The following is a 288,358-nucleotide window of genomic DNA, read 5'->3' on the forward strand; positions in this document are numbered from 1 at the left end:
GCAAACGTATAAAGGTTGCATTATTTCATGCATCAATTGTAAATAAAAATACCAGGTCAGCGACACAGTCTCCTTGGAGCCTCTAGTTTATTCACTGTTTAAATTAATAAATTAGTTACATTTTGTGTTAGAACTTATTTTATTTTTTAGCCAATATTGTGTTCCGACTTTTGAAATCAAGTACTATTTAAATTTATCAGGGAAATGTTCAAACAAAATACCTTTCAAAGTTTGAAGTATATTTAAGCATTAAGTAAAATTCCTGTTTTTTTTTCAATTGATCGGAACATAGGGAATAACTATTTTCCCAAACCGCTGGTCCAGTAACCATAGTTTAAGAAAGCTAAATATTTTTTTCTATTTTTTGTTAACTGCAAGGTGCTTTTTTTTTTGTCTCTTAGGAGATTCTGAAGGAATTCTGCTTCATACGAGTACAAAAACAAGTCGGTCACAATAAGTACCCATTGGAGTACCGACTGTCTGTTGAAATATCAATCCTCCAAACTCAACAAATATATTGTCAATTAAGAATTCCAGCATTTTGATAATATCATCTTTACTGTATTTTCCGAAAGAACCAGTGTAGTTCGTCACAAAATAAGAATTACATGTATTATAACCCAAAACAAGCAATTTATATCTATGATTCTCATTTTTATCAAATGCGCTCTGTTAAATGAGATAGTGAAGTCGATCTTTCGATTGAGCATGGGAAATAGTAGTGTAAAGCGTAGAAAAATCAGAGGTTTTAATGTTGCTGCGAAATTGCAGAGATTCTGATCTGAGATTCAGCAGTAGTTCTTTAGAATTTTTGAGAATCCACATCTGATTGACACCAATGGTTGAATATATCCCATCACAATATTTTTGAAATATTTTGAAATAGTGTTTTGCAATCCAACAAACTTAGTCCAAATTCTGATAGTCAAAATTCTGATGACAAAGGTTCCATATACATAGAAGTTGTTGTAAATCAATACAAAAGACTGAATACATGAACGTTCATATACTTTATTTTTCCATCAAACATATATACAGTCAGTTCATAAAACATAATTGCAAAACAGTAATCATCGCAGATCGAGAGCGGGGCGAACCGGCGCGTCACATAGCTCTTTCTCTACTCCCCCTCTTTTCACAATTAACCTTTGTTAAAAATGAACATGAAGCTCACAATAGCCTAAATCGCTCACCTGTAATTTTGGCTTGATTCTTTCATCAATGATTATTTTGCTTTTCAATACATATATAAATGAGTGGCTTAAAATGCCATTTAATTGTTCTTTGTATCTGACATATTTTCTTCAAGAGCCCCCCCCCTTCCTAAAAATAAAAAAAAAATAAAAAAATAATGTATTTTACTCCTATGTTTAATTTTAGCTATAGTGGCTATTCTTCTTGACGTACAAGGTAATAACATACAGAATTTATACTAGATACTCTAAAACGCATTCAGCCAAAGTTTGGCTGAAATTGATTCAGCAGTTTCAAAGATGAAGATTTTTTAAAAGTTAGCAAGATAGATAAACAAATTGTGAAAAATTGTCTTTAAAGGACAATAACTCTTTAGGTGTCAATAGGCAATTTTGGTCATAGAAAATTATGTTTAGATCTTACATTGCTGTTTACAGTTTAACTTTAGCTATAATAATATTCAAGATAATAACTGAAAACTGCAAAATTTCCTTAAAATCATCAACTCAGGGGCCATAACCTAAATCAGATACCCGATATAACTGATAACTTCAGGGCAGGTATACCTTGACCTAATGAATATCTAACTTCATGTGATTTACTTTAAATGCATTTTACCCTTTATTTTATATTTAGCTATGGCGGCCATGTTTTCTAAAGAAACAGAAAATATGTGAAATACAAATTTCATTCCAGATACCCTACAGATCATTCAGCTTTAGTTTGATTGAAATTGGTTCAGCAGTTTCAGAGGAGAAGATGTTTGAAATACTAAGTAGTTAATACCGGACGAACGACGACGACGGACGCCAAGTAATTGCAAAAGCTCACATTTTGTTTCGGAAAAGTGAGCTAAAAAGGTACTTATAAACAAATAGTTTCCAAACGATAAAATATACCAAAAATTACATCCAAGCTCCTATGTTCTAACAGGGGTGATCTGAGCCGGATCACCCCAACCAGATCACCCCAGTTTAAGTTTCTTTGTTATGCATGCTTTCCTTTGTTCTGTAACATTTTGGCAGGAATGTCAAATCCAGTATCAAAATTCACGTAGAAAAAATCCAGTGTATATGCTGGGATTCGAACTCAAGACCTTTAGCATATCAAGCCACGACACATACCACTAAACCAGGACGACTGGATACGAACTATCAGAAATTTAACATACTTAAAGGAAGCAAGATATTTTTATAACTGGGACGAGTTGGCAGACCTTTACTCAGGGGGTTTAAACCCTTTTCGTTAAATAAATGAGTTGTCAGACTGATTGTTTAATTTGATTTTACACTTTTTTAAAGTTGGGCGAGTCGGTTACAAGAGTGGGGCGATTTTTTCATAAAGTGGCGATATAGTGTGGGCCGATTGGCCAGTGGGGCGAGTTGACATTGTTTGATATCAACTCATCGTGTTAGGGGGTCATCAAGGGTATACATCATATAGTAATATATAAAGTATATTTTAATGGTGGTGTGTCGTTCTAAACTAGATTTTATGAATTGTAAATGGTTTTTCGTCTAATCTAAAACAGCTGGGATGTAAAATAGTTATCCCATTCGGACTTGGTGTGTCAGTGTAAGATCACCCTCTGGCCTCCGGCCATCGGGATTATCTTACACTGACACACCACGTCCTTATGGGATAACTATTAAAGATTAAATCAAATATATGTAAGAGAATGATAATCCGTTTCTTCATGATTAAGTACGAGTGTTAGGCAGTACTTATCATCAAGTGAAGGATTATCATTATCTTACAACTTAGAATATTGTAAAGTACTCAAGGCTTAAATGATCTCTTGATAAATTGTATAACAGAATTAGTTTTATTGATATTGTAATGTTTATATTCGATGCTTTTATTTTCGCCATTTCATTCCTTTATTAGTTTTTTCGAAGTAAGGACTTTCTTATAATCTGGGAAATATAAAAAAAAAAGCATTATGGACATTATGTAACACAACAGTACAAAGAAAAGATAGAAATTGTATACCTATTACTTCTCATTGTGAGTATGAATGAAAATCATGCAATATTTGAGTGAGAAGTAACCCTTTTTTTGTTTACAGTTTAAGTTAATAAATTACAACTAATTGTATTTCAGAGCCAATATCGTGTTCCGACTTTTTAAATCAAATACTATTAACTTTGTCAGGGAAATGTTCAAACAAAATACCATTAAAAATTTTAAATATATTTAAGCATTAAATAAAATTCCTGTTTTTTTCAGTATATTGGAACATTGGAAACAACTATATTTCCCAACCGCTAGTTCAGTAACCAGAGTTTTGAAAAGCTAAATATTTAGATTATTTTTTATATTAAAACTTTTCTATTTTTTTTTTGCATTGCTTTGATATTGGTCAATTTGTAGTAATTTGAAGTTATTAATATTTTTATAATAACATATTGTTTTTGTCTGTTTCACAATAAAACATTTACATATTTGTTTTTCGTTCATTTTTTTACATAAATAAGGCCGTTAGTTTTCTCGTTTGAATGGTTTTACATTGTCTTATCGGGGCCTATTATAGCTGACTATGCGGTATGGGCTTTGCTCATTATTGAAGGCCGTACGGTCACCTATAGTTGTTAATGTCTGTGTCATTTTGGTCTTTTGTGGATAGTTGTCTCATTGGCAATCATACCACATCTTCTTTTTTATATTTAGTGAGTTTCAATCATTGTAATACATCCTTTCAGACTGTTTTATAAATGTGCTTCGGTGCAGTTGTAACTCAGTTATAGAAACTCTTAGCTTTGATCTGTTAGTAGATCCAAATAAAACGATAATCCTTTACTAACTTACAAATGTATAAAGTATGATGTACATTCATTCTTCACAAGTAAGATACATCAAATCCTACAATTTCATTAGTCGAGAGCACTTTGTTATATTCTAAGTGTTAATTGACAGTAGCTACACTATATATATTTTGTATATTGACGATTTACGATTTATTAGAAAATACTCAGACACATATAAACGTGTAACATGAGGTCAAATATATAATACAATATATGTTATTAACATGACAGAAGAACGATTAAACATATTTAAATCAATACATACAGCTCATTATAAACATTAAGTGTGAATGATTATAAAAAAGGTATACATGGGTCGATATGACATAAATCAAAGAAATACGTTAACTTTTCTAATGAACAAGGATAGCTTTTGTATAGTTCAGTATTACAATAAGACAATAAACCTTCAAACTTGATAATGCTCGGGTGAGCTATGTAGTACATAGGTATGTATTTGTTTCTTAATAACACAATATTTTCATTTTTACATATAAACAAAATATCATCTCAAATACCATTTGTACATAAGTTACATGTTCTTTCCTCCCTTGGAATTTTGAACCAACGACCAGTTTCTATAGGTAAATGTAAATTAGATGTAAGCAGTTTGGTTAACCAAGTTCGATTAAACTCACTAAGTCTCAATAAGTGATTTTCCAAACAAGCCTGTTTTTTGAATATCGAATAAAAAAGGCCACGAGAGGAGTTTTGTATATCACTATACCACTTTTGTATAAACTGGTCACATAAAATTTGCTTCACAATCACAATATGCATACTGGTTTTTTAAAATGCAACTCATTTCAACTTCATCAAAAATAGTTTCTACATATTTAAACCATTTGAAGATATATTTTGTTTTACTTTGTAAGGATAACATCAGTTGATTTAAAATACTACTTAGTTTGGACTCATTGTGTACAAGTCTTGTCCAGAATGATACCATTCAAAGTTTAACTTTAATTTTGAGTGGAAATCTCACAAGCTTACCTAAATCATAAAATTTTGCGTAGTGTTCCTTACTTTGAGTACTCTTTTACATAACTTCAAATGGATTTGCTCAATAGTTTTTAGGTTTTCATATCCCCAGATTTCGGAACCATACAATAAAATTGGTTCTATCATCGAGTCAAATAGCTTTAATTGGATATCAACAGTTATAGACTCATTTCTGATAAGTTCATAAACACAAAACATTGCCTTTTCTGCTTGTTCTACAAGTTTTTTTTAGTCTCAATAAATGTACCATTATATTTAAAAAAAAAAAAACTTCTAGGGAAGGATATGTATCTACAATATCAAGAATTTGACCTTGTAATGTAAAACTGAAATTGTGGTTTACTTTTCTTTAAGAAAAGTTGACAACCTTGGTTTTATTTACATTTTCTTGTAGTTTCCACAATGAACAATAAGACTGAAATATATCAAGACCTTTTTGTAAACTATCTTTACTCTCTGCTAAGATGACTGTGTCATCCACATATTATACAGTAAAACTTTTATAAAAAAAATATGTAATTCACTTTCAAGTTTCTCTTTAATCCTTTCTAAGGGCTGTCCATCTAGCTGACAAAAAAGGTCTTCAAGATCATGTAAAAAGATCGAGAAGAGAAATGGCGATAAATTCTCCCCATGCCTAACACCTGTTAGACATGGAAAGAATTCTGACTGAGAGTCATTAAATTGAACACAAGACTTAATTCCACTGTACATATTATACACAACTTTAAAAAAACATCCTTTAATTTCACTTTTTTGTAACTTTTTCCACAGCCCTGTACGCAAACAGTATCGATTGCCTTTCTAAAATATTGACGATTTACGATTTATTAGAAAATACTCAGACACATATAAACGTGTAACATGAGGTCAAATATATAATACAATATATGTTATTAACATGACAGAAGAACGATTAAACATATTTAAATCAATACATACAGCTCATTATAAACATTAAGTGTGAATGATTATAAAAAAGGTATACATGGGTCGATATGACATAAATCAAAGAAATACGTTAACTTTTCTAATGAACAAGGATAGCTTTTGTATAGTTCAGTATTACAATAAGACAATAAACCTTCAAACTTGATAATGCTCGGGTGAGCTATGTAGTACATAGGTATGTATTTGTTTCTTAATAACACAATATTTTCATTTTTACATATAAACAAAATATCATCTCAAATTGCATTTGTACATAAGTTACATGTTCTTTCCTCCCTTGGAATTTTGAACCAACGACCAGTTTCTATAGGTAAATGTAAATTAGATGTAAGCAGTTTGGTTAACCAAGTGCGATTAAACTCACTAAGTCTCAATAAGTGATTTTCCAAACAAGCCTGTTTTTTGAATATCGAATAAAAAAGGCCACGAGAGGAGTTTTGTATATCACTATACCACTTTTGTATAAACTGGTCACATAAAATTTGCTTCACAATAATTTTATCACAATATGCATACTGGTTTTTTAAAATGCAACTCATTTCAACTTCATCAAAAATAGTTTCTACATATTTAAACCATTTGAAGATATATTTTGTTTTACTTTGTAAGGATAACATCAGTTGATTTAAAATACTACTTAGTTTGGACTCATTGTGTTCAAGTCTTGTCCAGAATGATACCATTCAAAGTTTAACTTTAATTTTGAGTGGAAATCTCACAAGCTTACCTAAATCATAAAATTTTGCGTAGTGTTCCTTACTTTGAGTACTCTTTTACATAACTTCAAATGGATTTGCTCAATAGTTTTTAGGTTTTCATATCCCCAGATTTCGGAACCATACAATAAAATTGGTTCTATCATCGAGTCAAATAGCTTTAATTGGATATCAACAGTTATAGACTCATTTCTGATAAGTTCATAAACACAAAACATTGCCTTTTCTGCTTGTTTTACAAGTTTTTTTTAGTCTCAATAAATGTACCATTATATTTAAAAAAAAAAAAACTTCTAGGGAAGGATATGTATCTACAATATCAAGAATTTGACCTTGTAATGTAAAACTGAAATTGTGGTTTACTTTCCTTTAAGAAAAGTTGACAACCTTGGTTTTATTTACATTTTCTTGTAGTTTCCACAATGAACAATAAGACTGAAATATATCAAGACCTTTTTGTAAACTATCTTTACTCTCTGCTAAGATGACTGTGTCATCCACATATTATACAGTAAAACTTTTATAAAAAAAATATGTAATTCACTTTCAAGTTTCTCTTTAATCCTTTCTAAGGGCTGTCCATCTAGCTGACAAAAATGGTCTTCAAGATCATGTAAAAAGATCGAGAAGAGAAATGGCGATAAATTCTCCCCATGCCTAACACCTGTTAGACATGGAAAGAATTCTGACTGAGAGTCATTAAATTGAACACAAGACTTAATTCCACTGTACATATATATTATACACAACTTTAAAAAAACATCCTTTAATTTCACTTTTTTGTAACTTTTTCCACAGCCCTGTACGCAAACAGTATCGATTGCCTTTCTAAAATCCACAAATGTACAAAAGAGTTTCTTCCAAAAATAAAAATACAGTTCAATAAGTGCATTTAATACAAACATATTATCTTGTGTAGAATATCCCTTACGGAATCCAGTCTGATTCTTAGATATATTATTCAGTTCATTTGCAAAAATAACAAGTGACAAGTAAATCAAATTGATGAACATTGTTGACAAAAAGTATTCTCACGACATAATCTTAATCCATAGATGTTTCAAAGTAAATATAACACGACTAATAAATACCTCTTATAAAATTGTTTGAAAATAGTTTAAAATCTTGTTTTCCGAACAAAATGCCCTCCTTGAGTAATAAAAATATAGAAATTTGATTACTCTGGTGAAACAATGATTTTTGATACCAAACATGACATTAAAAGATGAAAATGACAAAATTCACAATATCACGCATTTTTAAAACACGACAGATGAATAAAATCTCCTTATACATCTTAATTATAGATTCTCTCAGAAACATTCAGGAAAACTTTCGTAATATTTTGCATCGCATTTTAAGAGGAGTTTGATTTAAAGGTTAACGACGTTAAATGGGTAGAATGACCAACGAACGGACGGACGACATATAACATAATGACATAGGCTCACTTGGCTTTTAAGACTAGGTGCACATTCATTTAAGGAATGACTGTAATATTTTTTCTGTCTATGAAGAAATAACATAAAAAATGTGGTGCACACTGAACAACTCGCGTAGCGGGTTATTTTAAAATGTGCACCACATTTTTGATGTTATTTCGAAAAGACAGAAAACATATGATTTATTAATGTGGAACCTACTTTTGTTAAACCATGTTAACTGTGATTTTTTTGCGAATGTAAGCAAATAACACGAAAAAATACATGTTATATTGTTTTACTACCTATAAATAAGCAACCAAATGTAATAATTCAAAATGTTTCTACAAGGTATAAAATAGACAACAAATTGCTCAACAAATATGTCTTTGTTCAGAGGTATAAAGGGATTATGGAAGTTTAAAACTGCCCTTTTTTACTGCCGAAAATCCACTAACAGAGATAGCTGTGACAGTTATGTGAACTGGTAACCCGGTGGTAACTGAAACTGATGATGGAATACCAAATGTAATACTGGTTTGTCTGGTTTCCTGCCATTGCATTATATTAACTCCTCCTTGTGTAGATCCAGATGACACTTCATAGAATAGATCATTGTCTGATGTGAAAATATTTTCCCATGAAACAACTACTTTTTTATTTATCCAGTTAATGGACAGGGTCTCTGTTGCTGTAAAAATGGTTTAAATGAGAAAACTTAAAATTGCAATTAATTTTCACTTACAGTATTCTATTATAAAAACAAGACCGAAGAAGTATAGTACAATGAATACTTTACCAAAAACAGTTTATATTATTTTGGTAATGCAGCAAAAATATTGAACACTAGACAGATAACTATTACCTTTTTATCACATTTTTTCATTTTTCTGTTTTGAGATGTGTTTTTCTAATTAAAAATATTAAGTCATTCATAAAATATATTTGTTTTGAACTGTAAGATTAAACTTATCTTGTTAAAAATTCATTGAAATCCTAAGCAAAAAAAATATGATATAAAAGAAGACCACTAGGATGAAGAAATTTGAATGACAGTATTATTGCTACGGAAATAAAACCTTTCCAAAGAATCAGTTGAAGTTTATCTGGCTATTTATATTTTTGCAAAGTGTACTGTCCCAATATCTATATATTTCTCTGTGGAGTTCATGCAATGGCACCTTTGAATTTCTCCTTGAAATACCAATCATTTATTGATTAATTTAGCTATACAAAATATAAAGTTCTATTGATTAAAATACCAATATCGCAAAATGTCTCATACTGTTATAGCAGAGATAACAATTACGAAACTATGAAAATATAGACTATTGACGAACAATTTTTAATTTCACTTGGACAATACAGAAAAACAAAACGGAGTAGAAGCTGGAATTAATTGTGTTATACTATTTTAAGTGTTGCTCCACGCCTATGGCAGTTCTTTCAAATTTGTTAATAGCTGTTAAATTATTACTACCAATCACCTTACAATAACCATATGTATAGAAATTTTATGCATCACTGTCATAATAACCTTAGTGGAATTCAAATTTTGAGGGATTGTAAGTATGCTCTATTTTACCTTCTTGCATTTTATTGACTTGAATGTGTTTTATTTTCAGCAGTTTGTTAAACTTTAACAAGTTGAACAGTTTGATTTGATAAAGTTTCAATTGGGTGGAATTTCGAAGATACTGCAATTGATTAAAAGCAACATTTAAAGTCAAGTCACAGTAAATAAACTCCTATTGATGAAAATACATGTTCAGTACGAAATATTGACAAATGATGTTATGTTGTATTTATTCAATATCAACTTATACATTTCATCTTGAAGTATAGTCTCTTTTAAGTATTTTAGAAGATAATTAAATTGTATGAGGGAAATATTGACTGTATTACTTTACTAGCTTTCCTCAACTTTTATAACAATAAAACCAAAATAATCTAATATTGTTTATTCGTCTATTGCAGTAAATGTCTTTCGCTGTTCTCATTTTTTTTGCAAGCTTTAATTTTCGGTACTGACCAGTTAGCATTAAGATTTGCACTTTAGTAGTCTATTATCGACAAAAGTTTGTTTTCATTATCTCTTGCCCTGACAATATATGTCATTAACAAGTATTGGTACATGTATTTTTGTAACTAGTTTATATTTTTGTATAGTTAAATTAATCAATGATAGATTTTTTGAAAGAGAAATTTAAAGTTCCCATTGAATGAACTCCACATAGAATGAAAGCTATAGTTTTAATCAATAATTCAGCACACTTTAATTGGACGAAATCAAATGGCTAGTAAAACACCAACTGATTCCAAGGAAAGGTTTTAATTCCTCAGCAATAAAACGAACCAGTAAATAAATTGACTCAGTTATAAAAGATAACATACTTTCTACTTTTGGCGAAGATATATCGATAGTTGAATAAGATGTCACTTTACTGCTTGGTTTAAATAATTTGTTAATAGCTTGAACAGATATATTGTTTGATCCCTCTTTGATAGACATCTTTGTAAAATGGGCATAAAGTACATCTTGTACATCTGCAAAGAACATCAACTCTGATGTGCCACCATTGTTATAAATGACCTGAAAATATGTTTTATACAAAATTACTTCAGCAGCATGAGTATGAACATAATTGCATTCTAAATAGATTTGCAGTAGAGGCAACAATTTTTTTCTGTATTTAAACACCACAAATATAATGTAAATAGCATGTTTAAACTCGTCACATTTTGAATATGCCTGTCCCAAGTTAGGAGCCTGCAATTTAATTGTTGTCGTTTGTTGCTATATATCATATTTGTTTTTTCCGTTTGTTGTTTTATACATCATTCAGGCTTTTACTTTTCTCATTGGAACTGTTAAGCAGTTGTCATTCGGGTTTTTTATAGCCTATTTTGTGGTAGGGGATTTGCTCATTGTTGAAAGCCGTTTGGTCTCTAGTGGATAATTGTTTCATTGGCAATCATACAACATCTTCTTATTTTTATATGACAGCAATGGAGGGTATAATTCTAAGATCAGGAGGCTCACGTATCGTATGTATTTACACATCAAACTTTGGTCATTCCTGATGAATAAAATGCAGAAAAACATTTGCCAAGGCTAGAAGTAGAAGTATAATTTTTACAAGACAAAGCCAAGAGTTGTCGCTCTGTATATCAAATACGCAATATATCAAAATGTCTTGAATCAGTGTTAACACCATCGACCCCCAAAAATTCTCGTTGGTACCCTGTATTTCTCGCAACAACAACAAGAGTGGTTTTCACCTGAAAAAAACCCCGAGTGTACCTGTTCTATAATTGGGTTTCACCGCTGAGATAAAAATACAAATAAATTTTATTAAACAATTTACCTCGTATCGTTCTACTCCTATATTGTCATCAAATCCTGTCCACTTCAGTCTGAAATTATCTATAACCCCTTGATATGAGTCTCTTGGGTTGTACTCTGTCATAGACAAAGGCAAATTCTCAACAACTGCTGCTGCCACTGATGGAGGCTGGTCTGAAATCTTCACTCCATCAGATGACATGACAGAGGACAATCCTGCATGGTTCTCACATGTCAGTGTTGTATAAATGGTATGACCAGTTAATAAACTGTAAGGAAACTCTTTGTAAGCTGTTGTAGTCGTCACTACTGTATATGGTAAAAGATCATTCCCTCCAGGCTGGTAGCCTAAAAAAACCATTTATTTCTGCCAATAACTAATATATTTTGGATACAAATATTTTTTAAATATAATGCAAGGTATGTGTTTGATGTACTAAAATAAGTTACAATCCTCCAATATCCCATTACACAAATAACATATTAAGTAAACTCGACATATATTTAGCAAATTAAAAAAAAAATCATCTTCATTTTCTTGATTTAGCCAACCTCTAACTCATAAATAACTTTGAAACCAAAATTTTATATTTAGTAATACTAAATATTTTGGTTAAAAGATCAGAAATCTAAATATATTAAGGACCATTCATTTCATTTCCAGCTTTATTTGCTTCAATTGTTTCAGTAATGAAGGATGTAAATAACAGATGACTTTGTCATTTAAAGGCAATGACTGTCAATGAAAATATTGTATAGGTGATCAATTTTGCTGTATACAATAACAGTATATCTAGTCCAGTCAATCTAGCATAAATTTGACCCCAACCAGAAAGTAATTGCAACAGAAGATTTTTAAGTTTTAAACTTTAGCATTATACCCCAAGTATACACAGAAAAAAAGTCCCATACAATCTTACTTGGGGAAGACTAAAAAAATCGTGATTTAAAATTCCTATGGAGATTTGCACTGAAAAGGGAGATAACTCTTGCAAAAAAGGCAGAAATATCAATACAAATGGATACAAAATTATAACTTTTCATCAGAATGTATTGATTCTTGATTTGTTTAGTGGTCTTTAGGGTATAACAAACAACTCTAAAGGTGTTTTCATATCTTTTATCAAGCTGAAATCTAGATTTCGTAATTCATTAGTTGACCATTTATTGATTTTTTCAACATGTCAAGGTAAAGAAGGCTCAAATTTAATAAAAATAATTAAGCATGTATTCTTCTTTTTGTGGTTTAAAGTTTCTCTAGACAAGTAAGATGCTGAAAAAATATACTATACAGATACAAACAATACCAAATTTTCACATTATTTTTTGAAAATAGTCACCAAGCTTCAATTTTGCAATTTCTTTAATGAAAAATGCACAAAAAAATAAAACTAACAATAACACTTCGGTGTTGTACATTTCACAAGCAGAAGATTATATAATTTATTCAAATATTAACTTTTAACCCCATCAAAGTATCATACTTTACAAAAGTTTCAAGAAAACAACCAAAAACTAACCCAAAAAAGACTCATTTTTGCGGAGTAATCTCCCCTTCCAATGTTAATTTCCATAGGAAATTAAAAATGCTGATTTTGAGTTTTCCTCAAGTTAGATTTTATGGGACTTTTTTCTGTGTATAATAAGGGCATAATGCTATAGATAAGAACTAAAAAAATTTCTGTTGCAATTAGTTTGACTGGACTAGTCTTCAAAACTTTCAGAAGTGTTCATCCCAAAACGTGTCTATATCGACCAAATGTGTCCTTAAAATCACACATGCCCAACTTAACTTCCCTCAAATGATTTGTTATTTTCTTCGCTCAAACGTGTCCGATTTATACCTTGACCTAATGTTTGTGACTATTTCTATTTGCCAAAACTTGTTCCCTTTAAGACACGAAAAGGTCACAACACTTATAGCGCTGACATGCCTTTTGTTACGTAAGTACTGTCTACACAGCTACTTTAGTACACGTAATCTGGATGTACATTTCTAAAGATGCATATCAAATGTACATCTGTAAAGCTGTTTATAAACTGTACAGCTTTAAAGCTGTATATAAACTGTACATCTGTAAAACTTGTAAAAAAACTGTACATTTTTAAAGCTGTATATAAACTGCTCCTCTGTTAAAATGTACACTAACTGACCTTAAAATCTGTGAATAAGCTAAAAATATAGAAGAGGAACGAAAGATACCAGAGGGACAGTCAAACTCATAGATTGAAAATAAACTGACAACGCCATGCTAAAAAAAAAAGACAAACAGACAAATAATAGTACAGAAGACACAACACAGAAAACTAAAGACTAAGCAACACGAACCCCACCAAAAACTGGGATGATCTCAGGTGCTCCGGAAATGTAAGCAGATCCTGCTCCACAGGTGGCACCCGTCGTGTTGCTTATATTATTATAAATCCAGTAAATAGTCTAATTCTCGCTACATTGAAAACCTGTTGGTGACCTTATGTTGTTGTTTTTTCTATGGTCGGGTTGTTGTCTCTTTGACACATTCCCCATTTCCATTCTCAATTTTAATTCGGCAGGTCACATTCGTGAAAAGGGAAGGGTATTTTAGTTACGACATAAAGAACATATCCGATATCATCAGTGAAACGGTTATTCAATAACGGTCAACTAACTCGTGATGGCGTCCGTAAAATTTACGTAGGGATGATTTCAACTTCACCATTTGGAACTCTTGGTTTAATAGCTTCCTTGTGAGCAGCAATCCTCAATCAATTTAGGAAATCATGATAGGAAATACAAACGCTACGAAAGTACACCAATGTTTTTAGATCTTTAGATAAGGTCATTGTTACAGCTCTGACATATGTGATTACGAAATTGTTTTATGAAGGTGGACACGTATGGGCGTTCTTTAAATATGAAAATCACCAACAGCGTCATATACTAAATATACATGTTTGGGCATATAGTGCAAACATATGGACATGTTTTGGGGATTGGACACGTTTAAAGACAATGAATAGTTTAGCCCGAGGGCATCATTAACTTGGTAGCTTTATGCATGATGAATACAAAAAATACGAAAAACAAACCGGCTGGGATGTCGCCCGGGTTACTAAGGTCTTCTTTTGTTGCACGGAACACTGTAGCATTTGATTTGTGTGTTCCACGGAATATCCTCCGGGATACCCCTGATTTCAGGTATGAATGGGTACAGATAATTGTAGAACTTGGCATGCCCAAAAAGACAAATATCAGACTAATCGGGCAAGCACAAGTCATCAAGTTTTATAAGTTCTGAGCACTATTAGCAAAATGCTGCATACATCGTATTACATGATTAAATTTAGTAAAATCATTGATATTCAATTGCATAATTTTACAACTTCTTGCATGATTATGCATGGCTTTGATTCAAGCGTACCGTTTTACAACTTCTTGCATGATTATGCATGGCTTTAGTTCATGTGCACAATTTTACAACTTCTTGCATGATAATGAAGGGCTTTAATGCAAGTGCACAGTTCAACAAACTTTTGTCAAACTGCGCATTTCATATTTATATAACGAATGCACAGTTTTACAATCTAGGCTTCCTTGTTTTACATGCATATATACATGTACATATGAACTGCACATTTGTACAATTTCATGGGGAATTGTGCATGATAAATAGATCGTATGAAAATTGTAAAACAATGCACGCCCAGTTCAACAAACTTTGGTGTAGCTGCGCATTCCATATATATAAACGAATGCACAGTTTTACAACTGTTTGATGATTTAGGCTTCATTGTTGTATGAACTGCTCATTTGTACAATATCATGGGAAATTGTGCATGATGTACAGATCGTATGAAAATTGTAAAACAATGCACACCCAGTTCAACAAACTTTGGTAAAACTGTGCATTCCATAATTATAAACGAAGGCACAGTTTAACAATTGTATGATGAACCTGGTTGTATTCCTTTACGTGCATCAGCATGCACAGTTTTACAATTGTTTGATGATCTAGGCTTCATTGTTTTACATGCATATATTAATTGCTCGTTTGTACAATTTCCTGGGGAATTGTGCATAATGTACAAATAGTAAAACAATGCACGCCCAGTTCAACAGAAAATTGTACAACTGGGCATGCTCAGTTCTACAAAATCATGCGACAAAACATACCTCCTGATTTGACTTATGTTCAGCCAGAAGGTAATTATTATTTCAACATTCAGATACCTTTCATAAATTAAAGCCTTGTTGCGTTAATATTTTCGACTGTTTAAAGACACCTGCTACAAGTGAATAAAAACCTATCATTTCTTCTTGTAAACATAAAAAAGGAAAAAGGAGCACGTGTAAGATATGTGATATTTTAATCACGACTCCTAATTTTACTAGTAATTTAACATCTAAATCATATTATTCTAAATCTTTCGAGCCTCTGAACTGTTCCACGGACAATGTCGTGTACGGAATCGAATGTACTTTGTGTGGACTACTGTATGTTGGTGAAACTCGTCAAACTTTGCGTAAAAGAATGAATCAACACCGGTCTGATAATAAAGATCCTCAATTTAGGGTTCTTTAAAACCATTTTAATCAACCGGACCATGATCCTTCTTTATCTATGAAAGTACGCATCATTGAGAAAATTTATCACCACACAAATAGCCCTGTACTAAGTACTCCTTTCCGCAAAGATAGAGAAAATTTCTGGACAAGGGAGTTAGGGACTGCAATGCCATATGGTTGCAATGATAATATTAAAGGAGTAGGAAATTTGTCAAGTCCTGCCTGCAGTGATGTTAATGTAATGAGTTTATTTAATACCACCTTACGACAACAACGTAGTCATGGGCAAAAACATTACCATCGGCCTAATGTAAAAAAAGTCTTCCAAATCTAGATCACCCTCTGGGAGCTTTGATGACCTTCTTTCACATCTTCATCATTCACTAGCTATATATAGGGTTACATTACATAAGAACTATTCTCTTTTCACTGCCAGTTAATTTTCTTAAGTTAAACGTTTGAGAGACTATGCACTTGACAAAGGAGGCACCAATACATTTTCTGCAATATACAGACTAGTCAGTATTATTTGTGATGTAGCTCTTTTCCGTCTTTTCAAACCAGTAAGATCGGAACCTTTACATGAGGAAAAGAGGAAATTTCTTCCTGTTGATTTTGCCAATAGAGGAATTATGCAATCAATATCTGCAACGTTCTACATCACAAGGAGGTAACATCTAACATTCGTATTTATTTTCAAAATCAGTCTGTTCCTATTGTATCCTACAGTTACGCCATAAACATTGCACCTAAAATATTTAACTTTAAACAAGCATTGCAGGACCTTGACTTAGAACAATACATAAAAAACCCTACGACATGTGACTGTTCCCACTCGCCTTATAATTACAGCCCCTCTGGTCATGTTATAACTTGGGATATAAACATAATTCAACATGAAAATCTCCGAAAGGTGATTTCTCATGGTCCTAAGTTTAGAGAACCCCAACACATCAATTGGAACCATAACTTCAAAATAATTATGGATTCCATTGAGGACTACGCCAGAGCATGGGCTAAGCGAGAAGAAGTTGAACTGGACACTTTGTCAGAATGGGTTAAAACTATCAGGTCTCTAATAAAACGTCGCATTCACAAGTTGAAAAACTGTGTGAACGATCGACCAAAGTCTGTTTTCAGAGGCAAAGAGGCCATGAAATGTCAATCATCTCTTCATGAAAAGTATGTTGTTGTTCCTGCGGACAAAGCTTCAAATAATATTGTCTTTGTATGTAAATCGTATTACTACGAATGTATTGTGAAAGAATTGGGTATAAAGGAGCAATCAGGTAATCCCACATACAAAGACATATCATTTGACAAGGATGATATTTTAGCAAATCATAAGTCCTTCATGGCTTCAATAAACATTACATTGAACACCAAATCGGAGGACTTACCTTGTTTTTATTGGATACCAAAGCTTCATAAAATTCCGTACAAACAACGGTATATAACTGGCTCATCTTCATTCACTAAAGAATTGTCCATTAGATTGACAAATTCTGTCCGCAGTTAAAGAGGGTCTTCAGAAATACTGTGAAACTGTTTACTCGGGTAGTGGTATTAACCATCTGTGGATTCTTAAAAATTCTAAAGAACTAAGGCATATTTCGTTGATAGTGACAAACAAAAAGGTAAAACATGCTACACAGAAGAACAAGTGGTCAGTATGCTGGAGTTTCTTATCGACAACATATTTGTTGAGTTTGGAGGTAGACTTTTCCAACAAATTGTCGGCATTCCTATGGGAACAAACTGTGCGCCTCTTCTTGCCGACCTCTTCTTATTTTCTTATGAATCGGAGTTCCTCCAGACACTTGTCAAAAACAAAGAGGATCAAAGAAGCCAGATTATTTAATTTCACTTTCAGATATATTGATGATGTTCTTTCCATAAACAATCCGAACTTTTCTGATTGGGTTTCATTAATATATCCCCCAGAACTAGAGATTAAAGAAACAACAGACACGGCCTCCTCCGCCTTATTTTTAGACTTATATCTCGAATTTGACATACACAGTCATCTCAGTACCAGAATCTATGACAAACGAGACGATTTTAATTTTGAAATTATAAATTTCCCTCAACTTAGTAGCAATATACCAACTTCACCTGCATATGGGATATATAAGTTTCCCAACTTATTCGATATTCAAGAGCTTGCAGCTCCTACTCAGACTTTGTAAAACGTCATCAGTGACTGAGTAGAAAGTTAATACTCAATTTACCAGGGGTATGTCAAAGAACGTCTCGTCCTTTTTCTAAAAAAGTTCATCGGAAGGTACCAAGACCTTGATAATTATATTCCGTATCAACTTCACAAATAATACACGATAGTCTTGATGTATAGATTCTGCGTACTGATGTTGTTTATCATCTCAACAACGTGTTTTATAGTTCTTTCATTTGTCTTTGTTCTATTATTAATATTACTTTTACTGTTGAATGGTTTTATGTGATATCCGTTTGACGTGGCTCGGTACCTGTACATCTCGTCAATGTGTTTGTATTGTCTTTCAATTTTTGGTATCGTACTTTGTATATGCGACTTTTTGTATTTCTTTGGTTCTTATAACGTGACTCTGTACTTTAAAAGATCCCGTCAGTATGATATTGTTCTAGTTTATGTCATTATGATATATTTCTATATATTTTTTAACCCTATATGCTAACATTGCCTATGTAAATTTTAAAATTGATTGTATGCACATTGAACGACGAATTTATGTGACGTATACAATTTTCTGACGTCTGACACTCAATTCAGTGAATGTGTTTGTAGATAGATGTTTTTGTTTTCTGTTAAATTGTTCCTTTTAAAATTGTTATACGATGATGACTGATAGTGGAATTAACTATTTGTGGAATCTTATAAATTCTATATACAATTTTTGGACTACTTTCAATCTCGGTCTATTTCTGATATTCATTCTTACATATTTTTGATTTTTTAACCCTATATGCTAACATTGCCTATGTAAATTTTAAAATTGATTGTATGCACATTGAACGACGAATTTATGTGACGTATACAATTTTCTTCTGACGTCTGACACTCAATTCAATGAATGTGTTTGTAGATAGATGTTTTTGTTTTCTGTTAAATTGTTCCTTTTAAAATTGTTCTACGATGATGACTGATAGTGGAATTAACTATTTGTGGAATCTTATAAATTCTATATACAATTTTTGGACTACTTTCAATCTCGGTCTATTTCTGATATTCATTCTTACATACTTTTGATTTATTAACCCTACATGCTAACATTGCCTATGTAAATTTTAAAATTGTTTGCATGCACATTGAACGACACTCTTACGTGACGTATAAAAAAAAATTCTGACGTCATACACACAAATCAATGAAAGTGTTTGTAGATAGATGTTTTTGTGTTCTGTTAAATTGTCCCTTTTAAAATTGTTATACGATGATGATAAATGTACCCATATTTTGACTATTTTATTTATTGTGTCTATTTAGTTTACGCATCAATGTAAATACAGCGGAATTTGACGAGACTGTCATCAAAGTGAGAGGGTTAGCGTTATAAAACCAGGTTTAATCCACCATTTTCTACATTTGAAAATGCCTGTACCAAGTCATGAATATGACTGTTCTTGTCCATTCGTTTTTGATGCGTTTTGTTATTTGATTTGCCATGTGATTATGGACTTTCCGAATTGGTTTTCCTCTAAGTTCAGTATTTTTGTGATCTTTTTTTTTTACTTTTACATGTTTATATCTATAATTATACTTTTCATACTCTTTTACCTCTAAAAAAAAAAGAAAATGACCGGAATTTATCATAAATAGTCATTACAGGTCATAACTCCAACAAAAAGCAAGTTTGGTCATTATCCCTAATGTGCCTCAAATGGAGGTGCTCAATTGGTACCAATCTTGTATTACAACTCCAGTTTCCGGTGCATGTCAAAACATGGAGGGAAATAAAAAAGTTCATTTTTTTCTGAATTTTTTCTGAAATTATTTTTTTCTATTTGATTGAAAGTTTATGCTGAATTGAAACATATATATATATATATATATATATATATATATATATATAGATAATTTAGCTGATTTGTAACAATAACATCTTCATGCCTTATATATCATGTACTGTAGTACGCCGCTAGATTAAAACTGACGAGGAAAGGTAACACACGGCCAGCGAAAGCTCTTTTTTTGAGAGCCCAGGTGGTCGTGTGGTCTAGCGGGACGGCTGCAGTGCAGGCGATTTGGTGTCACGATATCACAGTAGCATGGGTTCGAATCCCGGCGTGGGAAGAACCAAAAATTTGCGAAAGCAAATTTACGGATCTAACATTGTTGGGTTGATGTTTAGACGAGTTGTATATATATATATATATATATAATATATATATCTAAAAAAGATCTCTCATCTTTTTTGGGATATCAATTCAGGAAAGTAGAAGGATATTATGTTTACTGGAAGTGGTGCGGCAAAGTAAAAACAGCAAACAGAAAGTAGGAAAACAAATATATTTGACTTCAGGGTTACATCACTTTTTATTCTTCGTGGCATGACCCGCTTTTTTATCGGTTAAATCACAATTTCACATTAGTACATATATGATATGAACATGATCTTTTTTTCTTTGTAGCTTCTTTATTTTTTTATTTTTTTTTTCAAAGATCAGCTGTTTTGCATGTAAGCCTTTGGAGCAGTCAATTACAAGACTGCAACTTTATATCTATACTTAGTTAACACTAAATATCTGTGATAGTAGACTTGTGACTAGGCCTAATCAAGTGTTCTTAGTTTAAGAGCAGAGGACCATAGAAAACTCTAGAATAATCAAAAGTTTTCGAAGGACAAAATTAACAAAAAGATGTTTAATGTACAAATAGGATTTTTTTTAAGTTAAGAATCCGAAACATAAGTTGTAATTTTGATTGGGGGGAGGGGTTATGGAAGTCATTTAAGGTTATTAAATCTTAACTTGTGTAAGATGACTGTTTTAATTATATAAACATTTTTGTAAGTCTTGCTGATAAATTTTGCTGTTTACAGTTTACATGTATGTCCATCTAATTTATCTTTCAAGATAATAAGGTAAATTCTATAATTTGTTAGAAAAAAATATTATTTACTCCTATTTTTAGCTATCTAATCATTTTGGTAACCATGGAAAGTGTGTATTTGTCACAGCAGTCTTTCATGTAATGTATTCTTCAAGATATCAGACAATATCATGTATTTTCCCGTTATGTTCTTTTTTAGCCACGGTGGCCATGCTGATTTGTTTGAAGCAATACAAATTACTACTTTGTATTACAGACACCCTTAGAATGATTTTGACCGACTTTGTTATAAATCGGCATGGTTGTTTCAGAGGAAATGTTGTTTTTTTAATTATTAAGCTTATTACGACACATACATGATATAACTCATATTAACATACAACAAAGGGGATATAAATATATGAGAATTTCGTAGTCGTGTTAGTAGTTGTTAAAAGACAAAACATTTGTTTATCTAATGTTTCTTCTTTGAGAAAATAACTGAATGATTTCCATGAGACATTGGAATACAGAAGCTTAAAATTAAAGAAAATATATGAATAGTTTTGCATATTAAACAATCTTCAGGGTATATATTACCTATAGCCCATTTACATAACAGAATGCCAGATTCAGGATCTGCAACAGCCCAGTTAGCACGCACTTCATTTAACTCCCAGGCATCTTCATCTGTACCTTGAAATATGAAAGTACATGTGTTACCATACCAAGAAAATCAAATTGGAAAGATAGGTAATCCGTAAGTGTAGGACAGAATATTAAAGGACCAAGTTGGCCAGTGAACCAATGCATTATATTGTTTCTTTGTTTGCCTTTAACTTATGCTTTTTGTCTGCATCCTACGTATTTTCATCTTCATTTTGCTTAAGAGAGGTCTAAGCACCTGACAGATCTTTATAATTTATCTTAAGTGATCACTAGCTTGTTAACAATGAGGCTGTAAGTTCGAACGCCACTTCGGGAAGTTGCAATAGACTCTGATCATAATTGATAAGTAATATTGAGGGCATGTAGTAGTTTTCTGCGGTTGACCCGGCTTCTTCCACATGTTCCACCAAAATATAAAAGCACTGTAAGTGATGTGGGACAGTTTAATGAAAATAGAAAGAATTTAATTATGAATGGCAATTGACCTATCCATGGTATCATTAAAATTAATCATACATGTATGAATATAAAAATAAAAAGATGTGGTATGATTGCAAATGAGACAAAAAAGAGATAGAAGTTATCAGCTATAGGTCATCGTACTGTCTTCAATCTGTAGCAAAACACTCACTGCATAGTATGGCTGGATTGTAATATTTGTGAATTTTACTGGAAAATAACTTAGTTCTGAAAAATAAGAAAATTTCTTCGTACAATTCGGTATTAGCAGGTACACAAATTTAACATGTGTACAATCTTAAAGGTTGAATTTTAGGGGTCGTGGTTGGAAACTGTAAGTCATCAAACAATTCCATAATAAAAGGTGAAGGAATTCAAAATTGAACTAGCTTCCAGTAAATATTCCGGGATCTAGGTTTACGACTGTTGGAGGAGCACTTTACTCATCCATTTCATCCTTCACCCAACACCATCAAACTATAGCTGACCACCAATAGTCCAACACGGGACTTGAAATAATTGTTACTAACTAAAATATTGCATCTTATTAATAGTTTACCTGCTCCGTCATTTACAAATTCAAACTCAGGAGGTGTCAGGTCAACCAAAATGGGATCAGAAAATGACACGCCCCTCAATCCTGCAGCATTTGTGGCTATAGTTGTCACATAAATATAGGTGTTATGGACCAGTGTTACATTATTGTTAACTGCAAAATTCATAAGTCCCACACTTCTGAATGGTTGGATCTGTGTCCCTCCCTCCGAATAACCTACAATGTAAATATAGTTTATTAATCCAACACTATTGAATTGTAACTTAAATGTTACTCTATCAGGATTACAAAAGGTCATTTGAATCAAACTGTAGGAGACTGAAGTTCAGGCGAGCGATTATAATTTTTGTTTGTAAACATAAAATAGTAGGTTTTGACAATATTAAAACTTGATTTATCACTTGTACTTTGACACTTCTTTAATTTCTGAAGTATTTTTTCCCTGTTCACCAAGAAATATTTAAATCTGGTCTATGTATGTGTGACTGACAATGAGATAATTCTCCATCCAAGTCATAATCAGTTTGGGGGCAACCCTTAATGTTATAAATTAGACAATATACGTATAGTGTCTTGAAATATGAAATTTATTTGTATGAGGCTTAGAAACGGGAAAATGCGAGGTTCTACCGAGCATTTTCCCGTTTCGTGCCGAATACAAATAAATTTCATATTTCAAGACACTATACGTATATTGTTTTTATACTGAAATAGATAAAAAAAAAATTAAAAAATAATAAAAATAAGAAACAAATATTATTAAAAAAAAGTGTTTGGAATTCCCCCCTTGGGGTACCATTTTAGGTATTTCCCTATGAGCGTAGTCTAGGCGGTAAGCATTGACAATTTAAGGAATTAGAAAGGGAAAATGAATTTAATTAATAACATTTGATAAACATGGTATATAAATTACCAATTTGAAGACATAGCAGGTTAAAATTCATAAAAGTTTGACCATTGTTACTACACGTTGTCATGGTTGTGACGTGACGTTGTAAGTAGGCGGGGCTTATAGGTGAGTTGAGGTCATTGACGTATAAGCTAACGTTTATACGTATAGCTTTATCTGTATAGTAAAATAGCTGATTGCAGTATAATATCCCTTTTACATGTTTTATGAGGGATCAATAAAAGTTATAATATATTTGTTTGTACAAAAGGGCTCATATTTTCTCAAAGAACTATATATCTATCTGGTATTAAATGGTCAAAACATGTCCAAGAATTTTGTAATATTTCTGGACTTTAACCATGTTAAATTAACACATTTACTTTAACAGTTTAATATCATTCGAAATAAGTGGACCCCTCTTTTAGAAAAAAGTTGTTTAAAATATGATGCAACTCTCCTGTTTTTGAGTACAAACTACTAAGGTTTGGTATAGAAGAACTATACAAATCCTTGGTATTTCTATTTTCTTTTCTACATAAGTAAAATGACCCCTTGTCTGAGGGAGGGTTGTTCTCAACCTGATAATAACAAACACAGGTCAAAGTACGGCCTTTAACACAGAGCTTTGATACAGACCAAACAGCAAGCTATAAAGGACCCCAAAATTATAAGTGTACACAATTCGAGCAGGAAAACCAACGATCTAATTTATATATCCAAACGGGAAAATACCAATGAACAACATCAACAAAAGATAACTGCTGAACGGCAGACCCCTGAATCAATCAGGATAGGTGCATAAACATGGATAGTTTTGTTTCGCCAGCATACAATATAATTGCAGTTGAAGGCAAATCCTTCAGAAGTACTTTGTACTTTATTCTAACAACGAACATTTCAGTTGATAGGGAATATAAGTAAGGGGGAAAGAAACCCATTTTTTTTCTTTACATGTATTTCCGCTGTTATAAATTTATTTCGGAGCACTCCCACTTTGGATAAATAGGTTTCATGCTGAAACAAATATTCTCACAGATATTTACACAGTGTGGTGTGGTGCTTTTATGTTTAAAATCGATATACAGGTTAGACTGTGATTTTAAAAACAAATGTTGATATCTTTTTATAATATTTACCAAAAAAAAAACGGTGCGGAAAATGGACATGATTACATTTCCGGATGCGGGAAGCGGGAATAAAAAAAAAATAAAAAAATTCTGTTTTGAAAATATTAGTTGCGGGCGGGTCCGTCGAACAAGGAATCAAATTGGTGTGGTCTAATATTCCTAACAACAAACTATTGTTTTTGATTTTTAAATAATTTATTTTAATAGTAATGCTTTTGTTGAGAGATGAGCTGTTACCACTAATAAATGACTGTTTACTTTTAAACATTTAAATACAAATCAGAATATATATTTTAAAAAGGAGGTTTAGCTATAGAAGGCTTTAAAACCAGGTTTAAGCCACCTTTTTGTACGTAAGCAAATGCCTTTACCAAGTCAGGAATATGACAGTTGTGTTCCATTCGTTTGATGTGTTAGAGATTTTGATTTTGCCATTTGATTAGGGACTTTCCGTTTTTACCTTTCCTCAAGGGTTCAGTATTTTTGTGATTTTACTTTTTAACATAAAAGAATTACCTATAGCCCATGTGTAGTCTATAATTGGCGATTCTGGATCTGCGAAACTCCATGTACCATGAATAGAACTCCACGCATGTAAATAAATAACATGTCCAAGCACATTACCACTTGTGGCACTAGTTGTTAAATTAACTTCCTGTACAGAAATATTATCTAAAAATATTCCTGTAGTCTTGTCTGTACTCCCTATTGTGATATTAGCATGAGTATTGGTGGCTTTAAAAAAGAATGTGTGAGCATGCCATGAAATGTTCTGTCGACTGTCTCCTAGTCCATGTCCATCATGACGATATGGCTTTGTGTAAATCAAAAAGATGTGTTTTACACGATCAAGTTGTATAAATCCTTCTTTGTTTGCTCCAACAGAATCTGTTATTGGCAAATGGCTGGAGAAAAATGAGATTTTATATAAATATCCTGCCCTGAACGTTTCAATACACTGGTTAGCACTTCCTCTTATAAACAAAAACGATCGCCCATCTTTTGCTAAATTAAATTCAGATGACACAACTGCCATGCAAGTTAATGGTGAAGGTGTCCATGACGATGGATGAAAATTCTTGGAAATCATACAAATATCTGTAGAACTGACATTTTCAAATTTAACCTCTTCTCCACCTGTGTTTTCAAATGATGTGTTATTTCCGAACAATTCTGTAGCAATTATGAATTTTTCTGGTATTGGAGGAGTAATGTCAATTATGACTCCATCAGAGACAACAATAGATGATCTTCTACCAACACCATCAATAGCATACACTTTATTGTATATTGTTTTCCCTGAAAAGATTAAATTTAAGAACAAAATCAGTCGCTTCATGAGAAACTATGTGTGGTAAATATTTTATATATCTTATTTTTTAATTTTATGTAACTTTTTAAAACGTTTTGATGTTTAGACCAGATGCTCCGCAGGGCGCAGCTTTATACCACCGCAGAGGTTGAACCCTGAACGGTTGGGGCAAGTATGGACACAACTTTCAAGCTGGATTCAGCTCTACATTTTGACTGTGATTAAATAATTGAAACAGCATAGGTTTCCGACACAGAATGAATGTGGTCTAAAGAACTTCAAATTTGTTTTGCCTTTGAGCAATTCACTATGCTGTTGAATATTAATCCTCTCAAAAAAATGTTTGAAGAAATTTTCTTTTTATTTATGAAATCTGAAATGAGAAAAATTGAACCCCCCCCAATTTTTTTTTCACATCCCCCTTTCCCTTATTCCAAAGCTGATCTCAATTCAAATTTCTAATGGAGTTTGCAACAATAACTACTCATTTAAATACATCATAAAATATTAAAATGTAAAAAAAGTGCTTGTTATCACTGAATGGTAAAGATTGTTTTAATTTATCAGTTGGTAGTAAAAGTGAATATACATTGTATATTGTGTAAAACAATGATTTAAGTTGAATCAACTACTATTCTGGAGAAAGAAAGATAACTCTTGCTATTGCACAATATTGTGCAATTAGATATTTCTTGCTATTGCGCAATACTGTGCAATTGAAAATACTTGCTATTGCACAATACTGTGCAGTTGAAGATTTCTTGCTATTGCGCAATACTGTGCAATTGAAAATTTCTTACTATTGCACAATACTGTGCAATTGAAGATTTCTTGCTATTGCTGAATACTGTGCAATTGAAAATTCTTGATATTGCACAATACTTAATATGATAATTTTGGATCCTGATTTGGACCAACTTGAAAACTGGGCCAATAAACAAAAATCTAAGTACATTTATAGATTCAGCATATCAAAGAACCCCAAGGATTCATTTTTTGTTAAAATCAAACTAAGTTTAATTTTGGACCCTTTGGACCTTAATGTAGACCAATTTGAACACCGGACCAAAAATTAAGAATCTACATACCCAGTTAGATTCGGCATATCAAAGAACCCCAATTATTCAATTTTTGATGAAACCCTTATTCCTAAACTGTTGTGACCAAAACTCCCAAAATCAATCCCAACCTTCCTTTTATGGTCATAAACCTTGTGTTTGAATTTCATAAATTTCTATTTACTTATACTAAAGTTACGGTGCGAAAAACAAGAAAAAATGCTTATTTGGGCCCCTTTTTGGCCCCTAATTCCTAAACTGTTGGGATCTCAACTACCAAAATCAATCCCAACCTTTCTTTTGTGGTCAGAAACCTTGTGTTCAAATTTCAATGATTTCTATTTACTTTTACTATAGTTATTGTGCAAAAACCAAGAATAATGCTTATTTGGGCCCTTTTTTGGCCCCTAATTCCTAAACAGATAGAACCAAGACACCCAAAATCAATCCCAACCTTCCTTGTGTGGTCATACACTTTTTGTCAAAATATCATTGATTTCTATTTACTTAAACTAAAGTTATAGTGCAAAAACCAAGAAAATGCTTATTTGGGCCCTTTTTGGCCCCTAATTCCTAAACTGTTGGGACCAAAACTTCCAAAATCAATCTCAACCTCCTTTTTATGGTCATAAACCTTGTGTTTAAATTTCATACATTTCTATTCACTTAAACTAAAGTTATAGTGCGAAAACCAAAAGTTGTCGGACGACGACGACGACGACGCTGACGCCAACGTGATACCAATATACGACCAAAAAAATTTCAATTTTTGCGGTCGTATAAAAATGAAAAACAATATTTCTAGATGTCTTGAATCAGCATTAACAATGGACCGTGTATTACATTGTAGCCTACCCTGTAATATCTCTGTAGATAGATTCTTTGATGCAGAAACTCGAAGTCCAACGTTGGTCCACGGATGAACACTACATTCTGAATTTGAGTAAATTCTGTGTACATGAGTTGTATTACCTACACACCAGAAGTATGACTGAATACCAGACTCTGTATCAATAAATCCATGCCAGTGAGCTGCCACATTGTCTGTTGAGTTTTGGTACTCTTTGTCCAATATTCCTGTTTTCATATACAATATTAGTTTTAGAAGAATATCACACTGATATCTTCTCAATATGTTACATTAGAGGATCATTGTATATAAATCTTCTTAGGATTTTTACTTACAAAAAATGTTTTCTTTTCAAATTTATTCAACATATATATGTCTTTTCTAGTACCATTTTAAACAAAACGCTCCACAGAGCCTGAATCAATAAATATGTAGAAATCTGCACTTTTGATATCTATGTACTTTCATTAAGTGTTTTCTTATAGGTCTTGTATTGATGATTAATTATTACTTTTTTACTGTTTTATTCCCCGTATATTGTTTTGGATTTGTGAGTTTGACTGTCCCTTTGGTATCTTTCGTCCCTCTTTTACACTATGTGCAAAATTGCAATGACGGAGTAAAAAAAAACTACATTGACGATTTGTTAAATAACTTTGCTGAATATGTTTTCTATATATTAAAGCTTTCTTTCTTCCTTTGTTTCAGGTCAAATAATCTTAAAATGTGTAATAATAGTCATTCAAGTCTTAAAAAGTGTCCTTTGATAATTTCAGTCATGTTTGACTTATTTGTAGATCGTACAATGGATGATGTCTATAATGGTTTCTTCAAAACATATTTTTTCTTACAAAACAATCTATTATAGATTTTTCACAAAATTAAAAAAAAAGGGTAAAAACGATCATTTAAAAGGCAATTACTGATATAAGGGATCATTTTAGGTTTAGCTAGTTTTAAAACCAGGATTAATTCACTATTTTCTACAAAAGGAAATGCCTGTACCAAGTTAGGAATACGCCAGTTGTTTTCCATTCGTTTGATGTGTTTGTGCTTTGTATTTTGTCATTTGTTAAGATACTTTCCTTCGAGTCAGATTGTTTGGTATTTTACTTTTACTGAATTAGGTCGTCCGATTTTTCTGAAATTTCCACCGGAAATAAACCCTGATTTACTTTGATCATTTTAACCCATATAATATATGCTTTTTAACTGCTTCATTTCACTTAAAATCTTTGTTCTGCTTTGAGCAACTGTGGTCACGTTTGTAGATGGATCAAATTTGCAGATACAATTTTTAAACAAGAAAATATAAGATTGGTTGATACATGTCTTTGTTATGTGCTATAATTTTAGAAATACTACTAAGAAAAAAAAGTTATTTAAGGTATTTCCATTGAAGATTCATAATTTGTTATAGATCAACATTCTGATAACACCACATATATTTAGATGGTTAACCCGAATTATTAGATGCATATCTTAGTGTTTAAGAATTATATTCTGAATGGTCTGGTTTTAAGATGAATGTAAAACAAGCATTCTGTCAGTATTGCATGGCGACACATAGTCCCCTGCCGGTTAAAAATTTATTGTATTGGAACTTGATCTACATGTATAACTTGTCATGGTGTAAAATATATAATAAATATCAAGTCAATATCTGCCAGCATGACGGAAAAAAGTGTTGAAAACTGATTATTTAAGTGAATTTTCTAAGTCCAAGGAACATAACTCTGCACAAAATCATCAGACTTGAACAAAGTTCAAACTTAATTTGTAACTTGGCATGATAAAACAATACACCAAAAATCAAATCAATATCTTCAAGCATGAAGAAAAAAGTATGGTAAACTGAATTGCCGGACTGACGAATGGACAGATAGACGGACGGAGTGAAAACCTAAAATCCCCTTCAGCTTCGTCTGTAGGGGACTAATAAACAACGGTAGTATAGACTGAGAAAAAGAAATATATCCAAAATGGGTAAAGTTGGGAATGGAGGTTGGTTCCAGCAGATTGGGTATCAAATGTTTTGCTGATTTACAAAATATGGAAACAACTTAATTATCAAACCAAACTTCAAGAGATTGAAAGAACGATAAAGAGTTGCATGGTCAAACGAACAAAACATATCTCTACTAATTCTTATGATATCAAAGCTTAATCATGTATTTTTAACATTATCAAATCCATACAATGGGTTACTTTACCAATTTGTAATTTTGTTTTTGTTTAAGGTAGTTCAGGGGTAAAGAAAAAAAAATTACAGAATTTTCTTAAACTTTGCCAAAATGAAGATTTTACTATGCTTTAAAAAAAAATGATTAAAAGTATGGGTCACCGTGCTATTTTTCAAGGTACGAGTCGTTCAAAATTGCCAAAATTTGCTTAGATTGTTCATGAAAAAACACATTTTTGTGCATACAAAGAAATCTATGAGACAGAATTTTGAAATAAAATAATATTTTTTAAGAAAATAAAAAAAATAAAAATGGTGTCACCGAACTTGTTTTCTTGCTACAAGTAAAAAATGAAAATTTCCCTATGTCCAGTATAAATTTTTACTCAAAGAGTTATCTCCCCTTAAATGGCTTATTTTAAAAATTTATTCTATAAGCACAAATATGTGGTATGTGTTAAAACATTTTCGATAATGCAATGAATAACTAAGTTTTCTTTATATAAATAAACAGTGTAACCAATAAATTTCAAATCTTTCTCCAAATTTGTAGATTAGGGCAAAGAACTAGACCGATTATTTACTGTGATTGTACAATTCAAGATGGCGGTATACCCCTGAACTACCTGAACATGGTAAACATGGCAAAATAAAAAGAGAAACAATTTCTAAAATATATGAATTAGTTGGAATTAGATGATTAAATGTAAAATGATTTATTAAAGGATTGAAATCAATTTGAATTAGAAAAATAGAATACAATTTTACATAATTAAAAATTAAAAAATACGGGAGCTCAATCACAAGATCACTCACAAAATTAGGGGCAAATAAGGTTCTCTACAATTTGTTTGTATGGACTAAGAAGAAACGAAAAAGAACACATATTTTGGAATATCAGACAAAAACAGCATCAAAAGTCTTAATACCGTTAACTATATATTATATATACAGAACATACATTCAAAGCGGACAAGTAAATATTGTAGCGTAGAGAAATAAAGCATTGCAAAGAGCGTATTCCAGTTGAACCCTTGACTCCAACTAATAGAATAATCACACAAGTACAATGTAAAGTAATAGAAATATCCTCCCAATCCAGGCAGGCTTATTTTTCGAATGATATTCACTAGTTTGTCATATCATTCAAAGAACCAACTATATCAAAGAGGAGGTTTAAATCAAGGAGGTATTGGATAGACGTTGTGTTATTAACTTCTTTATAAACTTAACATGATTAACTTTGTCATTTCTTGGTCGTTTTTCATCGTAATTATACTTTCGAATTTACAGTCAATATAAATGCACAGTAAAACTCCTACGAACGGAATTGATACCATTTAGATAAATACACCTATACTACAATCATGTCATATTAGCGATTCTCCTAATTACCCGAACGCTTTGCCTAAAGGGTGGGTTTTAATCATGTTATTTTTTTTATATATATATATATATAGATAACCTTAGCCGTATTTTGTACCACTTTTTGGAATTTTGGATCCTCAATGCTCTTCAACTTTGTACTTGTTTGGCTTTATAAATATTTTGATATGAGCGTCACTGATGAGTCTTATGTAGACGAAACGCGCGTCTGGCGTACTAAATTATAATCCTGGCACCTTTGATAACTAATTATTACTTTCTTCTGATCGAGGTGCTATCAAAAAGATGCAAAGATCTTAAGAAGTACAGTTGCTTATCTTCTTATGGTGTTTATATATCTCAACTTGCACGATTCGCTCGTGTATGTAACAACGTATTAGATTTTAGCGATAGAAATTTATGTATTACTGAATAATTATTACAACAGGGTTTTTGATATCACAAACTAGACAAAACATTCACAAAATTTTATCATCGGTACAAGGACATCATTTGTAAATATAACTCAACATGCAAACATCTTATACGCTCAGGTATTTCACATCCAATCTTTTATGGTAATATTCTTTACAAAGCACAAAAATGTCAGTATACACCTCAAATGCTAACAAAACCTTTAAACAGACTTCTTAAGAAGGGATATAGGTACGATACTGTTGTCAGGTCATTAACCAGTTGTTGGCATGACACAGGTTATGTTCGTCTCATATATTTTATGATGGTGTAATATTAAACCTCTAACGGGAGGGGTTGTGCTTGGTATTCATATGATGAAGACATAATCTTTCAATCAGTTTAATTGAGGTCCGGAGCTGGCATGTCATTAACTGCTAGTAGTCTGTTGTTATTTATGTGTTATTGCCATTTTGTTTATTTTCTTTTGCTACCTATTCTGACATCGGACTCGGACTTCTCTTAAACTGAGTTTAAGGGGTTGTGCTTGATATTCATATGATGAAGACATAATCTTTCAATCAGTTTAATTGAGGTCTGGAGCTGGCATGTCATTAACTGCTAGTAGTCTGTTGTTATTTATGTGTTATTGCCATTTTGTTTATTTTCTTTTGCTACCTATTCTGACATCGGACTCGGACTTCTCTTAAACTGAGTTTTACTGTGCGTATTGTTGTCCGTTTGTTTTTTTACATTGGCTAGAGGTATAGGGGGAGGGTTGAGATCTTAAAAAACATGTTTAACCCCGCCACATTTTTGCGCCTGTCCAAGTCAGGAGTCTTTGGCCTTTGTTAGTCTTGTATGATTTTTAAATTTAGTTTCTTGTGTATAATTCGGAATTTAGTATGACGTCAATTATCACTGAACTAGTATACATATTTGTTTACGGGCCAGCTGAAAGACGCCTGCAGGTGCGGGAGATTCTCGCTGCATTGAAGACACATTGGTGGACGTCGGCTGTTGTCTGCTCTATGGTCGGGTTGTTGTCTCTTTGACACATTCCCCATTTCCATTTTTCAATTTTATTGCTTAAACAGAACAATCTAGGATGTACCACCATAATATAGCCTGTTTATTGATACACATGATCCACTATGTACATGTTTTATCATATGTTAATAAAGTTTAACCTTACCTAATCCATCATAAACGATACCTGCTGAAGGAATCACATGATCTACAATGAATCCATCAGATGTCGATGTAGTGTGGGCTCCAGCATAGTTATAAGCTATGACATTAGAGTAATATTTAATACCAGGTACAAGGGTAATTCTGGACATGTTGTATCCTGTTGCCGTCCCTGGTAGATTTTTGTGTATCGTCCGGATGTCATAACCTAAAAATAATCATCAAATAGTCATAAAAGAGTCTTTTTTAGTTACATTTTGTTTTTAAATATTACAGAAATGTTTTAAAGTGGTATGTTTTGGCAGAGATTATATTTAACAGTTTCAATGATCAAAACCGTTTATCCTCTTCACAATTCACCTTTCTTAAGGATCAAATAGACGCAAGGGAATATATTCACTACATTTTTTGTATTTCATTTCAATTATGATATAAGGGAAAATAAATCCACCAACTTTCAACTTAACAATAATGTGTTGTGATATACATGTGTGTGTCTTTTAAAATATAAACATTGAACGAACGAATTGGATTTCAAACAGTTACTTAATTCAACCCCTAGTATACAAGTTGCTTGCTTGACAAAGGCCAGATTGAACTTAAACATGATATAGTGTGTAATTATACAACATTACTCAGTTGAAAAAAAGCGTTACTGATCAGAGGCAAGCTGATTAACCATACACTGACCTCCTGGAAATGAACTTAGATATAGTCTATAATTTTCTATCGTAGCCTCAGCATTCATGAATTTTTCTTTCCATGAGAAGGTTATAGGTCGTCCAATCCTTATATAATCGTCATCCTTAACTTTTGTACCTTGTACTTTTTCTGTTACCTATATGCAAATAATAAAACAAAAATATACCAATAAAAAGGTCATCTGTTCATCACTGAAAATATAGTCTTTTAGCTGCACTGCAGAAGGGATGACTATTCAATTGTGGTTGGAAATTTGATATTTTTTATGTAGCTGTCCTTGACATTTTAATGACTATTGAAGAGGGGCGAAAGATACCAGAGGGACATTCAAAATCATAGAACTCATTGAAATTACGCACAAAAATACCTGAATACCTAAATACCTGAAGTACCAAAAATACCTGATACTAACTTAACAATATACATAGGAAATAATTTTATAATTTATAAATTTATTCATTTCATAGTTCATTGATGAGATTTCAGTATATTTTTTTTCACAAACTGGCCAATCAAGAATACACTTTGCCATGAAGAATTTGATTGCTTGAGTAGTAAAATAATGTTTGATATATATGAAGAACGATTTTGGAATAGTTTCCTTCATTATTAACTTTCCTTCTTACCATAGTGCCTCTAACTGTTGCTAACACAGGTGCTTTTGTCATCACATATATACCATTTGTCTTAAACACAGCATAAACATTAGTGGAATACCAAACTTTAACAAATACAGAATATAGCATTGCGTTCTCTAGTACGTCTTTACCTGTGTGAGAGAAGCAAGGTTTTATACTGTAAACATATCAACTCGGATAAGTCGTGCTATTTTGTAAGTTCCGGTAATTTCAAAGCATCTGTATCGCTGATGTGTCGAAATCGAGGTTATCTCGTGTATACTGCAATGTCCCTTCGTAGACAACTGAATAAAACCATTTGCTTTGATGTATCGAGGTTCAAAGAAAAAGATGGAACAAGTTCGAAATATTTAATCCAATATTTAAATCGAATGTAAGATTGCTATTTTATACACTTACTGTTCGTTGCCAACTTTCATTTTTGACTATGCAGAACATCATGTTTGAGAACCCATTTTACCTGAGATATTTACGTATACAGAACTTAGGAGATAACTGTATTGTATTTTAAGCTCGGACGGCATCAACTGGGAATTTGATGGTCGCAAATTAAGTTTACTGGCGACGCGTTAGCGGAGACCATTCGATGCCGTCCGAGCTTAAAATACAATATTGTTATCTCCATTCTAATGAAACAGACAGAAAACAACGTTAAAGATGTAATTAAAATCTGCAATTAACGCGTACGTCCCATAGCAATTGTCAATTGATGCCATGTAAAAAAGTGACGTTATCCAATCAAAATGAACGTTACAAACGTTGTTCTATTAGAATTGTTAATTGACACACCGGATAATTCTTGAAAAAAACTCACAAGGAAGATACGTGAGCAAGAGTGTCAAGAGATATAGTTGAAATCATCCCTTCGTAAATTTTACAAACGCCATCAAGAGTTGGTTGGCCGTTATGGAATATTTGTTTCACAAATGACGACGGACGTAATAAAATTCCCATCCCTGACAACGGATATGTTTCAATTGTCGTAACTTTAATCCCTTCCCTTTTCCCCAAATATGACCTATCTAGGTATACCTACCACTTGGTTTGTGCTTACAAGAGCAACACATTCGGAGCAGAATCTGTTTACCCTTCCGGAGCACCTGAGATCACACCATTATTTAGGTTGGGTTCGCGTGGCTCAGTCTTTAGTTGTCTGTACTGTTGTTTGTGTGTTTGAAAATTGTAGATCATGCTTAACTCGTAACACAGATGACTCGAACCCGACACGAGGCGATTAGGTATACCTTTAAGTTCGACCTATCGAGGTTCGACTGTATCAACGTATTGATAAGAGTTGTTAATCAATATATAATTACAGGGGTATGTTAGTCACAACATTTTACAAGGCACTGTTAGTCAACATTATAACTAGAGTTGTTTATCAAAACACATCTACAAAATGTTGTGGTGTAATACCACCAAATCATAGTAGGTCACATCCGATTGCATACGAAACAGGTTTGAAAAAAATATACCCTTGAATTTGACAGTTGTAGGTAAATAATCCTTCGTTTTATTGCAGTAACAAAACTTGCTTGGTCATAAACATTTATCTTGGGAGTTCAAAGCACCATCATTTTTTTATTTGGTGGTTCTATAGAATATTTTGGAAATTCGATGTTTCATGTTTATCAAAGTTTGTTCACAGGTGAAAAAGAGTTGAAAATTTGATTGGTTAACTTTCAGTGATGGTTATTTTCTTATATGCTATGAAATTTTATGTGAAATTTTGCCTAAAGTTCTGGACGGGATACAACTTTACTCATGCCAAGTATTTCTTTATTTGAAACAAAGATAAATTCTGCACAATTTAACAAATTTAACAAAGACTAAAAGGGGAAGTCAATGGTGGTATTACACCTGTAAGTCACATCATTTGCAAGGGGATTCTTAGTCAAGATATTCGTAAACGTTGTTATTCAAAACTTCACTATTGAGTTGCCAGTGGCGTAGCTAGATCATTTTTACGTGTACGCCCGAACCTCAGTGAAAGGCCTGAAGCGGGTCAAAGCGGGTCCAGACCAAAGAACCTGCTGCATGGTAGTGGATTAACGGGGTGAAACCACAGGAAGTTTAAAGAGTTATCGAGAATGACATACCATTACTGTCATTGAAAACTCATCAATAACAATATTCTTTACATTCAAAATGGTTTATTTTTTATGTTTAATCTTTTCATTGTGTTTATTTTGAATCTAATGACGGTCGTTGGATTTGGAGTAAACGTCCAAACTAGTTACTTTAAAATATGATTAAAGGGAACCACGGTAAAGCACTCAATATACAAAAACACATTTGAATGTGCAAGTTTCGTAGATGAACATAACAAAGAACACGGATGCCCCACTCGCACTATCCTTTCCCATGTTCCATGGACCGTGAAATTGGGGTCAAAAGTCTAATTTGGCTTTCAAATTAAAACGATCATATCATAAGCAACAAATTTACTAAGATTCAAGTTGATTGGACTTCAGCTTCATCAAAAACTACCTTGACCAAAAACTTTAACCTGAAACTCCCACTTTCATTTTCTATGTTCAGTGGACCGTGAAATTGGGGTCAAAAGTCTAATTTGGCTGTAAAATTAGAAAGATCATATCATAAGCAACAAGTGTACTAAGTTTCAAGTTGATTGGACTTCAGCTTCATCAAAAACTACCTTGACCAAAAACTTTAACCTGAAACTCCCACTTTCATTTTCTATGTTCAGTGGACCGTGAAATTGGGGTCAAAAGTCTAATTTGGCTTTAAAATTAAAAAGATCACATCATAAGCAACAAGGGTACTAAGTTTCAAGTTGATTGTACTTCAGCTTCATCGAAAACTACCTTGACCAAAAACTTTAACCTGAACGGACGCACAGACGGACGGACGGACGGACGAATAGAGCCACAGACCAGAAAACATAATGCCCCTCTACTTTCGTGTTGGGGCATAAAAATCAAATTTTTTCTTTAGATATTTTTTCTTGGTCTGGAATATTAATTTTTTAAAAGTTTCATAACAAAATATTGAGGTTATAAATTTATCAATGTAAATTAACTCATCATAGATACCAGGATTGAAATTTTGTACTTGCGCCAGACGCGAGTTTTGTCTACAAAAGACACATCAATGTCGCTCGAAACAAACGTTACTAACATTTCAGATCGTCGGACTTAAATTGCAGTATCTCAATATAAAGCTGAAAAATGAACGAAAAAAAATTTGCTTCAGAATTTAACCATGCAAATAAAAACTCCAAGAAAGTTTAATTAAATTCGACGAAGGTTTAACAAAGTAAATGATATGTAACAAATTTTAACCTCAGACTGTAAATGCAAAAAGAAATTCCTTTTATCCATAAAATACGGGAAAACTCATCATATATAATTTCGTCATTATGCTCTGGATTCACTTTTGACCATAAACACAGTTTTTGTCCAGCTACCGTAGAATTTTTCGAAGTTTTGACAAAGTTAATGATATCTTAAAACGTTATCCACATACTGAACCTACATGTACATAGTTATAATATTGGCACCGCCGCCGAAATTAAGAATCGAAATGTCTCGTTTCCCGACATAAATGTCAATGGCGCGACAAAAAATGCAAACAACATATCAAAACTTAGTACTTTATTGATTGCTTTAAAAATAAAAAGGAGAGTGAGTCTAGAATTCACGGTAGATTTAGACTTTGACAGAAAATGAATAAATTTAAAATATGATACTAATTTTCGCCAGTTTCATTCGAAATTACATGCCATTAAAGAAAGACTAAGAAGCCGGTTAATTTACTGGTAACCAATTCTTTAAATTTTATTTAAATGATTTTTTTCCCAAATTCAAGTGTACGCCCAGGCGTTTTGACGTAAACGTAGCTACGCGCATGGTTGCAGTGGTTGTTATTGATAACCTATTCACAACAACGGTTAAAGACAATTTATCAACATTGTTGTGATTCACAATATATTCATAGCTGCTGCCTGTCACATGGTAACCAAAGACGATTACTAGCTATGTCATATTAATAGATGTTGATAATCACAACATAATCCCAGCGATTGATGGATGCAAAATATTCACACAGGTTGATATAAGAGATGCGTAAAATACGCAAAGTGACATACAAACTAATAAGTATCAAATAATCTGACGTCATAGCAAAATAAAGAAAAAAGACAAAAACCAGTGTACATAAAACACAACACAGTCAGAAAAATAAATTAGCACTTTATGACTTTGATGCGTCGAACGCGTGTCATAAAAGGTTTGTTCCAAACGCTTATAGTGATTGGAAATTTTAACGATTTATCAATAAGAAGTAGACCGATACTAGAGGGAGTAAAATACTTCTATTCATTACCATTTGGATGAAAATATTGCTAGTAATAATTCTTTAAATGAACTCTCAACTTACTCGAATAAGTTCACCTAATCCTAACCAATAAATATTGTATAACTTTGGTATCATTAGGTAGCCCTAAAATAGAGACAGGTCATAACTATAATATACACCGTTTTTACCTTGCCCAATAGTAAACACAGCATCCATCAACTGACCAGCATCCTGCCACACTGTATCATGTCCTGTGTCAAAGATACCTAAAGGTGTTGACTCGTCTGCATATCCAACACTCCATTCATACCTTTAATATCAATGATGTAAATCTTAAGGTGTTCTTGATATGCAATAGAACCTTATAGTTGAAGAAGGTACATTAGTTACCTAATCATAAAGAATACACCATGTTACAACTTTGGTATTATAGTTTAACTTTACTTGGATATTTAATTACTATGGTTCGATATCCAAATCTAAAAAGTGAAGGACAAAAAAAAAAAAAAAAATACTTACCTCCAATGAAAATTAAAATCTGAAAGTCGCTTAAAAAATATCAAATGACAAAATTAAAAAGCTCAAACCCATCAAACGAATGGAAAACAACTGTCAAAATTTCTAACTTGGTACATGCATTCTCTAGAAAAAAGACATGGTTATAAATAATTTTTTGAAGAAATCAAATATAATTTAATTTCGGACCCCGATTGCGAGCAACTTGAAAACTGAGACCAAAAATCAAAAATATAAATACATGTTTAGATATAGCATAAATGTATGAAAGAACCCTCATTGAATTCCTTTTTTGTTAAAATCAAACTGATTTTTTTTACCCTTTGGACTTTAATGTCGACGAATTAGAATACGGTCCTAAAATCTAAAATATGCAGAGTCAGTTTCAGCATTTCAAAGAACACCACGAATTCATTTTTTTCAGAAATAAAAAAAATGTTATATTTTGAACCATTTGGACATTAATTGGACCAATAAGAGAAAAAAGGAACACACAATTCGAAATTTGAATACATGGTTAGATTCAGCATGTCAAATTGTACGACTCTGACAACGTCATAACATTATACGAACACACACATTTTGCGGTCGTTCAAAGAAGTGGATTAAAATAACGAAATCTGACAAATTCAATAGGACGGGTATGCTTTTCCAACTTGTAGTATTTAAGCATTTAATGCCTGAAATTTCTGAGTCACCTGGGAGATCAATAGAACTTTTAACAGCTTTGTGCTATTCAATAAAAGTGAGCATTCAGGCATCTTACTGTAGTAAATTTACAATGAAACAGTTTACAGATCTGCAAATTAATTATAAACTGGAGGCTTTCAAGAACATTAATCGCTCACTTGTAAAAATAAGCAACGTTAAAATCATTTCTAACATAAAAGGCCAATTTTAGAACACTAAGTGAGATTGTGACAAGGTTTGATCCAGACACAATGGGATTATATTTTCTATAATCAAAGCACTGTGGGCCCTGTTTGCAGTTAAAAAAAGTAATGGTGGAAATTGTGTAAGAGTTAGTTTAATAATGTTTCAGCTGGTTATTTATCAAATATCAACATTTTATGACAGTACTGTTTACCATAGTCCATTACCAAATTATATATTACGTTAAAATATGTATCCATTTTTAAAGACTCAAAAAATCAATAATTGAGAAAATATATGCATGGCTTCATTGAATTAATTGAAATGACAAATGCATGTCATGAGAATATATGAAAAGGTGATTTAGTGATTTTTTTGGAAGCTTCAATCTAACATTCTTTTAAAACAAATCTTACTTATAATGCTTATATGGAAACGTACTGTTTTATGTTTCTTATTATATACTGAGCCAAAAAAGTTTAGCAACACTTAAAAAAAACCAAACTTTTTTTAGTTGTTTCTGGAAAAAAATTAATTAAATCATTGATATAATCCTTAGTTTTACCTGTAATTTCAAACTGTAGTACTTTTTTTCCTGGTGATTGATTTTGAGACATTTTAGCCTTGCACGTGTAATTGATGTTTTACCTTCTGAACCTGTACTTTTAAAACGACATTAAAATTTCTTTTTCACTAACGTTCAGAAACACACCATTGGTAAGAAAAACACATACACATTTGAAAAAAATGCATGGGCGTCAACCAGGCCTCCCCGAAAATGACCGTCAGAAAGCTCTTGGAATGGTTGATGCCGGAATGAGTGTTGCAGACATCGTGGCTCGATTTAATGTGCATAAGGCAACAGTTTAGAGACTAACAAACAGATATCGACAAATTGCAACTGCAAAGGATAGGTCGATATCTCTTTGACCAACAAAAAAAAAAAAACTATCGTCAAAGGAGGATCGCTATTTCGCTTTTTTCAACACGTGACCAATTTTTTCAGGACACAAGAGTAGTGCAATGACTAAGGGCAGCTTATGGTGTGCCTGCCAATTCGTCATTGGTGCACTAAGGGCATGGCTGAGAAATTGATTTTGAATAACACTGTACTCATTTCCGCATTTTGACCCTCCCGCGCTCCATACAAAGAAATTCCAAAAGAATGTGAGTGATAAACATTCATGTTAATTCTGACATGTCATAATTACATTTTGTTATTATCAAAATTACATGTTGTTATGATTTTGTAATAGAATGAAATTTCACATTTTTGTTGCTAAACTTTTTTGGCTCAGTATATATGAACCTTGCTTTATTCGTAACTATCACATTACATATTTTTTAATGTCCTATGAAATTCGGCCTTCCAATATTTTGTGTATTGAATTGCCAAAAAAACAGAGGATCCCGAAAGTAGAATAGAATATTTTCTGATCTTTGTTAGCAAAACTCAGACACACAGGATCTGCGTTTTGATCACATAATGTTTTAAGGGTGTTTGATATACTGGCATGACTAAGCATGCTTAAATAGCATTGCACGCCAGGATAAAACACTGTCATCTGGTTATCAGTGACGATCTTTTAGGTTAGTTTTTGTTTTCTCTTATGTACTGTTTTATGTTGTTACAATTAATCTATGCTTTCACATATAATAATGATGACACCCGTGATATCAACACCTAATAAAAGACATTTATGCTAGATTCGGTAAAACATGTTAACAGGGTTTTTTGTTGTATTAGTATGTGTCCCTCTGCACACAAGCTGATTTTATCATTTTTGAATCAATGACATTGGATATTTTTATTGTTATTACCAAAACTGATGTTGTTGGCTTAGAAATGATGCAGTCATATCTTTTCACTATTCTTAGACTTCAAACTGTACATCTTTGAAATTTACAACAAATATTAATAAATATTCTTGTCTGACGTTTTTAATATTTTAACATTCTTCATTTCTTAGATAACCTAACAAGTGACAAACAAAAACAATGACTTTAGTAAATAAAAATATCAAGATCCATAATCAAAGGATTTTTGCTTAGAAATTCTTCTAGTATATGTCAAAATTCCAAAATGTCTATATTGAATCGATGTGTTTGTTGTCCCCCTTGGATAGGTGCATACTTTTTTTCTTTATGTATAGTTATTTGATATCAATTTAAATCATTACAATAAAGGCAATAGTAGTATACCGCTGTTCAAAACTCATAAATCCATGGACAAAAAACAAAATCGGGATAACAAACTAAAACCGAGGGAAACGCATTAAATATAAGAGGAGAACAACGACATAACACTAAAATGTAACACATATAGACAAAATCCCACGAGAAAAACAAATATAACATATATATATAACATATTATATATACAAAACTTATATTATTCGATGTGTTTAATTAAAGACATTTATGTATATTTATAATTATGTTTATTTGTTTTGAAACGATTAAAGTATTATATCCTGATATAAAAAACAACTTTCATAAATTTATTAAAACTATTTGGTTACAACTTATGTTGTTAATTTCACTGACTGTGGTCACCCGAGTAGGCGGGTAGGTCATTTTACTGAGAGAATGCAGATAGTGCAATCGCCTCTACCTTTTAAAGCTGCATTATGGTAATAGTATATTTAAATAGTTTCCTGTTTATGTTTAATTTGAGGTAAAATATTCAAGTGAATGATACACGTTTCATTTGACACCTTTAGCATGTTTAGTTCTTCTGCTGTCAAGAATACAGTTTCAGTTTTTGTCAGCATAATCAAACCTACAACAACACTGATCATAATACCTGAAAATTCTTTTATTGTTTCAATATGTATATAATTATATCGGAATTCCAATGAAGTAAACAACTTGTTAAAATAGCTGCATTACTTGATTTCCTATAGATATGTTGTGACACCCCTAACACAAACACACACACGGTAGACATACACACAAACACAAAAACAGAACACTACAACCACTTTATATTAGAAACTTCAAACAATCAATGTGCTGATTAAATTTTACGTGCAATTGTATATGACACAATGAGAAAAAAAAAACAAGTCATTTCAAATTTTATCATTATACGATATTTTGACCGAAAATTATAGCACCACAGACCAGAACTTTAGGACTGAAAAAAGACTGAAAGGACCGTAAGTGCTTTTATGACATTGAGAGAACAATAAGTTTGCTAAACGTATCTACGGTAAAAAAAAAACTTATGCGCAATACACAAACCAGAAAAGGGTTTATTATCACACGGGTTAATGCCAAGGTCAGATTGACCTGCCTTTGGTAAGTATATATGACACACCAACGCCAATGATGCAAATAACATAACAAATACAAAACGAACAAACCACTCGTGCTACATGTGCATAATTACAAACTCTTACATTTTCTATTGGTGCAAAACATCTCCGAAAATATGCAAACGTTGAAAATAAAAATTATATCAGGATGCTGTTATGAAATCTCCTAAACAAAATTCCTACATGTTTAAACCAAAAAAAAACTTTCCCTATTGTTCGTTCAATTCATCTTGCAACAATTATATGGTTTGAAAAGGGGATAATATCTTTATCTTTTAAAAGATATTAAAACTTTCTTTTTTGAATGGTGGAGGGGATGAAAACGAAGACTACTGTTATATATCTATCTTTATCTTTTCATGTCAAACCATAAAATATATAGTCAAGGGGTGGGGTGTCGAACATTAATAAGACGATTGAACATATCCAAATGAAAGGGATGGAGATGACCCCGAACCCTGCATATCATTTAAATAATTTTGGCATGACATAAGATTCTTCAATTGTTTTTAAATTTGTGTGCAGATTGAAAAATAGTTTTCAAGGGCAAAGGTGAAGGTTTAAAGTGAACATTGACCTTATAACTATGCATTATGTCATACGTTCCCATGCTCATTACTGAGGACTCCATGTGTATATCACTAACTGTTCTCCGATTATAATCAATTGAAAATAAAATTAAAAAAAGCCGTATGGTTCTATACTTAACCTTTTTTGGAGGTGTGGTACAATAAACTGTAATAAAATACATTTTTTGCATAAAAGTTGTTGAATGGGTACTGATTGATATTTTAGTCTAAGATACATGATTTGTTTTATTAGTATATATTGGGTTTGAACTAGCTGTCAGTAACTGCTGGTATTCTCAGATCTGTTTTTCTTTTTCTTGTAACTTGTTTTTGTATTAATGTGATCAGTGAAGCCCTTTCAACTGATTCGTATAGTTTATTCATATGTTACGTTGTTAGACCACTGTCTTAGATTAGGGGACGGTTGGGCATAATGGGAGCCTGCCACATTTTGTATGTTCATGTCCAAAGTCAGGATGAATTAAATATCTAACAAAAACAAATGAGATGAAGCTAATGATTAACAAGAATGTGTCCATAGTACACGTATGCCCCATCCGCACTATCATTTTCTATGTTCAGTGGACCATGAAATTGAGGTAAAAAGTCTAATTTGGCATTAAAATTAGAAAGATCATATCATAAGGAACATGTGTACTACAAATGTAAGTGGACTTCAACGTCATCAAAAACTACCTCGACCAAAAACTTTAACGTAAAACTTTAACCTGAAGCGGGACAGACGGTCGAAAAAACGAACGAACGAACGAACTGACGGACGAACAGACCAGAAAACATAATGTCCATAAAAGGGGCATACAAATATTTACTTTTATATTATTAAAATCCTCCAAATGATCGCGAATTATAAATCCTTGAAATTAAATTTTGTCTTCTAGATATATATATAGGCTCTAATGACCACCGATTTATCGGCATTTTGCAAATTGGATAATGTGAACGAATTGAATAAAGAACATTTGGCGATGAAATATTTCATACATTTGCTGTTTTACATCTTTTTCAAAAACACAGAAAATAACAAAACAATGCCAGACCTTCCACTGAGCACTATTGCACATCGTTTAAGGTTATTCTATACACATTTTGTTTCTTCTCCAGAATTAAAAGAATGGAAAAAATGTCTAATGAGTTATAAATATCCTACAAATCTGCTATACTAGATAAGGACAATGACACATATTTTATTATTCCCGAAACAAAAAGTAATTCCGCTGTGCTTACATACGGCAGCTTACTGCCAACAAATTCTAAAATCAATTGAAGACAATAACCCCAAAGATGATTATATCCAATAGAAAGTGACTGTTTTACGAATTTCAATCTTTTTTTTTAAATAAAATTAAAGAAAAAAATCATTCAGGAAAATTAAGAATCTGTAAGTTGTACTTCTAAGCCCCTCCCACCGATCAGATTTGCCACTTTTAATTTTTTCTGCTTATCTAATACGTGTTTTGAGATACAAGACAAAAACATAAAGATAAGCCAAACATCGCCATTCACGGGCAATAACTAACTTCTTGAGTCATGTGATAATTTGGATGAAAATAGGAAGAAGATAGATGCTGACGTTTTACATGTAAGCATTTTTGAATCGTCAGGTTTTCTCTGTCTTTTAAGATCGTCAAGACATAAGACCATTCATGCATTTTATCTGTATGATCTATTATTTCTATGTGTTTTTATTGCCGCTTGACTTTTTGGCTATGGTGTTGTCTGTCTTATTTAAAATTATGACTGTCAAAGAGATTTAATGGTAAGTCGTACCAGTTAGGTTTAGATGGATATTGCTGCGATATCTGCCATGCAGCTCTAAGTACAGTGTTAGATGCTGTCACCCGCTGGTCATCAGTTGAGTAGCCATTTGTATCTTCCACAAGCAATAATGAATACTGGGTACCAGTAAATACACCTTCAAAATTAAATATTTACTTGTTACAAAAAAATACACCGTCAAAGTATGTTATCTACTTTGTACCATTGAAAACACCTAGTATACATGCGTTGGAAATGTTTTGATACAAAAATATGTAAAAGGTTCCGATGAAACTTGTTTTTGCCTACTTTTGCTGCTGTCAGAGTAACGTGGGATGTTAATTGCTAAAAATCTAAAAACTAAAACCATTTATTAGTAAAATACGTGTAAAAGAAAAGAAGGGTTTTCTTCAGACGCTTTTTCTTAACCTTCAATTAGCTTCTGTCCCCGTTTCATACCAATCCATGAATATTGACGAAGTTATTTATGTCTATCAATACAGTATGTAAATTGTAACTGCGAAAAATGATATACTGAAAATTGAAAACAAGTTTTTTTTCAAATTTTGCTTCAACCATTACCAAAGTTTCATAAAAATCCAAGAATGGTTGACAAAATATTTGATGTTTAAAAACTTCAAACCGAAACTGTATTGCCATGTCAACATAAAAAACTGTAGTCTATTCATCTGTAAAATATGATGAAATGGAGAAGCAATGTTTAAAAATATTTTGCATCACATACTGGCTTTTCATCATAAAAAGACTGGTGTCCAAGTTGTGTAAAACTCAAATAACGTTTGACAAATATGTTCATGTTTAAAAACCAACAACCCCATATTGTATTTTCATGTTACCTACAAGCAGCCTAGTCCATTTATCAACAAACATAGGGTAAATATTTTTAAACGTTTGCTCTGAGTACTATTTCTTGATAATAAAAAAGGGTCCATACAGATATTGTAAAATCAAACGAAGGTTTGACAAAGGTTTTATGTATTAAAAACACTTCAACCACATATTGAAACTAGATGTCGAGGCTGCAGGCATTGACGTTGGTTTGTATGATCGCTATCACTACAAAAGTCAAAAAGTCTGAAAAGACCAGTTTTTGTCTGAATTAGCATGAATTTTTACTCGACATTCTTAATTTGCCAGAATAATTTAAAAAATTTCTTGACATAGTATGATTTTGTCTAATAAGTTTCTTAATTTTTCTTGAAAAGTGTCTTGACAGTATGAACATTGTCTTAAAATTTCTCGACACTTCCTGGATCATCTGATAAGAGTCTGGATTAGTCTCGAACAATTCTTGACTGTCTTAAATTTGTCTCGATATGTCTTGACATATTCTTGACATTCTAAATAATGTCTGAATATGTCTCGACACATTCTTGACAGTCTTAAATATGTCTTGACACTATCTCAACAGTATAAATTTCGCCTGAAATGTGAACAGACTTATTATTCCTGGAGTAGATAATAATTTATTTTTAATCTTTGGGAATTAGTCAATTTGTTTTTATGTTAAAATAATTAACTTCATAATTTTGATGAAGAAAATTCATTTTAATTCAATTTTTCATCATCAAAATGATGATTTTCATTTTCATCTATCAACAAACGTTTTAAAATGTACTGGCATGGTCAAATCAGTAATTTCTATTTGGCAGTTGCGTGTACTCTGGGTGTGTGGAATTACGAATACCTTAATTTTATGGGGAACATCCTGTCCATGTGTGTTCCAACAGGTGACATTACACAAATTGTTCTTTTATTAAATGAATGATTTGTATATCATCATGATTTGCTATTTATATAAACCACATTTTAGTACAATAATTATTCATCATATAAACATTGAGTATTATGAATGTTTAATGAAATATGTCTACAGTATGATTGGTTTAATCATTTAATTTATAAGATTTAGGAATCAAAATTTGTAATTATAACCCACATTTAAATTATTTCATACTTTAGATTTCATAGCCATATTTGCATTTGTAAAAATATTTATATATCCAAATTTTCAATTATTTTACATGCCCAACTTTTATTTTTGTTGTAAGAAGTGTAACTTGAAACAACAGTATATCATATAAAGAGAAATAAAGATAAAGTTATGTCATGTATATTGGTCATGATTTGTAGAGCTCAGAACTGTCAAGTAAATTTTAAACACAATTCAAAATGTTCAGAATATGTCAAGCCATACTGATAAAAAATAAAAATGTCAAGAATATGTCGAGAAATTTCAAGACAGTATTCAAATGTCAATAATTTGTCAAGAAATTTCAAGACAATATTCAGAATGTCGAGAATATGTCAAGTAAAGTTAATACAAATTTAATATAAATGAGAATTAGTCAAGAAAAATTAAGACATGAGTCATACTTTTGGAGAATGTCGAGTAAAAGTTCATGCAAATTAAGACAAAAATTGGTCTTTTCAGACTTTTAGACTTTTCTAGTGTATGTTCTCACAATGCGTCACTACAAGGATGAAGTTTCTTATTGTTTCTAATTTGGAAATTGTCTTTTTCAACACATTGTCGGCATTTTTATGGGAACGATCTGTGCTCCTCTCCCTTCCGACATCTTGTTTTCAAACGAGTGGGAGTTCCTTCAGATAAGAACAAGAAGATCAAAGGAGCATGATAATTTTATTTCACATTCAGATATATTGATGCTGTACTTTCCATTAAGAATCCAAACCTTTCTGATCGGGTTCCATTTATATATATAAAACTAGAAATAAAGAAACATTGAACACAGCTCCCCCTGCCTCATTTATATCTTATAACTCGAATTTGAGATAACCGGTCACCTCAGTAGAAGAATCTATGACAAACGAGAATTTTGTTTTCAAAATAATAAATGTCCCCCACATTAGCATCACTGTATACTTCACCTGTATATGGGAAATACATTTCCCAATTTATTCGGTATTCAAGAGATTGTAGCTGCTACTAATATTTTATAAAACGTCACCAGTGTGTGAGCAATAAGTTGATGAAAGATTTGCCCTTTTTTCTTCTTCTAAAAACCGAGACCATAATGATAAATATTCCGTATTAACTTCAAAAATTGTATCTGATGGTTTTGAAGTATACATTATCGGTACTGACGTTGTTTTTCATCTTAATAACGTGTTATGTTGGTTTTTTCCACTTGTCTTTCTATATTTTTTTTCTTTTCTGGTTATAGATATAGGATGATGTGGTATGAGTGTCAATGAGACAACTCTCCATCCAAGTAACAATTTATAAAAGTAGTCAACTTTTGGAATATCCTTTAACGTAGCTCGTTATTTATACATTCCTCCATTGTTTTATTGTGCGATCGTCATTGTTTTTCCTTTTTATTCTTTCTCTATGAGGTCTCTATATAACTTTTTTTCTTTGATAACGAAGTTGTTCGTTTTATAGTCATTAGAATGATAACATAATGTTGACTGCCAAGTTCGAAATTTTTACCTATTATATCTGTTTGTTTTCCATACACATTGTTGTCAATATGATGGAATTTGATGCGAATTTCATACAAAACTATGTTTTATCCACCATTTTCGACATAGATGGGGAGAAGATGTACCAAGACAGTTTTTGTTTAATATGTTTAAGCTTTTGATTTTGATTTTTTTCGTTTTGAATTTTTCTTGAATTTATTTGTGTTATTCTAATTTTTACAATAACAAAAAATAAACCTATTAAATTTTTAGCCGTTATAAAGTACTTACGATTTAGAAAAAAAACCCTGTTATTTCTATAACTATATATCAGTCTTTTAAAAGCGGTATTCCATATTTAACTGAACAATACGTTTTCAAGAAAGAGATTTTTAAATGTATTTTAAAATAGCTACGAAGAAATTTCACTGAGACAGATATCTTTTGGACGAAGCACGAAGAAGGGAGACTATTACAGACTTGCCATTCCATTATATTTTAATGGATGTAACCAATACATAAAATTCCCAGACAAAATGATAAAAGATTGTGTTTATGTTATAAATGTAATTTAAAACTCAAATATAACCATCGTTCTCAGGGTAAGCATCTGCAATATAATGTCCCCTACCAGCTGTAATGTTTAAATTGGACACGATTTACTTGTATGTGACAAAACATGATGTTGTTACCAATGTACCAGTAGTTGAAAGTTTCAATCTTATTAATAATTGAGCCAGAAACGTTATTGATCTAATAAGATGTGTCTTTAACTGCAAGCCTAGTCTATCCCTCAAAGCATTAAAGTTTTTGTTTTTGAAAAAAGCTTATATTTTGAACCATGGTACACGACTATTGTAACAGTCAGGTAACAACCACAAACTTAAAACCAATCAGTAACCTCCTTATGATTTAATCTCATACCCCTAATCTAATCCAAGCATTACAGAAAAAAAATTAGGATACAATTTAACTGAAAAACATTTTCTATGACCCAAGTCCACAACATTTACAAAAATGGTTTAAGGAGAATGAAACACTAATTGAATCTGCAATTTTTTATGATACGACTATACAAAAAAAATAGAATTTGATTCGGGCATTTCAGAAAAAGGACAGCAAGAAATCGTATGGGCATAATGACGGGCTAAATGACAGAGTTTAATCATGTGCAGAGTGCTTTGCTGGTAGGGGACAAAGAACCATCTTTAAAACATGCATTCTTAAAACTCTGTCTCTTGATCATCTTTAACTGCATATTTGCATACTTACTGTCCGACACATCATTACAAACACCAATTGTTAGAGAATCTGGACACCTCTGGTCCTGCGGAGCACATATACAATGACCTTCACAGGATAAAGCATCGCATCTTCTGATTAAATCCAAAGACTTTGGTGGAGTTTTTTTGAAGGCTGAATGGACCAGATGACTTCGCAAACCAACCTTAAGTAAAATCATGCAATAAATTTAGCAACTAATTTTAGTAGTCTAGATAAATTTTATCTTTTGATGCTACTCATACTTCTTAAAGATGCAATTTTCATAAGGTTGAAAGGTTATTTTACATTCAAAAAACCTATATTGATTATTCGAATAAACACCTTCCCGCTTATTTGTCTAAAAATAAGTATATGATCCGAATGAACGTACAGAAACATAATAGTATAATTAAAAACTTAAAAAGAACCAGCTACAATTTGTGCTCACTTGATGTGGAATTCATTTTAAAAAAGTCGTTTGTAACAAAAATACAAAAGAAAATGCGGAGCACGACTTAAGACACTTAACATAAACAGCTAAAGCACGCCTCCGGGTGCGGGATTTTTAGGCTGTGTTGAAGACCCATTGGTGTCTTTCGGCTGTTTTCTACTCTTTGATCGGGTTGTTGTCGCTTTGACACATTCTCCATTTCCAATTTTAATTTTATTTTATAAGAATTTACAAAGATAAGATAAAATATGAAAAAGCCTAGATGAATCCACAAGAAATTATTTAAAGTCTTTTTTTGTAATCTCTGCTATTTTGCTTTCTTTAGGAAGTATTCCTTGTTGTGTCTTAATTGCATAATTACATTGAATGCATTTTTACAAACCTTATTTACTGCCCATACAGTAATAAAGAGTTCATCATAATCGGTTAGTTTTTCTGTCTCTACTTTGTACAGTTGAACTTTACCCTCATCACCATGATCTCTATTTCCATCTGTATGGATGTACTTTGCTTTGTGATTCTAATTAAAAACAATTAATATCAATAATGATGTCTTGATTATATTGCTGATTAAAATTTGCCATATCATTTATTGACTTGTTTTAATTTTGAAATTTTAAGGAATAATGTTACAATAACCTTAGAGTGCGGGTCGGTTTGTTTATCGTCAGATAAAACTGATACTTTATATACATAATAATATTATAAATCTGTTCTTTCGATACTAATAATTTACTAAAAAGTAACAATCCACTGTTAACTGTCTGTTGCTTAATCCATAGACATGTATGATATCTCTTTGGTGACTACAAGTATTTATTTACAATGCATCTACCTGTAAAAGGAAGTTAAGTTGTTGAATCCAATCCATGCTAGATATCTCCTCCTATCGTTTCCTTCCTCTTACCTTAGTTAAATCTTTAGCCATGTATGATGATCCTACAGTGACCATATAATGATCTATCTGTGAATGGATATCACTAAATCCTAACCATGCCAGATACACAGCATAAGTCTCCCACGCCATCCACCCATCTTCTTTTCTGGCAAGGTCATGGTTGACTGCGTGATCAGTGGCCACTGCAAAAGTTCCTGGAAAAAAGGTTATATTTGCTACTGTTTATAGATATTTTTGATTTCAAACAAATTTGACAATTAGATCTTAAATAACTGTGAAAAATCAGTGTTGTGCCTGTGTTCCCATTGTTTGGGTTATTTAAGGTTGGGTTTACTGGATCCTCAAATATTTACAGGTATTTACAGATAAATTGAGTATTTGTTTAAGAACATTATTTTTATATAGGGTAGCTGTTAAGTTTGTATTGTTATAAGTTGCCTATGCTTTTTATGGAAATAAAAAGGGTGAATCTTCTTAACAAACAAACATTTGCAAAGGGAAGTAATTCTTATTGCTCTAAATTGGCTATCAAGCATTTTTTATCGTTTTGAAAAAAAACTCATATTTGAGTTGCAAACTATATTGTATGATAAATTATATTTTACTTGCCCTTCAATATTGTAAACTATTAAAATTAGTTATTGCATTTTTCTAGTTTTGGTGACACTTATCAAATACAAAATGTGTACAGCACAAACTATAACCCTATATGAAAGAATTTCCGTTTTCAAAAAGAATACTCAGTGCAGTCGGTCCAGGCTTTTTTATGCGAACAAAAATTATATGATTTGATTAAATACAAAAACTTTGATAATGAGTTGAATGGTTCACAAAGATTCAGTCTGTGTTAATTAATATTTGCAAAATACCGTGTTCTTACTTCATTTTCTTATCAATGTAAACTAATGACACACTACGACCATGATTGTCTGCAACATTTTGAATAAAAAATATCCATATTATATGCATCTTCTTAACCTTGAATTGTTCTCTACACTTTTTGTTTTTTAAAAATACACTTCTTCATCGTCATGTTTAATGACCTAATGCAAAATAATTTAGGTCAGGAATTTGTGCAGGTTAATTAACTCCCTTTATTTTCCCCTAGTGGAAGTTGAAATCTCTATGTATATGTTATGTCAACAGGTATGGTCGACTTTTTCATTGACTTCAAATTAATGAAATAAGAGCAGAGCAAGACAATTGAAGTCAAAATTTAATTTTGACCGACGAAGAGTGAAAGTTTCGATCGGCTTATATTGTATATTTCCACTTATGTTCAGTACATACTTATAATTAGGCAGTGTACATACCTTTGCATTGTTACACTGTATCTTTAAAAATGTCTAGATACAAACTCGTTTTTTTTTAAAGTTAGTATTAACAAAAACAAATCAAGGTGATTTCAATAGGATCGTCACGAAAGTCCCTTTGCTGAACATATACCAAATTCAAAAGGAGATATGATGTCTACAAACATTTCCAAAAGACATCATAAATATGTAAGAAATGTTACAACTGACATATGTCTATGTATACAAATACCCAAATGGTTGTGTACATAAATTCCTTGTGTTGTAGATATTCTATATATATATGGACGGCTACCGTGTATCCACCCCTATGTCTAATGATACAAACCTCTAGATGGTGGTGTACTGTCTACATACATTCCTTGTGATGTAGACATTATGCATATCTCAGCACTGTTACATGATATCAAATTAACATAATAGGTCACCCCATCGTGTAAATCTAAACCAGTAAATACATAGGACCTAGCTATACCATTCACCTAGAAATTATATAGCAAAGTAGTGTTACTAACCAAACCCACCAACCATAAAATTCTTCAAACAATTTACAAAAGAAAAAGAAGAAAAAATCAAAAAAGTCATCTATCATTACTACAATATATATCAAAAATCTATAACACTTATCTGTAATTATCTTCAAAATGTGTTATAATGAACAGTAAATTTCAAACTTTATTTATACTGTCCTACAGATCTTGTGATTTAACACTTTAACACTTAGAAAACCCGTTAAAAATTCATCAGAAAAATTTCTGCATAAATTTACCAAATAGACAGATAAATATATATAGATTTAATCACTGAATCAACTGTATTACGATATTTCTCCACTCAAGTCAATGCAGTTAAATTTATTTCAATTAAAAATTCGAGGATTGCCGAGCTTGAAATATTTAAAATTTAACTGTTGATTTTGATGACAACATGCATTCCATCTCCTGACAGGGGGTAGATGTGAGTCAAACTCACTGATATAATTTAGATATAATTCATGCAAACCACAGATTTTTTGTAACTTTTAACAAGGCGCCGGGGCCTTGTAAAAATTTAATAATGTGAGAATGATAACAAATCTATGGCTTCTATAAATCATTTGGATTCTCATAGGACAAATACGGTAATCTGAACAACTGTATCGAAACTAAGATTGTTGTCACTATGGATGTTCTATTTTACCCTCTGTAAGATAAAAGATTAAATAGATGTAAGGTTTGCATGAATTATTTATAGAATAAATACTAGAAAAAATGAGATCAATCTTACGTTTCATCAAACATTTATTATGTCGTTGGCTACTATTTACAGCCAAATCCACAGCTGAGATTTTTAACTTGAACACAACAAAATCCACAGTGTTTGCACAAATATCTTACGAAACATATGGATATACATAGGAGGTTAACAGTAACATCTATTAGTATGTACATCTCTGCACTAAGTAAAGATATATCGAGAATTTTATCACGCTGTTTTTTACGTAGCGAAAAAAAAAACCCAAAAAACGACACATTATAAATTTCATGCGTCGAAAAGGTTTCTAAATTTACCTTCAACAGGAACGCCCAAAAAGAATGATTAGAATGACACATGAATTACCACCCCCTGTTTTGTAAACTTACTGACTGTGAGGACAACATGAATTCTCCTCCAATATGAGATTTGATAGACAGGTACTGTCTTTTTATATGTGACTCCTCATCATCAACAGCCCATTCAACCTTCATAGATGTTCTATAGATCTGTGTCAATCCCTTTATTCCAAAGTCAGCCGCAAATGTCGGTGGCTTCGAAATAACTGGTGGTGTGTTGTCCACTATGAAACCATTGGATGATGACTCACACCATAAACCTGTATTGACAGATAAACACTGATTAAATAACTAGAAGTTTCCATGTTTCCAGTTTAATTTGTTTTGAAACAAATACCATCTGGCATGTCTGGTGGTACATAGGTTTGCTTGTCTTAATCATGTAATCTGATTGATTTGATTCACTGGTCAATAAAACCAAAGTCTCAAAACATGCATGTAGATGTGAGAGCACATGCAGGTACTATCATACTATGTCTGGGTAGACTGGAATCTTAAACTTCCGGATGTGTTTTGCTGAAACAGGATTTATAGTCTATTCACATTAACATCCTTTATTTTATGATTCTAATATGACGTTGTACTTTGACTTTGAATACCCAGCCATGTTCTAATTTCAATAACACATTGGCTGCAATGATTGACGTCATAATGAAAGTGCAACGTCAGTTGAATTTTGAACAACACCGGAGATCAGAAGGGACATTTGTGTGTGTTGGTATTGCTAGCTAGGAAATTAAATAAGATCATTCTAAAAGTAATTTTCCTCGGAGTTCCGTATTTTTGGGATATTACATTTGACATGCATCTGTTAATTTTTATTGTTAAATGATGATTTTCTTTTACGTTTTTTTGTTCATCAAATCAAAATGGCGGAGTGTGTATTAGAAATCCACTTCAACGTACAAACGTTCACAACTTTCCTATTAGATTCGAAATATTTCTAACATGACATGCTATGCTCATTTTAACATGGGAAGGCATTATATTTGTCAACAGTTATCACCTTGATAACACTTGGTATTAAGATATTGACAAATATAATGTCTACTCAGGTCAAAATGAGCATAGAGCATGGCATGAAAGAATTATTTTTTAATTGGAACACTCCTGTCAAACATACACCCCAACAAACTACTTTATATGGAAAAAAGTAGATGTGGTGAGACAACTATCAACAAGAGACCTAATAACAACTATAGACCTCACTGTTGTTAATCGCAGGGACTTAAAAAAATTAGTAAAACCCATACCGCAAAGTCAGATATAAAAAGTACTGAAATGAAAAATGTAAAAAAAAAAAATCAAACGAGAAAACTAACGGTCTGATGTACAAAATAATGAACGAAAAATAAATATTATATACATCAACAAACGACAATCACTGAATTACAGGCTTCTAAATTAGGACAGGCATATACATATTATGGCAGGGTTAAACAAGTTTTGAATAGCCAACCTCCCCCTCTAACCTGGGACAGTTGTGTATTAGTATAACACAATAAGAAGCTATGAAAATCACGAGATAAGGGCTTTTCTCACTAGATGGATACAAAGCAGAAAAAACAATTAAAAAAGAAAAAAAGTGAACGTTGCAGGGTACTTATACATCCCCACAACAAAAATACACTAAGTACAGATCTGAGAGTTTCCACAGTTAATGACGACTAGTCCAAAGCCAATAACAACTAATAAAAGAAATCATGCATTTAAGACTAAAATATCAACCAAAACACATTCATCATCCAATGAATTTAGTATAAATGGGTCATAAACAGAGAAGAAGAAAAACAACATTATTCAATGCTAAGATACATGTATCGACAGTTTGTAGATCCACGAATATGATTTTTGATTTTGTAACATAAAAGATATGAAAAGGATTAAGCAACAGGCACAGCATATTTAAAAATTCCACGAATATGAATATACATATATAAAATATAATATTTAGTTTGAATTTAATTTATTGATAACAAAATTAATATTATTACCAATAAAAACAATATTAAAAGATCTAATCAAAGTGTTTAATAAGTAACCTTTTAAAATAAGTTTATTTAAAGGATCGATAAGTTTACTCGGATTGTATCTAAATTTCCTGGACCGTCAAACTACATCTCCGTAAAAATTAGGATGTGCTTTGTGCTATCCCGTTTGATAAAAGTTTTCTACTGGTACAACAAAACACCCAAACCAAATCTTTATATCTATGAAAAAATGTATTAAAGGTTTTAATAATTTGTAGAAACGAATTCCCTGAGTAAATAAGTTACCAGTAATACATAGATAAGTTCATTGAAATCCAAAACGTCACTACAGACATGGGCATAGCGAACTATTTGTGATATGTGAACACCGTAAGATGTTGTAAAAGTAACATCTTCGTCCAAAAAGGAAAATTACAATATTCAACGAAAAACTGTCCCTTTTGTCGTAAAATTTTAGTGTCGAAATTCCGGTATCAAACTGAAATATCTAATTTTAGGACAGGACAGTTGTTACCGTTTATATGTGAATTATTGAAAGCAAGTTCTTTTCGATAAATTCCGGCCGTATATCTAGAAAATTCTTGTTTATTTAACACAAAAATATCATCTACATAACGATAAGTGTTAATAAATCATTATGTATCAATTGAATGCATTTTACACGGTCTATACAAAGTTTGGTAATATACTGTGAATCTGATTCATTAATATATTAGAACAAGTCTGATATTAAAGAGGCGCAATTAACGCCTTTATGATTCCTACATCATGTCGTTAAACTTTATTACCGAAACGTACACAAATATAACCATGGAAAACATTAACAGCTGCAATCCTCCCATCACACATGTAGTACATTTAAGTATAACTAGCATACCTACTTTTGTCAATAGAGAAGAAAGCTTATCATGAGTTGTAGCAAATATGTTTTCATTCCGATTCACCAAAAGACTATTTAACTACATAGGGAAACTTTTATTTGATAAGATTGTGTGGAAGTGTAATGTAAAGATTTAAAAAGTCAAATCCGTCAACTGAATTAAGAGAACCAGCAAAAGCACGTAATTTAACTAAAACATCCACAGAATTTTTCACACTCCAAAAATAGTAGATTCCACTATTTTCATGTTTTTTTCAAAAGTTAATGATAAGTTATTTGATAGTTGTAAAGGAACTAGAAAATAACATTGAAAAACAAAAATGTGACCCAAGTACACTGAAGCCCCATCCGCATTATCATTTTCTATGTTCAATGGACCGTTTTTGGCATAAAAAAAGAAAGATCATATCATAAGGAATATGTATACTAAGTTTCAAGTTGATTGGACTTCAACTTCATGAAAATCTACCTCGACCAAAAACTTTAACCTGAAGCGGGACAGACGAACGAACGGACGAACGAAGAGACGAACGGACACACAGACCAGCAAACATAATGACCATAAATGGGGCATAATTAGTTGTAGAAAATTTACTACAGGCCGAGATTAAACGATAATTTGCTAGTTTTTGTGTAGATTAGGTAACTAATACATTGTAGGACCTTCAAATCTGAAGAAGGCTCTCAATCTGTGATGTGGTTATGATATGATTGTTAACTGTATGACTCATTGTAGAGCGCACATACTTTAATGAAGTACACTTAAAAAAATCATTCCTTAGAACGTCCGTGTAGTATTTACGGCATGCCACAACCGCATTTTTTCTGCTTTGTCTTCCAGTACAAACAAAAAACCGTTTTCTGAGTACTTTGAAATTTGTTCTTATTCTAGAAAATGGCGTATTATGTTCTCTTTTGTTTACTTCTAAATTATTTTTGAAGTGTGATATTCATGATATATAAAATTTTATTTTCTACCTTTTTACCTTTTTTTTCAGACAATTTTTTCACGATTGTGGAGGGGTGACAGAAGATGCATATAATAAACAACTGCGTACTTTACACGACAAAATAAGATGTTCATTGTTTCGTACTTACTTTATTGAAAAGTATACCTATATATACCAGAAGACCTTAAAATTTGAATATTTTTTGACTATTTGTTTGATATATACCCGATCCTCGCTCTAACGTTTCATTCTGCAAATTATCACTCTTTATCTTATGCCATGACACAAAATCTTCTTTTGCGTAGGCAATGCATCATTGTGCCTTAGACAGACGTTTAGAGATCTACCTTCTTTTTGAGAAGTCTTTGATAGGTCACTCATTAGCTACTCCACCTCTGTATATGTATATTGGTTTATACTGGTGTTATTTGCATGAACTTTATATTCATTTGTGTAGTACATGTACATCCACTGACTATATAATGCCCATTTTGTGACGTCCATAATGTTTCTACATAGAGTTTCATCTAGGACGTCTTGAAAGAATACTAGATTTGAGGAATTTTTACAGTATCCACTTCAGATTCGTAATTGATGTTCTTTTCCCATAATTTGCATTTGATACGGTATAAATGTTGCAGTGAAACGAGACACTGTCTCAAAACATAAACTGTTTTTCTATTGGGCTCAAAACAGGATAATTATGCATTGTATAATATCACAGCATGCCAGTTTCTCAGTTTTGTACTTTGAGACAATCTATAGTTTTGATTTATATATAGAACGTCCAAATTTCAAACTGACATATTTTCCGTGCATTTACCATGCATTGTTTATTCTGCGTGCGTGCGTTAATCAATCACCATTCCATGTGTTTTCAATTCAACGTGCACTAAACGTTTATTCATTTTAAATCGTGTAAAGTGCGCTCAACGTGCATTCATTTTTAATCGTGTAAAGTACGCTCAACGTGTTATCTAAAACGGTTTATTTCCTTTCAACTTGAAATTCATTTTGTAACTTTTACGATTAGTTATCAATATATTTGAAACAGCACATATTAGGTCTCCTGTCTTTGATTTTGTGTTATTATCCTAGATTTTGTGTTATTAACTTTATTACATCAATAATCGAAAGGGAACTTACTAACCTATAGTTTTATTGGACATGATCATAATAATAAGGGGGCTACCATTTGATTGTTATGGAAGAAGGGGGAGGGGGGTTGTTGGTTGGCTAGGATGAAATTTGAAAAAAGGAAGGGAAGGACAGGAGTTTTTAGTAAAGAAGTCAAGATGAGACACTTCGCCAAAAAAAAAAATGGCAGGATGTCAATATTTGTAAAAAAAAAAAGTCAGGATTAACTAATAATAAAAAATGCAGGATCAAATAGAGTGGAAAATTAAAAAGAACAAGTGAAACTGCGAGCTACTGCTCACTGATGATACCCCCGCCGCAAGTGAATAATATTAATAGTGTAAAAATATGCAAGTGTTCGGTTAACAGGAAGTTGTCGAGTGATGAATCTGAAAACGCATCACACGGTAAAGCTGACTTATATAAATCCTGAAACCAAATTTCAGAAATCCTTGTATTGTAGTTCCTGAAAAAATGTGACGAAAATTTTCAACTTGGCTATCATGTGTAAAATCATACAAGTGTTCGGTAAACAGGAAGTTGTCAAGTGATCAATCTGAAAACGCATCACACGGTATAGCTGACATATATAAATGTTGATATTAAATTACAGAAAGGGTGGATGTGTAGTTCCTGAGAAAAATGTGACGAAAGTTTCATGGGACGGACTGACTGACGGACGGACGGACTGACGGACGGACGGACGGACGGACAGACAGAGGTAAAACAGTATACCCCCCTTTTTTGAAAGCGGGGGTATAATAATTTCATTTGACACAAACTCATATAGATTTGCAACTTATCTGTCAATGTCAACAACTTTAAATGTAACGAGAACACACCCGCGAAATCTCTGGCATTTAGACCGTGGTTGAAAGTATGTAAACTCTTGTAGGATAAATTTTTGCAAACTATTTTATCAAAAGTCATAGGTACTTACGGACAGGACAAATAATTTTAGCCCTCCCCCTTTTTTCCAAAGACCTTTATTTTCATATTAACTGTTTATTTTCAATTATTTTTGATTTTTTTTGTAAACCATGAACATACATATGCTATAAAGTGTGATTAGTATTAACTATCAATTCCCAGTTTACTAACCACTTCGGACGTCACTGATATATTCATATATACTGTATAAAGAGTCTTTTTTTAATATATATATATCAGTGACCGCCGTGGATAGTAAACTTGGAATTGATAGTCTCTACATAATATATCAGTGACCGCCGTGGATAATCTTTGAATTGATAGTAAATAGCAAATACACTTTATGTTATGTCTATGGATGATCATAGTTAACACAAAAAAAAACACGCGAAAATAATGATCCTGTCCAAAAGGACCCCAAGTACTTGTGAAAATTATGTATAATTTTTAAACTGTCCTAAACGGAAGTCTTGTCTATGACTTAAAAGTCCGTCCGATGACGGAAACCATATCCGGACGCACTTATTTTTGTTTTTCTCCCCAAATAACCCAAATTGAATAATAATATGTGAGGATGATAAATGCGACTATGCATGGTACATATAGGACACAGAGGCATGAGGATTAATTTATTGTGGAAGGAAGAGAAGCGACAGACAAAATGAGGTCTCTTCATTTAATAGTATAGATGAATATATCCTGTGATAAAAAAAGATTATTATCTAATTAAAGGAGTTCACTTCCTATTTTTTTTATATATATAAATAGCATTCAGAAAATTAGTTTATACAGAATAACAAACAAACCTACCACAAAATTCTTAAAAAAATCACCAAAAAAAAGAAAAAAAAATCCAAAATGTCATTTTTCCATTATACAGTGTCTTTTAAAAATCTCTTTAAAAAATGAGTTATTCCCTTCGTACAGAAATAGATTAATTCATCAAAAATTAGATTCTTGGAAAGGGCTATACCTGAACAACGAGAAAAGCTAAAATCTTCAAAATTGTACTTGACCTACATTAGGCACAGGCAACAACATGTCTAAATTTTTAAAAAGTTTTTCAAAATACTGTTTGGCAGCCGAACAACCACCCGCCGCCAGCCCGCCTTACATCCCCAAATCAATAAGCAATTTTTGCTTCGAAAATCCGATGAAAATTATCGAATTGTTGTATTTTTGTATTTGTTTTACAAAAGACAATAAAACCACATACTTACCTCACTAAAAGACAGTAATTGTTGTATATTCAGAGAGAAAAAATGTATTTTATGGCAAACATGTACCAAAATCACATGTGCATGTGACGAATAGCGCGGAAAATATCTATGTTGTCACAGTTTATTCAAAATCTCATTCATAATAGAAAACTCTACCAATATATAACATCAAAATAAAATAAAATATCACAAGAATGCTTGCGTGTTGCTATCTTGTGATAAAATTCGAATCGCCGATTTAAATGCAGAGTTATCGGCTCTTTAACTGGACAAATAATTCAAGGTTTCGTTATATCGTTATCATTCTAGTTTTTATATGCTTATTAATCACTGTGACCATGCATATATCTGACGTTCACTTTCCTCTTAACGCTGATCACTCATCGTGCATTCATCGTCCGTGTAATGATCACAACTCATTATGCGTTAATCCTCTATGTAAAGCACAAAGCTCATCGTGAGTGCATCATTTAAAGTGCACTCATCTTGCATTCTGCGTCCTTTCTCAATAAGTGTATCGTCCGTACGTGTATGATTCGTGTAGTTAGTTTGAATTTTAGAATGTCTGTATATTACAATATTGTGTACATACCAGCTTTATTATATGCTCTGACAGTTACAAAGATCCTCTTGTTGACAGGAAGGTCAAGGTTATAACTGGTAGAGTTCAGTAAAGTCGCAGTTTCTGTCAGATGGAGCTCTATAGGTGATACTATGTCACCATAACCGGGTTTTAGTCCTGCCCTCCATACATACTTCTGTAGACCAGATTGGGGGTCATCAAACCCGTACCATTTGGCTGACAAGTAGATTCTGTAAAGTAGATTAAGTTCAATAAGGGATAGCATGTCACTTTAGCCTATCTTAGTTCATGTTCCCGTAATACATCTGCAGAACAGATTGAGGGTAATAAACCCCGTCCCATTTGGTTGACCAGTAGATTCTGTATATTGACATTTAATTCAATAAGGGATAGTATGTCGGTATAACCTAGTTATGTTCCTATAATAGAAAACAAAGGATATGGGGTTTCAATCCATGCACAGCAAAAAAAAAAAAAACACACAAAAAGCAAAGGAACAGCACTTTTATTGATGTTCAGCTCAAAGTCACAGTGAGGACTTTAACATGGAGCAAAAAAAAAAAACTCTCACCTCACTGCAAGCGTCAGACGGCCCCTAGCACTGGCGTGAGCGGCATTCTTTGCCAAAGTAATTGGGATAGACTTTGTTACACAACCCAATCGGGCACAGTCAGAAAAGAACATACCGGAAAATAGTACGTATTTAAAACAAAATAGGTCCTATGCATGAAGGTATATCTTTAACTATGTAGGATATATTTTAGTAATTAAGGTATCAAATGCAAGGTGAAGGACTGATGATCCTTGTGAAAACACAATGTACTGGTAATTTTGAATAATACAAACATGATTTGAGGAATTTTAAAACCGAGGACATGTATAGCCTGTTTCTCAGATATAAATTCCTATTCACCATAAATCCCTCTGTTAAACCAAGCTGAAGTAAATCATACCAATACCAATTAGTTGATATATAGGTAAATTTTCCACATAATAAAGAAAGAGGACAAAAGTCATGCTTGAAAATCTTAACAATTTTTATTCCTTACTTAAAGAACATCTCAACTACCATTTCAAACAACTTATCTATCAACATTACTTTGTCTGAGTATGTCAAACATACATTGATGGGTAACGAAATATGTAGGATTACTTTACATGTAACGGTTTATATGACGCTGATAATACAACATATTGATGAAAACAAGACTACATGTGGCTATTACTGAGACACAGCTATAATCTAACACTGCAAGCTCTTGGATATCGTTTGAGTTGTGAAATGTATACTCAATACGCTGATGAAGTTGGTATATTGTCAAATTCGGAATAAATGTTAATCTGTGTTTTTTTTATCTCTATTTCAGGAGGATATATCAATCGGACACAATCAGTAAAAATTGGATACTTAATGAAAATGAAAAGAACATCTTCGATATAATTGCATGTAAAATAAAATACCTAAATTTTTTAATCTTCCTGTATCTGAGGAAAATTCGACTCATATGAAAATAAGAAAAGGTTGGCCAGGAAATTTGACCAGTTGGTTCCAATAAGAATGCCGACAATCAGTTGAAAAAAAATCTATTTCCAAATATATGTTGCCAATGAGAATCTTCAGCTTTCTGATCACTTCTTCTGTGTGACAAGTTTTATTTTTTGCCCATTTTTAACACAATATATAGAACTATATCCTAAAACAATTAGTTCGTATTAATTGTATGGAACATTGTGAAATATCTCTTTAAGACAGAGTTTTAATTCTCTTGTGATATAGTGGTGTTAAGAATGGACAAATCGATTGTTTTCACAGAATTTATTTCAGAAAATTTAAAAATCAAAATTTACCAGAAGTTCTTTTGAGTTTACATATATTAAAATATAGAGTTAGAAAACGCCTATACGAGTCAATTGTGTAGCAAAAGTTTACGAAGACAACAAGTAACAAAGAAAAAAAGAACAACGTAATGGACATCAAGTGATTACAATAGTTGCATTGCCCTGTGCGCCATGTGAACTAAAATGCAGTTTTAATGATACTATGTACTTACTGAAAAAGTAAGAAAAACCAGAGAAACTCTAAACAATTGAAGTAAGACATGTGGTATATTACATTTGTAATAAGACATTGAAATATAAAATAAGACTCGGTATGTGTCCATGTGACACATATGTACCGATTGTAAATATTCAAGAGTAAATGTACTAGTTTGAACATATTGTTTTTGGTGGTAAAAACATTATATGTAAGTTTCATAACATTCGGTAGCGGGAAAGAAAATGTGTCCATTAATTCAGGGACATTTCTCAAGAATAATGTAACGCAACTAAACCTTGCACTTGATCTGTATTTAGTATAATTAGCAAATTCGTGACCTACATTTTGTATTAACAGATACGCCAGGCTAAAATTGAATGCCACCTTCACTAAAGCAGGGCATGGCAGGAAAGAAAAAGTACAAGTTAAGTGAATGCAATAAAAATTAAAAGCTTTATTACAAAATTGTACGTACCACCTATTAGGCCCTTATTAAATGAAATGTATACTGTAACTCTCCAATTTACCATATACCAAAAAACAAGTTAACATCTGAAGGCATGAACAATAATATGATGACAACTTTGTTTGAATGATGACAATAAGAAATATATGACCAGATTAGGACTATTTAGATGTGCCTAGCTTGGGAATAACAAATGTGTCATTATAAAAGAATTATATAAGACTTACACCATAGATTGATATGATATATCATAGAAGCCAGTTCCATCTTGGACTACCCCAGCTGTTGGCGGACTATTGTCTATAATCACACCATCTGATGTCACTGTTGTACACATGTCTGCTGTGTTACATCCAGTCACTGTAGTGTAATATCTCAGTCCTGTGCCGAGGTGGATGTTTTCTAATGTAAAATCTGAAATAATAAATAGATATGCAAGTTACACTTGAAAAAATTATAATCACAAAAAATATGAACTCCGAGAAAAATTCAAAACGGAAATTCCGTAATAAAATGGTAAACTCAAAAGCCCAAACATAACAAACGAATGGATAACAACTGTCGGACTTTTGACTTGGTTCAGGTACATTGGTTATACATCTCAGCTGTGTAAGATGTCACTACTGTGACATACTTTCTCAGTCAAACACCAAAACAAATGTTTTCTAATATACTTTTGGAAATAACACGATATAAATATATAAGATTTATGTGGAAACTGAAGTTCTCCAGACATATTATACTGATGGAGATCAAAACATAACATTTGTTTTGCAAACCTTTTTTTCTTAAAAACGTATCCCCACTGTTGACAAATTCCTAAGAACATATGTAGATACTAACGCTAACAGCATTTGTCCACTAAAATGAGACATCTAAATTTTAAATTAAAAACACGAGGCTAACACAAGATTAGTGATGAGTTTTAAAAGATATCTAAGCAAACCCATAATTCCTTTTTTAATAAATTTTTAATATACAAAAAAGGTGTATTCTTTTCATGTGGCGTCATCATGCATGTGTCCTTTGTCGGGACTTAAAAAGAGCCAGTTGAAGGACGCCTCCGGGTGCGGGAATTTCTCGCTACATTGAAGACCTGTTGGTGACCTTCTGCTGTGGTTTTTTTCTATGGTCGGGTTGTTGTCTCTTTGGCACATTCCCCATTTCCATTCTCAATTTTATCATATTCATAGAAAGGTAAGAAAATTTAAGTACCTAAACGAATGTTGACCAATAAACAACTGATATTAACTGAAACACATGTTGATGATAAAATCACCTATCAACTGCTTATGAAAAAAATAAATCGTCTAGGATTTAAGAAATAATAATCTTAAATGAGAAAGTGGGATTTACTGAGTACAAACCATATGTAATTCCAATCGCCTGTTGCTGTAAAACATCTTCACAGCTTGGACACGTTCCTACAGAGACAAAGTAATCTTTAATTGTGGAGTGGGATTCATGGAAACCTTCCCAGTAAGCATATAGAACTTTGGTCTCTGTCTGGTAGTCAATGTCTTTTATACTTCCTGTCAGCTGACGCTTATTTCCATCGTATACCTGACCTGGTGTAGGTGGCGTTGTGTCTACTTGGAACGCCCAAGATGTAGCCAATGATGATAATCCTGCCTTGTTGAATGCCTAAATAAACAATAAGCAAAACTGTTAATATAATTCAAGCAGCTCAATACTATTTTCCCTAAGTATAAATTTAAAAATTTAATATGCATTAAAAACTTGAATTGTATACTTAGTATCAAGGATTCATCATGTGAAATGTAATTCATTGCAATCAACAGTTTTACTCTTAAAAAGAAATAAATTATAAGACAAATCAAGCATGTTTTTTTTTGGAAACAAAGGTAACAAATTCATAATGTGCATACAAAAATGATAAAACAAAAGATGAATGTAAACATTTTTAGCCTCTAATTTCTATCTTCCCGTTCTTCTGATGTCTTATTAGCCATTTCTTCTTTTTTTTTGACAAAATTGTGTCAAGATAACGGAAGTTGAACTATAAATTACTGTCATGCAAGTAGAAGGTTTTCGATATTGGTAAAACCAGGTTTAACCCACAAATTCGTGGGAAAATGCATGTCACAAGTCAGAAATATGGCAGTTATCACATGTTAATATGTTCAATATGTGTGTTATTTGTTTTCTTTCTCATCTGTTCCTCTTATTTTTATTGGTCCTATTCTTCTATTAACAGTTTGAAGCATTCTCCCCTAATTCAAGATATTGTTTATAAATTATTATAATCAGTTCTAGAACTCATTACTCACCAGGACATTTATATAATAATAATGACCATCCTGAAGTGTTAAGGGATTATTTTTGTCTGTAATTGCACATTCTCTATCAACAACCTTGATGTATGACATCATATCTGTATAGCCAGGCTCTGATCCAACTGACCACAGGTAATAATCTATACCCGATTCAAGGTCAATAAAAACTCCTTTCCAACTGTAAAATAAAATTATACCAATATCCTGGATATGATCTATCTGACCACATGTGATACTCTATATCATACTCCAAGATTGTGAAACTTCTTTCCATTTTAAAATATGACTTATGTAAAACCATTTCTTGGAATTGAAATTGATCTCTCATTGATATAAAGAACTCTTCATAAATAGGATGATCATATTTTTAAGTGCTTTGTCACATGTGACGTAAAAGTGATTGAATAAATATTTTACGAAAATACAAAAACCAGACATGGAAGTATATGGCCAGAACTTATTCTAACAAAATTATAACAAAAGTCATTAAAAAAGCATATTGGATCTCACACACCACATCTTCCTATATCTATAGACAAAACTCATTTGAGTTGGTCAGATTTCAATTTACTTCTTCAATCTTAAAGACATACAACACTGCAATCGCCTATTTTTACTTCATTTTTACACCATGACTTCAAAGAAATTAAAGGTAGTAGGCTGATTATCATATTATTGCTACTTACCATGGGTTTATTTCTGTAATTGTTGTGATAAGACGACTTGATAAAGTGATTGGTTTATCCGATCTCTCAGGTGGAGTATATTCAATGGTTATTGGGTCTGAAACTTTGAGGTTTTCTCTGTTAGCAAAATCAACAGCTAAAATGGTGAAAAGGATATTTGGGAAAACATAGCAAATCATATGTGGTTTTCAATATCAAACCCACACGGCTGGTAATCTACACACGCAGAACATTTGGTTCTGCAATGAAAACCGTGAGAGGATTTTCCGGTTGTGCTTGAGTGGAGTAATTGTCACCGCTTCAAAAGGTATGTACATTTCTAAATCTCAATTTTCTTATTCAACTGATCAAAATATTGAAAATCGGAGAATGCTATGCTGTGATGAATACTTTAACGAAGAGATACATGTATCATTTACTGTTGTACGTAGAGTTGAACTCCTACAAAATCAGTTGTCCCACGAGAAATTGCCTAAAAAAGTGACATTTCAATTTTGAATGGTTCTATTTACAGACCTAAAAGTTCAAATTTTGTATTTTTTTCGGGCAATGGGTATGAATGTTGCTTTTGGCGGCGTGTGCGCTGTCCGGTGTTCATAGACGTCTTTATAATTCCAAAAACAACATTTTTCCATGAAGTCATGCGTGAGGGGATCGGTTCTGATTGAGGACATCGTGAATGCGAGAGGGGAAGTACAAACATTTTTTTTAATATTTGGCTTTGTGACTTTTGTTGACTCAATAAATGTTATCAAATCAATGCTGATTAAAAAGCACAGATTTATCCTTATACTTTAATAGATGTTAACTGATCACTGAAATGAAATCAAACTATTAATTGTTTGTTCAATTTCAGAAAATGCCATTATTCAAAGGAAAAAGGAAAAGAGGACTGAAATTGACTCTCTACAAAAAACCATGGAGATACAAGTTATCCCCGCCCTCGAAGCGAACTAAACCCCCTGTGAGTAGTCCTGTCGTCAAATATACGTCACAGAGATCACCACATATATCTAAGAAAATTATATCGCCGATGAAAACTTCGACACCTATTAGACGAAATCTGTTCGCCCAAAATCACGAAATGTTCGAAACAACACAGGCAGATATACAGATGATTCTAAAAACACAAAATTTGATATTGTTTATTTTGATTTATACAATAAATCACCAAATATTCTTTATATGAATAAAGTCTAACTATTGAATTGCAAATCTGTCTCCATATTTGCAGATGTGGGCAAATAATCGATCTAGTTTTTACTTGTAGCAAGAAAACAAAATCGTTGACAACATTTTTTAACTTTATTCTTCGTGAAACATATTATTACACCTAGGTTCCTACAATTATTTCAAAATCCAATCTCATAAACTTTTTTAAGCACACTCCCATATGTGTTTTTTCATGAACAATATAGCCAAATTTAGGTAAGTTTCAACGACTCATAGCTTGAATATGAAGATATGACTTTTACCTCCCCTCACGCATTCACGATGTCCTCAATCCGAACCGATCCCCTCACGCATGACTTAATGAAAAAAATGTAGTTTTTGGAATTACTAAGACGTCTATCGACACAGGACAGCGCATACGCCGCCAAAAACAACATTCATACCCATTGCCCGAAAAAAAAACCAAATTTGAACTTGTAGGTCTGTAAATAGAACCATTTCAAAATTGAAATGTCACTTTTTTAGGCAATTTCCCGTGGGACAACTGATTTTGTAGGAGTTCAACTCTACGTACAACAGTAAATGATACATGTATCTCTTCGTTAAAGTATTCACCACAGCATAGCATTCTCCGATTTTCAATATTTTGATCAGTTGAATAAGAAAATTGAGATTTAGAAATGTACATACCTTTTGAAGCGGTGACAATTACTCCACTCAAGCACAACCGGAAAATCCTCTCACGGTTTTCATTGCAGAACCAAATGTTCTGCGTGTGTAGATTACCAGCCGTGACCCAATAATATGTGATTAATCAATCCTAGACATTCATATCAAACTTAGTGCTTACACTCAGGGTCTTTTAAAAAGAGGGGAGGTAATATCATTAAAGATGTTTCCCTATTACTCAGTGTTAAATAAACAGCCTAAAACAAAACAAATATGCAGATTTGACATTTATTCAAATAAAGAAATTCTTCGTCTGAATAGGTTTACTTCATTCCACTACTAGAGTGAACAATTTACACATCGGTTCTTAGCATATGATCAATAAAAACCTTTGCAGGAAGCGTTATGCTTTTGGTCTGTTTACAGGCAGTTGTATCTAAAGTATAACTCATTTTGTTTTGAAAAATTTAGAGAAATATCAAACAAATCAAGACACTCCCTTTTACTGAACCTTGGAAAACTTTCACACACATTTGTCTTGTTCAATGAATGTTGTAAGAGCTTTTAAAACATAAAGTGGGTACAATTCATAATCAGGTTCACGCTTACAGGCTTCAACCTAACACTATCAATCTGCAGACTAAATATTAAACTATTCCCATCAATAGGAGCCGAGGAACTTTGACGAAAATTGTTTTTGTACTGTAGTATCCGGAGGGTTAGTTTTAGGTCATCAGACAGACCATCTAGAGATGTCCGAAGCACTACCCAGAAACCATCCTCTTCCGGTTGAACTAATGACTAATACAGACGTCTATATTCACTAGAAGAGCAATCGGCCGTTCCTGACTGCAGGAACGACCATCCAAGGTATATATCGGTATTAAGATATACTCGTGATCACAACAGTACATTGTTCAATAAGTGTCGTTATATTTCAAACTATCAGCAAATAGCAAATGGATACACGGCAAAAGTAAAAATTGCTTACTTCCAACAAATCAACATTATCAAACTGTAGACTTGATATGTAAAAAATCATTCCCATAGCAGCAGAGATAATTTTACAAAATTTTTCCTCTTTCTTTACGAGTGTCGTAACACATCAAACTAGCAGCAAATAGGAAGCGAAGAATAATTTTAGTTTTTACAGTTTTTCTACTTTAGTTAATGTGCAAAACACGAAATGGTCGAAAATTATCATTCAAGGGAAATAGAAAAATCAAAAAAAAAAAAAATCATCTGACTATTAAAGTCATGCTGATTTGTACAAATTGTTTTGGTTTAAAATATTGTTACATGCAGTTTGTTCAATCTAATTAAGTTTCTGACTTTTAGTTCTGTCAGTCCGTCCGTTCGTCCCATGAATATATTAGTCGCATATCTCTTAGGAACTACATTACAAGGATTTCTGAAATTTGGTTTCAGGGTTTATATAATTCAGTTATATCGTGCGATGCGTTTTCAGATTCATCACTCAACAACTTCCTGTTTACCGAAATATTTCGGCGGGGGTATCATCAGTAAGCAGTAAATCAATGTTTCACTTGTTTTATAAATGCTTTAGAAGTTTACTTAAATCTCCTACAAAAATCGCCAAAATCGGCTTTAGAGATCCCGGGCACTCATCTTCTAAGTGGAAAGGGGATGGAATCAACTCGGCTCATACGGCACAAAAACTATAATAAACCTAAAATTCGGTTCTTTGGCCAGGATGTTGTCTTTTTGACAGATTCTGCATTACCTTTCTCAATTTTATTCAGGACAAGTTTTATCTTAATTCTTGTTTTACATTTTCTAAAAGTAAACAAATTATAGGTGTTCTGCATCCATTCGAAAACAAATCTTTTAATCTTTTTTTCTTAAATGGTCTGTGTGGTAGGCCATGAAGAAACAAAACAACAAAGAAGAGAAACAAAATCATCAGACGAGTGATCATTATAAAATAAAAATCGCTAGAGGCTTGAGCTAATTCGAAAAATGATTAACAATTTTGGATGCATACACGAGATTGTTTAAGCTGGTTAATCATACAATGTTGTCAAATATATGTATACTATTTAATGGTCACAGTTCAATTTCGTTGTATTAATTTTCTTTGATTGTGAATAAAATGAGATGCGGGATATTGTTTAACTTAAATTGAGTTGTTAACTTTGTTGAAATAAATATGCAACTCTAGTACGAAAGGTTATACAACGACGAGAAGACATTTTTTAAATTGATGATTTTGACTTAATGATCAGGAGTCACTGACTGTATCACCCGTCGTGTAAACCTCTAAATTCACGGATAGATAAGGTTAACAATCCGATAATAAACTTTCAATGGTATTTCTAAACGCCATGTAAAATCAGAAACAGAGACAAATGCAATTTTGCAATGTTGCGTTAATTTTCAAAAAAGATGATGCTGGATATATTACAATGATCTGTAAACATGAGGCAAGGACTAATGGAGGCAGTACAAGCTGAAAAAAACATATAATAGATCACATCAAATAAACTTGTTGTTCTTCATATTTTTTTCAATCTTGAAATGTCATACTTTAGATGTTAAAAAACAATCTATTTTATTTTTGCATAATATTGAAATTTTCAAGTTCACTTCTAATCAAATTTCTCTGATAAGGGATATCCAGGCGAACCTTATTATAATTATAGTAATACATAAAAATAGTTGATATTCATTACGAACACGGACAGATTGAAATTTCGCACTTGAGATATATTTTTTATGTTATTTAATAAAGTTTTCAAATGTTATTTTTCGTTTAAATCACTTTTAGTTTAACGTGCATTTTAGTTTGTTTTGTAAACATTAACATGCGTATATATTTATTGCAAGAAATATCTGAAACGGATGAAATTGCACTCGCAGCTGCAGTTCTCATTTAACGATAACATTGAAGATAATACATGTAGAAATGAACTATTCAAAGAAGGCAAAGATATGTATTTATTGGGTAAATTGAAATAAAACGGCGTAGATAAATCCCGTTCTAGATACGGAGAGCGAAAGCGAACAAAATTTTACATAAACTTTTGACGACAGGTAAGTTTGTCGAGATACATTTCTGTTACCTATAGTATTTGAGAGTCCCGTTTAAAATCTTTGATTAAACACATCAACAGTAAAGATATCAAAATTGTAATAGACGTTCAAAAAATACATTTTCATTGGTACAATATTTGAAAAATTATGCTAGTCTGCATGGTTTACCACAAACAGTACCTCATAGCAGACATGACTCTGAACCTCAGATTGTGTTATTTTCTTGTGAATAAAAATAGTCGGGTTTTGACACATATGTATCAGCATTTCAGACAAATGGAACTGAATGTAGATATAAGAAGATGAGTATGAGTGCCAATGAAAAGACTCATCATCCATGTCATAATTTAAAAAAGTAAACCCTTAAAGGTACGGTCTTCAACACGGAGCATCTATAGACTAGATATGTCCACTGAACAGAATGGACAAATGTCTGGTCACCTTGCTGTCCGCACATAATATTTGCATCTATATATTCTGATGTGTGTCGTAGATGGGACTCTTATACTAGTACAATAGTCCCAGATCGTAGTTATAGGCCTTCAACATTGAGATAAAACATACCGTATCGTCGGCTATAAAAGACCCCGATATGAAAAATATGAAACAATTAAATTAATTACAGCCGATTCCATTTAGTGTGTAGGTAAAGGTAATATCTTTGGTTAGCCAAGGTATACGACCATCCTTTCGGAGTAGCCTGGTCCTACAGACAGATAGATTGGTTATCTGTCGGATGAGTCTACTTTTAAAGGAGTGTAGTTTACCTGAACTAAAAATGACTTCACGGTTAAGCTAGCCGCGAATCAAGCTAACCAAAGATATTACCTTTGCCTTCACACTCAATAGATTCGGCTGTAAATTAATACCAGTATTAAACGCCCTATTGGCAAAATATATTCCATTCCTTTAGATTAAATGTTCAAAACACTGACCTTCCACGACAAATTCCCACATTGGGCTCCTTTAATCTATATTTCATTTCTAATTTTATTGTCAATTTGATTTTGAATGGCCAAACTGTTTTAACTGGCAATATGAATTGATTCAATCTGAACCTTAGAAAGATCGAATAAGAGTAAAAATTAAACGTGTGAAACAAAAAATAACACAGAAATTTAAAAATTGAGCAACACGAACCCCATGAAAAACAGATAGTGCCCTGGAAGATTCAGGAGTTCACACTTCAGTGTGTTTTTTTTATTATTATATTTAAGATAACACTGAAATCGCTCCCAAAATAAAAAGAATTCTTTTATATTTGAAATCCAACAAATGAAAGTCTTTATTGTTCTGTTATTGTAGGAGAAAAAAAATCGGTATATGACTGACTATCTTGCTTTGTGTGTGCTACATGTAACTGGACAATATTAGAAAAATAAGCCTTTGGTCATACTAAACGTTTGGTAGATTTTGTCAAGCTAAAAAAAATATTGACGATCAAATTGTGATACTGTATCGCATGTGGAAGAATTTTCCAAAAATCATCATCAATAAGATAAGTCGGTTAACATTGTAAGCAAGAGAACGATGAAACTACTTAGAAAATGGAGAGATTAGAAACCAATTTTATCTGTTTTGATTAAACCTATTCTATGGTATCAGAAAGTACCATTATTTCATCGTTGCTCATGATAAATCAGAAATTAATTTTACAAAAAAAACTAGAGGCTCTAAAGAGCCTGTATCGCTCACCTTGGTCTATGTGAATATTAAACGATGGACACAGATGGATTCATGACAAAATTGTGTTTTGGTGATGGTGATGTGTTTGTAGATCTTACTTTACTAAACATTTTTGCTGCTTACAATTATCTCTATCTATAACAGTACTTTCTGTAGAAAATGTTATTGAAAATCTTCTAATTTTAAGAAAATTGTTAAAAATTGACTATGAAGGGCAATAACTCCTTAGGGGGTCAATTGACTATTTTGGTCATACTGACTTATTTTTAGTTCTTACTTTGCTGTACATTATTGCTGTTTACAGTTTATCTCTATCTATAATAATATTCAAGATAATAACCAAAAACAGCAAAATTTCCTTAAACTTACCATTTCAGGGGCAGCAACCCAACAACCCATTATCTGATTCATCTGAAAATTCCAGGGCAGATAGATCGTGACCTGATCAAAAATTTTACTTCCTGTCAGATTTGCTCTAAATGCTTTGGTTTTTGAGTTGTAAGCCAAAAACTGCATTTTACCCCTATGTTCTATTTTTAGCCATGGCGGCCATCTTGGTTGGTTGGCCGGGTCCCTGGACACATTTTTTAAACTAAATACCCCAATGATGATTTTGACCAAGTTTGGTTAAATTTGGCCCACTAGTTTCAGAGAAGAAGATTTATCTAAAAGATAACTAAGATTTACGAAAAATGGTTAAAAATTTTGGTCATGTTGACTTATTTGTAGATCTTACTTTGCTGAACATTATTGCTGTTTACAGTTTATCTCTAGCTATAATAATATTCAAGATAATTACCAAAAACAGCAAAATTTCCTTAAAATTACCATTTCAGGGGCAGCAACCCAACAACGAAATGTCCGATTCATCTGAAAATTTCAGGGCAGATAGATTTAGACCTGATGAACAATATTACCCCATGTCAGATTTGCTCTAAATGCTTTGGTTTTTGAGTTATAAGCCAAAAACTGCATTTTACCCCTATGTTCTATTTTTAGCCATGGCGGCCATCTTTGTTGGTTTGGCGGGGCACCGGACACATTTTTTAAAATAGATACCCCAATGATGATTGTGGCCAGTAGTTTCAGAGGAGAAGATTTTTGTAAAAGTTAACACAGGACGAGGACGACGACGGACGACGACGGACGCCGGACGTCAAGTGATGAGAAAAGCTCACTTGGCCTTCCGGCCAGGTGAGCTAAAAATGAACAAATAAAAAGAAATAGATACTCTTCATTGTCCTTTATAATAGTTCGATAAGTTGGCTCGTCCTGTAGTTATTCCTGTAGCCAGAATTGCACGTGTTAGGTAGGAACATCTATATTAAAAAAACCGTCCATATACTAGGAAGGAATATCAGGCTACATTTTGTCAAGTACCAGGAGAAGAGTAAAGTAGTAAATTGCTGCAAACTTATATCGACGTCAAAGTTAATGAGTCCAACGTTACGTTGAATTTTACGTTAGAACACATTTCATGAAATTGAAATTTCTTAACTAATTTTTCACCGATCGTTTTCAATTTTTTTACATTGAGTTGGCATAAGTATTTTCTGTTTAATTCATAAAAAATCTGATTATTCATAATTTTTGCCATAAGGGTCGTTTTTGCTTGTCGGGCGTCATATAGATATAGGAATATGTGGTTTGAATGCCAATGAGACAACTCTCCATCCAAATAACAATTTATGAAAGTAAATCCTTAAAGTCAAGGTACGGCCCTCAACAAGGAGCTTAAGCTCACACCGAACAGCAAGCTATAAAAGGCCCCAAACATAACTAGTGTAAAACCATTCAAACGGGAAAACAAACGGTCTAATCTATATAAAAACGAGAAACGAGATGTCTGTTTGTTGTGGTATTTTTATATTACTTTATATTATGCCCTATAATGAATTAAGGTATCCTGACACATTTCCTCACGCAATACTGGTTTCTTAGGTCAATAATAATTCATAGACCTCTACTACGTTGTAACAACTTAACCGGTGAAAAATTGAAAATAATATTTAAACATCTTTCTTTATACCTTTCAATGTTGCATAATACTTGTATCCATTCTGCAGGTTAAGATTTGATAAAGCTTTATGTTGTACTATTCCAATATTCTCAAAGGCATAGATATCATTTCCACCTGGAGTTGTGCCTGAAAGTTATATATTATACGAACTGAATATTGTTTGGCAAAAACGTAAGTCTTTAAAGCATTTAGTAATCTTATAAATTATACAAACATAGCATGTTAATACAAAACAAAAATTGTAAGATTTCCACAGAACCCAATGTCTCGCCTACCTTCTGAATCTTATAAACAGGATTTTGTTTTTACAAACTTATCTCTGGATACTATCTTATGATCATAAACAAGCTTCTGTCAAAGTTTGGTAGAAATCCAGGATAGTTTAAGAAAGTTATTAAAATCTTAAACTTTAACCACAGAGTTAATGTTATGTTAAGGTAGCACAATACAAAGATTTTTTGACTTCCAATCACTAATCTTTGAAATGCTGTAACTTTCATATGAATGCATAGAAAATAATAAAAGAGGTATATATAATAGATAAAAGATTAATCTTTTAAATGAATGCAATATTTTTATCATGCAATCATCATGTGATCAATTATTATGTTATTAGTTGCAAAATCTTGGTAAGTTCACTTGAATGAATTTAGCTCTATCATCTCATTAACTATACAGAAAATATTAACGAAATCTTAATCAGCACATCATGAGCTTCAAAAGGGTGTCTCAGATTGTCTCTATGGTATTCCATTGTCTCATAAATCTCTGATTAGTGTAAACATCCTAACCGCATAAAAGAAGATAATGTTTAATTAGGTGTTCTATACATTCTATCTGAAATCGGAGACCCCGTTTTGTAGATAATGGCCATAGGAACAACATATAATAAAATCAACCCTCTAAGGATTCCTATGCAGAAGCTAATTTCATTTGAAAGTGGAAATTTGGTGAAAAATATTTTAGACACAGTTAACATTAAAATTGGTTACATAATTGTTGCATAATATTAACATTGTATTAATTTGAAAGAGTAATCTGTTAGCTGTCCAAAACTATCACTTTTATTCATTTTCAAGCATTATTAAGAAAGTTACAGCATTTTAAAACTTGGGAGTTGGAGTTATAAAATCTTTGTAGTGTGCTACCCTAACTGGCAGAAAAAACTAAGTTCATTTATAAATAAAATACGGATAAACATGATTATTTTGTTTACAAAATTATTTCTGGATACTATCTTATGATCATAAACAAGCTTTTGTCCAAGTTTGGTAGAAATCCAGGATAGTTTAAGAAAGTTATTAAAATTTCAAAAACTTTAACCACAGAATGAATGTAATGTTAACTGGCATAAAAACTAAGTTCATTTATAAATACAATACTGAAAAATGGGAATTTTTTTACAAAATTTATTTCTGGATACTATCTAATGATCATAAACAAGCTTCTGTCCAAGTTTGGTATAAATCCAGGATAGTTTAAGAAAGTTATTAAAATTTAAAAAACTTTAACCACAGAGTGAATGTAATTTTAACTGGCAGAAAAACTTAGTCCATTTATAAATAAAATACTGAAAAACAGGATTTTATCTTTTTACAAAATTTATTTCTAGATACTATCTTATGATCAAAAACAAGCTTCTGCCTAAGTTTGGTAGAAATCAAGGATAGTTTAAGAAAGTTATTAAAATTTCAAGAACTTTAACCACAGAGTGAATATTTGTGGACGCCGCCGCCGACGACGACGACAACAACAACGACGACGACGACGCCAACGACGGAAAGTAGGATCGCTATGTCTCGCTTTTTCGACAAAAGTCAAAGGCTCGACAATAATGTTAATAGTATGTGTAACATAAACAAATTGAGGTACGAATTGTTAACCATGTTGTCAATTGTTTAAACGTACTTATTTAAATCTATAAATATTTGTTCTTACCTTGCGTGAATTCGAACTCATGCTATTGAGATATCGAGACAACATTTCCTCCAATGTGTCCAGCTCTCGAGACTGTTCAGTCTAGGGAACCGAGTGGTCTAGAGCATAGACACAGTGCTGGCGATATCGATATCTCTATATTATGAGTTCGAATCCCGGCGAGAGAAGAAAAATAAATTATTTCCGTAAATTTGCAGAATTAACATTGCTGTGTTGATATTTAGTTTCAGTCGTGTATCACCTTCACACGTGTTCCAATTGATTGATTTGTCGTAGAGTTGTCACTTATTTATACGTCTTTATATGCATAAAATCTATCAATAGTAAAACTTGTGTGATAGTGACCTAATATGATATGAAATATATAGATGTATATGTACATGGAAGTTTGAACCCCATATGGAAGTAACCTACCCAGATATATATACGATGGATGTCGTATAATATGGTCTGCACTTGTGGAATTTAGACTAGTGGCACACCAATTGGTTTAAGTTTTCAAAATAAGAACCTACCTCTATTGGTCTATACAAAAAATGGCAACAGTAACAACTTGTTGGCTTTAATGTGTTTTCTGCATTTATTTTCGACCGCGTTCATTTTCAATTTCTACTTCTGTTAGGTGAAACTTTTCTAATTTTTCTTTAATGTCTTGTAGTTTTTAAAAAGTGGCATAACACTGCTACTGACCAAAACATTAAATTAAATTAACCCCATATCAAATATACAGGGTATCCTTGTTTTTTCTTTAAACCACAGATATGCAGAGAAATGTATTGGAGGTAAATAAAGGCAACACCAGTATACCGCTGTTAAATCCGAAAACAAATCCGGGTCACAAAAAAAAAACCACGAAAAACACATCAATTATAAGAGTTACAGAAACACCGAACTCTAAAAAAAACCACCAGCACACATATAAACAGACTATTTGATTACAACTGCAATATTCCTGACTTTGTACAGGACATTTTAAGAAAAAATGGTGGGTCGAATGAGGTTTTATGACTAACCAGACCTCCCGCTAATATGGCAATGTTACACATACTTCTGAAATGAAAATATTACGTAACAAGAATACAGTACAAATAAATGGAAGAATAGGAAAGAGAAATACATAATGAAAATATACAGTACATTATTTGGCCTTTTTAACTTTTTTGGATTCGAGCGTCACTGACGAGTCTTTTGTAGGCGAAACGCGCGTCCGGCGTATATACTAAATTTAGTCCTGGTATCTATGATGAGTTTATTTACAAAATGTAAACCACAGAATAACAACGAACACCTTCCATGAATTTACGACAGTTAACCAGTACACCACAATAGAATTATGCACTCTACGTCACACGAATGTATCAACGCCACAAGAAGTTACATATTTTTTACGTTTATTTTATTACAGATTAGTTTCGAAAAATAGAATATGAAATTAAGATTGAGTTTGTAACGGTGAAATTATAATATACTTTCTAACCATTCGGCCTAGCCAAGATCAGATGTGCATTTTGTGTTTCACGTGAAGTCAAAAATGAGTATCACCTCAGGGAAAAACTCTTTTGATATTTTGGTTCAAAAATGGTTTAAATTTTAAAAAATTGCTATCGTTAGGCTAACACTGGAAGCATTTATATAATTACATGCAGTTTTTGGAAGAAATATTTAATATTTTTATTAAATAAATGGTGTTTAAAAACTGTATAATTTTCTTTAATGATTGGCTTCAAGACATGATCACCAGTTTCAGATTTTTGGTCAATGACAAGGACAACAAAATATGTTTAGAATTATTGAATATCAAACATTTTTATTGAAAAAAAATGACAAGAACATGTTTAACTCACAGTTATTTCAAACAACAGTAGCTTTCTTTGATCATTAATCTTATCTGATAAAACTGTATCTCATATTATCTATAAATAACAAAACTTCCAAAAAAACCCTTTCTTTTGGTGTATTGAACATTAAAATAACTTGATGCATATTCTTATAATAAACAATCAAACTTAGCAATACAATTTATGTTTTGTCTACGGACAAGACATTGTATTCATATTTAATGAAATGCATTATTAAAACCCTAATTTTGATATAGCTGAAAGTGTTCTCTTGAAAAAAAAACATACATATTATCAGGTTTATCTATCAAATGATGCTTAACTTCGAGGAAAATGGAAACAAATACAATTTGATAATGTCTACGGACAAGACATTTTATTGATATTCAATTAAATGCTTTCAAAGATGATTGTTAAAGTTAAGATTAAAAGTAAATAATTAAATTTTAAGCTGTGTTTTTTAAATATTGGAAAATATAAAAATGTACCCATAATTCTTTACATATCTCAATAATTTATTGATTAAGCCAAACTGAAGACACATTCTTTTAACTGAAATCCATATATCGGACTGCTTAAAACAATCAAACTATTATTAAAACTCAATTTTGACATAGTTGAATGTGTTTTCTTTAAAAATAACATACATTTTACCTATCAAATTAGGCTGAAATCAAGGAAATTGGATACAAATATATTGTGGTAATAAAATTGAGAATGGAAATGGGGAATGTGTCAAAGAGACAACAACCCGACCAATAAAAAACAACAGCAGAGGGTCACCAACAGGTCTTCAATGTAGCGAGAAATTCCAGCATCCGGAGGCGTCCTTCAGCTGGCCCCTAAACAAATATATACTAGTCCAGTGATAATGAACGCCATACTAATTTCCAAATTGTACACAAGAAACTAAAATTAAAATAATACAAGACTAACAAAGGCCAGAGGCTCCTGACTTGGGACAGGCGCAAAAATGCGGCGGGGTTAAACATGTTTGTGAGATCTCAACACTCCTCCTATACCTCTAACCAATGTAGTAAAGTAAACGCACAACAATACGCACACTAAAATTCAGTTCAAGAGAAATCCGAGTCTGATGTCAGAAGATGTAACCAAAGAAAAAAAACAAAATGACAATAATACACAAATAACAACAGACTACTAGCAGTTAACTGACATGCCAGCTCCAGACTTCAATTAAACTGACTGAAAGATTATGATTTAATCATATGAACATCAGGCACAATCCTTCCCGTTAGGGGTTTAGTATCATACCATCATAACATATATGAGAAGAACATAACCCGTGTCATGCCAACAACTGTTTTAAGAATAAATGTGTTTAGTTCCGATGCAAAGACCTTATCAGTGACTCAATATTAACGCCAAAATATGCAATCTTTAATGACTTGACAACAGTATCGTAATTATATCCCTTATTAATAAGTCTATTCAAAGGTTTTGTAAGTTTCTGAGGTGAATACTGACACCTTTGTGCTTTATAAAGAATATTACCATAAAAAATTGGATGTGAAATACCTGAACGTATTAGAAGTCTGCATGTTGAGCTATATTTACGAATGATGTCTTTATACCGATGATAAAATTTAGTAAATGTTTTGACTAGTTTGTGATATCGAAAACCCTGGTGTAATAATTTTTCAGTAATACATAAATTTCTCTCGTTAAAATCTAAAACATTGTTACATACACGAGCGAATCGTACAAGTTGAGATATATAAACACCGTAAGATGGTGACGTTCCTAAAAACGGATAATTAACGATAGGAAATGAAAAATCATCCCTTTTATCATAAATTTTAGTATTCAGCTTTCCATTAGTGATATAGATGACTATATTCATGTTGAAAATACTGAGTTTTAATTTGAATAGATAACTTTCATCACCTATAAATAAGATTTAAGTTCCATAGCAGACAAATAATTAAATTTAATACTTGTTATGTACAAGTGTCTTGTCCGTAGACACTTCCTCATCTGCTGTTAATACTGAAATGCAAAAGATAAAGTTAGAGAGAGAGAAATACTATTTCTTCATTTGATTTAGTTAATCTTTTAAGGTATGCATCAACTGGAATAAACAATATTGAAGTAAAATAAGGTATGCTTTTTATGACTGATAATCTGACACTTTTTAAAATCCACTCCTGTAAAGTAATTTTACAAAAATTGAGAACACTTAAATTACCATTTATTTATTAAAAATAAGATATTTCTAAGTTTAAACAACACATAGGACTAATTAAGACCCATAAAGTCAAGCAATATTGATAAAAAGACATGTCTATGGACAAGACATTCTGACATATTTTTGAATTTTTTCCTCTATTAATAGATGGTAGAAAAAAATGTTAGTAGTGTTTTCATATCTACAAAAGAACAGGAACTTAGCAATGCAACATTAATGTAATTATGCTTCTAGTTTACTAGGGAATGCATGTCTACGGACAAGACATTTTTTCACTTTATTTGTATATCCAACTTTGATGGAATATATCTCCAGCTAGGGTACTGCAATTTTGATAAATGAGGTAGTTTTTGATAATGTATATACTAGAAGAGAAAACAAAACACATCATAGCATAAATTTGATTTATTTTTCTCTTTTATCACTACACTGAGCAAGCTAAAAACAAAAGTACAAAATTTCATAACAAGCGCATAGTATTCAACTTTTTATCATAACTTTGTAACCACTAAAGATTTTTTGTTGCAACAACCAGTAAAAGAAAGAAGAATAAATTGTCTATAACAGTGAACCAATAATGTAGTTCAAATTAAATTCACTTTATTAACTATCAATTGATAAAAACAGGTAAATTTTAAATGAAACATTATAACGTGTAATTTTGCCTATTTTCAGCGTGTATTTTAGTGGTTTTTTTTCAAAACAGTAACACCTATACATGATATTTGATATTCATTGTGAAGCCCTACATTCTCTCCTTCAGATCAAAGATGTATTTCTTATGTAAAGTTTATCTTCTTGTCTTTACAAGCCTATAACATAGACCCAATATGAAATGCACATCTGATCTTGGCTAGGCCGATTACAAGACTATAAATGTAGAAAAGTGTATTTAATGATGAGACTATTTGTATTTTCTAACCATGTAGGATTTTCTTCTAGATAAAAGCTGTGTTAACATAAATAAACCCTTTTTATATAGTTGCTTTAAACTTAAACTTATATAAATGTACTAAATGATTAATTATTTTAACTATTAAAATTGAGAATGAAACTCAGGAATATGACAGAGACAACAAACCGACCAAAGAGCAGACACAAGCTGAAAGCCACCAATGGGTCTTCAACTCAGCGAGAAAATCCCGCACCCGGAGGTGGTTTGCATTTGACCCCTAAAAAAAATTGTGTACTAGTTCAGTGAAAATGGACGTCACACTTAACTCCAAACATATAAATGAACGCATTTAATTAAACATACACAACTAACAAAAGCCATAGTCTCCTGATTTCGGACAGGCGCAAAAATGCGGCGGGGTTAAACTTGTTTTGTGAGATCTCAACCCTCCCCTATTCCTCTAACCAATGTAGAAGAAAGAAACACATAGCAATACGCACAGTATTATAACATACATATAGAAATAAAAATAGAATCCAAACCACAATGGAGCACTCAAACCGGCACTAAAATATGAACTTTTCAAACAAATAACGGATAATTGTGATCCAACCACAGATTTAAATCTTATTCTAACTAATAGATAGTTATAAATATCTGAGACTTTGCACCGTTTTTACATCTTTTACTTACCAATACCCAATATATATTCTTTAATACCAGTAGAATGAGGACCTACTCCATATTCTTCTACATCACGGAATCCATCCCAGTTTACATACAAGTTGGTAGTGGTAGTCTGTAATTTAAATGTAATTACAAAAAGCATGAAAACCTTAACCTTCAAAACTGTGCTGGTGATTCTGATGATGTTTTCCAGAATGAACAAAAATGAATGTGACACCAGCATAATGGCTGACGAATCACATGTTGAGAGTATAACAAAAGTCAATTGACATTCTTAATATTTACTTTTTACAAGAAAACTAATAAACAAATAAAAAGTTGTTTTGAATAAATGATTCAAATGTTGCGTCAACCACCTGTATCGTATGGCCTTCATCACAATCTTTGTTGTCCACCGACAAATTAATCTTTGATAACTATATCTCGCTTTTGCAACAGAGTTATCGCTAGTATAAAAACCAACATATGATTCAACGTGAATTACTTTACCATGTATGCTTGCAGGTATTTTTTTAATTTAAATTTGCTAATTTGATATAAGAATGATATCACTTTGTAACATCCTTCCGTCCGCTTATATTTCAGTCGATAACTTTGTCTCTTTTTATTTATTATAAAGTAATCTTTTCTACCATTGAATAATTTGATTTAAACCATAAATGAGATTTTAGCAGGCTAGTATAAAAACTTGTTAATTTGTTGTAATAAAAACACATAACCATTTTACCTTACTTTTGACATCTGATTTTTGCATAATCGAAACCCTGCAGCTTATAAGCTTGCTTCTGAACAAAAGCCTAAAAAATTGTGTCAAGCAACACCTGATTACCGTACGTTGTTATGGCTTTTCAGACTCACTTTTACAAAGATGTACCAAATAAACATGATAAAATTGAGTATGAGTAAGCTGAACTTAAAAAAGGAAAACAATGTCAGCAGTTTTGGTTGAAATTGTAAGAAATAGTTACAAGCTTTATTATTTTCTATAAACAAATAAACAGACAAAAAATCAACCTAAAACGAGGTTTAAAAAAAAAACATCATTGTTGGTCAGAAAGTGCGGAATATTTACATTTTTCTGGTTGACCTGTACGTGCATGAAGAGCAATAGAAAAACAGAAACGGATGAAAAAGTGCAAATAGTCAAAATATCACTGGAAAAAGTAAACAACTGTCTTTAGTTAATACGTCTTTGGTGTCTTAAAAAATATCTGCTTATCATGGTGAATGAGATTCTTATACGCACAACAATTCTCTAAAATGCATTATGTGACACATTTGGTTACACGTGATTAGTAATTGACAGTTTGTGCTACATTTACACGCTATATTATTGTACTCAGTAGAAAATACAACTAACAGAAACTGATTTTTTTTATTAGAATTAATTAGTAGTTCTGTTAACAAACAAAGATAAAGATTCTACTAAAATATAATAATCATCAACAGATTACTAATAATTGCACACATTAATTGCTATTTTAAGCCATTAACAATGACATTCAGAAACAGTTTGCCACATCCCTGAGAATATTTGTTGACTAATAGTATTGCTATATACAGTTAAACGTAATTGCCTCTAAGGAATATTACAATTATAAATATTCTAATTAAACCTATTTTTATAGATTCTGGAAGAGGTCACACATTTAGAACAATCATGTTCAAGTCCTAGCAATTTAAAAGAAAATGGGGATTTTTTCAATGTGACACAGACGATACTCCCGCTTGCATACAACTTCATAGATGTATATAACTCAAGAACGGTAAAATTGGTGCTACTCAAGTTCGTACTTGATCTAATATTTGTGATAATATGTATTTTGTATAAGTTTAATAACATTTGGTTGATGAAAACTTAAGTTACAGAACGGAAACGAAAAATTTAGTAATTTTTCCATCTGTTTAGCTTTTATTCTAGAACGTTAAAAGTGACGCCATCAAATTTAAACTTGATCTGTGCAGTGTGGTTAAAAGCATTATGTATATAAAGGTTCATAACGTTTGGTTTAGAAAAAAAATAAAGCTGGAGAATTTGAAAAGGGTAATAATTCTAGAAGTGACGGCACCAAAATTCAAACTTGACCTGTGTTTTGTGGTAATTAGCATCGTGTATAAGTTGACGCAAACAAAAGTTAGAGAACGGAAACGAAAACTTCAGCAATTTTTACTTTTGTAAAGGAATTTTAGAACTTTTAGAATGGTAAAAGTGACGCTATCAAAATTCAGTTTGGTTTTTGTGTTTTGTTGTAATAAGTATTGTGTATAAATTTCATTACATTTGGTTGAGGCAATCTTAAGTTAGAGTAGGAAAACCAATTTCGGAAAGTACGGACGAAAGAACGGTAGGACGGACGTACAGAAGGACAAGAGTAAAACCTAATGTTCCCCTCGGTAACGACTGAGGCAAAAAAAAGACTTATCTTGTACCTGATAAATTTGACCTAGATTCGTACCAATCCACAATCTGCCTGCTTCAGGTGGTGTCAGGTCCACAATTATACCATCACTACATTCGTTTATCTCTGACAAGTCCTCTATCCAGGTTTCATGTTGGATCTTTGTAGCATCAGCATGAACACATACAGTATAACGAGTTCCGTGCAATAACTCATTTTTTGTGAACTCTACATTCATGAACCCATTTGCTAAAGGAAGATATTCAGAATTTATCTGTGTACTTTAAGAGTTTCCCTTGTTGTTTCAAATCAAAATACTTAAATACATATGGTCACAATTTTTGTAGTCAGTTAAATTTTTAAGGTAGTTCATAAATATTTTAGCATAGTGTTGACATCGTTGTATATTTGAAATATTTATAATTTTAATTTTTTCAGGAGATTTTTACTAACCGATGCCATTCAAGAGTAATAAATCCAGATAATTTACGCTATATTGATAAGGATGCATAGAACTAAATATGCATCTAGGTTTTGTTATATATACAATAGGCAAATCTTGAAAACTTTCTAAACAAAAAACCTAACAATTTTAACCCGTATAGTCACAATGGTCATCATATTAACATTTGTACTTTTTAATAAAAATAAACTTTATTCTAAATCGATTCATTACCAAATGAAGAAAACAATTATCATCATAACGTGACAATTTTAAATCAAGCAAAGCTACGATTTGCTGCATCCTAATTTAATGAGTTCCACTTTGAAACAAACGATTTCTGCGTTCTTTAAGCAGTCGCTAACTTGTCTTTGGTCTTTCTTTTTGAATACAGAAGTGTATGGATATAAAATTGTTGATAACGTGTTTTCATAAAAATAAATAGCAGGTATGAATAATTATAGCACTACTTTCAATGGCAAATCGGTCCACCTAAATGTTTGATTGCTCCCTCAAAACTATGAAAAACCTTTTATTAATGAAGTTATGGTTTACTTTATAAATTGTGATTTGGACGGAGAGTGGTCTCATTGGCACTCATACCACATCTTCTTGTATCTATTATTATAATGCAAGATTTAAAACAGCCAGTTTAAACTATATGGAAAATTAAAACCGTGTTTTATTATTGAACAGATAATGTCCTGCCTGTATGTCCACATATTATTCTATCTGGATGATCACATGGTATCTTCAATTGTAACTGATTTACTTGACGATAATATGTAGTCACATCAACTTCCCTGACTTCTATAATGGCATAGTCATAATTTTTATGCCGTAAGGTTGGCCACACAGCTGATATTACATTTTTATACGGGGTGTAATCTCTATCTGCTTCTGTCCACAATGCATTTTGCTCAAGAAAGACAGGTCTTCCAATTCCAGCTGAAATAGTATCTGTGGTTTCAGTTTCATGAACAGGCATGACTGGTTACCCAACACACCTTGATAATAACTTGCTCTTAAAAATTGATTATAAAGAATATCTTTCATGAATTAAACGTTCCAAAATTAGATTTTTCTTTTTAAAAGCATGCAAAGCTGGATTAAACGAATTGTTTTTTTAAATGATACACAAAGTATAAAATAGCATAGGGTTTCCTGAATTATCCCTGAATAATCATTATCAATGTAACATTGATACGCAATGTAAAACTTTACATTTAACAATGTGTTAAACAGTAAGGAGAGTCTATAAAAAAAAATTTGAAACAAACGTGAAGTGGTATACCTTTATTTAAGTTATCAATCTTCTTTAATAGGTTCATGTGTGTTCTAGTTAGAATAAAAGAAGACTTCCCTTCTGTCTCCATTTATGTTCTAAGAGCAAATTCATGCCATATGCAGAAGCATTATGAATGTATAAACATGGCAAAAATTGGCAGTGTTTTGTTGTTGTGTATCAGAAGTGAATAAGATAGACATAACCTAGTTTTCATTGGTTTTAGTTTAGGTATAAACATGATAAATGCAAGATAATGCGCTGTACAGACATACAGAAAACTGCTTACCAGTCGCATCCGGTTCCCCTACAGCATCTATTACTATGTTTGGTTGTATTAATATTGGGTTAAATGCATTACAATCTTTTATTTCAGTCGACACTGTAGAGTACAGCTTGGCTTTGTTGTATCCTCTAATAGAAAATCTTTTGCACCGAGAAAAATCCATTGTACCATTCAAAACATACTGAAACGAAATCTGAAATTGAAAATGAAAAATGAAATTAACATTTGATATAATTTCGGACTATTACGCCTGACTATATTCAGTGCTTACACAAGTCGATTTCGAAAAGGATATTAAATGTTATCAAGCTCAATGAAAACCTAACAAAGTATGAAAGGTAAGTTTTTATTTTTGTTGTATTTCATTGGTTGATTTATTTACAGCGCAAGCTTGAACTTTGAAACTTTGGTTTTCAAACGTTAAGACGCCGCCATTGTGACCGCATACATTTTGCACGTCTCTGTATAACATGAATTTGTTCACAACAAAAATGTCTGAATATTTGTTATGAGTAAGCCCAGGCGTAGTCAGAAGTCTTAGGTGCGCGGACCCACTGGACTGTACCGTAATGGATCCATGTTCTATTTGTTTTTATAATTCAAAATAGGACACATGTTTGTTCTAGAATTAAGGATACCTTGAATAGTTGATAAATACATTTGTATATTGAATAACTATGAAAATTAATTGAATAATATCTAATTCTAGGGGATTTTGATTTTAGATTGTTGTTTTGGTAGCAACCATGTCAATCAATGAAGGCTGTATAGTAATCTCTACATGCATATATTTGGTATATTTGTGTTGGTGAGTTTTTGGTCTAATTGACAATACTCAAAAGCCTTATTTCCTTAAAATTCGAGAGGACAATAGCACTACAAATGATGAACTAGGAACACAATGACTCCTTTGTGTTCACCTGGTACAATGGTATTGACATTAATTTTTACCTGATGTCCAATTGCTGTATAGTTTAATTTGGTCCAAACCATGTATATCTGTCCCTGCACGGAGTTGTCTGTGATAGCAAACTCATATTTATCAACAAAAGTATATTTTTCAGTCATGTCCTCAATATCTGGGTCATAAAACTGGGCAAAAGACACCATTAGCTGAAAATAATATGTAAAGTAATTGTGACAAGAACACCAAAGTCACATGTAGTGTATAGTGTTATCTCTATCTCATGTTTGTAACAAATTGTATGTTGTTACTTTTGTTTCATCTTTAACAAAATAAAGTAAACACGAATAAAACAAAACAGCTGAAATGACCCACCAGCTATATTTATAACGTTTAAATTTATGCTGGAAGTGTATGACATGAAGGTTTTACTACAAGTATCATAAAAACATAACATTATCAATAAGCAAAGTAAATAAGATAGAGGTCAGATGAACCCTGCTCACACTTATGAACACCCTACAATTGTACCATGCATTGAATTTAATTAGGTTATAGATTAAAGTATTTGAGTAAGTAAATGTGAGGGAAAATTAAAAACGGATAAATGAATCATACAAATGAAGTCAAGGTAAAATGGACTCTGCCAGACAACATGTCCATCATGCAATCATATCTTAGCTCAAATTTAGTGGACCTATTACTTATATATAGTATATGATTAACCGACAAAACCATGAAATTTTGACCAACGAACTATGAACATGCGGTCATGGTCAGATTAAACCTGCCAGAAAAATATTTACATCTTACTATTATTTTATACACCAATTAAAGAACCATAGTGCTCACATACCCCACGTCCCCACATAGTCATTGGAGAACTACATAGTATGTCCTTATTATCTAAAAAGGTTTCGTGAAATTCTGTTGTGTGGTTTGAGAGGAGTTGCGATGACAAGAAACAGAACTAACGGACGGGCTGACGGACGGACAGGCGGATGGGTCAAAAACATTATTCCCTCCGCAACCCGTTGCGTGGGGTATAAATATAGTGGTTCGATTGTTTATAGTATCTGACTAATAGACCAAATAAAAAAAATAGCATTGACCAATTAACCGTAAAAAAAGGTCGAGACCATACCAAATCGGACGGTCAGTTCTGTACAATTTACAATCATTCCATACACAAAATACAGTTGACATATTGCTTACAGTATCTAAAATATGAACATGAATACGAAAACTTAACCATAATCAGTGACCAATGACATGAGGCATGAGATCAGGTAAACCATGTCTGACGGAGATGTAGACCTTGCGATGAACCAGTCCTAATTATGATTATCCTATTTCTAACAACAAGTGCATATTTTACATGATAAATAAAACATTTTAGTTTTTCAAGCTATTGCTGAACAATTAAAGTGAGATCAAGCAATATGGACATATGACTTCACCATCCAACTAGTCAGCATTTCAGTGTTGACATGGATATCATTGTTATAAATTTCCTGTTTACAAAAGTAGGAATTTTTATATTTACCTTCTCATCCCCATTAGTTTGTTTGGAATTAAAATGTTCAACAGTTACGTCCCCTGTAACGGGAGGATTGGCAATCACCGTGACACCATCGGTACTGATATTTGAGAAACAGATGGTTTCAGCACACAGCTTTAATACAACACGATACTTTACACCAGGGTTCAATGTTAAGTCATCAATGCTCATCTTCAATACTGATGATACTTTGAGAAAATCACGAAAAATACTCCAATAGTCTGCAAGAAACACATTCTTATTATCTAAAATTAGAACTAAAAATATTTGTTAATTCATTTAAAGCAATATTATTTAATTATAGCAAGAAGAAGGGCTCTTAACTCTTTTCATACTATTTTTTTTTTATCCAAATGAACTTAATATATTAGATGGAGCTGCAGAAAGTGGTTGTTACGGGTTGACAACTTTAAAATTAAAACATTTTTAAAGGGTTCTGTGAAACCCTGCGTCTCACCTATGATTTTTGTCCACGTTTGATAACATTCCATGAAGTTTTACATATCTATTATGTGAAACAAATTTAGCCCAAACATACTGTAAATGTTAACTGCAAAAAAAATTTATAACGATTTGACAAAGTATTTGATGTGTAACAAACTCCATCGTCTTGCTAAATGCAACAAACTAAATTTTATGGAGAAAAGAAAACAAAATAACAGTGGAGAGACTTTAATCATAAGATTAAATTCTCAATGCACCAACCTAACACACGGCTCGAATTTATATCGTTCGAAATCTAAAATCGAAAGCTAAAAATTTGTACTATCTGTTTTTTCGGACGTAAAATAGTCGTACGGTGCAATCTCCGTCAAATCAACATCAAAGGTCAAGGACAAAAAATTTAATATTTTCAAAAAGTCAGCTTGATAGCATATTCTGTCTTCTATATAATGAATTCATATATGCAAACAATTCAAACTTTAAGCAGAGTGATAGTCATTTGTAAAAAGCATTTTTAAAAAGCGTGTTTCTGATAAACAGCACATGTTTCCTGAAAATCGAGTAAAAGTTAACAAAATGAGTAAAAACCAAAATATATGTTTCTGATGCAAGTGCTGATCACTTAAAACAAAGAAAAACCCTGTAATAAATGTTAAAAAAGTATTTTACATCATCAATTTCCTATAATAACGCCTACAGTAAATCATAACAACTTCTACAGTTGCCCACAATATTGTCATCTGCGGAAACACAGCTTTTACGCACTTCTTCCATTTTAAACATTGTATTTGGTCAATATAAGATTGAAAAAATAAATTCTTAAGAATGAAAAAAATAAAGATATGAAAAATATAACGGCATCATACTAATGATTAAAATTATGGGGGCGAAACTGCGACATTGTAATGTGCATTGTAAATGCTACACTGAAATAAAAAGGACAGTAGAACTATTATGCTATAAAACCTTATATTGAAATATACAAACTCAATTCTCTGGAAAAAAAACTTACTTCCAACACCCTTCTCTATAGCAACGTATGCATCAGTGGTGTAAGACTTCATAATATCTGGTATAGTCCAGTAAGCTTTCAATGAATTTGTGGACATCTGGATGCCATCTGAACAATATAATCTGTGGTCCTAGAGGGATACAAATACTTTTAATGTTAAGTTGTATTGGTAATTGTAGTTATTGCGGATCCACATATTTTCGTGATTTAAGGGAACCAAATAGTGTGTTCCATAATATTTTTTTCGTGGATTTCAAAAGGTCTGCATATAAGCCTATAGAACAAATTGTATCTCATATGCTATTTAAATTTGTAGTTCATCTATTCCAATGTAATGAACTCCATGAAAATTGTTATCGCACGTATAATTATCAATCTACTGAAGTCAAGGTAAGGAAATGTAATCTAAAATTGAAAAATGGTAAACAGTGATTTGTTTCGTTTATTTTGCAATGAAGACAAATGGCAAAAATATGTCCCATCACGTAAATGACATTTTTGAGTAAGAATAAAACCAGTTACTATCAAAACACAAAAACAAAATCTGACGTACAGGGTTTGTTTTTCAAATTTCAAAACGTTTACTCTGTAATGCAGTCATTGAAATTCACTATTAGTTGTACACTTTAAAATTTCAGAATTTACTATTGGTCTATGATTACATGGTGTAATCGTTTTCCATAAATATATGTGGTTTGAGAAGACAGCAGGTCACGTTATATAGATGCATTGATAACCTTGAATTAAATGTTGACATTGCCTTAGATTTTGTTAGTAACAAGTAAAACATCAAACTGAATACGCGTTTTTTTAAGTTTGAGTCAGATTTTTAGAAATTGTCCCACAACCGTCTTTACTCAGCTAACAAGCATTTCAAAATTCACATTTGAAGTAAATCAATGATTGTTTTAACCATTAATTCATAAAATAGTTTTGTTGGCATGACACGGGTTATGTTCTTTTCATATATGTTATGATGGTATAATACTAAACCCCTAACGGGAAGGATTGTGCCTGATGTTGATATGATGAAATCATAATCTTTCAGTCAGTTTAATTGAAGTCTGGAGCTGGCATGTCAGTTAACTGCTAGTAGTCTGTTGTTATTTATGTATTATTGTCATTTTGTTTATTTTCTTTGGTGACATCTTCTGACATCAGACTCGGACTTCTCTTGAACTTAATTTTAATGTGCGTATTGTTATGCGTTTACTTTTCTACATTGGCTAGAGGTATCGGGGGAGGGTTGAGATCTCACAAACATGTTTAACCCCGCCGCATTTTTGCGCCTGTCCCAAGTCAAGAGCCTCTGGCCTTTGTTAGTATAATATCAATTGCATTGCTGTTTAAAGACATAACAACACATAACTATAATAACACACTAGATTGATAATATACATTGCAAAGGATGCAGAACACATAATTTGCATTGGGAACAGGAGAGTTTATTAGTTACATAGTGTGCTAGTGACCTAATACGGTACATATAGGGTCAGTAAATTCCATATGGGGTGAGAGCGAAGCTCGAATCCCAATATGGAAGTTACTGACCCCATATATACCGTATTACGTCACTAGCACACTATGTAACGAATTTATCGTACTGACTATTTTAACGTGTAACATTTAGACAAATGACCTATTAAAATGAGCAAGTCTTCAATACAGTTAGCAATGCTTAACATGATTAAGAAACTACTTCCTTTGATCCTGCAAAAACAGATGCCAACAATGACAACTTGTTAGATTTAAATGTGTTTTATGAATTTATTTCACTTTATCCTCACTTTCTTCGTCGGTTGAAACCTTAAAGATATTTTCTCAGTACTGTTATGTTTTTCTAAAGGGACGTAACTCCACTACTAACCGTGTATGAAATAATCCCCGCCTCCCAATTAATGTGTTCGTAGATAGTAGATGTTTTTGTGTTCTGTTAAATTGTTCCTTTTAGAATTGTTATACGATGATGACTGATGTACCCATATTTTGACTTTTATTTATTGTGTCTGTTTATTTAACGCATCAATGTAAATATAACGGAATTCGATGAGACTGTCATTAAAGTGAGAGGGTTAGCGCTATAGAACCAGGTTTAATCCACCATTTTCTACATTTGAAAATGCCTGTACCAAGTCAGGAATATGACAGTTCTTGTCCATTCGTTTTTGATACGTTTTGTTATTTGATTTTGCCATGTGATTATGGACTTTCCGAGTTGATTTTCCTCTAGTTCAGTATTTTTGTGATTTTACTTTTTCCCAACTGACCTAATATTAAATATACACAGTTTCCACGAGGACGCTTTTAACGAATCATATTCCTAGAAATGTATAGGAGGTAAGATAATATATTATACTGACCTCCATATGATGTTCTAACATTTTATCTGAAATGAAAAATGTCAAACAGTATATTTTAGTTATTCTATTGTCAAACCTTTCTTACAAATGATTTTTTAAGGAAAACATATATAATAGAACTAAAAAGTTTTATATTGTTGTCATAAATGTCATATCTGATTATTTAGGAATGTTATCAAGATTTCTCCCTATATCGATTTGAAAAAGTTTTATAAGTTTTCAATATATACAATGTATATGTGTTTGTAATTTCATCAGGACAGCACCTATCCCTTAACTAGAGTTGACGTTAAATAAATCTCTGATAAATGTACAAATTTGGAAAGCTGAAAAAAATCGAACAGATTTAATCAAAATATTTTATAGCTGTATTGTTATGAATAGAAGGAAACGAAAAAGTTAGCAAAGGGAACATGGTCTGTTAGGCATACTATTGATCTGCTGAAATTAACTTACTAGTCATATTACAAGGTTCTCCATCAAAAATTGAAACTCCTGATAGAACATCATTTTCTATAACTATTGTAACACCGTCAGACGATTTCGATACATTCCCTGCTGAAGTCTTAGCTGTTACAGTGAAATAGTATTTCTGAAAATGAAAGGTTTAGCCATTAACATAACTAAGATGATGATCAAAGTTTAAATACCCAAACGAAAAATGTGTAGATGTTTTAAGTAATTTTTTATTCCCTGAGTTGTTTCTTCATATTTTGGAAAGTTTTCTACCCAGTTTTCATCTTTATTCTGATTATTTTTGATAATTTTGTGATGTTTTGATCTAAAACAAATTCTGTAGTGTCTGAAATCCAAATAAATTTAACAAAAATACAGAGGCTTTAATGTCTCACCTGCTCTATCAATGACCATGATTACTTTTCCAAGTCTTAAAGATAAAGGTTTATTACAATTGTTTACATCAAATTAGCATATTTAAGGATCCGTGACAATGTTTTCAAAGTCAGATAAACCATATCAGACAGACTTGTATACCTTAAAATCGTTATATATATATCAACTATTGTTAACCTATTCTTTATAGTGTTCAAGAAACATTTCAAAGTATGAAAACTTAACATTAATTAATGAACAGCGAAAATTTAGTCCAGGTCAGATGCTATATGACTGACAGACATGCAAACCTTACGATCATTCATTCCATGCGCATAATAAAGTTGACGTTGTTCTTATAGTGTCTCAAAAACAGACATGTCCAGCCGTTATAGATTAGAAACATCGTCGTCATGTCATTCAAGACGCTCTCTCGGCATTCTGTAAAAATTGTTGCAAACGTGCAAAATCTGACAAAATTTTATTGGAATACAATGATGAATACAGTTGATAATCGTATATTTCATGATGAAATCATTATGAAATAATAATAGGGTTCATATTAAACCCATTTCAAGCATAAACAATAACATATTCCAAATACTCCAAAAGCGGTTTGTGTTCATACGGGCAGAGAGAGCAGCCAATAAGGGACCGTTCAATATTTATCAGATGGATGGGCCGGTGCAAAATGGGGCGGGGCAAGCACTTTTTTTGTGGAAATATTTGGATGGGCGAGAACTTTTTTTAAAATATTTAGTGGATGGGCCAGAACATATTTTATAGGAAAATTTTTTATCCATTTCATCGGTGTGTAAGAAATTTCTTTTGCGGGCACTCAAAAACTGGTAGCTTGGTTCTTTTCGTTCAACTTTAAGGATTTAATTAAGGATTAAAAAAGCTAAAATTTTCTGTTCGGACTATCTTATAAATTATTTTGACCTTATGGAATACCAAGTTGTTTAATAGTTTGGTGTATTGCTGTTAAATTTATGGATTTAATTAATAGGTAAGAAAAAAAGCTCAAATTTTTAGTTAGGGATAAATTCAGATAGTCAACTTTAATTTTTTTGTAAATTTTTCAAATCAATTTGGATTTTCAAAAACCTATACAGCTTATTCATTGATATATTGATCTTATAGGAAACCAGGTTGTTTGGTAGTTAGGTCTATTGCTGTTAAATTTATGGATTTTATTTATAGGTAAGAAAAAAAGCTCAAATTTTCATTTTAGGCTAAATTCAGATAGTCAACTTTAATTTTTTTTATAACTTTTTCAAATCAACTAGGATTTTCATAAAACTCAAGAGCTATCTGAATTATATATTGATCTTACAGAAAGCCAGTTTGTTTGGTACTTTGGTGTATTGCTGTCATTTTTATGGATTTTATAAATAGGTAAAAAAATCTAGAATTTTAAGTTTAGGCTGAATCTAGATAGTCATCTTTAATGTTTTTTATAACTTTTTTTAATCAACCTGGATTTTCATCAAACTATACAGCCTTTTCATTTATATATTGAACTTACAGAATGCCACGTTGATTGGTAGTTTGGTGTATGTCTGTCATTCTTACGGATTTAATAACAAGGTTTAAGAAAAAGCTAAAATTTTCAGTTTATGCTAAATCCAGATAGTCATCTTTAATTTTTTTTATAACTTTTTCAAATCAACATGGATTTCCATAAAACTTTACAGCTATTTCATTTATATATTGATCTAAACGAATGCCAAGTTGTTTGGTAGTTTGTTGTGCTGCTGTCATTCTTATGGATTTAATAAAAAGGTTTAAGAAAAAGCTAAATTTTCTGTTTTAGGTTATTTCAAGATAGTCATCTTTAAATATGTTCATAACTTTTTCAAATCAGCTTGCATTTTCATAAATCTCTACTGCTAAATCATTTTTATATTGATCTTACTGAATGCCAGGCTGTTTAGTACTTTGTTTTTTTGCTGTCATTTTTATGGATTTAGTTAATAGCTTTAAAAAAAAAAGCTGCAATTTTAAGTTTGGACCAAATTTGGATGGTGACTGGTCACCTTTAAATTTTTTTTTAACTTTTTAAAATAACTTAGATTTTTATATAACTGTACAGCTTTCTCATTTATATATCAATCTTACAGAATGCTAGGTTTTTTGATAGTTTGGTGTTTAGTTGTCAAATTTAGGGAATTAATTAATAGGCGAAAAAGGCTGCATCAAATTCAAAAACATGCCTGCCTATATTTGCTTAAAAGGACCATAATTTCTTTTTCCAAAAGTAGAACAGATAAAGGAATATTCATATTTGAACTAAATGTATACATATATATATGGAATTAACTAGCACATTTTAAAGTTTGTATTAACACCAAAGTTTGATTTCAAGACATAAAATTTTAAAAACTTTAAAATAGAAAAAGAACCTAAATCATTTTTGATTGTCTTATAGTTTTAGAGGGGCAAGGACTTTTTTTATAGATTTTTTTTAGATGGGCAAGGACTTTTTTTCAGAATTTAAAAGGATGGGCGTTAGCTTTTTTAATGAAACAATATTAAGAATGCACCGGCCCATCCATCTGGTAAATATTGAACGGTCCCTCAGGTATGTCGCATATACTACACAGAAGTTTTTAAAACGAAATTGTCAATTCTACTACATTCAGTTCCTAGCGCTCCATAGAGAGTATAATTGTAAACCATCATATCACAGCCACTTCCCAGCATAAAACGCCTTCCGAACATTTCAAAGTATCGACTTTGTACATGTACTGGTTACTTAAATAACCGATACAACTATTTAAATTTCGTCTCGTCTCCGCATCTAGTAAGTGCCCTACCACTCATATGTCAGTGCTTCTAACTACCTCCCTTACTACTTTAAAAGAACTTGTTATCAACTTTTGTAATAAAGTTTATAACAATAATGGTATTTTTTTTATTTTCGAAGTGTTAAAAATGCTTTAGAGATTTTAGATTTAATACGTGATTTTGATTGACCTCTTATTTATGTCGACATTAGACTTATATAATGCAGAGTTCTCTAAATATATACTATCGACTTTTATCAAGAAAAATACATTAAATACATGAAACATATATAACATATACAGCAGTAGTTATCCTTTTCTAGACTTACAAATTTCAATTACTAAATGGAAACATCATACTTAAACTTAAGACGAAAGAGACGATGTTTCAATCTCTATTGCAAAATTCCTTTTATATACGACGATGTTCCTTTGGCTCCATCCTACGTTGTTCATTTATATATCCCAACGTTCGTTATGCAAGTGTGTGAAGTTCTCCCATATCGAACATTAATTTATTTTTTTAACCTTAAAAATTAAATCAAACAGACATAGAAAAATCTATTTGCACTATATCTATATCTATTTATATGTATGTATGTTTATATTTATATCGTGTAATGTGACCATTGGTTGTTTTCGGGGTAACGTCGATAGTTAATTAGATGGCGTTTAAACTAAAATACACACAAAACGCAGCTACATATTATCATGCCCATACTCTGTAAATTGATTACTTTTAGACTTTGTTTAATATAGATTCATATTTTACATTGTTATACATGTAAATCTAATATGAGAATTTGAGTCGAATCGGTGAACATGCATTTGACAGCTAATGTCCCTTTAAAAACGGTATTTGACATCCTAAATTTTACGGTTATATTGTACTTAAAGCGCGAAAATCCCTCTGTGATATAAACTCATCGAACCTTTAAACAAACCTATAAGTAAAGATTATCTTATTAATGTCCAATGGCACAAATATCGGTTTTGTCAATAAAAAATTAAAACATAGCTAAATTTTTATTTTTTTCAAATAGTTTCTTGGATGCATAATTACACATTCATGTTTATTTGTTTTTATTGCTTTATCTATATATAACATGATATATATTAATTATAAGGTACTGTATAAATCCTTACTATCTAAGATCTATCGAAACTTATATTTTGGCATTGCACAAGTCATGTCTTTTTTAACTGTCCATGATTTTAAAACACTAAATCCCTTGGATCTGTTTTAATTGAATTTATTCTCTGCTCAAGGTTTTTTTTTATTATTAATTGTGTTCAGCCTTTATCTGGCTTTTCGTAACTGCGAGTACTCTCTCTCAAACTATATGTTCGTGTTAATTTGACCTTTTGACACAATTTGTAATGCATTGTAGTTATTCAATGTATACAAAGGGCACCGGTGGCCGAGTGGTCTAAGTAGTTACTATTGTAATTACTAGCCAGTCAACAATGAGGCTGTGAGTTCGAACCTTCCTTGTGCGGATTCCCTGAACTCCAACCTTAATTGACTAGGATAGTCAGTTTTACTATCGAAGGTCGGTGGTTTTCTCCTGGAAGTCCAGCTTCCTCCATTAAATAAAAACTGGTGAGTAAAAGTGTTGTTAAAACATAAAAAATCAAACAAATTAAAGTCAATGTTATTTTTTACTTATTTTGTGTTGTTTCGATTTCACTTTTGTCAATATAAACCACCTTTTTTAAGTATTGAGTATGACGATAATTTTTACTTCTGTTTTGGTAAAATAAACAACAAATCTGTTAATTTTGAAAAAAAATAATACCGTACCTCTTACAACAAAATTATTGTATTTAAATTAACCTGTGTACGTTATTTTATTTAATGTCGTTTTGTCTCATGTTTAAGTTGTCTTTTGAAAATTGTTTTATCTCCCCGTTTTTGGATATTGTAATTACATTGTGTCATATATCAAATTTATTGGTTCAATGTATGTTACATGTACTTATTTTTGTTAATATGTCTGTTTGATCGAGTTAAGGATTTTCAATTGATATTGTATAGTGTGTCTTTCTATTTTGTCATGTTACACTAGTTTTTTTATGTTAGGGTGAAGTTTGTCGCCTGTTAAAACGTTCAAACGTTCAATAGATTATACCGTTGGTTTTCTTATTTGAATGTATTTCCATTAGTCATTTTTTGACCTTTTATAACATTCTGTTCGATGTGAGACAAGGCTCGGTGTTGAAGGTCGTACTTTGATCTATAGTTATTTATTTTTTACAAATTGTGACTTACATGCAAAGTTGTCTCATTGTCACTAATACCGCATCTTCTTATTTCTATTAACCAGGGAGATCAAACATTGATAAAAGAAAAATGAAAATGAGCTCATGATCAGATGAACCCTATAAAGCAGAAATGTACACAATTCAATGTACGAAATACAGTTGATATATTACAGATGGCAAATGATAAGAGTACCAAACCAGAAACAACTAACATTGAACAATGAACGATGAAATAAATGTTAGGTTAACCCTGTCGTTTCCCTCATTCCACATACCCAAATATAGTTTATTAACCAATGACGTATAAAAATAAAGTTAAAGTTAGGTGATACCTGCTAGACGTCAATATAGCCTTACAACCGTTCTATACACACAACACAGTTGGATATAACCACAGGATTCCGAAACATGACAAGCGAACATCCTTGGTATTTGAAAAAAATCTTCTCATTAACCATTTAAACATGACAAAGTGTTTAAGGTCAGGAGAAAACTTCCAGACATACATGTGCCCCTCATAAATTATTCTATAGAGAACATGTAGTTGACATTCTGCTTATAGTACCTGAGAAACGGAGAAAATCACGCATTTTATTGCTGATCATTGATCCAGAATATAAGGTCAGGGTCAAGAGGAGCCTAACTGAGTTGCATTTAAACCTTTAAAGGAACTCATTTATCAAACGTTGTTATCTTATTAATCAGAGTAAGTGAGAAATTCATATGAAACAAACAACAAACATTCAAGTATTTGCTAAACCTGAAAATCAGGTCAAGGACAACGGCATATAACAGACATAAAATACGGAAATCATCAGTATACAAGAACTTCAACCCTCTGGAATATAAAGTTTTTGTAATTCATAAATTAATATAATAAACTGATATTAGGGATATGCATTAGTAGCTGCAAAACCGAAGTTCTTATCAGTCTTTGAGTCTGCAAAATTATCCCAAGGATCATGAAAGCTATAAGTTTACAGATAATGCATTAGCAAATCCATTTGCACGGGTTTTTCTTCACGACGCCATTTCACACGTGACGACTGAAGAAGATTACTACCTAGAAGAAAGATGTCAGTCCTGATTTCTCAGGAGGCAATACGGTACTCACATCCTTTAAATATACACAAATAGTACAGACACCAATGTTGTCTTCAGAAATAAACATTACCTGATAAGGTGTTAGAGACAGCCCAGTTTCCTTGTGAAGTAGACTGATACCCACATCCTTCGCAGATACAACATCATTTCCTCCAATGGTAGTACCAATACTAACTCTGTAGGTAACATTTAAATGTGGATGTGCAAATCCGGACCAACGTGCAGCAATTATGTTGGTAGCTGTCTGAAAGTCTAAGTCTTGTATATCCTATAAGAACAACACCTGAATAAGTTTTAATTCTTAACAGGTTTAAGTTTATTCATTTAGATGAGACTGTATCTACCATAAAGCAAAATAGTAAAAACACTGATCTCTAAGAAAATTGTAAACGGAAAGTTCCTAAGCAAATGACAAAATCAAAAGCTCTAACAAATCAAACGAATGGATAACTAAAGGCAACAGTAGTATACAGGTGTTCAAAAGTCTTAAATCGATTGAGAGAACACAAATCTGGGTTACAAACCAAACCCAAGGGAAAATGTCAATTATAAGAGAAAAACAATGGAACAACAGGAACACCGAAGTCCAACAAAAACAAACGCTAACACACATACAAACGAAATATTTGATAATAACTCTCATATTTCTGACTTGTTACAGACATATCCTTATGTAGAAAAGGATGAGTTAAAGTTTGTTTTATAGCTAGCTAAACCTCTCACTTATATTACAGTCGGACACATTTCCATTGTATTGACAACGACGTGTAAACAAAACAAACAGACAAAATAGGTAAAAATGTCAAACACAACTGTACAGCAGTTAACATTGTGTTAAAATCTTAATCACTATAACAAAAAGTATGTAAACAAAGGAAAAAAACATGAGTTTCACTTTATACCGGGACTTAATGATTTTGAAGAGAGCCTAGCTACAAACAATGTCTTGCATCAAATAGTACAGAGTCCTGATTGGGAAGGTTTTTATCTTTCATATTTCCGAGAGACATCAATGTTTAACATGGCAACTGCTTGTTGTTGAGTTAAGAATCTTGGCAGTGGCTTTCATTGTATCTTTCCTTAAATAAATTGTAACGGTTCCGCGGAACCCAGTGTCTTGCCTACTTTATGAAGTTAATAAATGTTTCAGGAACTTTAACTGCAGATTGTATGTAACGTAACTGGAAGAAAACTACGTACATAATTAAAAAAATATACGGAAAAACAGGAAATATATTTTTACAAAATTTCCTTCTAGATACTAGCTTTTGATCATAACCAAGCTTCTGTCCAAGTTTGGTAGAAATCCAGGATAGTTTAAGAAAGTTATTAAAATTTAAAAAACTTTAACCACAGAGTGAATGTTATGTAATTAACTGGCAGAAAAACAAAGTCCATTTATAAGTAAAATATGGATAAACAGGATTTTTAAAGAAAGTTATTAAAATTTAAAAAAAACTTTAACAGAGTGAATATTTGTGCACGCCGCCGACAACAACCACGACGACGACACCGACGACAGAATGTAGGATCGTTATGTCTCGCTTTTTCGAAAAAAGTCGAAGGCTCGACAAAATTGCTTATATATTGGACTATCTAGTGTTTTGAACTTATGCAGCTCCTCTCCAATTTGTTATAGGCAAAACTTTTAAAAACGTAATACTTGTATTAAGTACGATTCAAACTTTTAAGCTATTTTTAGGATTTAAGTGTTTACATACCTTGAATTGGATGTGTGTTGGGATATCCTAAAAAATATAATTAAAAATAAGAATAATTGGAGCAAACATTAGAATTAAATAACATTAATAATTTGGATACACCGGTCTTTATAAAAACAAGCTCCTATTAACCTAAATATTCACATTTAAAAAAACGTTTGCAAAATAATAGACAAAATTAATTTAAAAAAGGTTATTTTAATAGCAATAAGTCTTGAAAGGAGTCATTGAATGTTTTGGTATACGCAAAGTTTTATAGAACTTATATTGCTGATTATTGTTCCTGTTTATAGTCTTAACTTATCTATTTTAGTTTTTAAGATTTTAGTTGAAAACTCACCAATCTATTAAGAGGCACTAGCTACGAGATATAAAAACAACTAAAATATGAATTTTTTTTTTGGTTTAATCATTAATGAAATTGAAATAGTGAAATAGCAGTAAGTATGGTCCAATTTTGTCAAAATAAGCTAAGAAACATTGATGATGAATTATTAACTTGCAAGTGGATATCATGACCTCATTGAATCCGTATTCATATGAATTTCAATTTAGTTCCTTAGCTAGAGATAGATAACGCATGCATTGTGCGTGTAAATTATTTAAAGGAAAACAATGTCAACATTGAAAGTGAAACAAATGTCAATCATTTGATTGACTGATTCGTCCAAAAAATATTCTTATATAGGTAAAAACGATTATAAACCTAAATTTGTAATGTATAATATTAAATTAAACAACCCTAGAAAAAAACCAATAGCACGAATTCGCTTAATTTATTTATATCTATATTTATGTTTACATCGCTTATATGGTCAACGTGTGACTTCTGAGGTTAACTCGATAGTTAATTAGATGGCGACTATAATACCCACAAAACGAAGCTACATTTTACCAAACTCATGCCAAGCAAACTGTTTATTTTAGACTTTTCATCAATTGAAAAAATGTTTTACATTGTTATAAATCAATTACGCGAATTTGAGTCAAACTGGTGAACATAAATTGGACAGCTAGTGCCCCTTTAAAGGCAGCAACACCTATATAGAGTCATCCAATGGGTTCACCTATGCAGGCATTTCTAGAGAGCATGTTTTGCCTTTCAATTTTGCGATTCTCATTTTTTTATCTTCAACTTCAAGATTATAGAAAAAAATAAACTTGAAATTACTTTTAAAAAAATCCTAAAGACAATTTCTTATATTGTGAGCTATCTAATACAGTTGGTAGCATCTTTTGATCACGTAGATTTTCCTATAGATTACAGTTTTTGAGATATAAGACAATTAGTATACGATAGACAAGTAAATTGGTCAAAACTTATATATATATATATATATAACTCGTCTAAACATCAACCCAACAATGTTAGATCTGTAAATTTGGTTTCGCAAATTTTTGGTTCTTCCCTCGCCGGGATTCGAACCCATGCTACTGTGATATCGTGACACCAAATCGCCTGCACTGCAGCCGTCCCGCTAGACCACACGACCACCTGGGCTCTCTCTATATATATAGTATCATTCAATTTTTTTTTCAGCAGTATAACAATCAACCCTACCACAAAGCTCTTAAAATCAAAATAAAAAAAAAAAAAAAAAAAAACAATTTCAAAAATATCAATTATCATTAGTAAAATGTCTTTAAAAATCTATAAAACTTATCTTTAATTTATTTCCCAAATATGTTATAATGAACAGTACATTTAAACTATATTTATACATAGTTTCTACTCTAAAATTAGAACTTGATGTTGTATCTATTTTTGATATTGATTCTAATCAAAATTTCTCTTTATTACATTAATAGATGCCGTCATCATTAACGCGTCATGAACCCCTTATGAAATTTACTAACCCCTACGGTCTCATAGGGGGTCACCACGTGACGGCGTTAAACCAATCACAACGTGCTAATTTACCCGCGGTGCGATACATACTAATATTCAGCATATCAAAGAACCCTAAGAATTCGATTTATGATGGAATCAAACGAAATTTAATTATGGAAGCTTTTGACCTCAACGTGAACCAATTTAGAAACGGGGTCCATAAATATAAATACACGGTAAGATTCAGTATATTAAAGAACCAGAAAAAATACAAGACTTGAATGAGAAATATTATGTCAATTATTCCCCTCTAATGATAATACAGATGTCAGTGCATACGTTAAGGTCCAACACCTACAGCATCACTTATTTTTAATTTATATTAAGTTACAGTGTGTTGTTATTTTGTTACTTATAATAATAATATAATAATAACAAGTTTTTGTTTGTTGAAATACCATTTACATGTTGGTGTGTGTCAGAATGATGTATCATAGGCTGGCATTTGTTTGACTTAAAAAATAAAAAAAATAATGGTTAATGGCAATCAAAAGAATCTAATTAAAACCAACATAAAGAAAGAACACAAAGCAAAGGCAGTGTTGTTTCCTATGATATTTTTTTACGAAGTGATTATACATGAAGTACAAGTTTGGGTTAATGAATATTGAAATAAAATATCCAAGATTATTTATAATTCAAATGTAATCTTATAAAAGAAGAATAATATAAGAGCATTTGTTGCAATAGAAATTGTGTTAATTAAAACAAAGATTTATTTGCAATGTGGCATCCCTACAATTCTAATGATATGCTAATTATCAATATTCATACAAATTACTAGTACGTACTTTCACATGTAATCCTGCTGTGATGATTTTATAATTTGTTTGTTAAGTCTGTTAATTGTTAATTATACTTGAACAAAATGCGAACTTGGTCTGTAACTTGTCATGGTGTTTACTATATAACAAATATCCATCCAATATCTTCAAGCATGACGAAAAAAATGTCGAAAATTGATTATTAAATGATTTTTTTCTAAGGAAGAGGACCATAACCCTGCACAAAATCCTCAGACCTCAACAAAAGTCGATCTTGATCTGTAACTTGTCAGGACAAAACTATATACTTCAGTACCAATTATCAAATATAATCGATACATTCAATCAAGACGAAAAAAGAAAGAAAAACTATCTATTTGAGTGATTTTTTTAAGTACGAGGACCATAACTCTGCACAAAATCATCTAACATGAACAAATTCAAACTTGATCTGTAAATTGTCAAGATAAAACATATCACAAAACATCAAATCGATATCTTCAACCATGACCAAGAACCAAAACTATGCACAAAATATCCAGTAAGCGTGTTCACAATGAACAATAAGATTAGTAGCGACATTTGGAATCCTATACCATTGCAATGAATAGAACAAAAAGAAACTATTTGAGTGACAATATGATTTGTGATTTATGCCATAAATCGAAACAAGAAACGTGTAAACTAAATAATGATAAGGATGGTGAAATTGAACTTGTATTTTACAAAATTTAATTCACAAACAATTTTTAAACATATTTTGCTTACATCGCTGAGAAAGACAATGCTTGCTTTCTGATTGATCTACAGTAAAATTTCTGTATTGTAGTTATGTCTTCATCCGAAAAAAAGAAATACGTTTTTGTCTTTGAGCCTGTGATCCGCTGGTAAATATGCCAAACATTTAGTCATATCTAACATGACTCTCATATTCCAGTTTATGCACGAAGAACAACAAATATGTGTAAACTTTATATTATTCAAATCAACTTGCTGTATCTTCTTGATACACTTTGACCTCTTGTTTCTAATTCTTTTGTTTAGGGCAAACCGTGTCCAGTTTCCACAATTTGACATATTAGTATTGGAAGTGACTATATAACACTTGTTAGTTATAGCGCATAAAATAAGAAAAAAAGAATGAATTTATAAAACCTCAATTATCAGTATACAAAATGTTTGTATAAAATGTATCAATGAATGCATTGTGGCAATACAAACAGATGTGGTTTTTTTACATAATTAATCACAAAGCCCACTGTAAATAAGTGAAAATAATCTTCGCCAATGTTTCCCATTAAACCCGATTGAAAATAATAAAAAACTAAGCATGGTATACAAAGTCTTGTTTTTGGCGCTTAATTCCTAAACGGTTTTGTGTCCAAAATCCATCCCGACATTCCGTTTTGAGGTCTTGAACCAGGGGATACAATTTTTATATACCAACTTTTACACAAACTATTATTGTATTGATATAAGATAAGTGCTTGCTTTAGGTCACCTTTTACCACCAAATTTATAATCAGGCACGGCAATAACATCAAAAATCAATTTAACCGTTCTGTCGTGGTACGTTTTGGTCGTTTTAAAAGTTAACCTAAAAAATATATGAACAAGTTTCAAGCTGATGTGACTAAACCTCCCTGGTAAACTCACGGTCGTGTTGCCTTCTTAGATGAAAGTATACACAGACGTGTCCTCGTATGGAACATCAAATATATCAATGGGGTGCAGTTTCCCGTGGGAATTGTATCACTGGATTTAAATGAACCATTATTTGCCAATGGGTCATGGTTGACAATTTCTGTTCAGATGTTTGTAAAAACTTTGTCCTGATGTTTTCATCTAATAATATGAATGATTCCATGTTCTTCACATCTTTTTAAGATATTAAGATATCACATAGTGTATGTTTGATAAGAAATACCTTATAGATTTACAATTTTTCAATGTAATCGATTCATGTGTAAGGATTTTCGCAAAATAAATATATTGATAGGGATGTTTTTCAAACTCCATATAGACGTCTGTTCTAAAGTTTGTTTGTTAAGATACTCTCTCCCACCCTGATGGTAAACTTAGTTAACTACACCTTATCATGAGAATCTACTTATTTCCCACTAACAGATTTCTATTCTGCGATTCGTGACCGGTGTAATCCAAGTAAAAACTGTAATTTAAAAGGTTCACGTCATAGTAAACATGTGTGATATGTTTCAAATTAATGTGACTACACCTTGTTTAATTACCTCAACAGAAAGCAACAATTTAATATTGAACTGACGGAAGGTACACCGACAGAATGAACGACAATAAGACAAACGTACAAACAGATGGACGAGATACAGACCATATATATATATATGTATGTCTGCGTATGTGTAATAACAACTGTAGATTAAACCTTGTCCAACGAATTTCTTATGATCAAGGAATATACTTTTTCCCCGACCAGGGTTGGAACCTCTACTTTTCACATCATGCATCTACTCTTACGACAATTCCGTCGAACATTTGTAGTTGGAAAAGTATTATTTATCCTCTATTTGTGAGTACATAATCTCTTGTCTTTTGTTTCGGTCAATTACCGACTCCAAGGCTTGAATGGGGTAGAAAAAATAGAAAATTTCTTGGTTTGACTTATTTCCTCGATTAGCTTTGGTATACAAAAAATCGAAATTAGCTTTATCATGTATTAATACATGTAACACAAACATAAACTCATTGATAACAACTTACTGTTAATTGCCTTATTGCATGGTTAAATATCTAAGAAAAAGGTTATCATAAGTTACCTGCAAATTCCTTGAAATTTACAATGGGTGAATGAACTATTTATTTTTGGCGCAATTGTTGAATGTATGTGGAGCCATACAAGACTTATTATGTACCCATTCCACAAAGTTCAATGTCATACAAGGACGTCAGGCGTTTAACAGTTAAAAATCATAAGTGTACCTGAGTTTCAATATCTAAAACAACTCCCTCAGCTGGTAATTGCACATCATGTATATAAGGACCAGATGACTGGATGGCTGTTTGTCCTGCTGTGTTGGTAACCTTAACTGATACATAGTATGTATGATTTCCATGAAGATACCAGTCTAGATCAGATACATTGACAGCTGTACAAGATGGTGGTTGACTCAATACACAACTGCTCCCTGATTTTAATGGTTGATAGCCTTGTACATCAGTTCCGTAAGAATTGTGGCCTATACAAATTTTAGAAAAGTTCGTTGAATATTTATTGTTTCAGGAACTGTTTTTTTCTAAATCTCGCTTAATATACAGTTTTTAAATTGTGGGTACAATATGGAGGCTATATCAATGTACAGCTATTCTCCAAAAATGCAAAGCAAAAACTCCTTTCACGAAAGTGATACTATAAAGGAAATTGTTCCAAGATATCTTAAATGCATTTAACAAAGACAAATAAAAGCAGAGCAACGTGTTTTTAAACCAAATACAACACAATATCTCTCTACTTTGAAATTGTAGCTTGACTTAATGTTCTCTATGGCTGGAAAAATATAAACAAAAAAACAAAAAAACATATGCATAAACAAATCTCATATAATTTTAATTTTTGCCATTAATCCTATTCAACTTTTCTATGAACTTTTGTTTAATAAAAAGTAAATATCGAGATGAATGTCATGTAATCAATACTTTTTAATGAATATATTATAGAAATATTTAAAATAGAATAACAACATGACATTATATTAAATAGAAACTACGACAATCCTAACATAACATTCCACTCAAACATTTTTTCAACAAACAAGACTTTAAACATACACTTCTACATATTTACTAACCTATTAGAATACATAATCTTTCCGTGATCAAGTTTTTTGAAGGTTGAATACAAAATGTCTTACTTTGCTGACAAGATTTATGCAATCATAAAATGTCTGAGATAAGGAGGTTATTCTAAAACCATTGGCATGCAATGAATGATGAATAATAACACTATTGCAAATCTCTAAGAAGACAGACGAAATTGCGTATCAATATAAAATATAATGTCAGCTCTCATGCACTTGATAACAATCTGAAGTAAGGAACAGCCCTTGTCTGGTTGTTTCCCTTCTAAAAGTCACATTGAGGCTTTAATGAAGCTTAATGACGGCCAGTTTATAGTCTTGACAAAAATCAAATTTTAGTAAACAACGAAAAAGCAGTTAAAAACTGAATAGCCACAAAAATGGACAAGGACAATAACACAAAGAACAAATTTCTCTGTCAAATATGTTCAAAGAGAATGAGGACTTACCGATAGCAAATTGATAGTCCAGTGTGAATAATTCTTCACTATCTGACACAGCTGCACCAGGCCATGTTGTTACTAGATAATCCCCCAAAAGTTGTACTGTAAAAATACCACTACCTCCAACGATCTGTGGTGGTGTAGTATCCATGAAACATGGACCTAAAGTCTGAAATATTCATATACATTTAATAGCTTTGTTTATACTGAAGGTACACAGGTTAGATATAATTTAAATGCAATTTGGTGCACTGTCCCATCTCTATCTTTGTAGTTGAAGCTATCTTTTTTAAAACTTAATGAAAGTAAAAATGGCTCATATTTTCGCGGATATAAATCATGTGTTGACATTAAGTTTGATCTTCCACTTAAAGTGATATGAATTGAAGATTTCAAATCTTAAAATTGTTTTATAATGCCTGCTGTTCACAATGAGTATCACTCAAGCCAATTCCATCTTCGAGATGCAAACAATAACATCAATGGGAAGACTATCATCAATGGACACTCTTTAAAAACTGTGTAAAAATAAAATGTTCACTTAGCGTTTGCTATAATGCAACTTTAACCAATACTGTAATGATTATGAAAATTTATCAAGCTAAACAGGCAACTGGAATAGAGTAACATATAAGAGTGGTGAAGGGAATTACAGAAGACTTCCAAGATCCTGAATCGATCACCTATCATAGTTTATGTTTCAAAATAAAACCAAAGAATGAGCTGTCATATTGAAAGCAAACTGGGTTTTCATAAATGTCAAGGACCATAACTCTTCATTGGCAAACACGAAAATCGACTATATCAAACTTGACCATCATTTTGACTTTAGTAACTGAATAATAAAATTTGAAGAGCATTGGTCGAACGGTTCATGAAGAGGTATACAAAAATGACACAATGTGCTATATTTCAATCTATTAAGAAACACAACTCTTGAACGACAAAGTTATAAATCAACCTTATCGAACTTGACCATCGTTATATTCATCAATTACAACATTTTAAAATTTCAAAAGCATGGATTAAACGGTCCATACGTTATTTCACGGAAAAGACATAATTGCTTTTTTTTTCAATAGATTAAGGACCATTACTCTTAAAACTGTTAGAGTTAAAACCATCATTATCGAATATGACCTCAATTTTTGTCATTAATATCTATATAAAAAAAAATTGAAAAGCATAGTCAGAACGGTTGATAAGTTATTGATCGAAAACTGTTACCAACTTCACCTGCATATTGGATATATATTTCCCAACTTATTAGATATTCAAGAGCTTGCAGCTCCTACTCAGACTTTGTAAAACGTCATCAGTGTCTGAGTAGAAAGTTGTTGAAATAGGGGTATGTCAAAGAACGTCTCGTTCTTTTTCTAAAAAAGTTCATCGGAAGGTACCAAGACCTTGTTGATAAATATTCCGTATCAACTTCTCAAATAATACACGATGGTCTTGATGTATAGATTCTTCGTACTGATGTTGTTTATCATCTTAACAACGTGTTTTATAGTTCTTTCATTTGTCTTTGTTCTATTATTAATATTACTTTTTCTGTTGAATGGTTTCATGTGATATCCGTTTCACGTGGCCCGGTACTTATACATCTCGTCAATGTGTTTGTATTGGCTTTCATTATTTAATTGTGGTTTGTTTTGTATTTGCGACTTTTTGTATTTCTTTTGTTCTTATAACGTGACTCTGTACTTTAAAAGATCCCGTCAGTATGATATTGTTCTATTATATGTCATTATGATATATTTCTATTATGAATTACAATATACGTTGAACCACAAACGTCAAAATCATTCAATCGCGTAGTGAAATTAACTATTTTTGGATTCTTATAAATTCTATATATAACTTTTGGACTAGTTTAAATCTCGGTCTATTTCTTAAATTTATTCTTACATACTTTTGATTTTTTAACCCTGTATGCTAACATTCCCAGGAAAATTTTAAAATTGTTTGTACGCACATTGAACGACAAATTTATGTGACGTATAAAATTTTCTGACGTCAGACACTAAAATCAATAAATGTGTTCGTAGATAGTAGATGTTTTTGTGTTCTGTTAAATTGTTCCTTTTAAAATTGTTAAACGATGATGACTGATGTACCCATATTTTGACTATTATATTTATTGTGTCTGTTTATTTAACGCATCAATGTAAAAATATCGGAAATTGATGAGACTGTCATTAAAGTGAGAGGGTTAGCGCTATAGAACCAGGTTTAATCCACCATTTTCTACATTTGAAAATGCCTGTACCAAGTCAGAAATATGACAGTTCTTGTCCATTCGTTTTTGATGCGTTTTGTTATTTGATTTTGCCATGTGATTATGGACTTTCCCAATTGATCTTCCTCTAAGTTCAGTATTTTTGTGATTTTACTTTTTGTTAGTCGCCCGACCGCTCTTTATATCCTAAATTCTGCCAAAAACATATAGTGCTAAAACTCATCTTTTAAGGACAATAACTCTTATATGGAATCAATTCTCGATATCTATCAAGTTGACGTATTTTAAAAGTTTTTCTTTGTTAAACATGTTTCCTGTTTTAAAAGTTTGTCTCTTTCTAACATAGGTCCTTAATTGTCTTAAAAGAGCAATAACTCATCTAACGGATCGATAGAAGAATTTAGTTTTAAATTTATTGGAAGATCTTTTTTTGTAGGAAAATTTTGCTGTTGTACATTTCCCTTCATCTATAACAGTTTTCAAAATTATAGCTACAAGACATTTTATAACAATTATTTTATCAGGAGTTTTAACATCTACATGTAATTAGGTTGTTCGATTCGTATACAATTATCCAAAACCATAAGTTCTTGACCTATTGATCTTTATAAGCCGAAGTGAGTTTCGAACTACATATTAGAAAAAAACTGCATTTTACATCCGTTCTTTTTCAGCAATGGCGGCCTTCTTTGTTGTATGATCGGAATAGAAACACAAGCTACAAAATAACTAAAGAATTAGTGACCTTTAGTTTTGTTGACAAAAAGTGGTTCTGAAAATTCAGAGAAGACATCTTACAAACTTTAGGAAACGACAAAGGACGATGACGATGACGGCCGCCAACTGATGGCAATATATCACATAGTCCTATGCATAATTATCAAAGCAAGAAATGGCACATGTTTCAACACATTTTTTAGTATTAAACGTCATGTCTGGACATGATTTTTCATTACTAGCGGTAGGCAACTATAGATGGATGAGAGTAGAAAATCTGAATGTTTGTTTCTTTTCAAATACTAAAGAATAGACCATTATTTTTATTAGCCTTATCGCTTTACTCTTGGTTTACCATCCCTTGCACTTTTTGTAGTCCCTAGTATATCTGATATAACTACTGGCTTGTGCACATCCTATTAGCCCCAGTATATAAAATTTACTAATTGCTTGAAAATGTACGTACTGTAATCCCTTCCACATTAGATTTACTGATTGTTTTGATGATGATAAAAAACTGTGACCCATCAGGTATATTGGTATGCATTACTCTAACATGGGCATGTTGTTTTGTCGACTTAAATGCCATGATGTCAGGAGCTGCACTTCCTGGTGTTGAAGAGAATCCTACTTCATAATCAAATACTTTGGCCGGTATGTCAAGAGGTACCCAAGACATCTCTAGCTATAATGTAAGAATTTGATGAATCAACATAACATACATAATACAAATAAAGACAATGGTATACATATGTGTTAACAAGACTAAACTGGCTTTTCTAAACAACTTGATGCGTTGGTACATTAAAATAAGACATTGAAAAACGTCAATAAGACAAAAACCTAACAGCAACAAAAACAAGAAACATCCTTACATATTAAAGAATGCCAAGCTTTCAGAAAATAAATGTATACGAAGGGCCTAAAAAAGGAAATTTGGACGGGACTAATATCTACAAAATAAACAAAAGGAAAAAATTTCCATAATGAGAAATAAAGACAAGCTCTGACAAGTTTTTAATGGTTTCTTATGTCGCGTAAGATATATTTTCGATTATCACAGATTGTTTAAAGAGCCTTTAAGTATAGAATATTAGTTACTTGTAAAAAAAAATATATTGAGCTTGACAATGGCACAATATCAAATCTACTGGTTCTGTGTATAACTTACCAATGATGATTTAAACAAGGTTAATCCTATGACACTTGGTGATGAACTGGAATTAGAACAGAAAACATTGCTGTCTACTTCAACAATGCTTCCATTGTTAGTTCTCATCAGAGGAAAAATATCTGTACAATTCAAAGCTGTAGCTTTAGTTCTAAAATGAATTAATATAAATAAAATCTTCTATTATAATCTTACAGCAAAACAATATATATAACGTAATTAGGTCTTTCCACTTTTCTGTGGAAAGACCTATTGTATTTGTTCTGATTATTATTATTTTCTTCTCGCGTAAACTTTTTGTTTGGCAATTTGTCACTAAGATATTTCTTATATAATATAGTACAGTTTATGCGCTTTTTATTTTCACCCATACTAAGCCAACAATTTTATTTGTAAGAGTTATCTCCCAAAATACTGTTTTCCTTGTGACTACATTTCCTCCGTTACCGTAAAAGAAAGCGACAAATTTATATGATAAAATTGCTGGTTATATCCCTGCATGATTTGTTTTATTTTTACTGAAGCGATATGAACACTCCTTATGATAGTTATTTCCCCTTATGCATGTGATATAAGTGACATGCATTTCTATCTTGTAAAACGTAAGTGATAAAGACCTAGGATCTTTTGATTTGAGGTTCTTACCATAAATAAGAAAATTAGGTCAATGTCATATATAATTTTTATTTTGACTTATTTTCAATTCTTTCAAGAACCGTGTAAGATGTTCACAACATATTTTTTCATAAATTGTAAGTTGCGACATGTCATAACACATGAACTTTTGTTAAAAGTGTACTCTAACATTAAATTGGAGTTTTCTCCCCTTTTATATAAAAAATTAGGCTTATAGTGATATAACTCATTAACCATATATAATGATTTGAAGCCCTTGGTTCATGACCTTGAAATTCAACTCAAGGCCATAGGTTAAATTGACGTTCTATATTTTGACCTTTGCTTTTACCGCATATGTATACATGGTACAGCCATGGGACCTTTTGCATTACGTTACAAGACATTTGACCATGAAAAAAAGCCGGAAGTGACCTTGTCTAAACAATATATTTTTGGAATCAGTATCAAGTAAACTATCAAATAAAACCGGAAAAGACGTATTTCAAACCGGAAGTAACAATTTATCTCCCTTATTTAGAAAAAAATGGAATCAGTGTACAGTAAGCTATCATTTGACGCTGGATATGATATTTTAAACAGAATTTTCATAGTTCTTTATCAAAATTGATCTTTCTGGGTGGAAAGACCATATTTCTTTTTTCTTCTGTCTAATGTTTTTCTTGTACTGAGTTATTGTTTAATAAGATGTCGCTTATATATTTGGAATATGATATCGTACACTTTATACGTTTTTGAAATTAACACTGCTTGACCGAACACTTTACATTAGAGTTATCTCACCAAACAATGTTTTTCTTGTGACCAGTACTCCTTCTTAACTGTAAAAGATTACGACAAATTTATTTTACCAAATTGCTTGCTATATCTTAAGGATTAGGAGACTCCATATGAGAATTATTCCCCCTAATGTATTTGATATAAGTAATTTGCATTTCTAACTGGTAAACCATAAGCGATAGAAACCTAGGGTCTTTTGATTTGAGATCCTTGGTCCGAAAAAATGAAAAATTGTGTCAAGGTGTAAGGTCAAGGTCATATTCTAAATTTTGATTTTGGCTTAATTTCACTTATTTAAAAAAAAACTGTATAAGATATCGACAATGTTTTGTTACTAAATTGTTAGTTGCGACATGTCGTGACACATAAATTTTGATTATAAGGGTAGGTTGACCGTAAAGGGGAGTTTTCTCCCTTTTTATATTTAGAATTACATGTATAGTGGTATTACTCATTTACCAAGTATAATAAAGACCTACGGTAATTTGATTTAAGGTCTTTGGTTTATGACCTTGAAAATGAGCTCAAGGTCAAAGTTGAATTTGACGTTCTAGATTCTGACCCTTGCTTTAACTTCATATCTAAAGACGATAAAGCCATGGGACCTTTTTTCATTAGGTTACAATGTACATGACCTTGAAATCTAACCAGGAATGACATTATGTAAACCGGAAGTAGCTTTGTTTCGTACTTATTTGATGTAAAAGTATATAAAACCATATATTTTTGGAATCAGTGTCAAGTAATCTATCAAATTGATACCGGAAAGGACATGTTTTAGACCGGAAGTATCAAATTATCTCATTTATTTCCAATAAAAATGTATAGAAACCATATATTTTTTGGAATCAGTGTATATTACGGTATCATTTGACACTGTGTATGAGATTGTAAACCGTATTCTAATACTTTGATATCAGAATGAATCCTAAGAAGTGACCTTCAATTGTTCTCTGGACAATTGGTTTTTAAATTGTATAAGATATTGTGAGTAGACGAAGCAAAACCTAAACAAAATGGACAGCCATCATCTATGAGATTAAACCATTAGAAAACACGATGATAGCTACATTAGGTGAATTGTGAAAGATGATAAAATCAAGTCTGAAATCCATTTCATAGGATTTTAACCGACTCATTTGGAGTTTAATTTTAGGTCAGCAAGGTGATACCCAAAGCCTTAACATTTTTTATTTTCTATATAAACGACTTTTCATCATATATTGATAATGAGGCTGATGATCGGACCTTGGGTGATACAAATGTGGACTATCTAATGTATGTTGATGACATTGGTTAGCTCTCTGTCATCTTAGATGGTCTACAATCTAAATAAAAAATTATCGATTTTGTTCTGAATTGTACAAAAAGAGTCTAAAAGGCTATAATAATATATGCAAAGATATACTTCAAAAACTGCTACCCTTCCACATCATTTTGATCATATGATCTGACCCATTTCTTTATATCCCTTTGCATTTTGGGGTACGTTTAACCGGAAGATTAGTATATTTATAAAAGGTATACACCTAGATAAAATATTTTATCTCAAACCAGATTAATTACACATGAAGATAACAAAATGTTGTTCGGGTGTTATAGAAAGAGCAGCCAGTCCGTGAAAAGACCTTTTGGTTTTGTTCTGATTTTTTCCCACCGAACAGTTTCCATGTGCAGTATTGTTATTATAAACGATTTCGCTTAAATATTTAGTATATGATATCGAACAGTTTAAGCGTTTTTTTAAACTGTCACTGCGTAACCGAACACTTTCTCTTGTAAGAGTTACTTCCCCGAACACTGTTTTCTATGCGTGTATTCGCTCATTTTATAGGTTGTCGAGCACAATTTTGTTCGAAAAGATCTAAAGATTCCATATGAGAGTTATTTCCGTTTATGTATTCGACCTTATTGAAAATTAATAGTTATTCATAAACTTTAAGTGAGAAAGACCCATGGTCTTTTGATTTGAGGTCCTGATCCACCAGAAAGAAAATTATCAATGTCAAAGGTCAAGGTCATGTTTTATTTTTTTGCTTTTGCTTCTGAATCCTACTCCTAAAAACTGTATATATATCATGCAAGTTTGTCACTTAGATGTTAATTGCAATATGCCGTATTTGGAAATTTCTCTCTGGAGCGGTGCGATAACATTTACTAGGAGTTTGCCCTCTTATTAGAAATAAGATGTATGGTAATACATGTATAACATATTTACAATACATCGTAGAGATCTGAAGTCATAAGTTTTATATATATATTTTAGGTTTTGACCTTTGCTTTAAATTCATATTTGTACATGATATAGTCATAGGTCTTTTTGTAATACGTCATATGACCTTGAAAATGACAACCGTCAAAATTTGTTTGTAAGCATGGTAAACTATAAAGAAAGACATATTTTGTGAATCAGTGACAAATTAACTATCATATTAAACAGGAAATGACATTTGTTCAAACTTGAAGTAACAAGTTATTACAATCATTTCCAACAAAAGACACATTTTTGGAGGTCAAACTGTGTTGTGCAAGAATCTATAAAATATTTTGGGATGCTATGAATAACAAAGAAGCTAAATTCATTCAAGTATGAACATCACAATATGGCAACTAATTACATAACAATTAATTATGTAATAATTATGTCATAATGAAATTATCACAATGTGAAAGATTAATCCTTCTTCTTTCTTTTGGTACCTCATTTATAAAATTTGTGGAATTACAGCAGTTTAAAGATGTCTGATTGGGGATGAAAAATCTTTGTATTGTGCTACCTTAACACCTTTTGAATGATACTGTATGCTATCTTGTCAATAGAAAAGAAAAGAACGACAATTCAATATCATCGAATTAATTAGATCTTTCAATCTTTCCGTGGAAAACACAATTGATTTTTTTCTGTTTTATATTACGTCTTTTTATTTTTCCATAGACATACATATTGATTTTGTTATGATTATTATTATTAGGTCTTTCTATCTTTCCTCGGAAAGACCTATTGATTTTGTTCCAATAATGAGGTCTTTCCACTTTCCGGGGTAAGACCTATTAAATTTGATCTGTTTATAAGGTCTTAACATTTTCCGTGGAAAGATCTTTTGCTTTTTTTTCTGATTATTTTAATTTTTGTTTCTTCTGCCTATTTTTTTTTTGCGCTTGTTTTCTTGTTATGACTCTTCTCCTTCGCAACTGTAAAAGAAACCGACAAATTTGTTTTTCCAAATTGCTCCTTTTATCCTCATAATGTTACGTTTAATTTTAAACCGAAGCTTTCCAGCGACTCAATTTGAGCGTTTTTGTCCCTACTGTATTTAGAAAAAGTGAAATGTAATTGTAACTGGTAAACCATAAGTAATAGAGTGATGTTATATTTAAGGTCATTGCCCTAAGCTGTCATTTGCAACATTTCATAACATGTATATTATGTTTGAAAAGCTACTTTTATATTTAATAGAAGTTTTGGAGCTGTATTGTTATATAAATCAAACGTATATTGTAAACACTAATGATATTTTTATTTGAAGACCGTGCTTGTTGACCTTGAAATTGCATTCAGGGTCAAAGGTAAATTAGACGTTTCTCGATTTTGAACTATAATATAACTTCATATAGATACATAACAGAACCATAGAGTAATTTGCATTTGATAGAAAAACGCATGGACTTAAAAATATCAATCAGAAGTGACATTCAATAGCTGGAAATAACCATTGTTTGCATTGATTTAAAGTTAAAGTATGTAGAACAATATATTTTTTTGATCAGTGTCAAGAAACCTATCATATAATTAAAAGCAAAAGTGTATAGAAACAATATATCTTTGGAATCAGCCATAAGTAAACTACCAGAAATGACATTTTATACCGTATTCAATATCTTCATTTTAAGATATTTTGGCGTGAAAAGACCATTAACTGTTCTCTAAACAACTAGTTTTAGATCAATATTAGTATTATCTTTATTATTTGTTTTTTCCGCCACTTTTATTTCTTGCGAAGAGATTTTTGTTTCAGTGTGAATAAAGCAATATTAACTTTGAGTAAACTTGTAGTATCTTCTTACAAATCATTTACAAAATTGATGCCGAAATACTTTTAATTGTTTGCAGAACAATTGTTTTTTTAATTATCATAGTGTTCCTTTTAACAAGATCATAATCATTTAACATCGTGGTCACCAAAATTTGCTCATATAAATATATACATGTATGTAAAAGTCACCAAATAAGAATGTGCTATACCTTTTACAGACACACATTCCCTACTGTTAATTATCCATTTCAAGACTATATGGGATGCATGCATGGTTGCATGGGTGTATCAAAATAACGAAAATGACTCTGTTTCCATGGTAACGTAGCGAAATATTTATTTACACGGAAATCTTACAATTAATATCTATTGACACCTAATTCCAAAATCATCACTCTGAATTGTGTTCTACAGCTTTATAGGAAATATTGTGTTCGATGTGTTAGTCCTTTTAAATGCAATCAGGTCCTGAAGTCAAATATCTATACTACGAATCAATACATTGTGTATTTAGCTGGTGAGTGAATTCTGTAGAATCATGGCGATCCTCAGTAGTAGAACTTTGATTGGCAATATGTGTTCCCTTATCCAAAAATTACCTGTATGGTGATATCACTCATTAAGCATATAAAGTAGATACCAAAGGTCTTTTATTTGAGGTCCTCCCTTTTAAGATCACGATATTTAGGTCAAGATCAAAGGTAAACTTGACGTTCAAGATTTTGACCTTTGCTATCAATTCATATTTATATTTGATAAAGTTAAGGAAGAAAATTTTCTTCTTTATGTTGGAAGATATGAGACCTTATGTAAACCGGCAGTTACAAAGTCATGCACTGATATGCCGATTTCATTTAAAATCACCTAGAGCGATACATGTTTTGATTTAGTTTGAAGTTACCTATCAGATTGTACTAGAAATAATCTTTTACTAAACCGGAAGATGTACAACAGGAAATATTAATCATATATTTTTGGAACCAATGTGACTAAAGCTATCACATTTATAAATCGGAATTAGCAAACTATTCTCCTTATTTCAGACAAATGTATATAGAAACCATATATTTGAAATATATATTGAAATCAGTTTGAAGAAACTTATGATTGGACACCAATAGTAACTTTGACTAAACCGCAGGTAGATTCTTATCAATTATATGTTGTGTTTTTTTTAATAGTACTTTTTATTGTGATTTTATTTTCATAAATGTATATACACTTTGCCCCTTGCAGGTATCTCTTATGAAAAAAAGTATTTTATTCTATTATATAGCGCATGAAAATGGATGTATACACAGATGATAAGACAAACATAAACTATAAATTATTTAAAAGCACTAAACTATTGATACTACACAACAGCAAGAAAAAACTAAAATAATTTTTGTTTCTTCTTTCAAATGTCTGGTTCCTTAATCTACAATGTTTATCATTGTAAACAACAGCAGTATCAAAGGTGCGTGTTCCCTCACATTGTGTATTCTTACATAACAATACAAAAATGATGAAATAAATCAATCTCTGATATTATTTAGACCCGTGGTGTACAAAGTGCATACTTACATACAGTCAGCTGTTGGATTAGGAATCAGTCTCCTAATTCGCTCTGGTCCAATAATATAATACTTTAAAGTATATTGATCTTTGACAAGACCACCAGTGATAATAGAATCTGTAACAACTACTTCCTTAACCCCTGGTACAGAACTGTCGATCGTAACACCATCAGAACAAACTGGTTCTGAAGGGTCAAGGGCTCTGTTATAGGCCACCACTGTGAAGTAGTAAGTACCATCACCATTTACTGTGTGACTACCAAAAGTATTATATGTCTCTATAATCTGAAACAAAGAATGACCATCACTACAGTTAACTTTACACAGGGTTATTCAGTTAAAGATCACTCTTTGTGACTTTTAACAATGAACACTGTTACTAGTTGGCGAGTCACTCTTAAATTTTATACTTATTGACTAGGTATGAGTTGACTAGTAAGTTTATTGTGCCTGAGGTGCAACTATTGCCATGAGACGAAGCCGAGGTCAATATGTGTATCCGAGGGGACAGTACACTTACTATTCCACGAATATCTAGTCATTAAGTGTTTTATTATTCCAAAAGAGACAACATCTGTTAAATGGATATTCCATAACGGTCTACCAACTCATGATGGCGTCCATAAAATTTACGAAGGAATGACAACATTCCCCAACAAATAGAATTAACTTGACACAATACAACCTATGTTTTCAGACCACACGTAAGTTGACTGATAACATATCTGACAATAATTCAAACTCATGATTCTTATTTCTAATGCATTAAAATGTCAGTCAATAACAATGCTATTCTACCAATAATGAGAGCATATGTTATGCAAAATTCCATTCTGGTAACAGTATTGTGTTCAAGTATCAAGACACATTAAGAACTTTTTGTTTCTTCCAAATTATGTCCTAAAAATAGTTGTGCTTTAATTAAACAATAAGAGACAGTTTGTAGTTTTTGGAGATGATCTTAGCCTTTGAAATGCAACAATTATTAAACTTGACTTACGTTTGAACCACCAGGAACAAAATCAGTCTGATCAGCACAACTTGTATTAACTATATACTGGTAGAAAAATACCCCACTCTCTCTGTCAAAGAACTGGTCCCAGTAAGCATTTAGGTCCATTCCTTGTTGGTAGTCTATTTCTGGGTTTCCTTGAAGTCCATCATGAACAACCCCGGAATGTGGTGGACTAATATCAATGGAAATCTAACAAAAACAAATGTTGGATTTTTAAAATGTACGTAGTTATGTTATATATCAGGGAAATATATATCATAAATAGTATTTTTCTAAACAAAATCTAAAGGCGGCTTAAATATTAATAAGAAGTCATCTGATAACACAGTTTATCAAATATACACTGCGATAGATATAGAAACTAGTTTGCATAGAGGGAAAAGAATTGTATTACAAAATTGTTAAAGATAACGTTAAAAGGAATCATTAAACCTAATTATAAGCCAAACAGGACTTTAAAGTATCGACATTTTCAAACATAATATAATGAATTAATACGAGTAAAATTGAGAATGGAAATTGAGATTGTGCCAAAGAGACAACAACCCGACCATAGATCAGACAACAGCAGAAGGTCACCAACAGGTCTTCAATGCAACGAGAAATTACCACACTCGGAGGCATTCGTCAGTTGGCCCCTCAACAAATATTTACTATTTCAGTGATAATGAACGTCAACTTTGGGGTCTATTATTTCATAAGCAGATGTTTCGACCGGGAGATAGAAAAAGAAGATAAAACTATTAATTGTATGCGTCCGAAACGCGTTTCTGGATTGATCATCATCAGGGACGCCTAATTATAATTCGTTATTTATCAAATATTTTGCAAAGGATAGATGATACTTCAACTTAATAACAAAGTTGGATATCTTTTATATACTTCAGTGACTAAATGTTACTACAAAACAAGAGTACGTGGATTTTCTAGCAAGTGAACATCCTTTATCTGATCAAAATCTTCACAAATGTACTGCTATTGAATTATTTTCTCCCCGTGCTCTAATTTGCCGATATTTTTCTGTATGCACTGACATTAACGAAGAGACAACACAAATGAGAGGGAAAATCGCGGTAAAGAAAGTTAACTGTTATGGGAAAGTTAATTACACATATGGGGCATACGGAAAATAGAAAAATGATAAACATCACTCTATCATTTAATGCATTTTGCATGTGTTCAATGGTCCTGTGTCGATTGTTTATCAATGCCACTTTCCTGTAAACATCGATAACAAATTCGAAGTGTATTAAAAGAGGGACAAAAGATACCAACGGGACAGTCAAACTCATCAATCTAAAACATGCGATCAACGATCCCTTAATGAAATATCCTTTTCAATAAAAATTATTAGTTTTATGGTAAATGTTAAAAAAATAAAACGTCTATAGAAAACTTACTTGAATATATATGCATACATTGTCCAACGATTTCCTGAACATCGTAATAATTAAAAAACTCGTTTCATATGTAATTTAATTGCTTGTATTTCAAATTACTCAGAGATTATCCCTATATCATTGCTAAGAAACCAACCTTTCTGGTCAATACAGTGGTAAGATTAGCAATACTTGTAACAGATATCATTATAAAATAATCGTATTCATGTGTTCCGTAAGATTTATGCTCTCTCAGTCCTCCATGCTTTTTTATTTCAGGTTTAATTTGGAAATGACGATGGAAACATCCATGAAATGGTGTACAGTAGCAGTTAGCTCCCCTAGGATATTGACTGTATTTATCTTCACAATGTGTCAGATTCTGAAATATTTAACAAAAAAATGCAACTGTTATTAAATGTACATTATAAGTTATATGATTCGCTACTGACCGCATACAAATCCATAGAGGGTTAGTAAAATCCATAGGGGGTGCGGCCGGAGGCCGGAGACGTATTAACACTTGTATGCGTCCGCCATTACATAACATCACACAGGTTTCCGTAAACTTTGACTTCATAATTCAAAATATTTGACGTCACAACTATAAGCGATTGTTGCTTGACGTCAAAAGGTTATTCGATGTGATATATGGTCATTCGGAGGCAAAATACAGCTAAATACCAAAAGTGTAAATACGTTTACTCACCCTCTATGGATCCGTATGGGGGTCAGAAGTTAACTGTATAACGAATTTATCACACGCTAGACTTTTTTCTGCTGTGTTTCGTTGAAAAATAAGCAATGAAACGCAACAACATTAATAGATGACGTCACCATTAACGCGTCATGAACACTCTTTGAAATTTACTAACCCCCTACAGTTTCATAAGGGGGTCTCCACGTGACGATAAATTCTAATATGATGTTCTTTGAATGCTTTTTTGAGTACACACCAGTGGCAGAATACAAATACATTGAATTTCAGCTGTTCGGAAACGTCATGATTTGTTTGGGCTGTTTCAAGCATAGTTACTCCAACTGTCAACATATATGTGTTCCGCCTAACAGAAGTTCCACTAGAAACTTTGTTTAATATAAACATGGTCATAATATCTATTCCTGTTGAAACAAATATTCTATACCATTTATTCCGTTAGGAACATATACTGTAATATTTATTCCTGTGGAAATGATATTCCAGGCTATTTTTTTGCAATTGGAACTTATATTGTGAAGGAACTTCTATTCCGTGACACCACGTCGTATAATTAATACATGAGTTACAGGAGGTCAAATGCGGTAAATCATGTCATTGAATGAATGACGACTCTTATCTGCAAAGTAATAACATTAGCATTTAACTAGAAAATGCACGAATGAAAAAGTTGTCAAACATTGAATCATTAACAAACGATTATACGTGTTTGTTGAATATTTGTTAAAATTGATTTTACCAAAGGTTTGCCCTGAAAAACTTGTGTTAAAGTTTACTCCTCGCTATCCATAGTGGTGAAACATTTAGCATTAAATGCTACATTGTATTAACCGATTTCAAATCAATATAAATTCAAGCCACAATGAACTATCTTAATTTCAAAAATGTTTATAACTTACTTTAGCATGTCCCTGGGCTATGACATCTTCATGCCCATGGGGATCATCATGATCAGCAGTCATGCTGTCATATAACCTCCAAAACACAGAGTCTAATCCACTGTGAATATCATATGCTACCCATTCTATCCTGAAGTGAAATAAAATATATAAGAAAATGCGGACATTTGTAGGAAGGGAACTTAAATCATATATCATACATATATATTAAAAACGGAAGTGCAAAAAAGTAACTAACAGAAAAATAAAAAAAACAAAAAACTAAGTTGAACATTGGTAAATTAAAGTTTTGATTAAGAATAGCAAATCTACGTGGCGCCTAGTCCGAGATTACTCTGACGTCCAACGGCTGTTTTGCTAGACAAGCTGGGGCCGTGGGACGTCAGAGCTCGTCCCATATCAAATAGTGAATATTTGCCCACCCAAAATAGATGCGCTGCTTCGTCGCTTCTGGTGCCGATTGAGGGCCTTGGAATTATATAAATCGGGCATCAATCTCTTCATTTTTCATTTATCTCTTCATTTATGTAAGTTTCACCTGTATACCTGCCAACCTTTATTTTTCCATATTTTAACAGTTTTCACAGAGACCCATCGATTTCTGCATTTTGACTTTCACTTTCAAATTGACGTCAAGTTACGAGAGAGTTCGTGGCCTCGAGACTCAAATATGCAAATATTTATATTTTTTCACCTCCTTTATAGGAGATCGATGTTTAACATTTAGAAGCCAACCACGATTTTTCACCTCCTTTACAGGAGATCGGTATTAAGCATTTAGTTCCGACCACGATAACAATCGGAAGCTCTCGGACATTTAAATAACTTGCATCGTAAATGAACGAGGTGTAACATGTCATTGTCACTGTTTTCTCGTGGTCACGTGATAATCTTTGAAAATGAAAGTCAAAATGCAGAAATCGATGGGTCTCTGTGAAAACTGTTAAAATACGGGGAAAAAAGGTTGGCAGGTAGGTGAAACTTACATAAATGAAGAGATAAATGAAAAATGAAGAGATTGGTGCCCGATTTATATAATTCCAAGGCCCTCAATCGGCACCAGAAGCGACGAAGCAGCGCATCTATTTTGGGTGGGCAAATATCCACTTTTTGATATGGAACGAGCTCTGACGTCCCACTGCCCCAGATAGTCTGGCAAAACAGCCGTTGGACGTCAGAGTATTCTCGGACTACATGGCGCCCTGAGTGAATTGTGGTATTTTCTTTTCGACCCAGTGTTGTAAAAATGAAAACAACACGTTAAATAATTTCATGCGTCCGAAGCGCTTTTCTGGGTTTATCTTCATTAGGAACACTTAAAGTTGAATTTTCATGGCCGAGAATGTATAAAAACCGAAACAGTCGAAGAGCTATATGACAAAATAAAATATGCATAGAAAATAGCCAAAAAATAATTGATCCAAATTTATAATAAAATTGAAAATGGAAATGTTAAGTTGTCATTAACATAACTAATCTCAACACTAATTTCTGTTTGGACTTTTGTCCAACCAAAGTGAAATCTTTAATCCGAAAACTGTATAATGACTTAAAAAATCGCTACATAAATCAGAAAGTAAGAAAATAAAGCCTAAACGTTTTTTACTCACGTCATCTTTGTAAAATCTTCTAAACTATGTACGCTAATATTTAGTCTGTCACCTTTTGTCATCCATAAATTTTCAATAATGGGAGGTGTGGTATCTCTGTACACTATAATAGTTTCTTGGTCAGTCTTGTCCAGTATATCAATAGCTTTAACTGTAGCTGTCAAGCGGTCACCATCTGTCCAGTTTAATGTCAGGACATCAAACTGATTTTCTATATCGGAAACGGAGGTGAAAGGTCGTGAATCCTTAAAGCTTGTGTGTTTTAAGTCAGTGCTTTCAACTTCATATGATACTTGAAAATTGACAATACCTAAAACAAATATAAAACTTGTAAGCACATATAACCTCTCAGTTTATCATTAATACTTTTAGGTTAGTCTATGCATACAAGGCTACTGGGGTTAGTATGTTCATACTGAAATATCTGTGAAAGTAACTTGAACATTAGACATACGCTTAAGTTGGTTTAGTTTTCATCATACATTTCTCACCAAATTTTCAGAATTTAAAATTATTCCAGATTTATATAATTTCTTCTTCATGTTGTTTAAATGTAAAAAGCAAAAAGATGTTGTGCAATTCCTGATCGATCCCGGCCTATTCTATGACATGCTTAAATAAATGATACATAACTATATTTGTATTTTGTAAAGAAGGCTTACTGTGTGGTTATTAAACAGAAATGCTATAGTGTGTATCATTGCCTTTTTACCAAATCCATAATATAAATTGTTATAAGTGAACTCTTGTCAAACTTTGTACAAATTGTATTTTTCAAATTACAATTTGTACAAATTTAAAGTACAAATTATAAATTGTACATTTTTTTGTACAAATTTTATGGTGGCATATATCTGCTTCTACTATATATATCTTTATTCTCGTAAACCAAAGTACAATGGTAAAGAGACATATACAAATAAATTAACAAAAATAGTATAAATTTTAAATACAAATGTAAAGCTGAGACATTAAGTGGTTACCCAGGAGATTCAAGGCTAATAAAGTAATAATAATTCTTATAAACATGCACAGATTGTTTAGTTCAGACGGGTTGTTACTATTTATTAGACCTTGAAATTTTAAGATATTTAATCTGTTTACAAAATTATGTTTTAGTAGCAGTTGTCTACTTTCGTCTATTGCCGAGCATTCTAAAATATAATGGAACTCGTCGCCAATATCACCGGAATTGCACAAAAGTACAAATACGATTTCCTCTCTGAATATTTTGCCATCTACTAATTTCGATAGGAATTTTTGGGTTCAAAGTTTTAAATTTACAAAAAGAAGCAATGTTTTTGTCATTTTAACTATCAAATTTGAAAGTAGTTTCGAAATTTGTACTCTGTTTGAATAATTTATAATTTAGAGCTTTTGAAGAATTCTGTAGATTAGGATACCATGTTTTTTTGAACTGGTCAGTTAACCTTAATTTAACAGAATAAAAAAAACTATTTTTTATTTATAAAATATTTAGTGTTCCATATATTTGATAGAAATTCTTGATCAAGTATATCTATTGAATCTGGTACCTTATTAGTATAGAATTGTCGGGTGGTATGTACACTCTACCAATTATAACATCTTGTTCTGATTTTAAATAATAGGCTGAGATTTTAACACAAAATACTAATTTAAAATTACTCTCTGATTATATTATTTGCACATAATTTTCTCAATCATTTTTATATCCAAATGAAATACCACCTGATTTGACTTTTGATTTAGTTTATATACAAGTGCACGTAACTAAGTGCCAAGTAGACACTATTAAGGTGGTATGGGAGTCTAAAATAAAAATGATAGAATTTGTTCATACTTTGAACAAAACGCAGTACCTATTGATATATGTTCAAAAATTTAATAAAAATGAGAGGTCACCGCGCATTTTCTCAAACTACAGGTTGTGACAAAATGACATGTTTTGTATTGATTATACAGGGGAAAATACCAATTTGTGATTAGAAACTAAACTAAATGATAGAATTGTGTAATAAATTACGCAAAGATAGCTTTCAGACAATGCTTTGAGAATTATCATTAGAAAAGATAGGGTCACCGTACGTTTTTTGCGGCTAAAATACAAAGTATGAAAATTTCATGTAGATTCCTTCAGAAAATGCACTGTTTTAGAGTTACCTCTGCTTAAAATGCCAATTTAAAAACATTTGAAAACAACCAAAAATAATCTACACATGTAAAAATATTGATATGTATTAGTTATATTCTTATTAGCTGGTTCTTTTGAATTAATATTTATATTATATATCTGCATTCCTGCATCAAATTTTGCTTGATAGAAAATGTTGACCTTCGGTTCTCTGTTTTTTACAATCCAAGATGGCAAAAGACACCCATACCACCTTAATTTATTTTCTACAAGACAGATTTATTTTATCTGACAAGTATAAGTATACTCAGCTAAGTGACAAGTACATTCATTTAACTGAAAAGTCGACTTATTCAGCTAATTAAGACGACTAAACTAAGTGACAAGAAGGGGCAGATATATGCCACCATAAAATTATGATAACTTGTACACAACATATATATATATTGAAGGAGATACATATCAATACTTGCATTGGTGACAACTATAAGGGTCGGAGGAAAACGATGTTGTAAGGAAAATATACTCATTTTAGGTGCAGATATTGTACAGTGATTTTTACAATGTGAACTGTTGTCTTGAGCACAAATGAAATGCATATTAGATAATGAAGGTCATCGTAGAGCCTTTAACAATGGGTAAAATCGATATCGTATAGTCAGCTATAAAAGGCTGCAAAGTATGTAAGTACATTTGTATTTCCACTTAATTTATGAAAAAGTTGTAAAGAAGAGAAAACTGTATGACAAACAGCTAACACGGACAACCGCTAAATTAAAGGCTAGGTTTGCAACTTACACATAACAGTTAATGTTTTATTTTACTTAAAAATGCTGAGTCATATTTGGAACTGAACACAAATGTGCCAAGCAATAAAGGAAATGCATGATGGGTGTTTTTTTTTTTTTTTTTTGAGTTACAATTTAGAATAACCTGCTACATGTGAAGATTTAACTCACGTGAGTTACACTTAAATTTTATGTAAAACTCAGATAAAATTTACACGTGAGTTTCAGGTATAAGCTCGTTTGAAGTAAATGAACGTAAAATTGTTTACTAGAATTTTATGTAAAAGCTAAATTACTAAAATTTAACCTTTTTCGTTAGTGATTGTTTATATTTCTTTGTTCTAACATTCCAGTCACATACTGATGAATCAATTATTGGTCATAGAACATTAAACCAACGAAAATTAATCAATCAGTTAAAAACCAATAATATTGTATACTCTAATACTACTTAACCTGGTCTACATATTTTTGATTTATTTTGCATTTTTTTCGAATCATGCAATTGCTACATATATTTTTCATTTTATTGTTGAAGCATTTAAAATATCAACTAACCATTTACATTATTTATTCTGACATTTGTCCTCTCTCCATACAAATCCTCATAAATTTCATTTGCAGTATATGTCTGCACAGGGTTTAACCATTTTTTATATTTATGTCTGAAATTGATGAATCGATCTTTCCAATCCACCTGGACATGGTTTGTGTTTGAAGTAACCCAAGTATACGATGTATTTTTGGAAGCAGTGGAGCTGTATGTTGTCTTCTTTTTTTGTTTTTCCACCTTCGACTGGTTATCATAAAGGAAAATATTTCTTCCTAATTTATAATTACCGGCTTTATCAAAAGCAAGTAAATGTAAAGAATACATCCCGGATTCGTTCAAATGCAAAGATCCCTAGAAGATATGAAACAATTAAATACAACAAATTAACGTTATGATTACATGCCATGTTGAGTCAAAACTCAATTCCAATTCAACCACAATGAATACTTAAGGTTCATCAGAAGGAATAAATAAATATGGCTGCCTTTGGTCCTCAAAATTTTCTCCGAGTTCAGATTAATCTTTGCACCTTGAAAATGTTTTATGATAGATATTTGTACAACAATAGGTGATGTAAGCTGTGTAAGCTGTAGTGAACGGGTAATATCAAATGAAATTATGATGTTTGGCTATTTTATCATGTTCCGCATTTTCAAAAATAAGAAATCTAAAAATTCATGTAAGTCATTAATTTTCAGAAACTTAAACTACATTTATGATTTATTTTTGTAGTTACTGACATGTATTCAAACTTTTCTAGACCCACATGTGTCTCTACTCACGATATTTTAACACGGCGATATTTGTCAATTCCTTCTTGTATGACATAAATGCTCCGAGCTGCAGCGTAATTGTACGTTCTGTGATTTCAATGAAAGGTTTTGTGTACCATAGACATACACTAGAAACACACCCTTACTGGGTTCATCGTGCGGCTTATATGGTGAAACCGTGAGAATTCATTATCTATTTGTTGAATAGATAAATAACAAGTATACTATTCTGAGACATTTCCTAACTGCATTAATTCTGAAAAAACTAAGTCATCGAGAAAGAATTGTCTAATTGATTTGCAGGTCACTATTATACACTTTTGTACCAAACATCATATCAATTGAGGGTTAACAAAAAATAAAAACGTGTGGACAATAGTTTGATTTAAGAAGGACATGACTATCACGTGTTGCCTAAATCTTATTATGATAACGGGGTGCAATTGGTCTGTATAAGTTTGGTATTAAATCTAAGTATATTGGAAGCAATACAAATTACCATTAAGGTATAGATTTGTTTTTTTGATAACTAACATAAAATTGTTGACACAGTCCTCATTCATAAAATCAAAATATATCAAAATATATCAGAATTGCGAGGGTGGGAGAACTTACAAAGAGGACACACTGACATTATAATGAAAAAAGTCACAATTTCAGACAGTGCAAAAGAAATCTAAGCCAGCCCAGTAGTCAGCATACTTACAGTATAATTACTGTTAATGCATTGCAACTAACATACAAACCACTTACTGATACCTTGTAACTTGGAGACAACTCAGTAATTGGAGTGCTTATATTAGAAATATACTGTAGATTTATTTATTTTCATGGGTATCAATTTTTATGGATAGATGACAAATTTTCTTGGGATATTTAATTTTTTGTTTAAGATTCAAAACCTTTAGAAAATGTATGCCTCATTGGATATTTAAATTCATGGTTTACATTAAGGGAGTTCGCTTCTCAGTTTCAAAGTAATTAAGTTTTTAAAACAATAGTTTATATAGATAGGGGATTAATAAAGGAATCCAAAGAGCAAAAAAAAATATATAGGTCACCGTGCTTGTTTTCGAGATATTAGCCATTGAAATTTTTGGGGGGGGGAAATATTCTCTCTTGACTTTTCATAGCTTTATCATTGACAAGTTGACGTTCTCAAAAACTGTTAAAAAGTGAATTTTTACAGATGGCTTATCATTATACATGTAAAAGATTTACAAAATGAAAAATGGGGGTCACCGGGCAAATTTTTTCAAGGGATTCAAATGAATAAAGCCAGAGGATTCCGAAAATCTGACAAAAAATCTAAAACATGACAAGCCAGCTTCCTTAACCCACATGGTTTATGAAAATTCTTACACTACGAATAATAATGAATCCAAAGTAAATAATACATCAATTGCTAAACTTGTATATCCTTTTTTTACTTACAGAGGATTCAGTTATTGGTACACTTTGGTACACCAAATATCCACCAGCACCAGCACCATCAACCAAGAATGCATCATTATTCATTCTATTCACTCCAAGATAATACAGGTCATATTTATAATAATCTATTCCTGATAAATCATCTGACCATCCTCCCCACCAAAAGGTCATATTAGGCTACAACAGATAAAAAAAAATGATGTATTTCGTAGTGTTTAAGAAGTGTCTGTACGAAACAATATTTGGTGGTATAATAATTTAAAAAAGTCAAATAAACACAATAGTTTTGACATGAAATATGTTTAATTAGAATTCAATAATTCATATATGTCGATCACAGAATCTTTCTACTTTTTTTGGGGGGGGTGGAGTGGTGGATTCCCATTATTTCTGATACATTTTACTCAGGAAATCATTCTTTTGGATAAAAGTATAGTCTAATAAAAAGCTAAATCTTTTATGAAAATCAGCTATACAAGTAACCAAACTTCAATGGATAATAGTTTCAAAATAGTTGTCAAAAAAAGAAACAATAAGAGCTAAAGCGCCGGTGTCGCTCTACTCGGTCTATGAACAGCTTCATCAATGGACACTTTCTAACATCGTAGGCTAGAATATTATTCATAACTAAAATCTCACATTTTTTTTTTAACTTACGTGTATATTGCTTGTCATTTTTTCTATGAACAAGTTTTGCCAAAACACAAAAAGAGCAAAAATCTTTGTTTAAGGGCAACAGCTCTTATAAGAAGACAACTAAAATATTAATCTACATCTATGTTACCTATTTGCAGATCCTGGTTTTGTTTTTCATGTTTGCTTGTTATGGATTGAATCAATCTGTAATGGTTTTCACGACGATAGGCTCAGACCCAAACAATTGGTAAAAAAAATGTCATACAAAGATACTAACTTAAATAAAGAATTGGTTAACGATTTCAGTTTAACCAACTTATTTATAGATTGTGGTATTTTTTTTTTGCTCTCAAAAATTATTTCTATCTCTTGTTGTTTCTAAATTAAAGTAATTAACATGGATTCTCTGTAAATATCAACCATGCCACATATAGGTCGTGGCACGCATAGTCTCAGAAAAGCTTCACACTTTGTCAGTTAATACACTTTGATGTATAAATGAAAAAAAAAATATTGATATTGTTGCTATGGACCATGGTTGCCATGGTAACGGGATATTCTAATTTTACCTTCAAAATTGCTCTTTTTCAACTATGAAATAGGTCTATTTTGGGCATTAATATCCACTTAAATAGCAATATATTGGTAAAAATACCTATGATTTATATGAATATCATTAAAAATTGAAATGATGATTGAATTTAAAAATATAAAATATTTTATGTTGCCCTGATTTGATCCGTGGATACATGGAAGAGTTCAACAGGTATATAAAATACCCAATTTAGACAGTTTTTGAGGACGTGTAGCAAACTTACGCATCCATGTTGGAATATGACATTATACTTTCCTTTGAGGCAGCATATTATAGTTTCTATATATGGAATAAAATTCTTGGGGATCTTGTTTCCAAGAGCGGTAACCATGGAAACAAAAAAGTTAAATTTTCAAATTTTTATCAGTTTTTTCATTAAAAAGTGCAATTACAGTCCTTGGATTGTGTAAACTTCCCACTAACACCATACACCATTACACCATACACCATACACCATTACACCATACACCTTGTACCATTACACCATGCACGTTACACCTTTGCACCATACACCTTACACTTTACACAATACACCATTCCCCATTCTATCTACACGATCCGAAATTACCCATAATGCAATTAAATTTTAAATATTAAGATTTTTATTATATTTATGCTTACAATCCGAAAAAATGAAATAAATAAAACTTCGTTTGCAACCAATGAAATTTCGTACACTATCATTCACACCATTTCCGATCGCACGTTACACAATCACACCATTCCTCATACACCATTACACCATTCCCCTTACACCATACCCCATAGCACCATACACCTTACAGCATTGCACCATATGCCATACACCATTACACCATACACGTTATTTTGGGAAGTTTACACCATCCAAGGGCTGTAAAAAGTTTACCAATAACTTATTTAATCTTACATTACCTATTATTTATTACTTACAGGAGAAATTCAACTTAATGACAAGTAAAAGGTCTGTTGCTATGGAAACGGGGCTTTCAAAATTGAAATTTTTAGCCAAAAATTGTAAAAATTTGTAAAATCTGCAAATATAGAAAAAAAAAAATTAAAACAATTTGAGAATCAAAATGGCAATATACAGACTAAAGTTTAACTTCAGATTAAATCTGACAATGAAAATGGTTACCATGGAAATATATGGATTATATCTGGAGATTTGAAATAAGGTCTAACATGTCATTTTTTGGACGCAAATCAACATCAACACTATTTATTTGTTGCAATAAATTTGAAGTGTAAATATTTAAAATGCTAAAACATATCTCGTGTAAAAATAAGAAATGGTTTCAATGTTGTCAAGATGTTTGTTATAGCTTTGATATACTCAAGAAGACTACTATTTCACAGACTTAAGTTGAAGCAACAGTTTTGTCTTGCTAAAAAAAATGAAATGATGAGCATGTCATCAAAATAGATTTAAGATATAAAAAACAAGAATGTTTCCATAGTACACAGATGCCCCACTCACAGTATCATTTTACATGTTCAGTGGACCGTGAAATTGGGGTCAATACTTTAATATGGCATTAAAATTAGAAAGATCATACCATACTGAACAATCGGGAACATGTGTATTAAGTTTCAAGTTGATTGGACTTCAACTTCATCAAAAACTAACTTGACCAAAAACTCTAACCTGAGCTTCACACTATCTTTTTCTTTGTTGAGTGGACCATGAAATTGGGGAAAATACTTTAATTTGGCATTAAAATTAGAACGATCATATCATAGGGAATGTGTGTACTAAGTTTCAAGTTAACTGGACTTCAACTTCATCAAACACTAACTTGACAAGACAAACGTATGAACGGACGTACGAACCGAGGCACAGACCAAAAAACATGATGGCATAAAAAGTCGTCTTACAAATATAAGAGACACTACACATGGCAATAAAGGTGAATTGATCAGAAATGTTAACTGTAATTTTGAGGAATAACATAGTGACACAGACAAAATAAAGTTTTTTATTCATAAATAATGCAGTCAATACATGTATTTACAAACTGAAAGACACTAATATCTAGTTTTTATTGGCCAAGAAAGTGGTTATCATGAAAAGAATTAAAACTAAAAACATTTTAACTGTTATTTGATTCCAAAAGTACTTTATATATCTGTTCTGTCTTTTTTCTCTGCTGCTACATAATCTTCAGAACAACTAAGTCGTTTTTCTCTATCTGACAAAGGCAGGACAAAAATGAAGCAATTTGTTGGTCTGATCAGAATGCTCCTTTTTGTGCATGTTGTATAAAGATCTCATCTCATCAGCAGCCATTTAAGGATCTACCTTGTTACCACTCGCCTTTCAATATTAGATTTTTCAGTCATATACAATATCTTGCTTAGTTTATCTGAATTAAGTGCCAATGAATTATTTGTTGATTCTAAAGATATAGACTTTTTAGGCTGATTGGAATTTATCTTAACTGCATACAATCTTTTTACTGTTACTTATATTTTCATTTTTACATCATTCAACAAAGAAAAGACTAGTCTATGTTGTATGATGACATGCTCTTCACTGCTGCTTTTGTTGAGAATCATCTTATGTGCAGCTCTCTTCCTTAGTACATGTAGTACAGTTTTCTTGATTTCCATTCTCTGAAATGAAAAAAATATTTAAACATTAAAGCTGTCACATAAAAACTCACCATTTTTTTTTGTACATTGAAAAAAATCAATTTGATGAGGCCTCTTGTAACACCTTAAAACTAAAAGTGTAAATATTTCATAAAAATGTACAAAAAATTACCAAATTAATGAATTTTTTTAAAAATTAACTATAAAGGGCAATAACATATTAAGGGGTCAACTGACCACTTTGGTCATCTTGACCTAGTTGTAGATCTTACTTTGCTGAACATTATTGCTGTTTACAGTTTATCTCTATCTATAATAATATTCAAGATAATAACCAAAAACAGCAAAATTTCCTTAAAATTACAATTCAGGGGCAGCAACCCAACAAAGGGTTGTTTTTGATCCATCTGAAAATTTCAGGGCAGATAAAGGTTGATCTGATAAACAATTAAACCCGTCAGATTTGCTTTAAATGCTTTGGTTTGTGAGTTATAAGCCAAAAACTGCATTTTACCCCTATTTTCTATTTTTAGCCGTGGCGGCCATCTTGGTTGGATGGCCAGGTCAACAGACACATTTTTTAAACTACATACCCCAAAGATGATTGTGGCCAAGTTATATTAATTTACCCCAGTAGTTTCAGAGGAGAAGATTTTTGTAAAAGATAACTAAGATTTACGAAAAATGGTTAAAAATTGACTATGAAGGGCAATAACTCCTAAAGGGATCAACTGACCATTTCGGTCATGTTGACTTATTTGTCAATTTTACTTTGCTGAACATCATTGCTGTTTACAGTTTATCTCCATCTAAAATAATAGTCAAGATAAATAACCAAAAACAGCAAAATTTCCTTAAAGTTACTATATCAATGGCAGCAACCCAACAACGGGTTGTCTGATTCATCTGAAAATTACAGGGCAGATAGATCTTGACCTGATTAAAATTTGTACCCTGTCAGATTTGCTCTAAATGCTTTGGTTTTGAGTAATAAGCCAAAAACTGCATTTTACCCCTATGTTCTATTTTTAGCCATAGTGGCCATCTTGGTTGGTTGACCAGGTCATCGGACACATTTTTTAAGCTAGATATCCCAATGACGATTGTGGTCAAGTTTGGATTAATTTGGCCCAGTAGTTTCAGAGGAGAAGATTTTTGTAAAAGTTAACAACGCTGGACGCAAACTTCGCAAAGTGATGGGAAAAGCTCACTTGGCCCTTTGGGCCAGGTGAGCTAAATATGTACTTGGAATACAAATTACCAAAAAAATATTTTCATACCTAAAAACCTGAGCAATCAGTCCAAGGCTTCCAGCTTTGTGGAATTACAAATAGAAGAATCTGAACTTTGACTCAAATCAGCTTGCTCACTTTTACTTGTGTCATCTAGGATAAACAATGGACACCTTTAACTGGTATTGTCTGAAATAAATTCAAAATATAAGGAGAGAATAACAATAAAAATAAAATTTTTTACTACAAATATTAGTTTTAATGTGTGTAATAACAATGAATAATTGTATTAATCAAGCTATAATATATCTTTTTCAATTTTCATGTTACTGATATTTATTCCTAGGTTTCATGTTAAGGACATTTATTCTTTGAATCATGTTAAGGATATCTATTTCCAGTTTTAATGTGAAGAATATTTATTTCAATATTTCTTGCTAAAGAATTTTATTGCAATCTTTCATGGAAAGCATATTTTTTTCTATGATCTATATTCAAGATATTTATTCCTATGTTTGATGTCAGGGATATTTATTTTCATGTTTCATGCTAGGAATATTTATTCCCATATTTTATGTTAAGAATATTTATTCCTTTGTCTCATATAAAGCTTAAGGATAATTATTTCCTTGCTTTATGTAAAGGATTTATATTCCTATGTTTCATGTTAAGGATATATATTCCCAAGTTTTATGTTAATAATAATAAGTCCCAAATTTCATGTTAAGGATATATATTCCTATAACTTAAGTTTAGGCCTGTACAATATTAGAATATTTATTCACAATTTTGGTTATAAATGACAAAGCTTGTTTGAGTCAGTATTTCTAAGCCTGCTTAATTGACATCAATTCTGGTATCAGATCTTAGAGAGGTCAGATTTATTTCAGTGAAGCAGTGCTAGAATTTTGGGGGTTACCCCTTGTTTCTTCAATTGGGAAGTACTGGAACTATTATTTCATAGTGTACTAGATCTACTACTGAATCTTAATTACAGCTCTTTTATGAAAGCATGCAAAGCAAACATTTGATCAACTTGCAATGTTTGTTTGTACTTATGTGTGTACAATTTTGTATGTTTGCAATTATGTTTGTTTGTAAACAACAGGTATGTAGTCTGTTTCAGTCTGTTTACTATATACTGGAATTTGATTGGACAATAAACATTAACTTCATTTTATGTTAATTTCTATTGTCCAATGAAGTCGCAGTATATATAAAACAGACTGGACTCTGCCTATATATTGTTTGCAAACATCCAAGCAAATATAGTAAGCAAGTCTATGAAAGTTTTGTTTGCATGCTTTTATAGAATAGCTGTAACAGTGTTCTGCTATTTACCTTTCTTACTCTTTTGATTGGACCTGAATCATCTAAAGCTGTGACTTGATCTATTTCAAAATAGAAAAACAGAAAATGCATATTTGGACAGTGAAGATCATAATTATTAAAAAGCCTGTATTTCTTATTAAAATGCAAAAAAAAAAACCAAACTAATACTAGTATATATGTGCCTAAAATAAGCATGCACAAGCCACATTTATATCAGAACTTTTTTCGAACTTTAAATATTTAAAAGACAACATGCATGTACATGTATGCAACTAAGGAGATACACTGTTGTTCAGTTGCATAGATTTCAAAAAAATTAATTCATTTGTAAGTCTTATTTAGAATTTTTTTTAAAGGAAAAAAACATACATGCATCAAATGTAAAATCATTACTCTATATCACTGTATTTAATACAAACCTTATTTACATTCATATTTTTAATGTTACACTGCTTTGCTTTGGCAATCTAGTAACATTTGTCTACCATGTCTAGACTACAGTCTCTGCAAATACATGTACCTGGAATTATAAAAGTATCATTTTGAAAACTGTTTTACATAAACATTTTTATGGTCATATATGTTTTATAATTATTGTTTAATTATGATTTATTCCAAAAGTATATACTTAATTTAGCATGTCACTAAAATGTATGTGGTTAATTACAACTTGACCAGGTCAGCACAGCATCTTAATTCAAATGTCAAAAATGAAGCATAACCTATTTGTGTCATTTTGGTCTCTTGTGGACAGTTGTCTCATTGGCAATAATCCACATCTTCTTTTTTTATACAAACATGTACATGTATAAATGTGCTTCATACATGTATGTAGACATTTTTTTACATTTGCATTCTTAAAGAAAATGACTTAAACCCCACTCATAAAGATCCTTATAGAATTTTAAACTTGTGGCTGTTAGATATTAGATAAAATGTTCTTCCCTGGCAAGGAACTGTATACAAAGCAAACATACACTTTAAATAAAATAATTTTGGTGATGGAAATAGATTGAAAGTCACTAAAAAAGTTGGTCATCATTTCCACCTGGAAAACAAGCTTTTTGCAACTTTCCTAGATCATGAGCAAGGCCTATATAATTTGAAGAAAGAAATCCATCTATCTATCTTCATATTTCCATAACATGCAAAGAAATGGGACAGCCCCTTTATGCCTATTAAAGGAACACATGTCTTTGCAAAAAATAGAAATTTATAATTCAGTTAAAAATATGCTTACCTGTTTCAAATTGAAGGAATAATCCATGAAGTGTATTTATAGTTGGTGCTTTATAGTTTCCACATTAGACAGTGACAGTCATTTTTTTAGCAGCAGACTGTTCATGTCACAGGTGTTGATCAAAACGGAACTTCACATAAGTTTCCCCCTTTTTTCTTTTTTCATTGTGTCCAAGTACATTGAACAATCGGCTTGAACATATTTGTAAATTTCATGAAGGTGGCGGGAATAAATCACATTCTGTACAAACAGCATCTTGTTCATCATGGTCTTCATCACGATTTTCACATGTTCTCTCAAGTTTGTTATGACTTTTATGTCCTCTGAACAAACATTGTCATAGTAAATGCTTATCATTGTTATAAAACTGACCAGCTATTATGAGGAATGTATACAGATATATTTATATTAGATTTAAAGTGTAAAATATGTTGATTTAAACAAGCAAAACATGTTGCAGACGTCTGTCTTCATTTTGTGTAGATAAACAAATGACTTTTTCTATTTTTAAACTTTGGTGAGTTCTAAAAAGGGAAATAACTCTTGTATATTTCAGGCAATTTTTGGCATTTTTATCCAATTTTTACCAAAAAAATCTAATGAGCCCCAAAAATGTTTTTGCAGAAATGAGAAATATACATCTTTTGGAATAAAAGCTATTTTTTAGTTTATTCAGGAATGGATGCGTTTTTTCATAAATTAGTAGGAAAATTGGTTCATAATTGCATTAGAAATAGCCAAAATTCATACTAATAACCTAGATTAAAAATGTCAATTTGAGTTTAATATCAGAAAAAGTGAAAAAATGTCCCTGAACAAGTATTTAAAAGAAACTGATATGATATAAACTGCACCAAACATATCATGCTGTATATAAGTCACTGTAAGTCGAGAAAAGCAAAAATCAGCTATTTTCAACATTTTAAAGCCTGTTGCCATGGTAACCATACATAATTCAGGGTGGCATGTACAGACTTTTTTTCATATTTTATATAAATGTTTGTTGTCAGAAAGTTTCAACAAAATCGGTGACCACCCGTGCCCAACTTTGGTTGACGGTTACAGAGAATGGGTGTTAACAAGCATGTGTCCATAGTACACGGATGAACCACTCGCACCATCATTTTCTATGTTTAGTGGACCGTGAAATTGGGATCAAAACTGTAATTTGGCATTGAAATAAAAAAGATCATATCATAGGGAACATGTGTACTAAGTTTCAAGTTGATTAGACTTCAACTTCTTAAAAACTTTATATCTTGACCAAAAACTTTAACCTGAAGTGGTACAGACCGACGAACGAACGAACGGACGGACGAATGGACACACAGACCAGAAAACAAAATGCCCCTCTTCTATCGTAGGTGGGCATTAAAAACGCAAATAAATATCATAACGTCATATTCAAGGGCAATTACTCCTATACGGAGTCAATATTAGTAGATCTTGTCCTGCTGATCCATATTTTATAAGTTCTATAAATCTATTATAGGTTTTGAAAATATCAGACAAAGACGCAAGAAAATTGTAAAAATCGTCTTTCAAGGAAAGTTCCTATAAGGAACAGACTGACAATTTTGGCCACCTGACTTATTTGTTGATCTTGTTTTCCAGATCATTCTTAGCTATTTAAAAATGATGTCCATCTTTTAATTTTTTAAGATGATAGACGAGAAACGAAACAAGAGGCCCCAAGGAGCATTTGTCGCCACCTAGGTCTATGTGCATCTTCAACAATTTACACTCTCCAGCAATTTAAACAAGAATAGAACTCATGAACCTTTTTTTTCTGATTTTGCATTGTCGATGTTTTTTCTGTTTTCTGTTTCTCTCTCCCTTTTTTAATTTTCAAAAGGACAATTACTGCCATGAAGAGTCTACGATTTTTATAACATTTGACTTATTTGTAGATCTTGTATTGCTGATCATTCTGGTTATTTAAATGTCTGTCTATCGTTTATAGTGTTCAAGTAAATAGGCAAAAACAATAAAAAACGATAAAATACATCACGAAAGAACAGAAACTCCTAAAAGGAGTCCACTGACAATTTCAGCGGAACCTAGTATGTCTCATCTCAGATTGCTGCTGTCAGACAAAAAGCGTTATGATGATTGTAAAAAGTGAGAACATTTATCAGTTAAAAACAGAGTTAAATATTAAAATCACTCCTTTTCTTTAGATGCTATTGTTTTTATCTTGACGATTAACATCTGTCCAAGTTTAACAAATATCCATTAAGGTTTACAAATCTATCATGTCAAAACCAACTAAGCCCATCTATAAGAAAAATATTGAAAAATGAAAAAAAAAATATTTTCAAACTTTTGCTACATACATTTTCGATCTTTGATTACTAGTAGTAATAAACAGCTGCGCCATGAGCGCATGATACGCCATTCGTCTTATGTGAGAAGTTTCATGCAATAATCATAAATAGTTTCTGAGATACAGCGCGACATGTGAAAAAAAACTTTTTTTACAAAAAACTCAATAACTCTAACATAAAATTTCGAATCATCCCCAAATAATATACAGATCTAATGATTTATATAACTAAGGAGTGTGTAAAGTTTATAGCAATAGTCATTAATGTTTTTTTTAAGATACGATGCAATATGTGAAAACCCCACTTTTTCTTACAAAAAAAACTCAATAACTCCAAAATAAAATTTTGAATCATCACCAAAAAGTATACAGATCTTTAGATTAATATAAATTAGAAGTGTGTAAAGTTTAAAAGCAATACTTACAAATCGTTTATGAGATATAGCGTGACATGTGAAAACCTATCTTCCTTTTTTACAAAAAACTCAATAACTCTAAAATAAAACTTTGAATCATCACCAAAATGTATACAGATCTTTGAACTAATAGAATTAAGAAGTGTGTGAAGTTTAAAGCAATAATCAGAAATCATTTTTGAGATACAGTGCGACATGTGAAAAATGCACACCCCTGTTTTAGTTACAAAGTGCCGTAACTCAAAAAGTTTTAATCCTATTTTCACCAAAAAGTATACAGATCGTTTGATCATCATAAGAAACAACTATGTTAAGTTTCATGAAATTTGGATAAGCGGTTCTCAAGTTACGGTCCGACATGTGGACGCCGGCCAAACAGACATTTGTATACCATAATACGTCCCGTCAAAATTTTGACGGGCGTATAAAAGAAGCTTCGGCCAAAGTTCCATTACACTATATGCATGTTTGATTTGATAATTGTTGTATAACAAACTTTAACTTTAGAATGTGTCTTCTTGTTAACCTGAAAACACAAAATCCTTTAATCAGTAAAATGGAGAAAAATGGAGAAAAAAATATGTTCATTATTTTGCTCTTAATAATGTCTTTTGGTCATAAAAAAGCTTATACAGTATATAAATTTCGTATCATTCCATAAAAGTTTGACAACTTTAACTATAGACTGAACCTACACGTTGACGCCGCCGACGACGATGCAATCTAGTGTCGCTGTGTTTCGCTGTCGCAAGGATACTATTTTATCAAGATAAGATATGGACCCACAATTTCGGCTTTGTTGTCCTATTTGTAAATATTGTCTGTTAATATTTGCGTCCTACAGTTTCTGTTTATCTTCTAAAGACCCTATGTCACTCACATGGACCTATGTGCATTTTGACATAGAAACTACAATACTATTCATGACTACGGTCTCTTTTCTTTTGGCATTGTCTTGCTTCTCTTTTAAGCTTTTTACAATAATGTGTAGAAATATTCTTTAAAGGGAAATTACTCCTATAAGGATTAAACTGACAATTTCAGTGTTGACAGTCAATAGATCTAATTAATCAGAATACTAAAGGTCAATAATGTAAATCATGTAGGGAATCGACTGATATTATCAGTGCGGACAGTCAATTGATCTATTTAATCAGAATTCGTAAGGCCAACAATGTAAATCATGTAGGGAGTCGACTGATATTATCAGTGTGGACAGTCAATACATCTATTTAATCAGAATACTAAAGGCCAACAATGTAAATCATGTAGGGAATCGACTGATATTATCAGTGCGGACAGTCAATAGATCTATTTAATCAGAATTCGTAAGGCCAACAATGTAAATCATGTAGGGAGTCGACTGATATTATCAGTGTGGACAGTCAATACATCTATTTAATCAGAATACTAAAGGCCAACAATGTAAATCATGTAGGGAATCGACTGATATTATCAGTGCGGACAGTCAATAGATCTATTTAATCAGAATTCGTAAGGCCAACAATGTAAATCATGTAGGGAGTCGACTGATATTATCAGTGTGGACAGTCAATACATCTATTTAATCAGAATACTAAAGGCCAACAATGTAAATCATGTAGGGAATCGACTGATATTATCAGTGTGGACAGTCAATACATCTATTTAATCAGAATTCGTAAGGCCAACAATGTAAATCATGTAGGGAGTCGACTGATATTATCAGTGTGGACAGTCAATACATCTATTTAATCAGAATACTAAAGGCCAACAATGTAAATCATGTAGGGAATCGACTGATATTATCAGTGTGGACAGTCAATACATCTATTTAATCAGAATACTAAAGGCCAACAATGTAAATCATGTAGGGAATCGACTGATATTATCAGTGTGGACAGTCAGTTGATCTCATTAATCAGAACTTTTCTGCCCAAGTCAGATATCATGTATCTATAGGTTGCAATTTATCAACACAGCAGTTTCACAAACCACGCTCTTTAGGGGAGATTTTTAGTTTTCATATATATTTTGTTTTGTTAACGTACTTGTTGATCTCTATGTTTCAGCTCAAAGAGGAGAATACTACCAGCATAAATACACATGGATAGCAGCGAAACTGAATGATGAGGAAAGCCAAAAGTGAAAGTAGGGGTAGTACAGTATTTTAGTATAAGTTTAAACTCTTAAAAGTTCGGGACATATAAATTTTGAAAGATTTCGCACACCCTATGTTTTGATCTTTGTATAAAATAGTAATGTATACCAACTTTCCATTCTAGCATATAATGTTTTCGAAACTTCATAGTAAAAGTGGCACAGTTTTAGCCGGAAAGGGAGTCTTATAATAGGAAATTGCATTGCCTGTATTTAAAGAGGTGCAACATATAGCGATTTTCATAATAATAGTCAAAACTTGCATTTTACCTCTAGCCACGACGGCCATATTGGTTGGGAGAAAGGATCATCGGACATATTTTTTTAAATTTGAATCCACAATGATGATTGTGTTCTGAGGAGAAGATTTTTGTAAACGTTAAAAAATTACGAAAGATGAAGGACGCCAAGTGATGATGATATGAACGCTCACATTTTTACTTTTCCCATGTTCAGTGAACCATGAAATCTGTTTTAAAACAGATATGTTGCATATATACGTAGGACTTTGAGGTTCGATGGGGAAGCTGAAATGCGATGGTAACGTTGCAGTGCGATGATCACGCTGAAATGCGATGGTCCTTTCGCTGATATGCGATGGTCTATATTACGCATGAAAGCCATCAGACTAACAAGCTTAATGTTAGATCTTGACCCTATTTTAAATATTTTCAGTCAAGCAACTACATGTATGAGGCTACAGAAAATTCGAAGGTACAGTCGGTATGATTATTTTGTAAACAATCTTAAGATTTCTTTGCATTCATTAGTGTCTGTAGATGTCCTTAGTTACAGTTAAATACTAAATGAGAGATAGTTCTCTTTGATTTTCTCCATGTGATCATAATTCTGCGTTAAAATGTTATCTTTCCTTGGTTTCTTTCATGAGTTCCTTGTTTAACGTTATATTTTAACACGGAGAGTCTGTATAGAACCTGTTTGTATTTAGAGAATGTCACGTCAATGTCGATTTTGAAAGGGAAAATCCGCTTTAAGTTTCCCATCTCCACCGATCACTCCCCGTTTCCCATATAGTTTAAAAGTTTAAAAGCCCCTTATTTAGACGACAAACTGCTTCTAACAATAATTTGACTTCTACATTGATATGAAAAGCATTGCAAATACAGCTTATGTAGTTCATCGAAATTGAGCGTCACCACCATCAAACTGTGGCGTAGCTATCAAGAAGAAAGCGTCACAATGTCACCATCGCACTTCTGCATGATCAAAAACGATCTTCAGCGTCAAAACATAACACATCAGCTTGACCATCGCGGTTCGGCGTACCATCATGGTTCATAGTTCTACATATATATCACTACAAACCAGTAAAAGTCTGAAATGGCCTATATCTGTAATTGACTGTACTAATTTTACTAAACTACAAAATGTAGTCTGAAATGGTCTGGATTCTACTCGATACTACTCGACCCATATCTACTGATTGGTACTTGACCCCTATCTTTGCCATTGGAAATAGTCTGGACTATTACTCGCCCAGTCTGAAACAGTCGTAACATTATAATTCTGATAAGGGGTAAACTATTATGAAATACCTTTTGCTTAGTGCACGCTCATTAAATTGATCACAATTGGTCAGAGAGTAATACATTTTAAATAACATCCATTGAAAATTACAACATCCTGTACAACTTAAATCACAAGGCCTTTTGAATTCACTAGGTCAAGGTACGGCCTTCTACACGGAGCTTTGGCTCACACCGAACAGCAAGCTATAAAGGGCCCCAAACATTACTAGTGTAAAACCATTCAAACGAGAAACCAACGGTCTAATCTATATAAAAACGGAAAACGAGAAACACTTATGAACCACATAAACAGACGACAACCACTGAACATCAGATTCCTGACTTAAGACAGGTGAAAACAATTGCAGTGGGATTAAACGTTTTAATGGTACCAAACAATAGTATAACATCACAACATAGAAAGACACATTATAAAATATCAATTGGAATGACTAAACTCAATAAAAAAACGTAGTAACACAAATTTACACACACTGAACGAATAAATTTGATGTGTGATACAATGTAAATACATAGTTAATAAAAATAAGGGATGATCAAAGTAAAAGTATAAAACCGCTGTGAGATGTTAAACAATTTTAGAAAAACAGCAACTATGAAAAAAATTACGTCATATTATACACAGGTAAATGAAAATAATTTTGTTGTGAAGTATACTTCTTCTTCTGTCTATATAATCTTCCGTTTAGGAATACCAAGAATTATGTATGCCATGAACCCCATTTGGATAGTAGTGCATTATTTTCAATAAAATATATATAAAACAGTTCACTTCATAATGAACATATGCACAAGGTTTCAAGTTGAAACAGCCAGAAAATAAAAACAAAACTTTAACCTATTCAAAACTTAAAAAATGACCAGTTACATTAATATGTTCAGCAAAGTTTACCGTTCACATCTAGGTCTATTACTTGATTTTTCCATATATAAATGACAATCGGATTGAAGAAGTGACGTACAGACATAAAAATGATGCTCTTCAGCTTTAGTGATTGAGCTAGGCAGGATACAAAGCTGTTATATAGTTTTGAAGAGATATTATTGTCATTTGATTGATAAATTGGTTGGTGTTTTATGCCTCTTTCAGAACAATGCGATTTTTTGTGGCGGTCAGTTTTTATTGATGGAGGTTGCTGGAGTGCCAAGAAAGAGCAACAGACATTCAATAGGATCCATTTTCCATTCTAGTCAGTTTAGATTGTAGAGTACATCCGACACGTGCGGATTCGAACTCACAACCTCAGTTTTGACAGCCTAGTTATACAGTAGTTCGACTACTAGACATATTTGAAAACTATTCGATACCGACCCTTACACTTATGCCTTTGCCTACAGGTAACCTTTTTGAGAAGGGTCATCTAAATATGTACAACGAACACAGGCATTTATGTTTTTGTTTTCTACTTTATATTTCAAATACAGTATAATACTTTTATATTGAATGGTTTTCTACTTAGTTAGCTATGTTTAGTAGTTGACAATTATTGGATCTAAATATTGTACTTTGTAAAAAAAAAATAGGGGGAGGGGCTTTGTTTAAATTAACAGATCTGACCTTTAATTAGAAACAAGAACGTGTAAAGTCTTTTAAAGCGTAAAACAGAATGTATAAATATATGATAGATGATATTATGTGTTATCTGGGTGAAATCAGGGGTGTATGGAGTTGATGACACCGGTGATGACAATTGCATTATATAATTCCGTACACCCTTTATAACAGCAAGAAAAGGAATTTTTTTTATAAAACGTTCCTTTTCTAATTTGTATACCTTTTTTTCGCAATTCAAAACCAGTGTTGCTGCTCTTTGTATAACGGGGGCGGGTTATTTGTGGTAGAATTTTACACTACAACCGTTTTATACATATACTTGATTCACAGAAACGCCCATGATAAATCCTTGGACATGTATGACATGTTGTTTTATATTGATTTTATATAAGCGTTCTTCATAGAAATTCAATTCACCAACTATATAAATTCTACCGCAACACTGTATTCCATGTCAAGGGTTGCAAACAGAGACATTTAAAAAATCAGATGGAATATTACTAATTCATTACTAAATGTAATTCAAAACTAATGAGAGCATTCGGTGTATCTGTAAACTCCGATTCTGAATAAAAATTATATAATGTTTCTTTTTAATATCCGCAACCATGTTTTACGATGTTATTAATTCAGTTTGTTTCGACATTTTTACACTGTCCTTATATTTTGGTAGTCAGTAAATATATCGATGTGGGTGTAAGTGTCTGTGTAGAGAGTTTTCAAAAATGTACTTAGACCACTCGGCCATCGAGACCCCATTGCAAAAGGAGTTGCCAATCTGTAGTATTATATCATGTATATATCACTCATATAAACTACTATTAAAGATATAATCGTGTGATGTTTTAGCGTTTTAATTGTATACGAATAAAATAAAAGTATGTTGACAACTTAATGGAGAATTAAGCTAAGGATTTAATCCATTCTTGTGTACCGTAGTGAACTGTACGGACGCCGGTTAGTGTCAGGGTGCTGTTTTATTTATAAGTCGTTTAAACAACTTAGCCTACTCGTTTAAACAACTTAGCTAACTCGTTTTAAATAAATGAGTTAGGATTAGCTTATAAGTCGTTATAACAAGTTAGCTAAGTCGTTTAAACGAGTTAGAAAAAGTCGTTTAACAAGTTACCTAGTCGTTTAAACGAATTAACTAAGTTTAAACGAGTTAGATAAGCTAAGTCGTTATGACAAGTTCGTTAAGTTGTTATAACGAGTAAGATTAGCTTAGTTGTTATAACAAGTTATCTAAGTCGTTTAAACCAGGATAACTATTTTGCATCCCAGCTGTTCTAGATAAGTTAAGAAAAAACATTTGCACTTCATAAAATCTAGTTTAGAACGCCACACAATCCATATTATATACTTTATATATCAGTTTTTAAATGTGTTAAATTAACAGCGAGTTCGTATCTAGTCGTCCAGGTGTAGGGGTTTGATTCGTGGGTTGATATGCTTGAGTTCGAATTCCAGCACAGACATTAGATTTTTCTACTTCAATTTTAATAGTTGGTCTTTACCGTATCAAGAATTTAAGTTTTATTGTGGATTAGGCATTCCCGCCAATATGGTACAAAACAAAGGAAATAGATATAAGAAGATGTTGCATGAGTGCCAATGAGACAACTCTCCATCTAAGTCCAATTTATAAAAGTTAACAATTATAGGTAAAAGTACGGTCAAATTATAATCCTGGTACCTTTGATAACTATTTACACCACTGGGTCGATGCCACTGCTGGTGGACGTTTCGTCCCCGAGGGTATCACCAGCCCAGTAGTCAGCACTTCGGTGTTGACATGAATATCAATTATGTGGTCATTTTTATAAATTTCCTGAATATAAAACTTTGAATTTTCGAAAAACTAAGGATTTCTTATTCCAGGAATAGATTACCTTAGCCGTATTTGGCACAACTTTTTGGAATTTTGGACTCTCAATGCTCTTCAACCCCGTACTTGTTTGACTTTATAAATATTTTGATTTGAGCGTCACTGATGAGTCTTATGTAGACGAAACGCGCGTCTGGCGTACTAAATTATAATCCTGGTACCTTTGATAACTTCAACACAGAGCCTTGGCTCACACCGAATAGTAAGTTATAAAGGGCCCCAAAAATTACTAGTGTTAAACCATTCAAACGCGAAAACAAACGGTCTAATAATCTATATTTAAAACGGGAAACGGGAAACACTTATGAACCACATCGACAAACGACAACTACAAAACATCAGATTTTTGACTTTGGACAGGTGCAAACAATTGCAGCGGGTTTAAACGTTTTAATGGTTCCAAACCCTTACCCTTATCTGAAACAATAGTGTAACACAATATAGAAACCACACTATAAAATATCAACTAAAATAGCTTAACTCAATCAAAAGACATATTGAAATGAGTTAACATACACTGAACTATACAATGTAAATACAAAATAAATAAAATAACGGATGAAAGTAATCGTATTATACACTGTGAAATGTTAAACAATTTTAGAAAACCAACAGTACCCTTCAAAAACAAATTCCGCTATTTGCAACACTATTTAAAATATGAAAATAATTTTTACAAATTAAATAATTTTGACGTTCAAATTACAAAGAAGTGAAAATTTATAGTAATACCAAACACCCAAAGCTGGTACATAGACCAGATATAACCCAGAATAAAGAAAACATTAAATAAAACAAAACAACATTACAGATAGTATCAACAATCCAAATTAACAAGAGAGTACGATTTGAGAGTACTCGCAGTTACCGACAGCAAGTTAAAAGCCATAAAAAAAAAATATCAATAAAAAATCATGCATCAGAGACTAAAATCAACTAAAACACATCCCAGGAATTAAGTATTTTAACGTCATGGACAGTCAGAGAAGGCATGACTTGTGCAATGCCAAAAATAATTGTATCGACAGGCAGTAGGATAGTTAGACCTCTTAATAGATAAAAGTGAACGTGGTGTGTCTTTATACAACCCGTTTTAAAAGAATAAAAAATAAGTTATGTTTTCATTTGCTGATGACAAAATCGATATAAGTGCCAATGTAAACTATATTTAAAGATCTAATTACAGCATTGGTAAGATAACCTTTGCTTATAAGTTTGTTAACATGTTCAATGAGTTTACACGGATCACATAGTGATTTCCGCGCATACAGTACAATATTACCGTAAAATTTAGGATGTGAAATACCGTTTTTAATAAGGTACAGCCAATTTTACTAATCAAAGCTTTGTATCTATGAAAAAAATTAGTAAAAGTTTTAAGTAATTTATGGTAGCGAAATCCCCTGACTTAATAATTTACCAGTGATGCGGTGATTACGTTTGTTTAACTATATGGCATCACTACACACACGGGCATAACGAGCGAGTTGGAATATATAAACATCGTATGATGCAGCCAAAGGAAAATTGTCGTCTAAAAAAGGAAAATTAACAATAGGGAATGAAAAATTGTCTCTTTTGTCGTAAATTTTAGTGTGGAGTTTCCCTTTATAAATTGAAATATCTAAATCTAGAAAAGGACAAATACTGTTATTTATGTTGTATTTCGTTAAAGTACACACAATGTAAGTTCTTTTGTGTAAATTCGGTAGCATATTTATAGAACTCTGGATTATTTAATGAAAAATATCATCCAGATAATGGTAGGTATTGTTGAATGTACCAACGAAATGTAACAATGACGTGTCTTTATTGAGTTTGGTCATAAACTGAGATTCATAGCAATACATGAATAAATCTGCTATTAAAGAGGCACAGTTAGTGCCCAGAGAAATACCTACTTCTTGGATATACTTTATCGCCGAAACGTACATATATGTTGTCTAGGAGAAAACTTAAAGCGTCAATCTTATCTTCACATTTTCAGCAAGTGTATCTAGCATACTTTCCTTTTTAGTTACAGAAAAGGCTTTAAACGAGTTACAGCAAATAAATTTGCAATCATTTTTTTCAAAAGACCATTTGATTAAATATGAACACTTTTTCTTGATAAGATTGTGTGAAAGTGTAGTGTAGAGAGTAGAAAAATCATAATTATCAACTGAATTAAAAGGACCTTCAAAAGCATTTTTTTTTTTATCTAAAACCTCTATAGATTTTTTTTAACACTTCAAAAATTATTAAGACCATCATTTTTATAAGCTTTATTACAAAAGTTAATAACAAGTTTTTTGATAGTAGTAAGGAAGGTAGTTAAAAGCACTGATAGATTAGTAGAAGAACAGTTACTAAAGTATGCAAAACAAAATCAAGCTAGGGTGATCTGGTAGGGGTGATCCGTCTCAGATAACCTCTGGTAGAACAAAGGAGCTGGGATATAATACCCGAAAAAACAGTCCATTTTTATTCCTGATAATTTTTTTTTTGTAATAGCATGAACTGAAGAAATTTCATCTAGTGTTTACTACTAGCTGTTTCAAGACATATTAAAACAAGAATGTGTCCAAAGTATACGGATGCCCCACTTGCACTATCAGTTTTCATGTTCAAAGGACCGTGAAATTGGGTAAAAATCCTAAATTGGCATTACATTAGACAGATCATACCATAGGGAACATGTGTTTAAGTTTCTAGTCGATTGGACTTCAACTTCATCAAAAACTACCTTGACCAAAAACTTGAACCTGAAACTCGCACTTTCATTTTCTATGTTCAGTGGACTGTGAAATAAGGGTCAAAAGTCTAATTTAGCTTTCGAATTAGAAAGATCATATCATAAGGAACATGCGTACCAAGTTTGAAGTTGATTGGACTTCAGCTTCATCAAAAACTACCTTGACCAAAAACTTTAACCTGAAGCGAAACAGACGGACGGACGGACGAACGAACAGACGGAGACACAGACCAGAAAACATAATGCCCCTCCACTATCGTAGATGGGGCATAAAAACCCATAATACATGAAATTCCAGCAGCGAAAACAATATATAGCATATATCTTGAATCCCAAAAAAAATTAAATACTCATTTGCTTGAAGCTAAAATCTTAATCCCATATGGCAATATCTTAAAGAACATACACGTAAAGAACTTTTATTTGTATTACATATTAAACATATACTGTTCATTTAAACTAGTCTAAATCACATAATATATACTATTAAATGAGAAGACCTCATTTTTCGTGTCGCTTCTCACAATATATTAATCATCATGCCTTTGTGTCCTATATGTACCATGCAAAGTCGCATTTGGCATCCTCGCTTATGATTATTCAGTTTGGTTATTTTAGGAGGAAAACGAAAATAAATTGTTTCCATCATCGAACGAACTTTTAAGTCAAAGACAAGACTTCCATTTAGGATGGTTTAAAATGACACTTAATTTTGATAAGTACTTTGGAACAGGACAATTTTTGTTGTGTTTTTCTGTATACTATAATCAAAATATACTATAAATAAGGTGTATTTCCTTTGTAATATCAATTCCAAATGTGCTATCCACGGTGATCACTGATATAATATATATATCAGTGCCGCCGCGGATAGTACACTTGGAATTAATAGCAAATAGCAAATACACTTCATTAGTAGTATATATATGTTTAAAGTATACGAAAAAACGCGAAAAAAATTAAAATCAGCAGAAAGTGAAAAAATACGGACTTTGAAATAAAGATGGACAGCTGAAAAAAAAATTCCTGTCCCCTAAGTACCTAGTTATGACTTTTGATACCTTTCCTAAAACATAAGATCTTTTACAAAAATTCCTTATACAACAGTTAACATACTTTCTACTTTCAACCACGCTCGTAAGGCCCGCGATTTCTCGGGTGTGTTTCTAGTAAATGTTAATGTTTAGATAGTTGAACACCAATGATAGCAATCGGGGGTGGATCCAGCAATTTCTAAAAGTGAATCCCAACTAAGGATAAAGGGGATGGCGGTTCTAACCATATGTCCCCATTTAAATGCAAAATGAATGGTTGTTTAAAGTTAAGAAAGGGGGTGGGGGTTGTTAAAAACATTTATGATTGCCTTCATCAAACTGATACATGTAAGTATTTTGGGTTATAAATATTGCGTTATCTTCAGTCTCTTCTACCGAATTTAACGCCGGACTCAAAATGTCGTCCGTCTCGTACCTGTCCATATTGGTTGCATAGAAGGTGGACAATGTTTTTTTTTGAAATAAAAATGCCTGTAACGGCCAACCTTGACCTACTGGTCCATAGTAGCACATGGATTCAACGGGAAAATGCAAAACAGCAATTTTGACACAAGTAAAATTAACTCACTTGTCTAAGAAAGTTTACTAGTGGGGTTTAATTTAAACAAAACCTTTTTTTTCGTATTAATCATGGTTTGATATTGTCAATAAAAATGCTATCCATTCTTTTAATATTCAATGTACACAAATACAGGGTGAAGCATAGGGTGTAAGTTAGTTTTACCATCGCAGTAAAATGAAAGTCAATATATAATAATACATCCATGGTTATACACTTCTAAAAATCACTTCATGAATAGGTAAAATGATTGTATTAAACAAATGGTTTTCTATTTCTTAAATTCAAATATTTAGAAAGAAATATCATTCTCATATTATGTTACACCATAAATACTTGCTCTATAATTATCACTTACAGTTTCAGTAATATCATCTGAAAGATCTAGAAATGGTGTACACGGCAATCCTGGCGTTTCAGAACAGTGGTACGGTGGCTCTGTATCCCAGCGATACTCAAACTGCCTTGTGAGGTTTTTTCCAGAATAATAATAAGTAGCATCTCTCACATTGTATTGGATTTTATCTCGGTTAGCCACAGTCACAAATCCTCCATTTGTAGATGAAAATTCAGCAACTACGCTGAAGAATTGATTTAATTGCAAATGAAGAGAAACATCTATATGCAAACATAATTTAGTATTGAATTTGTTTTTCTATTTCTAGCTCTCTGACGGCTTCAATACAAAAAGTACAGAAAACTTAAACGAGCTATGCAAAAAGACCAAGAAAACGAAAAGCTCTTTTTGATTATCTTGGACTTATATGGATATAAAGACTACAAACTTATCTATTTAATTATATATTCAAGATGAAATTAAAAAAATATTACAAAGGCTGATATATAATAATAACAGACTGTCGGCATTCCAATGGAAACAAACTGTGCCCCTGTACTTGTCGACTTGTTTCTTTATTATTATGAAGCTGACTTCATGCAGGAACTTCTTAGGAAGAAAGATAAGAAGTTAGCAATATCCTTTAACTCTACTTTCCGCTATATAGATGATGTTCTTTCACTAAATAATTCAAAATTTAGTGACTATGTGAAACGCATCTATCCCATCGAGCTAAAGATAAAGGATACTACAGATACAGTTAAGTCGGCCTCCTATCTTGACTTACATCTAGAAATTGACATTGAGGGTCGGTTGAAAACAAAACTTTACGACAAAAGAGATTATTTCAGCTTTCCAATTGTGAACTTTCCATTTCGAAGTAGCAATAATCCAGCAGCACCTGCATACGGGGTATATATCTCCCAATTGATACGATATTCCCGTGTTTGCATTTCCTATCATGATTTTCTTGATAGAGGGTTGCTGCTCACAAGGAAGCTATTAAACCAAGAGTTTCAAAATGATGAAGTTGAAATTTTACGAACGCCATCAGGAGTTGGTTGACCGTTATGGATAACCGTTTCACAAATGATATCGAATATGTTCCTTACGTCGTAACTACAATCCCCTTCCCTTTCATGAATGTGACCTCCCGAATTAGACTATTTACCGGATTTGTTATCACATAAGCAACACGACGGGTGCCACATGTGGAGCAGGATCTGCTTACCCTTCCGGATCCGGAGCACCTGAGATCACCCCTAGTTTTTTGGTGGGGTTCGTGTTGTTTATTCTTTAGTTTTCTATGTTGTGTCATGTGTGCTGTTGTTTATTTGTCTTTTTCATTTTTACCCATGGCGTTGTCTGTTTGTTTTAGATTTATGAGTTTGACTGTCCCTTTTATATCTTTCGTCCCTCTTCTATAAGGTGACAGTTGTTGATTTTGGTCATGTCAGACCATGCAGATCTTATTTTACTATTTATTTTTATCAGTATTATATATTTCTTCCTTTTTTTTTATATTTTCAAACTTCACCTAAAAATGCACGCCCCAATTTTTTTTATACATGTTAATTCATCTGTTTTATCCATAAATTATAAAGAAATATATTTCTATGATTTACATGATTAATAAAAACCATTTGCAAGTGAACACTGTCCACAATAGGAACTAAATTTGGATAAAAAGACTAGACCAATATTAATAAAACTTGGTATGATGAGGTAGGACAGTTTACCAAGTTACATGGCAATGGAATAAAGACCAAATTGTCATTTTTATGTTTGAACTCTGGGTGGGTTTTTTTTACGTTTAAATCGAACAATTTAAACTATCAAGATTTGGGCCAACAAAGCTGAAATATTGAACAAAAAATGCTTTTTTAAATTTCTTAATATATAATGTAAAATAATAAATTAAAGGAGGTGAAGACTCAATTGATGTCTCAGATTTATTGCAATTCTTCAAAAGTCAAATTTATATGAGCCTGTGCCTGAAAATAGAGATTTACCAATAAATGGGGTAGGGGTCGGGCTGGCTTTGGGGCTCTTATGAAATTGTAAATATTAATATTAATGAACTATTTTGCTATAGATAATTCATTCATATACATGTATATTTAAAGTCGTATGAAACTTCAAATTAAAAAAAAATATGCATTAATTTTTTATAACTAAATGGTTAGTTTTTATTATAAAACTTGTGTACATATACGTTTTTCTGTAGAAAATTGCTTAATTTGTCCAAATTTGAAAGAATTGTTTTTTTAATTGCTTGCTTCCAGTTAACAATTCGCCGACACGTTTTCCACTAGTTCTCCGTTAAAGCGCCCAACGTCAGAGTAAAAAATGATAAAATATAAATTGCAGCAAAACTTGTTTAAAAAGAACATAGAACATCTTCATAGTGTATTCTATCCACCCTATAAATTTTAGCATGTAATGTGCTACCGTTAATTTGTAATGATCGAGACAGTTTAGATGAAAAAACAATAAAAAAAAAACATTTAACGTCATTTTATTTCCTTTGACGTCATGATTTTCAATGCCAAAATGCTAAAAAAAAATTATTGATTCACGTAAACTTTTATTTCTTTTTTCTTGTTAGCTGAAAGTTAAGTATGATATTCAGTCATGTCTGCATTATTATTATATATATAAGGGTTTTTTTTATCTCCTTAACACAAATTAAGGTGATAAATCTTCAAAAAGTTTTTTCTGTGCGAACTTGTACGATAAACAATCGACTCAGCATATCAGTCTTGTACAAAGCAAGATAAATAATAAAATCGTATAAACAAGCTTTAAACACGGATACGCATATAATTTGCCACTGAATCCTCCTCCTCCTTTTCGTCATCATCCTATTTACCAATCTGTGTTACCATGAATTTTAATTGATGTGGTCATATTGATATCGAAAACATGTATATACAGTCAGGATCCTACTTCGTCAAAATTATCTCCCCATTACGCCAGTTCATTTTCACAATCGTAGAAATGGAAGCCATTGTAGGGATGACGCGCTACCAATTTTGCTCTTGGAAACAGATAAATTTATCCACATTGCACCAGTACGATCCTTATATGTCAGTTGCATTTTATAAGAGAAATGTATTAACTCGCTAATGAGCACCTGTTAATGATCTTGTCTGCATTGATTCAACTTAAAACTATTGTCTGATCGGTTGTCAGGTGGAATTTTCGAAAATTCATAAACATTTAAAAAAAATTCTAATTAAATATTTCGTGGAAGGGCAGACTAGATTTTTTTAGTGGTTGAAGACTATACACCCTAGTTATCACACAAAAAATTATAATCTTTCGAAGATATGCATTTTCATCATCCAACTTGAAAGACTGTCGTCAAGTACTTTTAGTAAAATAATAGCTATTCGAACACACCTACTATGTTTTTGTGATTCATTAGATAGGTATTTCACTTGACCCATATATTTCATCTTTTAGTACTGTGATTTTTTTTAAGTTATAAAGTCAACCTGTAGCTTTGATATATAAAAATGATTGAATCTGAAGCGAGACGGTGTATGAAATATTCTTGCTTTGTACGATATCAAGACAAAATATTCAACTCAAACACGCCCTGACATAAAAAGGTGCACTTGATTTTCTCTTTTCGATACTATTGTTACCCATTTTTTGGAAAATTACTGAACTAATAGATTGATATGTTTTCCGTCCGTGGTAATTTTTTAAAAGAAATCGGAGGATATGCATTTTCTACATCCAACTTGAAAGATACCCATGTCGTCGACCTGATATCTAATTGTTCTGCTTAACTATGTACTCGATAAATTGAAAGCTTATGCAAATGGTATTTTTAAAATATAACACTTCGTTATTGAGAAGAAAATTGTAATTTTGTTTGTTTCTATTAACTTTTAAATTTTTTGTCACTATAGTAAACATTACAGTACACATTTATCGCCTTCTCTAATAAAGAGCTTCGATTCTTTTGTTCTATTTCAACCGGGTTTCCGACTGTATAAATCAACTGTTTTAATTTCAAAATGCACAAGTATGGCGTATAACGCATGAATTTCTTGCTTTGAACTGTTTTGAAAAATTTCTTCGAAGCCGAAGCACAACCCTTGTATGATCTTGTATCTTTGATATTCCTTAATGCCTTTTTGTTCTATGTACTGCAAATTTGAAAAAAATAGGAGAGACGAGAAGTGTCTATTAATTCTACTAATAAAGATAGTCGGCAAGATAAATTCGTGACACAGTGTTTAGTGACCTAATACGATATATACAGGGTCAGTAAATTCCATATGAGGTTCTATTTTCGCTTAAATCCCTTATGGAATTTACTGACCCCGTATTTATTGTATTAGGTCACTAACACACTGTGTAACTGATAATATCTGACTAGAATTTAAACGAATCACTTATTTGAAAAGGTTTACACTTTGTATATTAATACAATTTTAGAGGAGATATGATTTTTTGATTGATGTTTTCTGAACGTACAGTGACAAATATTTCATGCAGATTTATGACCGGAAGAAGAATATTCAAAAAATAAATAAGATGTTACATGCGTTGTCGTTGATAAAGAATCTAAAAAGGTTCAATAAAAATATATATAAAAAAAAACAATGATGAGAGAGACACGACAAAAAAATTATCCAGCAAAATATAAAATCATTATTCATATATATTTTATTCATCCTCTTTGGTGGTTAGTTGTAGCCTATTAATCTCGCAACTTTGATTTGTAGACAACCAGTAACGACCACAGTTTCTTTTTGTAGATCCTCTTATACTAATAGAAGTGTGCATCGTATTCTGTTTGAATATCATATACTTTTTTTTCTCAGTTATTTGAAATAATTCAAGATATAGGAGGTGGTTTATAGATTAAAAAATAATTTTGAAACTTAAGAATATGGTGAATTGAAAATAACAGAAATAAATGATTTAAAGATTAATGAAACTTTACGTTTTCTGCATATTAAATTCATTATTGACAATATTCTAGTAGATCATTTCGAAAGAAACGTTGATCTTTCAAATTGGTTGTAAACGCTACTGGTCAAATGAAATAAGCGATGCAAATTTTATACATTCATATAAGCATCATTGTTTTTTGCCAAAATCACGATCTTGCATGAGTAAACTTTCATTTCGTTTCCTATTGTAGGCAAATTTAACCTTACATCCTTCACGTGCATTGCGTCAGCAATTATTTAATTTTATTCACCTGAAAAAAAAAAATAGTTCGTGACAGATGTCAGACCACGATAATCCGATAAGCAATAAAAAGATCTGCAATAGTGGCCGAAAAAAAAAAACAAGTTATAAATTCCATGCGTCCGAAGCGAGCACTATTTTTGATTTGTCTTCATCATTTACGCCCAGCGACAAGTATTTGAAATCCAAAGATATGAAAGAATAGATAGAGTTGATGAGCTATATGACGAAAATGACACACAAAAAATATTCAAATCAGTAGAATGTAACATTGATTGATAGAGTATAAAACCATAGGTATCTTTCTAATTCCAAAATATATAAATTGACCATTGATTGGAATTGTAAGGATTTACAGAACCAAAACATTGTCATAATTCGTACTTCTTAAATTTTCATACTGATGCTCGAGGACGGAAGACATTGTCTTCAATATTTTAGGGTATAACATTTTTTAGTACCAACACATATTAAATATATTTCATTATTCACCAAAAAAATGATTGATAAGCAATGTTTCTTTGGAAATTCTATATTTAATTTGTTGGACAGATGAGTAATCAATGATAAAATCGTTTTGGTGATCAAATTTTTATTTTATCCGATTTCAGATTTCTCTTAATGTCGGTTAGCTACCGGTACTGTCACTGTTATCAAACTGAACGTTCAGCTCCTCATTACCAGTACCTCGAATCACAAGGAAAATATGATAAAATATACCTCATATCATCTTTACTTTTGTTTATGATCCCAGCTATCCAACTTATTTCGAAGAATTTGAAATACTTTTTTTTCTCCAAGTTTTATACTTATTTCAAACGTGGTATCATTTATGCAGTACAGTGACAGAATAAAGAAGAGGGGCTATACGGAGAAGTGTCGTCATACTTATGTTGTTGATACAGACAAGACAATATATATTGTCAAAATTTTATATACGGATTTTTTGAAATGCAGGAACTGAACCCAAGAATTTTACAGAAAAGGGCATATATTTCTAACTGAATAGAGAAAAATGGCCAAAAGAATTACAGAATGCAGAAATGTAGCTCTCCTCCCCTAATACAGACCGTAATATATATATAGCATTGTGACTGATAGTTTTGTTTAATCTATATCTTACTCCTTTTAATTCCGAAAAGAATGTTGTACAAGGTGTTGTAACGGAATTTATATCGGGCCCTTTCAATCGACGTCATAATTTCGATGCTAAAGCTCTGCTTGTGCAACACGAAAAAAGAAAGAGCAATTTTTATGGCTTCTTGCAATTGCATACTTGTTAAATCGTATTGAATTCGGTATCAAATTTATATTAATCATAAAGCTTCATATCTTGAATATTGAAAACAGGTATAAATTATTTACATGCATTACGATTGATATAAAAATATCCGGTTTGTTTTGTTTTTTTCTTCATCTAGATTTGAGAAAGAAGCAACTTTGTTACACTCAAACAATTATGGACCAAACAATTGATTTATAAAAAATGTTACATGTTGTCTTCTTATGTCGTCTGAATTACAATATATTATTGATCTGTAAGTGATATATCCGCCATCCATTTTAAATATCTAATATGTTTATTTGGCACGCCATACTCGATAAAAGTGCGGACGTGATATAAAGCACTCTTTACCAAAATGTCAACGGAGATTACATTCCACGGAGGTTACATAATCATTTCGACGATTTCGTCATTTATGAACCATAATATGTATATCTAAAGATCGGAGTTAAACTAAAATTTAATGTTGACATCCATATCGATCTGTTGAATGTGAAATTTGTTTTCATAATTGATGTTTTTTTAAGAATTGGCCATTCCACGGAGATTACACGCTTAACAAATCTCTTCAGTTTTCAACTTTGCTTCGTTTTTCAGACTGATGCAACTTGGAATAAATGACCATTGTTATAAACAACATTATTTATGGTAACCTTATGATCAAATTTAACTCATATTACACTCTATACTGTACTAAATATTTTGTCCTGCTTGGTCTTTTATCCATCAATGGAAATTTCAGCTTTTCGAAGAAAACATTATGGACGGCCGGTACGATCACGATCGTTGTGCAATATGTACTAAACTTTATAAAAATTAAAAATATAGATAATAAAGAATTCTAAAATTCTAAGATATAACGTGACGGTACCCAAATTGCACCTATTTTGATAGTTTTTTCATCTACATTTTTTTATGATAAAAACAAAAATGTCCATTCTGTGTTTATTTTGTAGCCGTATCCTTCTTTATTATAAAGGTACACCAATTTGATTTTTATTCCATATAGAATCATAGAAAAATTGGTCTAAACTGACCTCCAAACCATTAATGATTCTGAAATGAGGAGTACCCAAATTGCATCCATGCCTGAATTCACATCGTCAAAAGTCTAATAACAGAGCTTTAATTTGTTTAATTTTTAATATTTTGAACAATTGGATATTAGTCCATGCTTACTCTTCATTATTTTTTAAATGGATACTTGTAAAATATTGTATTTGCTCGTTTTAAAAAGATGACGTTTTGATGACGTCGCATGGCGACGTTTCAGTACATTTTGCTTTTTCAGTAAATACTTCATCTGTTGATAAATACTGTGAACGTTTTGTGCATATCTAAATGGGTTTACCTATGTTGAAAGATGTGCTAACAGTTGGAAAGCAAGTCCTTCGATACGGCCGTTGTCGTCAAGCTCTATCAGCAACAATAGCAGGGGGAATTAATTAGGTGGCGCTACAGTCGTCCGTAACGTCAAAAAGTCCGCCAAATCAATCGGCTAAAAGATTGACGTTTAAAGTATTTTTTGCAACTTGTCATGCTTTTATTACAGTTAAATTTTAAAATTTGTAGGTTTTGTGACCAATATAATTTCTTTACGACATACAAACATTACAAAAAATACCTTGTTATTGCTATTCCTTTATCCTGTCAGTTCTAAAAAAAATTAGCCATCTTTTTTGTTCGCCAAAAAAATCGATTTTTCCTAATTTGACGTTTGCGTATCCAAATACAGAAAAGAACGGTTATAATCTTAAATGAAACCGGGATACCTATTTCAAATTTATACACTGTTTTGAAGCCATCATTTTTGACTTTTATACATCAATTTTAGTGACCACCAGCCATGTCAATTTTTATCTGGTTCTACGTTTCTACTTCAAAACAGTAAAGTTTAGCTTCTTTTCATTGTAGTACCTGTTTCAAAGTGCTCTAAAATACTGATTTTATTAAAGACATAAATGAAATTTTGATTAAAAGTTGTAGATTTTCACAATTCCATACGATACTTGTATTTTAAAGTAACTAAAACCCCTTTTGATCCCCTACACAAATTGACGGTGACATTGTTTTCTTTTTTCAACATACGTCATGTAACGTTTATAACAAAATATGTGTCAGGGTCATGTGCATAGTAAAAATTTACACATTGGAAAAGTGAAACAACAAACAAAGATCTGACAAACTATTGATAGCCTACTGTATGGATGGACAAAAGCACAAAAATAGCAATAGAAAATGCATTGCAAAGAAAATTCTGCAGGAAAAAAACATATGAAAAAAGAAAATGAAGGTCTGTTAATAAAATCTTGCTTATATTATTATCTCTTTACTTAGTAAGCTATATTTCCATTCTCAATTTTATAGTAATAAGAGCAAAAACTAGCTTATCAAGCCAAGTCAGCCAAACAAGAAGTTTATTCATAGAGATGTGTTCTTACAAAATTGAATTTATTCAAATGGCAAATTCTTGTCAAATTTAAGCATCTTTGATCATTATTGAAGTAAAATGCACAAAATTTGTCCCACCAGTTTCATTTCATAATGACGCTTTTTGACGCCACCCCCTTTACTCCATAATGACGCCTTTTGACGCCTGTGTAGTGCCTCAGTTAAAACGTCTTGCCTAAGACAAATGAGAATCAGACTTAATAAAAGTTGTATCTAATATAAACAGGTTGTTCATGAGAATATCTGGCTGGAATTTCATTGATGAAATATTCGTTTTAACAATGCATTTTAATACTTTAAACATGATGATTTTTTTTTATTGAAAAAATCCTATGCGAATCAAGTATGTAAAAAAATTATTTCCATGGAGTAAAGGGTTAACTAGTATTCAGGTAAAGTATATATACAATACTTTGTTTATAAATATGTAATTATTTAAAGAAGCTGATACAGCAACCTGTTCAAGAGTAGTCCAGATAATCATGCAGTCTGCTGTGGGTATTTTTCGATTTTGACTTTTTTTGATCCCACATTGTCGCAGGAAGGCGTCCCAGAAAAAAATTAAAATAGCCTTGCCAGACGTCATAATTATTTGGACTAGTTCAAGAGAAGAAGCCCCATTTTTTCCAAAAAGATTACTTTCATAATCTATAAAATACTCTGAGAAATAAGACAAAGGGCTACTGTGCAAGCTAATCTAATAGTTTAATTTTACAATAATAATGATTCTGAAATTCAAAATTGTGTCATTTTCACTTATAATTTAAAGCATATATTTTTTTTACAGAATTTCTGTCAATATTTTTGGTATAAAACTTATAAATCCCTTTTTTGTATTTTACTGTTCTGCAATCAACTAAGAAACATTAGGCTTGAGTTTAAAGGCTCTCTTCATTTGAAGAAATTTGTTGAGACTCTTGGTCACACTTTATAGAATATAAAATATATATGATCAGTACTATATTTATTTAATAATTATATCAATTTTCAGAAAGATTATTGAAATTGTATAAACTATGTTTTATTGCATTAAATATTATCAGAAGTGTTTAAAAAAATTCTGCATGTAGTATATTTCATCCGCCAGATCTAATTTCTTTCAATATAGCTAGGTTTTTAATTTTACATGTAGGTGTCATTATCCACATTTCTGAATTGTTTTTTTTTTTTACTGCAGTAATATTTTGTCTTTTAATATTTACATTTAATTAGTCCTTCTCTGAAAAATAGGGGGGAAGTATCTCTTCTTTATATTATCATAACATAGTTATAAATCGAGTTTCGTTTATTTTCTTTCTAATTTTTGTAAAGTAAACTCCTTTTTTAATTTTTATGCATTTTGCTGGGTTTTTATTTTTGACGAGTGATATTAAGGGGAGATAACCACTTGCACAAATCGGCATAAAAACCACCGCTTCGGTTTGAAATCAATTTGACGTTTGCGTATCCAACATTCTATTGCCGAGATATTCATATCGAGTGTTTGTCTTAATGAGATGCTTTATTAAATTTAAATTCAGCCCATCATTTTTAGTTTCCTCGTAAATATTTAGATTTTTCGTTCAGGAGACTTGACAATTTTCACCCAAACTCCAAGTTTGCAGATAAAATAAAGAATAAAGGACTTTGATTTGATGTGTGAGCTTTGACGAGAATAAACTATGGATACTCAAGATTAGTTAGGTCAATAAGTTTTTATTACGACAATAGTATTCAGTGAGTTAAAATGAGGTTTGTCTCATCCGTTTTTTTACTGAATTTTCACGGTCACGTGACTCTATTGTTGCTGATAAACTTGGGGTCAAACCGTGACCTGCTTTCCAACTGCTAAGTATCAAATCATAAAAATACAAATTGTTTAGTCTCTATGAAATCTTGTAAGATTTTCGCTGCTAGTTTTGCTAAATAGGTGCAATGTGGGTACTCGGTGCAATTAGGGTACCATTACGTTAAGCATAACAAGCTACGGGTATATAACTGGAAGTCGTTGGGTTTGCTTTCTTACGGAGTGACAAAATAACGTTATAAAATGGGCGTTTTAACGGAGAACCAGTGTTTCACGTATGCAGTTAATTTTGGCTTCACAACGAGACCATTAATTAGCTGCCATATTTTCACACAACACTTACAGATTGAAATATTGTTTAGATTATTATACGAAATGGCTGCGTAAAAAAATTATAAAATCGTGCACACAAGACTAAGTTTATGACATGCGTATGAAGTGGTTCGTGGCCATGAAAGACTTTAAAAATCAATGTGGGGTCAATTTAGGCCGTAAAACATATTTACATATAAAAATGCGTACATAAGCTATAAATGGAAATTTGTTTTCTCATGATCATTTCTATTCTGAGGTGACATGATCTAATAATTCTGGGTGCAATAGAACTTGTGCATACAATTTTTCTTTGGAAACAGTATAGTTTGATGCAAAGTTTTTTTTTTACTTTTCAGTGGAATATAGCATATAATTTGAGTCTTAACAGGCATATATTTGAACCAATTACTATCCTACGTAAAAAAGATGTCATATAAAAGGAAACAGGTACAACTATCGTTGCACGACCATAAAAACAACTCAATTTGCACATTTTTTCTGTGTTAATCTTATTTTTCTAAAGATTCAGGGTTCACAATGGTTATGGAAACTTGAATTAAGCCGATATGACTAGAAAAACAGACATGAAAACCAATCAAATAGAAAATCAGCTTTAATATCGGACATTTTTACAGAATTTCTATCAAATTAAAATAACAATTGCTCAGAGAACAATTGAAGGTATTTCCAAATCAATTTTCTAAATAATTGATAAGAACCTACTTCCAGTTAACTAAAGTAACTTATGACGTCAAATCATAGTTTTCTTCAAACTGAATCAATAGATAAATGGTTTCTATATACTTTTGCCTCAATCGTAACTACTCGGCCATTCTCGCTATGCAGTGCAACCAGAAAAGCCGAGTAGTTCCGATTGACTTTTGCCTGACATAAGGGAGATAATTGCCAAACTTCCGGTTTAGAATATGTACCTATTGGTCATATGATAGCTGTATTGACACTGATTTTGATTAAAAAATATATGGTTTCTATATACTTTTGCCTATAAAATTGGAGATAATTAGCTTCTCCCGGTTTTGAGAATCCCACTTTTGGTCTCATATAATAGCTTTATTCACACTGATTCCAAATATATATAGTTTGTATAGATTTAGATTTTATTTTATTTAAAGTGCAACCTGATACAATATACATGAAATTACAACTACATTCCAATACATAAGCAATAGTATACCATATCAGCCAGCCTTTAAAGGCTTATGAAGCACTAACAATATTCATACAAGATTATACTTTTGCCTACAATGAGGGAGATAATTGGCTACTTCCGGGTAACAGAATGTCACTTTCACTCTTAAATGATAGGTTTATGTATGTTCATTTAAATACATATGGTTTCAAGGTATTATTCCATGAAATAAGTGCGATTTACTCAAGAACATTTCCGGTTGACAATTTCCAAGGTTATCTGTTAACAAACATTTTGCAAAAAACCTTATGTCTTTATCATGTACCAATCTGAAGAAATAATCAATTTAACCTAAGATAAAAACATTTCAGAGGCAATAACTCTAATAACATGTTATTAATTTGGATTTTTTATACCAAATATATCACAATAAGGCAAAATTTAAAACTTGTTCTTTTACATATAACTTTAAAAATGTCAGAAAAAAATGCAAAAGCAAGCAAATGTCAAAATTGAAAAGCTTGACCTCATTTTCTAAATTAGGACCCAAAGACCTAAAATGAAATTACTCTAGGTTGATACGACTCACGGTTTATGAGATACAAAAACAGAAGGATAAATTTATTTGTTAAAGGTAGATAACTCATTTAAGATTTAACTGGATCGTTTCGATCCAATCATCCAAAATTTTGTAGTTATTATTTTTTGTTATGAAGGAGAGTCAATAACATAAAAACTGTATTTTGGGAGATAATTGTTACAATCAAACAGTCTCCCGCTTAAAAGGGCAAGATTTAAAAGCACAACTACTGTTCGATATAATATCCAAAATGTCTAAGCAACCTCTTGCGAAACGACTTTCTATGGCAAGACAATGGTTTGGCAGAATAAATAAAAATAATAAGAACAAAATCAAAAGTTCTTTCCACAGAAAAGTGTAAAGAATATGAACATCCTTTGCTTTCATTCAGCTTGACAAGTTGATACCCTCACAGTATTTAGAGAATTTGCAAAAGTACAGAATCAATTTCTGAGTTCATCTCTTAGGATAGAAAGACTTGACAAATTTTAATAAAACTTTACATGATCTAAGATAAGCGAACTATGAGACGGTATATCAAGTTTCATAACAATAGAATATTAAAGACCATATGGTTATTCTTCTATTTAAACTTTGGGTGTTATTATACCATCTAAATCGAACAGTTTCAACTAATATGAGGCAGGCATCACCTGTAAATGGGGACGAAGTCTGTACTGTATGAATATTTTTTTTTGTAACTTAAATATTTGTTAAAAAAAAAGAAACGGAAATACCGTAACGTTTCCAATTTTGGTTCTGTTGTTATGGATTTTAGTTGCGACGTTATTTAAGTGATGACGTCATATGCAATGTAAACAAAGAAAAGCTATCATCAGGAAACGTTTTTTCATATCAAGGAATTATTAAGAATGAAATTGGTAGTGCGTTCCTACTATTTTATACTAGACTGATAAATATATATTTTACTCAAAGTTTCATACAAACGAGACAGGTAAAGGAAGTACATTGTAGATTTCTGCGCAGATGCGGGAATTCAAAACATGACATCGAAAAAATTGAACGATTTTGAGTTTATTAGTACAATAAAAATTTCGGGAAAATTTTCCCGATTTTTTTTTTTTTATTTAATTTTCTACTGTCATGACTGTTATTGGGGACTTCGTCCCCATGTCAAGATTTGGACCTACAAATATAAATATTGCAAACAAATGCTTTTTAAATACCTTGATATATAATGTAAAATCTATAAAACAGCTGAAGACTCGTTTGATATATCAGATTTATAACAGTTCTTCAAAAGTCAAATTTATATGGTCTTTGCCTGAAAATAGACATTTTCCACTGCAAAAGGTGGGAGTTGGGCTTATATAGAATTGTAAATTTAGTCCACCAAATCAAATTTTTTGAAGTGCTTATTTAGACGTTATATTTACGTATAACGGATCTTTTATAATAACCAGAACAAACAGTTAGAACAAGGAAGAAAAGCCATGTATAGTATGTTACGAAAATGTAGAAGTCTAGGATAACATATTGATTTTCAATTACAAATGTATGACACAATGGGAGCACCTATTTTGTTATATGGGTGTGAAGTGTGGGTTATAGTTACAATAAGACCTGTTGGTGACCCTCTGCTGTTGTTTTTTAGTTGGTCGGGTTGTTGTCTCTTTGACACATTCCCCATTTCCATTCTCAATTTTATTATGCAGTTTAAAAAGATTTTTTTAAGTGTTTAGAAAGGTCAACTCCTAATTGTATTATATATGGAGAACTAGGTAGATATCCTTTTGATGTATTTAGCAAAAGTAGGACAATTGGTGTATGGAAAATTTCTTATGCAATAAGCAAGATAAGATTTCCTTTAATTTGTTGAAATTGTAATACACCATGCATAACAGAAATATGTACAATTCAGAAAGGATACGTGGTGTTGAACATACTCTAAATAAATGTGATTGTTCCGAATATTGGTTAACTCAAATTGTGTCTTAATCTGCAAACCAAGCTAATTGTAAGGCTGAGGTTATGTGACCAATTTAAGCAAAAATGATATGCTTCTGTGTATGAATAACCTAAATGTCTCAATTATATAATTTTTTAAAGAAACCATTGTTTTGAAAATGTTTAATAGATCGTCCAACAGATTTAGGCAAATCTTTATGTAATTTTAAATGTGTTAATAATTATAAAGTGATCGTTGAAAAGGGTAGGTTGTGGGGAATAGCAAGAGATGATCGAATTTGTGATATTTGTGCCTGTTACTTATTAGGTGGCAATTTTCATTATTTATTCGAATCGTCCTATTTCAAAAACAAGAGGAAAATGTTATTGTCAAAAGAATTCACTACAAATCCAAATATTGATAAATTTCATGCTTTATTTTACATGATTTACTAAGACAATTATAAGTTATTTTAAAAGCTGCAAATTTTTAAGAAATCATACTTTCTTTTGAAAATTATGCATATGTAGCTTCCAATTTATTAAGAAGACATTTTAGTTGAATACACTTAATGTGACTAACTTTCTGCGAAATACTGGTTAATCTGCCATTACTGTCAAGTTTTGTAACAATCAGTTCAATAGTTTGAGAGAAATCTTATATAACGTAAGACGACATCTACAGCGATTGGTCCATTTATACCTCTCATTCCCTGTAAATTTTAACTTTTAAGGCTTATAAATTTTGGGCAAACTTTACATAAAATTGTAAGAAATGGGATAATAAATGCGTATTTGAAGTGTTCAAGCTGAATAAACTATCCATATAAAAGTTTACTGACTCCATGGAGGTTTCAATAAATCCTTACGTAAAACTACTTTTTATGCCGCGTTTCGGCGAAGGACATAAAATGGTTCCCTTTCAGTATATTATTTGTTGTTACTCCTTCAAAAAACATTTCATTTTCTTATTTCTGTATATTTCTTAAAGAATTATATCGTCCCGAATATGCATGAAATATTTGCAACTAGACGTTAAGCAACTAACAATCTATCAATCAATTAGAGAACTACTTGGGAAACAGTTTTTCTTGTATAGTCCAATATAGGAAAAAAGGACACTAAGTATGTTTGGATCTGCCTACTCATATTCATGGTATATCCGTAGATCAAGGCATTTTCCCAAAAAAATGTGTTTTGAGACTCAATCCACTCAGAATAGTTCTTTGTTTCAAATAAAGAAATACTTGACATGAGAATTTGTTTTTATCCTTTCCAGTACTACAGTGAACATTTCAAATAACAAGTTATTGCAAATAAGATAATAACAATCCCCGAAAGTAAATCAATCAAATTTTCGCCCAATTGTTTTCCTGGTAACAATGTTCCTTGAAGTTTCCAAAAAAGAAAAAAATAATGCTTTAAAACACACAAGAAATATGTTATTGATTCAAACATTTGTTGTGCAATAAAATGCAGGGTTAATTACCTACAACTGTAAAAATCAAGGGTATATTTTCTTGACACTTTTTCGTATGAAACCGAATGTGACGTACTATGAATAATTGGTTGTATTACACCTAAAGAGTGCGACCATGGACCTGAATATCAGACAATGTGGTAAAAAACACAGAAGGTAGTATAATTGCCTACAAAAACATAGATTTTTATATTTATTTTTATCAATTAAAAAAAATACAAAGTGCAGGATATACTCAAAATACTCGCTACTGGAAAGATAATTTTTGAATCACTTCATTGCAACAAACTCTTTGGGTTGTCCAAAACTATCATTTCACGGCAAAAACTCCTTAAAGAGCTTCCGATAATTTTGTTAGAAAAGACGGTATATATATCTTGACATTCTAAAACATTTGCACGTATAGATCTTATGTGTCTATTATGGTTTTTAAGATACAATGTGTTAAATAATGACAGCAATTGCAATCAAATTAATTGATGGACTAAAATGAAATTAGACATTATAAACTGCCTTCTATAGGTTACTAAGTCAAATATTATCAATTGTTAAGGGATTTGATAGAAGAATTTTAAAATGTTGACCATAGAAAGATATCAAGCAATAGCTAAAGCTCATATTAAGTTGAGCAAAAAATAATAATGTTTAAAGTAACTACAATAATATATCTACATACCTATCATTATGTTTAAATGACCATGCATTGATGTCAAAGGTAAATTTGCACTCTGTAGATGATATTGGTGCATCTCTATTCATACGGGGACAAGTTTTTATCATCTTTTTACATGTTGAACCTAAGCAAATAAAAGAAAAACAAAAAGTGTGTGCTAATAGTTGAACCAATTGTTTATCTTTCTATTTGTTCAATCTCTGGTACATTTGAAGAAACTATATAAGAAAAAAAAATATCCTAAAGTTTTTATATATTGTAGAGTAATAATTATCTTTAGGTAGATGCCCTTTGAAACCACACAGCAGAATTTCATGAAACTTTGTAGATAACCAGGACATACTATGTAGATATGAATATCAAAAGGAAATAATGATTCATTTTTTTCAGACAGTTACGCCCCTTTGAACTTATTAGCCTTAATATACAAATGCAACAGTTTGTGTCATCGCAACTGCTCTGAAACCACACAACAGAATTCCACGAAACTTTGTAAATAATAAGGACATACTATGTAGATGAACATATCAACAGAAAAATATAATCCAATTTCTTTTCTAGGAGTTACATGTATGCCCTTTTGAATTTAGAATTTCGGCGTAAATATACTACTGCTTGTAATCGAAACTCCTATGAAACCACACAACATAATTTCATGAAACTTTGTAGTTAATGAGGACGTTAAATCTTTATGTGCCTTTCGACAAGAAAGTTTTAGTCAGTTGACTTTTGTAGAGTCTTTGAACTTAAAAGATTAAGACTTGAGATTGTGTTTGTCTAGTGGCAATGAAAGGGCGTGGGGTGTGTGAGCGTGCTCAAAAGGGTTCTTTAATTGCATACAAATATATATTTTAAGTTAGCCGAAAGTCAAAGCTTAAAATGGGAATTGTAATTAAGGATAAATTAGGTAGACAATAGGTAGCGCAGTCAGATAATTTTTATGAAAACTGTAGGTAGCTGGCCCGAGAACTGTTGTCTTTCGGACAAAAAATTCAAATTAAAAAAATCTTTCCTTCTCTATCTCAAAAAGAATTTTAAATAGCTGTGTAGATAGCCAACTCCAACTATGAATATTTTCCATGTTAAAAAGTAAAAACACAAAAATACTGAACTCCGAGGAAAATTCAAAAAGACTTCCTAAAGTCAACAGATAAATTAAAAAAAAAATATGTGTACAAAATACACTGGCAAGTTTTATGTTTTAATTGTTCATGATGTTTACTGGCCAGGTCAAGGGCTGTAGTTGCAAAGCTACATTATTAGATTTGGACTCAGACTAAGACCCATTGCCTATTCGACATCCTTCTTGTAAACGTGGTTGCCCATGTGGGTGTCAAATCTCGTTAGAGTCAAATTTTGGAGAAGTGAGACAAACCTTTCACATAGGGAACATCTATTTCCTTTGGGCAACCAGATAAAGTGATCCCTTAAAAATCAGAGGAGTAGCTAAGGTAAAAAAAAGACAAGTGTATTTCAAAGTTTGGGGGTTTCAGGGGCAGAACAGATTATTTTATCTGTGAGTCGATGTTAAAGTTAATTTATTGACGATTTGCTTGTAATTAGCTTGAAGAAGGAACATGACTTACTTCTGATATGTAAAAGATTTAATACCCTTTTGTTTATAATTTCTTCATAATTTGAAATAATTTGTTTGCGATTTGCTTGAGGTAGTAATATGAATTCGTTCTGATATGCTAAAGATTTGATAACAATTTCTTGACAATTTGTTTATGATTTGCTTATAAGTCAATAGCAATTTGTTTGTAATTTGTTGTTGTGATTTGTTTGCTCATTTGCATGTGAAACTTTATCACTTTCACATAACAAAGAAGTCATACAATTTGGTTATCAATTGTTGACATGATTTGTTCCTCAATTTCATTTTTGTTTGAGTTGCGGTAACGAAATCCATGACTTAATAATTTACTTTTTTCATTGAATAGATTGTCTTATACTGATATAATGTTGATGCTGAAAATAGTTGATATTAGGTTAATTTTACTTTAAAAAGGTAGATTGTAACACAATGATATATAAATACCTTTACAAAAATAAAGAGTTACTTTTCCCTCAATTAAGCCAATTCTGTAGTTTTTCACATAATGATCAGTAATATCAACTTTTGGCTGAAAATATTTTGCTGTTAAATCAACTGAAACCTTTGTATATCCATCATAATTTGTCCATTTAGTTGGATGGCCAGTGGTGTTCCAGTTACCATCATTTTCTAATATATTATGTCCATCTTTATCATAAAATTTACAATAATTGTATAGTATCGTTGGTGTGTTGTCAACTACAAAAAAAAAAGAGAATATGTATGCATTAATGACTTTCTTTTAGTGGTAAGCTATAAGAAAAATTCAGTTCTTATCTATTATTCAATATCAACAGTATGATGTTTAAATTTTCCTAGTTGAAAGTAATAAAGATTTAAACATTCGATAACAATAAAAGCATGAAAGTAATATTTTAAAGGAGTAAAAAGAGATGTAGGAAATCTTTTTGTGACCAATTCACGTTATTGTCACTTCTCGTTGTCCTTAAATATAAACCCTATGTTATAAGTCGAAATTTCTCTGTAAAAAATATTATAAATATTTCTAAATAAAATGCAATCAAATATGTTCATTTAAAAGATAATATTTCATGAAACGAAAACATTGCCAGTGTTTGCACAAGAGGTATTTTTTTGCCACTACATTCTCCACTGGATGCTACAATAACCACTTGACAAAACATATTAATTAATCATTGTTATGTGTATGGCCAGGAAAATAGCATTATAGCAGACAGGATTACCGGAATAATATACATTTTTTTCTAAATTTCCGACTAGTCTGAAGAATAGCGACTACAATACTCTAAGCGCTACCAAAAGAGGAACTGTTGTACTACAACGCAATTCAATGTCAAGTCTTTCTTTAATGTGTTGGTTCTGTTTAAAAGAAACATGCTTAACCTTGCCGTTTTCAAAAATAAATCCAACTGACTTATAATTATGCAAAATTCTTATCTACAACTTCACCCCTCTGCCGATTACTTTTTACAATATCAAAATTGCATATCCTGAATTTATTAATTATTGAAATTACATTGTTTTGAACTAACAATTGAACTGGTGCTTATGAGTTAAAGTAGCCTGAGTTACTGTCCAATGCAAATCAGTTCTATACTCACTGTTTTCACAATGTCGTCCACTAAAGTAAGCATTGCATATACATTTACTGGCAAGTTCATTAGTACACGTTCCAGGGAAACAGCGAGTACTATCTGTTCTCCAGGAACAAGCCTCTGTAAATTTAGAATTACATCATATTATATTGATCCTTATGTAGGATCATCACATTTTTTTAACATAAAAGCTGGTAACAGTGTATCAAATATGAAAGGTTTTATAAAGACATATCTTTTATTTGTCACCAAATATAAAATGTAGTTTTACTACAAGGGTAAAATCCTTACACTTAAGTTGGCAAATAAAGGCAAAATAACAGTAGTATACCGTAGTTCAAAAGCCATAAATCGATTGAGAAAAAACAAATCCGGGTTACGAAACTAAAACCGAGAGAATCACATCAAGTATAACAGAAAAACAAAGGAAAACAGGAACACTGAAGTGCAAAAAAAACCAAAAAAACACCAACATACATAGAAACGAACTATTTGATGTCAACTGCCATATTCCTGACTTTGGTACAGGACATTTTAAGAAAAAATGGTGGGTTGAACCTGATGTTATGGCTAGCCAAACCTTCCGCTTATATGATAATGCTAAACATTTTTTGCTAAAAGGACAACACTACGTGACAGAAATACAGAACATGCACACGAAAGAACACTCATCATAGAGAAACGCACAAACAAATAATATAATAGTCGACACAACATACAAACAGCAGAACAACGAACATTTTCCATCAACGACAGACACCACAGGATATCACAAACAGGGACGCAATTACGTAACGAACATGCAGTCTCGAGCTTTATACAATTATTTCACAATACCAGTCCAAACAATTTTTATAAATTTTATAATTATTTGGACTATAAACGATAATACATAACACATCTATATCCAACCGAAACCATAACAGTTATTTTGTGTAAATATCTATGATTTGAAAAGTCGGCCTATCATTTTGTTTTTCCCCTCGAAACGAACACTACCAGTGAGTCGGACTAGTTTCATTTTGTTCGTCTGTCTGTTACACTGTTATAAATGTTAAAACTACAACACTAGGTTAGTTTACGTGTGGTAGATTTTGTTTTGAAACTAACTGTAAAGGATTAATTTGGTTCTTCATATAAGAATTCAACATACTAAGAAATATCATATCTTGTAACATGAATGGTAAATTTTCCTTTGATCTTCTAGTGAGTTAATTCGGTTATTTTTAGAGGAGTGCGTTAACTGAATGATTTTTTAGTTATTTCACTCTACAATCCCGCCGTTGATGATTCTCGTTTGAATAGCAAAGAATGGGAGGAGCTTAAACCAGTGCATTAACTTCCATCTCAAAAGTTGGTAATGCACAGACTAGCTCCACCTCCTTGGGATAGTAATTAGGGAGCAGCCATTTAACTTCAAGGGGGCTATGGTTTAATGTTTGAATCGGAAATTTGTTTTACGCGCAAAGCGCGATCAATCTTATTTAGTTTTTCAACGCTAAAAATCAAATTATTTTTTTTCAATATTTAAAACTATAAGATAGGGGGGAAATCTGGATTCAGAATTTTTTTTTGCAATCTGCTTGACCAGAATATTTTTTCTCGCTCATCAAATTGGGGATGAGAATATCTTTTTAGAAAAACAAACCATACCCCTCCCTCTTTCTTACAGTTAAAATGTCATTCCCTCAATGAAAGATTTAAACAAAATGAAATAGAAATGACTATACATTTTCCTACAGTTGTTTTGCTTGGATACATGTTTTATCATGTCGAAATTAATAATAGTCTAAAAAAATATATGGCACTTGATGTTAAGTAATTTTCTTAATTTCATAAAGGTCTATTTCCGTGTATTGAAAATGCTTCAACCATTTGTCCCTGGACCTTGCACGCATTCAACACGCAACCATTGCAATTAAACGATCTTTCCCCAGTTTTTTGGAATGAAAGAAGATTTTGATTTACCTTTATAATTGGTATTAGGGATATGTTTTATCACAACGTCCTTAGAAACTACACGTCTTTTTTTCGGATTTGAGGGCAAATAAACATAGAATAAAATTTTGCATTACTAAGCCACCCCCCTTTTTTTCTCTCTCCCAACCACACCCCCTTTTTCAAGAATTTTTAGGAAGAAAAAATAGTCAATAACACATAAATGACTATCGAGTATGAATCCCACGGCAACAATTCTTTTAATTTTAAACGTACCTTTATCGGACAAACAAATCCGACTGACATTTGCTGCATGTGTTAATTTTCTGGAAATCAGATATAGTATCACGCCACTATTTGATTGACATATTGAAAAGTGCAGTAAAGCGTTATTGGTCAGGGTTTAACCTTTGACATGTGTCATAGCCAATTAATGTTACAAATCATATATAGACACGCCTTACTCATTAACATATTTAATTCACTCAAAGCTACGCTTTTCGTGAATTAAATAAGTTAATTCGTAAAAGGCGTGCTATAAATATAACTTAGCTTTTGCTTTGATAAATGTAGCATGAAACTGACGAGATAGATAATTTACTGTCATCAAAACACTTAAAGTTGTCATCACTCGTTTTTCATGTACATGTACTACATCTGTTCTATCGATAACGTCTTTTGTTACACAGCAAGGTCTTGTCCCCTAATTGCTGTAAACAAAGTCTTTATCATATATTGTAATAGATATTTTGGTACTTTAAAAGTCGGACTACAGATAATGTCAAAGGTTAGCATTGAGTTATAAGAGCAGACAAGTCACTCTTTATCACAACTGTTTGATTAGTGTCATAGAGGCTGCATAGTATGAAGTGGATACTTGGGTATTGGATTCAGCAAATATTTTATATTGTAAATAGACAGGATTTAAACACTTACAAATTGTGGTATAAAACAGTAAAAAACATACCTAAAAGCAGTTTAAATTATTCGACACATAGATATATCTGTTGTTTGAAAGTCATAGAGCGAAAGCATAAGCAGAACCGTAGCTTAAAATAACTAAAGGAAATGTTTTGGGCTTGCGATCCTGTAGATACATGTATAAAAGTTTCATAGACACCACCCGACTTACTTTCAATATACAAAGTATTGACTTTGACCTTATCGACAGACATTCCAACCTAATTCGAAAGAAACTAGCTTGAGATTCACAATGATATCAAAATCTGTGAGAGCCTTCAAAGAGTCATGAGTTGGCCACAACTATGCATATTTTAATATGGGGATGTTAAGTTCGTAACCTTGCCCTTAGAGACAGACAGACGAGCCCTAATCATGCCAAGTTCTCAAAATATCAGGAATCGTAAATATCCTTACAGGCATAACTAATTATGAACCTGGATTTCACAAACTGGGATTCAAAATTTCCCATACAGACAGACATACAGGCAGAGTCAATCCACAATATTCCGGAACTTTGTCGCAGAGGGTATTATACTAATTCAAAAAATTTCTACCTTAGAAAACCACCAGCTTATACAAGGACATAACTCTACTTACGCTGACACTTTCTCTTATTAGGAGATTTAATGTAGGCTCTCCAATACTGTTTATCAATAATTTCTCCTTCACACCATACACAGTGATGATCGTTAGAGGTTTCGCACCTTCTGTGATTACAGTGAGCAATGGTCCCACATACTGAAAAAATATTAACAATTATCAATATGACGAATACATGATGATTTAAAATTATTAATCCAATATCACCTTTGGAAACATATACTTAAACTAAGGGCTCTTAAGTGCATGTCTGTGTCGCTCACCCGAATCTATGTGCACCTTTGGCAATTGCAATCAGCAAATCAATATCAACATAATTACGAAAATTGTTTTAAACTCCAACATTTGTAGACTAGAATATAATTCATGACTCAAATCTCGTTTATTTTGTTGATATTGTTTTGCTGATCGGAATGATCGATTTTGCATTTTTGTTAACTATTTCTCTCTATATATATACTATATGTTTTGCCTAAAACACTAAAAATAAGTAAAACTCTTTATTCAAGAGCAAGAACTTATGAATATACATTGTGTATTTTTTTTTCTGTTTTATTCATAAACATAGAGGCCAAAAACAAAATAAATGAAAAACAAGAATGTGTCCATAGTACACGGATGAACCACTCGCACTTTTATTTTCTATGTTCAGTGGACCATGAAATTGGGACCAAAACTCTAATTTTGCATCAAAATAAGATAGATCATATCATAGGGAACATGCGTACATGTACTAAGATTCAAGTTGATAGGACTTCTACTTCAGTTAAAACTACATTTGACCAAAAACTTTAACCCGACTTGACCAAAAACTTTAACCTGTTAACCTGAAGCGGGAGAGATGGACAAACGGACGAATGGACGCACATATTAAAAACATAATATCCCTAGGTGGGGCATAACAATGGCCATTAAAATCATATATGGGGTGAAAGATTTATCATGTTGCATATATATATTTATCATATGTTTAGTAGTAAACTAGAACACACCCGTGATATCGCGGGTCCGTGACTGAATTGAAGTATATAACTATGCGCAAGCCTTATTTTAGTAATTAGTATTGTCATCTAAAGTCATGCCGATTATAAGATACACAGTTTTCTCTGCTTTCAAATCTTTCTGTTTGAACCCGTCGAACTGGAACTTATCAATTATTGGTAATATTAATTATTTGGAAAACAAAAGGTCCTGGAATGGAGTATTTTTTTAATCAACAGCATTGTCCTATATTAGTTATAAATAAAGTTGAATTCTTTGATTCGCTGTTTTACGTCATGCCCGCTAACAAATTGAAAACTGTATCAATACGCCTTATTTTTAGTCACAGATTTTTAGTATTCGTATTCACTGTGTCTAAACCACATCGGCAAAATTTGCTCGGACTCGATGGTATCTAACATCCGGCACAATGACGGAACACCAATAGACAAAATAAAGGTAGGTTTCTCCTTATCTTTTTATTTTTTTATGATATCGAAGAATATATATACATATACAACTATTTTCTATTGTGAGATACAATATTTTCTACAACCGTTCTATATTAACGGAGAAATAAGTCAAAATGCATGTCGAAATGACAAATTGAGTGAACCTTGCCTCGAAATTGTTTAATTTCTCGTTAAATTGTTCACATTAAACGGAAAGAAAGGTACGGGAAGATAGATATTGACACGGAGATTGCAAATTTAGTTATTATGAGCATCTCAATAATTGTATTTCTGTGTATGGAACGAAAGAAAAGGGTCATGTCAAATTAAAATAAACCGGTTTCGTCAATGTTGTTACTTCACAATCACCCTGTTTCGTCTATATATATCACCCGTTTTTTTTGGGTTTTTTTTTAACAAACAATTTATGAAAAGAGACTTTGGCACGGATCTGAACATTGTCTTTCGAGAATTTAAATATATATTTATTGTAAAGTAAACTTGGCGTGTTAAAATCTATTTTAAACGGGAACTTTTGGACATAGTTAATTATGATAATACACATTTTCCTAATGAAAGGCGTATGTATCCCTTATTTCACTTAACTTCAAACTAATTTTAAATGGAATATAAATACTGAATAGCAAACACTGGTATCTAATTATTTTGTAACATTATTATATTTTCTTTGTTTATAATAGTAGTATGTAAAGATGAAAAATAAAAGGATGTGTTTTGATTGTGCCATAATTTTAATTTACTATACTAGTACTATATTATATACACTTAGTTTACACTATTTACTATCAATTATTTATACATTTATGCATTCAATCATTGACGAATAGTCCCAAACCGACTATAGTCTATACTGTTCTGCACACATTAATCATGCATGCAGTCCTGCCAGATTTTCTGGTACTATATATACTGTGTTACTTGCGCACTAAAGCGAGTTTTCACACTCAAGCATCCGTAACATAGCAGTGAGATTTGTTACTTTCTACCCGTTTCTGGTAGGCACATTTATTTTCATAGGCATGTTTTTCACATTATTTTTACAGTTCAAATTCATTTTTTGTACAGTTCAAATTCATTTTTTGTACAGTTCAAATTCAATTGAAACTTTAAGATAACTTTCGAATACAATATCTGACAGTTTTGTATTTTCAATGTGAATAAAAGTTGGTTTGCAAAACATGACCGTCATTTATATCTAGGTCTTATTAAGAAGAAGTGACGGTAACCACTTATCCCATAAACATTGACAATGAGACAACTTTCTTTTAGACACAAAAATTATGTTGAATTAATCAAGTTTAGGTCAGCGTATGCCTTAAACAATGAGAAAAACACACAAACTGCATGAAAGCAAGCTACAACAGGGCCCTATATTATAAATGTAAAACAATTCAAACAAGAAAACTACCTGCCTATTTTATGTTCAAAACGCATATGGTATAAAGCAACCAAAGACACCCATGGAATTACAAGCGTGTGATTCGGGAATGGACTGAGTCAAAGTGTGGTCGCTGACACAAACAGTACAAAAAAAGTACAAATAATAAAAAATGATGAAAAAACCTTAACTCGTCCGATGACAGAGCCTGTATAGTAAATGCGCGATGTGTGCCAAAACTTGTATCGTAGTTAAAATTATCCCTTAAATATAATAAATATACATGTATTCGCAGTTTACTATGAAGTCCACTATCACTGAACTAGTATAAATATTTATTAAGGGGCCAGCTAAAGTACGCCACCGGATGCGGGAGTTTCTCGCTCCATTGTGGCCCTCGGCTGTTTTCTGCTCTATGGTCGGGTTGTTGTCGCTTGGAATTTGTATGAACTTTTCATGTTGATAGACATTTTAAAATAATCTGTTGTTTTTTATTATTTCAGATGACAGAAAACGTTACAATTGAGGCATTAGATGAGTCATTTCATGAACTTATCAATGAAAACTCATCAGCTGTTTCAACTGCAGTCACAGGACCGATGATCAAAATGTGTTTGTTTGCTGTTTTTGTGGGAAAAAATTAAAAACAAAAAGTGGCCACAGACGTCATGAAATAGGTCACTCTGACACTGAGTAAATTAAAATATTTGTGTTCTATAAGAGTAGGAATTCAAGTTTTTGCTTATTATTTATTTGAATCTGAGACTCATATAAATAATAAGCCGTTGTCCGGTGAACGAACTTGTTTTCCAACGACCCACAAAACTCCTTTTGAACGCTGAAGTTAAATTATCAATTATAATGTAATGCGATTATGATTTTTTTTATTTGACCAAACCGGGTTATGCATTTTGAAATCTATGACGAAACCGGGTTGTATACATTGACGAAACCGGCCAGTTCCATTTTGACATGACCCATTTCTTTCGTTCCATACACAGAGATACAATTATGGAGATGCTCATAATAACTAAATTTGCAATCTCCGTGTCAATATCTATCTTCCCGTACCTTTCTTTCCGTACAATGTGAACAATTTAACGAGAAATTAAACAATTTCGAGGCAAAGTTCACTCAATTCGTCATTTTGACATGCATTTTGACTTATTTCTCCGTTAATATAGAACGGTTGTAGAAAATATTGCATCTCACAATAGAAAATAGTTGTATATGTATATATATTCTTCGATATCATAAAAAAAATAAAAAAAATAAGGAGAAACCTACCTTTATTTTGTCTATTGGTGTTCCGTCATTGTGCCGGATGTTAGATACCATCGAGTCCGAGCAAATTTTGCCGGTGTGGTTTAGACACAGTGGTATTGTTATCTTAGAAAGTCTTACTGATTAAAATACTACAATTATAGGTAACAATTTAGTAGTGTCAACCAGAGATGGGTCCGATTACTTTCAATGTAATTGATTAAATTACAATTACTTTGTCATTTGTACGATTAAATTAAATTAATGATTACATCATTTCTGAAAGTATCTGATTAAATTAATGATTACATTGGCAAAGTAATCATGATTACATCTGATTACAATGAATTTAAAAACAAAACATTTTGAATGATGTGAATGATAAACGTTCAATATAACTATAGCATTTTTGAGAAAGTATTTTATTTGGTTCAATTATAAAATGATAACTTCAAATTAAACTTCATCTATTTAAATAAACACCAAATTTAACTACATATATATATATATATATACATTTAAACACTTTATCACCAATGATCTCTTAATCATTTTGAATTAAATTTAATAAAGATATATCATCAGAGTTTTTTGTTTGTCTTCTGACCTCTTTCATAATTTATATGTATTCCAAGTTGCAGTTTATGGAAGTTTAAATATGGATGAAATAAAGTTACCGGTTAAAACTATGTTTTAATAGAAATGTTTAACCAAATTGTAAACAATATGCAAGTACTCAAAATCATTGCATTTTACATGTCCAGTTCAATTTTTCAAAATTCTAAACAACATATTTGTCCAACTTTTAATTTAGTTTGTGCTAATTAGATAAATGTTCATGTCTGATTTATCTTTTATCATATATATTTCCCTACAGCTATACTCAATTGGTAATTGCAATAAAAACAAACCTTAATTAGTCTCCTTCCTGTCAATTCAAAGTTGACAAAAATCACAAAAATTAACAAAAGATTATAATTCAGGGTTAAAGAAAAGTATTACTTGAATATATAACAGTTATTATCAGATATTAATATGAAGATCATTATAAAATGATGAATATACATGCATGTACAATATCTTTTACCAAGATTAAAGGTATATAATTGTATTATATGTCTCTGCTTAGGCTAATGATGACTTTTCAGTACTGTAACAGTTTATTTTTTACTGAAGTAGACATGCTTAAAGTAACCATACCATTTTAGTATGTTAAAAATTTATCAAAAATGAATAACCAAGAGGTTCATCTAATGACCAAAAACACAATTTTAGTTTTTTTTCATTGTAATCAGAATGTAATCAAAAAGTAATCATAATTACAGGGTATTTTGAAAAGTAATTGATTAAATTAAATTACATGTAATCAGATTTTTGGCTGATTAATGATTACACTGATTACTTGAAAAATTGTAATCAATTACAGCTGATTAACGATTACAATTACAATTACCCCAAGTCTGGTGTCAACCCGGTGATTATGACCCGTGTATATATATAGCATATTCCTGAATACACCGTTTGGTGGTGCGCCTGTCAGATGCGGAACGTACAGATAAGGTAATAGCTTACAGGTGAATATACTATTGGTATCGGTATCGAACTCGACCCGGAACTTCTTAATTATTGGCAATATTAATTACGTGGAAAACAAAAGGGCATGGAGTGGTGTTATTTTTAATCTACACCTTTGTGCTATATTAATTATATATAAAGTTGAATTCTTTGATTCGTCGTTTTTACGTGATGACGGCTGACAAATTGGACCTCGTAATTTTAGTATTATAGATACAGTAGTTTTGCATATGTGATAAATAGCCTGTTGTTTAATCCATATCGCGCAACTTTGATGCCCACCCTTTATCGCATACCCTTTATCACACCCCTACCCTTTATCGCATACCCTTTATCACACCTCTTCCCTTTATCACACCCCTACTTTTTTTTTTTTTTTTTTTTTAACATGAAGTCAGTTGTAATTTACTAAATGACGTCATTGTTTGGTATGTGACGTCACGAACGTCAAGGTTTCATATTTTTTTGGCACACTAAATGCAACTATAAAAAATACAATAATAAACAAAATATTTTTAAAACAACAGCACGCAAATTGTAAGGTAACCCATGTGCTTCGGATAAGTAATTGAGAAGTTCTTTTTAAGCTTTTGAAGCAAGACAAAAGTAGAACTGAAGGTAACCCAGTGCTATGGATCAGAAAACAGTTCATATAATATAAAACTCTCCTGTTGAAATATATGATAAAGCGTATAAAACATGATAAAATCCGTATCACATGCCGTATCACCCTCGACCAATATCATCCCTCGGGCCTAAAGGCCCTTGGGCTGATATTGGTGTCTCGGGATGATACGAAATGTGATACGGATTTTGCCATGTATTATTCTCTATATAATAGAGATCTTGTTGCAATTTTATGGTCATTTTTATAAATTAACAGTTGCAAAAGTACAAATGTATGAATTATTCGAAATACTAAGGATTTTTTTTTTATCCCAGGCATAGATTACCTGAGCCATATTTGGCACATTTTTGAGGAATTTTGGGTCCTCAATGCTCTTCAACTTTATATTTGTTTGGCTTTCTAACTATTGTGATCTGAGAGTCACTGACACCTTTGACAACTATGTGGTGATAATTTTTTTGGCTTCTTTACCATTTTTATAGAAAGGGAATTTATATTGAGGATTTTATCTTTGGTCCATCTAAATATACCTTAAGATATTAACACTGACATTATAATCCAGCTGAAAAGAAATAAAGTTACCCTGGAACAAAGGCTTAGATATATTTACACTGACATTATGATCCAGCTAAATAGAAATAAAATTGCTCTGGAACAAAGCCTTGAGCTTTATACTCCGACACTAATAAGGTTACCCTGGAACAAAGCCATTAGGTATATACTCTGATAGTAATAAAGTTACCCTAAAATAAAGACACAGAGATATCTACACTGACAGTATGGGATATCTGAGTATAATTCATAGTAACAGATTGAACAATGGCCTAATAGCTGTATTGCGAAAGTAGGGTCTATTGAATAAGGTTCATTGTTTCAGTTGATACAATGACCAAGAGATACTTACCTCGACAGAATGGTCCATCATTATAGAATCCATCGTTACAGTCTGAGCAAATATCTGGATAAGAACAACTCCCTCCACTGTTGCAGATTGTTCCTGTTCTTGTTTTCTGACAGTAAGGGATCGTATATCGTATATTACAAGCATTTGGTCCAGATTTTCCGTTACATATTGCTACAAAAAGTAGTATCGGACATGTATTATTTCAACTAATTATCTCATTATTCATAGATATGTTACACTTCATAAACAGTAAAAGAGATAAAATTGACACTAATTTGATACATTAAAAACAGTATTAAATCATTTCTTATGGAACGCCAAAACTGTCTTGTTATGCCCATTTTCATTATATGATGTGCATTTACCTTTATATGATGTGCACTTGTCATTATATGATGTGCAAACATACTTATATGATGTGCAAACATACTTATATGATGTGCAAACATCATTATATGATGTGCAAACATCATTATATGATGTGCAAACATACTTATATGATGTGCATATATACTTATATGATGTGCAACTATTCTTATATGATGTGCAAAGTACTTATTTGATGTGCAAACATTCTTATATGATGTGCAACTATACTTATATGATGTGCAAATATCATTATATGATGTGCAAATGTACTTATATGATGTGCAAAGATCCTTATATGATGTGCAAATATACTTATATGATGTGCAAATATCCTTATATGATGTTCATTTTCCCTAATATTATGTGAAACATCTTTATATGATGTGGTTGTGTCATTATATTATGTGCTTGTAATCTTATATCATGTGGTTCGGTTTACTTCATTATATGATGTCGAAACGTCATTATATGATGTGCTTTCAGGGTCGTTATGGTCAATGAACATGATTACGATAAGAATGATTAATGTCTGCGTCATAACTGAATCCGATCTGCTTCTGCGGAGTTACTATAATTCCGGCTCAAATCTGTAGCTATCGCTAGCGAAAGTGCTTTTTTAAAGAAAAAGTGAGACAGTGCATTTTAATAAAAATTAACGTTTCAAACGTTTCGGAGGAAGATTAAGACAATTATTACAGGAGCTAATTGAAGAATTTTCCGGTTGCGGCGAAAATATGATAAAACAAAGGAGTAGGTCCAGTAGGACCCCTTTTTGGCCCCAAAATATAGCAGTTTTACAAAATTGTTAAAATGTTAATTTTAAGTTATTTATTGAAAAGTAGAATACTTCTGCTACATAAATATGGGCTGTTTTTGACAATACAATGCACATATATCGGGTACTAGCATCATTAAGTCATGCTAAATTACTGAAATCTTCACAATTTAGCATTTTAGTTAAATTTTAGAGGGTTTCCGTCTTAAATGAAAGTGGCCGCATTTGTGTTCATTCTTAATACTGAAATGTAAGTTGAATTTGATAATAACATAACATATATAAAGGTTGAGTATGAACACGGATGCGGCCGCTTTCATTTTTGACAAAAACCATCTGAAAGGTGACATGTTTTGGCATATTTGATAGATTTTCATATTTAAGCTTGAATCGGAGCGTTTTTAATGACTAAATCAGTTAAAATCTTTTACATAAACTAATTGAATCAACTGAAATAGACACTTAAGTGTTTAAAAGGTGTCCACAATCTTTCGTCAGATGAACCTGAAATTTGAGGCCAAAATCGGGCCTTACCTGAGCTACTCCTTTTGGGGCCCTTTATAGCATGCTGTTTGGTTTCAGCAAAGACTCCGTTTTGGAGACCGTACTTTGATCTATAATTGTTTACGTTTTACACATTGTGACTTGGATGTAGAGTTATCTCATTGGCATTCATACCACATCTTCTTATTTCTTTTCATTGCAAAAGACATCAATGAACTTAAAGTCTGTTTAAAAAATATTTCATAACGAAAGCTACAAAATTATCTACTCTTGCATAATTATACCGGTATGAATGAATGATTGATTGATTGATTTGTTAATTGATTGGTGTTAAATGCCACTTTCAACACAATCATGCTATTTGGTGGAGGAAGCCGAAGTGCTCGGAGAGAGCCACCGACTCTTGGTAGAAAAACTAATAATTCTACTTCTTAGACCACTCGGCTAAAGATAGCCCCCTCCCCTCCCCCTTAAAAAATGGATAAAAGGAGATATGGGATGCACTTCAACTTGGTGCATTACATTTGCGTGCAGCTTTTTATTATGCTTTCATGCATTTATTTCACAGCTTCAGTTAGATGATTATGGATGGAAGCTTGACATCCAGCGGCAAATTGATATGCATATTCGTACGAGAACATGTTAATGTGATATGAATATTAAACCTGCTTTGTACTAGACCGACACCCTGAGCTGGATTTTTAACATGCTATTTCACAGGAAGACATGTCACCTTATCCGGACACATTATTCTCATTCCGAGTCGACCAGTCTTTACTTTTACTCCTTAATTTCGCGTGCTTAGCAGGGAAGCAGCAAATAACAATATAAAAGTCTTTGGTTTTGAACCGGCCGGGGTTCGAACCCACGATCTCCCGCACTCGAGGCAAACATGCTACCATGAATGCACCGCCACTTGACAGTTACCCGTAATAATAAAAGGTTTCGTGGAAAGCCGCTTATATATACACCTCCAGACTCAAGTAATTAGGGATCCGTATTGGCGGGGGGGGGGGGGGGGGGGGGCGGGGGGGCATCTTTTTTTGTAAATGTTTGATTCCAAATTTCATGAAAGAGATTTTTATCTATTTCAGAAGGGAAGTAAAATAATCTGTTTCCATTGAAAATGAGGGAAAAATAAAACAATAATGAAATTTAAAAAAACCCAAAATAAACATTGTTATTGAAAAAAAGTTTATTTTTATTAAAGTCGAAAAATATGTTTGTCCTGAGCACAAGGAAATACACGTGCTCCTGCCCACACTAGATGAAGAGTCAGTGCATAACCAATCTGATTAAGATATAATGTGCAGATAATAATATGTCTAAGCTTTGGTTAAAATGATCTGACAACACTTCATTTTACTATCTGTTCTTGTAAATATTACATCAGCCAATGAAATGTCAGCCTTCACATTTTAATGGTGTACATTGTATATCAATCAGACAAAACAAGAGAATCCCAATTGTCTTTAAACAGAAAGTAGAATGGAGCGATTTAAGATCCGCGTAAGCATAGCTTGGACACACAACATCTGTAATAGAATAAGATTGGTGTCTAAATTAACATAAAAGAACTGCATTTATTTTTATTGTTTACTGAGTCCTGTTGGTCATTACAGATAGAGAGTTGTGTTTTAATTTTTTTAAGTGAAGATTTACGGCGGTGGCTTTTTATATTTTGCGTTTATCTGGAAAACTATAATAGATTTAAAATAGACAAATCGTGCAATGTGTCTGAATATATTCTGTAGTAAAGATCCCTTTGGGCCATTTATTCTCTTAATTTTTGTTGTTGTTTTATTGCCTAGTATCTTGATAACTTATCTATAGAGAAACCTTTTCTTTACAAAATGGTGTAGACAAGAACAGATTTAAAAATAAATAAATTATAATTACAGTCATTTTCTTTCACTGGGGGTTGGGACGTGGGAGGAATCATGGGAATTTCTCTTATTTTTCAAGTCAACACCTTGAAATAGGAAAAACAATCGAGACCCCCTTCCCAAAGACATAATTTATATTTCACACCCTCCCCCTAAAAAAAACCAACACCAGCGAACAATAACACACAAATTTCTCAATACGTTTGTTCGTAATAACAAAACAATAAAACGCATTAAATTTCTATTGCATTGTAAGTTTGAAATATTGCGTCAATGGTTGATCTAGAACTTGAAGTGTGGACGTTGTTTGCGACTTCAGGGAACTCAATTTGGATATGGTCTCATTGATATTTACCACACCTTCATTCAATATTAGCTTCAGATGAAGAATACTCTGCTAGAGGAAATTGTTGAAAATAAGGGTTTAGGTTTTAACAGTTGAGGCGAGCGGAGCGATGCATAACAATTGATGTCTTTCGAGTCAACACTATAATTATTTACTGTAGCAGGAGTGTACGATGAGGGTCGAATCCTGAACAGTTAGGGCAAGTATTGACACACCAGTCAAGCTTGCTACAGCTCTGAACTTGTATATGATTCAGTATCTGACACATCATAGGTTTGTGACACATAATGAACGTGTTCTAAGGTTTTAAGAAGTTGAAATTGGACATTTACCTATTACATTGTCCAATATCCACAATCTATATATATTGTTAGATTCAGCATATCGAAGAACCATAAGACTTGCTTGTTTTGGTCCCGTTTGGTCCCTAATTCATAAACAGTTATTGTCTGGCAACAACATATTTACGGACGAAGAACATATCGCCATAACATTATACGGCGGCAAATCTTTAACTATAAACACCTTTCTATTCAAAAATAAATAAATAATGGCTCCCTTAAATTCTTCCTATTGTATCCCCTCTTTTTGGGATTGCAAAAGACCGGTCCATTATATGAGTTATTCATGACATTATCAATGTCCGATTTTTGCCCATTTTTGTGTCTATCTTAAGAAAAGTAATATATAAAGAGAAACTTGAACAGCTAAAATGATGAGCAAGGCAAAATTAACAAAAAATGAACATTCTGGAAATTCACATATTAACTTCTTATAGAAAAAAACACTAGCGCTAGGTATAAATATATTGACAAATATAATGCCTACCCTTGTTAAAATGAGCATGGAGCATCTTTAATTCAATAACTTTAACCATATGTTCATTATTGTAGACACATTGATTAAAACTAAACTTTGCATTTTATATTTATACAATTTCCAACAATAGCTGATGTGGATTTTTTTTCATCTTAAAACGAGGTACCAACATGCCAAGGTTTTTTTCCTTTTCAAATCTCAACAATTTTCCAAACGATAGCTACAGATTTTAGCCGGGTTTAAATATATTAGGCAGAAGCAGATCGGAATCAGTAATGACGTAAACAGTAATCATTATAATCGTAATCATGTTCATTGACCATAACGACGATGAACGCACATCATATAATGGAGTAAACCGAACCACATAACGTAAGGTTATATGCACATAATATAATGACACAACCACATCATATAAAGATGTTTGTACATAATAAAAGGGAAAAGGCACATCATATAAGGTTATTTGCGCATGATATAAGTATATTTGCACATCATATAAGTATATTTGCATACCATATATGATATAAGGATCTTTACACATCATATAAGTATATTTGTACATCATATCAGTACATTTGCACATCATATAAGGATATTTGCACATCATATAAGTATGTTTGCACATCATATAATGGCGTTCCATAATTTCTCACTTAATTCTCAGATTTTTTCCAACAAACACAAAAAAAAAGATGTAACATAAGGCACAGGAAATTCATCTTTTAACTTGGAGATGTTTATTTTAAATAAATAAATTGTTTTATCTGTTTGTACATGAATGATTTATTTCAGTGAGGAAGTGGCAAAATAGTTTCCAACAAAAAACTAATAAACTGACATGTCAGTAAGCCTTGTGTCCCGCTTTCACATTTTTATGGGAGTCAAAAGGACTAATGTATACAACGCAAAAGTTCTCAATATTCATAAATTTGACACCAACAATTTATTAAGTGTGTGTTCTCAATGAATACATGTTTTGTGAAAAATCCAAGCCTTATGTATTTCGGTGGCCATGTTGGTAAATAGTATAGGCAACCAGACATTTCATAAAAGCAAATGCTACTTTTTTCATTTAAATCATAGAAAAAAATACTATTCTCAGAATTAATCCTTATTTGAGAAAACTAAGTTTTTAACACATTCAATTTAAATTTGAGGAAACAATTTAGAATGCATATTATGCCTTTATTATGCATCAATTTTTGATGACATCCAACTACAAGAAGATGCTTCTCAAAATTTGTGATTTCTAACAATAATTTACTTTTTACATGTACTACCTATTTTTAAATTGATCAATCAGTTTGAAATAACTTATTACATCTCTATATCAGTTTTATACCATCCTATTACATGAATTTAAGCCATTTATAAAATTTTATTATTTTCCAACAAAAACAAATTTTTGTTTTCTAAAATCATTGAGCCGAATTTCCCCAAAATACAATATAGATATCTTTTGTTAGTCTTGTGTGCCTTTGTTAGTCTTGTCTGTTTTTAAATTTTAATTCATTTATATGTTTTGGAGTTTGGTGTGGCGTCCATTTTAACTGAACTAGTACATAATTTTTTTTGGGGTCAGCTGAGGACCACCTCCGGTTGTGGGATTTTCTCGCTGCGTTGAAGACCTATTGGTGGCCATCGGTTGTTGTCTGTTCTTTAGTCGGGTTGTTGTCTCTTTGATATAATTCATTTCCAATCTCAATTTTATTTACATATTATGCACAACAACTGTGCAAAAAATAATACAAACATTCCTATTGTGGTGTGCTAAAATTTTATAGATGTATACACTTACATTCAAGTAATTGCCTTCAAACCAGACATAATTGTTTTTGGTCCCTTTCTGACCCTTCTTATAAAACAGCTACGACAATGACCCCCCAAAAAAACTGAATGTAATCTAATCCTAATTTATGATGTTCGGCATCTTTCTTGAATTGTTACTTATTCAGAGGCAATAGTATATTTGATCCAAGATGCAAATGGGGATTGGATATTGAGGACATGCGCGATTTTTTCTTTGCTTCTCATTTTTATTTTAATAAAAGGGCTATTCTTTTTAAAAGTCATACTGGCTTCCCGATCGAAGTCTGCAATTTGGATTATTGGTGTTTGTTTATGCAAATACATAAACAAAATATTTTATAAAGAGATGAAAAGTATTCCTCGTGGTCAACATCAACATAGGTAAAACGAACATCATCATCATTACCACCATCATCTTAATCTCTGTCGTTCTTTCTCCATCACCTTTCCTAGTTTAGTAATATGTATGTTATTTAAATTATATAATGCAGGATCATTTTCAATTTGATTTGTTATGTATATTGTTTTGTGGATGAGACTTTATAAGTATGTTTTATTTGTGTCTGATCAATGTTCCTTTGCACAAATAACATATATTTCAACTTACTCATTCATTTTGACTTACCATTGTCACAACTGTCAGAATACGGATTTTCTTGTGCCCAACCTTCTTTACATTTTAAATCAAAACGATACACACTCCTGCATAAAAGGGGAAAAAAAGAAATAAAAGACAACATGTGTATTATGTGTATAGCTGTTCTCCATTATAATCAACACATGACCTCTATTACAGGTATAACTCAAGTTTGTATCCGCCAATTAAAGATAAAAGCACAAAAATACCGAACGCCGAAGAAAATTCTAAACGGAAACTTTTAAGTCCCTATTCAAATTGCAAAATCAAAACTCATCGCACGAATGGATAACAACTGTCATATTCCTGACTTGGTACAGGCATGTCCTTATGTAGAAAATTGTGGATTAAACCTGGTTTTATAGCTAGACCTAGTAAACACTTATAAACTTACAACTTCTGAAAAATCAAAGCCGTGAAGGCTGTTAAAACTATAGCTATCTTATTAATGTTTTTGTGACTTTTATTCTTAAAGTTTCATCCACATGTAAAAGAATTTAACGAATTAAACCTTGCGTAGTGTCTTATTGTTAGAGGGGCGAAAGATACCAGAGGAACAGTCAAACTCTTAAATCGAAAATAAACTGACAACGCCATGGCTAAAAATAAAACAGACAAATAATAGTACACAAGAAACAACATAGAAAACTAAAGACTGAGCAACACGAACCCTACTTAAATCTAGGGGTCATCTCATGTGCTCCAAAAGGGTAAGCAGATCCTGCTCCACATGTGGCATCCGTCGTGTTGCTCATGTTATTACAAACCCGGTAAATAGTCTAATTCGGTAGGTCACATTCATGAAAAGGAAAGGGGATTGTAGTTACGACGTTAGAAACATATCCGTTATCATCTGTAACACGGTTATTCCATAACGGCCAACCAACTCGTGATGGCGTCCGTAAAATTTACGAAGGGATGATTTCAACTTCACAATTTGGAATTGTTGGTTTAATAGCTTCCTTGTGAGCAGCAACCCTCTATCGAGGAAATCATGATAGGAAATACAAGCGCGGGAATATCGTATCAATTGGGAGAAAAATACTCTGTCTGCAGGCGCTGCTGGAATGTTGCTACAGAGAAATGGAAAGTTCACAATTGGCAATCTGAAATTATCTCGTTTTTCGTAAAGTTTCGTTTTTAACCGACCCACAATGTCAATTTCTAGATGTAAGTCAAGATATGAGGCATACTTAACTGTATCTGTTGTATCATTTATTTTTAGTTCGATGGGATAGATGCGTTGAATATAGTCACCAGATTTTGAATTATTTAGTGAGAAAACATCATCTATATAGCGGGAAGAAAAAGTTAAAGGATATTGCTAACTTCCTACTTTTCATCCTAAGAAGTTCCTGTATGAAGTCAGCCTTCTCTGTAGAGATGTTGCAGAACTAAAGTAATTGGCCGATACGGATACGTATCTAATTTTTCATTGACGTGCGATACAGTTAAAATGAATCATCTTTTTTCTGACCCGATGACTCAATAAACATATTGATGAAATCAAAAAGTGGTATATTAAAACGCGACAGCTGCCTTATCATGCGTATGTGTAAATCTAATATTACTTTATGTTGTTTTATTATAACTTAATGGTATTTTGTCTAAATCGTTCTATTTTTAGATAAATTTCCATGTTGTATGTGCCTAGCTTGAATGATTTAATTAGTCTTCAAATTAAAGTTCAGATCACTGTTTGAGTTAAACTTTGAGTTAGTTTTCGAATTCAAGTCATGCTTAGAATTAAAAAAGAGGGACGAAAGATACCAGAGGGACAGTCAAACTCATAAACTGACAACGCCATGGCTAAAAATGAAAAAGACAAACAAACAACAGCACACATGACACAGCATAGAAAACTAAAGAAAAAACAACACGAACCCCACCAAAAAACTAGGGGTGATCTCAGGTGCTCCGGTAGGGTAAAATTAAAGTTCTAGTTAGCATTGAGTTTCGAGTTGGACTTCAAATTGGACTCGCATCTAAGGGCATACGATACAGTTTGGATGCCGTATTTACATTTTGATAAACATTTCCATATAGACTCAAATATGTAATAAGAAATATACCTTCATGTGCTACTTTTTTTGTAAAATGAGGTCGAAATTTTGTATATTTACTCAAAATTCAGATTTGTGGCCGTATTTTCCCTTTCGGAAGAAAGACAACGTTTGTGTTTGAAAAAATAATCACATTTTTTTTGTTTCGTATTTAGGCAGCAACCATTTGATTTTCTGGGGGGGGGGGGGGGGGGGGCTATGGTTTTTTTTGGAAAAAAAGTTTGTTTCCAGTTTTTGGAGAAAAAATTAATTTGTTTTTGATTCTGAGAAAAAAAAATTGTTTGTTTCACCCTCAGCTGCCACTATATGTAATGCTAAAATTGAAAGAAAAAAAATGTTTTCGACTTGTCGCGAAAAAAATAGATTGTACAGAAAAAAAAACATAGCCCCCCCCCCCCCCCGAAAATCAAATGGTTGCTGCCTTATCAAATGTTCATGAATGTAGAAAAAATATTTTTTTGCTGTATATTTATCATTTTTTTTCAAAAAAAATGCACTATTAACGTTTTCATGAAAATTGGCACACATAATCTTTTCTAATAAACAAACCAAATGGCATTTTAAAAAAAAGGGGTCCATAAACTTTAAATTAAATACGTTTGAATGATAAAAATCAGTCGAACACTGAATCTCTACCCGATAAGTTATAGTTTGACGTCGCGAAAATAACAATTTACGTTAGCAACGTCATTACCTCCCCTTTACTGTAACTGTATCGTATGCCCCTCAAAAAGAGTTGAATCACTTCTTGGGGTAGACTTAAAAAAGTTGAATCACTTCTTGAGGTAGACTTTGAGTAAGATTAGAATTTAAGTCTCATTTAGATTATTAAGATTTCGAGTTGAAATTCGAGCTATGTTGTATGTGTTTTTGAGTTCGTAATTAAATTTTCTATCGCGGAACATGAAAGAAATCATATATAGGCAGCTGTACAGCCTTCAACACTCCGTATAGTCAGCTACAAAAGGCCACCATGCACTCTGTGAAAAATCAAACGAAAAAACTAACGGTCTATTTTACAAAAAACAAATATGACACATATGTATACAACGACAACAATTGAACTTTTTTAATTAATTTTTTTTTACCGATGAATGTACAGCCGATCAATATTACGCTTTTGCACTGAAAGCAGCAATATCAGGCGAGACACAGCGTTCCGTGGACTATTTTACAAATTGATTAAAATACTGCTTCTATTTGAGAACTTCGGATCAAATAACAGGACCCAGGGGTTTGGGGATATCCCAATTATGTCCGAAATACTGTAAAATTTTTAGGATTTTATTTTTTTATTATTGTCTGCCGTTCCTCTTTTTCATACCAAACAATTCTGAACAACCACTCGAACTTTTAATTTGAATTTTAACTTTGGCCATACCCATCCAAAGCACATTATACAAACGACATTAAAAATTAGATTCTTTTCACATAGTGCATGGTGGCCTTTTGTAGCTGACTATATAGAATGTTGAAGACTGTACGGTTGCCTATATATGATTTCTTACACCCACTGCATTTAAACTCTGGTGGATAGTTGTCTTTTGGGCAATCACACCACATCTAACTTTATTTCAAATCCTATGTTGCGTTTTGTATACTGCAACACTGTTTATTTAGTACGCATATCCCGGAGCCCTCTTTACGAAAGCCCGAGCAAAAGCCCTTGTTCCGCAATAGAAAATTTAATTACGAACTCAAAAGGACATATAAAGTAGCTCGAAGTTCAACTCGAAATCTTAATCAATCTAAATGAGACATAATTTCGAATCTTACTCAAACTCTACCTCAAGAAGTGACTCAAATTCAAAGTTGTAACTAGAACTCTGCCTTTAAATGTGACTCAAACTCGAAGTCCAACTCGAAACTATAACTTTAATTCTAACCATGACTTGAATTCGAAACTAACTCAAAGTTTAACTCAAACAGTAACACGAACTTTAATTTGAACACTAATTCAATAGACCATTCAAGGCACATACAACATGGAAATCTATCGAAAAATAGAACAGGTTTTTCCGAATTGGTCGCATGGTTTTACCTCATCAAGTAATGGGATTACCACATCATAGAATGACAGGACCACATCTAATACTGTAACAAACACATCAAGTAGTGTTAAATCGTCAAATTTTGAAACATCATTACGTAATGTTAAAACCATATAAAGAACAGACAAATAAGGGCATTTTTATTTATTTCTCCACACAATGGTCTTCTTTTCCCGGTTTTTTTTTCACACAATATACATTTAGAATCTTTTCGTCCCTTTCTTATGCTATCCATTCTGAAAAAAACAAAATAAGAGGATACAATTAATGTTTGGTACATTCAATTGTAAAATCTATTCAACTCCTAAACAATTTCATTGCAATCTTGTTTTGGCAAATATATATGTGTTAACTGTATTTCAAAATCTAACGTTAGCATGCACTGTAAAAACGGTGTTTATATCCTAAACACAATTCTTAGCACAGCGTTTGTGCACTTTTTTTACATGTTTATATCTAAACGTGTATCAGTACAATGTATTTAGGGTTGTGTTTAGAATCGTGTTTAGCTTTACAAAATGTGTTAAATTTCTATACACTTTCATTTTTAAACGTGTTTAAATTCACGTCATATTTAAATATTATGTGCTTACTGAAAAATGTGTTTAGAAATTAAACACAATCCTAAACACGTGTAGATCTAAACATGTATCACAAGGTTTAAATTCTAAGCACGATTTTTACACGATTTCTATATAGCTGCACAGTAATTCAGTAATAATCTTAGGTCAAGAGCGACTGTAGTATATAAATAACTGCAATATTGGAAATCAATGACCACAAATTTTTTTTTCGCATCACTTGAGAGTGCCAGCATTTCCTATTTTTATTCAAAATATCGCATTAGAAACATATATCTGTAGTTTTCATACCTCAGACTGACTCATGTAACAAAATTATTTGTCTGCATCAATCAAAACTGACCATATTTGACAGCATCAACCAAAACTGACCATAATTGACCAAATCAACCAAAACTGAATTAATTTGCTCTTTTTTATGTAAATCTTATAGTCGCATAGTAAATCTGTAATATTTTTATGTAAGGATGGATTGTAGATTCATGAAAATACAAATTATAGAAATATTGGAACACAATGCTACCTAATTTCATTTGCATCAATTTAGCCAGCATGTCCTCTTTTTATTCAAAATATTGCATCATAAACAAATATCATTAGTTTTCATACCTCAGACTGACTGGTATAACAAAATTACTTGTCCGCATCAACCAAAACTGACCGTATTTGCACTTTATTATGTACATGATGCAGATCTTAATAACCACAAAGTAAATTACTTATATTTTTATATCAGGATGGATTGTTTAATATAAATGAAACCAATATTGGAAAACAAAATTATGCTGCATCAGTTTATTATTTAAAGTGCCAGCATGTCCTCTTGTTAATCAAAATTTTGAATCGTAAACTAATTTCAGTAGTTTTGATATCTCAGACTGACAAATGAATAAAACAAAATTATTTGTCCGCATCAACCAAAAACTGACCATATTTGACAGCATCAACCAAAACTGACCATATGTGACAGCATCAACCAAAACTGACCATATTTACACTTTGTTATGTACATTTTTTGTAAATCTTAATATATATATAGCCGCATACTAAATCACTTATAGTAATACATATTACGATGGATTGTAAAAAAAATTCACATCAATTTAGAGTATCAGCAAGTCCTCTTTTTATTCAAAATATTGAATTGTAAACAAATTTCAGTAGTTTCGATATGTCAGACTGAGTGACAGAGTCGTTTTAACAAAATTATTTGACACATCAACCAAATTTGAACTTATTTACACTTTATCATGTAAATATATATGGCCTCATTGTAAACCAATAAATATTTCTATGTGAGGACGGATCGTATGATAAAAATGACACCAACTTTGAAACACAATACACCTTATCGCTAATCCTGGCTGACCCGGCCTCTTGAACTTTTGAAGCATACACCATCACTTTTCCATTGTGGCGTCAGATATTTTGTTTTATGACGTCAAAAATTGACGGTAACCTGTGTGATATCCATTAATGGCAGACAAATAGCGACAAGGTGTATTTATACCATATCTAAGAATTTAGCGCACCCTTATTTCCTCTCTGTATCCATAATAATGGACCGTCACTAAAGTGACTTTTTAACATGTTTAAGTCAGTAGTTTGTGATGGGTTTTTTTTTTTAAACAAAACTATTAAACGGCATCATCCAACACTCACATGACAGATTCATATACTTTATTTTAAAAATAAAATAAAAAGTACATGTATTGGAAGTTGTCTTCTTGGAATACTGTTAATATAATTTGAAGAAGGCAAAGAAAAATGCATGATTTTGTTTGTAGCCGAACGTCCAGGGGCAAATGTTTCATTCATGTTCAGATCTACTATATTTTTCTGAGTTCCAGACTCCAAGATATCATTTATAATCGTTATGGATAAGTCTGACTAAATTGACGAGATGGTGCAAATGTATATATAGTTTTTTTGCGTTATACAACACTTTTTTCATTAATATCCCATAATTCATCCACTGTACAATTTTCGTTTGAACATTTGTCAAAACAGAATCTTAAATGAATGTAAATCCAAGGCAAACAAGGTAAATTACGAATAAAATTCCATGAATTAAATGCAGAGTTATATTTAGGAAGAGACTGTTAAAAACGGGGAACGAAGAAACGTAAACAATGATGTTTCCGTATGCAATCTTATCAAAATATTTCTCCGATGAGTTAGAGAACGTCTATTCACTTCGAAATTTGTAAATGTAACGTTTAATCAGTAAAAAATATAGAAAATCTGCTATTATATAGCAAAGTAATTGGAAGTGATTTATTTCTTCTAAATTCTAAAGTGCCCTTACTGCTGTGACGTCATTTAGAACTGTTCTACAGTCCTGACTGATTTAGTCAGTTCTGCTGACAGTTCTACGGTAAGAAGTGATTTGGACAGTTCTACCTAGGACTGATTTAGACAGTTCTACCCTAGGACTGATCCTGACAGTTCTACCTAGAACTGATTTAGTCAGTTCGACCTAGAACTGATTCTGACAGTTCTACTTAGAACAGTTCTAGGTAGAACTGTTCTAGGACAGGTTAGAACAGTTCTATGACAGAATATTCTGACAGTTCTAATGAGAGGTTAGAAGTGATCTCCACTGTAGTTGGTCAGTTCTAGCTAGAACTGTCTAAAACTGTTCTAGGGTAGAACTGTCAGGATCAGTTCTAGGTAGAACTGTCCAAATCAGTTCTTGGTTAGAACTGTTCTAGCTAGGACTGACTAAAAGGTGTTAGGCTGACAGTTCTACGTCCTGTCCTAGAACAGTTCTCCTGACAGATTCTGACAGATTTAATGAGAGGTGAGAAGTGATCCCCACTGTATTTACCTTTCAACGCCATCACCTAAATGTTTTTGTTTAAATTAGCACTTTTAACGGTATTCGGAAAATCAGGAATCATGCAAAACATTAATTTGTCATCTGCTTGAACATAATAAATGTTTTCTCATAAAATTTTAGGAGAATACCATACCCCCTCCCCTTTTTGAAGTTAAATGTCTCATCCCTTAGTGTACTGATATGAATAGTATTTAACTGGAAATGTTTGAAAACAGATATTGATGCGAACGTAAATATTTTGTTCAATAAAAAGACAGGAAAAAAGTCGGTGAACAAAAAAAATCAAATCTAATTGAAAGTTAAAGTGCCCATGAACTCACTAATCATGCAGGAGTGATTCTATTCATAAATTTGTCCGTGTAACAAAACAGTCTGTGTATTGTCTAAAAAGGGGTCAGTGTAACACCCGTTAATGTACTGTTATTATTTCTATAGCTCTGCGAGTTGGGGGGGGGGGGGGCAAAGTCGTACAACGTAAAGAATTACTATTTCTATAAGCATCTTTATATGACAATAAATTATAATATTCACTTAACTTCTTATTCTTTTCTGGGCATTCGAACTGCTAATGGCCTGGTTTATAACAGTAATAACACACTCCTGGCCTCCAAGCTGACTTAGCGCCACCACTGTTGTTACCATTATCTGCTGAAGTTGAAGGTCTAGAATATGGAGTTGAACGCTTCTTTCTGGATTTTTCTACCTTCGCCTTTATCTCTGCACGCGATGTTGCCCTCATGATCTTCCTGTCGTCTTCCAAATCATCGGCCAGTGGGTTTGAAGTGTATTCTTGGACTACTCTCCAACCATGCTCAGACGAATCAGCCATTTTAACTAGTTTTTGACGATAAGGTAAAAGTTCTATACCTTCACTAATTCTCTGTTTAGCGTGAACGGACTTGTCATCTGAAGAATCCAAACAGGATTCTGCTTGCTTGAGTGTCGCGTTCATCTTCTTGTTGACCTTGAACTGGTCTTCACAGCTCTTTTTCTAGAATTTGTAGGTATCTGCTGATAAAATATCACTTTGAAGTTTACACATCTGCGCCTCGGAACGCTCTTTTTGTTGGTTGCCGAATGCCTGTAATCTTGATGTGAATATTCCATCTAACTTGCTTAAAAAAATCATTTTGAGACCTTTCAATTTTCCCCCAACTATCCGTTTAACGTTAGTTTCAATGTCCATGGGATCCATCATGACGAACTGGCACTCAGAAAATTGGTGTACACAGTACGAACGCAAGGCTAGAAGTGATACTCATATAACTAACTATTTACCACTACAATTTTTGGCGCCAAAAATTCATACGCTTCGGAAATACCTTACCGAGAAAACAATAAATTCGTTTTTCTGCGTGCCGCGGGAATTATCTAATCTCCACTGTATCAAAGAGGTCATTATGATCGAATGGACCGACGTTGATAAGTTTGACCCGCCCTAATCAAGTCATCTTCTGGGTTGCTGGTAAAAATCAAGAATTAAAAATACTTGTTTCTTTCATGCAAAATACACAAATGCAATCCGATATATCGATTATCAGATTCTCATCATATTTATATTGTAAAAAAAAAGCTGCTCGATAAATATAAGCCTGTTTGAACTCGTTCACTCGGCAAAAAGCTTCGTTTTGTGTCTGGCAATGATATTTTACAATATAAAAAGGAGATAACCTAATTAGTAGTGGTATGACGTCCCTAAATAAAATCAAATGCATATTCTGCGACATTCGTGTAGACTGTTGGATATTTGAGGATACAAATGTGTTTGCTGGTCTGAAAAAGTTTTTGAGCGGCAAAGCCGCTGCATTTAATAATGAATGATCATTCTAGAAATCATCCAGTCCACAACCCAGAATAGCAAATAGTTGTCCCCAAAGTAAGAACTTACGCATATTCAGAACACTGAGACCATGGCCACTTCGGTTTCCACCATCCACATTTCTTATATCTTTTTTCTTTAGCAAACCATCCAGTTTCTTTAACATGATTTCTGGAAGAAAAAAACCAATAAAAATTAGCAAATATATTAAGTGTTCTACACATTTATAAACTGATCGCCCTGATTCCCTATTTAACCCTCTTGCTGCCGGAGGGACACAGGGGCTGTGTCGAAGGAATCCCTCTGTCTATATGGTTAATGTATGCAAGAATCTGGTTGATCAAGTGTAGAAGGCTAGCTATAGCTCGGCAGATAAAGTCGGTCAAATTCGGGAATATCTCTTTTTGATTGCACTTTTATAGCCAAAATATTCCTTGATAAATTTACTCATGTGCTGTTGGTTAAAACATATGTTGACTTCATAAGATTTATTAATACCTAAATATTAAAGTTATTCATAATTTCGACAATGTCTTCTAAAATAAATTCTGCGAAAAGCAAAATTGAATCCTAAATTTTTATGTATTCTAATACTTGATCATGGCATACATTTTTTATACTGCGCCTTTAAAATTGTTCATGCGTCACATTTTGTTGTCAATTCAATGTATGAAAACATGTAATAATTTTTCGTTAAGATCGTGTTTTTAATTACCTATAACTTAATGCGTATGTTTTGGATTTTCACTTAGTCCTTTGTTGTTGTTTTTGTGCTTGGTCCCATTCTGACAAGTCAAACACTTTTCAAATGTTTTTGTCAATTGTTGTAATGTTATAATGGTACACGAAAGTTGTAGGTTAGAAGAGGGGATCAGCGCCTACAAAATTATACCGAAATTTTTCAAAGCCAGGAAGAAGCCTTTGGGTAACTGGTTGTCGTTATCACATACATTATACCCTGCGAATGTTTTTTGTCAGGTTTGTTTTTCGATCTCAAACCGAACTTTTCCAAAACGAGTAAACTTTGCTATTAACAATTATGTCTTGAATGATGGGCACTGTGTTATTCAGCTTCCCAATATCCGAGCGAGAGAGATGAACTTGTATAGATTTGACGGAACTCACGTATCCGATATTGCCTGATATATACTTGAACAACATACAAGGAGGTATTGAAACTTTCCTATCATCTCACAAAATTCGCCGTTTCCCAGAAGTCTAATTTGGAAAAGAATTTCTTATGGTTTTTTAAGGGGTTAAAAGAAAAAAATGGGGGTATTTAATGAGTGTGTATAGACTCACTCGCTTGGAAAGATTAAGGGGTCATGATCCGTTCCCGTATTGTACGTCGGATCATACTAGTGTTTTTACTTTCCTGCGTTACCGCAGGAAGTTCTGTTGAGACCTTCTCATGTCTACCCTGAGTGCCCGGTTCTGATTTTATGATCTAGAAATTATTAAATTGTTAGTCTTTACTCCCCTGAAACCAGGGGGTGATGCGAATAAGACCCGACGTATTTGAGGATCATGGCCCTCGTTCTCTTTAGGATTTAACCTGGAGGAACTTGAGCATCAATTGCTACAAATGGTGCTCAGATTTGGCAGTTAAATCAATCATGTCGGCATTCTGTTATCATGTCAGACCTCGTCATTCAAAGAGAACTGTGGCCGTTATTTCCACATAAATTGTTTGTTTATTTTGCTTTGCCCTAAATTGGATTCTATAATTAATGATCTCATAATGAATCGATTACGCCCTTTTGCATGCATACGTGTGTTATTGAACAGTCTAATGCTTTAACCGTATAAAACAAAAACAAATAACATAATTATCATCTCTCTTCATGTTTCGTTATTTGTTTACTTTTTGGCTTTGTACATATTTTTTACATAAAAATGCACACTACCTAAATGACTAAAATACGGGCCAAATGCAATATACCTTAAGTTTGTAATTTGTCATCATAACAGAGTATGTGTGTTTGAATTACAAAGTATCCAATATAGGCCGAATTATATGCAAATCTATTTTTTTTTTAATAAATGTCTCTATCTCTTTAGAACCTGACACCCCGAGCGACACAAGTGTATAACTAACATGACAAACAAATGTGTAGGAATAGAAAGTTTAAAGTGACAACCTAAAATTGTCTATCAGCATCAAACCAAATCCACCAATAAAGGGAAAGAGGAATATATATTGGGTAACACAAATAAGGTTAGAATCAGCTACTCATCTCGGAACATGTAAAACCAACTTCATGAACAAAATAAAATTGCAAAAATAGCAGACAATATAAGAGAATCAAGACGAAGTGTGTATGCCTTGCTTGACAGTGGCTTTCATGGTGAAAACGGACTTGAAATGTAAACAACAATACACCTTTATAAACTACACTTTACCAATATTACTATACGACATGGAATTACTAACACCGAAATCACTTAATCTTCAAAAACCGGAAACATTTAAAAAGCTGATGTTAAATCAGTTAATGTTGGTTCCGATTAAAACACCTGGTCCAGTAATATATGTCTTTACTGGAATTCTGCCTGTCGAGGTATAAATACACATTATAAGGTGATAATTCTAGTCATAAACGTATGCAGCTAGTCCGAAAACAGAATAAAAAACAAGTAGCAAAGGGACAACTCAGCAAGAAGTCAAGGAATAGGAGCAGCTTGTTCATTGAATAAAATTGAGAATGGAAATGGGGAATGTGCCTAAAAGACAACAACCCAACCATAGAGCAGACAACAGCAGAAGGTCACCAACAGGTCTTCAATGCAACGAGAAATTCTCGCACTCGGAGGCGTCCTTCAGCTGGCCCCTAACCAAATTTATACTGGTTCAGTGATAATGAACACGATACTAAACTCCAAATTTTACCCAAGAAACTAAAAGTTAAAACAATACAAGACTAACAAAGGCCAGAGGCTCCTGACTTGGGACAGGTGCAAAAATGCGGTGGGGTTAAACATGTTTGTGAGATCTCAACCCTCCCCTATACCTCTAGCCAATGCAGAAAAGTAAACATATAACAACAATACGCACATTAAAATTCAGTTCAAGAGAAGTCCGATTCGGATGTCAGAGGATGCAACCAAAGAAGTACAGAAAATAATGTTATTATACGAGTAAGGAGGTGCAATTGAGTGGTAAGACATGCATACAAAAAAAGAAGAACGTACATGGAAGATAAAAAAAGGAATCACCACTTACTGGAGCGAACGCATAACATCGTTAGCTAATCTCTATGATGGCCTGATATACCTCAACAGTGATATTTTTATGCCAGGTAAAATAATTCAATCTTGCGTAAAACAACAATTTTCACGATTCAAAATTCGTACTTATAACAAAGCTCAAAATTCTAACAGGAACTTATAGCTTTCAACCCCTGAGATATAAAATATTTAAGGAAGGCAATGTAGATCAGTGTGTGGTCTTGTAGCGTTATGGCGTAATAATGAGACTCTGGAACAAATGTTAATGCAATGTGAAGCCAGGTCATATATGAGAAACCAGATTGCAAACTGTTGCGAACATATCTTCCTTTAAAATTATGAAATAAGACAAGAAGAATCAACCAGTGAAAAGAAACGCTTATGGAAATTATAAAAACTCAATACGAATACAGACGTACATGTACGCACGATTGTTCTCATTTCAGATATAATTTCAGGCCAATTTCAGCTTGCATTCATAGTGTGTTAGTGACCTAATACGATATATACTTATTCAGTATATATCGTATTAGGTCACTAGCACACTATGTAACGAATTTATCTTACCGACTATCTTTATTTGTTGAAATAAAACACTAAATTAGAAAAAAATCAGGAAAGTGCTTTACGATTTATATATGAAGACTATGCTAGTTCATATAATGAACTGCTTTTACGAGCAAAGATTCCATCACTGAAAATAAGACGTACGCGTAACATGGCAATTGAATGTTTTAAAATTTTATATAAATTGTCACCACCATGCTTACATGATTTAGATATTTTGAAAGATTGTAAATATAATTTTAGATATTCTAATATTGCAGTTTACCTAGGGTGCGAACATCAACCTACGGTAAGAACTCTTTTAAATACACAGCTGCTGTTTTATGAAATGATCTACCTGATGATTTTAGAAAAATTGCTAATTTTATTCAGTTCAAAAATATTTTAACGTCATGGGTTTGAATTGACTGTAAGTGCACAGCCTGTGCAGATTTTTAGTTAATATATTATGCTAAATTATTAACCATTTAGATCAAACTTTTACTTCTTTTTTTAAAAAGAATTTATGATATGGATTTTGACAGCTTTTATGCCTAGTTTACACTCATATGTTTTTAGCTTTAATACCTAGCTTATGCTTATTACCATCATACTTTTAGTGCTTCATGTTGTGCTGCGAAATTTATTGTATGTGTATTATGTGTTGTATTGTTATAAATGTCTTATATGTCGGTTAAAAAAAAAGCTCGTTAGAGCTTATGTTGTCTCTGTTTGTATACCTTGCCGACTCTAAATAAAGCTTATTTAGTATTTATTATTTATAATGTAGACTAGAGTTGTCTGATTTGCAACCATACCACATCTTCTTATTCCTATATTAAAGTGTTCACGTGTTTAATTTTGAGAACCTAATTCCATTGGTCTGCACACAAAACAACTAATGTCAACAATAACAATTAATATCAACAACCTTGATATAACAATTTTAAATAGAACTTTCAATTCATTTAACTAATCAAATAGTGCCAAATTCGTAACTCCACTACGAACCGTGTATTGAAATTAGCCCCGCCTCCCTACTGACCTAATATGGAATATACACGGTCTCCACGCGGACGCTTTTAACCAATTATATTCCTAGAAATGTATAGGAGTTACAATAACAACCATTGCAGTTGTGGTTAGGGTTGGAGGGACAGCTAATAAAACCAGAGGGAGCATTTTCAGACACAAATAGATATAATATTTTTTTATTTTTTTTCTAGATAATAAGTCATAACCTGATAATCGGTACCTATAGGTACAAGCCGGTTTTAATTAGTCTGCATATATTAACACCTCAGTAAGTTAGCTCAACCCGTTACTTAATTTTAAGTTACCCCTACTTTGTATGGAATGTTCTCTTGAGTGTCACTCATGACTCTTTTGTAGACGAAACGCGCGTCTGGCGCAAATACAAAATGTCAATCCTGGTATCTATGACGAGTTTATTAACAACCACTTGGTCGATGCCACTGCTGGTGTCGTTTCTATTCCATGAGGGTACCACCAGCCCAGTAATCAGCACTTTTGTGTTGACATGAATTATCATTGATATGGTCGTAAATTAACTGTTTACAAAATTTTGATTTTTTTAAGTAATTACGTTTTTCTACCTCAGAAATAGATACTTTATTTGGCCTTTTTAACTTTTTTTTATTCGAGCGTCACTGATGAGTCTGTTGTAGACGAATCGCGCGTCTTGCGCAAATACAAAATTTCAATCCTTGTATCTATGATGAGTTTATTTATCAGTAAATAAACTCATCAGTGATACCAGAATTGAAATTTTGTATTTGCGCTGTGATCTGTTTAACCTTTCACATCATGGATCCAGTTTACCCATCTTTATCACCATGATACAGTTTTATAAGAAACCATAGTTTGAACTAAACAATATATGTATCTCGTCTTATGCCGAACTGATTTTACACTTCATGTTATTTGCGAAGAGACATACTCTGTTTTCATTATATGAAGGTTTTATCCGTCATTATGTATGTGCGAAATATTTTAATTGCCTCTTAACTGAGGCTTAGTCATATTAATTACATTTCAGATTCTAAGTGAAAGTAATTTTTAATGTACAGCATGATGTATGCAGTAATTGAACATTGTTGGACAGGCAGGAAATTGACTTTTAACGTATGATAATCAATTTTAGACTTACAGCAATCGGAAGGCACTCCAAAAATCAAGTTTAAAATTTAGGGTAATTCTGAAATGTATATTGTATGGTGGATGAGTGTGCGGTTTCATTTTCGATTTTAATCAGGATGTAAATAAAGTTAATTGATAAATAATCATATTTTTTGTTTATTCTAATAATATGAATGTTAATTTCCATGTGGTTAACCTCTAAATAAGATGTCATGATAGCTGGGAAATATATAGATGGTTGTTAATTTACTCTTTAATATAAGAATTGGTAGGGATTGTCACATGAGTTGATATATGAACGGGATTTTTTTAACGTCAACCTAAAGTCTGTACCCTACAGGAGCGTATAAGTGCCATCGTGTTTTTTTTTTTTTTTTTTTTTTTTTTCAAATTGTCGACTTCAATCTTGAAATTTCTAACTTTAATCTCGGAATTATCAACTTTAATCTCGGAATTATCAACTTTAATCAAGGAATTATCAACATTAATCATGGAATTTCCAACTTTAATCTTGGAACATTAAAAAGATGATATGTCAAGAAGCAAAAAGAAACGACCCCTCTATTCAGATTTAAAAAAATAATTAGAGAGAAATATGAAAATCAATAAAAATATAATTATTTTCGATGACTAAATATTCAGATATATCCAGGAACTAGGGCAAAGGGGTTAGCCAGATCTTCCTGATCTCTCAATCTTCATAATATAACGCATTTAGTTAGGGACGATATCAACAGATTAAAAAACTTAATTCAAATAGTTTGGGGGTGGGGGTTGAACTGCTGCAAGATTTGGTTATCTGACATTAACTTTTTACATATATCCATATGAATCAATCAATTTTTTCCCAAATTAAGTTTAAAACAGGGGAGTAGAGGGGTCAGTGAAAAAACTATGTGTAAGTTTTTTATCCTTCATTGAACTTTTGATGTCGTCCCTTAGTTGATATATAGATATAAATGACGTCAAAAGAAATTTGGGTAAACTTTACGTCTTCTAAGTTTATGGAGAGCTCATTACAAAGTACCATTTTCATATTCAAAATGTATAGTTAAAACCTACCAGAAAACGCGGGAAAAAAAACTATGTCTTTCAATATCCAAAACAATTAATACTTTAATTTGTAGACTTTGTATATATATATATACAGATAGTTTTATAAGGATTTCTCAGAAAAAGTCATCTTCGATATGAACGGAGGGTTTAAAGTGGTTTTTTTATGCCCCAATATAGGCATTATGTTTTCTGGTCTGTGGGTCCGTTCGTCCGTTCGTTCGTTGTACCGTCCGTCCGTCCGTCCGTCCTTCCGTTCGTCCCGCTTCAAGGTTAAAGTTTTTGGTCGAGGTAGTTTTTGATGAAGTTGAACTTCAATCAACTTGTAACTTAGTACACATGTTCCTTATGATATGATCTTTCTAATTTTAATGCCAAATCAGAGATTCACGGTCCAATGAACATAGAAAATAGTAGTGCGGATAGGGCATCCGTGTACCATGAGCATATTCTTTTTTAAATAAAAGTTGTTAAAAATTCCGGTGAAACGGCACAGGACGTGAGCTAGATCTTCCTGATCTCGCGATCTTCATAATATTATGCATATATTTAATAGTTAGTTGATATACAGAAACGAATTTGGGTAAAATTTTCGTCTTCTGAGTTTATTCCTCAAAAGTGCCAGTTTGATATTCAAATTTTATAGTGAGACTGCTTAAAAACAGTGAGACCCCCCCCCCCCCCCCCCCCGGTCTTTAAATATCCACAAAAGTGAATACTATTGTAGACTTTGTATCTTATATGAAGACCTTCGCCCTTGTACCATTTTTGACAATTTATAGCTAAAGAATATTTTTAGCTCACCTGGCCCGAAGGGCCAAGTGAGCTTATGCCATCACTTGGCGTCCGTCGTCGTCCGTCGTCTGTCGTCGTAAACTATTTTAAGAATCTTCTCCTCTGAAACTACTAGGCAAAATACTTCCAAACTTTAACTGAATGTTCCTTAGGGTATCTAGCTTATAAATTGTATCCGAAGTTTTGATCTATCAACAAACATGGTCGCCATTGCTAAAAATAGAACATAAGGGTCAAATGCAGTTTTTGGCTTATATCTCAAAAACGAAAGCATTTAGAGCAAATCTGACATGGGGTAAAAATGTTCATTAGGTCAAGATCTATCAGCCCTGAAAAAAAAACCCATTGTTGGGTTGCTGTCACTTAATTGGTAATTTTAAGGAAATTTTGCAGTTTTTGGTCATTATCTTGAATATTATTATAGATAAAGATAAACTGTAAACAGCAAAAATGATCAGCAAAGTAAGATCTACAAATAACTTAATATGACCAAAATTGTCAATTGACCCCTTTATAAATGACAATTTTTCACAATTTGTTCATCATATCTGCTAACTTTTAAAAATCTTCTCCTCTAAAACTACTCAACCAAATTCAACCAAACTTCAACTGAATGATCAGTAGGGTGTATAAAATAAAGTTTGTGTTTTATTTTCTATTTCGTCAAAAAACATGGCCGTCATGGTTTAAAATAGAACACAGGGTAAAATGCAGTTTTTCAAGAATCTTCTCCTCTGAAACTACTACGCCAAATACTTCCAAACTTTAACTGAATGTTCCTTAGGGTATCTAGTTTATAAATTGTATCCGAAGTTTTGATCTATCAACAAACATGGTCGCCATTGCTAAAAATAGAACATAGGGGTCAAATGCAGTTTTTGGCTTATATCTCAAAAACGAAAGCATTTAGAGCAAATCTGACATGGGGTAAAAATGTTCATTAGGTCAAGATCTATCAGCCCTGAAAAAAAAACAACCCATTGTTGGGTTGCTGTCACTTAATTGGTAATTTTAAGGAAATTTTGCAGTTTTTGGTCATTATCTTGAATATTATTATAGATAAAGATAAACTGTAAACAGCAAAAATGATCAGCAAAGTAAGATCTACAAATAACTTAAGGTGGCTCGGCCCTTTACCAATGCGCATATTTTAACGCATGTTTCTTACGACGAGTGCCTTGGAAACGGTCGCTTTAAGGGGTCTTCTCAAAAATAGCTTTGACGACCTTGGAACGCGGGCGTGTATGAAAGCACCCTTGACGATGTAAACAAGTGACGCTAAACGTTCTTCAAAACAGGAAATACGAACGGTCAGAAATTCATTTTTCGCATAAAAGTTTATAAGGAGAAAAATATACATGATTTAAGCATAACATTAAAAAAAAAAAAGAATATATAAATACTGACAAAGTCACATGTATGACGTCGACGGTATTTGGTGCCTCTTCGCTCCCAAAACGCATTCTCATCTTACACGGTCGCCTCTTGGGTCCGTTCGTACCATATTTTGAATTCACTTAAATACCAGTTGAATTAAATGATGTCGTGGATATTTATTTTTGAAAATGTTTTGCCAATGACGCAATGATTAACTGTAAACAAATGATAGCGATGTAAACAACTTCATGTCATCGTACAGCTTTCAAAAACAGGTAAACTTGTGACCCGTATCAGAGACATATATGTGTATATATGTCTCTGCCCGTATAGTATGGTTTAAAACATCGGGGCGGGTTTGTTATCATGATATATATAATCCGTTTGGCGTTTTATAACAGTTTGTTTCTGTCATAAATATATTTAAAACTTGAAATATCTTTATTTCCAAGTATTTTTAGGAGTTTATTCCCGAGTATGCGATATATTTTTCCACTGCAAAATTTTGATAATTATAGTTATACCAAAACAAATTTGAACATGTCAATTTTCTAACAGACTTAATACTTAACATTTTCATTTAAAGATATGTTTACCTGCACGAAAATCATCTGATAATTTTTCTCGTATCACAATTCCATGATTTCCGGAACACTAGACTTAGTCCTATAATCTAAGACATCGGGACCAATGTTTTCTATTTTTATGATACTTTTCTATTACTTATTTTGTGAATTGTTATTTTGTTGATTTGCAAATTTTCTGTTGTATCTATCAATATGTCAACCGAGTTCATATTAAAAAAAAAAAAGAAATATCAGCATTAAAACTAAAATAATTGAATCAGAGCACTGAATGTTATTAAAATAGACTAATGGATCCAGCAACGATCAATCGGGCGGATCCAGCCATTTTAAAAGGGGGTTCCCAACTCAGGACAAAAAGGGGGTGTTCCAACTATATTTCCCCATTCAAAGGCATTGATCGTCCAAAAAAGGGGGAACCCGGAACCCTCCCCCTGGATCCATCACTGTCAAAAGTAACCGGGACTGGCCTAGTATTCCGACCTTATATATCGGTCTATGATATAATTCCTAAATACTGCATGCTTTGCGGAGAACCGCAAAATTTTTGGTTTCACCATGTCGGGATTTTGCTAGGACATACACCCGCATCGTGCCGGGCAGTCTCAAACACTACTAAAGACTTTATATATATAAAAAAAAATCTATACTACTACTAGGTTCAGGAAAAGTTTGGATTGTAATTTAAAAGCTACTCCCTGAAGAACGCTATATTAGCCGGTGATGTTGGCAAACTTTAACTTTAATCTTAATTTTTGAAATGCTTTTTTAAAAGGTAAGCTAATAAGGAAAGTTCTTGATTAAAACAAATGATCACAAATATAGTTGAGAACTTTGGTGGATAGTTGTTTCATTGGCAATCATACCACATCTGCTTATTTTCATATCGTATGGTTAACATAGAAATATGACTAATCTGACAGATGACCCCTTGATTATACAGGGTGTTCAAACAGCTGGATGTATACATACGAAGCCTCGTAGGGTAAAAAGGGGGAATTTTGCCTACACGTGCACCAAGCGTAATTGTCCATTCGTTTTTTTTTTTATCCCTTATGAAAAGAGAAACATTGCTGCAACCTTGCGGCAATCTTTTTAGTTCGCCAGAAGACCTGAAAGTTGTTCACCAGTGTTCGCCGCTAGCAGCGACCTTTTGGCAAACATATGTAAAAGTTTGCCGCAAGGTTGCCGCAAACTCTTAACTTTCTTAAATTTGAAAGAACTTTGTAAACAAACTTTAAAGGAGTCCTAAAGTTTGCTGGAACTTCACCGCAAACTTTATAGCATACTGAGCATGTTCCCTGCACTAAAATCAGACTTCCTGCTTCTTTGAATTTGAAATAGGACGGAGTTTTTAATGTTGGTGTTTTCATGTTAAAAGTAAATGAATGTTTTATATGATAGATGTCTGAGTTATATATGATTCAATTAGTTCCTGGAACAGGCCATGCATCATTGATCATCTCTTTGTAAGTTAATTTAGACAGTTTTTGCATGTTAATTTGCTTTTATTGGTACAAAAATTATGTCAAAGAACCCCCATTTTGAAATAACGATTGTGTTACACTCTTATTGCTCTTAGAGAAATATCATTACAGTTGTAATCTTAAACTTTGTGGATATTAATGATGTTTTGCAGGAAAGGTCTTCAAAACAATTTGTAATTCTATATTGTTTAATCACATTTGTCAGATTTATATTTTAGATATGATATTTTATGCTTAATGTTGTAATGCCTTAATCATGTTAATCCCAGTTTCTTTATAATTGGCCTTATAAAGACAGATCTGTTCTTGATTTTTTCATACATATGAATCTGTTAAGAAATTAATCAGCTCATTCTGAATTATGCACGGAGTAAATTAATAAATATACATGTACCTACATTGTTTTTATTGTGGTCACAACTTTTATTTCTCTCTTTCACATTTCTTCAAAAATGTTATTTGATCAGAAGGTGAGCAGATAAATATCAGTTATTGGTCATAATAATTAATTTTGATCCACATGCATGACATGTGCATCATTTTGAATAAGACGTACAGTTTTGAAAAAAAATTAAATGTAAAGGTAGTCATAGGGCATCATTATCACTTGATTTGCCAGAAGATCACCGCAAACTAAATAAGGCTTTCAAAGTTTGCCGGAAGTTCACCGCAAAAATTACCAGAAGTTCGCCACAAACTATGTAAGGCTATCAGATGTCGCCAGAGGTTCACCACAAATATTCGCCAGAAGTTCACCACAAACTATATAAGGCTATCAAACTTTGCGGCAAGTCTGCCGCAACCTTCATTTGCATGGTAAAAAGTCGCGGTGAAGTTGCCGCAAACTATTTGCAGCAACCTAACCGCAGTGTTTGCGGCAGATCTGCCGCAACAGTTCGCCAGAAGGCTGATTTTTCAGTAAGGGATGGCAGTCCATATATCTAGCTCCCGTCTTACTTTGCATAACTTTCATAATTGATACTTATCTGTATGTTCTCATCCGTATTATGCTTGAAATACTTGCCAGTGATCATTCAGTATGCACAACTTTAATTTTCATTATGTGCAGTCATATAAAAAAAAACGTAATTTCTGGGACTTTTATTTGTTTGACTATGTGGTATATCAGTTTATAGTAATTGTTGAAGTCCGTACGGGGACATAATTGTTATCTTCTATGTAAATTGGTCTCTGGTGAAGAGTTGCCTCATAAACAATGACACCCCATCTTCCTATTTTTATACCCTACACAAGGAAGTGGCGCAGGGTAATAACATTTTTGACCCGTCCGTCCGTCCATCAGCCAGTTTATCAGTCCTGTTTCTTGTCATCACAACTCCTCTCAAACCGCCCAACAAAATTTCAGGAAACCTTTTTAGATAATAAGGACATACTTTGCAGATGTGCATATCGACAGGAAATTATGATTCAAACTTTTTCTAGGAGTTATGCCCCTTTGAACTTATTTGCTTCATTATACTACTGCAAGTTTGTCATCGCATCTCCTCTCAAACCGCACAATAGAATTTTATGAAACCTTTTTAGATAAGGACATACTATTTAGATATACATATTTTTTTTCTAGGAGTAAGGCCCCCTTTGAACCTATTTGCTTCAATATACTACTGCAACAGTTTGTCACTGCATCTCCTCTCAAACCGCACAACAGAATTTCATAAAACCTTTTTAGATAATAAGGACATACCATGTAGATGTGCATATCGACAGGAAATTACGAATTATTTTTCTAGGAGTTATGCCCCTTTGAACTTATTTGTTGCAGTATACAACTGCAAACAGCTTGTCATCGAAACTCCTCTGAAACCACACAACAGAATTTCATGAAACTTTGTAGATAATAAGGACATACTATGTAGATGTGCATATCGACAGGAAATTATCGTGATTTAATTTTTTTTTCTTAGTTATTTTATTTCTCTAGTGGCAATGTGGGGACTGATTGCCAAAGCGGGGCTGGCTTCAGTTATTTGCAATATAATCCACCAATGAGCCCCCACCCTATGTCGGACTCTGTAACAATCATCCCATCAACCAAATATTTTGAAACATATTTAGAATTCAAGAAACAGACAAGTCCATGAAAATGAGGTTAAGTTCAGATAAACCCTGCAAGACAGACATATTTGTTATTCATTTATTATTTTGTACATAAATCACCCATTAGTTTTCTCATTTTAAATGTTTTAAATTGTTCATTTGTCATTTTGAGACCTTTAAAACCAACTATGCAGAATATGTTTTACTCATTATTGAAGTCCATATGGTGACCTACAGGTATAGTTATTTCTGTGTTATTTGGTCTGTTGTGTCTCATTTACAATCATATCACATCCTCTCATTTGATATTTTAATTTGTGATAAGACATTTAATAATCATTTCATACACCAAATATACATGAAGATGACCTATTGATTACACAATATTGACTACTACATGTACCTATTAGTATTTATTATTTTTGAGTATATGTCCGACATGCTGACGACGGACAGTCAATGGTATACCATAATATGTCCTGAAAACTGGTGTTAAAAAAAAGGCTCAACTAAATCAAATTTTTGAAACGTGATTGATTTTATTCCTCTAATTTCTATGAGATCAAATTTATAAAACATCTATTAATATAATTAATTTCAATGTACTAGTATACATGTAAGAATTGTTGCCATTTATACATCATGTACATGTACAATCATTAGCTGATCAGCTCTATATTTTCTTTATTTTTATTCTCCTTCACTGTTTTATTTATAAGAGTAGACTCATATATATGATCTGTATTCATCATTGGGACAGGTAGCTATATATATAGGTGAAGTAGGTCCTTTTGATTTGATTTTTTTAAAGGATTTTGACAGCACTAAAGCATATACATGTAGTTCCAATTTATAGTTGATCTTAGCTCCTTAAGTGGATTGTGGCAACATATATTGCATATATACATGTAGAATGTTGTTCTTAAGTTTCAGCACTTTACGCATAGTTTCCGGTTGCAAGACTAGAATATGATACTGGCTTCTCATGAAATTCTGTCAGTACTTTGCCAATAGTTTCCAAGTAAAGTTGAACATTCCAAGCTCACTCCTTCCATTTGCAATGTACATGTACAAATGTACTTGCAGCCTGAAATTAAATATCAGAGTAATTCTGTCAGAAAATCAACAATTATTGACATTCAAAAGCATATAGATGTAGACTAGTTCATAATGGTAATGTGTCCATGGGACACAGATGAGCAGCCGCTTGCATATAAAGGATGAAAAGGGTGACACCACCCAAATTTGTACTTGATCTGAGTGTTGTTGTAGTAAGCATTGCATATAAGTTTCAGAACATTTGGATGAAGCAAACTTGTGTTAAAGAAAGGAACAAAATTTCAGCATTTTTTTAATTTGTAAAGGGCATATAACTCTAGAAAAGTAAAAGCGACCCCACCAAAAATTCAAACTTCATGTGTGTTTGTTGGTACAATGTAGTAAGCATATATATATGCATTAATTGTGTATTAGTTTCATAACGTTGGTAGACCTATACACCTATAGTTGTTTTAATGTCTGTGTCATTTTGGTCTTTTGTGGATAGTTGTCTTATTGGCAATCGTACCACATCTTCTTTTTTTATATTATATACAATATATATGAACAGCTAAAAATCTCAAGTGACAAATACTTATGGCCGCATTCTGTACATGTTTAACCTTGATACTTCTATTACTAGACCTTAAGACATTTTTGTATACCTAACAGAATTAGGGGGGGTTAACGGTAAACAAATTGTGATTGATAAAGATGAATACTTCGTTTGCCTCCTACTGTAGGATTTATCATTTACAAATTAGGCCAATTATATCATATTCTCAAGAAAATAAAGAAGTCAATCAAACCCCAGACCTTAATAGACGGGTGGACAGGGGTAAGGAGACAGGGGAATGAGGGATCAGGGAAAAGGGGGTATCTTTGAAATATATTTTGTCTTGGGGCAAGGAGATGGAAGAATTGAAGTAAAAAGGAGGGGGGGGTTAGAGTAAAATGGGAAGGGAAATATAGTTGGGGTCAAGGAGTAGAAACTGTCCCGATGGAAGTTATGGGGTACCCCACATACATATATGACCCTAGTCCAAGATTTCTCTGACGTCCAACGGCTGTTTTGCCAGACAAGCTGGGGCTAATCTCGGACTAATATGAACCTAACTTGGCTACGAAATAAGTTATTAAAAATGATGATTAAAAAAGACTAATTCTTTGACACTAACCATGATTGCTAACGGTAGCGTAAAAATGACAGTAGATGTCATCCCTTCCTCTTCGGCCGTTTGCACACGGATATTTTGCAAAACTGGCCAGACATGTTTACAACTTGTCTGTAAAAGGTAAAATAAACACATAAATAAGATACCAGCTATAACGATCTATAATATTTAACATGGAACAGAAATTGAGCCCGTGCAAGGTTTCAGCCGCAGTGATTTTCAACAGTAGCGAGTATTTTGAGACAACCCCCAAGTTTGTATTTTTCGTTATACTGATAACATTTGGCTGCCTAATATATCGAAATCTATGTTTTCTTATGTAATAACTCTACCTTCATCGTTGTATATTCGCCACAATGTCTGTTATGCATGTACATGGTCGTATTCATCAATATAGTATGCTGCTCGGCAATGGCGACCTTGAAATTCCTCTGGTCCGATAATGGCGCCAAATTAGAGGGAAGCAACTCGCGCCAGACAAAATTACCGTATTTCACCAAAATAATCAAAATTTCACTTTTTGATAACAAACAGTAATACGATAACCACGTTTATATTCAGCAATCGTTTATTGATATAATTACAAACATTATTTTATTAAAGCCATCAATAAAGAATTCACAATTAAGTAATTAATGGAGTGCAATGAAATCAGACCTTATGGGGTAGAGGGGTTAAACAAAAGCTCGTAACTTTTTTAAAAGCCTGGTGACCCCCATTTTATTTTACCTTAAAATGTTCGAAAAGTTCATAGCTTTGACATATCTGTTTTTAAAAAAAATCTACCGGGGAAATTTTACGAAAAATCGATTAAACCAATATTTTTTGCCTTAAACTAAAATTAGAAAATGCAAAATTTAGACATTAATCTGAAAATAAAAGGATTTTTAAGTCAAAAACAACCAAGGGAAAGGTTTACATTTCAAATTCTAATGTTTTTTCACATAAAAATCATACTGACTTGGTTTTAAAAGTCTTTGAATTTGATGTAACGGTTATTGTTGGAAGGGTGGGCATGTTTGGAAATAGGGTCAAAATCGCACATTTCGCTTCAATTTGAGGAGAAAACGAGCCTGGTGACCCCCTTTTTTCTTTGCATTTTTGGATTCAGCATAAAAAAATCTACAGAATATGTGAAAATAAAAAAATTCTACCGGGGGTCACTATTGGGGTGAGCCACCTTAATATGACCAAAATTGTTAATTGACCCCTTTATAAATGACAATTTTTCACAATTTGTTCATCATATCTGCTAACTTTTAAAAATCTTCTCCTCTAAAACTACTCAACCAAATTCAACCAAACTTCAACTGAATGATCAGTAGGGTGTATAAAATAAAGTTTGTGTTTTATTTTCTATTTCGTCAAAAAACATGGCCGTCATGGCTTAAAATAGAACACAGGGTAAAATGCAGTTTTTCAAGAATCTTCTCCTCTGAAACTACTACGCCAAATACTTCCAAACTTTAACTGAATGTTCCTTAGGGTATCTAGTTTATAAATTGTATCCGAAGTTTTGATCTATCAACAAACATGGTCGCCATTGCTAAAAATAGAACATAGGGGTCAAATGCAGTTTTTGGCTTATATCTCAAAAACGAAAGCATTTAGAGCAAATCTGACATGGGGTAAGAATGTTCATTAGGTCAAGATCTATCAGCCCTGAAAAAAAACAACCCATTGTTGGGTTGCTGTCACTTAATTGGTAATTTTAAGGAAATTTTGCAGTTTTTGGTCATTATCTTGAATATTATTATAGATAAAGATAAACTGTAAACAGCAAAAATGATCAGCAAAGTAAGATCTACAAATAACTTAATATGACCAAAATTGTCAATTGACCCCTTTATAAATGACAATTTTTCACAATTTGTTCATCATATCTGCTAACTTTTAAAAATCTTCTCCTCTAAAACTACTCAACCAAATTCAACCAAACTTCAACTGAATGATCAGTAGGGTGTATAAAATAAAGTTTGTGTTTTATTTTCTATTTCGTCAAAAAACATGGCCGTCATGGCTTAAAATAGAACACAGGGTAAAATGCAGTTTTTCAAGAATCTTCTCCTCTGAAACTACTACGCCAAATACTTCCAAACTTTAACTGAATGTTCCTTAGGGTATCTAGTTTATAAATTGTATCCGAAGTTTTGATCTATCAACAAACATGGTCGCCATTGCTAAAAATAGAACATAGGGGTCAAATGCAGTTTTTGGCTTATATCTAAAAAACGAAAGCATTTAGAGCAAATCTGACAGGGTAAAAATGTTCATTAGGTCAAGATCTATCAGCCCTGAAATTTTCAGAGGAATAAAAAAAGCCATTGTTGGGTTGCTGCCACTTAATTGGTAATTTTAAGGAAATTTTGCAGTTTTTGGTTATTTTCTTGAATATTATTATAGATAAAGATAAAACTGTTATCAGCAAAAATGTTCAGCAAAGTAAGATCTACAAATAAGATATCATGACCAAAATTGTAAATTGACCCCTTAAGGAGTTATTGGCCTTTAAAGACAATTTTACACAATTTGTTCATCATATTTGTTAACTTTCAAAAATCTTCTTCTCTGAAAGTACTGAACCAATTGAAGGTAAACTTATGCTAATTGATTCTAAGGGTATCTTGTATAAAGTTTGTGTTTTGTAAAAAACATGGCCGCCATGGCTAAAAATAGAACATAGGTTAAAATGCAGTTTTTGGCTTGTTTTTCAAAAACTAAAGCATTTAGAGCAAATATGTTGAGGAGTTTAAGTGTTTATTAGGTCAAGATCTATCATCCCTGAAATTTTCAGACAAATCGATACTCATTGTGGGGTTGTTGCCACTTAATTGGTAATTTTAAGCAAATTTTGCAGTTTTTGGTTATTATCTTGAATATTATTATAGATAGAGATAAACTGTAAACAATAAAAATGTTTATCAAAGTAAGATCTACAAATAAGTTTAATGACTAAAAATACCAGTTGACGCCTTAAGGAGTTATTGCCCTTTAATGATAATTTTACACAATTTTTCATTGTTTGCTAACTTAAAAAAATCTTTTTCTCTACTGAACTAATTTCACTTTAACTTAAAACTTAACAATCCTTAGGGTAACTTGTATTAATTTGTGTTTTTTATACCCCCAAAAAACAAAGTTTTGGGGAAGTATATAGGAATCACCCTGTCCGTCCGTCTATCCGTCTGTCTGTCCATATGTCTCGTAAACGCAATTCCTCCTTAATGGATGGACCAATATTAATGAAACTTCACGAAGGAAAATATTTCTGGTCGGAATTATTTTAAGGGAGATAATTGATTTTACTTAGTTAAATATAGCTATAAATGGCAACAAGTCTGTAAGCGCAACTACTCCTAAACAGATTAATCAATATTGATGAAACTTTACACAGTTTTTGTACACAACCTGTAGATGTGCATGAAGGAAGATATTTCTGGTAAGATTTTTTTCAAGGGAGATAAGCACAACTCCTCCTAAATGACTGTACCAATATTAATTAAACTTTTCACAGATCCAGTACATGACCAGAGAATGTGCATAAAGGAAGATATTCTTGGTCTGAAATATTTGAAGGGAGATAATTAACTTAATTTATATAGATTTAGTTATTTTTTTGGTTTCTACACACTGACTTAAAATATGCAAAGAGAGATAACTCTAATTATTATTAATTTTAAATGTTCTTTCATTTCCTTTTCAGTCCGGAATGCGGTTAGATAAAATTGCTCCCCTTGTTTATTTCGCTCTCCTGTTAAATCATGTAATTTCGCTACCTCCAATGGTAGACGCTACAACGATGGGTGTTGTCAAGAAAGGTACGATTAAAGGAATCAGCTAGGAATTAGACGATCACCATTGGTATAGGTGAGTTGTTTAATAGTTGTTGCATTGGGATAAATGCATGTATTGGATTGATTCATAATCAGGAAAAGCTGGGAAGAAAAGAAACGTGTTGCTACGTGAACCCGGAAAAAAAATCTAGAGACGATCGTTCTGAGTGTGACACCTACACATTCAAACGTGTACACAAGGACAGTATTCTCTATCTATGTAATGGTTTTCATAATTATGTTATATAGGGCAAAAAAAGGTAACAGTTTTTTGTGTCTTGTTGTTAAGCATATCCAGGGGAGATAATGTTATTTTTCACGGTGTGTTTGATAGGTTTGTTACATTGTAAAATTATATAATACACACTCATAAAGTGGATTAAAATAGCCTCCCACACTCAATTAACTGAATTTCAATTATTGTATTTACCGTAGTGCTATTACATAAGACTTCGGAGGTTCATATCACTTATATTCAACGTTTTTATATCGGATTTTTTTTTACTTTTGATGTTGAACGGTTCATAGTAGAAAAAAAATCCGATAAAACCGTTGAATGTAAATGATATGAACCTCAGAAGTCTTATATATTGTCCTTTAATATAAGACCGGAGGTTCATATCATTTACATTCATCATTTTTTATCGAATTTTTGTTTACTTTCAATGTTGAACGGTTCAACATTGGTAGTGAAAAAAAATCCAATAAAAATTAATGGTTCAACATTGATAGTAAAAATAAATCCGATAAAAATTTTGAATGTAAATGATATGAAACTCTGAAGCCTTAAATTATTGGACTAACGTTTATTAGTTCTTTATCCTAACTAAATGCTGTTTTTTTTTTGTGGTGTATATTACAAAAAAAAGGGGGGCTTTTAAAAACACCAAAAATACCTTAACAATCCTACAGTATAAAAAGAAGTTGTGGTATGATTGCCAATTTGACAACTGTCCACAAGAGACCAAAATGACACATACATTAACAACTATAGGTCACCGTACGGATTTCAACAATGAGCAAAGCCAATACCGCATAGTCATCTATAAAAAGCCCCGATAAGACAATGTAAAACAATTAAAATGAGAAAACTAATATCTGTTTACAGAATGAGAGAGATATTTCGTATTCTAAAACTCATTTTTCTCACATGTTTGTTAGATATGTTGAAAATACAGACACATGTTTAGTACGTATACCCATCCCCTCTTTTTCAATTCATTAGTTCAAGATACAGCTCTGAAGAATATACAATAACCTAACATTGATAATTTAGCTAACAATAACTTCAGTACATTTTTCTAAGAAGTGAAGTACATTTTTCTAACAAGTGAAGACCAATGAAAACATTTGATATGATTTGAAAACATGACCAATTAAGTAGGATCTTGTGGTTTCGTAGACATAAATGATAATTCAACATTTTCGATTTATATTTTTCTTTATTTCATATTCTAGTATATTTGATAGCATGTTTATATTTTGTGACGCATCTGCTGTATAAATCCAGTGCCAGATTCGGGAAAGAGCTTTTAGTTCCGATCCGTTTGTACGGGGAACATGTGGTTGCAACCCCATCTTTAATAGCCTGTTCGATTTTTTGTTTGCAGTGTCGAAAAGTAAGACAGCAGTTTTATCAAGAAGTTATGTGAAAGTTCTGCTATACATCTGACAGTCAGGAATTATTCTGAAGTACACATGTCGACCAGAGGCATGGAACAGAGAGGAGAGGTTTTAAAGTACCAGATGCTTATCTGAGATTCCAATTTGAACTAAAGAAAGAAATATATAAAGATATGTAGGAGAAATAATCTATATGAATAAAGTTATGCCACAAAAGGAACTTGTTTTTTTTTTCATATACAGAATATGTCAAACGTATCCATAACAGAAGAGATGTCAATGCATCCTTTATAAACTTGCAATAATGATGGTAATAATGTATATAATTTCTGAGATGATATAGCAGTGCCATTGGTTTCCCCTTTCTCCTTCTTCAAAGAACTTGATCATCTGAACTCTTGTTTTTTTAAAACTGGAGCCCTGTTCAAGAACAATTAAAAGATCATATACTAGTATATGCTTAATTTTCGTTGTTTTTTAGAATAATCATATAACCTCCTTGATATAATGGAACTTTGATATCCTTGAATCTATTTCTGAGTTGTGAAGAACTAACATACAACTAACACAGTTATTCAAGAAAATTACTATAATACAATCGAGTCTTTATGTGATAAACTATAATACTAAAATTGAGTTTAATGTAAAACTGTAAAATAAGTAAAGACTTTACGTCTTGCAAATTTTCGACTGTAGGTAAAGTTAACTATTAAGAAAAAATAAGATATTTAATAGTAAATTCAAATCGTATGAATCGTATGAATAATATTGACGAACAAAATAAGTATCACATTATGTCGTCAGACAATTGTAAGATGCTATAAGATAGACTAAAAATGTATCGAAAATATAGCACAAAAGAAATCATGAAATAACTCAGTGCAATCCCAATTTAAGATGCAAAGAAATAAAAAAAAAACATCCATTCGCGGGAAACTACCGACTTATTATACTGTATGATCGAACACAAACATAGCCAAAATATGACACTCAAGAAATAAGACGCAAACTAAATTACAAGAATTGCAAGATCAATAAATTATGTAGAAAAAATAATTCCGAACGACAATTGGTTAACACAAAAAAAAAAAAGAATACAACGATATAAATCTATGCTACTCCAAAAACTCAACTTTACAATGGTCAACCAATCCGGGTTACTGTATAACTAAGGTGTAACAAAATGTTTAACAAACCTTTTTTTAATAATACAGAAATTATGACTGTCGGTGTAATTGTAATTGTTTAGAAAAAAAACATGTCAAGCATGCAAATATTATTTAAAAAAAAATAGTTTTAATCACTTAAAAGTCATGTGATGTTACATATATAGGACGGGTGTGTTCGATGCGCAAATTAATTTACAAAACCCCGTCATATAACATCCAACTTTGAAGTTGCGTCCAAATGTCAAATTTAGGTGTGCCAATTTGGGAATGGTCTTAAACGATTGACAATTCATTTCTTAATTTTTGTAATTTTTCCCAGATTTTTTCTATGTCGGGCAAAAAAAGTAGCAGTTTATAAGGAGACCCCCTAAATGACGTAACAGCTTGACTTATGGTCGTTTTAAAAACGATTGTTTGCAAGTTGCATTGTGAACAATTGTACAATATGAAAATTAAACAACGTGAATGCAAATATTTATAATGACTTTACGGAAAGTAACTTTTGTGACATCTTGACAACCGTATACAAAGTTCATTACACTTTTCTACCTTCTAAACACAAGATGTCGAATTCTTTTGTTCTATTTAAACCGCATATCGGACTGTTTTACTTCAAGAAAAATAGCCAATGTTGCTAGGGGTAAAATGCATTATTTTTGCCTGTGAAGAAAATATGACAGATACAAAGAATGTTTGAATGGCATGTTTTAGCACACACTGAAAAGCAAAAATAATCATTGATGAATGATTTAAACAAAAAAATTGAAGGTGAGCGATTCAGGCTCTTGAGAGCCTCTTGTTTAGCTTTCCATAATAATTTCTATTGCTATTTTTATATGTCACTAGAGCGATCGTGTGCTTTTATTTCTTGAAATATCATGTATAAAAGTAAATCTTTGATTGAATTTTAATGATAAAAATCTTTATTTTATGAGACTAATGTTTTAATTAGATTTACACGAGGGTTTATATTTGAGAACAACGAGAATTTACGACAGTTTAAAGGGCTGTTAATACGCTTTCCTACATATCTTTTTAGTCCTTTTAAATATGACTATCATGCTTTTATCGAATATTTAAATTTTATTATTTTCAACTATTAAAAAATCAGGAATATCGAAACAGACTGCTATTGACCGGTTAGATATTGAATATTGATAACGAACAGGCCGATAACTTCACATTCATATGAATTCGCTTTGCTTATTGTAACAAATAGACTAGCACATCATGTGTGAACAAAGGAATACACTTCAGAATGGCATATTCACAGCAATGAAGTTTCAAATAAAAACCGAAATTGAATATAATATAATGAATAATTGTGCAACATTTAATTTAGGTAAAACATAAATAATTATCTAATAACAAAATGAACAATAGAATCTTAATTTGTTCTTGGAATATATATTTGTGGTGTTTAAATCAAAATTGATTTACCAAATCCGACATTTATTAATGAATCTATAGTAGGAACCTAAGGGCTCAAGTTTTTGGTATAAGCCTCTTTCGGGAGGTTTTCAAATGAAATGTAATTTTTAAAATGCATGCGTTCCTTTACAATTTTTTTTAAAGCATTTAATTTGGCAATTCTTTTTGTAATTGTGTTCGGTAACCATGGTAACTTTATTATTTTATAAGCAAAGTAATAGATCAATTAAATATTTTTGTTTAATAATAAACGAGGACGGGAGTGAGGGCTTGGTATCCAGTTTGTCACATAGTGTAATTTTACTATTGCGAGGGTGGGGAGGGATATTCAGTATGTAAAATAGTCCAAAATTTACTACAGTATGTCGGGGTTTTATTCTGCGATTTGATGAAAAGATGGCAAGGTTAAATTTTCACTAAATTGAAAAATACACACAAAAACATTTCACTGTGATTGTAAAATATGTAAACAACATGAAATATTTGACTGACAGATATTCGATTACAAATAAATACAAGTACTACAAACTAAAAGCACAGATTTCCGAGTTTCGGTTTTGACATCAATCAATAGTTGATCCTGCTACATGTAATTGTGATACAACATGTACAAGCCCCAATACGCATATGCAAACACGAGAATAGCAAAACAAACAAGGACCATTGTTTAGAGCAGGGCTGCGCCTCAACCAAGAGGGACATATTATAACTGTTAGTATAGGCACCTTAAATATTCATAATGAACTGTCAAATCAAATTTACTTAATACATGTGTTAAGCAAGGATGTTGTGCTAAGTAACTATGATATTTTATTCATACATAAAACACTTGCTTTTCTCTTTTGACATACATAAGCCACAAGACATTAATTCCACACTTATATGCTCTGCAAAATCTGTTGACGATAACATTGATACTGAAACCTTTGTTAAACATGTTAAAGGTAGATAAAGGCGTAGCTGCATACTGGAGAAAAGAACTTGAAAACTCTATCAGAAATATACAAGATGGAAATGAAAGTTTTATCTTTTAATGTAATTGGAACTCCGTTCTGTTTAATGTATGTGTATTTTCATCCCATTTTTTACAGATGGCATATATACACATATATGCCATCTGTAAAAAATGGGATGAAAAATACACAAATACGCCTGTGCAACTGGTAGAAGAAATCGACAAAAATCATGCCGATGGATATCAAGTGGTTTTAGGGAAAATAAATCTAGAGATAAAGCCTCGGTCACACCTTACCGGATAGCTCGAACGGACGCCTAACGGATAAAAAAAAAGTTATCCGTTGACAAAATTTTTATCCGTTGGGAGTCCGTTGGTGTACTAACGCACATGTAACGAATGCCTAACGGACACACAACGGACATTGAACGTACGTGAAACGGATACATACCGGACAGAACGGACGTCGAACGTACATCCAACGGACACCTAACGGAAGCGTAACGGATATAACGGATGAACAAAATAATCTGAAAATTAAAGGCAATAAACCATCTAAAAATTAAAGGCAATAAACCATCTAAAAATTAAAAGAAATAAACCATCTGAAAATTAAAGGCGCGTCAGATGGACATGGTATCTAGTATATATGTTATAATATTTGCTTCTGGGAAAGTCTGGTCAGTAGGACAAGTTATCAAGGTCACACGTACTAAACAAATTGAACAATTTATCCGAATTTTTTTTTCGTTTCTTCATGAGTTGGTCATATAGACCAAAACTGCGTCGTCTTTCAGGACTAAGCCATGGTCGTGTCCACCATCTCCTTTGTCTTCTCCTTTCGACAGCTATAAGGTTTATATTTGCTACATTTAAGTTGAGTCTGGGCTGAATAAGAGCTGCTTGGTAGCGAAGACATGCTCTTACTCCAAAATCCATCACGAATAATAAATAGTCATGACACTCAAGAAAATCTAACATACCATATATTGGCATTTCTGACGCGAAATTTCAATTGGCATTTGTCCGTTTTACATCTAGTATTTTTGAATTTTATGCATTTCTAATGCATATTTTGTTTTTTATGTATATTATTTTTCAACTTCTCTGTAACCTTTGTACTTGCATGGTTTTATGAGAATAAACTATCAGTAGGCATCCGTTTTATCCGTTATACTTCCGTTAATGTCCGTTTCACATCCGTTTTATCCGTTAGGCGTCCGTTAGGCGTCCGTTAGGCGTCCGGTAGACGTTCGTTAGTGAATTGGTCTACCGGATCTCCAACGGATGCATAACGGACACGTAACGGATACAAAACGGACGAGTACCGTACAAAACGGACGCCTAACGGACGCCTAACGGACGTTCAACGGACATTTTATCCGTTGGCCGTCCGTTCAAAGTTTTGAACATGCTCAAAATTTTCCACCGGACAGAACGGACGTCAACGGATAAAACGGACGCTTAACGGACACACAACGGATATGGACGGACGCCTAACGGATAAGAACGGACGTCTAACGGACATCAACGGATTGAAAAAAAGTTATCCGTTAGGCGTCCGTTCGAGCTATCCGGTAAGGTGTGACCGAGGCTTAAGAAACTTAAACAGTTCATGGAAAGTCAAACCTTTCTTCTGTCAGATGACTATGGAAAAAGCCTACTTTTCAGCATCATAATGGGCTATCCTTTTCGCAAATTGACTATTGTGTACACGAGACTTTCAGTTGAAATATACTGTTTCGATAGAGGACTTTCATGCACTCAATGTTTCTGATCATACTCTTGTTTGTGCAAAATTGATGTTAGGACAACAAGGAAACAAGAACATTGTTGTAAAGTAATACCAAGACCAAATTGGTCCAGATGTGATAAAGATACCTTTAAGAACTCTATAACAGAATCAGTGAAAGATATGACGCACAATTGGAAAAAAACTCTCCTATATATTACACAAAGCGTGTAAGGAGTCTATACCTAACTACCGCAAATCTGACTATCAATACAATCTGTAAGGATCAGAGTTGTCTACTGTACTTAAAAGTTTATAAAAGATACAATAATACAATTCTTCAAGCCTTAGAGAGATCAAAATGAGGCGCATGAATAGGAAATATCAACGTTGCATCCCCTACATGTGCTGATGATTAGCCATCCTTGCAGGCACAGAACACAAAGCTGATGCACTACTGAATATTATCCATAGTCTAACTGCACAATATTTAGTTACTATCAATCCTACTAAAAAATAAAATCACAAAAATACTAAACTCCGAGGGAAATTCAAAGCGAAAAAAGTCCCTAATCAAATGGCAAAATCAAAAGCTTAAACACATCAAACGGATGGATAGCAACTGTCATATTCCTTACTTGGTAAAGGCATGTTTTTCTGTAGAAAATGGTGGATTGAACCTGGTTTTATAGTTAGCTAAACCTCTCACTTGTATGACAATCGCATCAAGTTCCGTTATATTGACAACGATGCGTAACCAAAACAAACATACATAATAGGTAAAAATGTCAAAAATAGGGATACAGCAGTCAACATTGTGTTATATTCTTAATCACTGAAAAAAAAACTAACACATATGTATCAAAGAAGCACAAAATGGCATATAGACCAATCATATTAGCAAAAAAAAAGAAGACAAGAATACTCAAATTTACCATAGTACAATAACACAATAACTGGACGTATAAGTACAGAGCCACGTCAATACCACAATAACTGGACGTATAAGTACAGAGCCACGTCATATATGTATCAAAGAAACATAAAAAAAAAGCATATACTAGACAAAGCACATAGCAAAAATGAAAAAAGCATACAAACATGTTTTACAATAGCACAATAACGAGATGCATAAGTACAGAGCCACGCTATATGTATCGAAGTAACACCAAAACGCATATAGACAAAGCACATTAGCAAAAATGAAAGACAAGAATACGAGAATATCATAAACAATAACATAATGACAGGATGTAAAAGTACCTCAAGTATCTTAATCACAATAAAAAAAAAATTAACAAAGAAGCACAAAAAGGCATATATCAAATTAAATAAACCTCATTCATTGCTTTCTTATTTTTGAATTTCATTTATGTATGTTAAATCTAGCCGTAAACGATTGAAAGATTGTAAGTACTGGGACCGAATGGTTAGATTAACATTGACTCAGACGAAAATCGCGCATTTGACGTCAGAATGTAAACGTCACACTGGTAGAGATATAAAATAATTTTGTCGTTCAAAGTATGAAAAGAATATAGTCTATAGTTCTAATAGGCATATCCTCTGCAGAATGCAATTATAAGTTTGCCTTTCCTTCTTGCCGCTTGTCAATATGCTTATTGTGTATTTCTTCTTAAAAAAAAGAGCCACGTCATTATGTATAAAAGAAACACAAAATGGCATATAGACAAAGGATTAGCAAATATGAAAGACCACAATACAAAAATTATAATAGATCAATAACACAATAGCGGGATGTGTATGTATGTATGTATGTATGTATGTATGTATGTATGTATGTATATATATCCATCTTTAACGTAACCTCGCCGCCCAGGAAAAACCATCAAAAAACTTTACTAAAGAAAATTGATATGGAAACCTGTGTTCGGAGCAAGTGCAAGGCACGCCTCGGGACATTGATGCCAAACTCCATCACAAGAAAAAACAGCAAAATAATATACAATATCAAATATTATGAAACATTGAAGTTTAGTGTTGAACGTCTGCGGCTAGAATGATTTTCAAACACATGAAAATTAAAAACCCGCTTTCACTACAATCCAAATGATTGGTCCACGTAACCACGTGTACAACCCGCCAAAAATATATACCGTTCTTATAAAACGTTCCTTTTAGACAATGTTCATTTTCCCACTATACTCCGAAACGCGGGAAAATACATGTCTTAACTACACTACAATAATATGCCAGCTTTAGCTGGCACTTATGGTAGAAGCATCGTTTTGGAATAAAGAACGATAACTCTCTCTACACGACCCATCTGAAAAGTTTCGTCACTCTCGTTAAATCTCGTACGATTATTTTTTTTAATGGCGGCCCAATTTAACGTTTCAACGCGAACTTGAAAAAAAGGGACAGATAGATATTTTTTTCAATATGAAATACGACATGAATTTTTATTTGTTTTACAGAAACACGAATTTAGAAATTTTGTTAACTTGTGAAGTTTATTTAAATTTTATTGTACCACGGAAATTACCGAAGTTAGGACAACATCTGACGCCATGTTTCGTCTGCTACAACTTTCCATTATCAGTGAGGTCAAAACAAATTACTTGAATAATCACAGGTGCTTCATTTAAAAGTCACAAAATCATAATTAACGATAACATATTTAGCGTAAACATTCCGTCCAACCATGGGAACACAGAAAAAAACTCTGCAAGCAATACATTTCGGATTTTTTTTTATAATGACCATGCGGGGTAAACTCCGGTGCACTGATTGACCATGCATGACTACTTATGTTCATCTGCCACATAATTCCACACATCAAGGAACAATGATAATGACGATGGTTATACTGTTGAATGTGATCACGGTTATTCATGTAGCCAATGGCGAATCAAGAACTTTTCATAAGGGGGGCACGCTGACGGGCGCTCCAGTCATGCTTCAGTGATTCCCTATATAATCAACAAAATTTTCCCCACGAAAAAGCCCTGCCCCCCCCCCCCCCCCCTGGATCCGCCTATGGTAGCCCACAGACTAAATCACAACTTTAATAACAAAAGTTTAAAACAAAAAAAAATATTCAAATAATTCACAATCTTTTAATTCTGTACTTCCTTTGGCAAACTCTCAACACATCTTTTTATTGATTATGTTACATATCAGATATCTACCTTATAAGTCCCAGGAGAAGGAAACTGTTTTGTTTTCTTTCTCTCTAAGGTTAATCATAAAAGGAGACTTGAGTCTGAGTAGTACATTTAGTACTGTATACATTGATGCTCCCATATTGTCCAAAATTATATTTTATGGGAAGATTATGATAACCCATGAGAATACCATGACTTTGATACATGTAGGTATATATACAGGGCATGTTACTTTGAAGAATGTGGGCTACATCCTTTAAAATTCAAGCTGCAGCAGTCCCTTGTATATATTTTCACTCTATACTAAGTACTTTATCACTATAGAACTGTCACTCAGGTTCACATTTCAACCTATTTAGCAATACACACTTACGGTTACATGTATATAACATCACAGTACCAAAATTGCACTCAGTTACCAAATTGCTATTCAGCAAAAAAAAAAACCTGCAGAAATCTTACAAGTTTTCTTTCACCATAACCATGTAAAGTTATATAATTGTCATCTTTTTAAAATGAGCAAATTAAATTTGTTAACAGCATCCTTTTCTTCAAAAAATAATAGTTGAAGCATGGAATAATGTCAAATTGTTTGAAATATTTGAAGAAATAAAACAAAACATCTGTTTATATTCCAGTTTTAAGGATTTGAAATTAACCATACATGTAATGATGTATGGAATTTGGGTACTGACCTCATTACAGTATCATGGATTGTTTAGAGGTCATTTCAAACCCATTTTTCTATGACTCTACATGGACTCAAAATTAAATTGGTGTAACTATATTTTAAAGAAGGATAGTCTACAAAATAAGCACAGAATAAACTTTTGCCTGGTACATAAAAAAAAAGTTGGTGAAAAAAAACTGACAATATACATGTAGGTGCAATTTGAGTATTCTCATGTTATCAACTTCACAACAGAACTACAAATTTATTTTCATGACCAAAACAAAAAAAAGGTTCAAACCTAATTAAGGCAATAAAATGCTTCGCCATGCACAGCCTGATACAACCACAGATGTATATTTAGCATTTTAAAAACACCAATTTTTTTTATTTTCAGTTGAAATCAAACATATTCTAATTTGAAAACAGTTATCAGGTGAACTCAAACATTTCTATTCAGCAGAAGTCTTTAACTCCTTAATTTCATATGATAGTAAGTATGTCCTACAAAAATATTGAAAATGTGTACATTTAATTTTTTTTCTAGCTTCTATCATGTGAAAGCGGTACCTTTTTGGTCACTATTTATGTGTTGCGTCTAAATAAGAATTGTAACACTTTGTAGTGACTGAACAGTTTAAACAAATACTTCTCAAGAAACAGAAAAAGAAGACAACTTGGAACAGCACAAGTCATGCCAGTATACATGTATGTATGAATAAAAACTCAGATCTGACAGAATAGCATGGACAATATGTTAGGTATATGTCCTTGTGAATATATAGTGAGGAAAGTTATCAATAATTCTGCAGATAATGCAATTTTACCAAGTGTTTTGTACATTTTCTGTTGAAATTTTCACACAATAAGTGAAACATTCAAACAGGCTAAACTAAATTTGTATTACTGAAAGTTTCAAACAATGACAAGTGTTTTATTTACCAAATAACTCGTGTGTTTCTGTGAGAGAAAAAAACATGTGCAATTTTGGTAATTAAAGGGAAAGAAGATCCTTTTGCAGCGCACTGGCGCATATCAATTGTGAATATATATATATACTTAGTTACCAAATATATTTTCTTTATCATGATACTCACGTCGACATTATCAAGAAGTACACATCATAGGAAAAATGCATCAATTACAGATAAAATATTTAAAACACCCTATTTTGTGTGCATCTTCCTGCCAAATCAGCATTTGTTGCATCTATATATACTAGACCAGTTAAATAAATGTAATTAAGTTAAATTTTGGAAGAAAAACCCAAAATTTTGAAAAAAAACCCAACCCAAAAATGTTGTTCCATAACCAAAAAATCAAGGTGCAAAAATCAATTCTAATCTTCCTTTTATGTATTGATCCTTCTAGTAAAATGTCATAGAGATCCATTCACTTATACTCAAGTTTATATTCTGTGGAAACTAAATGTGTCTTCTCGAAAACATCTATGACATGATTAAGCATTACTCGAAAGCAAATTTTTGACATGCTTGTATTTCCCATTTCCATTCTCAATTTTATTCTGCTGTCATATAAAAACTTGAAAAGTAAACTACATCATGTACATGTAACCAAAAAAAAATATATACAAGAAATGACATAAAACTGACTCTGAATACATGAGACTCACAAACTGAAGATGATCAGGAATACAAATGTTTTTTTATTCGAGTCGGATTTTTTTCACCGAAGCCTTTCAGCACTATCAATTAAAAATTAAAATTATTTAGTCAAAATTTAACACTAGTATTAAAGTTTATCATAACAAATTGGCAAATATAGTCATTATCACCTAAAAAACTACTGTGTACAGACTTATCTGTGCGCTTTGGGAAGTTTTAAAAGTTTTTAGATATATAAAAGTTAAATTTATTTTGCATATCTGAAAGATAAAATCATTTTTGGTGAAGGTCTGGATTCAAAATATTTTTTTTGTCCTCTGCTTGAACAGATTTTTTATTCATCAATTTGGGAATCAGGATATTTTTTTAGGAAAAATACCATAACCCCTCCTGGCTTTTCAAGTTCAATGATCCTTCCCTAAACATTTTCCATCTGAAGTTATAATTTTATTTTAGAGTAAGACATAAACAATATGTTAATGTAGCCTAGGACATTCGTTCTGAACATGCATGAAATATTTGCCACTGGACGTTCAACAACCAACAACCAATCAATATATATAGGACATTGTCTTAGTATTTATTTAATAGTTAGCAATACAGCTTATAGGTATATCATAAATAGGTACATGTATAAAGCTGGCATTTAAGGTAGCGCCTTCCTCATATTAACAAACACAAAGCAATGCATTTAGCCGTGCAGACTAGAAACACAAAGAAAGGGCGGAAAAGTGTAAATGATATACAATAAAATGAAAATGCTAAAGACCTAGCTTCTTAGTAACTTCTAAACGATGTGCAAGTGAGTCTGCCACGTACCCATCTTTGGCAGTATCAGATTTCCATCGACCGTGCCGTTTCCAGCAGCGTTCGTTAACATCAGCGTTAGCTGCGACAGTGGCTCCACCCGCCCTTAAAGAATGTAAACCTATGTTTATATCACCACAAACTTCTTTGAGTCTAGCTACTATACACTCTCTAGCTCTGGTATAACTCAGTTTTTTGTTCTTGTTAATTAGCGAACACCGTTTGCCTGATCTAAAAATAGGTTTAAATAAATACTGCTCAGAACTGGACTCAATTTTACAAATACTGAAATACTTGGACAATAAATTATAAGGACAAGCAGCAGACTCACCATTTGAAATAACTAATTTTTCCCCTAATCTATACTGATCAGTTTTGCTTTTGTCAATATCAATCTCTAAATAATTAGTTTTGAAATGAACGTCTTTACATCGAAGAGAACTAAGCTCATTGAATGTAAGAAATCCAGAGAAACTAAGAACAATCATACATAAATCCCTTAAAATAGCTATATCATCACTGCCTTTATATTTTGTACAAAGTTCAATAATAGATTCAGAATCAATATGTTCCTTTTTAACTTTCGGTTTATGTGGTTGACGTTTAGATGACTCCAGTAAATTGGTCACAAAAGCATTTTCTGTGGGATCTGAAAAACCTTGAACTGTATGTGCCCATTTTATACCGTAAAACGCTGACTGAACTACATTATAAGATGAACCTGTGTCTATCAGTTTGGTTAAATATAAGGCTACATGTATAGGCTTTGCTGGCAAAGATAGTCCCCCTTGTTTCAATATAAATCTCTCCCACCGTTTATAAGCATAAAAATATTTATTGTTAGTATTGTCACTCCTGGACTGCAGTAAATACGATGACATCTTACGTCCCAATTCGTCAAAATCAGCCGACAAAATCCCTCCATCTTGTATTTGCTCCAACACCCTGCTTTTCAGACCGATACCTGTAGGAAAGAATGAAATAAATTAAAACCTTATTTTCATATAGCCAACATCCTGAAATCTGTTGATTTTCCGAACATACCATTTCTACCTCGGCCTTTTTTGATAACTGTTGATGGTAATATTTTACTATCTTTAATGAACGATTCGAATTCTACAACATTACCATAGACTTTGTGTAAAAGTGGCCAATATGGTGCTGAAACCCATAAAGGAACAAATAAAGTGCTATCTGCTTTATCTTGTATAATTTTGTGTATACATCGGGATATGTCTGAAGGTGGTGGCACAATCCAGTTATTTTCTTTACCCCACTGTCTATTGAAAGCATCGATACCCAGTGTACCTGGACACCAGTGTTTTGTGTTGAATATGCTACATTTTGCATTGTAATCAGTGGCAAACCTATCTACGGTATGTGGACCCCAATTCTGATTAAGATATTCAAATGTAATACCGTCTATCTCCCAATCATCGCAATCAATAGTTTTGCTAATTTTATCTGCTTTAACGTTCTCTTGTCTAGGTACCCACTCTGGTACGATCTTAATGCTATTTGATTCACATACGTTTGCTATTTTAATTGTAATATTTTGTAAATCAGATTTCTTACTGCCCTTTTTTATTATGTTTACTACGTTCTGATTATCTGTGTGCCACTTAACTGTTTGACCTTTTAATGACATAGATATAGACTGCAGTACTCTATAAACTGCCTCAAGCTCTCTCCAAGTAGAACTTTTCAATTTTTCTCCATCGTTCCAACTACCCATAATCTCTTCGTCTATGGCTTTTACCAAATAACCACCATAAACTATGCCCGAGGCATCTGTGTATACTACACTCGAGTATTGCTCAACAATATGCAATTCTCTGCCATTCATTTTCTCTATATTTTCCTTCCAGAAAATTATCTCATCAAGAGATCTACTGTTCAACAGAACATTAGCCAGCTTGCTTTATACAAAATGCATTCGTACATACTTCTTGTACGTAGTCTAACTACAGGACCAACTGCCCCTTGCATAGATATGATCTGACCAATTATAGAAGCAAGAAACCTTGCCGAAACGTGTATTTCTCCTTTCCCTATTTTGTGTATAATTTTATTTAAAGTATCTAACAATTTGGAAAGTCGCCTTTCCGTGACTGAAACCATGCCTTTGTCAAATTGCCATACCAAACCCAACCATACCACATTTTGGCTAGGTGTCCAATTGCATTTATCTTCTGCTATCAAAAACCCAGAAGCTTTCAGTACTTTCTGAACAACTATGCTAGTTTCCTGGGCCTGACTTATCTCGTCAGCCCCGCCTAAACCATCGTCTAAATACATGATAATTTTCAAACCTGAATTTCGTAAATGTTTAACAATACACCTTACAACTTTGGTGAATATATACCCAGCAGTAGATATACCAAGTGGTAAAACATTAAAGACGTAATATTTTGTTTCACGATTTTTGACCCAAGCAAAACCTAAGTATGTCTTGTGTGATTCAAATATCTCTACATGATGGTATGCCGATCTCAAATCGTAAGTAAAGCAGTAATCTCCCTTCTTAAACATTTGACTGGCTACGCTAGCATCTTCATATTTAAATCTGAATTTATGAAGATGTGGGTTAATGTGTCTACAATCTAAAACTAATCTTAATTTGTTTTTATTGTTAGCTACCGTCAACGGATTGACTACTTTAGGTTTACATGAAAATTCTTTTATGCATCCTAATTCTATCAACTTTAAAATCTCATTATCTACGAAATCTGAATTCTCTAAAGACGACTTGTTGTTATTTAAAAATACCTCACTTGGCTCTGTGTGAAAAGGTATTTTATATCCATGTTCTATGATATCAATACAGTCGGAAACCAGGTTGAAATAGAACAAAAGAATCGAAGCTCTTTGTTAGAGAAGGCGATAAATGTTTACTGTATTGTTTACTAGAGTGACAAAATTTTTAAAAGTTAATAGAAACAAACAAAATTGCAATTTTCTTCTCAATTACGAGGTGTTTTATTTTAAACACCATTTGCATAAGTTTTCAATTTATCTAGTTCATAGTTAAGCAGAACAATTAGATATCAAGTCGACGACATGGGTATCTTTCAAGTTGGATGACAAAAATGCATAACCTCTGATTTTTTTTTCATTACTAAATAATCTAGTACTTATCTTATCAGACTTTTCTATCTGAGTTTGCCAACCCTGTTTATAATGGTCTGACCTCCAATGTCCTGACAAACCACACTCATAACATTTTCCGGGTCGATGAACCACAGGAATGTTAACTGTACTCTGTTGATTAACTGAGCTGAATCGAGTAGACTGTGGGGCACTGTAAGGAGTTGTGCGTGTCTTAAACTTTTTGTCGCTCTTCATTTTCCTCGACGCTTTGTTTTCTGCTCGTATTATGCGTTTTTCGTCTTCTGAATCATCTGCTAGGTTGTGCGTTTCATACTCGGTAACTGTTCTCCATCCGTTCTCGGACTGATCCGCGAGCTTAATCAATTTTTGTCGATGATTGAGAATGTCCAAACCTTCACAAATGTTCCTCATCGCGCCCTCTGTACTTTCGTTGTTGTCCTGCGATTCTGTTAGAATACTTCTGGCCTCTTTCATCTTGTTGGCGATTTTTGTGTTAACCTTGAACTGCTCTTCGTTTTCCTTTCGCTTGAAAACGTAATTTTCGGTGTTCATCTGCTGGATTTTAGACATTTGAGTTTCTGATAGCTGCCTCTGCGTTTCGTGAACGGATCTCTGAAACGTGTCTAAACGACTAGACATTAATCTGTCGATGCTCTGCAGTATCTCGTTTTGGTTCTGGCTCATAGCGTCTTTAATTTTTCGGTCGATGAGCATGTTTATTTCTGCCGGCTCCGACATGTTTAGTATTGAACGTCTGCGGCTAGAATGATTTTCAAACACATGAAAATTAAAAACCCGCTTTCACTACAATCCAAATGATTGGTCCACGTAACCACGTGTACAACTACACATAACAAAAACCCGCCAAAAATATATACCGTTCTTATAAAACGTTCCTTTTAGACAACATTTTCCCGCTATACTCCGAAACGCGGGAAAATACATATATACTTCAAGGCCATCGTGTATTATTTGTGAAGTTGATACGGAACATTTAATAATAAGGTATTGGTACCTTCCGATGAACTTTTTTTAGAAAAAGGACAAGACATTCTTTGGTATACCCCTGGTTCATCAGCTCAGACACTGGTGACGTTTTACAAAGTCTTAGTAGGAGCTGCAAGATCTCCAATACCGAATGAGTTGTGAAATGTATATCCCATATGCAGATGAAGTTGGTATATTGCTACTTAGGTGGGGGAAATTGATATTTCAAAATTAAAATCGTCTTGTTTGTCATATATTCTGGTACAGAGATGACTGTGTATGTCAAATTCGAGGTATAAGTCTAAAAATGAGGTGGCGGAAGCCGTGTCTGTTGTTTCTTTAATTTCTAGACTAAGCCTGACATTGTACCACTTACTCATCAGGGAATTAACATTTACTTTGGAGATGCCAAAATAGATTAAAAAAACAGTAACACAACATCTTAGTTTAATTCGTACTGTAAGAAACAAACTAAATATTGAGGACACTGGCAGGCTAATGACAGCAAGAAGAACTATATATGCAGTTCTTGGACCAGGACTGCATACTCGAAAGGGCATTTCACCACTTGTAGCCGCTATGCTTTGGCAGACATAATTATGTATTACCTAGAATTCTCTTTGGTATCGAAGTACTAAATTATACATCTTCCGATATTTTGAAATTGGAACGACTTCAGCTGCAAATTTGTCGACAAATACAAGGTTTACCAACATGAACAGCTAATACCGCAACATGTGCCATGCTTGGAATGGGGGCATACAGGCTGTTATAGACAGAATTTTGATTACTTTTTTCGGAGGTATACTTTAAGATAAATGTAGCATCGAATTCAAAATTATCGAAAGCCAATTGGTTATGTTAAAGAAACAATCAAGCTCATTTATTAATAAATAACGAACTGTTTTGGCAAAATATGAACTACCTTAAGCCGAGAAATTATTGATTGAAATAGTTCCTACATGAAATGAAAAGAAAAACACAGTTAAACATGCAATTTAAAAATTTGGGGAAACAAAATGGAATTCAGAAAAAAAAAACAAAAAAAAAAAAACAATTTTGGACATAAAGCATAATGCATTTGGAAAACCTCATCAAATCTGGAAAATGGTGTCAAATACAGTTTTAGATGTAAAAAAGGCTGAAGTAAAAGCGAAATTAGTGACAAGAAAATATACGTAACAACATGACAAGTCAAAATTCTTCGGTCACCAATAATCCGATCTATGTACTCTATGGGAAGAAGACACAAGGCAGTTCCTATTAGAATGTACTGCCCATAAAGACATACCAGCTGATAAGTGTTTTGTATTCCTATAATTTTTCACTTCTTCGTACTATGAACAACAAAATCATTTCTTTTTGTAAAAAAAGTATTTCCATTCTCCATTTAAACTATACCTTATAACCAAATTATTTTCATTTACCTGTGTATATTATTGTAAACGGCGGCTTTTGTTAAAGATTATTGTTGTTTTTCTTTTAAATTGTTTAACATCTCATAGCGGTATATTACTGTTGCCTTTATTTATTCACCCTATTTTATTGATTTTGTATTTACATTGTATCATAGATCAAATTTATTCGTTCAGTGTATGTTCACTAGTGTTAATATCTTTTGATTGAGTTAAGCCATTTCAACTAATATTTTATAGTGTGTCTTTCTATGTTGTGATGTTACACTATTTGTTTTAGATAAGGGTGAAGGTTGGTACCTATCAAAACGTTTTAATCCGCTGCATTTATTTGCATCTGTCCTAAGTCAGGAATCTGATGTTCAGTAGTTGTCGTTTGTTGATGTGGTTCATAAGTGTTTCTCGTTTTTTATATAGGTTAGACCGTTGGTTTTCCAATTTGAATGGTTTTACACTAGTAATTTTGGGGATCTTTATAGCTTCGGCTGTTTGGTGTGAGCCAAGGCCCCGTGCATAAGACCGTACTGTGACCTATAATGGTTTTCCTTTTACAACTTGTGACTAGGTTGGAAAGTTGTCTCATTGGCACTCATACCATATCTTATTATATCTAATTAGAGAAAAAAAAACATCTGCTCAAAACAAAGCAGGACATAAGAAACTACAGTGAGAATATACATGTAGTTGATAGACTTGAAAAAGAGGACTTACTCGCTACAGCATATAGTAATGTTAAAGTGTGACAACATAAGGGACGTCGAATACCTTACAAGAACTTTTTCTTACACACTTCTTGGTCTACACACCTAACGGCCAGCGTTGCTATTACGAAAGAAGTGAACATTTAAGTGACAATCATAGACAATAACGATATATTAAATGGAGATTCTTGATTGGGCTTAATAATGGTGTTACTGCGCAGGTAGTTATAATATTATTTATATAAATAGACCGTTTTTTATTCTATCCCATAAGGGAGTGACCCTTAGAAAGGGTGAAAATACCAGACAGGTAACAGGTAATTAACATTTTTGAACATGTCACTGATTGTGTTGTCAAAATGTTTTTCAAAAATGGCCTCTAAAATAATTCATTCATTTTAAAAACAGAGATCCTATTTGATTGATTGATTGATTGATTGTTGGTGTTTTAGCACCACTTTTGGACTATTTCGTCGCGGCCAGTTTTTATTGGTGGAGAAAGCGTTTTGTTTAAATATACTTCTTCTATTCACTTTTTTGGTCTTTTGGAAAATGTTGTTTGTGCTGTATTTAGACCTTTCTACAACAAAAAAATGCGGTTTTTAATATATACGAGTCTAAATTGAAAACTACGTTCAACCCTATGATTGCGTTGGATAAAAACCGCAACTTTTATACGTGTGCACGTAAAACAAATTTCGTTGTAAAAGGGTCTAAAAACAGCACAAACAACATTTTCCAAAAGACCAAAAAAGTGAAAAAGTATATTTAAACAAAACGAATTTGACTAACAGGTCGAACAACTGATGTTCTTTAACCCTACTGACTGCCATTGGCGATATTCAAATAAAATTGATCACAAGATGTAACAAAATGGATCTTAATATAAATTTAATACTAAACAGAAAAAAAATTTAACTTGTGGCCACGATGTTTTGCCACAAACATACGGTGTCAATATCCTTTTAGTACACCAGATCCGTATTTCGACAATAAATGTCTCTTCAGTGATGTTAGGGATCGAAACGGTAATTGGAAGGTCATATGTACCCTCATTTTTAGATAGACACTTGAATTTTAAGAGTCAATATGGGATGAACGGATCATATAAACCGGAGGGAAAATATGATACAAGCCCAAACGAAAAAATGTCCAACTCATTTTTATAGTAAGTACTTATGTTGTACTGTTACAACTTAAACCACTTTCCAAGGCCAAGAGGAGGGTATAGCGCTCGAAAACATGGTTAACCCCGTAATATTCTGTATGAACCTGTCACATTCCATGAGCCTCAGTTTTTATTCAGTGATTGTCGTTTTTTTTATGCGTACACTGATAGTAAACACAGCAAATAAAAGCAAACAAATAAAATATAGGTAAACGAAAGATGTCAGAAAACAAATAGTAACAAAATTTTTCCCAGGTCTCCTATTATAGACTAGAAAATGAAGCGTCTTTGATAAGATGATAACTTTTCTAATGATTTTGATTTTAGAAATACAAAGTTTGCAAGACATTAAAAAAAAGAAAGAAAAAAGAAGTTAGCCTCAGCTGACATTGTTGTCCGAATCAAATATTTTCTATCATCTCGCCATCAAAGTGTCGGGGGGGGGGGGGGGGGGTCTTGTAACGTTACCGTCTGTCTGTCTTTCCCTTTCCGCCCGTAACACTCTTGATAAAGACTATAGATATCGACTCAACATCGTTCAAGGATTTTGACCAAAATTGGTACATACTTTAATTAGTCCATATGAACATATAGAATCCTGTTAATTTTCAAGTTCAACGGTCAAGGTCACAGTTAGACATGCAATTTATTTTATATCATTATAAACACTCTAGACTCGTTATAGTTCGACAAATATTGACTTAACTTGGCATATACTTAATCCGTATGAATATCTAGGATCCAATTCATTTTCAAGTTCATAGGTCAAAGGTCAATTGACCACCAATTGTTACACCTTATAAGAAATATCATTTAGACAGAAAACGTAAAGAATGTCGGAGTGTCGTCTGCTTGTTGAACACGCAATAAGACGTTTAAAGACATTCATGGTTGTTTGGAACTTTATGGAGACATCAATGGAACGAACTAAATCAAATAGGTGAATTGAGTGCTGGGCTTATTTTCGTATTAAACAAATTCTATCCAATCAATCAAGACAAGTAAACACAAAAACCCTATTTTGCATCTTTAAATAAATCAATGACTAATTATATCGTGTAACAGGAGGACTTGTGTTTTCCAAAATAAATTATCAAAATCTTATTTTATTTTTTCAAAAATCATTCATTCTATGAGAGTAAAAGGATAGTTTGTTTCCATTGGGAGATTTATTTTGTGCAAGAATTTGTTGATTCTGAAAATAAAATAAAAACATGTCCCCCCCCCCTTTTACCACAAAAGATAAAGATTTGCCTTATTGTTTTATAACTTTTTGCATTCTGTAATCAAATGATGAAAATAACATGTATGGTTATAATTATCTTCAATATACCACGTAGTTAAAATTCTCATTTAGAAATTAATGTTCGGTCTTAAAAATGTTGGATTGAATAGGTCTTGAATACTATAACATTGTATAAATAACGTATTTCAGTGGCCATATAGGTTATAAAAAACGACAGAGTATTTATACTTTTGGAGATGGACCCACATAATATTGTATTCATCTCCCATTCAACACAAGCGCAAACAGTAGTATCGACTTTTCTAACACGTCTACTTACACTTTCATTAAAATTTAGCGTGATTCTGAAATGTATAGGGAAATTATCAAAAATTTCATTTTCGATTTTAACCATGTTCTATTAAATGACCCTCCAAGAATATCTCACAGACACCATATAAACTATCATAGTTAACTATCTGTAATTGAATTTGTTTTTACAACTTACCCTCCTCTTCTTAAACCCCAAACTTCACATCGCAAAAATATTTCAAGAAAACAGAGAAAATGCAGTCCAAGTATAATTGTCATCATCCTCAGTAGGTTTATGTTGAATTAAAGAATAAATAGAGAAAAACTGTAACGTAGTTCAATAATGTACGAGCAAATCGCTTTATAGCAGAATCTATTCCGTCATCATATATGTGTTACGTGATAAGATACAATGCTTTCATGACTTTCCCCCATTCTCATGTCCGGCGTGGCGTACACAATGGTACATGTACAAAATGATAATTAGTTCCGCTGAAATATGAAGGAAGTGTAACAAGAAGTTAAATGTACCGCTATAAATAGTAATTCTCAGCTTAAAATATTTTGGTTCGAAAAATATAAATTATACTTCCCATTATACATTTACGGTCTATGTGTTAAAAATAATTTGCTTTTCTAGGTAAAAATTGAAGATAAACAATTTTACACAACAATTTATTTAATCAAATAATGTGTGTCCTCTGTTTACAAGTCCTGAAATCAAAATTTGTGTATATTTTTAATAAAAAAAATCTATAAAATTGATATAAAAATCCTATGTGCACACTTAGTTCGCTACAGAATCATGGACACAGAGCCAATAAAAAGGGGAAATAATACAACCTTAATAACATGTTGTTCCATTATTGTAACATGGATATTATGGACAGTGAAATACAAAATGTGCTGTCATATCCTTCAATGTTAGTAAAAATCTTCTTTCTCCGTCTTATATATAACTGTCAATAAATTTTAAATTTGATGTTTTTTTGGCCAAATTGCAACACCTCGCGCATTGTCCCAATACATAATTTAATTTGACTCTCAAAATGATAAATTTAATCGGATTGACATATTTTCTACGAAGTGATTTTCTTGCCTCAAGATGATATAATAGTTTTGGTGTTTTGACCTTTCTATCATCGATGATAAAAAAATCTTTTTCTGTTATAATTTTTTACTGTAATCCTTTGCAATTATTAGAACAAATGTGAAGATTTTCTAGGGTCATAAGACAGGTAAGTTTGTTTTAGGTTATTTTCTAAAAATCAGCGAGTTTCCGCTCTGTGTGTTATTGACCTGACCTGCAAGTGGATAAAATACCTGACCTACAAAGACATTGTTCACGTGATATTTGTTTTTAACGATTATAACAGGTTTATTTTTAAAGCACCGAACAATTTTCATTTCAAAGTGTGTTTGTGATGTTGATAAAAAATTTAAAAAATAAGGAATTTGATCAACTTTTTGATATCAACATTAAAATTAAACCATATGTTAATTATCACTGTGTATGTTATGGCCCAAAAAAAAGCAATGAATAAGAAAAAATATTCTTGTGATAGAAATATGGTGACTTTAGCCATGAAGTCCAACAATTACTTAAATTAGAGCTGAACTTAGTACTGCAGCATATGAAATATTGAAACAGAATATGAAATATTGAAACAGATTATGAAATATTGAAACAGAATATGAAATATTGAAAGTTCAACTACTTAATAAACTAAAGTCAAATACAATGTCATGTATGGACTCTCCATCGTTAAAAACGGTCACCTTAAAAACAATATCGATCGAGTGAACACGAAACCATCAAAGTTACCATAACAATTGTAGAAGTATAGTACAACTTTAAAATTCACTGTCAATCCTTATATGGGCATTTTTCAATAAAAGCGTTCCTTTCAGACCTAAAAAAAATGGAAAATCAACTAGTCTAAAATTTATTTTCAAGAGTTATTTTGAATACCTCTATTATAGACCTGTTTGTAAACAAAAAGTGCAATCTTAAATACTCTTTAAAATGATATTATTTTCATAATTTGTGTCCTGTTTCGTAGGGGACTTTTGTCCCCTACGAAACTGCTTCTAAACACACATATTTTTGCAATTTTAAATGTTTCCTATAGACATTCCAGTTTGTTTACTTTATATACTAGAAAAATCTCATTTTTTTCTGAATTGGAGAACCATTTTTTATCGATAAAGATTAGACAGTACTTCACATATGAAGGTACAACTCATGTTACGTAGTGGACATTTTGATGCGTTTCGTAGTTGACAAAACCGTTTCGTAGTGGACAAAAAGTTTCGTAGTTGACATCAACCCTATTCTATGTTAATAAAAACATAATAAAACTTACACTAATCTTTGTTATTTGCTTTGCACGAATATAATTGAAAAAAAGAGTAAAAAAGACTGCATGGTAGTGGTAGTGTCCACTACGAAACGTTTTTCTCCCAAACTTGTTTCGTAGGGGACCGTTTCGTAGGGGACGTATTCACATGTTTTATTTTTTTCTCACAACCCCAATATTGTAATAGTTACAAGACTGACTGTATTCATCAAAGCGTTATTAAGCTGTACACTGATATTTTTTTCATAATTTTAAAACCAGTTACTGAAGGAGATTTGACCCGTTTCGTAGTGGACATTTACAAAAATACGGCATCACTCTGGTCCATTTGATGTGCTCAATTTTTCTTACCAACAGTTTAATTGCCGTTATAAAAGCATCACTTCTTTTGTAAGACCCTAATGTTTATATCTCTTGCAAACAAAAAATTACATTGATTTTATAAAACTGTTTATAAGCAAGTTTTAATGACTTCGTTTCGTAGTGGACATTGTGTTAGGGACACACCTTCTAAAATAAAAAATCCTATGTTAAAAGCTGTTTATTAAAATATGTTAGCTCTAAACATACTTTTGAATTATTAAAGAACTTATATTAAGTAAAATTAATATTTATTTCTACATTTGTTTACGATATTTGAGAGTATGAATGTTGAACAGGCGGTCTAGGGACATGCCATTTTGGTTGTTTTGGACCATTCAGGAATCAATATCTTATCAATCCCTCTAAAAAATAAACTGTTTCTTTGCTTAAAATTGTAATATCTAATTCAATGTACTGACTGCACAAAAAATTACTTGCAAAGATCAAACACATTTTTTTTTAAGTGGCTGGGACAAGAAAGTACGTTTTTATTGAAAAACGCCCATAACTCTACATCATCTATTGCGGACAATGGCAATGGAGACTCAGTATGATATTTTTTAGACAACCCTGAATATTTTCAGCAACATTCAGATGATATTGATATCATAGATATAGGAAGATGTGGTACGAGTGCCAATGAGAGAACTTTCAATCCAAGTCACAATTTGGAAAAGTAAACCATTAGAGGTCAAAGAACGGTCTTCAACAATGAGCCTTGGCTCACACCGAACATTAAGCTATATAAAGGGTCCAAAAAATGATTTTAGTGTAAATTAGAATGTTCTAAAACTTGAGATATGTCACAACATCTAAATACTTCTAGTCATGTATCAGTCGTAGGTAAAATAATGGCAATGTTAAGCTTCACTCTTGCAAAAGCTGATAAACCTCCTGAAAGAAAGCAAAATCTTGGAAAGATTGGGATAAAGAGTTATATCAGAGCACTCTATCTAATTCCCTGAAACCCATCATTTAACGACCTTATCAAATAAAGACATTCTGGTTGCAGCTCACAAAGCTATACTATCTAGGAAAATTCGATTAAAGGGAATAAAATTGAAGGCTAGTCCAGCACTAAGACAATTAATTTCTTAAGGCAATCTAATCCACAAAATTGGATTCAATATGGCAGACCAATAGAGAATCATTCAATAATCAATGAACGCAGATCAATCAAAAGACGCATCCGTCCACAGCAGCGACAGGGCATGCCATGAGAAACGGAAACAAATTTATCATCAATTACATGAATCTGGAAAGTCTGCAATCGTTTAAAAACTGATTAGAAGATACTATTTCAAAACCACAAGGCTTCGTGAATTAACTCTAACTTAGTATTGGTCTTGACAATCAAAGTGAAGAGTATGTAAGGTTCTATGAAGACCTTGCTGTTCAAAAACAACTTGAACAATTTGACTCCGATTATCAGGAAAACACTCGATTTCATATAGAGCTTATTCGTAAAATAATTCAAGAAAGTGGGGATTCCTTTCACCTGTAATGCCTGTTGATATTGAATCTGCTATTTAGAAATCAATAACAGTAAATCAAGTGATAAATATAGAATTTGTTCTGAGCATATTAACTTTACAAGTCCTACTATTTTCAGTGTACTGTCTGTCCTTTTTAATGCCATAATTGAACATTGTCACATACCATTACAATTTTTATCTGGAATCATAACACCTGTTCACAAAAAAAAGGGAAAGATACTGCTTATTTTTGGAAATTACAGATGCATTACTGATTCATGCACCATAGAAAAAGTATTTGAACATGTCTTATTTAACAGGATAAAACATCTGTTACCTTTAGATCAGTAATCATTACAATTTGGCTGCACCAAAAATTATACCTCAATACTACTGTCAGCTCTACTTACCAACGAATCTATCGTAGGAGTGAAGAAACTAAAATAAATCTTTCATTATTTATAGCTTTTCTAGACTCGCAAAAAGCGTTCGACTCGTCGATCACCAGACTTTAAAATGTAAACTGTTTTTTTTTTAATTGAATCTGTCGAAAAATATGGAAAGTTTTAGACTCTTGGTATACAACCTTAACGTCAAAGGTAAAGACTACGTGGTGTGGTTGTCTTAGTCCGTCAAGGTGGCAATCTGTCTACAGAATTATACAAAACATACATAAATGACCTTCTAAAACATTAGAACGTATAAGGAACAAGTATTGGAACAACCTATATTGGATGTCCGACCGTTGCTGATGATATTGCTCTTGTAGCCAACTCTGCATCTGATCTTTAATTGATAATGAATGTATAACTACTACTAGTTCACATACACACCGTGAAAGATATGTTTTATATTGATTTTCTTCGAAAAATCCATCTAGTGTCTACCTAATAGATCAGCAGTTACATGCATTACTTATCTGCTTCTTGGTGTCATAACTGCCACGACCGAGCTCCATATTAGACAATTGAACCTTTTAGGCAGTATTATTAGAAGTGAAAACTTAATTTTAAATCATATTCTTTATAGACAGATACATGTATCAACAAAATCAGAAATTTCAGACAATTGTATTCATTTGGTTATACATAGATAAACTTCTAGTACAATATGGGCTTCCTTGAATTGCAAAAATGATAAAAAAAAATAAAAAATCTGCCTTGTAAGATGTCCTTGAAAAAAAAATTTGAAGGTAGCAATTGAAGGTGATAAATTTTGGACTCAAAAAGAATTACTTGACTGTCAAAAAATCTACCTGTCATACTATCTGTCAAGTTTAAAAATTGGAATTGTTAATTGTTCACAAACTTTGGTCCTCAATTGAAAGTGAGATTAAAGATGTCCGCCGTGGTGGTATAAAAGCTCTAGTAATCACAGGAACATATGTACTCCAGTCCAACAGAAGAAATTTAATCAACATGAAGTCAGCGCTGTCTGTCCACTTTGTCAATATTACGATGAAGATATGGTACATATCATTTTGAAATGCAACGCTCTATTTTAAATACAAAAAGTCATATAAAGGGGAATTAAAATCAATAATTGAACTCTCGTATTTTGCTAAAATAAAATATATCTTCGTGCAGTGAAAAGATTCTCACTAAAATCTCCATTGTGGAAGAACATTGATTATAGACCCAGAGACATCAAAGGTATACAGTAGTTCATAAGTTCGAAGGCCCAGATTTCAAATATTATCATTAAATTTTTCTGTGAAAATACTTATTGATAAGATTATCCCCAAACGTGACTAGACATTTTACTAATGAACATTTACCCACTTTGGGGTGCACCAATATAGTAGTGGATAATACAAACTAAAGTAGAAGAAGATTTCCGTCAATTAATTATTATTATCAAAATACAATGACACGACGAGCAAAATTGGTCCGTTCTGTTGATAGACTTCAAATTATATTTAAAGTGCCTCATTATATGTTTGTTGAACATAATCTTGAAGAACTTTGGCTGTCAAAAATAATGTTATGAAAGGGTGATATTAATTGCTATATACATGTAGATATCAACAAGTGGTCATATAGTATATACACATGTACATGTAGCAATGCATTACCAGCTTTCAAATATACGAAATAAACAACATAGCAAACATTGTCAAAAAAATAGTGTCATCGACCTAATTATCCTAAATATGTTCCTATTTCGTTATGTGTTACGAACAACTTTTTCTTTATTTGTAATAAGGGGAAAAAAATCGAAAGTAGAAAGTAGAAAGTTAAATATTTGTGGGCTTTTTTGTGTATTATAATACATTGTTTGATTAACATAGATATATTAGAAAACGTTGTATGAGACAACTCTCCATTCAAGTCACAGTTTTTTAAAAGTAAACCATAGTAGGTCAAAGTACGGTTCTCAACACGGAACATTGTCTCACACCGAACAGAAGGAGCCCCCAAAATGATAAATGTAAAACCAATCAAACGGGAAAAACAACGGAGATGAATGGTCGGTAACTAATGAAGCGTTCTATTATTTTGGAGTACTTTGAGAGTTCTAAAGATGTCATGATTACGCGGGCTAAATCACATAGGCAAAAAAAAAAAAGATTTTAAAAATGATTGATTGATTGATTGCTGGTCGCTAAACGTCCAGTGTCAAATATTTCATGCATGTTCCGGACAAGGACAAATTCACAATTTTAATACAGTAAGTAGGTCCTGTAATTGAGACCGCCCGAGGAGGATCAGGGAAATTTGGACTGTTGTTGAAAAATGAGAGTATGTTGGATATAGGTTAAAGAATGTAGCCTTGAAACAAGCTAACTACGACCCATCAAAGAGGTTAGGCAAAGTTTCTTAACGTGCGGAGATCTTGACACTTTACACGAGGCATCGAATTTAATGTTCCCATTCTGATAGGATGTGGTTGATTACTTGTACATCCCGCACAGTCAAGCGGTTTTTTTGATTTTTTTTCAACATTTACAAATTATTTTTTGCACTTGTCTAGTTGTTAACAATTACCCTATATAGTTCAACTATTATATATAGGTTTATCCCTGTGCAAACCAGCCAAACGTTCGCACCACTTTGGCAAGGATTTTACGACCGGTCGGAAGAAGATACAAGTGACCATATTTCTATTTCCCAGTCATACATGGGGTTATTTTGGAAATGAATAGTCTGGACTGGTACTAACTGTAAAAATAACCTTGTCCAAGACTTGATGAAAATTAGTATTTTGGACTTTTGCACAAAAAGTGAAAATAATTGTTGAGCTAAATAAATAAGCCGTACTATCAACTGGTGTGTAAAATGAATATTCTTTGAGTAAAAATCCCCCGCCCCCCCCCTCCCACTGAAAATCAAATGGTCCAATTGAATTTAATACTTATTTTAACGAAAAAGTTTTTTGAGTTTTTGTCATATTAATAGATAAATAAGTAAACTTAATTCATATTATTTTTATTCAATAATGTAACTTCCTGAAATATTCACAATAAAATCCACGTTCTTAATATCTTACTAGTTAAATGCACACTAAAAGCCACACAAGGCCTTCATTGACTATCAACTGTGTGTAGTGAAAACCTGTATTAGTTTCGAAGTGTAGTGTACACTTACACAGGTCAGGAACTCTAGGTTTCTTGACGTCAGCCTAGTATATTTGTATAGTAATTTTACAAATAGAGGGTAAACATGGCCTTGAACAACTAACCAATCGACTCAATGAACTACAATGTATTGTGGGCTACTAACAGTTTACTTCCTCTTAAAACACGTGGAATTAATGAGAAAACTGTCAACTAATCAAGTGTCTGGGAATCTCAGAATAAATGTTTTTTGTTCAACGAATGTGTTTAATGGAAAATATATACACAGCTACTTTTGCATAGGTACTATTTCTGTACTAAAAATATGTAGTACTGGAAATTTACTTTTAATATTAAGTACTATTTCTTTACTTTAAAATTATTGTAATATTTAGGTACTTGTATTTTACAGTACTTGATTTGTACTAAATATTTTGGTACAGAAATAATACAATATTCAATGTTTGAAAATCATAATTTTAAAAGATTTAAAATAGAAAAACTTTCAAAATGCTGAAATTGTAATGGTAGTAACCAAAAACCTGTAGTACCTAAATTTCAAGTACAATTTAAGTACTGTAAAATACAGGTACCTAAATATTACCTAATAATTTACCTAATAATTTTAAAGTAACAAAATAGTACTAAATATTAAAAGTAAATTTCCAGTACTACAGCTTTTTAGTACAAAAATAGTACCTATGCAAAAGTAGCTGTGTAACATAATCTTCAATTTGCATGCTCAGATTAAAAGAAATATTGTTTACTGGGTTCACGATTCGACTTTCTTTTTCGCCTTGTAAAAGAAGTTGAACAGGTTTTGTCCATTGATATAAATTGTACCTGTGCCTTTATTTCAGGCGAAACATTAAAATTTGCAAAGAAGTGACCACTGTCCATAGTATACATACATACAGTGGCGTTACAGTCCCGGCAGTATGGATGTAACGACAGACGCATACATATATGCACTGGATGTGGACTTTTTATCAGGTCCTGATCTAAAAAAAAAGTACATCATATTCAGTATTCTTGAAAAAGTTGTTATAAAAAGCGGGGACGGTAATGACAACTTATCGGTATACTTTTCTCCATCGATGAAGTCCGTCTGTGACTAATTTAATCCGAAAATATACCTAAATGTAAGATGTATTTTTATTGTTCGGCTGCTTATGTGCAATGTCTTCCATCATTTAAATACTCCGGATTATAGTGGGTGCCATTTTGGTTTTCTAAAACGTGCTTTGTATCTATAATACTAAAATTACGAGGTCCAATTTGTCAGCCGTCATCACGTAAAAACGACGAATCAAAGAATTCAACTTTATATATAACTGATATAGTACAAAGGTGTAGATTAAAATTTACACCACTCCAGGCCCTTTTGTTTTCCACGTAATTAATATTGCCAATAATTAAGAAGTTCCGGGTCGAGTCCGATACCGATACCAATAGTATATTCACCTGTTACCGATTACCTTATCTGTACGTTCCGCATCTGACAGGCGCACCACCAAACGGTGTATTCAGGATTACTATGCTATATAGTATTACACGGGTCATAATCACAGGATTGACACTACTTAATTGTCAAATTGTTGCCTATTGTAGTATTTTAATCAGTTAGACTTTCTAAGATAACAATACAAATACTAAAAATCTGGACTAAAATAAGGCGTATAGGTACAGTTTTCAATTTGTTAGCGGGCATGACGTAAAACAGCGAATCAAAGAATTCAATATTTATAACTAATATAGGACAATGCTGTTGATTAAAAAATACTCCATTCCAGGACCTTTTGTTTTCCAAATAATTAATATTATCAATAATTGATAAGTTCCAGTTCGACGGGTTCAGACAGAAAGATTTGAAAGCAGAGAAAACTGTGTACCTTATAATCAGCATGACTTTATCAGATGACAATACTAATACTAAAATAAGGTTTGCGCATAGTTATATACTTTAATTCAGTCACGGACCCGCGATATACGGGTGTGTTCTAGTATAGAATTAAGAAGATGAGGTAAGTGTACCAAAATGAGCGATCTCCCCATCGAAGACACAATAAAGTAAAGTAAAGTAAGCAGTCATAGGTTACAGGTGTAATGCCACCAAATCATGGTACGTCTCATCCGTATATATCATATTAGGTCACTAACACACTATGTAACGAATTTATCTTACCGACTATCTTTATTTGTTGAATTAAGACTAGAGTTGTTTCATTTGCTATCATAACACATCTTCTTATTTCTATATTAAAGTGTTCAAGTGTTCAATTTTAAGACCCTTCTTCAATTGGTCTGCACTAAAAAAAAATAATGCAAACAATAACTATTTATTATCAACAACCTTGATATAATAATATTAAACAGAACTTTCAATACTTTTAAATAATCAAACAGTGCCAAAGTAGTAAATCCACTACTAACCGTGTATTGAATTAAGCCCCGCCTCCCTACTAACCTAATATTGAATATACACGGTCTCCACGAGGTCGCTTTTAACCAATCATATTTCTAGAAATGTATAGTAGGTAAGATAAATATATATAGATAGATAGACCATAGATGTATATGTAGCAACTTAACCTGACCATATAGGAAAATAGGTATTTAGTCGGATCTTAACACGTACTTGTGATTTGGTTAAACCGGTTTTGTTCAAAATATACGAAGAAATGTCGAAATGTTCAGGACTTAATTAAATCCGTATTTCGGTAGGATGGTGCAAGCATACGATTTTTATTGCGTCTTACCCTTTGAGAAGCGAATAATCTTCAACTACTTTATTCAAATATTGTGTAAAAACGTTTATTTTGAGCTATGAAAGTCAAGTGGCTCGAGTATTTTTCTGAGGAAGTTTTAAAAAATTGCAAAGAAATATTTTTACATTGGGTTAGCTTTCATTAGTCTTAACTATCTATAGATTAACAACTTTTGGTTATATTTATAATTTAGAATCATCATTGAAGGTGGGGGACGATTTCGCAGATAATTAATTATATTGATGTGCCATTTGTATGCAAGAGTGACATTTCGTTGTATTATGTGCCAATTCGAAAAAGTTATGCGAGTATTCTCTCCCCTTAACAGGTTCATTATTTTATAATTAAGTTTAGGTTTCTGATATAATTTTGAATAATTACAAAATGTATCAATTCAATATATTTCAGTTTTTGTTATTGGTGTATCAAAAACATTGATGTACGAATATAATTTCATAAATTTGAAACGTTTAAAATGATTACATACCAATATAAAGAACCGTTCATCATTTTTGAAAAAGACTATGAACGAAAATCGAATTATTTATCTTCCCTTGATGACAGATTGATTGGGAAATGAACCAGCGTAATATAATAGTAATCACAGAGAAGGACCAGCAAGCAATTTTTAATTGTAGCTTATTCAACGTTAAAACAATTTTCCACTATAAACGAATGTTACTTTATACAAATATAAGGACTTTGTTAGTTAAATCTACAAATTTTATTAGATATTATGATTTTTTATTGCAATAGATTAATATGCTAGTATATGTAGATAGATATATGGTCGGTTACCCGAAGATAATATGGCAACCAGATAGATAGATAGATGTGTAACGTTTTTCGTTTATTACATGCATCATTGGGTTTAATCATCATAATCATCATGGTGTAATCAGATTAATTATTCTCATTAAACGTTATCAAGTAATTCCTTACAATCTATTTTTATCCCTTTCAATCAGATTGTACTTGTTAAATGTCAAATCAATCATGTTAATCAGCTGGTGCCCCGTTACGATGTTGATGCAGGTGTCTCAGTTGACCTCAGTTTCGATTGACCTTAGCTCCGGGCTCCGGGCTCCGGGCTCCTGTAATTTAGCTCCTGTAGAATATTTATTTGTTCAGAGTCATTTAACCATATTGTAATCAGGTTATTAGAGTAGTATAAAAGAGAGAAATAGTTGTATATACGATATACGATATACGAGGAGAGACGATTTTGTGTACGAGAGGTGCATATGTAGGAGATTTAGGATTATGTCACCGTATTGTTGAGCCTGCAGTTAAGATGTTGTAAACTTGTATTACTGTTACATGTACTTTGGATTTTTAATAATACAGTATTGAACTTTTAATCGACTTTGTGTTTATGTTAACTTACAAGACTTCGTTCAGACTACACCAGGATCCATTTATTTATTTATGTGACCAGGATTCCCTTAATCACGCTACCAGAGATTTTTAGGGTTACCCTGTTAAAGAGTATACTTGACATTTGTCGTCCGTGGACGTGTGAAACGTAGACACCAAACAACAAAGCACAAACACAAGAATACACACTCTAGTTTAAGTCCTCATACTTAAACACTTTTTTCGTCACATTGGTGGCAGCGGTGGGATTTACTGTGTGTGACTTCAACGAACTTGTAATAAAATAATGGAAACACCAAGAAGATCAACAAGGACATCAACTCAGGCTCCAACGCTCTCTCAGGTAACGCAGAATTGCTTTAGAAATCAAGTTTCCCCAGCGGATTCTGGGTTAGGTAGTTCGCCTGCCACTGGACGCACTCTTAATGATATTCATACGGAGACTATGCCAGAGGTCCGGTATCGCCGGAACATCGGGCACTGTTACCCAAGAAAAAGTCATTATAGAGTTATCCAGGAGAGGAGCAATACGGAAAAAGACGGAGGAAATGGTTGGAAGAAATTTTGTCAAATATGGGTTATTTTGCTTACACTCAGTAGCGGCCTCGTCGCATCAGCATGGATTTATTTTCATAACGATCGGGTTGTACAGAAGTCTTGGGAATATGTTATGACTGAACCTGGAATGCCCTATGACTCAGATGAAATGCCCTCGTACTCGAGCCCTAGGCCTAATCAAATGCACATGGAGATTGAGTTACCCGGTCAAACATCGGAAAACATGGGCTTATCACCGGGACATGTTCAAATGCAGGAGACTGATACTCGGAGAAATGAATCTACTGATATAAACGAAACTACTACGGAATACCCGAATACTTGGTGTATCCGTGGAAGAAAAATTCCTCAATATAATGAGTATCCAATTCGGAGGACCTTTTCCGGAGCAGGGAATGATGTTTGGAATGAGTTTATTCAATACAACAGTACACTAAAAGGACATACGGCGATGAAACAAAGGTTTGTGACAGAGGCAAAACTGAGAAAGAGAAATCCGGAAGAATATTGTAGAGATTTCGGTCAAGCCATAGAGGATTTGTACTGTAGAGCGTATCCGGACAGTCCTGAGATCGAAGATGAGAACTTTATTAAAACGTTACTTGACAAGTGCGGACAATCAGGAGATTTTCGCCTTGCTGTCAAGCGAACCAGATATAATACCCTGCATGATGCAGTAATTAATGCGATGCAGGAAGAATGCTTTAGAGTTGGAGAGAAGGGTATCACCAAGCAATTCAAACCAGTTCAGCGGCCGATATTTGAAGTTGAAGACTGGGATAGTGATGAAGATGTAACTACAGAAGCAGAAGGAACACGAAGAGAAAATGTCGACAGAAATAATGTTCCTGATAATTACCCACGGAATAATGGTATAGAGTCCCGAGTGCGATTTTATAACCGTGATAAATGGCGTGGAAGAGGCAGATCCCCGATGTTTAAAAATCGTCCACCAGAATTTCCGGAACCGAGAAGGGGACCGTAGAGATTCTCGAGAGACAGATTTACGCAGCGGAGATTGACGCCAGATGTCGGTCACCGGGCATGGACGGCCTAATGAAAAGAAAAGAAAACACAATGAAACGACGGAAGACGATAGTGAATAAACCAAGTGACTTTATGAACAATTGTTTATTTATTGTGAAAACTATGTTGTTTTATGCAGAAGTTTTTCTGTGCACGTGACTGTTTATAGTCGAAATTTAAACCTTATTTGGTGCACGAAACCCTAAACATAATGTTATGGTGTCACGGAGCCCTTTAAAGGTACAAATTGGTGCACGAGACCCTAAACATATTGTTATGGTGTCACGGAGCCCTTTAAAAAATGATTAACTACATTTTTTTTTTATATAAACAACAGTAAATTCTGTTGTTATAAAGGTTTTAAATCTAAAAAAAAAAGAAATTGTAGACTTAAATAAATCATTGTCAGCACTTGTTCGCAAATATATATTTTTTTATATTTCGTGTTTTGATAGGTGCTTATGTTTTTATTTATATAGACTTTGATTTTATTCGCAAAAATTATTTTAAAGTCGTAATGAAAATTTGGCACCTGTGACCCTACTATTTGCTTGGTGTCAATCGGATCAAATTTTATTTTGTCTTTTAAGTTACTCTTGGATCTCAAGTTTTTTTTTTGTGTTCCAGGAATAGTTAGGATATCACTATAGGATGAGTAATTTTTATAGTTTTATTAATTTTGTTATGGTGCAAAAACTGAACAGTGGAAGTTCAGGGCTAAGAGGGGGGCTGTGTAACGTTTTTCGTTTATTACATGCATCATTGGGTTTAATCATCATAATCATCATGGTGTAATCAGATTAATTATTCTCATTAAACGTTATCAAGTAATTCCTTACAATCTATTTTTATCGCTTTCAATCAGATTGTACTTGTTAAATGTCAAATCAATCATGTTAATCAGCTGGTGCCCCGTTACGATGTTGATTCAGGTGTCTCAGTTGACCTCAGTTTCGATTGACCTTAGGTCCGGGCTCCGGGCTCCGGGCTCCTGTAATTTAGCTCCTGTAGAATATTTATTTGTTCAGAGTCATTTAACCATATTGTAATCAGGTTATTAGAGTAGTATAAAAGAGAGAAATAGTTGTAGATACGATATACGATATACGAGGAGAGACGATTTTGTGTACGAGAGGTGCATATGTAGGAGATTTAGGATTATGTCACCGTATTGTTGAGCCTGCAGTTAAGATGTTGTAAACTTGTATTACTGTTACATGTACTTTGGATTTTTAATAATACAGTATTGAACTTTTAATCGACTTTGTGTTTATGTTAACTTACAAGACTTCGTTCAGACTACACCAGGATCCATTTATTTATTTATGTGACCAGGATTCCCTTAATCACGCTACCAGAGATTTTTAGGGTTACCCTGTTAAAGAGTATACTTGGCATTTGTCGTCCGTGGACGTGTGAAACGTAGACACCAAACAACAAAGCACAAACACAAGAATACACACTTGAGTTCAAGTTGCATCACGGCAAACTAACCAACCAAACACTTTTTCGTCACAGATAGATATATATGAAAATGTAAAGATGCACCGTGGGATACACTAGTGCTTTAAATTTAGAAAACACCGTGGGATACACAAGTGTAGTCTGTATTATCCAAAAACCTAAAATTTCATAGTAAACATTAAGATTCTATGCAGCGAATTCTGCCATATACTGGGAATTTATTTATGATGCTCAAAGTTCAAATAAAAGTCACTTTTTTCAACCGCAAACAAGTTAACATCATCGGTCAAATCTGTATCACCACTATCACCGACTCAAACCTGAAAAATAAATACAAAAGAGCAGTATCTCGTACAAAAATAAAGGAGTGGGAGGGCGGGTTTTCAATTTTTCCGCTTACGAAATTTAAACAGCTTGCTTGCTGCGATGAAATTCTAAAAAGGACTAAATTACGTCACAGAATATAACGTCACTCATGTTAGGTAAATCTAAAACATGAAACACAATCCGTCAGTGGCCCCAGCGATAACTGAATTTAAGTCTATTTACTTAAATTCCATTATCTCAGATGGTGCCATTAAAACAAAATACATATATGGTTTGGCGATATCTGGCCACAGCTTTTATTCATATGATAGATTCATATGATATATAATATATATATAGATAGATAGATAGACCATAGATGTATATGTAGATAGATATATATGAAAATGTAAAGATGCACCGTGGGATACAAGTGTAGTCTGTATTATCCAAAAACCTAAAATTTCATAGTATATAAATAACACATAGCTGAGAGGGTGATAGGGCAGATTGTTACCCCGAGAAAACATTGTCAACCGCGGCGAAGCCAAGGTTGACAATGCTTTTTCGAGGGGTACCAATCTGCTCTATCACCCTCTCAGCTATGTGTTATTTAATTTATTATACTGGATGTCCTATCAGTATTGTCTATTACAGATTACTTTTGTTTTTAAAAAGAAAAGGCATTTTGTATGACGTCACTTGCAAAACAACGTTACGGGAATTAGAAACAATAACGAAAGTTAAGCAAGATGTTTTTTTTTATTCTAACAGTCAAATAATAAAATCTAAGTCAAAACGTAAAACTTAATCATTGTTTTTAATTACTTGATGTAAATTCAATTCATTGTCCTTTAAATTGTCGATTTCTGATTGGTTTAGACGAGAGGGTAACATTCAAAAAAATTGTCATCCGCTCAGCCATGTGATAGAGTAAATTAACACCCTTGTGTTAGCCAATCAAAACAAGGCATTTTAACGTGAAGTATAATTATTAACATTAAGATTCTATGCAGCGAATTCTGCCACATTGACGGAGGAAAACAGAGACTCTGTCAACCGCCATAAAAAGGGCGGTTCGCTGCAAAGCTGTGAACAAGATATGAGATAACTACAGATAGATAGATATATATTTAATTTAAAGTACAACTTGGTACATATATTATGTTAAATAATCTAGATGATGTTTTGTGAACAACTGTTCAAAAACATATTTACCTACACAGATAAAAATACTAACCAAAACTACACCAAACCATAAGATAGTTGATTGTATTTGTATATCATAAAATATAGTATATTATAGTATATCAACAAATATTTTCAAGATGTTTAACAATTCATTTCATAAGCATGTTATAGGAAAAGCAAAATGAGAATGTTGAATTTGATGTATGCCTTTTTGTGCTGCTTTGTTACATTTGTTGTTTATGTAGTGATATTAAGATGATAACACAATATTGACTGTTGTACCCCTATTTTTGACATTATTACTCTTTGAGTATGTTTGTTTTGTTCATGCATCGTTGACAATGTAATGGAATTTGATGCGACTGTCATACAAGTGAGAGGTTTAGCTAGCTATAAAACCAGGTTCAATCCACCATTTTCTACATTAGAAAATGCCTGTACCAAGTCAGGAATATGACAGTTGTTATCCATTCGTTTGATGTGCTTGGACTTTTGATTTTTGATTTTCCTTTTTGAATTTTCCTCGGAGTTCAGTATTTTTGTGTTTTTACTTTTTAAGGGTGACAAGTGAAAAACATCCAGTTGAAAAATTTCTGGTCTGATTGAAATATTGAATCAAAGCACTGTAAGCGCTGTAGGTGTAAAGCAAAATTATATCCGGGTGAAATTTGATCCGGTGGAAAAAATGTCACAGTAGTTGTTGTTATTTTTTTATCCGGAGGAAAATATTTCCCTGTAATATTTTTTCCTTTGCCGTGAAATTTTATCTGGGTAGTCAAACTATTGAATAATGTTTACAAATACTATGAAATAATAATAGTGTATTTGAATAAAAGCTAAATTGTTAAAAAAATGTATTATAATGGGAAATAATTTGACAAATTATCATTGAAAACAATAGGATTCTGAAATATTCAAGTAAATATCATTCCTCTAAAAACACAATTATCATGAAACATATAAAAGAAAACCAGCAGTAATTTCACAGATCATAAATTAATTGTGAAATAATATCATTATTAGTTTAATACATATAAGATAAGGTAAGTGATAAACAGGTAAAAGTGAATTGTTTTCATATCTCAGTACAAATATAAAATTAAAAAGTAAGGTAGGCAGCTAACCAAAAACCAAGGCAAAGATAATAGACAACTTTCGAGCTCGATGCATTTCCGTCAAAAACTTTGGTTTTAGTGAACATCATTCGTGCGTTTAGGGGCGTTGTTGCTTCAGTTCCAATGTTGAGCGAGTGGTTGGAAAACTATAAAGCTATATTGCATGAATTTTTCGGCAAATTGAATTCTCATATCTGTCTGTCAGCACTGATGTCATTAGGGAATTGTGATTAAGTACCTACAGAACAAATATTATTTAGTTTAACCTGCACAATGACGATCACTAAGACGCTTGATGAATGTTTAAAGTGCAGGGATACAGGCGATTCCCTCTATCTGGTAAATGACGAGTTTTTTTGGTGACAAACTCGAAAGTGGTCTATTATGAAAATTGTGGCAATGTTGCTTAAATTTTTTTTTAAAGATTTAAAAGAACAAACATAAAACATTCATATATTGTACATTTATGTTCATTTGATGAATTAATCATTAAAGCAATTTGCCAAATGATTCATATTTTATCAAGGTTTTCAAAAGCAACTCATATATCAAGTATATTTTTTTTCCATGGTCATGAGTCTGCAGTGGTACAAGTTCACAATGATTGCAGTTGTTCTAGTTGATAGTTAACGTTGGTATTAGTTGACTGTTAGTAGTTCAAGTTGACTTTAGTACGAGCTTCTAAAAGTATGAATGGATTTTGCTTCCCTGGAAAGAAAACTGAGTTTGTGTTCTACACTACAAAAGTTATGAGACACAAATCAGACAAATGTTTCCTACTACAGGGATCAAAGGTGAGGTCTAACTGACCTGCCCATAGTAAATGTAAATGATCCCCACCTTCACCCATAGTCCATGATGTCTAAGTTTGGAATAAAATGACAGGAAATTATAATTAAGGTAAATTCGTTTAACCTACTCATTTTTTTTCCATCAATAAAATTTTATAATAAACAAGAAATAATTGTAACATTATGCTGTTACGAAGTCTCCCATAATTATTCATTCTCATGGTCACCTGACATTGGGCAAAGTCTAGTACACATTGGTTAGGTCTAGCAAAGTGATATGTATATGTGACACCTATGAGATTGACCTTGTCTGTCATTCGATTTTTTTGAAATGACAAACAGGAATGAATATGGTTTAGAAGTAGGCATCTCAATTTTTTACAAGTTTACAAAACACACACAAGAGGGGGTAGGGGTGCCCTAAATTTCATTTGATTTTTTAAAACTGTCCCATACATGAATATATATGGTTTAGGGTGGGGATCTTGACCGTTATCAAGTTTTCAAACAGGAGGGGGTGGGGTAACCCCAGTGACTTCCCGTATATTTCATTTGATTTGTTATAATATAGTCCCATACATAGAGATTATATGGTTAAGGGGTGAGGATCTCGACTGTTCTCAAACAGTAATGTGTACAGTGACCCTAGGGACTCCCCCTATAATTCATTTGATTTGCTATATTGTTCCATACATGAATATATATGGTTTAAGGGTGGGGATCTCTACCATTTTCAAATTTTCAAACAGGAAGGGGTAGAGTGGCCCCACGAACTACACTTATATTTCAGATGATTTGATATATTGTCCCATACATTAATATATACATGTATGGTTTAGGGGTGGGGATCTCGACCGTTTCCAAGTTCTCAAACAGGAGGGGTGGGGTGACCCCCAGGGACTCTATATTTCATTTAAGTTTATACCATTGTCCCATATATGAATATATATGGTTTAGGGGTGGGGATCTCAACTGTTTCAAAGTTCCCAAACAGGAGGGGTAGGGATCTCATGACATCCATTTCAAAGTTATCAAACAGGAGTGGGTAGATTGGCCCAAAGGACTCCACCTATATATCATATGATTTGCTTACATTCAGGTATCATATAATTAAGTTGCACAGTGACTATTTGTGAAAATAAAGTTAGAAACTTCCAGCTATTTTAACTGACCCATCAAAATTGAGAAAAAAATACCCATTGAAATTGCAGTAATATGTTTAAACTTTAAAAGCCTAACATGCATTACTACGGAGCCCTGTTGGTCTCACACAGATTATAAAGTGTCTTTTAAAGTCCTGCGCTGAAGATGTGTAAAGTATAGCGCTAGAGATGTAAAGTCTAGCGCTGAAGATGTAAAGTCAAGCGCTGAAGATGTAAAGTCTAGCGCTAGAGATGTAAAGTCCAGCGCTGGAGATCTAAAGTCTAGCGCTGGAGATGTAAAGTCAAGCGCTGAAGATGTAAAGTCTAGCACTGGAGATGTAAAGTCTAGCGCTGGAGATGTGTAAAATCTAGCGCTGGAGATATGCAAAGTCTAGCGCTGGAGATGTAAAGTCAAGCGCTGGAGATGTAAAATCAAGCGCTGGAGATGTAAAGTCTAGCGCTGAAGATGTAAAATCAAGCGCTGGAGATGTAAAGTCAAGCGCTGGAGATGTAAAATCAAGCGCTGGAGATGTAAAGTCCAGCGCCGAAGATGTAAAGTCAAGCGCTGGAGATATAAAGTCTAGCGCTGGAGATGTAAAGTCAAGCGCTGGAAATGTAAAGTCCAGCGCTGGAGATGTAAAGTCAAGCGCTGGAGATGTAAAGTCTAGCGCTGGAGATGTAAAATCAAGCGCTGGAGATGTAAAGTCAAGCGCTGGAGATGTAAAATCAAGCGCTGGAGATGTAAAGTCCAGCGCTGAAGATGTAGAGTCAAGCGCTGGAGATATAAAGTCTAGCGCTGGAGATGTAAAGTCAAGCGCTGGAAATGTAAAGTCCAGCGCTGGAGATGTAAAGTCTAGCGCTAAAGATGTAAAGTCTAGCGCTGAAGATATAAAGTGTAGCACTGAAGATGTAAAGTCAAGCGCTGGAAATGTAAAGTCCAGCGCTGGAGATGTAAAGTCCAGCGCTAAAGATGTAAAGTCTAGCGCTGAAGATATAAAGTGTAGCACTGAAGATGTAAAGTCAAGCGCTGGAGATGTAAAGTCTCTCGCTAGAAATGTAAAATCGTGTTTTATAGCGTGTTGTAAATAAGGATGCAAGAAAGGGATCAACTTATTTTTGTGTATTTTCACCTTGGACTTAATTACAAGGAAATATTACAAATCCTTTATGAAAAATACAGGATTGGCATTTCTTTGTGTCACCTGAAAAGCCCGTTGGCTAGCTTTGGATTATACAGAAGGAAAAATTACTCTGATCTACTAGACGTAGCCATGTTTATTCATGAACAAGTACAAGAGTCCGGACAGCTGAATGGATACCGCTGGATGCACCTAAAATGTTTGCACAGTTGACTGACCGTAAGAAAAGAAACAGTGCGACTTTTAATGCGTGCTTTAAATCCTGGTGGTGTTAATAACAGATTGAAGCGAAAACTTAAGAGACGGGAATATAATGGTCAAGGGCCAAACTTTATATGGCATCTAGATTCTTACGATAAACTGAAGCCTGTCGGATTTTGCATTAAAGAATGCATTGACGGTTACTCCAGATTTATTGTATGGCTACATGTTAACAGAACAAGCAGCGACCCTCGGGTAATTGCTGGATATTATATAAAAGCTGTTATAAGAAATAATGGTTTACCGTTGAGAATGCGCGGTGACCTAGGGACAGAAAACACACACACAGCTCAGATGCAAACGTTTTTCCTTCGAAATGATCATAGGAATACATTCATATATGGTACTAGCCAACACAACCAGCGTATAGAAAGTTGGTGGAGTGTACTTAGAAGAGAAAATACAGATTTCTGGATCTCACTGTTTCAAACTTTCAAGAAGGATAGATTTTATACCGGGGATTCATCGACAAAAATCTTCTCCAGTTTTGTTTCATGAAACTTTTGAAGGTATGATAAACATATACTATGTACCATTACTATCTTTAATGTTCTATTTGCTGTTCAATGGACAACAAACCATTACATATCCTACTGAGTACATGTATTATTACACAAAATGGAAAATGTATCTATGAATGTAATTTTTCAATCCGTTTACATAACCAAAATTGATTGTCTCTAAAATTTAAAAATGTTATAATTAGATTGTACAATTTTTTTATTTTATAGAGGGAATTCCAGAATGTCGTAGATACTTGGAACCATCACAAAATACGACCGTGTAAGTACGAAGGGAATGTACATGGCCGTCCAGTAATACTCTACAACTGTCCGAGAAATGAAAACACCCTTAATTTCCTATGTCCTGTTTGACCAGAGGATGTTGAGGCTTGTCTGGAGGAATGTTTATTTCCTGAAAATATTTGTAACAAAAATGTTTTTGATCTCGCTTGTATTGTTATGAGAGAAAATCATTTGGATAAACCAGAAGATCCATATGCTGCTACCAACTTATATATGGAGCTGCGAAACATATTCCGCATCATAATGGAGCCATGATTACTTCAATACACTGAACAATAATTAAAAACTTTCAATTTGTTTTCTCTAAACTATTTCGAGATGAATTAGGCGGGTTTATTTGTTATTATAAGGATAAGTATCATAAAACAACGAGTTTCCTATTTCTTGCCCTTCAAATTGAAAAGGTATATGACGTAGATAAGCTGGTTCTCGGCTGACAACCACACTTCCATCGTCATAGAATACAAGCCAACACCAGTTTATGACGTAGACTGCTCCTTGTGATCTGGATAACACATACTTACCGCGCCCGGGGCATAACAATTTGTTATCGCCGTTATCCCATGATTAATGGTGTCCCATCGTTGAAAGCTAAATTCTGATTTTTTTTTATGGTAGTGATATTTAAACTAATTGAAGGAATTTGATACACAATTTTAGAGTGTCATACTAGTGTTCCATTATCAATTTTTTACTTTGATGGGATTCAACACAACTTTCCATAATTATTTTGGTTATTTCATGACGGTTAGTTTTACTGATCAGAAACCCCAAGTACCCGGAGGAAACCGCCGACCTGCGGTTAGCAACTGACATAAATCATCACATAACCACATGAAAACCTAATCTACCTTTTTGAGCCTGCCAAAACTCCGACTGGAACACCTAGAAATGATAGGTTAGTGCTCATATACACTCTTTCTACTTAGACGTGACAGTTAGAGCCGGAACCCGTTCTAGCTATTCTGACCCAAAAGAATTTCTAAGCTTATGCCATCACTTTGTGTCCGTCCGTTAAACTTTTTAAATTTTAATTTCTCCTCTGAAACTACTCACCATTAATCTCTACAAAGTTCCCTCATTTTTCAAACATGACTCCATGACTAATACTTGTTTCTGATTCGTCGGAATTCTTTCCGCAAGGAATGTTTACAGGCTTATCATTGCGAAATCTGTGGACTGGTTGTTCCTGTAATTGCAGGGTGGTTTCATTCCGAGATTCCATAATGTGGATTTTTTGCCTTTCCCCACCAGGTAAGCAACCGTTGTATCTGGGTCGACTCGACTTAATATATATATCGTTGTCCCAGTCTGTTTCCCCCGTTTTCTGTCCTGATGGATGTCCGGCCTGCCACTGACACATTTACCCTGTACGTGGGTTTGTATTTTCCCCTTGGGTTTATCCTCATATTGTTAGAATGACATGCATATACATACCACATATTTTTTTACAAACACTTATCCAAAAACTTAACATGACAATTTGACCATGAAAATGAGGTCAAGGCTATGGGAAAAGCAACTTGCTGACAAGCCATTTCATACCCAATATGGTTGTCCCAGGTGTCTGAGATAATCAAGTTAATAAAACGTTTACATTGTAACCACCGCCTTAACACTTGGTAGCTAAATGTGTCCCCCGCCAGTGGGTATATGGGCGTTTTTCAATAAAAACGTATTTTCTTGTCCTAGCCACTTTAAAAAAAAAGTGTTTGATCTTTGCAAGTAATTTTTTGTGCAGTCAGTACATTGAATTTAATTATATTCGTGCAAAACAAATAACAAGGGTTAGTTTCATGTAATTTTTATTATGTTTTTATTAACATATAATAGGGTTGATGTCAACTACGAAACTTTTTGTCCACTACGAAACGGTATTGTCCACTACGAAACGCATCTAAATGTCCACTACGTAACATGAGTTGAACCTTCATATGTGAAGTACTGTCTAATCTTTATCGATAAAAATGATTTTCTACTTCAGAAAAAAAAATGATATTTTTCTAGTATTTAAAGTAAACAAACTGGAATGTCTATAGGAAACATTTAAAATTGCAAAAAATATGTGTGTTTAGAAGAAGTTTCGTAGGGGACAAAAGTCCCCTACGAAACAGTACACAAATTATGAAAATAATATCATTTTAAAGAATATTTAAGATTGCACTTTTTGTTTACAAACAGGTCTATTATAGAGGTATTCAAAATAACTCTTGAAATTAAATTTTAGATAAGTTTATTTTCCATTTTTTTTAGGTCTGAAATGTACGCTTTTATTGAAAAACGCCCATATGTATATATTATCAGGATTTTGACAGTAGATATAGTAAAATATCATCCCGTGAGCCAGAATGTGAAGTTTGGAGGCTATTGAGCGTAGCAAACGAGCCACAAAGCTTTATATTCTGTCGAGCGGGTTGATATTTTATCATTATCTCAGTGTTAAAAATTCAGATAATATGTTTATCACCCTTCATAGGCGATATTTCTGGGTAAAATCTAACAACGATCAAATTCTCCCAACGTTTTTGCGCGGGAAGCGGCACGATGTTATTTTGCATATCAATACTGGTTTCACCAACTGTATCATCATCCATATTATGACTTTACATTTTTATAAAATTGACCAATGATCTTTCTTTTTTTATTTTCCACTGGTATTTTACATACTTGTATATGGAAACGGTAGCGTTCGTTTTTGCAACGTTGAGCAGAACTGATCAGAACGACGTCCAGCTAGTTTTTAGAACGTTTCATTCGGGAATTCTAAATAGTTTCGTTTTAATTAAAATCAAAATATGTAAATGACCATTTTTTAAATTACATATATATGACTGTTATCAAAATTTTGACGTAGTAATTACTGTTTAAACGTTTTGAGAATCGCTTGATAAGTTCTGCTCTCTGCACGTGCCATTTTGAGACAACTTTTACGGTTGCTCTCAGCAAGTAGATATACTAGCCGTAGGGAAGGGTGATAAATATCATTAGGGGGTTAAAAATGTTGGTTTAATTAATCCAACAACAGTAGTAAAATTGATATAACCTACATAAATGCATCAATTATACAATTACTCTGAAAATGTTCTATTCATGAGCACAAACTTGCATACCAAATATCAGACCTATTGGTCAAAAGATACGGAAAAGGTTTTTGAAATGGACAATGTCTGATAAGTCTGAATGAAGTCCGATGATCACAAAAAAAATTGCAGCAGTTTCTTTTCTGTTCATCAGGGCAAACTTGCATACCAAATATCAGACCAATCCATCAAAGGACTACAAAGAAGAATCATGCACGGAAACGGTTTGTTTGGCAAAAAAAAGACAAAGTTTGATATTTGGCAAGAAAAAACAAGAATCACGACGCAAATGCAATATATTCTTCTGTTCATTGAGAAATCTTCCATACCAAATTACCAATCGCCAAAGGACTTCAGAGGAGAAACACAGAAAGGGATGGCGGACAGACGCGTGTTATTGCCTATTAGATCAATAAAATACTGGGACAATAAAAAAAACAATCCCTTTGTGTCGCCTTAAGTGACTTTGATCCAGGCGAGACAAAATCATAAAACAGGAATTTAATCCTCAATTTTACACAAAGAATTGGGGATTTGACTTTTACAGACTCACGAAGATGTCTCGCCTTAATATGGACGTGGACACAGATGTACGTAAGCTTATCAGAAATCCAAAACTGGATCCTTAAATGCATCAAAATAAGAAAACTTGACCAAAGTAAATGGATTGTGAGAATGAGGTCATTATCAGTTGACACCTGTCAAACTGCGACATGTACACCTTACAAGGAATTAACACACCAAATATTATTGACCTACCATACCTAATTACTGAGAAACTGACTTATTCACGGACACTTGATCCTGGTCACTGGACGATGACAATGACCTTAAGGTCAGTACCTTACAACACATTCGCAAACCACATATTATGGACCTATCATATCTAGTTACTAAGTGTATAACCTTACCACGAAAACTTGACCCTGATCACCGACAATGAGGTCAAACTGACCTAGTCGACACATGTTAGACAGACATGTACACCTTATGACAAATTCATACAGCAAATATTGACCTACCATACCTAGTTACTGCCGATGAAACTGACATAATCACAAAAACTTGATTGTGAGGTCAAGGTCAGTTGACATATGTAAGACTGACATGTACACCTAACAATGAATTTCACACTCCAAATATTATTGGCCTACCATACCTTGTTACTGAGAAACTGACCTAATCATGATAACTTGACCCTGGTCACTGGACCATGACAATGAGGTCAAGGTCAGCCGATATGTGACCGACTGACAAGCTTATGCCTCAATTTACATTGGCACCAAATGTGGTGGTCCCAGGTCAAAAATTTCGTGAGATATATGCATTTAAACCAGAGACTCTAGCGAGCCTGGTTAAAGAAGTAGTTAGTATGTTTTTCTTATGGGGTTCAATGTTAAACTATATTTGGCCATGGAATCCATGTTGGATTTGCAGTTGCCATAAAAATCATAAAATTGTCAAATTCAGGACCATCATTTAATCATTCCTGCATAAAGTAGATTCATTGTACCATACGGTTGCTCAAAGAGAGCAGTTCACATGTTTTCCCTTATGGTTCTTTGTTAAACTGTCTCGGCCTGTGGCGACCATCTTGGTTCTCCAATTAGCACCGAATTCATTAAAATTAGTAAGGACTATTATCTGATCATTTATCCATAAACTGGAATCGATATGTCAAAGTTTCTTTGTAAAAGTTGTTTGTTCATTAATTTCCCTATATGGTTCTATGTTAAATTGTATTTGACCATGGAAGCCCTCTTGGATTTACAGTCGACACCAAAATCATAAAATTTATCAAGAACCTTCATTTGATCATTCATGCGTATATTGGATTCATTTTGTAATATGGTTACTAAACCAGAGGCTCTAGAGAGCATGTAATCATTCATTTGGTTTAAAAGAAAACGGTTTCTCAATAGAAATAGTTTGCATTTTTTCCCATAGGGTTTAATGTTAAACTATGTTCGACAGTGGCGGCCATCTTGGACTTTCGATCGGCACTAAAATCATCAAAAATTTATGAAGGACCATTATCTGATCATTCATGCATAAACTGGAATCAAAATGTCACACAATGTCTCCGTAGACGTTGTTTGCATGCTTTTCCCATAGGGTTCTATGTTAAAGTCTATGTTTGACTGTGGCGCCCATCTTGGATTTCCGATCGGCACCAAAATAATACAATTTACGAAGGACAATTATTCGATCAGTCCTGACATATATTAGATTCAATATGTCAAAAGGTATCTGAAAAATAGCAGTTTTTATGTTTTCCCATAGGGTTCTATGTTAAACTTATTCCTGCGGTGGCGGCCATCTTGGATTACGGATCGGCACCAAATGAACAATCTTTGATGAGGTCTACTCAAGGAACATACCTGCCAAGTTTGGTTTGAATTGGCCCAGTGGTTTCAGAGAAGAGGTTTACGTACGACGACGACAGACGACGAACGCAAAGAGATGACGAAAGTTTACATGGTCCTTCGGACCAGGTGAACTAAAAGAGCAGTACGTTTACATGTACTACCATATGGTTCAATATTAAATGTCCATCTGTGGCAGCCATCTTGGATTTCTGATCGGCACCAAAATCATAAAATTTATCAAGGACTTATATCTGATCATTTATGCATAAACTTGAATCAATATGACAAACGGTTTCTCCGTAAAAGTTGTTTGCATTTTTCTCCATAGGGTTCTATATTAAACCATGTCCTGCTGTGGCACACTCAGGAAAAATAGTGTAGGTAGGCAGGTAGTCAAACTATTTTATTTTTCAGAAACATTTAACTTATTTATACATGAATTAAGAAAGCTATTCCTTTCAACAGTGCTTCTTGAAAAACTGCAATAAAATTCCCCGTCTCTTCAGTTTTTGCTTCAATCTGTTATTAACACCACCAGGATTTAAAGCACGCATTAAAAGTCGCACTGTTTCTTTTCTTACGGTCAGTCCACTGTGCAAACATTTTAGGTGCATCCAGCGGTATCCATTCAGCTGTCCGGACTCTTGTACCTGTTCATGAATAAACATGGCTACGTCTAGTAGATCAGAGTAATTGTTCCTTCTGTATAATCCAAAGCTAGCCAACAGCCTTTTTAGGTGACACAAAGAAATGCCAATCCTGTGTTTTTCATCAGGGATTTGTAATATTTCCTTGTTATTAAGTCCAAGGTGAAAATACACAAAAATAAGTTGATCCCATTCTTGCATCCTTATTTGCAACACGCTATAAAACACGATTTTCCATTTCTAGCGATAGACTTAATATCTCCAGTGCTACACTTTATATCTTCAGCGCTAGCTATAGACTTTACATCTTCAGCGCTGGACTTTACATCTCCAGCGCCGGACTTTACATTTCCAGTGCTTGACTTTACATCTCCAGCGCTAGACTTTATATCTCCAGTGCTTGACTTTACATCTTCATCGCTTGACTTTACATCTCCAGCGCTAGACTTTACATCTCCAGCGCTTGACTTTACATCTCCAGCGCTGGACTTTACATTTCCAGCGCTTGACTTTCGTCTCCAGCGCTAAACTTTATATCTCCAACGCTTGACTTTACATCTTCAGCGCTGGACTTTACATCTCCAGCGCTTGATTTTACATCTCCAGCGCTTTACTTATCATCTCCAGCGCTTGACTTTAAATCCTCAGCGCCAGACTTTACATCTCCAGCGCTTGATTTTACATCTTCAGCGCTAGACTTTACATCTCCAGCGCTTGATTTTACATCTCCAGCGCTTGACTTTACATCTCCAGCGCTAGACTTTGCATATCTCCGGCGCTAGATTTTACACATCTCCAGCGCTAGACTTTACATCCCCAGCGCTAGACTTTACATCTTCAGCGCTTGACTTTACATCTCCAGCGCTAGACTTTAGATCTCCAGCGCTGGACTTTACATCTCCAGCGCTAGACTTTACATCTTCAGCGCTGGACTTTACATCTCCAGCGCTAGACTTTACATCTCTAGCGCTAGACTTTACATCTCCAGCGCTAGACTTTACACATCTTCAGCGCAGGACTTTAAAAGACACTTTAAAATCTGTGTGAGACCAACAGGGCTCCGTATATATAGTTATTTTCTCTCACTAAATAATCCAAACATTAAACTATGTTGAACACATCTATCCCATCGAACTCGTTGAAAAGGACACAGAAAATACTCGAAGCTCGAACCTCATATGGAATTTACTGAACCCGTATATATCGTATTAGGTCACTAGCACACTATGTATCTTACCGACTACCTTTATTTGTTGAATTTATACTAGAGTTTTTGTAATCATACCACATCTTCTTGTTCTTATATTCAAGTGTTCAAGTATTCAATTTTAAGAAGCTACTTCCATTGGTCTGCACAAAAAAAAAATATGTCAACAATAACAATTTAAGATCAACAACCTTGATATAACAATATTAAACAGAACTTTCGATTCATTTAAATAATCAAATTCGTAACTCCACTACTAACCGTGTATTGAAATAAGCTCCGCCTCCCTATTAACCTAAATAAAAAATATGTAATATACATGGTCTCCACGCGGACGCTTTCAACCAATCATATTCCTAAAAATGTATAGGAGGTATATAGGATTTTTTTTGCATGAAACCTATATGCTTATATATTGGCGAGTTTTGGATGTGTCTATGGGCCACTCGATATCTCACGGCCGGAAGTCAAAATTAAATTCTCGGAACTTCTCGAAAGTTTTCGGTCATTTATACAGGTCTTAACAGGATGTTATCTACGTCTTTGATATGGTCCCTTGGTGGCCCTTGACGACGCAATTATATTTGTTTTAAAACGACCACTACATACACTGTGTGTATCTGGGTCAATTATAACGTGGTATTGTCTGTTGTCTCGATAACATGTAAACTAATTATGTTAGAAGATTTAACCACGGGATACTGTGTATTTCATCACAGACTTACGGGAGAGAACATTCCGGTTAAAATATTAATATTAGATCGGAAAACAGAAAGATAATATTCTTATCAAAAGTATTTAATTCAATCGGAATCAAAGAAATATATACAAAATATAACTCTATTTGTGTTTCTGAAGAAACTAACAATGATTGAAATCAGAATATTTTCAGAGTTGCAATTAAGAAATAAGTTTTTTATATGACAAGATACTCTGACTGTTTTGGTATTTTTAAATATTCATTTGTAAAGGAAGCATAAAAATTAAATATAAATAAATTCTTGCATCCTACAAAAATTTGTTTATAAACAATAATCATTATATTTTTACGTTAATTATTTCATACGATTTAGTATTTAGGTTTTATGAGTAATTATTTTTTTTTTTTGTATTTGAATATATATCCATAAAACGGAAAGTAAGATAAATTTATTAAATATTTAAATTTTAAACGGTCGTGAATAAAAATACTTGTGTGTTTTCAATTTTTAAAGCATGATTTTAAATCCTTCCAGCTCACAACAACCGTAAAAATAACTGTTTTAGTATGGATTTAGAAGTCTTTGCTTATATTTTGTATAGTAATATATTCACATAGTGGAATGTTAGAATTTAAAAATAGATTCATTCGATAAATAAACTGTCCATCCGTAAATACTTGACGTTCGTGTTTATTGATATTATATATATATTCAATAGAATTTGAAAAAAAAATACTAACAGGAACGTTACTTTATTATAAAAGTTTTGTTTGTTTTAATAGTTTAACCTTATAGCATCTACATAGTTGTACTATGGTACGGTTTTGAAAATTGTATTCATTGTGTTGACCAACTACTAGTATCCTTTACGTCTTGATTCATTCACATTATAGATCACATTTCAAAAGCACACTATCGGTTTGCGTTCTCAAAAATTCCGGATAAAATGTAAATGAATCCGGAGTCAAAACATTTAATGTAGGCCGTTTGACATTCGAATTCAATTATTAGATTAAGATATGTGATGACGCAAATGCGTATTCTTTTCCTGAGTATCAGTGAGATGCTTTCTATTTACTATTTCGTGCGCTAAAATACTACTTGCATGCAATACTATTAAATTCACTCGTGAAAGCTTATTTTCGATTTTGTTATCTAAATTCAGGACACGACAGAAAGAGCTTTACATGTGACTTTCAAGCACGGTCATCATTACTAACGGTATTCTGACCCCGAGTTGTTTCTCTTTTGTTTCTTTTTTGAGAAACTGTCCTATTATAAACTTTGTAACAATGGTTTAGATTTTAACGAGAGAAATTTATGTATTACTGAAAAATTATTACACCAGGGTTTTCGATATCACAAACTAGTCAAAACATTTACTAAATTTTATCATCGGTATAAAGACATCATTCGTAAATATAGCTCTACATGCAGACTTGTAATACGTTCAGGTATTTCACATCCAATTTTTTATGGAAATATTCTTTATAAAGCACAAAGGTGTCAGTATTCACCTCAGAAACTTACAAAACCTTTGAATAGACTTATTAAGAAGGGATATAATTACGATACTGTTGTCAAGTCATTAAAGATTGCATATTTTGGCGTTAATATTGAATCACTGATAAAGTCTTTGCATCGGAACTAAACACATTTATTCTAAAAACAGTTGTTGGCTTGACACGGGTTATGTTCTTCTCATATATGTTATGATGGTATGATACTAAACCCCTAACGGGAAGGATTGTGCCTGATGTTCATATGATGAAATCATAATCTTTCAGTCAGTTTAATTGAAGTCTGGAGCTGGCATGTCAGTTAACTGCTAGTAGTCTGTTGTTATTTATGTATTATTGTCATTTTGTTTATTTTCTTTGGTTACATCTTCTGACATCAGACTCGGACTTCTCTTGAACTGAATTTTAATGTGCGTATTGTTATGCGTTTACTTTTCTACATTGGTTAGAGGTATAGGGGGAGGGTTGAGATCTCACAAACATGTTTAACCTCGCCGCATTTTTGCGCCTGTCCCAAGTCAGGAGCCTCTAGCCTTTGTTAGTCTTGTATTATTTTAATTTTAGTTTCTTGTGTACAATTTGGAAATTAGTATGGCGTTCATTATCACTGGACTAGTATATATTTGTTTAGGGGCCAGCTGAAGGACGCCTCCGGGTGCGGGAATTTCTCGCTACATTGAAGACCTGTTGGTGACCCTCTGCTGTTGTTTTTTATTTGGTCGGGTTGTTGTCTCTTTGACACATTCCCCATTTCCATTCTCAATTTTATTTGACCTTTTCGAAAAGCTAAGGATTGTCTACCCAAGGAATAGATTCCTTAACTTTGTAATTGTATTTAGCCTTTTTAACTTTTTTCATTCAAGCGTCACTGATGCTTTTTTGTAGACTTAACTCGATCTTTTTATATATACATACCTTTTTATATAAATTGGTTATTTTGATAGTGTGTACAGGTATTCATAAACTTCTAAATTCAGAAATTCTTCGGCAAAACTAAGTTTCCTTGTAGAATGTTTGAATTGATTCAAGTAAAATCAGGAAATCCTTAAAATTTGAGATGTTTTATGAGACCAAAATAAGTCTTTTCATAAGAGGTCCTAATCAATTGCATGCCACAGGTTTCAGGGCATACAACATCTACCATGAGTAAAGACAGCTTCAAATACGAGTTGAGAATATAAAGGCATTCATGTAGGAAACAAAATATAAAGATATGATAGATAAAATAAATGCATCCAGAATTCCAGATTATAAAGCAAACTAGGTGCATAAATGTATATTGCGATAGGTTTGTGCAATTTCCATAAGTCATCCGGTTAGTAGAAATTGATTTGCCAAAGGGTTATAATCGGAAGAATTATGTACATTCCCAAGTAATAAATAAAATAGTCGAGCTTTAAAATAACTTTTCAAATAGAAACTGTAAATATAAACTTTCAACTGGCTTCTTCTATTCACAGTCAATTATTTCAATTCAAAAGCAAACACAAATTAAACAAATTGGTGACCCGGCAGTCAGCGGTCTTAGGTTCATGTATTGCTTTTCTTTTTTTTTTTTTCTTTTTTAAAGAAAGCAACTTGTTTCAGAGACAACTGCCTATGACGGGGCCAGTAACTTGAAATTTCATATGCGGCTCGAATTGTACTCTCTATTTCCCCATATGGAATTTACTGACACCGTCCATGTGTTATACATCGTATTGGGTCGATAGCACACTGTGTAACTTATATAACCATCCGGTCTCTGATGCAAACAATACGAATTTTGGAACGAAACTGTTTTGACATTGAAATCTAGCTTTCTTGTAACACGCCTGGTAAACTATCTAATCTCAACCAAATGTTGAGACGGAAAAAAGTATTCTGGCACTTCCTGTTGAGCTTTTCTGGTTCAAAATATTCAAAATAAACATAGGGTAGGTCGACTTTTCGTCAATTTACTTAAAATCAATGATTTTTTTTTGTAAAATAGGAGAATGTCATGCCATAGATAAATGATAATTGTAACTAATATGTCTCTTCTTGACATGCTTGATGCACAATATCTGAAATTGAAGTCACATTCACTTTTCTCCTACGGATTATCATGTTTACTTTCTTTGAATCCGATTGAACTGCTACGATATTAATGACTTAGCAAGAAAATATGTCAATTATTTGTGGGTTTTTTTTATGCTTTACGATAACCACGTCTGTAAATTGCAAAAATATTTGTTTGTCAAACCTACTCTTAGCAGAAAAATGAAAAAATCTAAATGGTTGAGATATAAAGGTATTGGTTGAGTCTTTCTTTCACAATGTTGAGACTTTCTGGTTACTTTGTGTCATTAAATATATAATTGTTAAAAACATGGGCGCTGAGGTTTCAAAGTTCAAATTTACTACGACTAGCAATCCAACACGCGTGCATTATTACTATATAATAAAAGACAAAAACTGTTAAAATAGCTATGCTAGAGTTTATTTCAACTAATTAAAATGTAAATTATATATTGTAAAATAAATATATTTCCAAAAATGAACAAAGAAACTATATCAGTACTATATAGCGGTACTATTCGAGTTTACCCTTTTTACGGTTAACCTCATTTATGTTTTCTCTCTGTGGTAAGTTAAAATCTAAATAAAGATACAACTTTAAGAATTGTTGATAGAAAAATGCATGCCTTACAAGTATATAAATAAGATAATTTTATAATGTTTATTTATTAATATGATTTGGATGATTCGATTCCCAACAGACATTAATTGATGCCGAAAATGTGTACATTAATTATTTATAAAGAAATATAAAATTCAGACTCTGTATAAAATTGTTAAAAACTAAACAATCGAACAGGACCCCCTGTTCTAGGTTTATTTTGTTCGTACACATTATTTCAGGATGAGTTCTAAAAGGTGGTGATCATTTATTTGTGAGTAATAGATGTCATTTGTGTCATTATAATACACAAATAAAAATATGATTCGATTTTAAAACTGCTTTGCAAGTACTATAAGTGACGCCCAACTTAGTGTAATCACACGTGTTGTATTGACATAATTATAACTTAGATTATTTGTTCACAAGTCAACTGCATTCAGGGCGCATCCTTAATATTTGGTAATATTCAGCAACATTTATATTATACCCCGGGCCCCGTCACACTAGGCCATGCTCGTACTACGATCTCTAAACAAAAATAATGCTTTTAACGATCGTAGTGCGATCGTGTAGATCACAGTACGGTACTTGTCCGTTCCGTTTCCGTTTTTAATTCGTATCTTGTCCGTTATTCATCCGTTAGAGGTCCGTTTTTTTGGTCAGTACATCAACGGACTCCCAACGGATAACATTTTTTTGTCAACGGAAACCCGTTTCTTTTATCCGTAATCCGTCCGTTCGTGCTATCCGATAAGGTGTGATCACAGCTTAAGTGAGGAGTAAATACTTCTAGGCTTAGATTTAGAATAATGTTATCTAAAAAAAAAGTGACAAATCTTAACTGCGGATTAATACATTGTGTATACTTTAAATATATATATAAAAGAAGATGTGGTATGATTGCCAATGAGACAACTCTCAACAAGAGACCAAAATGACACAGAAATTAACAACTATAGGTCACCGTACGGCCTTCAACAATAAGAAAAGCGCATACTGCATAGTCAGCTATAAAAGGACCCGAAATGACAATGTAAAACAATACAAACGAGAAAACTAAAGGCCTGTTATATATATAAAAAAAAATGAACGAAAAATAAATATTTATTACATAAACAAACGACAACCACTGAATTTAAGGGTCCTAACTTGGGACAGGCACATACATACATAATGTTGCAGGGTTAAACATGTAAGCGGGATTCGAACCCTCCCCTAACCTTGGACAGTGGAATATAACAGTACAACATAAGAACGAGCTATAAAATCTGTTGAAAAGGGCTTAACTCATCAGATGGACAAAACTACAAGTGGACGTATATATCAATTTCATTTCAAAGCACACACGACGTGTCAATCTAGTACAAAGGAGGGTTTATATTCATGTATTATTTTCATGTACTCGTCCTGACTATGCATTTACAAAAAAATGTAGTTACACAATGGGCGTTAATGACTCATTCAAACATTAATACTACAATCTGTGCAGTTTTACTCCTGTTTATATTGATTATAAACATAGAAAAAAACGTAATAGAAAAATAACTGACCCACTGACATTTACTTTGGTGAAATTGCTACCCTTTGATATATAATTTGACTATGAAAAAGAGACCAATTCCTGCGGCACGTCTATGTATTCTTTATAAAAAAGACACCCCCTACCACGGTATGATGCTGTCAGAAAAAAGGTCTGGTGTAGAAGATTCAACGTTAAGTACTGATTATGTAAATATAGCACAGGGTATGCAAATTGTCCCGTGCTAACGATTTTTAAACGGAGTGTCTATTCGTCCGGCTAGCCGGACGAATAGTTAAAAACCTCTATTCGTCCGGCCATCCATCTGCGGATGCGCAAATCTTCAATATGAATAAAAGTGTCATGTGACGCGGAAAGTGTCCCGAATGAGTTGTCGGATAATAAACGCGCGTATGCCGCAATGAACGTTTTGAGAATCGGAGATCGTGATTTATATCTAAAGATGTCATAAAGAAAACAAGAGAGAATGTGATTGCTTTAAACAAATTGCTTGAGGAGTGATCCCAGAACAATAGCGTTTACATGATAACTGTGAGGAATAAGCCTGAAATTAAAGTGAAATTGATGATTTATCCCCATTTACCTTATGGAGGCAAAACGCATTCGGAAAAAACACTATATCAAACTTGCTTGGATGCATTATTTTTTTTAAGTTATACTACAACAGAGATCTATGAACATGCACTAATATGCCTGGACTGGGAATATGACACCCCCTTTTTTTCTGTTGTATAAATATACATTTTTAAAAAAAAAAAATCTATCGAAAACACAATCATACTTTTGGGGATAGGTTACACGTGCCTATCCTTTTCTCTTAAATCGAGAATCGTGCATAATCATTTAAGGACCTTACTTTAACCAAACTTCACAGAAACAAAAAAATCAGGATCTTTTGGAATCATAGATGTCTCATGAAGCCCATAATCCTTGGCCCGACTTTTTACCTTACAGGAAATTCATAGGCAGAACGACAAAAGAGGAATCATTTTCCGCCACACCCCCCAATCCCCAAATTCCTTCAGAATAAATAAAATCTGAATCAAATGTATAGTTTTTTTATTATTAGAATGAGTTCTTTGACATAAAACGATGTTAGACAATATATTTTAAAACTATTCATGCTTTGTTTATCTTCTTCAAAATACGATGTTATATCTTCATTATTATATTTCAAGTTGGCCGGGCAAATAGCAAAAAACCGTAAAAATGCTATTTGTCCGACTTGCCGGATGAATAGACATTTTTGACTATTTGTCCGGCTAGCCGGATGAATAGCCACTACCATTTTTAAAACCCAGTTCTGTAGATAAAGTGTAGTGATGATGTTAACACCAGCACTGCAAATGTAAATTATAGCGCGGTAGATATCGAAAAGCTAGCTATTGAGATGTCAAGTTAAGCGATGTGGGAACACCAGCACTGCAAATGTAAATTATAGCGTGGTGGATATCGAAAAGCTAGCCATAGAGATGTCAATTACAACATTATCGACCTAATAGCTTTTGTGCAAAACTGCATCTCAAACGGTAGACTATAATCTCCTGCGCTGGAACTTTAATACTTAAAAAAAACACAGCTGTTTACTATTTAGACTCTATTACAACCAAAGGTCTCTTTAGAAGCTGCTGTCATAACTACAGACAAGATTAAAATGACAGTTGAAATGTCAAATAATATACGACAAGTTTATGAATTTAGACGGTTGTATATACATGTAATTGATACTAAGCTTGTTGAAAATTTCATTTACCAGAAGATCTCAACATTGTTCCAGAATATCACAACCGATACCAGAAAATCTCAACATGACATACTTTATAACATATTTAGCTTAATGAAATTATATTAGTAAAGACAAAGAACAAACTGTAAGGTTTTAGAAAAATACTAATTTACTGATATATACGTTAGTTTATCAATGATATCACTGTCATTTTGTCAATAGCTGACTGCACTGGCCACATTTAACTGCAGGAGAAAAGTGATGCCGATGTCATTTTAAATCATATTGGTCCGTATTATACACGAGACAAACCTTTATTCCAATATCTATGGCATGACATTCTCCTATTTTACAAAAAACGCATCGATTTTCAGTAAATTGACGTAAAAGTCGACCTACCCTACATGTATGTTTATTTTGGATAATTTGAACCAGAAAAGCTCAACAGGAAGTGCCAGAACACTTTTTTCCGTCTCAACCATTTGGTTGAAATTAGATGGTATACCAGGCGTGTTGTAATGAAGTTTTGGTCACATCTCTATATTCTCATACACACGGTGCAATTTTACTTATAGTTCATGAAGTGTACTTCATTTCAAGAATATCCCCTGTCAGTTCATTGTTTCAGTCCATGATAATCTGTTCATTTTGTCTTTAATCCAGAAGACTATTTCATCAATAAGACTTTCATAAAAAAAATCTGATTGCTCTTTGATGCCATTCATGACAATCTTAATATCATTATCCTAGTATTTCCAAGTTTTTGGCCCTTTAATTGCTTTCTGTAATGCTATTTATCTAAAAAATAATATATAACAAAGTCAGAGAAAAAAAAATCCGACACGTGTCTTTGAACAGTAGTACGTATATACATTGTATTAAAGGATTTGTTTTAGATACCAGAATAGTAGTCTGATGTGTGAATATTTTGGTTGTATCGTATTTGTGATTGACTGTCAATTGCATTGTGGGTTGTGCATGCATATCCGGAGATTCCAACCCTGTCAACTCACTCAGTCTTTTTTTCCTTTTTGAGTTTATACTGTTCCCTCTTTTTAATTTTCTACCTTGATTTGCATCATTACGATGGATCAACTAGATTTGAATATCGGTAAATCACTGCCTTCTAATTAAACAAACACAACCCAGAAATAGAATTAATTCTTCCCAAGGTTCAAAGACCAAAGTCGATTGTATAACATAAGATCGATTATGATTTTCAAGCAATCAGAAAAGGACTTAGCTTCCCATTGCATTTTACCGTGTTGAGTATTATTCTACAAATATCATTCTGTTCGCTGCAGTGCTGAGTAAATTGACCGCTGCATTGTTGAGTAAAGATCCATTAGGGGTTTGCAACATTTGAAAATATATCAAAAAAATGTATTTGTTTCTTTTGAAAAAGTTTCCCTCAATATTCGTACTCTTTTCGTTCATTCCATGGTTTTCTTCATTAAACATACTTCATGCTCGAAGCAACCCAAATTTAGATGGAAAATATGGACTGAATTATTCGCTTGAGGAATTACATACAAGGTCTTTATTAGAATGCCATGTGAAATGTTATTCAAATCCAGAATGTTTAACTTATTTCTTTCATTTTAAAAAACAAAAATGCATTTTACACCGTGATACATTCATGTACACAAAACCGGAAGTGACGGAAGGAGGATGGAGACATTACTACACAAAAGATGGTAAGTTTTACTTGTACGATGGTCTAGATTAGGGGTCCTTCATTTCTGCATTCTTTAATTAATAGGTTTTAATTTCTCTTTAGCCCATTGTTCTCTTTTCTTTGTATTTTAGCACCCCACTATTTGTTTATTTTTACTAATCCGTTTTTTTCTATTTTTTATTTTTTTCTCTCCCTAGTATGCTCTGCTCCGTAAACCCCCATTCAGATCCTTATGTACGTTATATGGTAGTAATCATCAAATCAGGCCTAGGAGGGCAACATGGACGCATATATTTAAAAACGAAGCAGTTTTTATTTGCGTTAATTTAAAATAAAATTAAAAAATACCAGTGGTTCTCGTTTGTTGCTGTTTTACATATATATGTTCTTCGTTCATTATTGTGTTCATAAATTAGGTCGTTTGTTTTCTCGTTTTCTCGTTTTTACATTTGTCGTTTCGGGGCCTTTTATAGCTGACTATGCGGTATGGGTTTTGCTCAATGTTGAATGCCGTACGGTTACCAATAGTTGTTAAATATCTGTGTCATTTGGTCTCTTGTGAAGATTCCTCTCATTGGCAATCATACCACAATTTTCAAAATAATTATAGACCCATAATGTCATGCCAGTTAAAAGGTACAGGAATATCGTGCGTGTCATGTCAATAAAAGTGTATATAACATAAAGGCAACATAGTGACAACACACGAAACAGTGCAAGACTGACTGTAAAATTGTTTTGGAATAAAAGACACATACATGTAGTTTTTTTTACAATAAAAAAGGTACAGAATTAAAAGATATAAAGTGTCTCATGACAGTAAAACGGTACAGAAATAAAAGGCTCATAGTGTATTGACAGTAAACCAGTTCAAGACTTAAATGCGCGAAGTGTTATAACGTTAAAAGTGTACAATTTACATGATATAAAGGCCCATAGTGTCATGTCAGTATAATGGTGCAGTACCTAAAGGCAAATAGTTCAACAACAGTAAAACGGTAAAGGACTTAAAAGGCACACAGTGTCACAACTTACAGTAGAACGGTTAAGGACTTAAAAGTCACATAGTGTCACAACAGTAAAACGGTATAGGACCTAAAGGCACAAAGTATCACAACAGTAAAACAGTACAAGACTGAAAGCACATAGTATCACGACTGAAAGACACAGAGTGTCAGGATAGTAAAACGCTACAGGACTGAAAGGTACATAGTGTCAGGGTAGTAAAACAGTACAGGACAAAAGACGCATAGTGTCATGACAGTAAACGACACAGGCATCAAAGACACATAGTGTCATACCAAAAAAGATAAAGGAATCAAAGACAAAGTGTTATGACATTAAAATGGTACAGGAATCAAAGACAAATCGTGTCATAACAGTAAACGGCACAGGCATCAAAGACACATAGTGTTATACCAAAAAAGATAAAGGAATCAAATACAAAGTGTAATGACAGTGAAACGATACAGGAATGAAAGGCACATGTTATCTAATACTAAGTAAATGGTAACTATATTTGTACACTTTCATGAAATTTAATTTTTTTTTTTAGGAAGTGGTCGATGTCCACCAGCAGAGGGATTCTGGTATTACAGGAAGCTAGAATTGTGCTTTAATTTAAACGTACCGATCACCCTCAACTTCTTGGTCGTTAAACTCCATTGTGCATCATTGAGTGCCGAGTTGATACGAATAGATTCGGTCGACAAACAAGAATTCATTGAGTTCACCACAGGTATATTCTAATATGTATTCATAATTTGCATATACATGTAGCACTATATGCCCCGCTCGCACTATCATATATTCCCATGTCCAGCGAACCGCGAAATCGAGGGCAACAATCTAATTTGGTAAAAGTTTTCAAAAGTTTTGGTCATTATGAACATTCCCATGTCCAGTGAACCGCGACATAAGGGGCAACAATCTTATTAAGTAAAAGTTTTCAAAAGTTTTGGTCATTATGAACATTCCTACATGTATGTCCAGTTAACCGCGAAATCGGGGGCAACAATCTTATTTTGTAAAAGTTTTCAAAAGTTTACCTCATAATGAACATATAATGTATGTACTAACTTAAAGTTTCAAGTTGATATGACAAAGTTTATTAACTTACCTTATGCTTAATCTTAACATGAAAGAAAGATAATGAAGTTTGGTAAGCTAGACAGCTATCCTTAAAGACCATAGGACAAATATGTGAACATTTATAGGTAACCATAACATATAATCCATATCAATTCACCTTCAATTGAATGTCATCTTCCAAAAGTATATTGACCTCAGCTTCGCTTCGATCCACACACTGTTAAGTAGCTGACCAATCGGTCCATACATTGCCGTATGGGTCGCAGTGTCAACTCATTGTTTTTTTGGTAGTTTTTTTTTACTTATTTGGCCATTGTTGACGATACTTTACAGGATGTGACAAGATCTTGTGTAGTTTTTTTTTTTTTTTTTTAAAGTAAACAACATATTATTCGAAATAAAATAACCAATATAATAGAAAAATTATATTTTAATAATAATAAAAAACACATTATAAATTTCTTCCGTCTTGGGTGTGTAAAAAAGTACTACTAGTAGTAGTTATAAAACAAGTCAGAACGGAAGAACCATATTATTATTTTTCACTAGAACACACCCGCGAAATCGCGGGGAAATAGAGCGTATTTATACTGTAAAAAAAATATACTGACTGGAAAATTTCAGGAGAGGTACAAAAGTCAAAGGTACTTAAGGACTGGGCACTTTTTTTTTGCCCTCCCCCTATTTCCCAAATACCGATTTGTATACCTACTTTCTGTACTCTATGAACATGCATATATACTTTAATTACTATACAGAGAATTTCAGGAGAGGTATCAAAAGTCAAAGGTGCTTATATTTTATATATACATCAGTGAACTTCATGAATAGAAAAGAGCCCCCCCCCCTCCCCCCAAAGATAACCATTGGAATTTTTAGTAAATTATAACAAATACAGTTATTCATAGTAAATGTATGCAAGTATACAGAAATATATCCGCAGTGACCGCCGTTGATAGTAAACCATAGGCAGATCCCGGGGGGGGGGGGAGGGGGGCATTTCGTTGAAAAAAATGTTGATTATATGGGGAATCACTGAAGCATGAGAGGAACGCCCCCCCCCCCCCATTTTTAGGTCAGTCAGTTCTGGATCCGCCACTGTACACTAATTGATAGTAAATAGCAAATATTATTCATTTTCGTTTTCCTCCCAATATAACCCAAACTGAAACACGTTAAGCAAGGATGATACATTCTAGAACTCAAAATTATAGCAGAAAGCAAATTTATATAATTTATTCATAGTCTTTGTATGTTCAAAGTACAGAAAAACACAAACCGGAAGTCTAATCTGACTTAAAGTTTTGTCCAATGACGGGAAAATATCCGGACATTTCTTTTTTCGTTTTTTCCCCCAAATAACCCAAACTGAATGATCATAAGAATGGATGACAAATGCGACTATACATGTTACCTATAGGACACAGAGGCATGATGATTAGTTTATTGTGGAAGGAGGAGAAGCGACACACAAAATGAGGTCTTCTCGTTTAATAGTATAGATACATAAATCACATTTTGCAACTTATTATCTGATTTTACGAAATCATACGAGCAAAACAGTGGTAATGATGCAGCTGCATACCCTACATAGCACTTGAATTACCCCCCCTCCCCCCTCCCGAATTTTAATCTTTACTTATTCAATCTTTAGTTTCCTGTATAGTGTTTTGTGGATTGTATGACATTGAAAAAAAAAATTATGGTTTGCAAAATGTGTTTGTATCAGAAGGGAGTTGTTTTAGTTATCCTATCTAGTATCCACATCAACATGACAAAGGATGTTTCCCTTTTATCAATTATTTGCTTGAACAGTACTAAGTCTTCGTCTTCAAACCATTGTGCCACTATTAAACTGTCTATTATGTACACTTGGTACGATCAAAAACCTGGTAATAAATTGTTAAAATAAGGCCTTGGAAAATAGTGGAATTAATTACTTTTGAAGTTTCAAAATTCGTTGGAAGTACTTGATAAATTGCATGCTTATATTGGTGATTTCGAATCTGTTCAAAGTTTTGATTTTTCTACCCGATATACGACTTTGCCTCATAATCTCATTAAGAAAAAACTCACGCACCTACATTGTAATTAAATGGCCATTTAAAAGTCAGAATGTTAATATATATGTTCAAACTCTTTTTTATAATTTATGTAATTTTTTAGTAACAACAAACAAAAGATCTATGTCAATTGGATCTGCTTTGATACGACAACTGCCCTTGAATTTTTACTAGATAACGTTTTTGTTCGCTATGGAGATCCCGCATATCGTCAAGTTATCGGAATTTCAATGGGGACTAACTGTGTACCACTTATTGCGGACCTGTTTCTGTATTGTTATGAGTTACAATTTATGACTAAAATCAGCAAAGACCCATCAAAACAACATCTGATACAAAAATTTAATAACACTTTTAGATATTTGGATGATATATTGGCTCTAAATAATGGCGACTTCAGTACGTAGTGAAGAGATTTATCCTGCTGAACAGACTTTAAATAAAGCTAATACTAACAATGAACACTGCCCTTTTCTGGATCTTTAACGAGAAGCTTAATATCAAAATTAATGATAAAAGAATGAATTTTCATTTCCTATTGTTAATTAGCCATTTTTAGATTGTGACGTCCCCTTATCACCTATATATCTCAACTTGTTCGATTCGCTCGTGCAGTGGCCAGTCCAAGGGAAGAGGAGGGGGGGGGGTTCAAGGGGTTGGACCCCCTTTTATCCTCGGTTGGGAACTCCTCCTTTTAAAAATGGCTGGATCCGCCCCTGTCGTGTATGTAACAACGTATTTGATTTAAACGAAAGAAATCTCTGTATTACTGAAAAATTATTACAACAGGGTTTTCGATATCACAAACTAGTCAAAACATTTAGTAAATTTTATCATCGGATCAAGGATCATCATTCGTAAATATAAATCTACTTGCAGTCATCTTATACGTTCATGTATTTCACATCCAATCTTTTATGGTAGTATCCTATACAAAGAACAACAATGTCGTCATTTACCTCATAAGCTAACCAAACCTTCAAACAGACTTATTAAGAAGGGATATACTTACGATACTGTTGTCTGGTCATTAAAGATGGCATATTTTGGAATTAATATTGATTCACTCATAGGGTCTTTGCATCGGAAATACACACATTTATTCTAAAACCAGTTGTTGGCAGGATACGGGTTATATTCTTCTCATATATCTTATGATGGTATGATACTAAACCCCTAACGAGAGGGACTGTGCTTGATTTTCATCTGATGAAGACATACTCTTTCAATCAGTTTAATTGAGTACGGAGCTGACATGTTAGTAACTGCTAGTAGTCCTTTGTTAATTAATGTATCATTGTCTTTTTTGCTTAGTTTCTTTTGCTACCTATCCTGACATCGGACTCTGACTTCTTAATCTAAGTTTAACTGTGCGTATTGCTGTGTGATCGTTTATTCTACATTGGCTAGAGGTATAGGGGGAAGGTTGAGATCTCACAAAACATGTTTAAACCTACCGCATTTTTGCGCCTGTCCCAAGTCAGGAGCCTGTGACCTTCGTTATTCTTGTATGTTTTTTTAATTTTAGTTCATTTATAAGTTTTGGAGTTTAGTGTTACGTCCATTTTCACTTCAAACTAGTACACATTTTTGTTTAGGGGTCAGCTGAAGCCTGCCTCCGGGTGCGGGATTTTCTCGCTGTATTGAAGACCAATTGCTGGCCTTGGGCTGTTTTCTGCTCTTTGGTCGAGTTGTTGTCTCTTTTACACATTCCCCATTTCCATTCTCAATTTTAAG

At 32.5% G+C, this 288,358-nt stretch overlaps 2 protein-coding genes and 3 long non-coding RNA genes across 5 annotated transcripts in view; 1 reads left to right on the plus strand and 4 right to left on the minus strand.

Annotated features, from left to right (window-relative positions):
- Window positions 1-991: 991 nt before the first annotated feature.
- LOC143056126 (uncharacterized) lies at window positions 992-193,011 on the minus strand. The gene is made up of 52 exons (XM_076229212.1): window positions 192,897-193,011; window positions 185,761-185,931; window positions 178,556-178,696; window positions 175,064-175,177; window positions 173,925-174,179; window positions 171,887-172,007; window positions 155,060-155,282; window positions 132,871-133,047; window positions 130,669-131,014; window positions 127,210-127,519; window positions 125,600-125,729; window positions 124,140-124,364; window positions 122,589-122,792; window positions 121,596-121,873; window positions 114,580-114,730; window positions 113,875-114,093; window positions 110,456-110,618; window positions 109,132-109,388; window positions 103,519-103,545; window positions 101,868-102,065; window positions 95,265-95,400; window positions 94,809-94,834; window positions 92,449-92,578; window positions 90,978-91,237; window positions 89,479-89,640; window positions 88,531-88,720; window positions 87,665-87,904; window positions 86,546-86,763; window positions 84,122-84,227; window positions 76,558-76,674; window positions 67,947-68,082; window positions 67,255-67,438; window positions 66,331-66,607; window positions 65,191-65,377; window positions 62,469-62,689; window positions 54,799-55,028; window positions 53,505-53,658; window positions 51,873-52,057; window positions 51,348-51,485; window positions 50,524-50,698; window positions 45,814-45,958; window positions 38,936-39,057; window positions 34,416-34,558; window positions 33,778-33,925; window positions 33,092-33,295; window positions 27,941-28,162; window positions 25,232-26,014; window positions 22,700-22,912; window positions 21,613-21,708; window positions 11,460-11,785; window positions 10,486-10,684; window positions 992-8,782 (listed from the first exon to the last, which is right to left on the minus strand). Exons 1-52 carry the CDS (start codon window positions 193,009-193,011, stop codon window positions 8,502-8,504), a joined length of 10,179 nt encoding a protein of 3,392 aa, XP_076085327.1. The 3' UTR covers window positions 992-8,501.
- Window positions 135,478-141,548, minus strand: LOC143057032 (uncharacterized). Its single transcript, XR_012972606.1, has 5 exons — window positions 140,480-141,548; window positions 139,659-139,759; window positions 139,249-139,298; window positions 137,956-138,096; window positions 135,478-136,696 (listed from the first exon to the last, which is right to left on the minus strand). It is a non-coding gene; the product is annotated as an uncharacterized LOC143057032 (long non-coding RNA).
- A 23,060-nt stretch (window positions 193,012-216,071) lies between the features above and the next one.
- On the minus strand, window positions 216,072-218,954 carry LOC143056032 (uncharacterized). The gene is made up of 2 exons (XR_012972213.1): window positions 218,098-218,954; window positions 216,072-216,639 (listed from the first exon to the last, which is right to left on the minus strand). It is a non-coding gene; the product is annotated as an uncharacterized LOC143056032 (long non-coding RNA).
- Window positions 218,955-234,495: 15,541 nt separating this feature from the next.
- On the minus strand, window positions 234,496-236,642 carry LOC143057300 (integrase/recombinase xerD homolog). The gene has a single exon (XM_076230598.1). The coding sequence runs from the start codon at window positions 235,617-235,619 to the stop codon at window positions 234,693-234,695; it is 927 nt and encodes a 308-aa protein (XP_076086713.1). The 5' UTR covers window positions 235,620-236,642; the 3' UTR covers window positions 234,496-234,692.
- A 47,386-nt stretch (window positions 236,643-284,028) lies between these two features.
- LOC143055839 (uncharacterized) overlaps window positions 284,029-288,358 on the plus strand; it is a 4,793-nt gene continuing 463 nt past the window's right edge. The window contains exon 1 of the long non-coding RNA XR_012972145.1: window positions 284,029-284,205. This is a non-coding gene — a long non-coding RNA (uncharacterized LOC143055839). The remainder of the gene's footprint in view (window positions 284,206-288,358) is intronic.

This window comes from Mytilus galloprovincialis, chromosome 13 (genome assembly GCF_965363235.1).
Source record: "Mytilus galloprovincialis chromosome 13, xbMytGall1.hap1.1, whole genome shotgun sequence".
NCBI lineage: Eukaryota > Metazoa > Mollusca > Bivalvia > Mytilida > Mytilidae > Mytilus > Mytilus galloprovincialis.

Excerpts from the sequence above, each read along its gene's own strand:
- LOC143056126 (XM_076229212.1), bottom strand. The coding sequence starts at position 193,011 with ATGTTGTCTTTTATTTCTTTTTTTCCCCTTTTATGCAGGAGTGTGTAT. Across the intron at positions 87,905-88,530 it reads AGGGGAACCGGATGCGACTG|CTGGAATTGGAAGACCTGTC; the intron begins GTAAGCAGTTTT and ends ATACTATTTCAG. Across the intron at positions 8,783-10,485 it reads ATCTTCGCCAAAAGTAGAAA|CAACAGAGACCCTGTCCATT; the intron begins GTATGTTATCTT and ends CCATTTTTACAG.
- LOC143057300 (XM_076230598.1), bottom strand. The coding sequence starts at position 235,619 with ATGTCATCGTATTTACTGCAGTCCAGGAGTGACAATACTAACAATAAA.